Source organism: Agelaius phoeniceus, chromosome 2 (genome assembly GCF_051311805.1).
Source record: "Agelaius phoeniceus isolate bAgePho1 chromosome 2, bAgePho1.hap1, whole genome shotgun sequence".
Taxonomy (NCBI): Eukaryota; Metazoa; Chordata; class Aves; order Passeriformes; family Icteridae; genus Agelaius; species Agelaius phoeniceus.
The window spans coordinates 22,389,090-22,677,447 of record NC_135266.1 but is presented as its reverse complement, the minus strand read 5'-3'; the positions used below and the strand labels follow the sequence as shown (position 1 = coordinate 22,677,447).

Genomic DNA, 288,358 nt, shown 5'->3' with positions numbered 1-288,358 from the left:
AAAATGAATATAGTTTGATTCAACACCTATTTTCATATAAACAAAAGGGAGTTGGCAACACAGCTGGTTTTCAACATGGAGATTTCTAACTGGCCATGGACTGGGGAAGGGAGCTTGAAATAGGAGAACATATGGACCCAAGAGATAATATTTTGGTGTGTAAGTCAGAGAAAATTAAAGCAAAATAGTATTAAAGACTCTTCCATGAAGTACAAAACAGAGAAAGAGGAAGAGAATTGGAGACTTAATTATTTATTACTTTTGAAGTGGTGTTTACTCTCCAGATGTCTCCAAGCTAACCAGGGTGATGTTGTTTCATTTCTTCACCTGTGGTGTATGCACTGTCTAAGATGAAATATAGGGTTTTATTAAAACTTGACTAGTTCAGAGTCTGCTGAATTTTCAAACAAAATACACATTTAGGAATTCTGTTGCAAACTGAGCTGCTTGGTGTGCACAGGACAAGGTCAGCTGTTACTCCTCCAACACCTTTGCTTCCAGAACACACACTGAATATCAGAAAAACTGTTTAGACATTTTACTGAACAAATGTTTTTTTATTTCAGACTTTTTTTAAGGATAATTAGTTTTATACAGGATAGCTATTTATTATTCCTCTCACTATTTTTGGCTAAGGAAATTTATCTTGCCTTATATACTACACTGCACTGTACAAAGTTAAACAAAAGATAAAGTTGGTAAGAATTCAAATATTTCTAGTTTGGAGAGTTTCATGGTAATGAATGTAATTATATACGACACCTAAATACATATATGAATACCAATGAATACAGAAACAGGAACTTTATACTTCAACTAAATGCAGAGATGTCTATTTGCTCCCAGTCTGGACTCAAATTTTGATCTTCAGTGATTACTACTGAGTCAGATTTACTCCTGGCTCCTGAAAGCTGAATTTTGCTTGACATAAGAAAGTTACAAAGATGGGATTACTCTTACACTCGCACACAAAATGGATTGTAAGACAACAGTGTGGTCTCAACTGCAGTATAGAAATGTCAGAGATAGATAGATAGATAGATAGATAGATAGATAGATAGATAGATAGACAGATATTCAAGCAGCAAAAGGGCTTAAAAATATTTTTGAAACCCATCATAGCATAATTGCACCTATCATAATCTCTTCTGCAGTATGAAAATCCCTGGAGCCTCATGCATATCCCAGTTAACATCAGAACTGTTGCTTGCCCAAGTATCCTTTCTAGGAAAGTATTGATTTGCAAGTAGATAATAGGCCTGATTAAGACAATTGAGTTTCTAATTTATGTATGCCATCCTCTGTTATTTCCATTTATGATTACAGGAATTAGCTGTGCTTTTTCCACCTGTATTTTTCTTTAAGAATTTCAAAATATTCAACAAATATTCTTTTAAGCTCCAGTTTTAAGTCACTAGTTCTGTCATGGGGGCTGGTTTGTAATGGGTTCCGGAATACTTCAGCAGTTTGTCCAGATCAAAGACTTTTACAGATTTAGTTTTATTATATGTTATATGGCTTCATATCAAGTCCAAAAGACATCAACTTGTCACTGTAGCCAGTACATAGGAGAAGTAACAAGGACAATGGGCAAAATACCTTATAATAATAATCTTCTGTGTTCTGTTCCTAAGCTGGAAGTCTCCTATGGAGGAGGGTAAAATGCAAACTGCATCTCAGAAAGGTGGTAATTTATATTTTTGTGGTTAGAGATACTGGTAATATTTTTTATTTACTTTCAACCAGCTGATTTGCATCTTCATTGACAATGCTCAAGAAATTTGTAATTTACATGCACTGGAAGCCTAAAAACTTCTATAAATTCACTAGCATTTATCAGACTATGTTAACTTTGGGAAGTATATTGAATTTAAGTTACTGGCTGCTGATAGTGGGAGTCCATAGCCTGGTCTCTGAGTAAAGGCCGGGACTGCCCTGTGCTGGACACAGATGCTTCCAGATGGCTTGCAGGGTACAGCTGAGCACTTCAGCCAAACTGGTGGCACCTCTGGGAAAATACATTTAAATAATGTCATCAGAAAGAGCAAAAAGAGTGAGAAACCACAGAGGAAACACCAAATTCATAGTGGGAGAAGGTGCTTCATGCACTGGATAAGACCATGGAGATGACTACAGCGGAGCAGGCTGTCCCCCTGTGTCAGGTGGGTGGGTGTTCTTGAAGAAACTGTGGCCTATGGAAAACCGATGCCATGGGTTTCCCCAGAGAAGGGGAAAGAAAGATAATGTTCTGGTTTGCCTGGGGTAGAGGTAATTTTATTCACAGCAGCTGGCATGGGGCTGGGCTTTTGCCCTGAAAACAGTGTTGATAATATTGAAATATTTTGAAATATTTGAAATAATAAATATTGAAATATTTTTGTTATTGCTGAGCTATTTTTCACAGCATCAGGGTCTTTTCAGCCTCTCAACCCACCTCACCAGCAAGAAGACTGAGAATGCAAAGAGCTGAGAGATTATATAGTTGGAACAGCTGACCCCAACTGACCCCTGGGATATCCCACACCATATCACACCCTGTTACCCACACAAAGCTGGGAGAAGGAGGAAAAGGAGAAGTGTAGATGGATGTTCAGAGTGATGGTGTTTTCTTCCCAAGTCATTGTTACACAGGATAGAGCCAGGCTTTACTGAAGATGACTAAAAACCTGCCTGGTGATGGGAAGTGGGAAATTAGTTTCTTGCTTTGCTTGGCTTATAGGCACAGCTTTTGCTTCACCTATTAACCTGTCCTTATTTCAACCCATGAGTTTTCTCACTTTTATGCTTCTGATTCTCTCTCCCATCCCACCAGCTGGAAGACTGAGCATGGGGCTCTGTGTGCATTATCTGCGGTCTGGGTTTAAACCATGACATCTAAAAAGAAACAGAGAGAAACTACTGTATTTTGACTCTAGACCCCCAGGTTCCCCTACACCTCTGGGTGGAGGCAGAGTCATGTGGATTAAAGAAGAGAAGTTGATCCTGGAAGAGGGGGGAGCATATTTGGAAAGCTGTTATTTTACTATTCATCTTTGTTTCTCACGACCCTAATCTATTTTAGTCAGTACTAAATTAAATTATTTTTATTCAAGTCAAATATGGTTTGCCTGCAATAATAATTTGTAAGCTATCTCCCTATCTTTATCTCAATGTATTTGTTTTCAGATCTTACTTTCTCCCCTTCTACAACCAAGGGGGGAGAGTGAGTGAGCATCTGAGTGGATGTTTGACTGTTGGCCAAAACTAACACATGAGAGGGGAAGTAAACTCAGAAATGATGTTAATAAAAAAAATAAGATAATATTTGAAAAATATCTATTTTACATGGTGGTTAGACTATACCTACAAAAATATGAACTCAAAATATCAGTGATTCTACTCCCACTAACTTCAATATGCCCACTCAATTTTAGAGCACTCACACAAGGAACATATACAAAATTCTGAATAATTGTACCTCAAAAGTGGAAAACAGAATAGAAAAAGAAAAATATTGGACAATCAGGATTTCAACAGTCCATACAGAACAAACTAGCATAGGTTAGTATCACAGTGCTCATTTCTGATTCCAGTGGAAAGTTACCCTCTACACGATGTGGCTGTCAATGACTACGAAAACTGTGAATACTGTAAATAAATATCTGCTGAAATTCCTCCTGCTTTTATTAAGTTTCAGTTGGTATATAATCCATATAATTTACAGTCCAATCAACTTTACATATCTAGTTTTGTCAGTACATGTATACAATGCATTTTGTATTTACATATATGTGTACATATGTATATATATATATGTATATGTCTATATATATGTATATATATGTATATCTAGGTGTGTATATATACTACATATACCAAAAAAAAGTTCTTTTCTGTGTTCTAAACATTTATTATTGTTAAATACCTATGTGAATTAAATTTAGTTAGGTTGAGTTCAGTGTTACTTAGTTAAAATTATCTTTATAACTAAACTAGGAGATAACTTATATGCTAGTTTAAACTCTAAAATATCTTTGATTAAATTATCTAAAATTCTTTAACTCATTTCTTAACTTATTGATATTCTGTTCTTCAAATGAAAGCTGTGTGAAAGCTCCAATGTTTGTACATTTTAAGCAAACCTGGTTTGACACAATATACTGCCCTTCCTTTCCTCTTCAGTAAATTCCTTTCATTTCTATGTATTTCCATGGAATAAGTATATTCTGTGAAAGGTAAGAGACCTTCAGGCATCCCCAAAGCTAAATGCATTGCAAAGCAGGTAGGGTGAGGACTTAAAGAGAACCAAGAACTGTCTCAAACACTGTCCAAAAAGCAAGTGCCCATAACAAGAATTTAAGATAAGCAGATATGACAAACAGGAAGGCATTAATTCCAGACCTAAATGGAGGTGAATGTTTAGAATTAGCACACTGGATAAGATTCCACTGTGCAGACTGGGAAAAATTCTGATGCAACAACAGGAAGATTTCATGCGTGGTGAGGTAGATCTGGGTGACCTACCTGGACAAAAATATACCCCCCCCCAGCAAATTTTGACAAAAGAAGCATCTGCTTACACACGTGCCATTTCAAGTTATGGGAATGGCACCTATGCCTCATGGATATCCAGGACTTGGACTGTATAAATTGGTACTTCCTGAAGAACATTTGGGAGCCACCACCGCTGGAAAAATCAGTGTGGTGGACCAGCAGAATGTTGCAAGAATCCATGTGCTGGTGATATCTTTTGTTTAATATCTGTTTTTCTCTCTCTCTTTTACTCTCTTTCATTCTCTTTCACTTCCTCCCCCTGTATTCCCCCTTTCTATTCCTCTCTCTCTCTCTCCCCCTCTCACACCCCACTTGCATTTACTGTTTAATAAAATCTGTACTATGTACAAATGACTTTGGCACGTGGTTTCATTTGTACCTTTGTTTGGGTAGGGACATCTCTTAATAAGCAGATCCTAACAGGCAGGTCTAGATTCCTTGTATAGCTCTCTTACTAAAAATCAGTGCTTACTTGGTTTTCCTCTTACCTGAGTATATAGCTCAAGACTTTGCTGTTTGGAATAAACTGATGTTGCAGTCCTGTGCCTCTTTGGCTTGGTATGGTTTTCTTTGAAGGAAACCAGTTGTTCTGCAGAAACCAAAGATTTAGAGCTGTAATTAACAACACTGAGTGTTTCAAATTGTTAAAGACCCTCTTAGTATAGGAGCTTACTTATACACATTACATAAGCTACTCCTTTATTCTCATAGAAAGTCATTAAAAAATGGATGTGATTTCAAAGTCCCTAGAAGAAGTCATTCAAATATTTTCATACAGAGATTAATCAAGTTACAAGAAAATACTCCAGATAGACAATGTGAATACCTACAGAACAGGAAAGATTGCAGTCTGTTGTAACTGTGGTAGCAGCTACAGCAGTAGGAAGCAATGGGCAAACCTTTATTATGTAAGTAGAAATTACCCAAGTAAAAGGGAAACCACAATTTAGTAGTACCTGCTTAAAGATATTATTTTTTTAGTTCTTTTTGTTGTTGGAATTTTTTTTTATAGTTTGAAAGTTGTACTAAGGACTATTTTATATTTTGTAAGTAGTTCTGTAGCACATTTCTCACTTCATCTTACATTAATTCAGTTTTCTACTGAGGCTGTTCACCTCAAACAAATTAGGTAGTAAATTAGCATACCTGAAATTTAATGTTAGAAATTATTTTCCTCTTTTCGAAAACTGTTGATAACATTTTGAAAAATGTTATTTATTCACATTTCTCAGACTTTAGCACTCCAGTGGGAAAATGTATTCTCCCAATTCTCCCAGTGGTTTTGAATAATGTAAACAATTGCACTTAGGGAAAAAGGAGAACTTAGTGACCCACAGAGTGATCATTATCCTCTTGATTCTTCAGAGGAAGCATCACCTGAGCATAGAACATATTCCATGTTTGCAGAGAAAAAGTTTTCCATGCAGCAAGGGAACTGGAACTGGGCAATCTGGAGGCCAGTGATTCCTTGGTAAGACTGTGGTCACAGGCAGCCCCAAGGTTGAGACAAGAACCATTTCTATGGACTGGAACCAGGCAGGGTCTACAGGACCCAAGACAAGAGCTAGGTATGTAGTGATAACAGAGCTCATATGGGGATTAAGCATAAAAGACTTAAAAGCCTAACCAAATCCAAAGCAATGAGACACATTGGGAGTTCTTCAAGGGGAGCAACCACTGATGTGTCTTCCATCTCTTTCTTCAAAATGGCTTTCATCAACTGTCTGCATTTGGGATTAAATGCTATCTTAGACTACTGAGGTACATTCTTCCTCATTCCTGTTGTTCAGCTGACATGCAGATAGGAATGTAAAAGTCATAGGAGCAAAGGAATGCAGGGTTACAAAATTCTAAACCTTGCCTAAGGATGGAATTATGTGATTCTGATTTAAATATATTTAATATAGTTTACATTTAAAAAATGCTAAGCTTACATCTACAATAGATGGAAACATTTAATTTTCTCACCAAGTCAGATAGAAAGTACAGAGACAAAATATGCAGTCAGATAAATATGAATATATAACATTTTTGGTTGCCTAGGATTTGGGCTTCTTTCTATTTACCACAGACAAGATTAGATGTTTATCTGAGTTGACATGGATTTTATTGCTGGGGCAAATGATTATATTTTAAATGATGTTACACCTGACTTTATCCAAACTACCAGAATTACATATTAAAAGCAAAAAAGAAAAAAAAAACAAGTAGTATATGTTCATGTTTACCTGTAAGTATTTGCCTGAAAATCTTTAAAATAGCAAGCAACAAGGTAACAAGAACAGTTTTGTATTTTTAACAAACTGTATCTTCCTTTCATTTTTCTACATCTTTGTGAGCAGTCTTCTTTTGATTTGGGAGTAATGCAATGTGACAAGATAGCCACCAGCCATGCCAAGCTAAGCTAGCAGTTTCAAATGATATAGTATTTTGCAAAACGTGTAAAAATTCATGCAAAGGTTCACACAAAATCTGCCACCTTTTACTACTTGCAATGAAACTGCCGTGAGCAAAGCTGGCCTTATATTCCCATATGACACAAAGCCATATTCCTTGTTACACTACTTAATACATCTATGCATAAGACATGAATGTTTTGGAATGTCTTGCTCCCCAGCCATCAATAAGTATAAGATTGCCATTTTAAGGTTTTAAGATCTTCAAAATTCATGAACTTAATTTTTTTTTTTTAATTCAGCAATTTATGTGGATCCCATCTGGTGCTATGGTCACAGATGGCCTTGACAGCGGCAGGGGCATGGAACAACAATGTGTTGTTGTGGAAGACAGAACTGCAGGTGCCCAGCATAGACACAGACACTTTTCTTCCCAATATATCAGGCTCAGTGAGTCCTTTTGTTGTTGAGAGAAAATAATTAAGGTTCTCCTAATTTCTTATATTCCTCAAATACTGCAACTGTTAGTATTGGTGAAGAGTGTCACTTAATTACAGCACTGAAGTTCTCTAATCTGAGTCAGTCTAAGAACACTATGTGATCAGTGCATCACAAAAGTGTTTAATAACGACCTTTTCCATTAGTTCTACCTAAGGGAGCTTTTGCTTAGTTAAGGATTTATCTCTGAAATCTATGAAGGAGTCTTAGATTTATAGATATTATATTCAATATCTGCTTGGAATTAAATGTAATAAAACTGCTGCTGATATCGCTCTAAGAAAATAATTAGCTTTAAGAAAAAATAACAAAAAGACCAACACAGTTCAAAATTTGGTGCTAATGTATTTTTTTCTTGATTGAAAACTCACTAATATTAGGTACTAAAATTCTATTCTTTCTTGAAACAAGCCTCTTCTAATGAAAATATTTCACAGTTTATTATTAAGTTAAAAAAAAGCAAACAAACACACAAACTAGAGTGATTTGGCTGATCAGGCTGTAACTAATTTCTTTGTCAAACTATGACAGTTTAACAATGCAACTAGTAATGAAGTTCTGATACACATCTAAGGAAAAAAATTACACTTTACACATTAAGGAAAAAGCTATTTTGTTTTGCAAAATAAAAAGTTATCCCCAAATAAGTTATCCCAAATGTGGTGGGAAAGACAGCATTCCTTTACTACTCGTGAGAGGGAGTAGTTTATTTTCCATTTAGACAGTTAAAATTTCTTTAGGCAAAATCTTGTGCAACCAAATCAGTCACACTCTGATGTCAGCATGATGGCAAATGCCCTTCTTCCCTGACATACTGTCACACTGCTCACTGCAATGGATTTAGTCAACTCTGCAAATGATTCTTCAGAGAACATCTCTTAGCCAACTAAAATGAAGTGGGCTTGGGAATCAGAAGAAGGAAAAAATAAATATAAAAAAATTCTAATAGTTGAAAATCAACTACTTCAACTAGTTTCTTTTTGCTTTTCAGTCTTTCGTGACTGAAAAATTTGCAGGAAAACAGAAGTGTTTGTTACCACAAACACTTCTGTTTGTGATATACAAACCTTTTTCTGTGCAGATGCAGTATTATGAACTGGTTGTCCAAATCAATGACCATGTAAAAAGTAGTATCAGTAAAATAAGATAAAAACAAACAAGCAAACCAAACAAACAAACCCAAAACCAAAACAAAACAAAAGAAAAAACCGACCACAAAGTCTGTTGCGTCCTTTTAGTTACTTTGAAATGCTCTGCCTGTCAGCATGTAAAAAGCTGTAATAATCTGCATGATTATTACTGATGATTGAAAATAGATATTTTTGTCTGTATTTGAGTGTGTTGGGGAGATTACCTTTAGTCCTCAGTTTGTGAGAATCTGAGAATCATGGCTGATGATTTAAGGATTAAGTAACAAGGTGGCCCTCTTATTGAGCTCAGACATAGATGTGTGTGTCTTCAGGCAAGAAGAATCAGTGGGAAAATCAAAATACAAAAGGAATTTAAGGGTTTTTTTCCTACTTCAAGCAGTAAATAAAATAGACAATGCAAAAATGTGTCTAAAAACTATTTTTCTTTTTCTGCACAAGCTCATTTTTAAGGATCTTACTTTTTCAACAGCTCCCCATAAAGAGATGTATTATCCACATGTTGAAAGATTAACATTGCATAGCTGCATTTCAGAATGTGTCCTCTAAGACATTTTACTAAGAAAATGGCAGTGTTTTCATGTAAAAAAAGCCTTAATTTTTAGATATTGATAGAATACCTTAATTTTTTGCATACATCTACATTGTGTGGGAGTCTGAATTTGATTATTTTATTCCTAAATTCTCACAGATGAAGTCATACAGCAATATGAGAAAGATGGTCTAAGGTACAAATAAAAATTAACAGGCATGCTGAAGTTGATTTGATTCAGAAAACATTGTTAGAAAAAGCTGGGTTGCCAAGCAGAGAGCTTAAATACTCAAATTTTTAAAAGGGATTTCAGTAGGAAAGAAAAAAAAAAAAAAAGGAAGATAAACTTAATTGAATGTTCAGAAGCATCAACCTGAATGTCGGTAGAATCACTCAGTAATTGTGAAATCAGGAGCCTTGACAAAACAAGAGTTCATGATTTCTGCTGAAAATGGTACACTGAGAATGTGCTATGCACATTATCTGAAAATTTGAATGAAACATAACTAATGCTTTAAATTTAGTCCTTAATCCAAAATATTGGGACAGAGGGAGATGGAGATGGATTTGCTACTTAAACTGTGTATGAATGTACTTTAACCTGAAAGTGGAAATAATTGACTAATCTGTCAAGAAAATCTATTTAAAACCCAACTGTGACATTTAGCTGCTCTTTCAGCGGTAAGTGGAAACACACTCTTGTTGATGTAAGACCATATCACTATTGCACACCTATAAATTCTACATAATTGGAGCCAAAGTCTGTATGAGGATTGTTCTGAATTGCTATATCACTTTTCAGAAGTAACAATTGCTTGGGTCTTGAAAGGTCAAAAAATTTTAATATGAAATTCAAAACTCTGTGCAGAAGAGAGCCAGGACATACCCATAATTTTGAAGGTTTCTGGTTAAATTTTCACCTTCAGTCCAAATGCTTTTCAAGGGAAGCTTGACATCTTGGAAAATACCAGTCAGAAAAGGATGTAATTATTTAGTGAACATTTAGATACTGAAAGACTCTCCCATTTGAGTAACAAACCAGTTGAGTGTGGAAAGCATTGTTTGGAAGAAGAAATGCTAATTATTTAAAAAACCAGAAAGTATATCAGAGACATGTAATATAATTCCTTATATGTAAATCTCAAGTTGAATGCAGTAAATTTGGCTATGAGGCTAAGTCTGCAATTTCTTTTCTGAAAAATGTCACTTCCTTTGGGTGGAGAATAGCAACAGGGACAGAGTGTCTAGGACATGGAAAAAGCTTGGGGGGAGATGGGAAGTCTTGCTCTGTATATAAGGTAGAATTAATTTCAAATTAAATTCTTAAGAATACTTGGGTACTACAACATGCAGATTTGACTCTTTAATACCCAGTGCAGAGGTAACAAACCAATAACCCAGAGATTGTCTGTATCCTGATGAAGAAATAATAATAATAATAGTAATAGTAATAGTAATAGTAATAGTAATAGTAATAGTAATAGTAATAATAATAATAATAATAATGCTATTATTATTGTTTTCTCTTTTCTTGGGAGAAGTAAATGTTTGTAAAATCAAGTATTACATCTCTAGTTCTCTTGCATATGATATCACCTGGAAAGTAAAAAAAGATAATATCCCCAAAAAATGACAGCCAGCAGCAATCTGCACTGTTCTAGAAACAGAACCTGTTTCTGGGGAGTGGCTGGGAGTACAGTGCCTGGGCTGATCAATCTGTCTGTTAGTAACAGTGACAATAAGATTTCCAGACTGATTTCCTGCATATTAACAGTGATGTTCCTGCATCAATCTAGAGTGGAATATTTTGGATTATTTTGGATTTTGATCTCTCTTCATCTGTCTTTGTATTTTGTGTTATGACCCTTCTTTTGCTCCACAGGTTTTAACAAGTGAAAAATAATGAAATTAATAATGAAATAATTTGATTTAATTAGAAATAACAGAAAGTTTAAGTACAAAAAAGGAAGGGCTATGGATTATAGTGTCTATTCATTTTAGAAATAAAAAAATCCCAAATATTTCCTAAGAGTAAGACTTAAAATACACAGCCTCTTATTTAAATATAGACATGAATTACCTGGGTAGCTAAAGGCATAACAATTACCCCTGAAAACAAGCATTAATATATATATAGGTAACAGTATTTTCAGTCACTGCAGAAGCTACAAATCATGTATTTGACCAACAGTATCCTTGACTCAGCTTGCAAAAATAAAGCTCATGAAAACACCAGTCTGTTCAGCTTCATGTTTTGACTGATAAGTAGCTACTTAAAGTAGATAACTAAAGTACCTAATTTTAGGTTGTATATCAACAAGCTGCTGAACTTAGATGGACCAAAAATCTACATTAGAGCAAGTTAGGCTTTTTAGCACAAAGCATGACACATATATGGATAACTTCACCAACCTACTGTATCTCCAGAGTAGATTTTAGGACAAAAAACTTCATTACTAAAACCAACAGAAGGAGTTGAGAAAACCAGAGGTAAACCTGCAGTATTTTTCTTTGAGACTGCCCGTGTTTGCACAGTGAAGAAGGCTGGGGCACAGTTCTCTGCACTGGCAATTAGGCCTAATGTCAATTTGTCAGAAAGTTTCTTGCTGCCTGGCTCCATTCAACAGCTGTGTCCCCCACAATGCAGGCTGAAGGCAGAGTGAGGAGCAGCACATACCAGAGGCTACTCCCCTGTATAGATAAGGCCTCCCTGTTCTGTGGCAGGATATTAACCCAAAGGATGTTCTGGTTGCCCTTTTGACCACCACATAAAGGGTCCTTTGTGTTGAAGATTGGCACAACCTGAACAACCATTCTTAATCCAGCACTGGAAACATCTTTTTGGTTTTGGGGGTTTTCTGGAAGGAGTTTACAAAGCAAAAGAAACTTACCAACAAAATACAACCGTCAAACCATCAAAATAAAGAATTGTTAAATAAATCTAATTTCAAACTAATCTATTGAAGGGATTTGACTTCTGTTTCAGCTGGTGAATAGTTTTCACTTCAGAATACAAGGCAGGATTCAGCTACCTTATACATAAGCATTCACTTTCATTTCAGAAGAACCTGGGTCTCCCATGGGTGCTAAATCTTTTATTCTTGTTCCATTTGAGCACTTTGGATATTTAAGGTCTCCCAAGTGGCTCTGAAGCCTATGTGGAAGCAATCAAATGTAGCCTGCTTGCCCAGCTATTTATGCAGCAGCATTTCTCAAAATAATGTGTTGCACAAAATCAATCTTCACTTGTCTTCTTTCTACATCTGGTGCAATACAAGGCATTATACCTCCTTTTCACTGTTTTCTGCTTAAATATTCTCATATATGCTGTGTTGTTAGGTCATATCTTCAGGTTACAAGAATAGTTTACCTCTCCTGAACTGCCTCACCCATAGGTCTCAGAGATATCCACTTGTAAATTATTCAATAGCATCTATTGTTCACTTTTATCTCACATCGAAAAGGATATGACTAAATGAAGGATTAAACTTTTGGACTGTTGTTCTTTCCTGTTGTTGACAATAGTTCACCTTATTCTGCCTTGCTAGATAAAATTTTCTTCTCCTTAACACCTGTCTCCACTTCCATCCCTTTGAATAAGAGTAGGAAAAGATGGGTCACTCATATTTTCTCTTTCAGTGCCCACTGATTTTCTCCTTAGGTTCCTGGGACTGTCTCCTAGACCCCTCACTGCTCCACAGCTGACACTCAGAGGTGCTGGTGCAATCTGACTTCTGCAGTACCTATGCTCAGGGATGCAGGGATGGGATGGAAATAGATTTTCTTGGACATGCTGCTTTCATATCAGCAGCAACAGGGAGGTGACAACCTCTGTATGAAGTCATTTCTTTGGGTGCCTGAATCACAGGAAAAAAAAGTGGCATGCACTTCACTCTCTTCATTGGCATAGTACTGTGAGCAAGGGACTGGTCCCCAGGATAATTATAATCCCAGGAACATAAGGATCCATTCAGGGCCAGAGGTCAGTGAAGGCCCTGGACAAAGCAAAACTGTTTCTCATCTTATCCCTAAACCATCTGAAATCAGGAATACAAGACAGCTCACTGCTGGGTATCAGTGAGCTGAGGTGAAGACTCACAGAATCCAGGTGAAACCAGGTGAGGCCTCTCAGCTTTACTTTTCCACAAAAATCTCCTTCTTTATCTATGTCCTCCTGTATAAGTAGGCAATATGTGAGCACCAGTGAAATCTGTCAGAAAAGAAACCATCAATTCTGTCCCATTGCATTAATTTTCAAGTCAGGAATGAGGGATATCACCCTAGACACTAACACAGCTGACCTAGATAGAAGAAACAAAATATATATTTCAATGCATTTTTGCTTTAAAAGTTTCAGGTGTGAAAAATTTAAGGGAACTAAGTAAAATTACATTTACACATAGACCAAGCCAGGACATGTATTCAGAACATTCAGAAGCTAAGCATAGAAGACGATTTTTTTTTTAATACTGGAAAAACTAATTCCTGGTTTTAATAGGAAATATTAAAAAAAAAAAGTGTGCATGATTTCTTACACTTTTTACAACATTTAAGACCCTTAGAAATATTTACCAAAACATATAAAGGATGTGGAAGGCTTTTGTGCCTTTTTACAGGGAAATATATTCATTATATGTGTTTACAATATTGGAAGCATCCTGAATTAACCAATGAGTTATAATGTCTCTCTTACTTAAACCAGTTGCATTGCTGAGAGTTGCATTCAAATGGCAAAAAGAAAGGAACATATATTTCTTCCAGAAAGAATCAAACTCTCAATTTCAGTTAGAATACAGACTTCTAATCAGAAGTCAGAAGGAGTGTCAAATGTGGAAGCCATCAAGAACATACATTAATATCAAAATAAAGTTTCTTATTTTTAGTTTATACTCATAAAAAAAAAATTATCTGTACATGAGCAGTTAGCAACCAAGCAAATGAAGCTTACTGACCATGTTTTTAATTAAGAATAGATTGTGAATAATTCTACCCAGGTTTTAGAGAAGAAAAGATAAAATTTATTAGTATTCTACAGCAAATGACTTCTGCTGATTGAAGTTTAATTGTTGCTTTCCTTTATTTTGAGTGGTGAAAGAAGAGCTTCTTTAAAACACACCAGAATTCCTGAGACATTATTGTATTTTTCTCTCTTATTTATGTTACCTCTTACCACTAAATAATTTAAAAAATAGTATTATTTTATCTTTGCCTATATCATCCTACCTCCCCAATGCAACTAACACAAAGTCTAAGCCCCAGTGAGATACTACCTAAAATGTTAAACTAAGGCTTAAATGGCACTGATTTCCAGCTCCTATGCAATCTCTCTTCACAGAGGGAGAGAAATCAAAGAAAATTTTACTCTGTAAGATAAGAATTTTATCCTGCTAATTAATTATTTTGAGACTTAGAGACTCTTACTGCTGGCCACTGATTGTCCAGCTGTGCAGTTTGCTTCCATGCATTTGTTCTCCTAACTGATGTTTATACAAATAAATTAGTCTTAACTAATAATTTAAAATGCAGCAATATGTCTCCTACAGTGTGTATATCTTATGTAGATCCTGTGCAGTCTTCTGTTGTATTCCAATGTTTTATATGGGTGTTGAAAATTATGCAATGGTCAAGGGAGTGATAAATTAGTCAGGATGTCAGTCCACAAAGCACAGACACACAAATTGTCTCAGTTTAGAGCCCTGTGGGGTTTTTTTCAATGCTGTGTTAATTGCAATTCAGATGCAATCTGTAAAATATTAACATTTTTATCATTGATGTCAGTTTTTCAGAAGATAAACAGAAAATCTAAGATATTGCTTGGCTATAAACACTTGCAAATTTCCTGAAAGTAGGGTGGTTTATTTCAGTACATGAATGCCATACTGCTGTCTCTGCGCTGGACTGCTCTAGACACTGAAAAACCATCCACTACACTGTGGTGCACTCAAAACCAAAATGAGCATAGCTAATTGTCAGCCAGGTTATAGGAGCTAAAGAAGAGGCAGGCATATGTTCTTCCTCAGGGCACTAATGGGTACTCTTTTTATTTTTATATAACTTTTTTAAGATCTCAAAGATCTGTGTGTTCAAACACATTAAGAGAGATGAGATAAGGAGAGAAGAAACATCTTAGTAGTCCATTATGATTATACAGCCCAGAAGTGGAATTATATATCTCTAATTCCTTTCTTTACTTACTACACTTTTGAAGAAAAAACTTAGATAGGCATTCTTTAAAACAATATAAGGATAAAGTATTTATTCTTCAACACAAAATATCTGAATTTAAAATTTTAGATAAGACCTATTATTAACGGTCATATTATTACTGACACACTGTTGCTTCTGAACCTTACTCACCTCCTGCTGACTTTTCCCTAAGACATGTCTTTCAGGCTGGAAGCTTCTCTAAAAAGCTACCTGCAGGGGTCTTTAGCTGGCCCACTTTAAGGTGGAGAGTCAAAGTAGGAAGAGTGGAAAACACAACCAAACTCTTATTAATTTGTTTCCCTTTAAAAGGCTGTTGTGATGCTTGAACAAACTGCTAAATACATACATGGCAAATCTCAAACAGCCGTTAAAATATAAATGGCATTTTTATGTCTCATGAGTTAGAGGAAACTTGGGAATCATGTATATGCTTGGGTGGCTGGACTTTCTAACATATTTCTTTCTTCCTGGTGCTCATAAGATATAGGCAAGCCCATGGATTTTAAGGAGTCTGAATAGAGGTCTTTGCTCAGTTGCCTATTTCTTCCTGTTTTGTCTGCCAACCAGCTGGTGAGCAGTGGGACTATTTGCACTATCTTCTTTCCTCACTTCATTTCTCTTCAGCCTATCCTTCCAATAAATTTAAACAATAGTGAAAAGAGGTTTATTTATTTTACCACAGATTCATGTTTTGTTTCATTATGAGAAAAAAAAAAAACATAATAGAGAGTTTTGGACTCTGTAAAGGCAGGACAAAAGACTGCCGAATATTTTCCTTACGATATTTCCACTGACTTTTTTCTATCTATTAATTAATAAATTTTGGCCATGAGAAACTCATTTCAGAATATTCAACAGCACAGCTGTGATTGAGAAAACCCAGTTTCTAAGCTACTATCTACCTGACCTTTCTACCTCTTCCAATTTCAAAATAATGGTTTAATTTTTGTTTTTTTTGTTTTAGACAAGATTGAATCTCTTATAAGTAGCTAAACCTAACTATTTGTTTTACCTGTTGATGTGCTTTTTTTTTTGAAAATAGAAACAAAGAAAAAAATTTCTTTAGGCAACAAAACAGAAAATTTTCAGATCAGATAGATTTTTATCAGAATGAAAATATCATTATTCACATAGTTCCAATTATGGAAAATAAGCGCCTCTAACTTTTGAACCTGGTTGTAATTTAAAATTTTACTATACTGCAGTACTGGAAGAGAACTTTAGATTTGTCTAATAGTTTTTTTCCCTTGTTAAGTAATGTGTGCTCAGTTTCTATTTGAAATTGTCTAGTTTCATATTGCATTCATTGGAATTTCTCACAATAAACATTCTTCTATTATTTGAATTCTCTCTTTCTGAAACAGTTATAATACATGACCATAGCAACACCTAACTTGATCTGCTGTCTTTTTTCCATTCTCAAAAAGAATATCAACTTCTTTAGCTCTATCAGTAAAGCTAATAGATGCAAATGATGTAGAGTATAAAAAAACAGTATTTCCAGTATATCCATACTCAAAAACAAGCACATCTCAAAAGAAAACATTTTTGCATTCTGTGCTTAATTGTTCTGCTGAAAAAGGCAGGAAATTGTTTCTGTAATGTCATTCTATTTTTTTATTATTATTATTATCTTTTACACCGAGAGCAAAAAAAGCCATTAGCATGTCTTCAGAGGAGTTATCTTTTTGACATACCAACATGGAGATCACATTTGTCTGTACAAATGCAAAGTAGAATGGTGCAGAAATATCACCAAAGGGAAGGTCCTTTTTGCCTTTACTGGTTTTAGATGAATGTTGTCAGTGACAATAGGTTCATTCTATCATTTTACTTCTATAATCTGATGACAGAATTGGTGATAATTTAAAGAATTAAAAAATAAAGCTTCCCTAAAAAAGAAATTATGAAAAATATGCGCGGAAAGGTTTTGGGAAGAAAAACCCATCATTAGAAAGATTGACTGTTAGTGAAGGCAAAATTTATGAGCTTTAGAGGCCTTCCTGAAATAAGGTGAGTTAATGAAATCATTCCTATTGACATTTTCCTATAGATAAAGATTCATTGGAGAGAGACCACAAATGAAGTTTCACTTTATGAACATTCTAGGAGAAGACACAATATTTCAAGAAAGACTTCTTCCAGTCTCTTCTGTCATGGCAGCCTTACCTTATTTTTGAGTACTTAAGTGGTCCTTAAGAGCCAAACCTGCTCTTTAATATAAGGCATAGGTCATATGAGGCATAACAAATAGGCTCTTTCTTGTTCTCTAGTACTTACTCATAAAATGTGGAGAATTTTTCAAGGCACTGTAGCATGCACATTTGCTAGCTTCCAGCACATAGAATTAGAGACTTAGTTGTTAGGATATTTGCATCTGGCTTTCAGTCCCTACTTAAAGACTCCTTGTTAACCTATACAGAGTTAAGTTACTTCCAGATAGCCTAAGGTTGGATATACTCTGACACTGGGAAATGCAGTATTGAGTCTCATGATGCTGAATTAGATACTGAACTTCCCACCCTTGTGTCTGTCCACTGCCTGAAAATTGAAAGCTTTTGATTTCAAGTTTATGGTTTTCATGTCCTGTGGTTTGATTTCAAATATTTTAGGTTCAATATTTATTGCCAGAAACAATGGAAAGAAACATATTGGACAAGATTTTTCTCAGACAAAAAGAAAGGGATATAAGTCATCCTCCATGAATTTTCTTATCAGCCTTATGATTTTACAATAAACTAAATAGCAAGTTACTATCAAGTAGAATAACTACTTGAATCCCTTCTCTGTATTACAAGTACATTTTTTGTTCCCCTGCTCACTTTAAAAAAAAAATGGAAAGAGAATCCAAAATCTATTTTATGCTATGGAGGTATCTCATCATAGCAGAACAAAATTCAGCTTTAGGAACATGACAACTTTCTGCTCTATGTAAACTAGACTGGCACCACAATGAGAAAACAGAGCTAGAAAATTCTGCATCCAGATGCATACTGTAATATTCATAATACTCCTGGTGTTATATTTTGGATTGTGTTTTGAATGGTTTGTGATGATATTCAGTACTTCCAAAGATTCAGATTTGAAATATCTAATATAAACCATTTTTTATGTGGCTGTTGTGATATGGTTTACAGAGTTAATAAGATTTTATTGGCAACTGGATTGATTACAGATCTAAGTACTTATGTGGGGTATATTCAGGCCATGCTGTCTTTCTCTTCTGTCTATCAAATCTATAAATAACAAAGGGAATGATTACTATTCAAGCTTGAAAAATGTTTTTGCAAAGGCTTGCCTTGGAATTTCAGCCAGATTGAAATAGACATTTTAAGTAGGTGGGACAAAGGGCAAAAACATTAATCACCAGCAAACAAAATAATAACACCACCAACACTGAAAAAAAAAGAAAAAAGAAAGTGAGGACTTCATTTCAGGAGCTATATTCATAACAAAATCTGAAAAAGCCAGACACTGGAGAACAATACCCATTCAATTTCTCTTTAGGGGTTTAAACACTTATACGTTGAAAAACTCCTATCAACATAGAACTATTAAGATTATTAAGCTGCATTTTTATGAGAATTTTTTTAACTTAATGTCTTTCTGTCCATCTTTATTTAGTTATGTTTGCAGACAAATCTCCTAATCAGTATTATATTTTCAGTTAAAAAAAAAATAGTTTCTTCAGCAACATGGTTGAAAAGATAGAAGATTCATCGGATCTGTTATAGGTTATTGCTGGTCAATGTCTTTGTTCACTTGGATCTTTCTTTTCAAATTAGTAACTTAAAAAAAATGCAAATGTTTTTGGGGGATTTTATCATATTTAAAAATAGCACAGTGCAGACATAAAAGAACAAAGCAGCCTCACTTTCACAGGCACAGTTTAGGATGTAATCAAACAGCAAGCTCTAAAGGAACACCTGCACTGAAACCTTGCCCACCTCCTCCTACTTATTCTTCACTGGCAGCAGGCCTGATCTGGCCTGCCAGCTCCCATCCGCAAGCAAGGACAGCTGCGAGAAAGAAAGCTCATCTTCATCAAAACACTCTTTGAAGCTCTTCTGAGGATAAACATTCTTCATTTATTAACAGCTTAATGCTTTGATAAAAGCTCACTTTGTTAAGTAGTTTGCCTTTCAAGAGCTGCCCACGTAGATATTTGCATGACGTTCATAAGGACTTTAGGACAACATGGGATTGCCGGAAATATTGTCGAAGGCATAGAAATAAAAACAGAGACCATATTCCTACTAGAAAAAGAGAGGAAAAAAATCAAAGGAAACTTATGTTCAGCAGGCTTTACCATTTTCTGATTTATCATAGTCCTGTATGAAAGTGCCATTATGTATAATGGTAAAATTTGTCTGCTTGATTTTGAGGAAATAAATGCAAAGGAAAATTTATCAGAGTGTATACATTTACACCTACAAGAAAGCAAAAATACAATTTCAAATTTCAGGATTTCAAACCCAGCACTAATCATAATGGTCACTTGGACATACTGGGATAGAAATAAGCAAACCAAAAATTACTGCCTTGTCGTAAGTCATGTAACTGGTTTAAGTACTAAGTTCTCCCAACTGCAGCACCAAGTGACTAAAACTCAGCACCATATGAATTCACAAATAACAAAATCTTATATGTTATAAATCATTGTTATATCTTTTCACATTTGCCTTTAAAGTACTGCTGCTGCATTCTTATCAGAGTGAAGCTAAAAGGCTACAACACCCAAAGTGACTTTGCAATTGACAGTCCAGTGAGACTATTAAACTGGATGAACTAAATCTTTTGCTTTATCTTGTTAGATTATTATTCCTTTCTATTCCATGCTGGGTAACTGATCAAAGTAAGATCAGAAAACAAAATATATGGCCTATAATTAAAAAAAACCTGAAAGGACTAAGCACTGAGAAATATGATTGAAGGCCCACTATAAGAACAGAAGAAATGGGTTTAAAAAGTCTATTGAAATGATGTCTTAAGCTTTAGCTTTTATTTTTTTTTCAGATTCTGTGCTGCTTTAATGTGTAGCTCTGAGCTTCATATTAAGTATTTGCTACAAGTCCATAGGAAGTCAGTGAAATTAGGTCCACAAAGATCACTAAGCACTGGAGCATCTTTCACATGAGGGGAGGCTGAGACAACTGAGACTCTTGTCTGGAGAAAAAAAGTTTCAGTGGGTGGGATATGTCTTATTGATGTATGTGAATTCCCAGTAGGGAGACGAAGAAAAAGAAGCCAGATTCTTTTCAGTGGTGCCCAGTGTCAGGACAAGAGGCGATGGGCACACAATGAAACACAGGACATTTTCTCTGAACATCAGGCAACTCTTATTTCTTCCTCTGAGGGTGGTTGAGCAGTGGCACAGGTTACCCAGAGAGGTGGTGAAGCTTCCATCCTTGGACACAAATCCAAGAGAGCATGATCCAGAGAAACCTCCTCTCTCTGAATCTAGCTTGAGTGGAGCCTTTGGACTAAATGATCTTAATAGGTACCTTGCAGCTTCAGCCATCCTGTAGCCATGTAATGCCTCCTGGTTTGAGGACAGGGGATAAGGGCCAGAAAATTCTATCCATTCACCACAATAAAATATGTTAATGGACTGAGTATCCAAAGAACTTGTTCCTGGGTATTAGCATTTCTTGAGGATAAGTACAAATCACTTTATGACATTAGTATGAGTGATAAATAAGCCCTTATTTTTAACTAGTTTAAATAAAACTAGTTTAAATAAAACTAGTTTTTTAATAGTTTATTTAATTAATGGAGACTGTTTTAAATTTTAAAAGAAACAAGTTTCTTTGAAGAGATTCCTACAGAAAACCTCATACAAAGAAAACAGTTTAAGCCACAAGATATTCAAGATGATGTATTTCAAATTTATGTTGACGTCATTAATCTTATCTGTCCTTATGAACATGTTGCTGAAAATTTCTTCTTAAATAGGTGAATCATATCTTTTAAAGTATGTTAGTAATGTTTCTTTTTTGAGTAAAATTAGATTGATAGGTAATAGACAATAAAATGAATGTTTTACCCTCTCCCCTTCCCTACCCAAACCTCCCAAACATATTCAAGTTTTATATATATGGAAAAATACGATCTACCTGGAAAAGTTGCACCAGATTTACTTAGTTCCATAGATAGTAAATATGGCTAATGTCTGAGATGTTAATCTTCCTCATAATCATATCATAATCATTGGGGTATAGTGATTGGGGTTGTAATAAACATGAATATGAACGAAGATTAAGTTTAACAGACTGAATATTTTTTAAGGAAATAAACCCAAAGCATTTATTTCAAGGAAGGACTTCTTTACTTTTTTCATTGCAAAATATAAATAATAATGAAACATCTGATTTTCAACATTACTGTTATTACTGAAAAAAAAAGTTTTATCTCCTAAAAGATACCCTCCCTGGGAAAATATTATAGAGTGTCTTTTCATTCCCAGAAGGAAACAATATAGTTAATTTATAGCTTTCACTTTCAAAATAAGAAATTCTGTTCATTCAGCATTTACACAGCTTTTAGGTCTACAACAGATGGAACAGAACTCTACCACTAATTTAGCACACTACTCGTATTTTCTTAATGTTAGTTTTGGCACGGATTCAGGGTGTTTCATACACCTGGGAAGAAAAATAAAGCTACTGAAGTAATTTATATGTAAAAAAAATCAAATGTCTCTCTTTCCAGTGTGAAAAAATATCCTGATAATGTCTCAGTCTTAATGCATTTTTCTCTAGAACTAGTCAACATTTCTCACTAAAACAATACTTTAACATTCTTTAAAATCATGTGGCCTTTTTTTTGTCATGTTTTTTTCTGCATTACAAGAACTGATGCTATTCAAAATTAACAATTATGCTGTCAATTGCTTTGGGGATGATCTGGATAATACACAACAGTATCCAACAAATACACAACAGTAGCAAGGCAATGTGCTCCCTCTGTGTTTCAGTAGCAAACATTTAATGGGAGAGAACTGCACACTATGTGTTTTCTTTTTAGCAGACAACATGGAAATCACCAATGAAGAAAAAGATCCAGAAGCATTTCAGAGATTTCCTTTGGCTTCTCAAAGCTTTCCAGAGGGATCTGGAAGTGTGGAGATAGTAAGAAGGGTTGGAGCTCATTATTCTCTTCTTTTGCCAAGTATTTCACAGAGTTTAAACTATATTTTCTATGATAGAGCAGTAAACCGCAACAAGTTTGAGACACTAAAAGTACCTTTTATGCAATAAAATATAAAATTATTATAATTGCAATGATTATTATCTCTTTTTTTTTTTTACTGAATGACAGAATATTATATAAGTAAATTTTGTGCTGGTGCAGCTCAGAATTACAAGACAATGCAAGGAGAGGAATGGAGAAAATATTAAAAAAAATACATAGCAACCGTAAATTCAGAGCAGGGAAGCAAGGAATATGTCCTACAAATGAGAGTTTGTAGTGATTTTTTCACACTTCATGGAGCTAATTGTTAAGATAAAAATTGAGAAAATAGTTTCTAGCTTCTATCATACATACCAGGCATATGAAGAGTAGTTTGAAGCAAGACTTGCAGATATATGTATACACATGCTGATGATCATCTTTGAGCCTTACTGTCTTTAAAGAGACATTCTCTTTGAGTAAGGTCTCCTGCTAGTGATTGAAGTGAAAAAATTTTGATTTTTAAGGTGCAGAAAAGATACAAAAAATAAAAAAATTACTGATGGATAACAAAAAAAGAATTATTCATGAAGCAGTTGGAGAGAATGTGCAGTACTCGGTAGCATTACATTTTCTTTTGACACATAACCTGAATCTATAGGATAATGTGTTGGTTTTGCATCATGGAAATGATGTTCTAAGAGAAGCTGCTAGCAGTTTCTTCTGTGTCTGACAAAAACTAATCAGTAATTAGCTTTGAGAATTGACAATCTGCTAAACTACTGAGAAAGCTGATACGCTTTTGTGAACACTTATGTTAAAAATGAAAAATCTTGGGAATTCTTTTTTTTCTAGCTTGAGAGTAGGTAACACAGCAGCCCTGTCTCAGCCACCAGGCCAGGTGGGCTCTGCCATGGGGCTGGGCCCCACCGGCTGCTGGGCAGGTGGAGGGGAGGCCATGGGGCTGAGGCTGGGCTGGGCTGCAGCTGCTAACATCTGGCCACTCTAAACCCTGCCTGCTGCCAGCCCAGGCTGAGCCAGGGCCCACAGGGCTCCAGGAGCAGCTGGGACCAGGCTGGCTCAACAAAGATTGTGCCACCATTAGGGTTTGACCTCAAATACCGGGCAGGGGGAGGAGAAGCCATCGGCCTCCCCCTCGGTCTGCTGGCTGGTGAGTTCTAGCCTGGATGCTGAGATCTTACCTGCCTTCCTCAGCCCATCCACAGCTCTCACAGTTCTTACCGCAAGCTACTGGGCCTGGCTAAGGTCACATAACCATCTGCAGGCCCCAGGAAAGATATTAACTCTTTTAGTGTTTCAATCTTCCTTTGAGTGAGAGAAAAGGACAAAGTGCAGGTACATGGAGGAGCAACATGAAGATATCGAAGTCACTAAAGAGGAAGTCAAGTTCTAGATGGAAGGGATGAGGAGATGCCTTGATCTTGGGCTGAAATCTTCTTGTAAAGCTATGGAGAAGAATGTAATTGATGCATCAAACATTTTTCCCTATAACTTGTTGAAAGAATACAGGGGGATGGATTATTCAAACCTGTGCTGAAACAGGCAAATGAAATAGCTGTAAATTTAATGATAAGTTTGAATAGAGAGAGAGAGAAGGGTAATGGAAACTCTGTGGCCCCAGGGAGAGAAGAAGACCTCTGTTCCCAGAGATGAAGATGATCTCAAAGATAATTAAAGAGAACCTCAGATTTTGAACAGCTCATCCTTAAAATAGTACCCCATAACTTGACATAACCCATAAACACACCTGTGGGAAAAGCTGTGAAAAATGGGAAGGACTTCAAGATTGCAGATTTTCTGGGCGGCTGCTATTCATGCAAATTAGAAGCCACAAGAGAACTGTTTTCTTGTGGAGAATTCTCCATAAATTTACTAGACGGCTCCTGTCCCTAAGTGAACTGAAGAAGGACAATTCTAGAGGTAATAAAGTGACTGAACTGTTTCTGTATGTTGTGAGTAAGAAAGAAAAGGTTGTAGGGGGAGGAGGGGTGTTCTAAAGGTTTTATTCAGATTCTTATTATTCTTTCTTTTAGTTTATATACATTTAAAGTTTTGAACGTGCTTTGCCTTCCTCCTAATCCTACCTCACAGCAAGAAATGAGTAAGTATATTCTAGTGGGTGCACTGACACTTGGCCAGCACTGAAACCCACCACATTAATTGGTGCATTAGCCAAGAAATCTCAAATTGGTGAACCTAAACCACTACAGGTGAGAATATTGCTTGAGTTGCCAATACAACAACATAAACTAGTTGAAGTGATTTCTTATTAGATTTGTTCCTGAATACAAAATTTTCCAAACCATGAAGTGTTACGAGAAAGAGATTGCTTTCTCTCATTTCATTTTTTATTCCTAAAATAGGTTTCTTTAGTTCAAATTAAATAGAAAAACCTGCTGATTTGTAATTGATAAACAACTTTAATGATGGTGTATCAAATATTGCATAAACAGGCGTGCAAGAGATGGATTTACTTTCTGAAACTTCTTATGCAAAGCCAGCTTTAGTCCATGGACAGTTAATTTCAATCTACAGACAACCTCTTTTTACATACTACTTTCATCAATAGTCAGCTGCTTTCATCCACTTTTTTCTCTATTGCCTACACTTGCTCCTCTCTGATCCATCTTGATCCCTCTTTTTCCTAAACTGTTCCATAATAACATTTGCACAATTACCAAGTATTTTAGTATTTTTCCCCTGCTATCATAATATGCCATATGTCCCTTATTTCAGTAGCACTCTTCAGGTTGCAAGGCTTTATGGAGATTGCAGGTTTGCTCGCCTCACTGGGTTTTGTACCAAGGTGAGAAGCTGCTCAGTCTTTTACAGACAAAAGAATCACTGATTTGAGTGCCACAGGCCTCACCAGATTACAAGGTTTTCTCTGCCCATCACTGCTCTTTTTGTCTCCCTGGGTGTCTCCATGTGCTGTGACTAGCTCTTAGTGTAATCTTGCAGTATGACAGAAGAACCTGATTGTAGGAGATCAGCCTGAGGTGGAGGATTGTCAACACTGGAAAATGCCTATAACACTGCTGCATCAAAGAACAGTTGTCAAAGATGTTGTCAGAAATGTGGTATCAACCCATAAAAAAATGCATGATCAAAGACCTTGAACTGTGTATTTTCACAACATATTCCACCAAGTTAAGCTACAGTAAAGACCACACTCTCTCCACAACAAATTTCTTAAAGGGCAAGAAGTGTAAAAGATAGGTCACATTGCATTAAGGGGAGCTGTGGGAAGTTCTTTTTAAAAAGGATGTTCTAGGACAGAATTAAGCCAAACGAGGTAAATATTATATCCGAGAACCCCTTATGGGTAATGAAAAGTGCATTGCCTACTAAAGAAGAATAGGAAAGGCAGAAAAGGAGGAAGGAAAAAGCAAAAGAATGAGAGGGGAGAGAGAGAGAAAAAGCGGGCCTTGCCACCAGAAGGTTGGGGAGTGCCATCAACATCCATCTGGCAGGGGGTGTGTGCACACTGGCTGCTGGGGAGCCTGCACAGCTCCCGCAGAGGTGTGGCTGCACAGGCACAGCTCCTGTGGCGACGGGCAGGAACACTGGTGGGTGACTGGGCTCTGGGCGGGAGGTGCAGAACCCTGGACAAGATCCCAGCAAAGATCACAGTGGTGGGTTGGATCAGAGAATCAGAGTTGGAAGCAGGTGGCCTAGGCAGGAGCAAGGTGGGCAGGGATGAAGCAGGTAGGGTGTTGGGCAGGAGCACAGGGAGGCAGAACGGGTGAAGACTGGAACAGGCAAGAGAGATGAAGTGGTAGGGCAGGACACAGGCTAGGAGGTGGTCAGCAGGTGTCCAGCCAAGTGTCCAGTATCATCCAGCAAAAGGATGAGCAAGTGAGTAAGCGAGGGCAAGCAAAAAGCTTCCAGTGAAGGCAAAAGCCCAGCAGCTTGTGACTATACCCCCCCAACCCCTGCTAAGGTGTGCTCACTGTCAGAAGACTATTGGCCAGCCAAATGTTTGACTGCAGCTCGTCAGGGGAGACCTTTTTGTTACCCAATTGGAGAACCTTTCTAGAGGGCACAGTGTCCTCAGTGGTCTCCTAGTCACTGCCTATTCCATGTGGGATGTAAAATGTCTGTCAGGTGAAGTGTCCCTAGAGACAGGGCGTTCCTGCATCTTCTCCTACCTGCATACTGCATGTGGCATGTGTGCAGCCCTCCCACCATTTACCTCTGGTCGAACAATGTTGAGACAAAAATCAAAATTAAATTGATTCCTCACAATACATCTCCCTGATCTTTTGGGCTCAGCTGACCACACATTATCATGAGTCTTGGTCCAGCATCAGACTGCTTCCAAAGGCAAATTTAGATTATAACCTTATCTTTGTCACTATCAGAATTCTGTAAGAAAAATGTTTGAAAGCAGTGAAGTTTGGGTGATGGTAGCATGAAAAACTGTTCCATTGTACTTTATTTCATTAAAAATCTAAAGAGAGAATTTTAATCCCTCACATTCTCTGACATAAATACTTAGCTTGGAAATAGTAATGCACAAAGATAAAAGGTAAATTTTATGATTCATCGTTAGAATAGAATTTTCCTATAACAAGATTAATAAGCAAACAATTGGTGGGAATATGTTAAGCAGATTATAGCAAGTCCATGAAATAAAAACAATTCCTCCACATGAAAAAAATCAAACAAGCCCAACCCAAAAAAATCCCCAAATTAAGAAAAATCTCCTATACCCAAAAGAAAAAAACTCAACCCATTCCAAACCCTAAACCTTTCAGTGTTTTCAAGGTTTGCCAGCAGTATGAGGTTCAATAAGGCAAAATGTCAAGTCCCACACTTGGATGACTGTGGGAAGAGATGGGATGGTGTTGATCTGCAGGCTGTGGCATGTGCCCCCAGAACACCATGGCAGCACAAAGGAGCACAGGGGGGCACAAAGGAGCACAGGGGGGCACAGAGAGGCTGTCTCCACCTGACCTCTGGGGAGGAGGTGCCACACAGCAGAGCCCTACAGAGAGGAGCCTGGCAGAAGCTGACAGACAGTTGAACAGCACATGATCACTCCTTAAAAGGACATTTAGAAATTGTGTCACTGACGTGGCAACATGGGATAGGTCACATAGTGAGAATCACCATATAAGGGAATGCTGTGCCTTGAAAAGTGTATAAACCAGCTCATTTCTTTGAATAAAGGATTCAGATTCCTTCCCAGTCTGAGTCTGTGTTGCAGTCAGGCACAAGTGACAACCCCAGGCAGTGCTACAGGCTGGGACAGAGTGAGTGGAAAGCTCCCATGGAAAGGGACCTGGGGGGGCTGATCAACAGCCAGCTGAACATGAGCTAGCATGTGGCCAAGAGGGCCAATGGCATCTTGGCTTCTATCAAGAATATTTTGGCCAGCAGGACTAGGGTATTTTCATCCCTCTGTACTTGGCACTGATGAGGCCACACCTTGAGTCCTGTGTTCAGTTTTGGGCTCCTTACTACAACAGAGTAGTAGTATATAGTAGAGGAAATGTATTTGAATATGTGTATAGAGGCTTTGCCCCAGAGGTCCCTTTGCCCCAGGTTGTCCTTGATGGGTGGCAGCTGCGATGTCCTTAATTGGGCTGCAGCTGTGACCAATGAAGATAACTGGGATAAAAGGGGGTGGGTCAGCCAGTCAGGGAGAGCCTTGGAGGAGCTCTGAACTGAGAGGGAACAGTATGCAGCAGAAGGAGTCAGTGGAGCTCTGCAGCCATGAGAACACTCTGAAGAGGTACGGACTTTAGAAGTCTGAGAATATCATTATGAGACTCTAGAGAAATAATAGAACAACAACAGTGATAAGGAGCTCAAAGACATTGAGGTGCTGGAGCATGTCCAGAGAAGAGCAATGGAACTAGTAAAGGGTCTGGAACAACTGAGAGAGATGGAGTTGTTTATTGTGGAGAAGACCTCATCACACTTTCTGAAAGGAGATTGTAGTGAGATAGGTGTCAGTCTCTTTCCCCGGTGAAAAAGTGACAGTTTGAGAGGAAATGGCCTCAAGTTGCAGACCAGAGGCAGTTCAGATTAGATATTAGGAATTTTTTATATTTCATGGAAAGGGTTGTAAAACATTGGAGCAGACTGCGCAGGAAAGTGAGGGAGTCATCAGAAATATTCAGAAAGCATAGGGGTAAGATACCTGAGGACATGTTTTAATGAACATGCTGCTGGTGCCTGGTTGATGCTTGGCCTTGATGATTTCAGAGGTCTTTTCCAATCTTAGCCAATCCATGATTCTATGAAAACTGAATCTTTGAGACTTAGAGTTCCTTTATGCACACTCCTATTATGTGTGCATGGCACAGTGTAGCTTGTCTAAAGGAGAGAGATCTTAATCAAAAAGAAGAGCTACCAAGTATACTGCATTAAAGTATATATTAAAAATGTAGATATTGAAATATTCAAATTTATATTAATCATATTTTTTGTTGCCTTAAACTAGAGGTCAAAGCCTAGTATGTTTGCATTAATTGAATTTTTAGCTTAAAAGTTTTCTTCTGTCATTATTTTTTAGCTAAACTTCTTTGAATTTTTTAAAAACTGTCTTATATAACTAAAATTGCATTTATCAAAAAATCTCTCATGAATGTAGGAAAAGACCCTATACATTTTGTTATCTATGAAAAATACCTTGTAAAACTAGAATTTGAACAAATGAGACAAAGAGCAAAAATAAGGATATCAACGTTTTAATGATTGCAGTAGTATTTATGTTCTTTTCTCACTTCACTAAAGTATTCCAAATACCTTTCATTTATTGTCTTTCATGTAAAATTTCATGGTCAGCGTTTAAAATGAAATTAGATTATGGCCTACAAACTGTCTAATCTTGATATTAAACAAAAAAATCAATTCGTCCCTTTTCCTTTTTGCTGTTTATTTTTTGTATACAAGGCAATGAGAAGAACTGACTAGACCAGGCAAGAAAGTAAAATACTGATAAAAGTGTATCAATTTATAATTCAGTTAAGAGGATTCTTTTTCACACTTTTTGACTCTATTCTTTGACCTACATGAAGAACGATTAGTTTATGACCTTCATTCACATTGGACAGAGCATATAGATGTTCAAGGAAGAGTAAAGAAAAAAAAATCATAGCATGACAGCCAACAAATTTATTAATATATTTCTTATATCATCTTGGAAATCTCTTCAAAATTGCTGCGATATGTAGTCAAATTTAAATATTTCTGTTCCAAGTTTTTCAGGCTTTCAGATCCCCCAAGTCACTCTTGTCACTCTACAAATTGCTTCACTTTCTTCCATAACTTGAATGTTCTTTCTTCTATCAAATCAGGGCACCTAAAAATGTTATCTGTCAGGAAATTACAAAAATTCAACTTCCGTTTTCTAAATGCACATCTAATAACATTTATGTGGGAAGATATTAAATTCATAAGATTTGCACTGTTTCTCTATCATTCAATATGTGAAATTCAGATAAAAAAATCCACAGTAACATCTTTTACTTGGGAACTGTGTTTGTATAGTGAAGTAGAAATATAAAACCGTTGAAAAAATATTTAAAACATATTTTCTTCACAGACATGACTTGGAGAGTCCTAATAATTGTTTGAAAAGTCAAATAAAATTTTGCAGAAGTCAAATAAATTTTATTGCAATTGAAGAAAAAAGATGACAAAATATTCTTTACAGCGTTAAGAAATTATGAATATAAAAATAATAAAATACAGATTTTGATAATGTCACCACATTTGACTTATCTTGCATGAAAAGGTCAGAGTCAGAGTAATTTGTAAGATTCAAATGAAGTCTCAAGGCATATAGGGAAGAAAATTCAGTTGTTTTTTGGTTATATTAAAAGGTTACTCATTCATAAGCAGAAAATGTATCTTTAACTTTGACATGCTGAGTGAGCTATCACAAGTGGTGTTCATAACTGTAGTTGCTCTTTTAAGCAATAAATTTTCTGGATATAAAGAAAATTTTAAAATAGTTACAATATTTAAAAAAGTTTTATAAACAAAACAAAATAAATTAAATACACACACAAAACCAAAAACCCCATCAAATAAAACAACAAAAAAACCCCAAAAATAAAAAACAACCAAAAACAAAGCAAAAAAAAAAACCAAACCAAAATCCGGGATTATTTTTTGTGCCTTTAAAAATCCTATTTATGAAAGTGGTGAATTTATTCTTACCCATGTCTAGTGACTGTAAACTAGATAAGAACTGGAAAGAAGGTGGAACTACTTATTCCATCATGCAATCCAGCTATCACTAGTATAAAGAGCTTCAAATTAGTCATCCATTTACTGAATGCTGTCAAACAAGTAGACCAAATGCCATTCTTTATGTCAAAACCAAGTCACGGAAGAACAGTCCCACTAATAAAAATAGGCTTTTCTACCAGGGTCAAGAATATGGAAAAGTAATTTAATAAGAAAATTCAAGTTGTGGAGGGTACAAATTATGCTTAATATAAATTATTCTAGAAATAAGGAATTTATAAATAATTGAATCACTTACAGCAAGGTTAATGTAGCTGGAAACTGGACATTAAAAAATGGGAAAGAGTGTGTATTTTTATGACAATAATTTCCTGAAGCTGTAACAGAATGGACTGTGTCAAAAGCCTACAACACGGTTGTCCTCATTCTGATACAGTGGAAATATAACAGTTAGAGTTTCATCTTCATCATCCTTATATAGATCAGAGGAAACTGTCTGGAGCCAATGCAATTTCTCTGGGGTAAAACTAGGAACACAGTAAGTGTTATCAAGATGTTAATGGTTCAGGTAAAGTGGTATAGTGGAGTGAAAAGATATTCAAGGAAGGTAAGAAACATTAATTTTGAATTGTAGGTACTTGCATACAAAAATGATGGATCTCAAATAAAAATTGAAAGCATTTTCTCATAGTATTTCCTTTCCCCTTCTGTCATTATTCCCTGATGTTGTCTTTCTCACTAGGCTATTTCTCTTTGATAGAGATCTATATCCACAGATAAGAATTTCTACTCTACACCACACAAACCACTGATGGCCTCTTTCCCTTTCCCACCACAGGGGCCTTGGGCAGCAGGGAGCTCACTGCCACCCCTGGATGTGCCTGGCCCAGCTGAGGGTCCAGCATTTTTTTATAAAATCTCCACTACAGACCCTGCTAGCTGCTCTGTCAACATACAGGGACATGCTTCTCCCACCCTCAAAGGACTGGTTTTTAAAAATATTTTTTATTTTCTATATTAGATTCATGGCCTAAGCCTGAAAAGACTTTTCTAATCAAGTAGCCTCTGGACAATCTCTTTGACTTGCTGTGTTTCTAAAGCCAAAGAGCAGTTGTCAACTGTTTTTTTGTCATCCTCCCATTTTCTTTCTCAAATGTATTACCAAAGTGTGAGCTTATGTATTGCACAATTTTTCTGATGTGTCTTTGTTTTCCAGATCATCTACATTAGTCTATTCAGTTAGAGCTGGTCTGATGTAGTCAAGGTCTTCTTTGTCAGGGAAGTGCTTTAGGGTAAGCTTCACCCCATGACTCTGTGACATTTTAATTGGACCTTATGTCCAGAGATGAATTTGTTTTTGAAACCTACTGAAAAAAAAGGAGTACACAAATGCATGTCTTTTGCTATTTATACATATAATTTACCCAGAATACTTTTTCATAATATTTTCTCTTTTTCATTCTTCAAAAAAAATTTAAAACCAGGAAGTTCTATTCTGTTTGTGTCATCTGTTAAGATTTCTCTTAAGTATTTTCAGCCAGAATTACTTAGGATTTATGTGAGTAAATATTTAGGAAAGAGTGGTGCAATGTTAAGTGTGGATACATTTCCTCTAAATTAAGTTCCTGTACTTCACTTTCTGCATTTGTTTTAAACAAATCTTGCCCCCCCCCCCCCCCCCCCCCCCATTTTTGCAAATAAAAGAATCACATTTTGGTTAGGACATACAGCACCCACTGATCATGCAGTAGTAGCAGTGAAATAGGCTACTTCCTACTATTCATTAATAGGCTTTAAAATTCTATGGTTAATTTAAAAATCACAGATGTAAATATGATGATAATATAAACCACAATAGGAATTTTAAAAAGGTGTGCTATTTGTCCAATTTTGTCTATGGTGAAGTGTGCATTTTGTGTGCATTCAAAGTTTATTTGCTACAATTATTTCTTGAAATTAAAATATTTTTCAGCATTATAACTATCTATATAGATGTGTATGTGATAGATTAAATAAAAGGTCTTATTCTCCTAATATATAAATATGTGTGTGTGTGTATAAATATTTATCTGAAATTAAATTATAATTAACTGGTAACATTAAAATAGCCAGCAAGCAAATTTTCTGAGAAGAACTGAAAGACAAAATAAAAACAAGTACTATTTTATTGCAGAAAAATGTCCAAATTCTACATTCTTCCTGTCCTGCCTGTTCTGTATTACATCATTCTGAACAGAGAAGAAATAGTAGCAGAAGCTACTCTAGTTAATCTACAAATATATTTATGCTATGGCTTTCTGTACTTAAAGTGAATAAGTGCTCCAGAGTGCATTCATAAATACAGACAGTCCTATATTAAGGAAGGAAAGGGGAAGCAACTGTCAAGAACATGACTTGTTTTCTGCAAACAAATCTTAATAACTTAAAACAGACATCAAAGTCTTAGTTAGTGTAAAAGTGTCAGCAAGTGGCCTAGTATAACTAAATAAAATATGCAGTTAGGTAAATCACTACAGCAAGCACTGATATTTGAAGTCACAGAGAGAGAGAATATGTCTCTTTAACAAATGACAGGTAGGACCATACATACAGGTTTTTCTTACCTATTTCACTGATCTCATTTGCAGCAAAGGTTTTCAGAAGTGACTCCCAAGTCATGGCAGTGTGACCAGATGATGTGATGACAAATTCTCAAATAGGAACTCTTTAGAGAGCAGTGATGTGATGTATAGGATAAGGTTAGCTTCTGAAGAGATCAAAAATATGCTAAAACCATGGCAGCTGAGGAAATCTGTCCTGGAGGAGAATTTTAGAGTGCCAACATTACTGGTGCTCTCAAATTTTTATAAACAGGGATGTTTATATTTATCTAATAAACTTTAAAATATATCTTCACTTGTGTTCTTTTAGGTTCACTATATATAATATATTATTGCTTGGGTTCTTTTGTCAAAATTATTGCCAGTTTACATACAGATCTCCTTCAAAAGGACTTTTGCCATTAGAGAGAGATGAAAGAAGACCTTGTTTCTCCCCTATTATTACAAGGAAGGATAATGGGCAAACAATACGGACAGTGGTGAATTGTAACTTTTCATTTTATTCAGAATTATTACCCTTGAACTTTTAAAGAGGTATTCACTGAAATTGCTAGAAAACTAAATGCCAGAGAATGAAATTATGTGCTATTATATGGAGATTTCTGAAAGTGCCAGAAGTGAACTTCTGCCACTGAAAGATTGCAGAAAGGTTCATCAGTAAAGTGGCTAAATAATTTGTTCATCAGTTTAGAGGAACTGACTGCTTTAAATATTGCATTTTATTGGGTCACATGGTCTTTTGTATGTCCAGGTTCCTCAGGTGGCCTCAAACCTGATCTTCCTGAATGAAAAGGTGCATGTTCCCCCAGTCCCTGCCTTGAGGATAAAGCACTTAAGAGAAGACAGATTGCCAGGGAAAAAACTTCCCTATGCTCATTTTCACTAGTTCTCTTGTCTTAATTATTATGAAAAATACATCTTCCTTCACTGAGAAATATATTTGCATAAACCCATCTTATAAATCCTCACATTTTCTGCCAAATTATCCACTCCAACTTATTCTTAGCTTTGCCCATCCCATCCCAACATAGTTGCACAGAGTCCCAGTATTTTTCCTAGAATGCTTATCTCTGGTTCCTTTGCCAGTACATTCCTTTCTTATACTTTTGGTTGTTTCAGGGGCCAACCATGCTGGTCTCCTGCCTTTCCTACCTGATTTCTTACATGGGGTAATTAAAGAGTTCCCAAGGTCTGAAAAAAATGTACTTAAAATAACCTGCCAGCTCTCTTCTGCTCATTTATCCTTGAGGGCAGTTTCCCAGGGAGGTTCCAGCCAGTATATATTACATATTCAATAGTGTCTTGGTGAAGGATAGGCAGCCAGCTGTCCACACAGAACAAAAGCTGGGTCATAATAATTAGATCAGTAGGAAGTGAAATTCACTGTATGTGTAGTTCTGTATTTGTTGCTGAATCAGTGAACACACCCTTCTAAAATGTGGACATTGTCTATTCCCTGACTCCTTCCAACTCTGAAGGTCATCTTAGACACAGGTTTTAATTCCAATCCCTTTTGATCATGCTGTGTAGCTGTACTGTTGTCACTAAGAACATTACAACATATTCTGACTTTGAGCTCAAATGTGTACTCTGGGAGATAATGGATTATATGGTGAACATCTAAAGGCCTCTAGGCATGTTATATCTTGTAAATCTTTAAACCATATTTGAAGAGCACTGATCTACCCAAATGCTTTATCTTCACTATATTTAATAGGTATATAGCTAGTAGATAATGGGAATCTAACAGTATTTATCTCTGTATTAGACTTGTTAAAGCTCTGTGGTAAAAGGTTGTGGAACTCTTCTCTTATAAGAGACCAATGGATATCTTGTACAAGTCTTTCTTGTGAGTTTTACATTGTTGAAATTTTTTACCTAATCCTATTAGGTACAAAAATCAAATGCTACATTTAATAACTTTACCACAGACAAACCTTAATCAATTCCACTCAGATTGCAGTGCTGCAAGGAAATGAATATTTCTTTATTTTTGAATTTTTTAATGTACCATGATACAACATTCAGATAAAAAATGAAGAGAGAAATTTAATGACATTTCTTCATTTTTTGATTGTCAATTTCTTCACATCAGGTTTTTTTTTTCCTTTTATGACTGACCTTTTGTTTATAATATTCCATGCATTTTGCATTTTTCTTGCTCAACATTATTTTTGAATGGAAGAAGTGCAGTTAAAGGAATTTCTGTACTGCCTGTGATGACAAATTCTAGTTTTAAAAGACTTGTTTAGGGTCTAAGAATTTCCAAAGGCTCCTAAGTGTAAGAGATCTTCCAGGACTGCAGAATAGATATTCAGTTTGCTCACACCTTACTGGTGAAACATCTTCTACATGGAAGTGGAAGTATATGGGTAAAATTCATCTTTAGATGATTAAAAACAAGGATCTGATCTTCTCACACCTGATCTTCCTATTAATTTGTTTGAAAACATAAATGAAAAAAGAAATAAAACACTAGCATAATAATACATATGCTAATATTAGTGTTTATAAGAATAATAATTGCAGTTACAGAGGCAAAGAGAGTAACAGAACCCAAGAGGAACAAGTGATGCATAACAGCTGCTGCTCACCAACCAACCAATTCCCAGCTCATTCCCAAGCAGCAGTCAGCCCCTCACTCCCCCATTTTGTATGCTGAGCATGACATTCTGTGGTATTGGATATCCCTTTGGCCAGTTCATGTCACCTGTACTGACCATGGTCCCTCCCACCTTTATGTGCCACTCCTCACTGGCAGAGCATGGCAAACTCAAAAGTCCTTGATTTAGGACAAGCAGTCTCTAGGAACAGACAAAATAGCAGTTTCTCATATTATTCTCATACCAAGTACAAAAAACACAGCACTGTAATGGCTACTAAGAAGAAAATTAATTCTATCCCAGCTGAAATCAGGACAGTAAATGTCCCTGACCTGGGTGCAGCACATTGGTGCAGCACGTTGCACTCAGCCATGTTGAACTTCCAGCTCCTCAAGGTTGAGCACAGGTCATTCAAAGAACACTTCTCTGGTTGCTTTTTCATGAGTGTATTCTCTAAATAACAATGTCTAAGCCATTTTACATCTTGCATTTGGTGGTACTTTGTAAACTACACAAAACACACACAGAAAAATATTCACTTTTTACTGAGAAGTTTAACTTTTTAGGAAAGTGGCAGGAATATTCTTGTGTTGAACAGCAGAATAGACTGATGTTATTATCATTATTATTTTAGCTAGAAGAACTATTATTTGTAATTTCACAAAGGAATTTGGATTAAGAAGATAAAAAAGAAGAATTTGGAGTTGAATATGTTTGAAGTGTTTCTCCAAGCCATACTTGACCTTCTCCTGTTTACTGATGTGTAAAGGATAAAGACTTCTGTTATTAGAATCAATTTCAGTACATATCTCAAATATCAACTGTCCATGATATATTCTTTTGGATCAGGAATTTACAGCCTGTGTCACCATATTTTTTTTTAATAACTTCTTCAATAAATGTGAAATTACCCAAATATCATACCTGAACTATGTAGTAAACTGTTCAAATTGCACTTCATCTTCTATCAGCTAGAGTAAATGGAGGGTTGGAGTGGGCTTCCACATAACATTGGGCTAATGAGCTGTATTTTTCTTTGAAACAGAGGAAAAGTAATTGTACTCTAAGAAACAGTTATCTAAATCTCAAGTGGAAGAAGAAAACACATAAGGAGGTGTTACTGTATTTTGGATAACATACAGTGTTTTCAAGACAGGGTTTATCTTGTTTATCTTCATGCATATATGCATGCTTGCTTCTATCTCTAGGAGCATACAAAAATCTATTAAAATAATTCAGTTTTGTTTTTAAATATGTCTAAAATACAAACCATATAACTTGGTATTTATACTCATGAACATGTCTATCTGTATTCTGGTATATACAGAGATGCCCTTAACTTTACACATGGGTATATATCTTATATGCAAATGCATTTGATATATGTACATTATATTCATAGGTGCCGTTACAGAAAACTGAACGAGCTCCTTAAAAACCTATGCTTCTCTCTGAGCAGTGCTATTGTCCTAGAATGACCTTGAAAATAGATCAAAAGATTTTCCATGCAAGACATGAAGTAAGAGATAAAAGGATATTCAAAAGAAAATCCAAACAATTTTGAGGGGAGGAGGAAATAGTACTCCAAGCATTTGAAAAGAAAACTGATTCTGAATAAAATATGGATGAAATGTATGCATTTGGATCTTTCAAAATAACATTAATAGCTCAAGAAGGGAGGAAAAGCTCAAATGTTATTCTGACCTGATAAGGATCAGATTGGGAAGTTCACCCTGAATGCTATTTTTAATGGTAGAATCTCACTACTCATTTGTTTTGTTTCACCAAAATACATTGGGAAGAATAGATACTTTGGAAGCAGCCATTTCACATCTGTGCCTATACAGTGAATGTATGAGATTTAACAGCGTAAGCAACAGCAGAAGTTAGTTCAGGTAAAAATGATATTGTTCCAAGGGTAAGAGCAAGTAAAGTATGATGGGTAGAAACAAACCTGAGGAACACACCTGGAAAGAAAGGAAGCTGTTCTCAGCCTAAATTCACTGAACAGGTCAGGCCTGCACAGATAAAAACAGAAAGAGAAGTACTGTATGCCGTTTCATTTTTTAATACATCTTTGGTCTCAGGGGCAGATCCAAGTGAATTTAAGAGGAACCACAGGCTTCTGGATGCAGTATTAGCAAGGAGTAAAGAAAACAAGCATCAAAGCACCTTCAGAAATCAAACAAGACCTTTTTGAATGTCTTGGACTGCTAATCACTGTCATTATTTTAGGTCCTATAAATATTTTAGTACTAAGTGGAAAAATAAAATTTTTGTTTGACTCAGTTGTCCAGCACTACCACAGTAATTTACTGGTTTGTATTTATAGATGTGTCCATCAACTTTAATTTAATTACAAGGAAGATGCAATAAAAAATAAACAAAATAAATTCATATAACAAAGCCATGCCATCAGCAGTGCTCATGCTTTGTGCTTCAAGGTAATTACATTCTGATTATATGGAGAACACTGCCTAGTACAGTATGGTGTGAAATGGCTGTTCTATGGCTATCTTATTTCAGCCTGCATAGCAGCTATGTTTCACAAAGAGCAACACTAGAAAGTTAGTCTCCCCTCACTAGTCCATCAATTAATTTTTAATTACTGAATTAGATTAGAAAAAAAAGTAAAAGGTGAATGAAAGATAAAAAGGGATAAGGCAACACATATTTTCTCTCCCAAGCAACTATAAAACTATAAACAGAGGTATATGTAATAGCAGATGCAGAACAGTGGGCATCTTTTTGAGAGTTCCTGGCAAAAGCTTTCTTCAAAGCTGAGTGTACATTATTAGTTTTATTGCAAAATGTTAAGGATAATGTTGTAATAATCCCCAAATTAAGCACTACCAAACTAGAAAAGTCTCCAAATTACATTTCAGTTTAGATCCAATTATGGTGCGAGTGGTAAGTGTTAATTTTCTCTGTGTTTTTCTGTCTTTGCCTCTTGTTCTAATAATATGATCTAAAGATAACAAAGTTTTTAACATAGACATTAAAATTTGAACTGTTGCTTAATTTTTAAAATATGCATGAATTCTTGTTTCCTCTCTTTTCAATACATTAAAAGTTTTGTGTTAAGATTTGTTTTGGTGACTACAAAGAGGTAGAACATGATGCCTAAAATAAAATGCTCCTGTCTTGATAGTGGTTCCTTCCTTATCAGATAATAGACGAGAGGAGAATGCCTTTGTGCTTTTTCAGGAGCTCTTTGGAATGGTCACTGAGAACTCATTTAAAAGAATTAGCCCTCATGTAAATCCTACTCTAGCAGTGATAAAATGTTCTTAGCTGCTGAAATACAAAAGGAGCCAACCATAACGCCTTCTTTTTTTTTCAGTTTGGATACTTTCCTGAATAGCAGGTAGATGGCCTCAATCTGCCACACCTGAAATCAGAGGGAACTATCTAATACAAAGGGAATTATCTGATGATAACTTAATTCCAGTTTCCTATCTCTCTCTACTCTAAAGAAATACATGTACATCTTACCTAATTAGTGATTCTGATACTGACTGTTTAACATTTTGCTGCTTTGTATATGTGCTTATGTGACATAAGCTTTCCCTAATGAGACAACCCACAAAATAATGTCAGGTTATAATGAGATTCATTCTCTGATGTTAGAGATTGAATCAGCTTTCCCATATTTTAAACATATTTTTTTCATTCTCCTGCTGAGGAAGAATGTCTTTTTCATATGTATTTACTTCAGACTTGATCTTCAAAAGATAGAGTTTTAGCAGTATTTCTGTCACCCTCTGTATGAATTAGAAGACAACAAGCTTGACCTTTAGTGGATTTCAGGGCTCAGAGGAAGATTTCTGTGGAATAGTTAGGAGTCAGAAAAAAAATCAGATGTCTGAAAGACAGCTGTAGCAAAATGTGAAAAGAAAAAGGACAAGTTTATAAAAGAATGACAGCAAGTGGAGTATTAAATATATTAAAGCTCTCTTTCTTTCTACTTTTTCTTCATGCATCTCTGGAGCTGTATAAAAATCACATTTTCATATATTTTTTCAAAAACACTTTGACTACTAATGCTTCTTGATGTTTTCATGGTTTATTCATTTTAACTCCTCTGATCAAAACTGTCTTTTTGTGAGGAATTACTTTCAAATTATTTTTTTACATATTAAATTTGCCATATTCCTTTGCAAAATTCATGTGCACTAAAGGAAAACGGATACTTTTGTAATATATTTGCAACAGTAAACATATGTTTCCATTAAATTGACTTTTTTTTGTGAGATAAGAGGACCAATGCTGAATTTAAATAATTTTTAATTCACTAGGTATATTTCAGTATTAGAAATGTACAAAGCACTAACAATTTCTATATATGCACAATTTGAAGGTAAGATGTTCTGTTCAGAGCAGATTGGTGAAGGATTTATTTAATAATACTAAATAATATTTTTTGTCATGTGAAAAGAGGAGATTTCCTTAACCCTCAGTGTGGGAGATCTCCTCAAGCCTTAGTGTTTGATTTGTCTGTCGGTGTCCCAGGAAAGCCGAGCCCCTGTTCCCAACAGCCTGTCAGTGTCCCATGAGGGGGGCCCCTCTCTGAGCAATCCTGCTGCATTGGAGGGGGCTGTGCCTGCTTATTCAGGACACACAACAGCATAAGGGAGACCCTTCAGCAGGTCTTCCACTTTATTCAAGTGTGTTACTCACTGCTGGCAGCTGCCAGCACCCATGAAGGACTCACAAAAACTCTTTCAAGAATGACTCTCTTATTATAAGATTGTGACACATACTTTTAGGATATCTCTTCGTTCATTCCTTTAGCTGATGTTTCATTGAAAAGTAGATTTGTTTCCTTCATGAGCCTGATTAGATTTTTTCAACAGGCAAACAAAATCTCTGAGACAATAACATTATCTTCTTGAGCAACTTGATGTAACTCCCTTAACAGAGTGCCTGGTGGCACCATACAATGCCAGAAGCTTGTTACATTCCTACAGACATTGCAGTGGCAAGCACAGAGTTTGTCAACAGCAAATACTGAAGCCACTTCTAGTTAGAAGGACTGATTCTGCTTGAGAGTCATGAAAAGCAGTTTTATGCAAGGAAAGAACAGAAGTTGGACTGGAATCCCTATCGGATCCATGGGAATGCAGTGCTCTCAATGCAATACAGTGCTTTCTACCAAATTGTTCAGAAGTATTTGGTAGAGTTAATGCATGAAATCTAGCAGCAGTGTGACATTGACAGGTTGTGCCCTCTAGAGAGGGCATATCAAAAGTATGTAGAGAAAACACATTTCAGAATGAAAACAGAGTGTCTCAGAAGAATGCTTCAATGGATTATTTGTATGCTTTAATGTATGGTTAAGACTGTGGCTGAATAATGATCTTTACAAATGTAAAGAGAAGCTGAATATAGCTAAGTTTATGAATAGGAAAAAACCCTTGGCACCACTAATGTGTAATGTGTGTGGTCCTCTCAGAAGAAGGAAGAAATTTATTAATACTTATTTCACTTTCATAAAAGAAATATCAATCCTCTCACATATTCTCATACTTAGAGTCCAATGTCATACACAGTTTTTCAGCTGATATTTTATGTTAACTTAGCACCTTGAGAAATTACTGTTGTTTTAGGAGATTGAATAAAATGAAGTTTAGCCTTTCACTTTATTGTACAATCTATCTTACATGGGCCACCGAACTCAAAGGAAAATTATTTTCATTTATATTACCAGACTTTGTGACATTCTGAACATCTTTACCAAATCCTAACATTTTTATATTGTCTTTACAAAGTGGTTTAGATCACCTCTTGATATTTCTATTTCTCACAGTTCTGAAAGCTTTCTCAGTGTTGTTAAACCTAAATAAATAGCTCAGAGCAGAGCAATTCAAATAAAGGAGAACACAGTTCAGACTGTAAGGTTAAATGCAGTCTACATATAAAAATAATTGGCTATCTCCTATAGAAAGTTTTGAATATCTCATACAGTGAGTTCTAAAAGAAATATAAATTCTTGACAGACAAAAAAACAAACCCAGGTCTGAATACTTGGGTAACTTTTTGTCTGTTCTTAGAACCTCAGACATAAGTGATAGACAAGTTTATCCTTTTTGGAATGGATTGATTAGCTCTTTGGCTTTTTTCCTCTTTTTTTTTTTTTCTCCAAGGGACTGACAAAAGGACATAATTTATTCATTTCTATGTAGGAAGTTTATTTTTATGCACAGAACCAGTTAAGAAAAAATTATATAAAACCTTTCAATTTGGGATGAACCTTTCAACAGGGGACAGTACTTAGGCTGGTTTCCTTTATTAGTAGGAATTCCTGTACTCTTGAATTGAAGACCAACCTGAGAATAAATCCTAACATGGAGAGCCAGAGAATTCTTTTTTAGATAAACTCAGGATTGACATCTCTTGTTGTTGACCTATATTATGTAGCTTATACTGTCTCTTTAAAAGATACTCAGTGGCTCATAAATTTCCTTCAGGGAATTTTTGCCCTCATCTTCTTCAAAGACATATCTGTCTGTGCAGAATAGTAAATCCCCTTGGTGAAATATATTTTTAAATTTTATGCTTTAGCATAGAATGACAAAAGTTCTAATTACCCAATCAACTTCTGAAAATATGACATCCGATATTTTGAGGTTATATTAATTCATTTAACATAAAACATTTGCAAACTCTGGTTCTTCTTAGATCATTTAAAATTTTCAACAAAGGCAAAAAAGGAAACAAGTCAGAGCAGGATCTCCTGGGATGTAACCTGGATAATGTAGGTAATTTCAGTCTGGTTTCAACTGGAGACATATTCACATTGGCCATTCACACTGGTCTATTTTTTTTTCCTTTTCCCCATATTCTACAAAAGAGCTTCTTTTTAACTCTTGCTGCAGCGAATAAATTGGATGTTTCCAGTAAAAAATATTTGCATTTAAGGAATAATAATTGAAGATCTACCCATAGTGGTAATTCATGCCTAGAGCTGTTTTCATGGACAGTTTTCTTTTCTAAGAAGGGGTCTAATTAGCTCAATATATATAAGAATTGTTTATGAAGATGCTAAAGGAAAACAGACATTTCATGGTTTCTAAAGGAGTTAAGAGCAAAATTTAAAAAATAAATAGTGACTGGAATGTGACATTAAATGGATGGCCAAGTAATATTTACTCCTATATTTCTATGATTCTTCTTCTCTTTCATGAGAAAACTATGAGTGTGAGAGCCAAATGATCATCACTCCACAGCTTTGTGGTCCCATCCATTTCCTTCTTTTGGAGCATAGCAGTTTGGCCTAAAGAATGTAATATGATTCTAATAGGATAAATGAATGTTGCTACAAATCAAAGACACAATCCCATTTCTCTTAAAAGGAAAGGATGTGACTTTAGAATAAATTAGTGACTATTTTGCTTTGATCCTGCAAAAAGATGACTCCGGCTGGGGTTCCAGACTAAGGAATCATACTAAGAATTAGGATTCCAGGTAGAAAAATGCCTCCCAAAATGCTTCTAAAAGCAGTCTTATGGCAAATGGATAAACTGTGGCACATTGTTTTCATTTGCAGTTGGCTGTCATGTCCAGACACCTGGTCTGACTGGAGAAAATCAGATATTTATCTAGATGGAAAAAGATGTTCTTGCTATGCAGTCAGTTCATGACAAACCACCTCAGCAAATTTTCCTTCATAGGAAACTCTTTCTTTCATAAGTAGCCTTTTTCCTTCACAGGCAACCTAAAGTTCACTTTTCCTTTTTTTTAGCATCTTCTACAAAGAACGTATTGTCCTCAATAGGACACAATCAGGCGAGCTTTGCTGGAGCAGTTTCAGAAATAAATTTAGTCCTCAAAATGTCAGGATGAGATGTTCTTGACACAGAAATGGAAATAACACCTGAGGGGAAGAGAGGAAATGTCGCCTCTGAAATAAAGCTAGGTAGTTATTTGGTGTACTAATATGCAGGCATCTTTACCACTCACAAAGAAAAAGTCCTTTGGAATGAAATCTTCACATGAGCAATGGAATAACAAAATGATTAAATAAACAAATAGAAGCATACAGCTTTGGTAACTTCCTGTTCAGTGGAGAGTAAACCATACTCTTTCTAAATTACAATCTACTAAAAAGACTAATTTCAAACTACTAAAAAATGTTATTAAATTAGATGCAGCATGTGTATTGATGTCTGCAAATTTCTTTAGAGGGCACCCTGCAAACATAAAGCACATTTAATGGTCACTTCCAATGCAGAGCCAATCCTTTGACTTTTTATATCGGCTGGTGAAAATAGGGGAAAACAACTACAAAATCTAATGAAGTGGATAGAAAAAGTGTTCAACTAGAAAACAAGTCACCAGCCATCTATTCTGCAGGTACTAAATTCCCCACAGTTGTAACCAAACCAAATGAAGATGACAGTGTTTTCCTGATTATAGAAGAAGCATTTATCTCATAGCAGTACAGTAGAAGTCTAAAACATAAAAGCACAAATAAAAAAAAAATTTACTTTGATAAAAGTTAAGAAATACTAATTTTATGAAGCTTTTCCTCTATGGCATCTGCTGAGGTATGATGGAAGGGCACAGCTCATGATCTTCTAAAGGTAAGTTCTAAAGTCACATATCCTTCTTCAGCAGCCCAGGATTTTCCAGCTCTGGCCCAGCTGCTGGAGCCCCGATTGGTGCTCAGGGACCCAATATCTCTGCCCAGGCTGGAGACATGGCTGCCACTTCCTTTGCAGTTTCAAACGGTATCAAAGCTGATATTGGTAGCAACAGGGACTCAGTTATGGACACACACAGACCCAGACCCAGATTTACCAAGGACACTGACATGGTTGGTCACACAGACTGACAGACAATACCTTCATCCTCCCTATGGACAGAGAGCAGGTCTTACATCAGACACAAGTGCAGCCAGCCACCTCTCATCTCCTCTTCTTTGCTGTTAGAGACAGCAGCTCACAAGTGCAGGCACACATGCACACATGCGTGCACTCTCTGCTTACAGGCACAAACACTCGTGGAGATCACAAGTATCATGGTCAGGTTTTATGTTTCTTTGTGTTTGTTCCCCTTGTTTACCACATCCTCCTAAACTGATAAGATAATATATCTGTGTAAGATAATACTGAAAAAAATAAACATTTCCACACTCTATGTATCTTTACCAATTAATGCATCTAGACAGATTTGTTCTCCTCCCTAACTCTCTTTCCATCTCTTGGCCAGTTTTGTGCTTCTGTATGATCGTGTTTCTTGCTTATTGTTTTCTCCATTTTTTTTTTCCACTGCAAATGCCCTTGCCCATTAAGAAAGTCTTTGACTGGATATGCTCAAAGGAACAGCCAGTGTCTTCCCACACACCCTTATGGCACACATTGGTAACTGTGTACAAAATACATCAGTATGAAATTACAATTAAGTCCCTGAATGTATGTTCTTTCCTGTAGACACTACATAGCTTATCTATTCACTCAGAGACCCAGTGGAGAAGAGGCAGGCTACTATAGATTTATACCATATTACATTACTCTCCTGGTTTAAGAAATGAAGCCAATTTCATTACATTTTTCATAGATGGAATTCTATTAAACAAAATTACTGCTATCTCAAAACAAAAAAAAATTACACATGGAATATATCAAAATGGAATACATGTGCTCACCAGCCCACAACCTTGAGGTACTTCAAATTGGATAATCTGGAGTTCACTCTTGCATTCATCATCAATGAAGCAAATCTAGTAGATGTCATACTAAATGAAGCTTCCTTTAGTAAATGTTGCAAGAAGAAAAATATTCAATAAATTGTTTTATTTCTTGTGATACAACACCTTCAAGTGTTCTTGTTCTTATGGAAAATGTTTCATCAATAAGAAAGGGAAGAACCAAGGTCAGTTAGCAGTTGGGCTGATCTTTAACTTAAGAGGAAAGGGATTTTCTCAAATCTTTACCTGATTTTACATTAGCTGACAGGAAGAGGGAAGAGGGATTTGTCATGAGGCTTCTTATTTGTATCAATTTACTAGTATGCATTTCTTACAAAATAATAGAAATAGAAATTATGTCGATCATCACTTCTTTCTGTGTAACTGTCTATGCTGACAAGAATCCAGTCAAGATAAATGTTAATTCTCATTCCTTTTCGTGTACATTCATACATTCTTTTTTCACAGAATGTCAAACACAAATTTTATTTTTCACCATTCAGTACTGTAAATGTTCTATGAACCACTATTGAAAACTAACAAAGTATTATTAAGTTAGCATCAGATAAAGAGATTTGACACAATTGATCCTGCAGTTCTATTAGCTTTACTCTAATGTTATACTATCACATTTAATCTCCATCCTTCCCTCTCCAAATCAAATAATCTAAACCCTTCCATCATTTCACTGCATAATATCCTTTACTCCATCCTCCTTACCAATGAAAATTTGATTTATTATCTAAATTTTGCCTTGTTCTGCAATACCACTTTAAAATGTTACTTGCAGTATTTAATGTATGGACGAATTACTGAAATAATAAGGAAACTGTAGCATTTTCTATGTTACAGTATGACATTTGTCTCTTTTTTAACAGTGTCAACATCCTGTTCATGCTTTCAATCAATGTTGTTTGCTCAATAGGGTTTTTCAATGGCCTATTGTGGTGCCTCCATTTTCTCTCTGAAGGATACAATCCCATCATTATGTCTGAATGATTTAACTTGTTAGTGCCAATGTGCAAAGACTGCTGGCTCCTGTTATTGTAAGTGACCTCTTTCAGTGCAGAGCAATTAATTTATTTGTAAAGCATATTTTATTCAATTTCACCATGTTTTTTGAATAGAGGCTCTATGCACCAAAAAAAAAAAAATTACAACATTGATGCTTAGCTGTTCTAATATCTCAATTTAAATTTTTTTAAAAATAACTATTCATATTAGTTAATACTCAGATTTTTTAACATAAAATTACAGGCTTAGAGAGGCAATTGTAATTCTGTTCTAATTTAGTTTTCTAACCAGGCCAAAGAGCAAAATTGTGCCAAACAACTGCTGAACAAATAAAAGTACTTATAAGAACACACAACTTTTAATTCTGTCATGAATATTTAGGCATAATAGACATGCATAATTCTACTTTATATTTGGTAACCAATTAATTTTTCTACATACAAATGAAAGTGAGACAATCCATTGATTAAGGCAGTAACAAGAAATATGTATGTCTTTTTTGACTGTCCTCCTTTACCACTGATGAAATGTAAAGTATTTTATGTTCTCTCTAGCTTACAAAAGTCTCATCTATATTTTAGAAATAAACATTAAGAATCATTCAAAACCTTTCTGATTTATGTCAGGGCATTAAAATTGAAATTCGTCTGATGTATTAACTTGAGAATATGGTGACTAAAATTGTAATAATTTTAAGATTGACCAACTACTTTCTATTCTTTTGTGCAAGTCCTACTTAAATGCTTTAAGGTGTGTTCAATTCATCTACAATCAAGAATGAGAGTGAATTAGTAGTTCCTAAAGAAATTTTTTAAAAGTAGGTGAATTCTTTTTTAAATTTAAAACAGAGAATATAACAATCACTTACGATATCAAAATAACCTGCATGAAAAGCTGTTTTTCGCTAAGTATCATGAATCTATTCAGTTACAAGTTTGCAATATTTCAAAAAGCTATACCTAAAGTTAAATTAATGATTTCTTTGATTCAATTAGTAAATTCCACCCCAATTAAGCTGTATTTGAAACATAAATCTGCCAAAAGCTTTTTAAAATAGGTATAGGATTAGAGAATCCCATTTAGACAAAGATTCTGCTATATGCTAAACATAGAATTTAAATGGATTCATTTTGATTTATGCTTTAGGTTTATGTGAGAAAGAAAGAGCCTGCTTAAATGTATCAACACTTATTTAAGAATTTATTGTATTTTATTAAATTAAATTGGTATCTTTAAAAGATTCTCAATTTAAATTATGATTGATGAAATATTAGGACACAGAAACACAAGATTATCAAATTTGCAAGAGACCTTCAAGATCAACTAGTCCAAGCATCAATTCAGCACCACCATAACCACCCCTAAACGATACCCCCATGTGCTGCATCAAGACATCTCTCAATCACTTCCAGTGACTCCACCACCTCCCAGGGCAATTTATTGCAATGCCTGACCATTTCTTCAGTGATTTTTTTTTTCTAATGTCTAATCTAAACCTTCCCTGGTGCATCTTTGGACCATTTACTCTCATTCTGTCACTTAAGACATGGCAGAAGAGACCAACTCTCTATAACTACCTCCTTTCAGGTAGCTGTAGAGAGCATGAGGCCTCCTCTGAGCCTCCTCTTTTCCACACTCGACAACCCCAGCTCCCTCAATCCCTCCTCATAAGACATGATTTCTGGACCTTTCACCAGCTCTGTTGCCCTTCTCAGGACATGCTCCAGTACCTTAATGTCCTTGTAGTGAGGGTGCAAAACTGAACATGCATTTCAGTGAGACCTTACTGGTGCTGAGTTCAAGGGGACAATCACTTCCCTAATCCTGCTGGCTACATTATTCTTGATACAGGCCAAGATGCCATTGGCCTTCTTGGCCACCCAGGAGTGAGAGCAGACAGCAGTCAGTTCAGACAGCAGTCAATAAGCCCCCTCAAGTCCCTTTCAGCTGAGCAGCTCTTAAGCCACTCTTCCCCAAGCCTGTAGTGCTGCCTGGGCTTGGTGTGACCTGTGTGAAGGACCCAGCACTTCGCCCTGAACCTCATGCAGTTGATCTCAGCCCAGCTGACCCAGCCTGTCCAGATCCCTCTGAAGAGCCTTGCAGATCAACACTCTCACCAAAGTTGGTGGCACCTGAAACTTATTGAGATCTTGCTGTTAGACTCTTTTTCAATGATTTGAGCTTACTCATTTAAATCATCAATAAAGGTGTTAAACAGGACCAGCCCCAGTACTGAGCCCTGTGGAGCACTACCAGTGTTCACTGGCTGCCTATTGGATTCAGCTCCATTCACCACCACTCTCTGGGCTCGGCCAGACAGACACGTTTTTATGCAGTAAGGGGTTCACACATCTAAGAATGAGCAGACAGTTACTCCATAATAATGCTATGGCACACAGTTGTCAGACTGTTTACTGATGTCTGGACAGACACCATCCACTGCTTTCCCCTCATGTCATAATCTTTACCTTACCATTTCTTGTAACCTTAAATCTCTACCTGTTCCTAACTGCATTGGCATGTAAAATGCCGAGAAAAAATTTGCCTTACAAGGCCTCCTTCCATTCTCTTGCTGGAAAAAACTGTACAAACCAGCCTGCAAAATTCACTTTTCTTTTGAAACTCAGAAACAAAACCCTAAATACGTGTTATATATTTTAATTTTTCTCTTTATATGAGCAAAATTGGATATCCAAGTTTCAAAGCAATGATATGTTTCTCTGCCCAACCCAGATGTCTCAGAATCCTTTTCAATTTTTTTTTTCTTAGTTTTATGCTAAAAAAAAATATATATGTATATACTCATAGCGTATGCTTCCTGAATTTCTGGCCATTGTCTATACAGGACCTATAAGGACCTAAATACCTACAGACAAATTCAAACTTGTTCCATCTGATTAATCATGTCTGGCCATCTGTAAATGATACTGGCAATTCTTACAAAATTAACACAAGAGAACACATCTTTTGCTGCAATTTTCAAGACAAATTGTCCCAGTTTTTATATAGTCCCCAAACTATATGTGTCGTTGGTTGTGGTTCCAGTACAGGCTTCAGTCTTCAGCGCCATCTGTGCTGTGACTTGCCAGTCTGGTTTGTGCTTTTAGCCTGTCAGTCTCTGAGGAGAGGAGAGGCAGTGCATAAAGAACAGTATAAGACCTTAGATATAATTAATTTGTTGAGTACCAAAGCCTGGAAAGCTAGTGGAGACCGTTACTTACACCTTTAACTTTCTTTCAAGATAGAAGTATCTGTTTTGCAGAAATAATAATTACACAGGATTTTCATTAACAATTGCTGTCTCTGTGAGATTCTTGATCAGAGACTGGACTGTGGCAAAGTAGCAGAAATATCCAGATTTCAGTGCGATGTTATCAGACTTATTTCCCATTCTGGAAAGTCTGGAGCAGGACTGTTATTTCTTTAATGCAGCAAGGAATGACATTGTCATACATATTAAATTAAGTCATTTTCCCTCAAAATGACCTTGTGTGAATACAATATTGGAAAATGTCCATATTTCAATAACAATACTGTTTAATGACACTATGGATGAGCAAAAGACCATATGGGAGATGGCAAAAAGGACAGAACAAATACGCCAGGTATTGAACTTGTCTCTGAAAGTAGCAAAAAGATTAATTATTTGAGATATTTAAAGGTACACAGGCTGAGGATGGTCTCATATCAGGTAGGAAACAATTTGGCATTTGGTAGAGAGACAAGATAAAAGTGCTAACAGATCAATTTCATTTTTTAAGATTGGAAATGAGTATTTTTCAAGATACTGACAAATATATGGCATTCGAAAATACATTAAAAAAAACTGAAGAAAGCAAAGCACTAATTACAGCAGTTTTGTGTGAAGTGTGTAGATATTTAGCAGAAAATAACCCCCCTTGGATTCTAGCTGATCTTCTAAGATAAGAAAGGCTGGGTGTGGCTGAGGTTAAGTTTTGATTATAGCCAATTAAGCACTATGAGTCTGGTTGAGTTGTTTGTATTCAATGAGGACTCACATGATTCACAAACAGCAGACATCACTGAAACAAAAGAAAACCAGGTTCAGGTTTGCCCATGATAAATGCACTAACTGCAGAGTGTTAGTATGTATTGGTATGTGCTGGGAGAGAAAGCATAATTAGAGCAATCTAGTAACAAGATAGATAGATATGTGTGGATATAAATATATAAATAAATTAATATTCCCAAGTATGTTCCTATGGGAATTTTGAAGGAATTTTGAATGAGTTAGAGATGGGACTTCTGAGTTACTTTAGTTGATACAATTTTTTTTTCTTTTCGTCTGCATAGGCAGGAAGGGTGAGTTTGGCTCACATCTTCACCACATGGCTCAGAAGGTCACAAGACCTTTAGTTACAAGACCTTTTAAGGAGTTGTTAACTAATAAAACACTGCCAACAAGGATATTTATGCTTTTGACCTAATCCTTAAATATTTTATCTTATGGACTTATGCTACAGTGTAAGCTTTCTTAGCTAATCATGTTATGACACACAAATGTACATAAAACTCTAAACTTTTTTCTACTTAGCTTAACATGTCTCTGCTTTAAACTAGAAATCCACATATTCGCTTCTAGCACTTTAATGCTAGTTTAGAAGCCTTTTCCAAGGTGTCAGGTTAAATCCTGTGTTTAATTCTAAGTTGGTTTACAGGCCCAAAGTTCTGAGAATTCTGTGCATTTCAGGTTCCAACATGTTCTAACACAGCTGGACGTTCAAAGCTCACCTAAAGGCAACCCTTTAAGGAAAAGAAAAGAGACACAGTCTACTGACTGCTCACAGAGAGCAGAGGTGTTCTCCTCCAACTTTTTCGGAAGCCCTTCTTTTATGCTGTAAATACTGGGTCCAAGGAGAGGGAACAATCACATGCTGCTGGGGCTTGGTAACTTTGGTCATAAAGGCATTATAGATCCCATGTTCTCCTTCATTTTTATCCCTATGGGTGTGTAATTTAGTATGTTACTGGGACTTAATGAAAGTCTCAGTCAAAATTTATAGTTAACAAACGTGGTCAAATAAACATTTTGGTCCTTCTCCTAGTACTGAGAAGTACAGGCTCTCTGTCCTTCATCAGTGGGCATTTTTACACATCCTCACCTCCTTTATGAAGCAGATTTATATATGGCTTGTTTTTCAGGGTGAAGGGAGTGGGGCTGTTGGCTGGTACAGAGGCACAGGGTTCTTCTGTGCCTCACTGGAGCATCGGGCTGCGATACCTCTGCTTCTCTTCAGACATCATTCCATTGTTAGGCCTTGCCTGAGCCAAGTGCAAGATAAGTAAGGGACCCAGTTCATGTTTTTCTCAACCAGCCCCATCAATATTTCACTGTCTTAAAACAGCACTCTACAGCTCTGACCATTTACCCGAAGGGGTAGTACTTTGCAATGGTAGAACCAAACATAAACATACCTGGTGTTACTGTTTTGCTAGATGGCTTTTTAGATGTAGTAAAGTCCCTTTTGGAGAAAAACCCAAAGATTCATCTACTGTAATGTGAACATCTAAGGTAAGAGCAACTGGTTTTAAAAAGTTTTTTCAGAGATACATTTTCACTTTGGTTGTCTGAAATAAAGTGGGAGATGAAACCTTCCAACAATGAACATAAACGTTTTTGTGAAACATATATATGTGAAGATATATATAAGCCAGTTTATAATAATTAATAAATACTTCCATTACTTTTTTTACAAGCACAGTTCCTGGGTTTTGCTTTAAGGGTCACTGAATTTAGACTGATTCACACATGGGTGAGAGAACAGATTGGACTGGAATTTTCCTTGCCATCACAAGGCTGAAACGTCCCAACTCAGTTGCTTTAGTTTCAAAAGTACAAGTGGAGAAGACTCACATCTTACATTCTGTCTAGTGGTTAGAGACTGAAGAGTAGGAAGATTTTTCTGAAATTCTCACTTACTGAGAATTATGGGCAATGCAGGTATTTCTTTTGTGAGTTCTACAGCCAAGAGATTTTTATCCAAAGGTGTCCTTCTCTTTCTCTGCTAAGCATGAACTTTCAGAAACAAACTCCACAAGGAAGAGAGGTATTTCTTCAGACATTTCTTCTATCACTGGTCTCCTAACCTCCTATATAAGGTTATATCTGTTATTTATTAATGTGGTTTCTCTTAATGTGTAAAAGCTGTGTAAACCTCACAAAACTCAAAACAAATCCCATAGAATAGACATTTTCTCTACATAAAACAGAGGTTCATTTTTTGAGCTATCTGGATGTCTTTCCAGAGAACTGCTCTGTTTTCTAGACAGGAAGCCTCTAAGATTGTTGCCTTGATGGAATTGGAGTTTAAAACTCCATAATGTAATATCAAAATGCAGTGGTATAAATGTGGCCATACATTGTCCCTTTATTCACAAGTTCCTTCTCACTAAATAGCTAAACAGTAAAATGAAAATATTTTTCACTTCCTTCCCTAAGCTTCTGTGAAATTCAGCTTTGTTTTAGATAATACAGATTGAAAGTACTCTTCTCAATTTTACACAGTTGATTTTCAAAATCCTCAAAATAATAAAAAAACTAGTTATCACTTTCTGGATCTGGAATAAGAAAGAAAAAAAGTTGGGGGTTTTTCAGTATTTTTCAACATTTACATTCTTGACACATCTTACCATGCAATGGAAATTCAAGAATAATTCCATGATCCACATGCTTTTGAAATAGAATGTACTTATTCAAGATTAGATCCTGTACTTCTGGAGAGCATTTATCTTATCTGAATCTGAAGAGGTTAGATTTGCTGTGAAGACTGAATAATTCATCTATTTCATGGATCATTGAAAACCAATTAAGTTGATTATTCAGATTATTTTAGAATATTTAAACTCTTTTTTTTCTACTGCTTTGCTCACTAAAATGTTGTAAATAGCTTTCATCTAAAAATGGGCATGTGGCATTATTTGAAGAGAATAACTCAAAAAGGTTACCATAATTTTTTTTTAAACCAAATGGGATTCTATATAATTTTTGAAGTGCAAAAATATGAAGGACTAGAGATGAAAGAGTTGTTTGTCAGAAGTTGTTTGTATGTCTTTGAGCAGTTAGAAAAAAATCATAGTGGAGAACATGCAACAAAAATAATGTGATTAGCAGAATGATTTTTCTTCCCCTGAATATCATCATCAAAGCAATCTGTTGTTTTTTTAGAAAAAACATGTACAGATGGAAGAAGTCACATGGAACATCTATTTTCTAAGCACCCACTCAAAAAATAACAAGGCTGTACCATGAAAATAAGTCACTAAAATTCCAAAATAGTAGTGAGAGGATAAAAGGGCTAATGAGAAATAAACAGGTACATGAAAATTCAAGGATACAAAACTGTTCCTAAGAAAATCACATACTATCCTGTGCATTTCACTGAATATGAGAACTCTACCACCTAGTACCACCTGACTGCAATAGAGCAAAAGCAGCAGAACTATATCAAGGGCAACTTTCTGAACTTGTCAATACCATGCCTTCTCACTACCCCACCACAATGCAGGGTATGTGAGGGCTTTTGGGTCTAAATGTGTCTCATTTGGGTCTAAAGTCAATTCTTCTTCCTTATCTGTGCTTGTTCCTCAAGTACCTCCATCTGCTCTTTCCAGATTCCAGTCCTCACTCAGGGTTGTAATTAAAGCTACTTCACTTTGTGCTTTAACCTCTCAGTGTGCTCAATCATTTGTGGAAACATCATCACTAGCCAGTCCATGAAGCCTGTGATCATCTCCTGTGATAGATTCTCAGCAGCAGTAGGTTTTCTTCTAAGCAATTTCTAAATATCTTCCGCACATCTTGGCATGCAGTCATAAATAGCCCACACAAGTAGGTATAGTGATCATCTGTTTTTCTCATACTATTCCTCTGTTATCCTAGAATACATCATCTACACTGATACCATATTGAATCTATCTGATTTCCATCTCAAGGAAGAGATTTTTTACATCCAAATCTTTTCAAGGTTTACATGGACATTAGCTCAAGGACAGCTCTTGAGTATGGAGCATGGTGTACTAAAAAGACATACTAGAGTGAATGCACATTCTTGTACTAAAACCCCAGGGAACACATCCAAGGGGTGAAGCAGGTAGTGTTTATGTGATATGGCCCTATGTCTAAACAGGGGTGAAGAACTAGGACTGGAATCTTTAAAGTATTTGGAGGAACTGGCTCTACCCTTTGCTTGCTTGTCGCAGACCTCTGTGCCTCCTCCCTCTATTCCTTGTTCTGTTTAATCTTAAAAATATCTTTTTTATGCCTGGTCTGAGACTTCTTATTTGCTCTCTCTCTGTTGTCCGTGCTTGTCTTGAGGATGAATTAGGATCCTTTGATTTAAAAGAAAGTCAATATATTTTCTTATGGCAGCATTTTGTCTTCCATAGTTCCAAAATAATTTAGTTAAACCTGTTGCATTTCTATAAAGTCCTTTGACTCGACCAGAATGAACATTTTGACAGAGTAAAAATGCCTTCTAGAAAATAACCCACCAGAAGATGACAGTTAACATGTTGAGGCAAGGTTTTGCTTCTCACAAAAGTCAAGAAATGACTATAATTTCTCTTCAACATATCTAGGGTGCATGATGCTATCTGACTCCAGATCTTGATTTCCAGGACCAGTAGCAACACAGATAAGGGGTGTTACATTATGAAGTTTTTCCATTTTCTCAATTTACTTGCCTGAAACTCAGCAAGAAGGCATGGAAAGTCTGTTGCAAATGAAAGCAGGAATATCTGGCTAGATTATAAACTTCCAAAAATGTATCAGCAGAGACTCATTGAACTGCAATAGAAAACACCGTGAGGCTCTGTCTCATTGAACATAGTCTATTCTAGGATTACAGGAACTCTTTTTGTATCAGTCATTAAGAGATGAAGATCTCTGCAGGAGCCAGGACATAAATATAGAAATTAGGACTAGGAGTGAGAGACAAAAAGGGTCACTAAGGTATCTAGTCAGAAAAACAAATTTAGACATAGGGGCCAGATTTGGCAAAGGTAATAGGACAGAAAAGCCACAGGAAAGAATGGGAGGGTGAAGTCATGAAGATAATGTGAAGTCTGAGAGGTAGCTTGCTGGTTGGATAGCTTCTGTATCAATTCTGGGGAACTCTTCCTCATCCAAGTTCAAGACAAGTGTTTTTTAGGATTGGTATTTTTTTTAGAATACCATTGCATTCTTGGTTCATGTCATCCAATTCTTTTTCCATTGTCTGCACAAAGATTATAAATTTTTCGATTTTACATTTTTGTACTTCTTGACATTTTTCTTTTGCTATATTTATGCTGCTTTTCATAATTTAATTAATTTGCTCTTGTTTGTGATCTTGAATCCTAAATAATTTAATGAAGAAATTGTCCCCAAATTCATCTTAAATTGAACTAATTTTCTTTCAAATCGATTTTAAGATAAGCTGTATAACTTGTTATAATTAAGCTGTTATCCATAACTATTCTGAAGTTTTATTTCAAGACCTGTTACACAGGTGTAAGTAATTTCATCAAGCTGAGCTAGAAACTAACATTCAACTCACCTGTAAAGCCTTAAACATAGCTTTCAACTTTCACTTCTGAAATTTCTCATCTATCTGTTTTGAAGATTGCTGAGATACCAACAATAACTTAAAAAACTCAATATCTTCCTTCAAATTTACTGGAATTTTCTGGTTTGTATTTCATGGCTACACTTGGCACAATTTATGAACTTCACTTACACAGGCAGGCTAATGGACAATAGGTTTCCATGGCAGAATATTTTGCTTTGCCACACAAATGGATTAAAATTTTCGTATTCAAGACAATTATGTTAGTTGTTACTTGATCCTTTCTTTGCTTTGTTTTGTTTTAGTTTTTTCTGTCCCAGATAAAGTCACGGGCCTTGTTGTCAGGAGGCAAATGGTACTCTGAAATATATGATGTGAGGTCTTGACAGTCTGTTGATCCTACAAAAATGATGCTGTGCCTTTGAGAGTTATGAAGGGTTTTTTCAAATAGCATCTGTAAACCTGCATTGTTGTAGGACCTCTGTGATTCTATCTGCATTGTCCCCTCAAAGTCTCATTAACATAACTAAGACTACAATTTATTCAGTTCTTCTCAGGTTCTTTCAAAGGGGCTTATTACGTGCCTTTCCCCTTGGAGCACTAATTCACCCATTCAGTTCATCAGAGATGCAGCACTGAGAAGGTGTGCAATTACAGACCACCACAAATTGCTTAAATACTTCTAGAAAAGAGGATGTCCTTTGAATTTGTTTAAAATAACATGGATTGATTACTGTCTCAGAGAATTTCTCAAATATTTATGACAACTTTTTTTTTTCTCTATCACTACAATATAAATAATGGGCTCATTAGGAGATACTGTGATTTACTTGCAGGCATGTGGATAATAATCAGATACAGTGTTTTGTTTTGCTATTGTTAATTTTTTGGTTCAAAGCTGTACAAAGTAACCTCAAGCAACATATATGTCTCACAATTAAACAGCCTTATGCTGGTTGTGTGTGTTAAATAACAGCTTTACACTTAGAAGAGTGCTTTTTACTCATAAAGGGCTCTGTTGCCCTTTTGATTAATATGAATCACTTTCTGTGATATTGTTATATTTTATCAACAGAGACCAATTTGCTCACATTTATGAAGGATTGTGCTTTACTTATATGTTCAAAGCTGTGCTCAGGTGCCCCTGAAGGGATGCCCAGCCCTTTAACTACCTGCACAGTAGGAACATGTGTGATGCAAAATCTCAGAGAATCAAACACTTATCTTGAGTGCCAAGCTGACCACAAGCTGTTCAGGTGTTGGGAGACTCCTCTGCTTTGCTATGAAATTTAGTTTCTCTAAAACCAGTCTGGTATGGAAGTAAATGCTCAATACCTGCATGTTAGCATGAATTTGTTCGGGCCACTTGGTGTCAGAGCTGGGTATGTTTTACACCTTTTATTTAGCAAAATGAATATGAATATTAGGGTTTGTAAATATACTTATATTACAGTGGAAAAGGAAGGAAGGAAGGAAGGAAGGAAGGAAGGAAGGAAGGAAGGAAGGAAGGAAGGAAGGAAGGAAGATATTTTTGTAGATGTGTTTAACCTGTGATTGTCCAGGTAGAGAAAGGAATTGAAACTTCTGACTATTAATAGAGACTCAAGTATTCCCTTTAGATGTGTAAAACAGTACATGGAACTTTGCTTGTCTGCCAGCTTTCAATAAACTGAGAGTGGTGTTTCTTTATGCCAGTTGGCTACTTATCAGCCATTATTGCTCCACTGAAAATACTTCAAATGGGAGACATTGTACATACCTATGGGCTGTCTGAAAATACAGCTTTATATGAATGTTTTTTGCAGATTTTTTTTCTGTGTTTCCTAACACAGGTTGAGATCAGATAAGGAAAACATACTATGTTCTTTCTTTTCAGGTCAGAGAGAGAACCACACTCTTGGCTACAATGTTTGTCTTAGAGTTTAATTTTTCTCTAATGTATTTATTCCCACTCTTGACTGATTTTAGGTACATAATGCTTTGCCTTTTTATGATAGAAGTTTGCTAAATTATGTACAACAAGTGTTTTTATCCATTAAGATTTCTTTCCAAAGTTAATTTTTTTGTTCTTATTTGGGATGTTTTCTATTTCTTCTGTTTATATCTAGACATGTTGCAAACCTGTTCAGCAAATGTGTCAAGTTTGATTAAAATTCTGGAAACGTCTTGTGTTATTTCAAATGATTATTCTTTTCTTTCTTTGCTTTCCAGTGTCTTTAGTATTTCCTTTTTGAATAGGGCCACTTGGGATACACGATGTGGTTGAGTTTCTTTCAAAGTTTTACAGAAATACTACGGACAAGGCTTATAAGTCCAAGTGAATTCCACCACCACTTTCAGACTCCTGGTCTCTGTGTATGCTTTAGTATCTGGTTTCTGGGTTTACATGGAATTTCTGTAACACAGCTGGGAAGACTGCAAAGGTACCAACCAGGGTCCCAGTCTAGGGAATCAGTACAACAAGGACTCTCATAACACAACATGTTTTCAAATCAGATCAGTTTATGGGTACTGTAAAGAAATTGAGACCATCCTCCATTGCTCTATCTCTATAAAGAAGAAGGTTCATCAAGTTGTTACTATGAAAAAACTTCCTCATGCATGGTATTTACTGATTAGACATACCTGGAATTTGCAAGCTCAACTTTTATCTTAGAATTTTGATAGTGAAAGCACTAGAATTCTCTGCCTGTTCTTCCTGTGTGCCCACTTTTTATTCATAAGCCATAGTTGGGTTACAATACCTTTATTTCAGTTTTAAAATAGGTGTTTCATTAGAAAGAAAAATAGATCTGATTTTTTTATATAAGTATATTCTATGTTTTTACTTGTTCTCTGGACATAAAACAGAAGTCATAAAACCAAACAAATAAACAAAACAAAAATATCCCCAAACAGCAAAGCTCCAAATCCACATTTCAGTGGAAGATTTAGAAAATACTTTTCTACTGCATTGGTCTATCAATTAATGTTTTTATTTTGTACAAATAATTTAACTTCTGACACAGACCTCAGCATTTTATAGTGTATTTTTTGCAGACTCTGATATAGCTGGAAATCAAAATATGAACGCCAATCACTTAAGTTCCAGTTCCTTTCTTTTTTTCTTTTTTGGGGGGGGTTTCTTTTCTCAGATGATTTCTGTTTAATATCTGCCTGAGTAAGCCTGACTGATGTGGTTTTACTTACAGTTCTAAAATTACACTGGACTAAAGTGAACAAGCAATTTAAGTATTTAGAAAAAACAGTGCACACTTTACAATGTGTGTTGTGGCAAGCAAACAATTCAAGTGTTAACATAACTCAGCTTCAGGTCCAAGACTCTTTTTTTTTTGTTGTCAGGAAATCCTAATGAAGGAGCAATAGAAAAAAAAATCTTTGCCTAGGAATTTGTAGTGCAGACAAGACAATGCACCAAACTCCCCTCGATCTGAACCAAGTAATTTATTACTATGGTGCCAAGAAGGGCTAAAGAAATCACACTGGCTGGGGATGCTTTCCATTATTGCTTCTTTCTATCAGACATCTTCTATTAGATTTAATAGAATCTTCTCCAAGAGCAATTTGCCAACCAGAAAATTGTGTTACAATTTAGTAAATGTTGCTCTTCCTCAGTTGATTCATTTTCTAACCTTCTTGATGCATTATTTTAAATATCTTAGTCACATTTGCAGGAATCCTAGAAGGATGAATGAGAGAACTTGAAAAATTGTCCTTTATTCCTATCTTTCAGTGAAGCCAAATAACTAGCAAGATAGAACTCTATGTAAAAACTATTTATTAACACTGGTGTGGTCTTTTATTCAATGATAAATGTTGCTCTATATTTTTCCCAGCTGGCTTTTACACTAACACACAGAATCTGTAATTTTGGCACTACCCCACATGTCAAAATATCCCCATGCCACAAAGAATCACCCACCCTGCCACAGGGGTTCATGATGAAATGGGGTTCACTATTTCAGAGCCTGTGCATGGCTCGTTTCACTCACAATCTCTCAAGTGGTAACCACGCTGTCAAAAGCATCGTGAAAACTGTTTTTCTACATCTCTTATTCAAAAAGAAGTTTTCTTATAACAAGGGGGAATGAATTTAAAGAAGCAATGACAATATTAATGTACCTACCTCAAGGGATGGTTGTCATGCAGTGTCTTTAGCTGTCTCCCTAGTGTCAGGCACAGTGATCCTTCTCTCAGTCCCCTGGGGAGTCAGTGGTCTAAGAGAAGATGGGATATGGTAAAGAATAAAGGGCTGTCTTTGACAATTTGCAAGTCAGAATTAATTGAATTCTACTTTCCTTATTCTATGAAGAAAGAGCAGAAGAGTGGCACTTAGAAGGTAAAGTCCTCATGGCACCAGCCTCTTGTCTTCCTGTAAAATGCTGAGCATGTGTTCTAGTATGTGCAGCTATACAAATTATTAAATTGAATTGAAAATGTAGGAAAAAAAATTAACTTCCTCAATCTCTTTATTTACTTGTCATTTAATTTTATATATTTAATTGGCTCTAAGGTATTGATGAAGTATTTGATTACAAGAGCTTGCAATTCAGCAGCTTTATAAAGCTGGAAGAAATAAATAATTAGCTTTGAGGAGCAGGCAGTTCTAAATGCAGGAGCAAGATGTCAATGTAACCTCATCATTATTTGGCACTCATGACTATTGCAAGCCACCTGCTAACTTGCCAGCAGGCTCAAAGCCCTCCCTTTTGTTTTTCATAAGTGTGAAGGGACAAGAGAATATATCTGGACTGGAAATAATTTCAGAAAGTTCCATTATACACATTGTCATCTGCACTCTGGTGGTCTGCCCAAAGAATCTGTGGACCAGTTAATCCAGTTCAGAGCTGGAATAATTCTAAACACTGAATACAATGCTCCTCTGTAACTAAAAGTCTCATTTTTGACCCAACAGAGTCAAGGAAAATGCTCCATGGCAATGGAGATGCTCATTGTGGGGAAATGTTCCTGCCTTGTTGTTTGGGAAATGAAGCCTTGTACAATAAGGCCATGTACTTCTTCAATTATTGATTTTCATTACACAAGTTTGATCTCATAATTTCTACTGCTAGGCTTTTTTAATTGGTAAATACATCTATAGTAGCACTATCTGCAGCAATATAATTTTTAAAGGCAAGGTTTTTGGGTTTTAAATGTCCTCTACATATTTCGACTGTACATGGAGAGGAAGAAAGTATCTTGAAAGAGATGGGCAGTAATATGATTCCACTTGTTTTCAGTAATGCTTTCATAAGCACAGTAATAACACCTGTCAGTATAACTAGGTTTTGTCAAGTACTATCATAAATTTTAAGCCTAATACATTCACAGATTTTTTGGTTTTATTTTAGTTTGTTAGTTAGGGTGGTTGGGGTTTTTTGTATATGTGTTTTATTTATCAAGAATTATTAAATATGATATCTAAACTAATGGGGAACCAATCAAAGCTTTATTTACATTTATATAAATCAAAGCTGAGATATATAAAAAATTAGCTTTTTTTTTTAGCTGCCAAAAATACTAGCAGAAACAAAGCAGTACTTTTACTGAAGTGGTTTTGCAGTTATTATAAAACATAGTCTGGGAAATTAGAGTGTAGCAGCATTTTTGGGTGGTTTGTCTGGAATTGTGGCATCTAGAAATATTAAGTAGTGCTTTTCATTTAGGCAAAGGGCAAGGACTAATTTGCATTCTTCATTGGCTCTTCCTAGGAGCAGATCAACAAAGCAGTGTTGGCTTCAATCCTGAGGATTCTGGCTGATGGCCTCACTTCCCTGGCTGCATGGAGTGTGACTCATGCATTTGCAAAGTGTATGAGGGATAAAGGGATTCATCCTGCACCCATTGACTTCAGTGGGACATTATCAAACACAAAGACCCATTGAAACTCAATGGGACTTAGAATCCTAAGTAGGGCTGTACAAGAAACTGATTCTTTGGTTGTGCCACTGAATTTTTTTAATTAGGAATAAAAGAAGAAAAAGCAGGATAATCAGAAACATATCTGTGCTAATTTTCACAGAAGTATCAAAGATTAAACAAAGCATTGCATATTCCCTGAATACAATTCTCACTGTATAAGGGGAAAGAAAACCATTATTTTTTAGTAATTTAAAAAGTTTCAAATCGAAAAATATGTTAGAAAAGATAAACATTTAACTTCGAACATGTCAATATGAAACCCTCAATTCTTTGTTTTTACTGAATATGTTGATGAATTGTTTCAATCCCCCCAGATTTTATATTTTGAAAATAAATAGTTTACAGAAGAATGTATGATAAACTCTTCATACTAAATTACATTATCAAATTGGGATATACAGATTTGTTTCCTTAGTGGAGATAACTTGATTTGAGTTGGGTGTTTGTCCTTCTTTCACTGTAGTCTCTTCCCTTAGAGATTCCCATTCTTATCACTACTGACTTCCAAAGATATTTTTAGCTTGCATAGACTTTTTTCTTAACTAAAACCTCAGGCTGTTAACTGTGCTCATTCAGGGTCTTTTCAGATAAAATGGATCAGTCCAGTCGATGCAAGAAACAAGATGGAATAACCCAGGAGAGAGAGGATAGATAATTGGAGACACAGTGACTTGTACTCCAGCTGGATTCTCAACAGCACATTTTTTGTGAGTCAGAGCCATTGAACAGACATTTCAAAGATTTTTATTTAAATATTCCCATAGATTACAGTGAGATGTACTTAACAGGCACCCACAGTCCGGTCTTCAGACTGCAGAAGTCTGCATAGCTTTCTAATTTAAATACCTTTAACATTGGACTCTAGTTGGAGTATTCTTTTCTAGCTTAGAACTCTCTCACTCCCCTTGTTCTTGTCTAGGAAACCATCAGGGCTTGTAACCGTTCACTGGACTGGATGGGTTAATTTACAGGAGTAGAGACTTTTATGACTTAAAGTCACCTCTGCCACCTTTTGCTTGCTGACTGCACTCATACATTACCCCTTTGAAAGATGTAAGAACAGAGAGTTCTTACAGGTATCTGGATGCCTAGGATCTTGCCACAATCTCCCTGTAAAATAAAAATCAGTCAACTATGAAGTAAAAACTAAAAGAAGACAAAAGACTGTCTGTTGTCTGTTATCCAGATTTAGGTTAGACATTTGACAAGGCATTTCCCAAGGGATATAAAAAAGATACTGCCAACTTTATGAACTGACTTGGAACATCCTTATAGATATTGTCTCTTTTCAAGCTAAGACTCTGATAAATAGCTCTGATTTCAGAGTGTATCAGATGAAGAGATAAAGTGTTAAGGGACCTGTGGCATACTACTGGTTTTAGAAAATCTTTAATAAAAACAAGCATAAAATACATTATTTAACTCCTTCTTATAACTAATTTCAGTGTAAGAATAATTACCAAAAAGAAAAAAAATCTTTCATACTGTAATCTTCATATGAAATTTTTAAAAGTTAAAGACCACTTACTATGTATGAATTTCTACATAATGACAAATTACCTACTCACATAATTAAGCAATCTGCTCAAAGTTCTCACTCTGATTTTTGAAGTGCTTATAAAATTAAATTGCACAAGCCCAGGAAAGAAATTCATAAGAGATGTTAATTAGGTGAAGAAACAGAATTAAAGGAGAAGAAATGGGATACGGGGATTAAACAAGAATAAATAAATATTTCAGTTGGGAATTTTAAAAAATAGACAATAAAAAAAATCAAATAACAATGAATTAACAACACATAAATTTATTGACGCCAACTTACTTAAAATATAAGATCTCACCTATTTTAAGGTACATTGCTGAGATAGCACTATGACTTGCAATTTATTATAGGAGGTTGGAAACACTGGGTTTGTTCTCATATGGTGGCTCCATATCACAGTAGACATCAGGGATGAGACTCAGAGCCAGGCTTTTGGAGCATAAATTTACAGGTAAAAGGGCTCTGTAAATGTTATATTCAGAGGCATATGCAATACTATCAATGAAGGCTTAAAAAGGCCCTCAGGTGACCAGTGGGCTTATTTAGGATGAATATGCTGGTTCTGTAAATTCAGCTGACTACGTCCACAATAATAGCCCAGGACATGCATTCTACACTGTACTGTGAAGCCTGATATTACAAGCATCCACATTTAAGTTTCTGAATCCCAAGGAGAATTTCCCTCCCTTTTGCCACTTGTTCTCAGAGGATGTTTGCAGAACATACAACACTGTCAAAATGAGCCTTGCATAGCAGATCATAGAAATACATGATTGGATTCTATTTCCTGAATATTTCTGCTAAATGCTTCTTGATACTTAATATACCTCTGTTCCCAGGTGGCTGGAGTATGTAAGACAAGATATATTGGAAACCTTCACACTTCCAGAATGAACATGCCATGTGGTTGGAAAATGCACTGTCTTTTTCCTGAAATCCCTTTTAGTAAGTGAAAAGGAGGTACAGCTGTTTGCCTGCTCCAGAGATGCACATAACTCAGCTTTCAAGGGCTCTTTACTGGGATATGGAGGAAGCACATTCTGCTCTAGTGATGATTTTCACCATGTTTGACTTCAATACATTCCTATCATGTTTAACCAGCCGAGCTGATGCTGTTTCCATTTTCTCCTCTGAAATTCACTTTTCTTCCCTCATGAAAGCTTTATTTCTTTTTTTTGTCACCTTGTCCTTTTTACAACTAGAGGTTTATGATCCACAATAGTCACAAAGCAATCTAGAAGCTTAGTCTGTTTTCTGTGTGAAAAAAATATAAATTAAGAGGAACATATTTGTGGAAATGGGGACATAAAAGAGAAGAAGTCATTGTAAGAAAAGAAAAAAAAAAGATTTTGCCAGAAAAGTATGTTTTCAAATGGCTTCATTTTGACAAAAATACATCCAAAAAGTCACAGGTCCCTTCCTTCCAAGGCTCCATTCCCTGAATTTATAAAAATAAGTGCTTTAAAAAAGTTTGTTTTCATCCTTGCCTACAGTATATCTGAATGCTCATCCCAGCCACACAGCACATCTATGCATGTTGTTTGGAAGTTTTATTGAAAACCCAGAACTGTGACTGTCAGATGATGAACTCATTCTACCACCTGTCTGCTGGGGGGTAAACAATATTACACAGAAATTAATGTTCCTGCAAGTATGACTAGCCAAAAGGAGTGGGAAGGGCTTGCTGGAATGGAAACAGGTTGGAAAGATGAACTGTCCTTTCCATGAAAAGCTCATTAAATGCCTGATCATCGTGAAAAAAAAAAAAAAAGTGCCATGTATGAAGTATGAATCAGAACAAAGTGAGCCTGGTTTTGGACATATTTTAGAGATACATGACAGACTGATCCCAAAAATAAATGACAGTATGAAAATTAATGTCTGCTAATTAGATTTAAAAGTATTAATACATTAGAAGAAGTTGCATGTTTTCAACTACTTATTTCCCAGCAATATGTTTTTACACAAAGATTAGAAACAAGAATGGCTCATAACATGGTTTATTATTAAATTAAAAACAAGATGCTGTGTTAGGAAATTTACTATGAAAATATATATTTAACAAGGAGGAAAAAGCAGCTAAAACATACAGTATTGTGGTGTTGTAAGTAGGCTACATATCACTAAAACAATACAGTAAATACATTAAATACATTAAAATAATTTCTATTTACCTAGAAATAGTAGTAAAGCCCTATTGAATTCTCTTTCTAAAGGAGAAATAGTGTAAATTACAAGATATCATATTTTTGATATTTGTTAGAGTTTTTTTTAATCAGAAATACTTTATTTTCACAGTTGCTACATGTTGATTCCAAAATATCAAAAAAAAAAACAAACCCAAAAAACTATAAAATCCTGTACTTTGAAACAGATTTTTTAAAACTTCTTCTCTTTCCATCACAACACTTGGAAAAAAATCATTCAGTCTGGAATGAGATGAGGGACACAATGAGGATTAAGTTGTTTATCCATTTAATTCAGAACACTTTTAAAATTTTTTTTTTGCAGTCCCAAAGATATTTTTTCATAGAAAGCAATAACTTGAGTGATTTGTATCTTAGTTCAGCAGAAGGTACTTTACTTTTTTCAGTGACCTATTTTCTGTTTCTTTACCCTGAGCAGAGTTTATATTACATGATGTTAGTAGCTTGCAATGTAAACTAGCACAATTCTGCAGCAGAAACCCAACACAAGTCTGGATTACTTTTGCAGCAGCACATTAATATTTTAACACAGACATCTCCAAAGAGGTATTCATCACCATGTAAGACCAAATTATGAGAAACTGCAGTGACGAGTAAATGGTAAATGTAATTATGTGCAAGGGAAATGACAAAGCAAGACATCCTACTGATAGGATCTGTTGTTAATCTTTGAGTTCCCAAGGGAATGAGAGTGAGGTTTCATTGATCAAACCACATGATATTCAATTTGACAATATGTTAGTAAATACAGTATGAGGAATACTGCAGGATGGATTCCCTAGGGGATTTAATATGATTATTTTTGATTTTATACTTCAATGTTTCACAAATTGAACAGTCATTATAAATTATTTGTTTAACAGAAAATCAGAACTTTTCTGCTTACAATCTATGAGGTTTCCTTACTTTTTAAAATTTTTCTTCCTCATGCATCAGACAGGAATAGATATTACAAGTTTGACATAATCACTGAGAATGTTCCCAATTTTTGTGTTTCCTTTGCGTAACAACATTTTTTTAATATAAAAAACAGAGGGAGAAGCAACCTGAATATTTTTACTTTCTTCAATTGCTGAAACATTGCAATTCCTTTCTTCATTTATTTCGACGTGAAGAATACAATTGAAAGCAAGAGAAGAAAACCCTTCTAATTTTTTAATTTATTAATGATTTTAATATTATCTTGTACAGCTGGATACCTGAAGGATAATCTCTGAATGTATATTAAAATTCTGGGGCTATTGCTACATAGTTCCACAGAAGCAAGGTCCATGTCCACTCCATTTAAATTCAAACCTTTAATTCAGATTATATGGAGTGTCTTGTATTTCTGTAAAACAAAGATACAGACTGCATTTTCAAATCATGGAATCTATTTGTTTTAATGTTGGACAATATATCAGAGAACAACAATATCATGAAAAGAAAGGATTTCTGAGATAAATGCATTGATGAGTCTAAAATGTTTCTAAAATTCATCAAATGTTTCAGTGCTAGACCTGTAAAGTTAGTATACTCCAAAAGTACTACTTACTTTTTACATATTTTTAGTTTTCAGCAATACTGACAAGTTGAAAGTCAGAGAGCTGCTTAATACTATTCAGGCATTATTTTCAGCAAAGTAAATCAGCATCACTTGCAAATATGTAAGTCTGATACAAAAAGGGTGGTTTAAGATCACCTTCAGAGAGAGCTAAGGTGGTAAGAGGCATGGATGGAAGAGAAAATAAGTTTCACATTGTCTAAAATGACTACTTCTCATCCATGGGTAAATGATGACATTAGATTGTGAAGACCTTTTTGACTTGTTCAAATATGGGGAATGATGGGTCACAGGATGAATAGCATTAATCAGTTGAAAGAATTAAGCTCTTGTTGCTGTTCTTATTTTACCATTGCAATTGATCTGCCCAGCTATTATTGTCAGGGCATTGCAACAATTTAGCAAATTTCAAAATGTAACACAGCAGGTGAGACCAAAACTTATAGTTGGTATGGCTAATTTGAATTATTTTAGGGGAAGAAAATTAATAGCATGCAGTAGATACAGAAATCCTTTTATTTGTTTCTTTCACAATTATCATAACTTTAAGTGATTTAATAAAGACAATGGGCTCTTTGGGGATTAAAAAATTATACAGTTTAATAACAAGGTTAAATTGCATGGCTTTGCTTCATTTGCCTTATCTTAAAATAAAAGTTTTAATGGTCCAAGAAAACTGAATTCCATGCTAGAAATTACAGCTAATAGATCTCTGACTTATAGGAGACTCTAGTAGTAACATAAGAAATGTTATAAGAAAACACTGTAAATCCTTAAGGAAAAAGCACAGGACAAAATTTGAGAACTATAGGTCAAGGCACTGCTTTCCCAAATTCTATCTGCCAATAAACCTGGCCTTAGTAAAAATTAGCATCAGGGTAACATAGTGTTGAATTTATTTGTTCAGGTAATTTAAAAACTCTTTGAGAGAAAAATGGTTTTTCAGTCATCAGTTTCCTTCAGAGACTCTAAAAGAAGCTTTGGAGAGGAAAGGGAGAGATCCTTTACTGGCAATGGAGCGAATACTGAAAGATCTGTAGCACATGACTGAGAAAGGTGATGGATACAAATAGAGAGAAATTAATGATTTTTTCACTCCTATAATTTTTTTAGTGTTTGGGGTTTTTTGTTTGTTTGTTTGTTTTTGTTGGGTTTTTTTTCACTCAGCTATCAGGTGGTGTCTGTCTCAAAGTACAGTGTAGAAATGTCATTATTTAGCACCTACAAGCAAAGTAGCTTGATATCCTTCCTTCTGAGAAGATGAAGTAAGAGTCTGCATAAGGATTTCTGCAGAAACAAACAAATTTTTCTACCTGTTTTTCATGCCTATGCTTCTCTGTACTCTACTACAACGCATATGACCCTGAAGGCGAGCCAGGCAGTGTTTCTTCTTTCTCCTTTCAAAAGTTAAATAAATCCAGGAGATGTGATATTTTAAAACATTTTGTAGGTCCCAAAAGGAAATTAATTCTGATTTTTTTCCAGAGGAAAACCTTCTCAACAGGATGGAAAAGGGGAAATAATAACATGAAGCTTTTGTTTTTTCTTTAAAGAATGGAGGTGCCAGGTTAACCAACCCAAATTAACTTCACCCCTTCTATGACCCTGTGATTCTGTCTGCAGGAGCAGTCTATAGCAAAGAGTCAAGTAGAATATATGTGTCCCTAAAAAGCAGCGTATGAGTATTTTTTTGGGAAAGACTCTGCTTTGAGGCAGGACTGTAAGACCTGAAACTTGGAGAGAAGGACTGGAGAACAAACAGAGCAATAACTTCCATTCAGGTACAAATATTTATCTCCTACCCTCAAAGCAGGTTGCTTGGAGAATGGTTGATTATTCAGCAGATATCTATTGTTTGATATGATAAAAGCCATGATATTTGTTTGTTTCCTGCTGTGGTTTTATATTTTGCTGGAAGCCTAATTTGAAGCCAAATACCAAGGCAACTGTAGGGCTTGGAGGGCTTGGAGAAGAGATGATGTGTTTTACTCCTGAAACAAAATTATTTTAAAGAGTGAAAAGTTGCTGAAATAGCACTGAAATAATAACTTGTGAAGCAGCCCTCTTAAGAAAGAAAACAAAAAAATTATGAAAAACACAACCTTACCATATAAAAAGCCTCCATTACAATATCATGCCTGGTGCCTAATATAGCAGAATAGCCATGTAACAATGAAAAATACCCCAAACCTGATGCTAATTGAAGAGAAGTAATATGTGGCAAAGTTCTTATATGTCTGGCTAGACTGACTTTATACCACGAAAGGGGAAGAAAAAAAAAACTCTTTGTTAAAAGCCATGCACGTTGTCAATCGAGTTTCATGTTGTTTTATAGACTAATACACATGAATGAGCTACACATTCCTTGGTAAAATTGTCTCTCACAGGTGAAATAGAAGGAAAAACTGCTCTGAGAATTGCAGTACTATGGGAAATTGGGAATTTTCAATTATTTGCTTCTATTGTTTCAAAGCACAAAATATAAGCAATTCTATTCTTTATTAACAGTAAGTAGACTAAAAAAAAAAGAAAAATTATATCATTATATCTAGTAAATACATGAAAGGAAGAATCACTGTGACAAATCTTCATCTGCCATAAATAGGCAAAGCTCCATTTGATTCAATGGAGTGATTTATTCTTTTTCAATATGACAACTAGAAAAGTCTCAATGCCCTTGCACAGACTGGGTGCTCATTCTGTTCTGCTTCTGTATTAACTGCTATTGTGGCATAAATGTCCATAGCAAACCAAACCCACCTTTCAACCTCTTCTGTCATGTCATAGGCAAAAATGAAAATATTCTTTAGTTAATGAGGGCAACTATTTTTAGATATGTCACTAGTATGTAAGAAACAAGTTCTTGTTTCATTGACTGTGATTTATTGCCATTTTAAATAATTTTTTAAAAATTGTCTTACTCACTTTGAAGACAACAAATATTTAACCCTCAGATTAATATCATGTCATATGTGATTTTTCTTCTTTTTTCCATTTATAAATTAACTTTTTAACTACAATTTGATGAGATACACCAACTACTTTATGTAGTTTTTTTCTTTATTATTTTTTGAGTTGTATTGAAGCTATTAAGAATGCACTTGTATATAAGTCACAGTATAATGTGGATTTGTTAATATCATGTTATGAGTGTGATTCTGTTTCCTTGGTACATAATTTTACTGGTTTATTAATGTTGATTAATTCTTTGGGTCAAATGAGCATGATTTATATATGATCCACAAGGCAAATTGAGCAAATTTCTAGTTTACTTATTTTGGCCTTCTTTATGTTGTGCCTTTATACTGTCTCATGTTGTTTAAAAAAAATAGAGCTCTGATTTTAAAAAATCAAGGTCACGCTGATGTTATATCTTTCAAAGATAACCAAGTTTTATTGGTTTATTTCTGGAAAAAATATACTGCAAATTTCAATATGAACACAATTCAATGGAAAATTTCTAGTGTAATAAAAGTTCAATCATTTTATCATTCCTCTTCCGTCACAGGAAATTCTTACAAACTGTCTGGTATTTATATGTGAAAAGAACCTAAGTGGCAAAATATACACAGTGGCAGAAGCAGACTTATATTAAAATTTAAAGTTGCATTCAATTTGCATTTTGTCTAATCTTTTGTTTTTATAACTTCCCTGACATTTTAGTCACCCTATTTTACTACAAATTAGAAAAAGTGAGGATTATGAAAATGTACCCATCAAAGATATTTCTTGTATAAATAGGAAATCTTTCTTACAGAAATATGAAATCTTTGAAAAATTACCAAAAAAAAAAGAAACAAAAACCCAAACAGAAGTTTCATTAACACTTGAATATATTATTTTTTTGTGTCAGGGAAGAAGTATTAAGAAGTCTAAAGAACTCTTAAAAATAAGATTTTACCTGAGGCTTAATTTCCTTTTCTGAATGTGGTATTTATATAGAACTTTATCTAGTAAAATGCTCTCCAAACTGGGTGTTATTTTGAAATTATCAACATTGTTTCTAATTTTCAGTGACAAATTATGACTCCAGTTATTACATGACTTAATCTAGAGACTTCATATATGAGTATCACTTCTAGTGAATTCTTATGATTCTTAACAAATTTTCTTACTCGTTTTATTAAAAACTTGACTGACAAGTGTGTTTTAGACAGATGCAACTAAATCCTCAATATAAATGATAAAGACTTTTTAACTGTAAATTTCTTGCTAGGAGTAAGCTAATGTTGGAACACATTACGAGTACACCAGCAATTTTTTTTAGCTTCTAACAGAGAAGAAAAAACACAACCCCCCCCCCTCCATTAACAAATTAAAAAACAACTGCTATACATTTAACTTTTTTTTTTAAGAAACCATGTGTACCATGTGTATAGTTTTTGATTAACATTGTGGAATTCAGTGGAAATGTTGCTGTTTATTTTAGAGGGAAGATATTTACACCAATATGCACATCTGTGATTAAAGATCACAGATCTTTCTAATTTCACAGGGGAAATTAGAGCTTTGCAGAAGAACACAATGTTCTTTTCAAAGTTACAAATAAGAACATAGCACTTCCAGGCTTTATGTCTTAAAGTTATTTGCTCATTTGATCTCGTAGGAGGAAACATTATAGTGACTGAGTAAAAAAAGGAAAATGTTTCCCACAACACTTAATTTCCTTCAAGAGTTAATTTTGATGTGAATTCTTGCAGTATTTCCAAGTAAATTATATCTAATTATGAAGCACACATTTAAATGTAATATAAAAAGAAGGGAGTTGTAATGAAGGTCAGGTACTTTAAGAGTAATTCAGTTTAAAGAATTATGGCTTTTATCCTCTTTGAGGGCAAAGGGAAGAATTTTCTCAACTACACACTGTGGCCAAGACAACCTTTGACAGACCAACAAAGGCATGTGACATGCAGCACTGGGCCAAGCAGCACCTTAGGACCCGTTTAATAGGCATCTTACAGTAGTGGTGGCAAGAAAATGAACAAGCTGACACATTCCAAGTCATGTATATTATTTCCAGACTGCCCCTAGATGTATCCTTGGGTTTCCATCCATGCTCTGGCTAACCCAAGGCTAGGTTAAAATGCATACCTGTATGCATAAGCACAGAGGAAAAGGAAGAGAGCAAATAAATACTAGATATATAGCATAACATAATGGGGGAAAAAAATTAAGGAATGCTGATTTTATTATTCACAAATTGTGTGCTGGAATAGCTGGTTTCAGTAGCACTTAATATAAAAGGGATTTTAATATTCTACAACTTAGAAAAAGAATGAGACTGTGATGATAGCTTATTAAAGTATTCTGTATGTTTAGAAGAATAACTCTGAACAGAACACAGTACCTTATTTTCTAGAGAAAACAAAATTTCCTTTTACATCTTCTGGTTACAGTCACTCACCTTGTCAGTAGAAACTGTGCACTTGTGGACTCTACAACCTCACCCATATGCCAATAAAGCCCATGTGTTACCAGAAGAAATAAGAGGAAAGAACCAAAACAATGTGTATGTGCATACATTTTGCACAATATTATTACATGTGCACCTTCTCAAAATATTTGCTCTTCACCAGCCTCTGCTGACCATTAATATTACAATTACTACATAAATCTCATATAGTTTTATTACAGAGAGGTTACACACCTCTATGTAACATTTGTACAACATTTGGACCTAAATGTAAGAGAAAGAATGAAGGAACTTTTTTCAGCCCCATGGTTTATCTACTGCTGTTCTATTTATTTCTAGTTTTCTCTTCTTTTTGGATCTACTATTTTCTAATAGTTATCTCCATCATTATGTCTCATATGCTATTTCATTATTCTGCTTTGTGATGCATGAGTATTTACCCCTGTAAATGTAAACCCTGCTTTCACCTATTCTGAGATTTTATGTCATAGTTGTTTTCTCTTTACCCCCTGTCCCAACTGCAGGTTTTTTTTCCATTGTGAAGTCTCAGCACAAATACTGAGCTCATAGAATGCTGCTTCTGAAATACTCGATACAGGCAGTCCATGACCTTATCTTCTATTTTCAATTTCTCTCCCAGAAATTCTCATAGCCATTTAAATTACTCTTGGTGCAATGGACTACTAAGAAATGGATTCACTGAGTATGCAAATTTTCAAGAGAGGCTCCAGGCCTACCTTGTTCTGCTGAAGACCATGCACACTCAGAGTGGTCTTCTAGATAAAGTCTATGCATTACTGATCTCACTTTATGCTTGGTGCCAGGGAAAACCACTGTGGATATAAATTTACTTAAAAATAGCCAGACAGGGCAGTTCTTGTCCCACTCTGCATGCACTTATATATCTTAGAGCCTGCAGCCTTTAAAGATTCAACTTCATGTTCCTATCAGAGGTGGTTATGAATGTGATTTTTTTCACCTTTTGCAAGTACATAATTTTAACTGTTTAAAGTTATCTGAAAAAAAATATTGGATATATTCACTAGTCACTTGATTTCCATTACTGAAAAAATTCTTTTCTTAAACATCAAGTCAATCTTGCCCTCTGAGTTTCTACATCAGCCCTATCTCTGAATTTACCAACTTTAGGCCACAGTCCTTCACCTTTTCTACACCTCATTCTCTGAGCCCAGTGCCATACCTATTGCTCCTCTCTCCTCCACAGGTGTCTCTTCTCCCTAACAATTACCATCCTTTCATATTTTTCTGTTCTTCTTTTTCTGCTAAATAGCTGAATAACTCCAGAGGGGCAGAACTGCCCTGACACTCTCCAGTCTCTATCCCTTTACTCTTTAATTTATGCTTGGTGTTAGTACGGTACATCTGTTTAATTTTGTTGCTTGATTTAAATTTACTTCATGTAAATCACAATGTCACTGCTTGTATTCATAAAATCTTGCACGGAGAGACAGATTTGCTAAAATGAAATATAAGACATTTCTCTTAAGATAATTTTGATGCTTTGCCTTCCTCATTCACAACTGAATTAAAAACTCAATGCAGCTATATTACTACAGGTTTGTGTTGTTTTCTTTTGTTTTTTTTTACTAAGTATCAGTGTAATTCGGTTTTAATTAATGCAGTTTTACCAAGAGTATAAGACATGATAACTTTATGCATTCAGTTGTAGTTTGATGAGTGATTTTCTAGAAATGTTTTCTTCTGAAGTTTCAATAGTACAGGAAGTTCTCAGATCCTTTAAAAGTTTAATTATTCAGTAGATTATTCATTAGGTTAAAAATTTATTTTTCAGTATCTTAAAAATAGCATATTCAAACTTTTATTTTAATCAATATTAATCTCTATCTTAATCAAGAAGAAACTAATTTAAAAATGATTCTGTTAAAAATGAATTTGTACTCCTGAAGTCCATAGAAAACCTGTCTTTATACTGCTGGCTACCACATGTGATGTGGGTCAGACTCAGTTTTAGGTGAAAATTTCATTTTCTCTGAGATTAGGGTGCCTTCTATGGATTTGTCCCCCATAAATGTGTAGACATTTTGAGTTTGGGTTTTTTGTTTGTTTTGGTTTTTTCTTCAAAGAATCTTTTGCTATTTAAGTTGTGGAATGAGAGGGATATGTTCTTATGTGCCTTTAAATTGAGAAAACCTCAAAATTTAGGCATTGCAGTACATGATGAGATATAAGTTCTCTCAATTGATGTGATTACAGAACTATCATGGAACTATGAAAAGGATGTTGTGTCCCTTTCCTAGTTAACACAGGGTCTTTTAACTGCAATAGCCAAGATTAAATAATAAAAAGCCTAGCTTTGGCACCTAATTCTTACTTTGTCTGGTACAAAAAAGAAACCAGAAACATACCTGTCTGTCTTTTTTGCACAGTGGTGTGACAAATCTACTGCCTATGGCTGTAATATTTATTTAGAAAGTAGAAGAAGGGAGAAACCATGAAACCACACTGAAATTCCTGATTCATTCCCCCATATTTTGTAATGAAATTGATTGCCAAAGTGAGTCTAATAACATTTCCAAATAAATTATGTTACTCAATGCCTAGATTTTACAGTGCAAAAGGATTAAAATCAAATGAGGCATTCAAAAGATAAAACCCCTTTAAAATTGTGAAATTCTATTGTTCGATTTGGGTTCTTTGTTTTTTATTATTTTTGGATATGTTCACTCCAAACATCTTCAAGTATTTGGCATTTTAGGTCAGTGTTAGGAACATATACCATAATACCTCCCACCAAAACACTTTTGAAATTATTTCAGGTTTTTAGGTGGACAAAAGTAAATTTCATTGCATTGCTGAATCCTTAAACCATCAGTAGCAGAATTTTTTTTTAGTATCAAGTGCGTGCTTGCTTTATTTTAGAAAGAAATATCCTTTCATCAATATAATCTACAAAGTCAAGAGTGGGACATTCCCTTTTTCATAGTTGTGAGCAGAATTTTAAAAATGAGCAAATGTTTTGCAAATGGTTTTAGAACTTGGCAGCTAAGTATGCATTTTGGGACTGAAATCAAAAGCATTGCACTATAAACTGAACTTAGACAACAGGATCAATTAGCCTTGCTGCAGTGGGAAAAGACTGCCATTTGTATGCCAGAGGCCATATTGCTAAATTGCGAGTCTGTTAAATAGGACAGGGACAGGGGCTGATGCCAGGGCTGTGGGGAAGTGTTGCAGAATGGTTTACATCCACAAGTGCCAGTGGTTTCCTTGGAGGCATGGCCTGCATTTCTAGATCACATCTTCCAGTATATCCCTGCGAAAGGAATCCATCTCACCTGTTCCAAGACTGCTTGCAATGCACAACAATGTTCAGTTTGTGAGGAAAGTTTAATGAATGGGGATTGGCATATTTCCTTTAACAGTACATTCCCGAACCAAACAAAAATAGTAATGTAAACACAGCTTGGCAGTCTAGCATTGTGTCTTTGTCCTGTGCACTATTTTCTGAACTTTTTTTCTCAGTATTATGGGTTTTCTGGTCATTTTCCCAGTTTCTGGTTTATACTTTTTTCCGAGTTCAGTTGATCCAGCCTCAAACCATTTCCTGGCTCCTCCTCATGTGTCCTTGGTTAATCAACAGCCACAATTCTTCTGCAGCTCCTGCCATCCTCTTGACTCGCCTTTGTCCATTCTGCATAACTTGCTTTTACTCACATTCCTGTAACCTCATTTTTTACAGATGAATGGGATTTTTTCTTTTTTCTGAGGAACAACTGAGGTCTACATTCTGCAACAGAATTTTTGCAGGTGGGAAGTTATTTTCACCAAGTGAGTTTAAATACACAAGTTATCTTCTCATCTATCCCTCAGTTGTATTTGTGTGTGGATCTTCAAAGCAAAAGCTTATGTAAATCTATGAAAAAAAAAAGATTTTAAGAGGACCAGATACAAAATACTTGTAAAACATTATTTTTTTCTTGTTTTATATTCTATGAATTGCAAATAATTGCAAATAGCTTTTATAATCTGACACTGAAAACTGGCAGTCAGGAAACATATAATAAGCATATATATATATGTAATAAATAGATCTTCATATATAGATGGATGTAGAAATACATCCCAAATATCTAAATATGCAGACTTCTGGACTCAAATGTTAGCAGAAGTTCCTATAAAGGTTATATATTTTCACTTCAATCATCATATTGCTTATTAAAACAATTGAGATGATATATCTACCAAAACCTTTCCGCAAATTATGTATTCTATAAAATTATATTGCTATTATACTTCTTAACTTTTCAAGGTTTGCAATGCAGAAACTGCTCTGAAAACAGCTGCTAAATTTCTAATCACTTAGAGTCAGAATTGCAGATTTGGACAATTGTAAAAAGCTGTATGTTCAAACACACAGTCTCTTTCAGACAATCATTGAGATAACTGAAAAGTATTAATTTTCCCATTATAAATTACTCTATTTTTGAGGAAAGCAAGATTACAGTAGGATTCTACAAGTTCAGAGTGCATAAACTCCACAACTATCTCTATCCAAAAAATCATAAAACCAAATAATTCCAGGAGACAAACAAAGCTGAGATCAGATCTTGAATTCAAAATGGAGAATTCTCGTCAGTTTAGTACAAATGCACACATCTTTGCAATAGTAAAAATTGTTTACCTATTCCTCCAGCATTACCTGTGCTCTTCAAATTATTTGTTATATGCCAGATTCACAAGAATTTTCGGAAATTGCTGAAGTGCTTCTATATCACAGTGATCTTACTAACAGGAATTATTTTCATTTCTGTTTTGTTGTTGGTGTTATTTCTCACATGGTACGTATTGAATAGACGTCTCTGTTTCTGACTGGTCACCTATTAATAAACTGCCGTGTGCCAAGGAAGTCTGTAAACCTGCTCTACAGAGGTCAGTGCAGTCACTGACATGCTACCACCACCCTGAGGGGAAATGTTTATTTTAAATCTATGTTAGTCCCTAGCTACTCAGCAGCCTCCTAGAAGAAGAAACAGTTACTCACAAGAAAACCCTTCATTACAGGTAAGATCTGGATGGAGGGCAGGCAGCAGGAACTGAAGAGTACCAAGTTCCTAACAGAAACCTCATCTCAGCTGTCCAAAGTTCCTACAACTTCCAAAAATGTCTTCATTTTTCTTTCGCTGTGTGCTGCAGGTCTGAGAGCTCTTAGCAGCTGTTACATGTGTCCTTGGTATACCTTACCTCACATTCTAAAAACTCAGCAACAAAAGGTAAGTAACTTCAAACTCACTGCTTATTTAAGCAGCAATTTATGGAGCTGTTGCAAATTGAATTCTGCTTTCTACCTTTGTGCATGTACACATGATGATTTATTCTCATGCCTCTACCAGAAATCTCTATTGTGTCTGATTTGGAGGCATAGTGAAACATCTGCAGTCAGATGAGAGGATTAGCACAATGCTGGGTATTACTTCTCTCACACATACTGGAGCCTTAGTTTTGATAATTAAATTTTTTATTTGATTAATTTTTAATCACATCCTTACTGATTTTCTGCTATATTAATGGTGCAGAATTTACAGTCTGGAGAGCAGCATAGATATTTTTTAATGAACCCATTATAATGGGTGAAAAAGACTTTCAAGCCTCATGAATCAACTCAGCTGCTGATTGTTGCCCATCTCCAGCAACTCCCTCACAGACCACTGCTCCTTGAGTACCTCCATTGCTTTTTCCCTGATCAACTGAAAACTGAGTAAGGTGCTTGGCTGGCCCTTCCCTGAGTACTGGGGTAAATTAGCTGCATGTCACTCTTCATCTCTTAATTCTTTCTGACAGTCCTTCACCAAGAAGAGAAAAAAAAAAGGCTAATAATAAGTAAACTGTTCATATTTCTTCTTTCTCAGCCCCAGTTCCAGCTTAGAGGGACCTCTAACATATCAGTTGGAGATTTTTGAGGGCTCAAGGGCCAGTGGTTAGTGGAAAAGAGTATATTCCAGGGACATTTTCTCCATGGACTCCCACCTGGGAAAATGAAGAAAAAAGCAGATTTGAAACATAACCCCTCTGTTGGGCCTACATGCAGGGTGGTTATCCAGGCAGGACCTGCACCTGCCTTGCAGCGTCATTCTTCCCTGTTTTTTGAGTCTGGCACTTTATCTTTTAACATTCCCTGAGAAATGTGCACATTTCACTTTGCTGTGTTATCTACAATGGCAGCACTGTCTTCTGGTTAAAGTAGGGCATCTTGGGATCTAATTTTATATTTCACAATACCCAGATAAGCACTGTAGATTATGTTCTGCATATCTAAATCCTTATGGTATTCCATTATGACACAAAATCTCTGTTCAAAATTCCATTATAGTCTAATTTTCTGCAATGATTTAATTTGACAAGTCCCTGTAAAAATGTATCCATTGAGATAATTTTCATTTTTTCTGTTGTCCCTTCACACAGAAGAAATCTATCACATTACTTTAAGGTCATTTCATATAATGTAGTATCATATTTCTTCCTGTCAAATTCATTTAGAAACAATTTGCATTTGACTCTTATTTATTTTAAAACATTCTTCCTGCAGTTTCTTTACTGTTGCTGGTAGGCATTTTGAAAGCAGAAACCATATTAAAGATACTTTTGCAATATCATCTTGATTTCCTGAAATCTTCAAATTCCAGTCTAGTTTCTGAAGTGAGACATCCATTGACTGAAGTGTACAAAGCACTCATGCAGCTCAACCTGCAAATTGTTGCCTATACAAAATAGCCACCAGTGCAGGAAACTAGTGCATCTTCTCTGAATTCTAGCTTGGGTCTTTCTCACCTTTGACATGGTGTAATGAAATTTTGATACATGAAAATGTTAATTGCATTTATTTTCCTTTGTATGTGAAACAAGTCACCACCAAGTGGAAGGCAGTATACCGTGAATTCTTGTCGTACAAGGCTGACTGTGCCAGCCTCTTGTTAGTTTGCACTGATGGTAGAATCAGGAAACATAATAGCTTAGAAAGGTTTTTATGTTTTGGTGGAACAATGAAATTATGTGTATCTAAACGAGAATTACGAACAACGTAGGGTTTGAGAAATCTTGCTGTGGAATAGAATGGCATACTAACTTAATTTACCTTTGATTAAAGATCAAGGTAGAAAAGAAACAAATGCCAACAGTGAATAATAACAATAATAAAAGCTGCAGGGTAACAGGAGAGCTGGCTGCAAGCTGGCACTTCCCACTAAGACATACACTGTGTCAAAGCAAAGCTGTTAGGCTGGCGCAAAATGCAGTCACAGAGATAGATGCATTTCAAGGATGAGGAATATTGTCATGTAAATACCCCTTCAATAGAACTTCTTAAACACTAAAAGCAGCAAGGAAAATGCCAGATGAAAATGCTCTCTCACAGTCATACAGCACAGAATGGAACAAGTCTGAAAACAAACCTAAAGTTGTGACAGAAAAAAACCACACATGAAAACATAACTGCATCTCTCAGAAAGTATCTGATGTAAAAAGAGATAAAAGATATGACAGGACATGAAATGATTGAGGGCTTTGAGTCAGGTACAGCAAAAAAGCAAGTTATCAGACACCAAAATCTTGAAAAAAAAAATGGTCTCTATAAATGCATTATTTTAAAAATAAAACATAGATAAAGCTCTCTTCTGTTTTTGTGCCACATCTTTGGCTCTTGGAGAGAAATAAACTGTGCTGTGTAGTCTAAGTCAAAGCCAATATATGTCAGTCCTTTGTCTAGATTTTCCCTTCTATTTAAACTTGGAGCCCTTGAAATGGGACCACTTTGAATCAGCCAGATAACGTAGAAGCCCTGATAAAAGGCACTAGAGGAAGAACATTTTATGCTTTCAGCACTTATTTAGAAGAGAAAACAAAGAGGTCATCTATTTCATTCCTCATTTATGTATGTAAATATTACAAACAGTACTGTCTGAAAAGGTTTTGTTATTTTATGTAGAGAAGGGGTGGAAAATGAAGTTAGGAAAATGGAGATATTGCAAAAAAATTTGCAAACTTTCCCCTGATAACAATGGAATGTACCTTATTTATTAGGTGTTTATTTTACATTTGAATTGTTGGGATATTACTGCATATTGTCTTTAATTACTAGCATGTCTTAGGAAAGCTGCAGTTTACTTGGTTTATGACAAAACTCCTTCTCTGGTTTGGACTTTGTGATTGGATTGTGTCTAAATCATCCCTGAGTGATCTGAATTTCATTACATCATTAAAAATTGGATGAAATCATTTGGGTAGGCTACAAAAGACTAAGAAAGCATAATTTCCTTAAAACATAACTTTTAGAAGACACAGTGAGGAGCTTAGTACCCACTGTTATACACCAAACAAAATGGCTTGAATCAAATCTTCATCCAGAAGTAAAATATTTATTATGCTACAGCTCAAAAATGATGTTTAGACATTTCCGAAACCCTTCTTTATTTTTAATTTAATTTAATTTAATATCTTACTTTTCAGGCTAATTTGATGGGTTGAGAAGCATTTAAAATATTATGATATTAAATTTACAATATCATAATTTCTAGTGGGATAAAAACCCCAGTTTTCTCCAGCTGCTAATGGCCTCTGGAGACATTCAAGCTGATGAGGTTTGTGATTCCAAACAACTGTAGATGAAAATATGAGAAACAGTTGACAATAACTAAATAATACAAATGTAAAATCACAAATCTGAGACAAGCACGTAATTGTCATGGTATTATTTCATATGATTTTTATGTGATATTAAATACCATTAAATTGTAATACTCTTAGCAAAGCCAAAATAGGAACATACTAATCTTCATATTTATATTTCAGGCAATAAAGGAATAAAATAACACAATATTAAGTTAGCATGAACAAAGTTCTGAAGATGTTCTCTTTTTAAAATGTGAAACTGATTAGCTGAAAATAAGCAAATTTATTGAGTTCACCCAGAAATTTCAGGGGAACAATTCACAGAAATAACACAATTGTAACCCCTCTTTGTGTGTATGAATTATCTCAGAGCAAGATGTGGAAATTGGAAGTGTACCTGTAATTAAACATATTTGCTGAAAAACTCCAAATCTGCAGTTTATTTGCAAAAGCTTTTTATACAAGTTCAATATTCAAAATTCAAGCTGCTTGATTAGGTCAGTAGGTGCATGTTTCTATCTCAGAAGCTTGATTTTTCTTATCAAAATTTTGATATGAATAATTAAGACTTTGATTTTTGCAAATACTTTTCACTAATATGCTCAAAATTCATCAAATCATATTGTTAGTACCTCTATTCAGCAGAATAGTTACAGAAAGAAAACAATACCCAGTTCAAATTACTAAAGTGTTTACATACCTTTCCAGTGAAAGGAAATCTGGTTGATAAACAGAATCTGATATCATAAAAGAACAAATTATTTACTTTCTCAGCCTTTGAAGGAAGAATGATATTAACATCCTTGAAATATATGTAAATACCTTAAATGCATATGTGTAACATATGTTGCTAGTTTTACATATTTTTTTTCTAGCAAAACTCATTTTGTACCTAAATTTAAAATATAAAAATGAAGTAGATTGACTTGTGTAGCTTGACATATTAGATTTATCTGCATTATTTGATCCCTAACTTGGAAGATGTTTTTTGCATTTTTCAGCTGCTAAGCTATACACTAATATGGGAAACTGCTTACCCAAGCTTTTCTTTCATTGCCTCAGAAAATACTAACAAAACAATTAAACCATTGCTTCAATGGGAATAGCAGTGTACACAGGTAATAAATATATGGAGCTTAATTTTTTAAATCTTCATTGTCTGAATTGCTTTCCTTTTACTGGCAGGCTTATAGAACTACAAAAGCCATGAAAACTCAATGCTAACTTAAAAGTGCAACCTCTGTTACTTTAATATTTTTATACTGAGTATCAAGGCATTGTTTACAGTAGATAATGAAATGGAGATGGGGCAGAAAACACACCTCTGAAAGACTTTCTACACAAAAGGATGAACACGTAGTTATTTGCACAAAGCATTAGAAAATACCGTGATATTTTATTATTAAAAATGCTGCTGAAAAGTTTATACATATGTGTCCAGCCATATATATCTTCTATCATTACTTAAGGCAAAAAAAACCAAAAAATTGCAAAACAATAACAGAAGAAACCATTGAACCCTGTGTGCCTCTTAAGGACAAGAATATAAGCCTGGGAAAGTACTTTTGTTTTTCTTTTACAGTTTCAAAGTATATTTTGATATCATTATTATAGAATTCTATGAAGACCCTATAAATCTGTTCCCTCTATAAATCATACATCAGTCCAGATGTATCAAATTATTAAATCAACTTGATTGTAATTACTTTTAAAAGCTAAAATCATTCACTTACAGGAACTTTTTTTACCCAAATGTCACAAGCCTGACACAGTACTGTACATATTGCTAGCAGAAGACAATTGGAAGTACTAAACAAATACTTTAATTCACATTACAAACATACCCAACTGATTATGATGCCAAGCATCATTACCTATTTTTTTTTACTTTTTTTTTTTTACTTTTTTTTTAAACCTTTTTTTAAGAGTTATAAACTGCTGCATCTCAGCTGAGGCATTACATAGCTGGTGGAAATGGCCTGGTATAGAGTCAGCATTAATATATTATGTGATGGATCAGTGAAAGAAAAAAAAATTTCCATTTCCTACTAGTTGTACTTTGGGGTTGCTGCTTCATCACATTCCAACCTGAGCTCCCAGGTCAGATTTATAGCACATTTACTGCAGATAAAGGATTATATCAGCCACATGTTGCATTTTTATCATGTCATTAACATTTTATTTCTTTCCTTCAGAATTTTCTTTACTGCCTGCTACAACAAAGAGTTGTGCAGATGAATAGACCTCAGTGAATCACCTTGTCTCGCTTTTATTTTTAGGGGTGACTATTTCAAGTTATTTTATTTGGAAAAAAAAGTGTAGAAAACAAGAAGAGGTACAAGGCATCTTGTGTTAATCATTATGGGACATATGATATTGATGCAGTTTACTTGTGAATTAAAATAGAAAATACATCTGGGATAGTCACATCCAAGTGCAGACCAATTTGTTCAAAGATCTTTGGTTACTATTTCTCAATGTTGGAGTAACTTTCAAAGACAAAATATAAAGCAATCTTCATCTGCAAAAACTATTATCTGGGTTTTCACATTCAAATCAGTTGTTTGAATCAAACTGCAAAGTTACTTTGATAGCTCTGCTTGGCCCCTGTTTTTTCTAGTGAAGGAAAGGCAGAAGGGAACAACCAGCTAATAATTTTGACTTTCCTGAGAGTGATGCTCTCTGGGATTTTCAGTTTTATTCAAATGCAGAACAGCTGAGGATTTCTCTGCTTCTCTCTCCATAACGCTCACTGACTGTGGGACTGAGTGCAATGAATCAGCAAATAAGAATTTTCTGACAGGTACACTCTCAAGCGCAAAACAAGATACTGGGCTGATAAGTTCTTTACACACTCATCGCTCTGAACAGTTTGAACAACAGCCAGCCAACCAACCCTGCATTTCCCAACTTTCAAACTGTAGTTTTATTTTGTTTATCAATGCTGAGGAGGTGCTTTCTCAGCTGAGATTCTACTGCAACTGCTGGTGAGTTTAGAGCTAGTTTTCCTTGAAGGCTGACCAAAACACAGGCTTTCATTGCTTTTGTCAGGGCACAAAACTCTTCCTAATGTATCACAATAACCAAGAACTACAAACTGGACTCCAAATATATATTATTGGATGTTTCTTGGTTCAGTTCAATAAGCTTAAAATAGTAATTCTTTAATTCTTTTCTTTTGCATTTTTTCTCTTTGTTTTCCATTGCTGTGTTGGAATTTAACAAAGGCTAACACAAAATTAAATTATAGAAAAAATGTTTCAGAAAAGAACAACAATCTCCTATGAATACTTTAACATGCACTAGTGCAACCTGTAAGAGAAAATACGCAGGTCACACAGACAACTGTATCCTCTGCATGACACCATGGTCTCATATAAATGAAACATGTTAGAAAAAACTCATGGTTTTTGTTAACCACTAGTAATTAAGAAGAAATTCCTCCTTTGGTCTTGGAGGAAACAGAGGTCATATGACTAATGTATATACACATAGGTCACAATCGAATGCACAATCTTTCTAAAAGCTCTTTTCAAAATGAAAACATCAATAAAAGCTGCTTCTTTTTTGTTTGTTTTTAAACTCACAGCTATGTACATTTTTACAAAGTTTCTTTAAATATAGTTCAGGCTGGCAAGTCATCTCTTTGCACAGAACTATACGTATTTTACTGCATAGTCAGTCCTCCTCTTTTTTTTTTTTCATTTTTGTTTTTCATAATAAAATTCTATTTTCCCCATCTGAATTACAGCTTCATATGCTGGGTAAAAGCCCATGGTGATGTCTTTGTTTTATCAACGGCCATGGTATGGCACATAAAGAATCTTTTTTATAATTTTATTTATTTTAAAAAACCAAAACAAAACACCTGTACAGTCACTGGCTCTGTCTTCCAGAAGACTCTGCTTTGCTTGTTACACTTACAACACCATTTTAAATTACTTCTTCTGGCCTCAACTTTCAATCAAAGTGGCTGAGATCTTAAAGCAGTATTGTAACAGCAATGTACACTTTTCACATTTCACAGGGTTTGTAGTTGATCTTTAACATCAGTGAGTTTCTGTGGGAAGGATCAGTAAGAAAATAATGACTGTCCTTCTCTTTTACTTATTTTTACTTTAGATTTTGACAAGGTGTTCAATGGATGGTATATAACTTTTTCCTCTTCTTTTTTTTCTTTTTTTTTTTTTTCTTTTTTCTTTCTTCCAAGTGGCTTGTGAGGGTAGATGGGGAAGGGCTGAGCTATACCCTAGTGGTCGAATGTCCATGGGGCAAATTTGTACTGTTTTGTCCTCCACTGAAAGTGTTGAAAGTATGCAAAGGCTGCATTCCTGTTAATGTATTTGGAATCATGGTTATGGTGTTGGGTGTCATTAGCGGGATGTCATCTGGGGACCTTCTCAAAGTGAGCGTGTAGTCAGGCGGACAGGTGAGTCTCAGTGTGTCGTGGGCCTGCAGCGATTCACACTCGTGGTCATGTTCTAGCTGCTTCATCTGCAAGGACATGATCTCCTCATTTTGTATGTGTGCTATGTCGTTGGTGGTGTTCCTCTGGGGGCTGGGGCGCCTGTGAGTCTCATGACGCCGCTTGTCCTTCTTGTAATATAATGCAGCAAAAGCTAAAATATTGAGGAACAGCAAGGAGGCCCCCACAGCAATGGTGACACTCAGCTCTGTGGAGTAATCCCTCTTGTTTTCTATCAGAACTGTGGTATCCTCTGGAGCTGTTTTATGGGTGTCTTTTGAATGTTTGGGATTGTTGGCAGGTGTCATTGCTGGGCGTTTGGTGGCTGGCCATAATTTCCCAGGAGAACGCCGGGTCACATACGGAAATGAGGTCATGTCAGGAGGGGGGACTTTAGTTGTGGTGGAAACATACTGAAATATTTCATTCAGGTTGTGAAGGTGTGGTACCAGCTCCAACCAGAAAGCAACTTTGGTTGCTCGATAGTGATCACGAACTCGGGGTTTCAGGCCAATGTGTAAATAAAGTTGGTCTTTAGGATTGTATTTGGACCAGGCCACTTCTTCAAAGCGGTTGGGTTTTGTGTGGATGAACTTTGTGTCCTGTGGAACAGGCTGGTTTGGATCTCTAAAAAAAATTAAAACAGACAATATTACAGTCATTAACCTTCCCACAAAAAACCTACAACAAAACAAAAGCAAACAAACACGAAACCCTCTCAATCTTACAGTTAGTAATTTATCTAATATTTACAGTAACCTAAAAGCAGAAGATAAAAACCGTCCCTAACTGAGGAACAGCTGTTAATAAATAATCAAAAGAAAATTACTTACTGCACAGAACATCTCAGATACTACAATATTTTTTTGACATGAAAATGTAGAAATCATAGTGTTTCAGTTTGCAAAAGGTCATCTGAAGTGATTCAATACCATTCTCCAAGGATGTGTCTTAGAGACATACCATCTTAGAGAAGTACCAACTACCTCTTTCCATAGTAAATGTGTAGGTTCAACCCTTCTCCAGATTTGACACTAACTTTTTCATTTAAGGTACCACTTCTTCCACTGCTGTAAGTAGTAAATATGGGCATCTAAGCCCCATGGCAATATTGGAAGTCCTTCTGAACACACAGAATTTTACTCACTGCATATATTACAAAGGAGAAAAACCTCTTCAAAACCTGAAGTAGCAGGGCTAATACATGTACCTGGGAACTGTTCTGCCTGTTTTCTTTTACTGAGTTATTAGTCCTCCTGCATTTATATAGCTACATGGGTGAAAAAACACCTTTGAACTACCTTTGTGTCACAAATCTTTCCATCATTTCCACTAGCAAATGACTGTTGGTAGCCAAAGGACAATGGGCCTTAACTAAGATGAGAAATATTTTAGCTAAGATCAACCAGTTTTAAAGTACTTCAGCAGTAGTAAGAAAAGAACAGTACACAAGTCAGAGATAATTTCAAAATTGGTAAACCATTTTTTTTTCTTACAGGTGCAGAATAAAGACAAACCAATGCCACAAAGAGCGTTTAGATGTGGTTAATGCATGCATATCTTTATTATTTTATATTTAAATAAATAGCGTGAAAAAATACAGAAAGTTAAAATTACTTTTACAATACTAAGTTTAATAGTACGTTGCACATTAATTTGAATCATCTTTTCTAGCAATGATTGCTTTCTGTGCCTTTGTGATGTATTATACTGAGAGTACATTATTTATTTCCTGTGCATTACTCAGAACTTTCCATTTTCCTTGTTATTCATTTATATAAATTGGCTTATTTCCTGTGAAAAAAATTCTAATATTTTCCTTTTCTTCTGATATACAGTTATGTATATTCTGGGAATACCAAACCATATCCTTACAGATTTTAAAGCATGTTTCTTCTTTCTCCATTTTCAAAAGCCTGTGAATCTAAGAGCCTACTTTAGCATTCCTTTGCAGTACATAAAGAGCTATTTCTTAGTTCTTAAATGAGACAAGTAATTTGACTTTAATAATCTTATGATTCCTGCATTCTTTTTTTACTTGAAAGTATCTTACTTTTTTTTGAGAGACAAGAAGAATTATTTTTCTATATATTTTGGTATTTTGGCTTACTTATGCTTGTGATTTTAGTGTTTGGGTTTTTTTGGGGTGGTTTAGTGTGCTGACTTTTTTTTAATATTGAAATATATCTCATCCTTCCTATTTCAATAACATTTAAAAAATACAAACTAGGGGTTCTGAAATGTTACTCTTTCTTTCTTTCTTTCTTTCTTTCTTTCTTTCTTTCTTTCTTTCTTTCTTTCTTTCTTTCTTTCTTTCTTTCTTTCTTTCTTTCTTTCTTTCTTTCTTTCTCTTTCTTTCTTTTCCTTCCTTCCTTCCTTCCTTCCTTCCTTCCTTCCTTCCTTCCTTCCTTCCTTCCTTCCTTCCTTCCTTCCTTCCTTCCTTCCTTCCTTCCTTCCTTCCTTCCTTCCCTCCTTTAACCACTTCCACCACTTCCGCCATTTCCGCCACTTCCTTCAACCACTTCCTTCCCTTTTGCTCCCTCCCCCCCTGCTTCTCTCATTCAACAGTTAGCCAAATTGTGTTAGTTCAGAAAAAAAAGACAATTTATTGGTAATTGTTCATCCCAGTTCAAACTAAAGAAGTAATATTCCCTTCCAAGCAGAACAGAAACAGATATATGCTGCTGCTTTGAGGGATTCTAACATGCACTGAAGAAGGAAATAAGGCTATTTATTTTGTTATTAAAGAACAGACTGAAAGATCTGGAAAATCTAAACACAAAGATATTGGCCCAATTCAATATATCTACTTTGAAAAAACTTTGGGGTTCAAAATATAACTTCTAAGGCAAATTAATAATCAACGAGGTAATCTAAATGCAAAACATTTTTTTCTCAGAAACTCAAAATACTGCAAGAGTTCTGGCACACAATCTTGTGTAATCCCCCTTTCTGTTCTGATTCACATCGCAAAAGACTCTGGGAATGGTTCTAGAGAGAACTGATTCCTCAAGTTAGCTCTTGTAAACAGGTTGCAGTTGATACACAGAATAGCAGGTGAAGAAGCTGAGAACTCACTTCAAAAAGCAGCCAAGCTGGACATATACTTTTAAAATTTTTAGTGGTCTTATAAAAATTATTATTATTATCCTCATAGCTGATGATTATTTTAGTAAATAACATTTTTTAAAATTAGCATTCTCACTGTGGTCCCTTCCATCCATTTTGTATCCTGTGATTCCCTTTCCCTACAAAAAGCCTGCAAAACCAGTAAATATCAGCCTCCTTTTTCCTCCCTGCCATCTTCTACATCCATCTGTCATTTTTAACTATATTTATTGGGAGCAGCCAATTATGCTGCCGCCTCCTCCAAACACAAGAGAGAAAAAATAACATTACATGAGTCTGGGCTTGTATTTGAATATTTGTTTACATAGCTCTGTGTGGGCATGAAGTTGTCCATTGAAACAAGAAACATAAAAAAATCAACCATCCCTACAGACAAGTAATTTCTTTGCTGAGGATATCAGAGCTCTGTGATTGACATCAACTCTAGGGCTGATCACTTAAAAAATTAATATAATGGTTTGAATAGTCTCTCTGAATTCGGAAGGTAAATCTATAAATTATACTGGGTTTTTTTTACAAGAAACAGGAATAAGTCCAGTCCTAAATAAAGGATCTAATAATGGCCTTGGATCTTTCTTTTTATAGACTAATGATCATTTGCCAAAAATATTCAGTAGAGTAAACAAGAGTATTTTTACTTCCCTTGGCCCTCCTGCTATGTACACTGCAGAAAATTCATGAAGTTAAAACTTACAAATTGTTAAGTTTTTTCCTGGGGTAGTTGGGCAGCTTATCCTACTATAAACCATTTTCCTGTTTTATTGGTAGGCATAAAACATAGTTGTACAGGAAATAATTTCTCCTATCAAATCATCTGTTCAACAAAATTTTTGATCTGTTAATTTTATTTCAAATTTTCCCTTGCCTTTTAAGACTCTCACAATTCCTTTGTGTTTCTAGATGTTCTTGAGTCTCAAGTGTTTAATTTCATAACAAAGACTTGCCAGGAAACCTTTCTTTAAAAATTCACTGCAATCATGACGATAACATGCAATCAACATGATAACAGTATAATCTGAACAATATATTTCCAGTTCTGAACTTTGTATTGGCTCTCATAGGGAGGAGATTTCTTGCTTCCCCATTTGTCAGCTGGTAGGGAAGCTGTCTCTTTTCTTCATCCGACTACTATAACAAGATTGATGATTATTGTTATTTATTTTGCTATCTCATTACTTATTTTTATCACCTTTAGAATTCAAACAGCCACCAAAAAATGTCTCTATCATGAAATGCCTGAATTTTTTTCCATATACAGAAGACCATATCTTCCCTAAGGTATATTTTTGTTAATGCACAGAATAATCCCATTTCACCTGCCACCTTTTTCCTCCCATTTTCAGTCTGCACTAATTTTGCACAACTTAAGATGTTTTTGTATATTGTCATTCAGTTCAAACCTCATAAGCATGAGATGTAAAATCAAAACATCAATTTTTTTCTCACGTGATATAAAGTAAATATGCCTGCAATGGATGTTGACTGAGGAGCAACACACACTCCTGTTCACAAGGTAGATTAGTAGCTGACCTGGAGAGTAAATGAAGGAATTGGGTATTTCATATCTGATTATATTTTCATGGGAAGGATAGTGAATTAAGAAGTTTTCTCATCTCCCAAATTCCTTATAAGATGGTGAAACACCATTTATGTTCTAACTACTTCTGCCACAGCACTATCACTCAGGAACTGTTACATTGATGTATTTGAAATATTTTTAATTTTTTTGTTCTTCTCTGTCTTCACTGGAGAGCAAAATGTCTTCACAGTTTATAATCTTTGTCTCCAACACTCTGAAAGGCCCTCGATATTTTATTTTCTTTCAGTAGTACTCTTTTCTCTGTATGATTAAAAAAAATGGAAGGGAGAGAAAAACTGGCTTTTCTTCATTCTTCTGTTGATTCTTTTCATGCTGTCACAATACTAATAATGCCACAGACATTCCTTCTTGAAAGACTGTTTGACAGGCATGTTTTCCCTTACCTCCTCTCCTCAATTATCACCAGTTCCCACTGTTGCCATGCTCCCTGTCAGCTAAGGACTAACAGCTAAGGACTCCTTATAAGAGCTAAGGAGCACAAACCACAACTACACTGTTTTGTTTGACTAACACAGATTTGCCATTGGAGATAGTTATTTCTTCAGATGAAAACATCAAAAAGAAATGCAACAGCCTCATAAAAGAGTTGCCTGAGAATTGGTTTGAAACTACACTTTAATAACTGCAAGTTTAATCAGGTCTTCTATTAGAGAACCAAACTGCATACAAAATACAGACATTCTAAAAAACTCAGGTTTGTGCTTCAGATTCAATGGCACCTAAATAATTCTGGAGTATTTACCTGAAATGCAAAGAAAACAAGGATATATCCTCTAGACCTTTATCTTTCCCAATATCAACACAGGTAGAGTTGGATGAACAGGATAAAAAGTAGAGTACTGTAATTCCTGAAAACCAGGGCAATTTTTAGAAACCTAATAGATGTCTCTGATAAGCGTATGGCTTTGTATCTACCGTGAGAAACTTCAAATCCCTCACAAGAGCATAGCTGGCAGAGTATCCATGAGGGACTGGCCCACAACCCCTCATGTTGTTCATTCTTCCTGCTGATGTGTCTGCAAAGGAGGTAACATGGTCCTAACAAACAGAACTTGGCCTATAAAATGACCATTACAGTTAGGATGGCGCAACTGGCAGCAGACTGAAGTGCCAAGTGCATGTTGTAATGAAGCTCTCACATATATTTCTGTGCATTGAGGAATTCAAAGCTGTATTTTCTTGTCATTTTTGTATCCCAAATGTAGTATCTCAAACTTACTCTGCAATAAATTGTTTTCCTATTTCTAGGGCATGTTGGAAACAGTTTTGAAAAGGCCAAATGAAAAACTCTAAATAATAATCACCATCATTAAAAAGGAAAGTCATAGGTGAAGGATTAGCAAAATGCAGCTTCCAGGCATCATTTGAAGCACAAACTATTTGCCATTAAACACTTTAATTGTCACCTCCTGTTTGCTAGCTTCAGTAACCAACTTACAAGTTAAACACAATAAAAGTACTGTGCCCTGTGCTGTGTCTTTCACCTACTGATTTTACAAGATTGACCTGCCCTGCAAACCCAGCCTTGGCAGTAGGCTCATTAAACAGTGTGTGCTTTTTAGCAATGGATGGCCTGTCATTAAAAGTCCATCTGAATGATGCACCACCTGAGCCATAATTTTACAATAAGTACCTGAATGCAGCCTCTGTGGGAGAGTCATAGAGATTGGAAAAGTCTCAAACACATTAAAAATAAATAAATATATCTGCAGTTCTAATGTTCAAAGCTTACCTACAGGGAATTGCAAAATAATAAAATCTTTCCACTAAAAGAATTTTATGCGTTGCCATGGGTACAAATGCAAAGCAAGACAAGTACTATCATAATAAGGATGGGAAATTATCAATTAAAAATAGGGTGGGGAAAAAACCAAAGCAGAGCCCCCAGCAATGCCGTTCTGAACTTGAGAGTTGAAGGATCTGAGTGGGTACAGAGATTCCAGATTGCAAGTGAATGAGCAGAGTGGAGAACAGTTACCCCAGAGATCCCATTCCTATAGGCTTGAGATGCTGCAACCTTTGCCTTTCTGTTTGAGGAACCAGAGGTGCAGAATAAATGTAATCTTAAAATAATATCTGCCTCCAAGTATTCTCCCGTACAATGCAGAACGATTAATCATTGTTCACCCAAACGAAGAAAAGACCCCATCAAGGTAATATGCATTGTGCTGCTCTTTTCCTTTTCTTTGAAAACTGAGATGTTACAGCTAGAGGCCATTTCTAATGATACATCTTTCAGACTGCCTGTAAGGGAGTGAGCCTGTAACAGGATATATACACCATTCCTATCTCATCAGTAATGGGGAAGTTTCAGAAATTACTAATGGCTCTCCCAAAGCACCTGTTTTTGCCTTTAGGTATAGTATGACGATGGCTTTATAACCAGAGAACTGGGTATAGCCTGCTGAAATTAGTTTTCAAGCAGCAACAGCTGGAAAGGGTTTGAAATTGTGAGTAATGGTGGCAGCTGGGACTGTGAGAAGCTCCTGTCAGCCTCAAAAACTGCTTAAATACAACTTCTTAATATACAGGGAATAGTAATAAAGTAATTGTAAACAATAGTGAGACCATGGAGGTCTTTTATCTCCATTATTATTCCAATGAGTATATTTGTAAGGATCTGAAGTCCTCTATGTATACATAGCACTTCATCTACCAAAATAAAGACAAACTGATGGTATCATCATCTCTGCACATGTGGTACAGCCATCATGCAGCATTGTCTGTCCATAAACCAAGATTTCATCACAAACTTTGCCCATCCCAATACTGAAACTTCTTGCTGCCAAATACATCTAAATATTACACAGTTCATTCATTTTTGTTGCTGAACTCCAGGGTTTCTGCATGCTTTTGTATCTGTTTGTCTGATATGCAGTACAACAAAAGATTTTTTTTTCTTTGTGCACTGACCTGAAGCATTTGATTGGTTTTTACTCAATTTATGCTTGAAGTTCTTGTTAAGACTGCAAAATCTCTCTCTCAACCCCCATTTAGATTCATGGAAGGCTACAAGGGCAGCTAAAGCCTCTGAGTGTTTCACAATAGGCATCTGAGTTTTTCTTATATAGCTGCACACTGTTCACTGCAGTGCAGTAAAGCTGCAGTTTCCAGAGCCCAATCCTGCCATTAAACATTCAGTGGAAAGATTTACAGCCCCTTTGTGCCACAAGTATCTTTGTTTTAATTCAGTACTGAAGACTCAAGGTTAACAAAAAAAGCCCTTGCCGCTGAAGTAAAACACTGCAATACTGTTAAAAGGAATGTTATAGGAAGAGAACAGAATTTATTAATATTGCTCACAGATTAAGCTGCTTTGAGGGTTCTTTCCTTGGTGTTTACAACTCTATTTCATCAAAATATTGATGTCTTTAATTTGTTTTGTAAGCAGAATTAATTTAATTTTTTAACTTTCTCAAAGCAAAATTTATATCCGAGTCTCTTCTTCATTCCAGTCAAGTACTTATTATTGCCATTATAGCCCTCAGAGGGAAAAAAATTTCCAGTGTCTGCCTTTCTGTTCTAATTCCTCCCTGAGTCCTTATCCCTGTGAAGGTCGCTGAAAAACAAGAACTTAGTTTTTTTTGTAGCAGATAAGTGCTATCTGCCTGACAGTTCTTTCTTCAAGTAGCAGACATGTTGCCTCTGATTTTTCAGTATCTTAGTGAACCACCTTTTCTCTGAGACACCTTTTCTCTTTTTGTCTTAGTAATTGTCCTATTTTTTGAACCAAAAATACAGGGTGTTATTATTCTCATTGAGCTACTGAAAGAAAATACTTTGAGGGAGCACACTAATTAAAAATCTATTAAATATGAATAAGCCTCATTTACCTCCTGCCTTAGCACAAATATTTCTATACATCTACTTCAAAATCAGATTTTGAGGCCACTGGAATGGGATACTGACTATTTTAGAAGTATGCTATCAACAAAATGAATGCTAGGGGTCACACTTACCCAGTTTTGGCAAAGTTAGTCCAGTATGTCATAACCACTGCACTAAGCATGACATCATTCTTGGAAAAGTTGCAGTTGAACAGTTCTGTGGGACCAATCATAGGAATCCCAAACACATAAGGGACTTCATCACCATGAGCTGAATCAGCCCAGCTGGGTTTCATTTCACTTTGGCAATGGTGATAAAATGCATAGAAATATGTTGGAGATCCATACTGGGCATGCAGGTCAGCCGTGGCAACAGCTGGAGCAACCCACTGGTGGTCTGTAAAAAGAGCAACCAGGGTCTTCCGTCTTGTTTCGGGATTTTCTTTGTCTGCCCAGTCAGTGTACATGAATTTAATGGTCTCTCGCAGTGTGTCCTTCCCTTCTGGATAGCCATATAGATTGTCCACAAAATTGGAGACAGAAAAGTCAAAATCATTAGGAGAAACACCATCTTCATTGTCTACAATGCCATCCACAAATTTCAAACCTTCCCCTTGATTCACACCCAGCATTATATCATAGTTAAGGAATTCCCCTTGCTCCATTAGAATCTGAGGGTCATCTGGAATCACATCTCCATCTATCACAGGCCCAAAGGCAATGTGGTACGTGGCTGGAGTGATAGTCTGTTGAATGAGTTCTTTGTAATTCTTATTCCGCAGACATTCAACCAAATCAGTGGTATCCAGCATGTCGCAGCCCACTTTATCTGCCAATATCCGAGTGTACTTGGCAGGCTGATAGTTCACTGCCCAGCTGGACAGGGCTGTTCCACTCTGTATGATTGCCTTTTGGAACAAACCTGCAGGTGCAAATCGTTTAAATACAGATGCAATTAGATATTAAAAAATATATATTTTTTTTTAAAAATGAAAAGTATTTTTTGCTAAGGAAACAAAGTTTTGATTATAGAATCCCTAAAGGATGCATACAATGAAATTTTGAATAAATTTCAATAGATCCTACTCGCTGCTCCCTTTTTATGCTATGTAGAATAGGCAACTAATTAAAATCTGCCATGTTCTTGATGCTCACACACAAAAAGCATGAAGGTTTCAGGTTACTGTTTCAAGAACAAAGCTCATTCCTGTACTGCAGTTTTCTTGTATCTTTGATGGAAGTCCTCTGGCTTTACCACATTGGTAGTGCTGTGAAAATTTCTTTGAAGGACTGAAAGCTAAAGGCAATCATATGCTCTTTGCCATGTAAATGACACTCATAAATGTGTCTTTCAGTAGTTTAAAGGTCAAATGAAAATTACACATTCTCATTTCCTTCACAAAAGCCATGCATCATACTAACTTAAAAAAATCTGCTCTATTAAAAGCAATTTTGTATGTTTGAATCTTCTATTGTGATATTTTAAATTTACCATTTAATTTTTAAATTATTATTGTGTGTATATGCTAGCATTGCTTATATGTTGAATTGCGTGTGTGTGCATGTGAGTGCGTGCGTGTGTGTGTGTGTGTGTGTAACTCTGCTTATATGTTGAATTAAAATTGTAACATTTAAATTGTTTTGCAAGAGAGCAAGATGGTATTCAATTGTTCTTTCTGGTTATTTTATGTACACTAATATATAAACTGGAGTATGAAGAAAGGATAGATGAATAACCAATCTGAAGAGTTTCTTTGCTTAAAGCACTAAAAGGCAAGGAGAGCTTACTGGTGAATCTGCCCCATCTGTGGGGTTTTTTTCTGGTAAAACCACTAAAACCACTGTTATAAAATGGCCTATTTTATATTTAAACTGAAATACTTGGGTATCGTCTGCACATGGTTTCTACCATCACGTTCTCAAAATGCAAAAGACGGAAAAGTTAGAAAAGCATGTGGGATTTTTGTTGATATACCTTTGAGGATGATAACAATGCACACACTAAAATTTTTCAATTATTTAATCAGTTATATTTTTCATGATTCCATCTGCTTGATTTTGGCATGGCTTGCTCAACAGTTATTCACTGAAATTTTATTTGTATGAATAGACTGAATTGTCAAGCATAACTATGTATTTCAAAATTAGGTGTGTTTTCCAGCCTCCCTGCTATAACTTCTGGCTTATCTGTTAAAAATTCTTGTCTGTTTTATTGTGATAGAAATGACATGGATTAATAAATACAATAGATATTTTGGTGTTGTCTTTTATCCAGTCTTTGTAGATTTGATCTTATCACCAGGAATATTTATAGTTCAGTACTGGTGCTGTACATTCTTGGAGTTTGGGTTTGGGTTTTTTTGGAGGGTGAGGTGCTGAGGGTAGAAATCCCACAGCTCCCTTGCTAAAATCTGAAAACACTGTGTGGGATCACACAGTACTTGTGGGGAGTTAAACACAGTTTTTAATAAGGCTTAGTTATATTTTTACTAAGTAAGGAAAGGATCTACATATATGTTGGAAGTGCAGCCAAAAGTGTACAAAAAATCAAAAAGGTCATTGCTCTTTTCCATTTTAATTAGGGCAAATTCTTTGATAGAAGAGCCAGCGGAATCTGTTGATAAAGCTAGAAAAAGTATATTGCCCATGGCATTTGTTGCATGAGATTTATGCTGTAATAGCATTTAGTTTTCCTTATAAACAGATTTATGTTGACTAATACAAATCCAGAATTCTATCTAGTAGGTATTTTACAAAAATTACAGACCTCATGTAATTCTAATTCAGCCTACCTTGTTTGGCCCTTTCACTACATTTTAACATTAAAAAAAAAAAAAAAAGAAGAAAAAAAGTACTTTGCCTGGGAGATTGTTACCTTCTGAATAGTGGGAGAGTGTCAAGAGACTGACACAGGAAGCTCCTGCCCCAGATCCAAAAATAGTAACTCTCTTCGGGTCTCCTCCAAAAGATCCAATATTTTCTTCAATCCAACGTAAAGCTTGGATTTGGTCAAGCAATCCATAATTGCCTTTTGCAGCTTGGTCCCCAGTACTTAAAAAACCTATAAGGCAAAACCCCATAATTTTAGTTCACCAGATACAGTTAGCTACAGGGTATCTACATATTCACAACACATCTTTCCATCTTTTCATCTTCTGTGCTTTTTTTTTTTTTCTTCTTTTTAAAGGTCACAGTTCTAGTTAAATGTCTCCTGAGCAAGCAGAGAAACTCATTCTGTGTGCTATTTTGCTTGATTTTGTTTTTCCCTACTTCAGAGATCCCATTTATGAGGAATCACTATTTCCTTACTGAAATATTTCTGTAACAATGCAACAATACAGAAAGACAATTTAAAACATTTTATAACTGGATGTGAGTCGGGTGCAAAATCTTAGGAAATAGTTTTTGGGCAAAGATGTGAGATAGCCAGTCTATGACTGAGAATGACACTCTCTAACACATTAATTTAAATACTTCTTGCCAAAATTTTCCTGAACTACACAGCTCTTTAAATTTCTGTACTTGTGATATGGATAAATGTACTCCAAAACAGAAAAAAGAAGGCTGAAGTAAATAGAAAAAAAAAAAACATGAAAAAGTATAGGAGAAAAAAAATTACACTTCAATTTCACAGAGGATATTTATTAGGAAGAAAGCAGGTAAATCCATGACAATATAGCCTTTGGTGGGAAGACTTTATCTGAACAAATCAGGTCTTGTCTTTCTCTTTGGAAATTGCAGGAAAACCTGTGCTGCTATTTTTTGTTCTGGTACTGTGGTTATCAGATTCTAGAAAAAAAGCATGGCATGTTTGCTGCTTGTCTTGCAACCGAGAACAAAATGACCATAAGATTAGGACTGAGATTAATTTTTGAAACCAGCTAAGGTGAAACATTGCAGTTATCTCTGCTGCCTATCATTCACAGTTAAGACTTGTGCTATGTCCGAATTACCACATTAAGCTGTTACTCACAGTCCTCTCTTTAATTCCCTTTTCTGTTAGACAACTTTTCCTGTTAGACAACTGCAAAGTCAGAAGTCTATTAGAAATATCTTACAGCATATGGAAGTTTTCAGATGGACATTACTGATTTAGGCATCAGTGACAGCTGTCAAAGACAAAACAAGGACATCGCTTGGCAGGTTTTTCCCAGCTAATTATCAGTTGAGAAATATTTGCTAGAAGGGGGACCCAGGACATAGGAGATCTATGATCTGGAGCAGTTGGAAATGAAAGAGTCTGTTATCATAAACCGTGTGAGCCTGCTGTAACAAGGCCTCCATGCTCCTGGCTGGAAGGTGAGTCTTAGGTCCCTAGGGGAAAAAAGACTTTGCAGTACATTTCCCAGGCTTTGGTAAAGGGGAACAGATCTCTTTGCATTGGCTGTAATAATTTTTTTGTTTATAGGAAAAATGAAAATACACATGAAGGAAGGTATTCACATAATGGAGGAAGCAGAATACAAATCATATCCATATTGCTAAATAACATGATAAAGCTTTTTCATTTAAAAAGCCTCTACTAATGGAAAGCTCAGTCATAAGAATGGCAGTAACCTTTTTTTCTCTTCTGTGCAAATGGAGAAAAAATAAACACTCTTAATCCATAATTGTCTCAATTTATTTTTTTAACAGATGTGTTTTTCTCTTTTTTCACATGCCTTTATTATCTTTATAAGCCTGTCAAAGAAAGAATAACCCACTTGCTGGCTTTGTTGCTGTAGCTCACTGCAATATTCTATAATACTCTATAATTAAGGCTTTATTCAATCAGAACTATGACATCCATTGGATAAAGAGAGTGTTGTAACCTTTAAAGCAGGATGGTAATTAATATTCAGAGCCTAAACCAGTTTTAGTTCTACTAGCAGCATCAAACTAAAGCTGTTTGAACTTCTTAATTTTGAATTCTTAGCAAATGTTCTAAAAGGTGAACTTGGTAAAACTGCAGTCAATGAATATCTAATGTTCAAAAGATGAAGTTTTTTTTTTTTTGTTTCCACAGTTGTCTGCTGATTCTCATTAATTGCAAGAACAAATTTTCTTAATTTAAAAACTAATCACCATGGCAAAGAGTCAGCCCCACATTACACAAACTGAATTCATAAATCTGTCTTTTCTTGCCAAGGATGTATTTTCTTTCATGCTCTGAGTACCAGATCAAAATATGTTTTCAAAGCTATTTGAAGAAATTCTGGCAAATAGTAACTATTTGTCCAGATATACACAACACTAAGGGTTTTTTGGCTTTTTTTCTATATTACTTCAGTGAAGAGAAAAAAAAAAAGCTTCTTTAAACTGAAGTTCCTGAAATAACTGTTATTTTTCTCTGACTCTATGAAGGAAAGCATTCAAGAAAAATTCTTTCATTTTAAACTACGAGATAGAAATCGTCAAGGAGAAAAAGATTGCAAATGGAAATTGCTGGGAATTTTCCTTTTCTACAACCTTTAAAAATGCTACTCAAAAGCTACATGCTGTCTCTAGCACTGTTTTGATAACACAGTGAATACACAAAGCTACACACAAGGCTCCTTTAGTCACACTGAGACAAAAAGAAATCCCTGGCTTTATCTTTATGGTTGGTTTTCCCATATGCTACAGAAATCTTACTGAGATATCAAGCCCCAACATACTAGTGGTGATATTTCCCCATTACTACTAAAATGTTATGCAGACACCCACTGGGACAAGTAGAAGGAAAAAATATCCATAAAATCCACCCAAAGAGTTTAATTTTGCTCACTCCAGCCTTGTCTAGTGGTTGGAGGCCATGCCTACACATCCCTAGTACAGCTGGCAGACCTTCAAGAGTCAAGACCTAAAGAGAATGGGTGGTCTGCCTGCCCACTGTACACATTTTCCTTTATTTTATCATGACCAGGCTATTGCCTGGTCCATGGGCTGAATGAATGACTTCTCATGGACACAGTGCATAAGCAGCAGGAGATCTTCCAGCTGAGGATCACCTGGAAGAGCCCAAACTGTAAGAAATTCTCTCCAATGTGAAACAATGTGCAAGGAGTGGTGACAGTACTGAGGTTTTCTGTGGAAATACACCCTTGATCTGAATTAAAACACTAGTGTAACCACAGTCAGGATAAAAAACATATTTTCCCAACCACAGGACTTCAATTTAACATACACAGATTTAGGAAGAAAAAAAAGCAATGGAAAAAACCCCCTAAACACCATTATGTTAAAGATTGAAAATTATGATCTGAGAACTATGATTTCACCCTTAGAGATAAATAAAATGACCAAGATAACTGCAATCTTGCAGTAATTTTCATTTTTAAATTTATATTACCTACTTTGTCATTCTTTTTAAATTATTTTAAAAAATAAATTACACAAGTAAGTTCCCTTTGACATTTTGCACATGGCAATACCCAATATTGCATCACTGCAGGAAAAGTCCATTCTTTATCTTCATATTTTGGCCCCATGGGCCTAATTCATATCAAATCAATTTCATAGCTGTCTGAAAGCCTAAATTTCAACTGTGAATATTACTCTGCTGGTTTGTGCCTTTTCCCCTCTCTCTCTCTCTCCTTTTCAACCCCCCAAGTTGGGGGACTGTTTCCCAGTGGAAACAGATGAGGTTGCCTTGGTGAAATCTGGTATTATATTACTGGCTCAAAATAGCAGTATATAAATATAAATAAGGAAAAATTGAACTTGATTCTATCATGAATTTTACTAGGTATTACAACCAATTCCAAAAGTATATCTTGAAATGAAACATACTTTTCTTTGTAAATGAAGCACTTTTGCTTCAAATTCTGCCCTCCACAGGTTTTCTTAAAAACAAAATGTTTCATTTCTGAGGCACAACCCTCAGACAAAAAATAATGCCAAACTTAGTAAGAAACATTAAACAGCCAAGATGTCACAACAAGAAATTAATCACCAGGAAATCTGTAGAAAATCAACAAGTACGTGCATTTTGATTTATTTAAGTCCTCTTTGTTAAGCCTCTGCTGCATTTTCTGAGCTTACATTTCTTTTGTCTTTATGCCTTTTCATGGCTGCTGTCCAATAGCCTGCTGCAGTTTGTTTGTCAGGTGACATACAAAGATTGATTTGTACAACAACTGATCAGAACTATGACATAAGCAAAATAAATAAGATACTGGAGAGTGTGCTCCAGAGTACAATCATGTCTTTTTTGTTTACATTTGTGAAATACCAGAGTAGGGCCTTTTCAAAGCAAAGAGCAAATGGCAAGCATACAGCAGAGCCTTCATATTTTCTAATAGATTTTGTCTGTACTTATCATATTTACTACTGTAAAAGTGGACCAGTTCAAATGCCAAGTAAAATTCACTGGGGATTATTGAGAACATAGAGACTATAGTTAGTTCAGGAAGACCCTGAAATATAAATAGTTGGAGAATAGAGAAGCTTTGAGGGAATTATCACATAAATTTGTCCTACACTTGCCCTTCCCTAACCATTCCCAAACATCCCCAATAGTGTTAGGAGGGAGGATGTTTGGCTGGATGATATCTTGGTTGGAATCAGTGTAACTATATATTTTTTGGTTTTTTTGACTCTATATATATGATGTCAACATTACTGAAAAGCTGGTGGGATGTAAGATAGAGTGATGATGTCCTTGGGACAGGTTTAGCAGAAAAAACCCCTAACTCCTGCAGCACGATTGGCATATGCAAAGCTGAGTAAGCATCACAGATGCACCTGAAATTTCTACCTAGAGACTAAAACAAATGAGAGGACTCTCAACTGTCTATGTATGGGTCTGTGCAGAAATAATGTTACACAGAGACTTCTTCATCCTGAAAACAAAACAACAATGCCTTTCCTCCAGCTGCAAATTGGTTTGAAACTTGCAGGTGCTCTGCCAAAACAAATGTTTTAATATTCAGAAACTTAAGAAGTAGGATAGCGTGTGATTCTGAAGCAGTGGTCATAAAAGGGAATTTCTGCATGCCATGGCTATTTACCATATCTAGCTGCAAATAACACTCATTTAAATTTTAACTCAGATTTTGGTAAGTGAAGAGAAACAAACAGTGAAGATAACTCAGCTTACAGTTTTTATATGAGGGTATAGATTATGTTAAAATACAGTGGTGGTTTTAATTCAATTTTCTAGCTTGGGCTTAAGAAAACAGTCTCTTCTGATTCTGCCTTGATGGATTATTTTCAATTACTTCTATTGGGAAGGTAAAACTTAAATCTGTTATTTTAGAAAGATCATCTCATTACTATATGCAGTACAAAAGAATAGGTCAGTGATGGTGAGGTGAGACTATTGGTTCCTATATTGATTCAGTACTGAAACCTAAAATCTAGATTTTTACAATTCAGAAAAACATCTAATCTGAAATATATAAAAGTCTTTTGAAAATATTCTGGATAATAAATATGCATAAGAACACTTAGCAGTAAAAGAATGAGAAAAGACAACAGGATACATTTTAACAAGATTTAAAACCTACTTTTATGCATATTTCTAAACAGTGAAAAGCTTCTTAACATAAATTTATTGGAACACCAGGGAGATCAACAGTTTCCTACAGTCAAGCCATTATGATATTCTACAATGAAATATTTTTAAGGAATCTAGTTGAAATTAGTACATTAAACTTAAACTGCTCTTAAATTTGCCTTGTTCATTGTAAAATGCACTGAAGCTATTGTGCAACAAGGTTAGGCCAATGAATATTATCTAAAATATTAGAGATTTAAGATGTTCACATTATTCAATTCTATTGTTATTATTCATGATGAGAAGCACATAACTCTATAGGAAGTGTCACTGAAGAAGATTTTGCCAATCATTAAGAATGTAGATTTTTTTAAAAAATATGGTAAATAATGATGACAGCATCAAACATTTCAGAGCACATTCAACGATCTACTGTCCATTTAACTGAATATTCACAAGTTAAACCTGCCATTGTATAATATACAATCAATAAAACAGCAGGTTCAGTAAAAAAGATTACTGTTAAATACATGGTTAACAGCTTGATTAACAGCAAATTAACAGCTCTGGGAATGTTATTGCCAGAAAAAAAAAGTGTGTGTGTTAAAGGAGAGACTAATAAATATCTGGTGCCATCAGCCTACAATTTGAAAATATTTCATAATCACTGATCTAGACAGTCAAATCCAAAGGCATTTACAAAGAAAAATATGCCATGACTACCTATGAAGCACTAATGCAGTGACACACTCTTTCTTCTCAGATGAGGAAATACAAAAAACAAGCACAAGAAAAATTATAGATTGAGACAGAGCACAGTAAGTGAAAGAAACAGGAAAAAAGTAACTAAAGGAAAGGACAACATCTCACACCTCCCAAAAGCAGAGTGAAGCCTTGCCAGTGTCTGAAAAACAGCTACTTGGAAGTCAGACCCACCCCACATCTTCCTCTGACATTGTGTCCTCTGTGTGATGATACACCATGGGACATCTGCTTGGTCAATGTGGGTCCACTGTCCTGCTTCTTGCTCACCCTCCCAAACTCATCAGCCTCCAACTTATTGTCTCTGGGCAGCATGGGAAAAATAAAAATCCTTGGATCTGTGTAAGCACAGTTCAGCAACAACTACGATATCAGTCTGTTATCAACACTACATTAGCTATAGACACAAACCACAGCATCATAGGGCTGCTCTGAAGAAACTTAATTCAATCATTAATTCCCACCTTAAAAATCTTAATTCCCACCTGTCCCAGTACAGTATTCTACACCTATGGCACAATCTCCACTTCTAAAGGGATGCCATTTGGGTTTTGCCTTTTTTTCAATATGTTCTTTGTATTATTCCACACATATTTATAACTCTGAAACCTATTGTATTAGTAGCTACTTTCCCCAGTACTTTTCCATGGCCTTTCTCTAAGCAGAAAGACAAAACAAATTCCAGAGCTCCAATTCTCTTTGTATGTTATTTTTCATGTCATTTGGGATGTAATTTGATTGTAAAAGTTGTAATAACAAGGGAGTTAAAGTTATTCTTTAAAATAAGATGAAAGAACCAACATTTAAATTTTAGACATTTTAATGAGTCACTTATTGATAGCTGAGTTTGTGGTTCTATAGCTACCATTTCATAGGCATCACACAAACTTCCTTAAGTGGTATATAACGGCTTCTTAATAGAATTACTTATGGCCCTTAGGGAGGAATCAGATTTTCAATTATCACATTCATAATTTAGAAAAGGAAATGTTGATTAGATTTGTTAAATTTAATGTTTCAGCTAATGTGGGATTTTCCTCACTAATATATTTATTCTTGGGTTTGGGTTTTGGTGCTTTCTTCTGTGCTTCTCTGATTAATAATATATGTTTTATAGCACTAAATCAATGTAAAGGTTAACAGTAATGAATTACTATTATCCTTTTTATCTGTTTGGGGTTATGAACCCAGGATATACTTTGTTCAGCTAATAGTGATGGTTTCAGTTATTACACTGTTTTTGTTTACACATGCATGTAGTGATTTGCAGACCATGTGAGAAAACTTGAATAAAGAATGCTTGAATAGAGAGACTAAGATAGAATTGCTTTTAGAACAGTTTTTGGGATTTCTAAGTATCTCCAAATTGTGCTCTAGCTCTTAATTTTTTCTCCAGGATGGATTCAGTTTTGGTGATTTCTGAGAGACCACTGGAAATGATGAAGTGAAAATTCTCAAGTGTCAGATATGATTTTTGGGGATACCATCCACCTCGTCTCCCCGGTGCTCACTGCTGTCATACTCAAAACAACACATTTCAAAAGCAAAGTAATTCAGTCCTAAATCAGTTGTTACAAAATATTCACATTATCAATAATTTGGCATCTCATACAGAGATATGAATTGTAGGGAGACCCTACTCACAGGGGTGAAGGAAGATTAGTCTCCAGAAAATCTTCTATTATAGATAATGGCAGAGAGAAAAAAAAAAAACAAAAAACAAAAAACACCACCATTTCTAGAAGCCAAATTAAAGCACTGAGTCACAGTCTTACTCTAATCAGCCACTAAGCAATCACTCTTCACAAGACAAGAAAAGTTTAACAGGAATTATCTTTAAGGGCACGACAAGCTCCACCTCAGCTCCTCCTGATATGTGCCACCAGAGGTGCAAGGAAGGCACCTGCAAGGTGGTGTTGAAAGAGCAGGGAGGAAGGGGATCAGTTACTACTCTAAAGAAAGTACAGGAAATTTGGAAATTGCAGAGAATCCACTTGGGAAGCAGAGCAGGTCAGAGGGATGGCTGCACAAACGGCTGCTGTCTGTCAGGTCCGAGCGAGGCTGTGACAGCAGTTCCCATGCTTTGGTAATTTGTACTACCCCTTCTGTTAAACAAATGAAACATGCTATCAAAATCTCCCAGATGAATCTTATTCCTGTGGAATCAGTCCAGCTCTCCTGGCATTAGCTGACATGCATTAGAGCAGCAAACACTTCACCTGCACTCAATATTTCACTACTAAAAATTGAGCTTCTGCTAATTTCTGCTCCAAATGATCCTCAATGCGTTTGAAGGCAACTGAGATTCTCTACAAAACAAGCAAAGCTAAGAAGTGTCAGGGCTCAAATTCTAGCAAAGTAGTTGTAAGAATATGATAATTACCAACCATCAGTAGAAGGCATAAGTATTGAAGAAAGAAATCAATGTGCAGCAAAAGAAAATATGGATGAATTTTATAAACTGTTAATATGACTGTATCCAGACTTTACTTTGGGTACTCCAGTGAGAAAAAGACAGATCTTCTGAAATGATTCTTCATAGCAGATGTATCTGAGATGCCTGAAAAGCTTTGATTTATTTTGTTTATAAAGCCAAAAATATTTATTTCCTAGAATGATTCGGATGCTTTCAAATTGTTTAACATAGCAAAAGATTAAGAGAGACAGTTCTAAAAGATGCATTAAATATACAGAAAAGCCCAAATTGCTTCTGGATTTGCACACATGAATCTTATTTTATGAAATGTAAATGCTGAATATATGGACTTTGTTGTCTTCCTCCTGAATTCTTCTGGTTATGAAACAGATGTTAAAAAAAAGTTAGACACTGCTAAATAGTAATGTTTTGAGTGTTTCAAAATAGTATTATAAAACCAATAATTTTCTATTTATTATTTTCAACAAGTGAATGTAATAGAAATAATCACTTCTTTAGAAAACAGTTCTGAGGGCTAGGAATTCACATTCTGCAGTTTTGGCTGAGCTCTTTGGGCTGGTTTCTACATCTTCATACTTCATATTTCTCTCTATTAGCATGTATCCAAGAACATAATCCTAAAATTATGAGTCTCAGTCCTCTGAGAGTTAATGAAAAAAAACATTAACCACATCAAAAGCACTTCTGCTGGATGTTATCTGTCCCTAGATTGATGTACAGCAGAAGGAAGAATATTTAGGAATGACCACGCACAACGTTTTTTTGTTCCATTTCATTCTATCCTGCTTCTAAAGAATACTGACAAGAAATACAATACAATGCTGTGAAGTGTTAAATAAACTGGGGAGGAGGGGGTGGTGTTGGGGGGTGGGGGGGGTGGAAGCACTGGGAATTAATTTTCATATTTGGATTCCCAGAAGTCACTGTTTCTCATCTGTCTAGGCAAAGCATTGATAGGAATGAAATTATTTCTCCCAGTGAAGAAAAGCAAAAGTGAGGGTGACTGTGTACAAAAGTTTCTTCAAGTTACATCATTAGGCACAAAATGAAAGCACTTATGCATATTTAAGCTTCTACTTTGTTGAAAGGTTTTAGTAAATCTAGTTATTGTTGAATCTTTATTCAAAAAATGCAACTTTTGCTTCTTTTTACCTTTTACAGGAAGGTAAAGCAGTAATTTATTTCTTCTACAGTATGTGCCTATTAAAATGATTATTTACGTTCATACCTTACTATTAAAATGGAGCAATTTCATGTTGCCTAGATACAGATCAGAAGGCTATTTTATATTACTAATACACATGAACAAACAAAGCAATCACAGATGAAAATAATTCTTTATTCTAGTATTTTCTTTAACCTTCTTTGTTCTTTTTTGTTACCATTGCTTGTGACAAGAAAAACATTCTTACTGAGGATATCTACAACTCCAGCAGGATGTTATGGTCTGTCTTTTACATTCAAAGCATTTCACCAGCTCTTTTTGAAATGGATTATTTTGTCCATTCACTAGACTTTTGGTAAAAAGAAGACAATGAACTATGGCAATTAACATTTCTAGCTTTACTTACTGGTCTGGTTTTATTTGGACATAAATATGACTCAAAACATCTTGCATCTTGCATCCACGCAACTCACACAATTATCTAAAGCTATGTTTCCCAATTTAAAATTTATAATTTTAAAGAAATACTGTTTCTCCAAATCTGATCTGATTTAAAATGGCCATCATAAAGTGAAAATTAATAGATTAACACATTATTTCACATATGTTCACAGAACTTCATAACTTCTGGGTATTACACAGAAATTGTAATTCCCTCACTTCTTTTTAATTTGAACTGTACTTTTTTTGCCTTATGTTTATCTACATATTGGTCTCCAGTGGAATTTTTTTACACATATAAGCACACAAGCACACACGTGTGTGTGTGTGTATTTAGTGTTCATTAAGTACAATCTGAAAAATACAAATCTGTCTTTTGTCAAACATTTCAACCCACTAAGTGATATTTATTTCTAGAAAAGTAAATGTAACAAAAAAAATTGCTATATGGGAGAAAGATGCAGAATCTACTTTCTGGGCTGTCTCACAGTGTTGGTTTGCTGTATTTTTTCGCATGGGAATTTAAATAATAATGCAAATGAAACATAAATAAAATAAAATAAAATTATTTGCTCAGTTTTAATTATTTTCCCTTCTCTTAAAGTTTTTAATTATTCATGCACACAGCTTCCTTTTGCCTCTTTGTTTTATGGCCCCATGATTTTTCTAACCTGTCTAGTTCACCAGAAGTCACTCTAGTTCACCAGAAAGATAAATTCTATCCTCAATTGGAATATCTCTTTTGGGCAGGAGTAAGTTTGTAAAATAGATGTCTACATCTTGTATGAATACTATCAATATAAGATGAGAAATAACTGTTTTTCACACTGGCTGCTCCTGAATGCAAGCCTTACCAGCTCCTAAGGGGAAGGCTCCCAGCAGTCTGCTTCCTGTAGGACAGTTGCTTTGTCTTAATTAGGAAAAACTTGACTAAGGAAAAGTCAATCTTTCCTATGGTCTCCAGAGCTGCCTATCTTTTTCCATTGACTGCCTTACTAATAAACACTACTTTTGTAGAATAGACACTAAAATATGAAATCAGGCGTCCTCAAGGATCATAGAGACAGTGGATTCAACATCTAATCAAACACAAATAACCAACAGGCAGTGCTACCAAATAAACATGACTACACACATCTAATTTAAACTTTCCAGAAAGGATTTCCAGCACTGCTTACTATAGAATATGTTCTTTATAAATAATTTTCAGACTATTTTTAGAAAGCTCGTTTTAGATCCACACAGTTTGTAATATACAGAGGGCTTTGCTTTTGCAATGCAAATATATACAGAATACATGAAAAGAAGTAAAACAGTTCGTGGCAATTGGTATTTTACCTAACAATTAATGAAACTTTTAACTTACCCTGGCTAGCCTGCTCTTTTATGTAAGCTGGTGAGTTGTTTGTCACCATTTGCTGAATTTATTGCACTATGAACAGAGACAATTTTGCTTGCATGCTACTTTGGAATCAAAGGAATGACTCACAAGCACTATTTGTCTGTTTGTGACAACAAGTCTTTGTACTGATATTCTTACTGAAGATATCAGGGCTCCCAACAGGATGCAGAATTTTTTACGGTGCCTTTTTCATTCTCTAACTATTTCATGGCAGGTCACCAAATATGTTTCTAAGTGGGTCATTCAGCCCATTCATAGTTTTTAATTTTTTTTTTATCCAAGATTTTTAATCGCATCAATATCCTCCTGAGAAAGAGCTTTAGGAACACAACATCAGTACTTTTTGTGTTTAGTTTGATACCAAATATAGCATCTGAGAATGTGGACTAGAAATCAGGAAAATACCCAACCTGGAAAGAATTTCAGCATATTATTAATGTTTTCTTGTTCTGAAATATTTAACATTCACATTCACAAACACACAAACCCACACAAGTATTCAAAATACCCCCTAAAAAGCATAAATCTCAATATACACAGTCTTCATTGCAATGAGAAATTAGATGGATACAAGGCTCTTCATTTTCAAAGGATGATCTGAGAATTTTTACTTGCTTGTTAGTGCATCATTATTATTGCTTCTAAGGTCTTAAACTTTAGGTCATATCCATTCCTTTTAATAAAATTTTTGAGCTACACAGAGGGATAGAATCTGAGCATCAAGTTGCCTTGTAATTCCAGGCCCACAACTTTCTAATTTCACAATTTGGATGTAAAAAAAAATCCTGTTTACACCAAATTTTAGAACCAAAGACTAATTTCATATCAAGTGAAATAGATTGTGGGAAATTGGGTTAAAAAAACCCCGACAGATTTTTTTTTTGATGGATTAATATCAAGGGATTTTGTCTGAAAATACCAGAAGTCTATGTCAGTGTTCCTTCTGTTATTGCTCAGATAATAAGGTTGCAGTAAGTACAAGAGCATGAATCCCTACTGCTTTGGTCTTCTGGAAAAGGAACTGATGAAAAAGGTGTGGCAGAGACATACAGCTGTGTATAAATGCTCTCCAGTCAAACTAGCCTTTGGTGACTGTAGGTCTACAGAGCAATTTCTGTCATAGGATTACTTTTATCTCACTCTGTCCTGCCTTCTTTTCACCTCTTATCTCTTCCCAATATTTTTGATTTTTGTTTGTCTGGTTGGGTTTTTTGTTTGTTTATTTTTCATTTGTTCGGTTTTGTTTCATTTCGGTTTTCTTTCATGTCATGGTAATTTATTGGTGCCCTGCCTCTGAAAGTAAGAAAATATGATTACTCTTATTTTGCAAATGAAGAAACTCAAGTAGAGAAACTGAAAACCCAAGACACAGAAAACTGCTTTTAGAATTAATAGTAGAATAAAGAAGAATATGACTTCCAGTTCTAATTCAGCATATTGCAAAGAAAATGTTTTCATTAATGAAAGTAAATAGAAAATCACAGATGATAAATCTTACAGATGACTGATCTAAAGGGGATGAAACACCCAGGCAGCAAGCTACAAATACACTTAGTATTCTGCTCTTTTTCCTTGATAAAACAATTCTTTATCCAGAGCAAAGCACAGATTTACCCAGGAGCATGGAATGGAAGCCATAGCTTTGGAAAGTATGTGAATGTGAGAGGAGCAATGGGTAGTAACCTACAAATCAATGACTAGAAAAGCCCCAAGGGGCTGGGGATTTTTTTAGAGCAACTGAAGAGAAGATTCCAGTGTGATAAACCAGTGCTATCTTTGGATATTTAAGGAGCAGCAGAAGAAAAGAGAGATGACTTCATCCCTATGAGGAACACTGTAATCCATTCTGAGGTTTTTATTTTAAGCGATTAACAGTGTGGATGAAGAATGAGCCAAAAAATTCAGGATTTTAGGAGAACAGAAAAAAATAGGATTTGTCTCTCTTAGTTTCAAATACTGTCAGTGTAGAGAGCTGAGTTAGATCTTTAGATATCTCTTCAATCTTAAGGGTAACAGGCATCTACTACATTTAAGGCATACACATATAATGAAATTGCATTCTTTAGATTTTGGAATGCAAGTCTGCTGAGGTTTTTGCAAAAAGATTGCAATAGAACCTAATTTCAATGTAAAAATACATTTATGATCACAAAAACTCACTTATTTGGCAAGAAAAAGTCTCAAAAACAACAACAAAAATGCAGTAAGTTAAACAGAGACAAATACAAATGAGATATAAACATGGAAGGTTTTTTCAAAAGAACAAGTATTGTTGATACTTTAATCTAAAGGTGAGCATATGATGTTGATAGAACCCTTCTAAGAACAGATCTAGTAGCACAAAATCTATGTGAGGAATATTTTATTCCATAAAAAACCACCACTGCCTACTGAAAGGCAACTTTGAAAATATTATGACTATACTATCACATTTTCAACACAGATTATCTTTCAATTCACCCATAAAGAGGGAAAGTGAAGTTTATATTCTAGTCTGTGACCAAGAGATGATTAATTTTAAATTGCTGCAGAACTATTAAAAATTGCATATAAACCCCTGTGTACAACTACTGAATGGTATAGCTAACTATGAACTCACCAGCATCAGTTACTGGGGAATATCCTTAGAGTGAGAATTAGACTGGCAGCATTAGGCAAAGTTATAGCATAAGAAATCCCTCATCAGGTTTGACCCCTTCATTAAGCATTTCAATTCTGTACATAGATGAAAGCTTCTTTTCTTACAAGAAAGAATTCTTCTTTCCCTTCCACTTTTCTATTAACATGCAACTATTTCATTTTAAGCTATTTTTTTCCTGACAGAATTTCCCTTCCCTTCCCCTCTACTATTGATTATACCAGAGGCCAGCCACTGGAATGTATTCAGTTTCACTTCCAGAAACAGAGACCGATGATCATGATCTTGTGAATGGGTACTGCTGTTGGTCTATAATAAAACAATGATTTTCATATGGCAACTTCTAATCACTGTACAACAAAATGGAATGGTTTATTCATTCATCTTGTCCTTGTTTAGGATGGCAGTTCAGCTGCCTTGTGTTATGCCATTAAATCAACAGTTCTATAAGCTATACTTCTCTCAAAATCTCTGAAAGATGTTGCCTTTTCATTATAGCTACAAAAAAACCCAGTAATTCCATCTAGAAGGAAAATTTTAGGTTTCATAACAAAGTGGATATTAGCTTTGCCTATGATTTCCTCTGAATGCATACTACAGGTAACCCAGTTTTCCTGGTGTCCTCTGCAGGGATGCTGGGTTACCACAAGTGTACTTGAGGATTACTTTCTTCTAATGATGACTCAATTTTTATAAAACATTCATGATATTCTGAGAAAAAAAGAGAAAAAATTCATAGACTAGGTTTTTAACACATTTCAGGGTGATTGGAGGAGGGGAATAGAAGTCCATATTCCTTTCAAATCAGTAATTTTTATTAATAGAAACAATGTAACACATTCTATGTTGCTACTGAGCCATGAATATACCAGAATTAATAAATATATAATTGATATGCTATGCATGTTCATATTTATATGTTCCTCCAGCCACTGAGGCAAACAAAAATATTTCACACAGAAATTTACCCTTTTCTAGTAGATTTTTTGAGAAACAGAACTTAAAACATAAAAATAATAATTTAATTTAAACAAGACACAATTATGAAGACAGATAGACCACAAATGTAAATCACTTCAAAAAATAATATGGTTCAAATCTGTATGTTAAACTAGATTTCAACTCTTTCAAAGAACCAAGGGATGTAGAGACATGTTATGGAATGAAGAAAAGAGAAAAAATAATTAATTTTTAACCAGCATTTTCAGTGTCTGCAGTAACCCAATCTGTGTCTGGCAGTGACCAAATCTATCAGACCTCAGGAGAAGCAGCACAGCACAACATTCCTTTCAGAGCAAACTTTGCCAGTCTAAAAAAGTTTCACAAGTAGGTAAATGAGATCACAGGAATTAAAGAATGAGAATTATTTCTGAGAAAATGACCCAAACTTGAAAGTTCATAAAAAGTAATGTTAGTATTAAATGAAAAATTCAAAGACATACTGCAATCATAATATACCAATGCAAAATACAGTAATATATGTTTATATATATATATATATATAGTGATTATCTCTTTCATAAGATGCATTTTACACTTTACATAAAGACATTTGTGATATTACTTAGTTGCCATGATCAGCCCTAAACAGAGGGGAGTCAATGGGAAGGTCAGTATAAAATCAACAATTCGGAAACAAACTTTGACAAGAGAAATAAGTATAACTACATCAAACAAAAGTATCATTAACAACACAATGAGGGTTTTGTACAGATTCCATTATAGATGAGGACTATATCCCTCAAAATTCCAGGGAAAAATTCTTGCAAAACTACTCCTCATGAGTGATAAACAACAATAAATTATTTATATTCCAGATCTGAGTTATGGGCAAAGGGGAGAACATGGAATAACTTCCTCTCATCCACAGTAGTATTAAAACATCACTTAAATTACAAAATGTATAACTTTAATCATCATGATTTAATTTGCTTTTAATCTCAAAAGGTTGTAGAAGAAGAGATAGGATACTATAAACTGGACTTTGAGGCAATAGACACTGTCATTGGACAGCTTTTAGTGGCCTTTCATGTATGTTTTTTCTCATGTTTCTCTCTCTCTCTCTCCATCTCCCCTTCCTAGTTATTCCCATGAAGGCTAGTTTCTGAGTATTACTAAAATGATCCAGTGTGACAGTGGTCACAGGGGTCTTTGGATGAGGGAAGAGATGAGGATTTGACTCTATATTTCAGAAGGCTTGATTTATTATTTTATGATATATATATTACATTATAACTATACTAAAAGAATAGAAGGAAAAGCTTCATCTCAGAAGGCTAGCTAAGCTAAGAATAGAATAGAAAAGGAATGATAAGAAAAGCAGCTGGCTCAGACAGAGAGAGAGAGCCAGCTCTGCCATGACTGGTCAGTAAATCCAAGCATCCACATGAGACCAATCACAGATCCACCTGTTGCATTCCACAGCAGCAGATAACCATTGTTTACATTTTGTTTCTGAGGCCTCTTAGCTTCTCAGAAGGAAAAATCTTAAGAAAGGATTTTTCATAAAAAGATGTCTGCGACGATCCAGGAAACCCTCTCAGTGAATAACTTTATATTGAGAACTGAAAGAGATCTTGCTTCCTAAAGGATTAGGCTGTATCTGAATAGAGGTTTCAAAAATAGCAGTTGGCCATTAATATAAATACTTACCTACTTTAAATTTTGTCCCTTGACTTCAGACAGATAAGTTGAGCATTTTGTGAGAGAAACTGTAATTATCCCTCTATTACAGAAAAAGCAATGAGACATAACTGTGCAACATGACAAAACTGAACTTGGGATCCTTTTATCCTTCTGCGAATAAATCTAAGATCAGGCCTAAGTCTGTAAACCTTTGGAAGTGAGCCCCATTCTCTCAAGCTTCACTGAAAGGGTGCTCTTCAGTGGCATAAATTCCACATCCATGCAAGTCCCTACAAAGATGCCCATTGACTCAAGAACACTTGGATAAAATAAACAAAATAACAGATGCAGTAGTTTTCATTCAGGATAAACGTCCTTAAAAAAAATGAGAGTTTCATTTAAAACTGAGAATAAAAAAATTAAGGACCATAATTTTTGGTAATATGAACTATGCAAAGGGACTACATAGAATTATCTATCGATAAAGAATTATCATATTATTAGCACAGGACTATTCCATTAAAAGATGAAATTAGAGCTTTAACAGATTGTTCTATGGCATTATGTAGAGCACCAAAAATTTTAAATATCTCTTCAGCTCTCAACAGAAGACACAGGAGTCAAAAAAGCTAAACATTATGCATCAAAATGTCAATGTCAGTTCAAAGCCCCATAAAGACTGGAAAAGTAATCTCTTGCCCTGAATATTGAAAAATGTGAGTCAGTTAAAACTCTGAATATAGTTTTGATGTGTTCCCAGTTATTTTGGGAAGTAATTTATGTTTTATTTCCAGCATTTTTATTGTAGAAAGTGACAGATTGGAAACATTATGTCTTCATTGGTTGTCTTTTTTTTTCAGATTTTCACCATCCGTTTCTACTTATGACTTTTCTTATGCATACACTCTGAACACACACAGAGCATCAAGCAATGAGGACACAGCTGAATTCTCTTCTCTACAGTGGGCCTCAAAAGGCTCAGTGATAAAAATGATGTGTCTACCTAAGCTCAAATAAAGATATTAAGGTATTACAGAGTTTAACCAAACTTAGAAACTTCAGGGAAGATTTTAAGAATAGGATTCCTCTTCATCTAACTTTACTAAGGTTAAGAACATTGCTAAATCTTATCATCTAGCTTTTTCTTGTAGTCAGTCAGTGGAGACTGCCTAATGACAGCTCTGGCCATTTTCTTAGATGTCATAAGGGTTATCAGCCTTTGTTTAGTTCTTCTGTGCTGCAGTTAACAGCAAGGGATTGCTACTAGATTCTTAAAATTTCTGAAGCTGATGGTAGAGTGAAAATACATGAGTGCTGTATGAGCATCTGCAGTTATAAACATAGAATTTATACAATGGATTTTATACAGGATCTTCAGAGCTCTCACAAACTCCTGTACTGGACAATATAAGAGAAGGATTGGAAGTTTTGATATATATATATATATAAAGCTAAAAAGCTGTATTCCTTTATAGTTGTGGGGGTTTTTTACCTTCACTTTAGATTTACTCTTATATCAATACAACTTGTCTCACTCTTGAAGACAGGAGTACAAATTTGTCCAAAAATTCATTCATGCATTTCAAACCTGGAAATAAATTTTACTGTGAGAAATAGATTATTTTCTGAGATTGTTGGTAAATCTGCTGTGCTCAGTGCTAGAAAATTATTTTTACTGTGTACCCAGGTCATTATCAGCAATATTTCTCATTCAAGTCTTAACTGACACTAGAGAATAGCAATATACACACTTAACAATAAGGACATTTGGAGTCTATTCCATATCCACTATTAGAGGTCTTTAAGTTAAAAAGTCATTTTGTTCTTGCTTTACTTATTTTCTCTGGTAAAAATGCTTATTTCAATTCCCACTTTATTTGCTGCCTAATCCCTCACAAATACTCATGGCCAGATTATTTCTATATTTAACTGACTTCCACAGAAAACAAAGCATTAACAATGCCCTCTGATTCACTGAAGTATTGTGCTCACAGAGTGAAATTGTTACACCAACCTAGATTATACCAAAGGTTAAATGAATGTAACATTGGCAGGACTTTTAAAAAACTTATGGTGAGAGTGCTATTGTTGTATTCTCATATTATCCATCTAAAACTGTTTTTCCACAGGAGACTTTTAGAAGCCTCCTATAAATTATTAATTATTCTATCTTTTTCTGAAAAAGTGTATACAAATAAGAGAAATAGCAAAGTCTTTCAGCATCTTTAACTGTGCACTTGATATCTTATAAAAATGAATTACTTGTAACTCTTAGAGGAATTGCTTCTCTTTTAAACAGAGAAGAAAAATTACATGAGAAAAACTTAAATTTAATAAATCATTCGTAATTGAAAAAAAAAAAAGTACATATCTTGCTGCTATAAGAACAAAGAACTTGTATCTTTCCCATCATGAGATGGATGAGCAACTGGCCCACAGGTCAGGCACAAAGTGTTACAGCGAATGGGGTGACAGACTGGTGACCTGTCACTAGCAGGGTTCCACAGGGCTCCATCCTCAGCCCTGTGCTCTTCATCTTTGTGACTTGGATGCCAGACTTGAGGGGATACTAAGTTCACAGGCAGTACAATACTGGGAGGAGGTGTTGGCTCCCTCAAAGGCAGGGAGGGAGGCCCTGCAGAGAGTCCATAACAAATTAGAGAGCTGGGCAATCACCAACCATAAAAAGTTCAACAAGGGAAGTGCCAGACTTTGGACTTGGTATGGGGCAACCCTGCATCTACAGACTGGGAAAAGAGAGGCTGGAGAGCAATGCTGCAGAAAGGGACCTGAGGGTTGTGACCAACAGAAAGGTAAATATGAATTAGCAGTGCCCTGGCAGCCAGGGGAGCCAACCCTGTCCTGGGGGCATCAGGCACAGCATGGCCAGCTGGGCAAGGGAGGGGATTGTCCTGTTCTGCTCTGCACTGGGGTGGCCTCACCTCGAGTGCTGGAATGATAATGATTGGTAGGGCTACCAATAAGACACTGCACACAGAGAAAAGACTGAAGACAAGGACTAGCTAAAACTGGTCAGAGCACAAGCAACCAAACCAAGGCCTGCACTGCCTAGAGACCCTCCTCCCACTGAAATTCTTTTGTGGCAGTCTACTAAAGCTCTCCCCAGATATAAAGACATTTAATGACTTTGTCCTTGGTCTTAGTCTTATTCCAGGAGAGCAAAGACAATAAAGAAGTCAGATTAGTAGAAGCAGATATGTAGAAACCAAAATTGGGGACGTAAATTATAAGTTTTCAAATGAGATTTTTATGGTTTTTTGTAAATTTTCTGCCCCATTTTCATTTTTCTTTCCTGTCCTTCCTTTAGCACATTCCCTTCAGCTATCATCCTTTGTCTATTTCTTACCTCTTTCCACCAGAATACCCTCCTAAGAAGGACTTCTGTTCAAATAAATTATCATCCATTACTCCTTTCACCATGTAGCTCTGCTATCATCCTTTCATTAGCCTCTGACTGACTGTCTAAAATAAGATTTTAGGAGACAGAAAGCTAAGGCTGTGTAGCTGTGCATTTTCTAACAGGGTCAGGTATCATTTCTGTAAGTTCTACAGGAATAAAATGTTATTAATCCTAAAGGCAAGTGCTGTCTAAAGGGACCACAAATATCTGACACCACCAAAGCCTAGCCACATCCCTTAGCAAATGTTAAGACTATGCAGTAGGATTACAGAAAAAAAATAACACCATGCCCCCAAAAAAGCAACACCACCACCCCTCCTCCAAAATCCCCACCCAAATCCCTAAGGAAAAAAAACCAAACATATACACAAACTCAGAAAAAATCCAAACCAACTAACCAAAACAGATAAAAAAAAAACCCAACAAAAAACCCTGAAACACAAACAAAAAACCCCCCACAAAGAAACAAACCCACCCTCCAAAACCAAAACCAACAAAAAAATTCCTATTTAGAGAAACAAAAGAAGAAAAAAATAAGTCCCCCCATTTTTTGAAAAGATTCTCAATCAGTTCTGTAGTAACTATGAAAAATGACATTGTCTGTCTTCCCTAAGAATATTGTGAGTCAAATTCTTATACAGAAGGATACAAAGCACAAAAAGAAATTAGAATTTTGGTCTTGGAAAATAGATAATCTAAAAGATGAACGTCTGACTAAATTATTAGAGGAACTCATACAGCAAACTTTATAAAGTTTATACACAAAAAAGATTTGTGCTTTCAAATCTCACAAAAATATAAAAATAGTAACATTTACAGCACTTACATCTCTGAAGATCAGGAGAATTTAATGATGCTTAGTGTTTGTGAGAAATACCAATATGTTTTCCTGCCAATAGCTAGAATGTATTGTGCATGAATCTTGCATCTTTAAGTTAGCAAATTCAATTTTCTGTTATAATGTAAATCTGTGTATCTAGCACCAAAATGCTACGGTTTAAATAGTACTAGTAGTAATAGTAGCAATAGCACTATTTCAGTAGATACTAAGCACATCTAACTTCTGTAGATTTTAAGTAGGTTTTATTTAGTACACAGAAACATTCTGTTGTTGTTTTCTGTCAGGTCAGGATTTTTCCCATGATGTTTATACAAAATCATGCAATTTGTTTGACATAGAGACTTAGGATATTTTAATATGGGTATGAAGGCATTTTATATATTAGAACAATCAGTGAAAGATTTCTTTATGTAAAATATTCTAGGGGGTGGGGGGGGAAATAATATCTATATATCATTTTAGATGTTACTTTAATCCCACCACAGCCCAAAGAACCATTTTCAGTTTCCAAGTAGTTTATTTGATCATTTTACGATATTGTGTCATTTTTTTCTCAATTTTAACAACAGTAAATTACTCAAAACTGTTTTGAGAGGTATATTGTCCGAAAGCTGAGATGAATAATACTCATAAGTCATATTTGAAAGCTTAAAATTTCAACAGTTCTGTGCAATAAAAATGGAAAATAGGTGTGAAAATGAGTGTGTAAAGTGAAGATTTCTTCTTCATAGTGCTTAATATTTTATTTTAATGAAGGAGAAGCAACATTTTCTTAGAAATGAATACACATTCCACTTTAAGGGCAATTTTAAGTTTAAATGCTGACTTATTTCAATGGGTATATTTAATTTGATTTTGTATAGAAAATTTCCATGATTTTTAAAACTAAAATAGAAATTCCTCATGATTCATGTTCATATATTCATAAAGAACTTATAGATGGCACAAAGACTTTCTGGATGTTTAGCAATGTTTCTGAGGGGAGAATCATGCAACATTTCATTTTATGTAAAAGATGGAGGCTACAGAGTCGCTGACTGTACATAATGATGAGCAGCTGCACGGACAAACTGCCCAGGTGGGAAATCCCTCTACTAGGATGCACCACTTTGCTGAACATTGCCAGCAGGTATTCTTCATGGATTCAAAGCCTCAGAACAACACCCTGTGTGGGTAAATTAGTGGCTATTATAATTACTAACTGTACTGGGGCTTTAGTTCATCATCTGATAAAGTGAGGGAGTCAATAGCTTGCATTCCTTAATAAAATTTGTAATATAAATGGCTGAAAATTTGTCCAAATTTTCTGCTGATGTAAATAGGCAATATTTCACCTACATCAGCCTAGCTGTTTTATTTTACTTTGGCAGAGAATGCTGTTCCTTTTGCAACATCATAAGGCAAAATCCAAAGACAAGCCCAGTATACAATTGCCAAAGTAATGGAGTACTAATGCAAAAAAAAAAAGGGGTCAGCTGGGGTAGAGTTGGTGGAAATAGTTGAGTCATGGATCTTTTCAAAGCAACATAAATAATGTGTGGATTGTGAAACAACATAATGGGACCTCTATATTCACATAAAGTAGAGTTCAAAATACTCTTACAAAAAAACCCACCAACCACTAAACAAAACCCAGGCAGATAGAGAGGAACATCTCTAGCATAACAATTGAATGTATTATAAATATCAGATTTCTGTATTTTCGTGATATTTCCAGGAAAATGCCAGTCATTTCATGAAATTGTCTTTCTAGGTCAAGCCATGGAATACATAATGGACCCAGTACCTCTGCTGAATAAACTGAATTCCATCCTTCTATTTCCATTGTCTGTTATCCATTGCATGAACTTCTATAGTCATCAATGGAAGCTGAGATGGGCGTCAGAAAATAAAAGATAAGCTCTCTTTCTCTGATTCTCAGTTCTGCTCAACCACATAGGAATTGAAATGTCATTTCCTACTCTACTGAAGAGTGTCCCAAACATTAGGCCAAAAAGCATTCTAGAAAAAAATCCTTCTTATAGAATTTGTTTTCCTACTGACACTAAGCTGAACAAACAGGAATGCAAGAAGCAGGAAGCAATAAAGGAGACTCACCAGAGCAAGAGAATGGAATAAACAGAAAATGTTCTAAACAGTTCAGATGTCTAATCCATTGGATTATATTTCTATCTAGGAATTAAGTACTTAAAATCCAGTGATGCACATTTTTAGCTGTGAAACAGACAGATTTGTGCACATCACTGTGGCTGATGCATTCTCCCATAAATAAAATTTGAAGCCTAAGTAGGCCAATCAACACAAGTCTCAAAATTATTCCTTAAAAATAATTCTATGAAAGATCAAAAAGAAAACAAAACCATCATCCCAAATACTATCAGTGGAAGCCAATTATGAGAACTTTTGAAATTTATTACAATATAATTTTGAAATCAAATATTAATTAGAATCTGAATCTTTAATATATATGAATACTTTTGCTGTCTTAATAGCATCTTTACATTTTTTTGTGAAAATGATTATTTAGCCAGAAATCAGAAAAAGGCTCAGAACTGAATTTCTTTACAACAAAGTGATCATATTTCGTTTTATTTTACTCAAATTGTTTTTTTAAGTTGACATTATCTTAGGAATTATTTGTATTCTATCCCTGAATATTAAAAATACCACATGAATATGTTCACTCTAGTAATATCACAGAATATCTACATGCACTTTATTTATTAAAGTCATGCATGTAACATCTCAGTGACAAACTGAAAATTGCTATGTATTCACGACAAAATAGGAAAATGATGTCTTAGATACATAAATTTATTATTTTGTCTTATTGCCTTTAGATATCTCTTCAGGAACTTTCAAAGACAATGAAGATACTCTCCTCTGCTATACAAAGAGTTCTCTTGTTTATTGGTTGTATTGCTATAAATCCAACTTCCTACAAGACCATTAGGTGAATAAGACATAGCTGTTAGTGTGGTCATGCAAAAAATAACCTCATTTTAATTTGTTGATCTCAAAGTATATGACATTTTATCATATTTTTTAATATACTGTTTCTCTGGTATAATGTTTATTTGACATGTGATAATAAAAATTGCCACCTTTGGAAGGACAAAAAATTAAAACCTAGTATATGTACATATTTGTGTCATATTCTGCCCCAGATTTGGTCATACTGAAGGAAACAGTGACTCAGTCACCCCATTCTGACAAGTCCTTTTTATTCTTTGCATTTAATAACTAGTGAGATAGACTTTTAGTTTTTTTTAAGGTCAGATGTCATACACTGGAGCCTCTTCTTCTGCTGTCAAAGCTGTTCGTGCTGTCAGGGCTTCTCCATGTTTCAGAATTGGTGTGCAGTGTTCCCACTAAATATTGTGCATTTACCCCCTCTGGGAATTGTGATTCCTTTTATTCAGCATGTCTTGCATTGTAAGTGACATCACTGAGTGTGTCTCTATGACACTTCTATTTGGTGTTCCATGAGGTAAGGTCATTTTTATTTCCAATATACCTAAACTTTTTGTTAAAACTATTCATTCAATTAAGTCAGGGAAGAATACAAAGTTGAGCAGGCTCATTAAGGATATTGGATGACTTGTAAAACAAGATTCCGTGTTCTTGGGAACCCCATTAAACTAGTGATTACAGGATTAGCAAGTATTAAAGGACAACTTTAATATAACTTACGAAGTTTTTTTTAAAATATGTTTGCATATTTTGCTTATTTGGTTTGTTTTCTGTTTGAAAATGATAAATTATTTCCCAGAAACAGAAACCACTTACTCTGATAATAAAAAACAAATAATTCCAGAGATGGCATCCGAAGTAAATGTGTTTTGATACTACATTTGTCAAACTATATCCTTCTTTTCAGAGCTCCAAAAGTAAGAAAGTCTGTATGTCTAGCTTATTTTTATTCAAGCAAGTCAACAGTTTAACTTTGAAAAAAATGCACAGTATCAAGAATGCAAAAGGTATTATCTGAGTTATAAGATCACCTCATAAGAAAAAAAAAAAAAAATTGTATCTGTACCTATACTACAGTGCCAAGTAGTGACATAGCTCAGTTCACATCACACACAAAACAAATGTTCCATGAAGCACATTAAACATTTTCTCCACGTTTTCTATTTGATAATCCTCCAAAACATGACTGTTACAGGGTGAAAAAAAATACCAGAACAAAAAAAAAAAAAGTCTAGACCTCAAAATAAGAGACAACCAGTCTGAAATACTATTTTAACAGTAGCAAGTAATAGCTCCTTCCTGTATGCCAAGAAACTCACCTGAGTCATCTGCAGTCCTTACTTACCCTTGTCTTGGCTGTTACACCTACAGAGAAGCTGAAAAGAGCCATCATGTCCAGGGACAAGACTGTGCTTCAAATTCCAGTACACACAAATTGTAGTACCCTAAACATTTCAAGTCTTTTGGAGTTGCCTGGAGTAAGGTTTTCCTAGTTCAAACATTACTTGAATGTTGAATCAAATTGTTGGATGCCATTACTTGAAAGTCACAACATTTTCTAGAAAGAGGGATTTTTTTACTCTTTTTTTAAACAGATTTTAACAAGATAGTTTTTATCTTTTAATTCCATTCAGCATGATAAAAATACTCTCTTTTTAATAAACATTCTGATTACTGTTTTAATATAATCAGTTTTATCTACTATCATTAGGAATTTCTTAATAAGTCTCTGTAAGAATTCTTAAAAATCAGTTGATATCATTTAAACTGTTTTAAATTCCTTCTAACTAAAAAGGTCAGGGTATGTTTTTTAATTAATTTTTATTTATTTTTAAAGGGCTACTATTTTCACTTTCTTAATTTTTTAAAACCCTTCAGGAAACAAAAATTCACTGGAACTGAGGTCATGTTTTGAATTCATGACAGACAAGCTTCAAACATGTTTTTCTTCTTAAACTATAATCTGACTGTGAAGGATCACTTTTTAGATCACTAGCTCCTAGAAGCTTTGAAGACTGGTTTTGTGGTTTTTGTTTGCTTAATTTTTCCTTTGTTTTTCCTCTTGCTTCCTGAAGATGGTAGAGTTATGCTAAAAAGACATTTGTACTAGTGGCAGAAGTACAGAAGACATTGTTTTAGAAAGTGATTGGTTCTTAAATGTGTTAAATATCTTTTGAAAACTCACAGTAATAGTATATATCTTTCACTAGAAAATGAATGTTGCTATGCATACCTCATCTTCTACTGCTGATTTCATATTAGTTACATGTCCTTAAAAGTCTCTTTAAAATAAAAACCAAAATGAACAACAAACAGTTTTATAGAGTGTATTTGACTGTACTAAAGCAAAATAATTACATTGTTAACATTAATTCACATTGAAATGACAGGACTGAAAAAGAACAAACTTGTAGAACACTATTACTACTAAAGTTTCAAGTATTAAAAAGCATGCACAAAAGTCCCTGAAAGCAACTCCAAAACACCACAAATTTTGTAAAGGGACAGTAGTTAGATTCGGCAGAACATTTTGTAAGCTTGACTTTCCATGATACTACAACAACTTCAAATCACTTTTCATTGCAAAAAAAGTAAAGAAAAAAATGTGATTTTAAAGAATGTCCCAATATTTAAGTGGAATATTATTTGTGAATACAAGGAAGGATTTGCCAAAAACATACCCTTTACATCACAGAATCACAGAATGGTGAGGATATGAAGGTGTCTCTGGAGATCATCAAGGCCAACCCCCTTTGATGAAGCAGGTTCACCTGGAGCAGTCCTCAATCCACCTCACTGTCCACTCATCTAACTCATGCTTCTTGACCTTACCTTATGAGGAGGGTATGGGAGACAGTGTCAAAAGCCCTTCAGATGTCAAGGTAGAGGGCATCTACTGCTCTGCCCAGGTATCTATCTCCCTCTGAGCCACCAAGACATTATTTGCAGTAAGCTCAGAGAAGAAGGCAGCTCTAAGACTTTGCCCATTTCTTAATTCATTCATTAAAATTAATCCGATCAATTTTACCCACCTCTGCTATGAGGAGAGGATATACCACATATAGCTAGATATCCAAGTTGTGTCAGTTCCCATTCTACTTAATGAGATGAGCTCCCAAACAGATTTCATCTCCAAAGTCCTCAAGAGGTGACATGTTTGCCTTATGTAGAAAGTATTGCAGTATCAGCAATTCAAGCTTGTAGTTACAGTTAGCATCATTATACATTTGAGAAAAAATATTTTTAAAGAGGAACATTTAAGAAAAGGTTTGAAAATTAGTCATTTTTAGAATGACATGTAGTATAAATTACCAGATGTTCTGTTAGAATTAAAAAACTCTGAGAATTTATTTTCAATTTCATTATCATGCTTTCTTATTTAAACTTTGGGCAGGTAGTCTGTTACCTCTATTATTTAACAAATATTTAACAAATTATTTAACAACCAATTTCTATTCATTCTACTTGAAAATCATTTCCAAGGACTGGGGTTATCTTCTTTCTTTAAGCATTTCCAAGGAAGGGTTATCTTCTTTCTTTAATTTAATATCTTAGGCCATTTTCCTAGATTCTGAAAGGTGATCCAGGTGATACCCATGTCAGATACAATCCTTCACCAAGTAGAGGAAATACCAAGGAATGTTATTTACTTCAGTCCAAGGTAGAATTAAATTAAGTCAAAAAAGCAGTGGTTTCAGACAATCCAAAGGTGACACCATGTTTCCAGAAGTGTCCTATCCACCAAGACACTATAAACTCTTGCACAGGACTCTCCACTGTTTCATTTCATCAAGCTGAGAAAACATGTGGATGAGAATATGAGAAGAGGAAGAGTAGGCTGAAATTTAGGATAGAAAAGATAAGAAACACACCTCAGCTGAGAATTGCTGCTTACCTTTTCCACAGTGTTCAGCACAGGTGATGACCCCAGTTTCACTCTTCTGAAGTAAGTACTGTAACCATCACACTATTATCCACCACAAGGACCAGGTAAAGAGAAGCTAGTTATAGGTCTGACATTTTCTGGCTTCTGAGGACTCCCAAGAGATTTAGGTTCTCAGATCTTTATCCAAAACCTGCCTGTATTGTATCTCAGTGCAGCAGGTAGGTAAGGAGGTGACATTCCCCCCATCCCCTCAATGTCCAATTAGTCTTGGGTTTTGTGGTGATTCTTTCCTTCTGTTCTTTCTCACAACCTGTCTTGTTTGCAGTAAGAAAAGCACCTGCTGTGAGTTTAGGCTTGCTCGGGGTGGAGGTGTTAGTTATTATTCAGTGTTTTGCTTACTCAGTATATTTTTCAGCTTCTGTTTTTCCTATAATCTCTCTGAATAATTCTGCAATTTTTTGCCATGAACTACCTTTTCTTGTGAATTTTTTGTGTTTTCTGAAAGCACTGAAAATACAAAAATATTATTTTATTTAGTGCTATGTAACCTTTAGAGACTTAGCATTTCCTTTTTGACCCCTTCCTATCATGAGTCTAGATAGACTTGAACCAGACAAATATTCTAAATCAGAGAATCAAAGAATACATCATTAAAGTTTTGGTGTTTCGTGTTTACATTGTTCAATAAAACAATGATAATACATAGGTGCTGTATAACTTTTTAATAGAGTGATCTTTCAAAAATATCAGATAAGAGCAGGCCCATTTCTGATAACAACAACTAATAAAAAGGAGCCTGCAAGGGCAAAAAATATTTTCCTACCTACATTAAAAAAAAAAAGTGAATTGAAAAGTTGTTTCAACTCAAATTTGCAGCAACTCCTTGCAGGTTTAAAAGTAAATCTTTACAAAACATTAAAATGGTTCTCTGGATAAATTAATATTCTATGATTCCATCTGTGGGTTTAGAAGTTGTTTAGGTTTGGGGGTTTTTTTCCCTTTTTTTCTAGCAATGATTTCCCAGCACATTTTTAATGGACAGAGGTCTTAATGAGACTGAAGTAGAGAGGAGGCATTTTGATGAATCAGAGCCAGCTGCTCAGCAGCTTATAGAATCAAGTGTCAAATTAATTTATTTGATTATTGAGCCAATCATACTGAAAAGAAAAGTTTTGTATCTTTTTTTGTAGATTACCTAGTCACTTTCTTTGACACAGCTGACTTGGAAACACCCTTGGAGAGAAAAAGAGAACAATTTTCTTTATGTATATTTTTGTGTCTACAATACCAAACATTTCTTGGGCCCCACCAAGCCCAACAGTCAGTTCCAACTTCTGTGTTGCACTGTTCTTTTCCTTTTAACTTGTTATAGAGATGTTGAAATTTTTTCTTATTTAAAAGAAATAAAATAATATAATACCATCTCAGAAGTTCAAAGTATTTTTGACCAAGTCATTATTGTTTGGACAGGACTTTTGCTTCCAGTTACTAATTTTAAATATTTTTCTGCAATTATTTCACTATATTCTCTGTTGTCTCCATTCTTTTGTGGTTTGTGCCCAGCCTAGCTGCAAGAGAAATATACAAGCCTATATAAATGTTTTCATTATATTTCACTGCAGTTTTATATCCTATAATCTTTCTCCACAGCTTTAACAATTCTTAGCTCTCACCAAAAAATCAAACAAACAAACAAAAACAAAACAAAACAAACCCACTAAAAAACCCAATCAAAAGAACCAAAAGAGTCCCAAAGAGATAAAATAGTAAGTTTTCCTTTAAAGAATTTTTTAAAAGAAAGGTGCTTGATTTCTCTTTAATGCATTAACTCAATTGAAGCATTTCTGTGAGGAACATAGTTTTTCTTGTTTTTCTAGTACATTCAGTGGGATTTGAAGGCTCTCCTAGAGGGAACTTCACCTGAACTAGGCTCCTGCTGTGGAGCCCTCCCTGAAAGAGTCCCTTTTCCTTGCTAAATGCTTGCTGCTTAGAGAGCCTGCTGAGAAAAGGCTTCTGCTTACTTCACACCCTTCCTGTTTTCTTGTCAGCCCCTGGCTATAAAGTTGCTGAAAGCCATAAAGGGGATTTCAAAATGAATCATGACTCATGTTCATGGAAAGACCAACTGCTCTAATTTTATGGGACTACTATTGTTCATATTTCATCCCTTTGGGAGACATAAAGAATAGAAAGACTTTCTAGTGGAACATTAGATATATCCACAGAGAAAGTAAAAAAAAAAGCAAAAAAAGTGTTTCAGAGTTTTTCTATTTATTCAGCAGCCATTTTAAGGGCACAGGAACCCTCTATAACTCACATGTCCTATGTCCTGTTAGCAACCTCTTCCATGTAGTCTTGTTCCTGATTTCAACTGGGAGACCCAAGACCTCAGCCATGGTTCATTCCCACCCACTGTCTCCTTTATTTTAAAGAAAAAAGTGCCATTCAGTATCTTTAACATGCACTTCTCCTTGGATTCTGTTAGATTACATTTCTGCAGTTAGTTCACTCAGTGGGTTATGTCCAAGCCTTCACTCTTCTTGGGTAGCACAGAGATTAGCTCATGGGGTTAGCCATGTGAACAAAGCATCTTGGATACACAACAGACCACATTCTTCAGGGCAAGGAAAAGGGATAAACTATATCTTCTTCTACATGAAGGAAAATTATAAGAAACGTGTCACATTACTTCTTTTTTTTAAAGTTATAATATGCTAATAGATACAGTCAGTAGTCACAGCACTGAAGAAGACTCAAATAACCAACATTTCTTTTTTTGTTTATATAGCAGTGTTCCCACTAGTAACTATTTAGTGTAGCTTTTTTCTGTTGTGTTTGAAGGCTCAGATTAGATTTTAGGATATAATCTGCACTCAGTAAGTAAGGGTCAATAAACATTAGACAAGAATCTAACATATCAATTTAACATGTAAATTAAATATATATAGATTTTGAAAAGGGCATTTCTTCAATGTATTTAAATGCCATTCTCTTCAATTTGATCACAAAGACATTAATGAACAAACAAGCATGTATCAAGTTCTTATTCAAGTTTAACAAACCACTATTTTGAATAGTCGGGGCTTGGTATAAACACAGCTGCGATAGTTTTTGTTTGTCTGTTCCATGACCATAAAAAAGTTTCTGTCTTCTAAAGGAACCACTGGAATCTCTACTTCTTCATCAAAAACTTAATGTGCAGAGTTTGATCCTTCAACTTTGTGTTAACATTTAAATGGGAAAAAAAAAACAGAAAACACCAAAAATTCAGAAGAAAAGGTAGTTCATGGCAAAAAATTGCAGAACTATTCAGAATGTGCTTAAAATGCATTTTAAAATTATTAAAATATGTTAATGTCCTGATCTTTAATACACCATGAAGTATATAGAACTGGTTTTCATCAATAAGTGTACTCTTATTACCAGTGAGGAAGGTAGTGATTCTCCCTGCACCAGACACTGCTCTTTAGAAACATGAAATTGTTTTTCTTCTATTGCTTTTCAAGGTCTTTTCCAAGATTTTCTTTTCTATGAGGAAATAAATGAATGTTATTTCAGTGTATTTCATAATAATGATAATGGTATTTGTTAAAATTTTCATACCTATCTGTGTACAGAATGTAGGCAAAGAAATAAAGACGTAAAATTTGAACCTAAAAATTCGGTAGATAAGGATTAAAATCACTTAAGAAAAAATATTACTGCTAAGAAGTATACATAAAAATTCTATTTTTCCCATTCATGCAAAGCTTCGAACTTGCTTTGTACACAAAAACTTTTTTGTACACAAAACCTAGATTTACACTATCACGAATTAAGTATGAATATTCTTATCTGAAAACTGTTTAGGGGATTTCAAAAGAGATGATTTAAAGAAAAAGATAAGTACCATTTAAAACAATGTGATTAGACTACCAAAAATAAGGAAATCCCTCAAACATAGCTAACCACTAGTACAGGCATAATTTTAGATAAGTTAATTAAGAAGAAAATGTATGCATGCCTCATGTGTTATTTATTTATTTATTCTTTCCTTTTAGAAAGCTGTTTTGAAAGTAAATACTATTTATTTTTTTAATGGGTTCTTTGTTCTTGTCACAGACCATGTTTTCTAGGTCAGACTATTTTCTAAATATATGAAACACTTTTACTGGGGAAGTTGGATGTCACCTTAGTGATAGCCACATGCACAATACCTCTGTCACACTATGGAAGCCTTCCCTTCAGTGTGCACTTACAGCTTTCAATCAGTTATTCTTGTTGCTCAGTCTCTGTCATATAAAAGCACTGAAGCTTTAAATAATTAATTAATTTAAAAACAAACAAACAAAAAAACAAAAACAAAACCAAAACAAAACAAAACAAAAAACCCAAAAAAAACAAAAAAAAGACCAAAAAAACCCCAACAATAGGAGGAAATTTGCATGGCAACTTAAAGGGCAGGATATTCAAAAATAACTTAAAAATCATTAAATACCTAATGAATACTCTAACAATTAAATTTCCTTTCATCTTAACCATTATCACCTAATTCTGCCTCAATTCCACATGATGATTATCTAGTTCAAACTTGGTTGTGCCTGCCTTTTCTTTACCTGGCATCTGAGTATTTTATCTGCTCCTGGCATTCAGTTTTGCTCTTTCCTATTTTATTTGTAACTCTCCTATTTTTAGAAGCCAATCATCCCTTTGAACACAACTGTCCAGCCAGTCCAGGTGCAGAATCCACAGAAACCGATTGTGGCACAATGTGCAATCAGACCTTGAAGCTGTGTCAGAGGTAACCTTCAGCCCTTTCATCCCTCGGCAGTATGCGAGACACGTCTGATGCTCATGCATACCAAGCAGTCACCTCTGACTAAGAGGATTTGAATGTGATTCCTGGGTTACCAGGAAGAACAAAGATACATGGTATAAATAGGAGGAATACACGAAAGCAATCAACTTCAGGAAATATGATATTTCATGTCCCTGCATCAATGGGTCAAAGATTACTGCTTTTTGTGGCACAGGAGATAGAATACACCAAGAGGAGCTCATGGATGAAAATATTGGACTTTTAAAATTTTCTTTTCTGTTTTGCACTGCAACTGGTATATCCATTATTTAACATGGTCCGAGTATTACTTTGAAAACACTACACAGAATAAATACATGCAGTGAAATAAATTAAGGCATTGTCAGGTCCACAATAAAAAAAAAAAATCAAACTGTTTCAAGGATGTCTTTTCATTTTTTTACAAGCTTTATATTCATGATCATTTTGATTGCATTTGACTAAGCATCTTTTCAGGGATATGCACTACCTACCTGGTAGCAGAAGAAGACATTATGAGAAATATGACAAAGTTACAGCAGTATCTTTCAGAAAAAGTGATATGAGAAGCAGATGATCAAAGAACCTGATGACCACAGAACATTGCGTGCACAGTTTCTGATGCTATCATGTTTATTTTTAGAAATTTATATTAATTATATTGGAAGCATCTAAGAATGGGACTCTGATCTATTCCTTTTATGTTATTTCTAAACTTCAGGCTGCAAAACACCATTCCTGTTCTCTTGCATATGCCAGTTCTAATGCAGCCATAGGTAAAATGAATGAGCTTGCTGGAGTCTACAGCTATGATCTGCAGAAACTGCTTTCAGATGTGTGAAATGCTTTCTCTCAGTCCAGAGTTGCATGTTTGCCAGAATGGGTTAAAAGAAGGAATTTTACCTTTGGTTTATTCATTGCATAGTTCAAGGTAAGTTATCCCAGTTCCCCATCCTGTGCCCTCATCTATCATTACAATAGATAATGATAAATGAAAATCATTATCTATGATAATGGGAAATGGGAGAAGAAAAAATTCAGGGGTCAAAGATTTTGCAGGGGTTTCAAAGTTAGTAAACATTTCATATGATCTGAGATTTCCACATAAAGTCACGACTGAGCTGTAACTTCTAATTAAAGCTGAATATGACAACAATAAAAAGAATATGGAAAAACAGAGCAATTACTATTTGAAATTACTGTTCTTGGCAGAATTGAGAATCAGGAGTTATGGCTTTACATAAGACCTCACTCTTCCACTTCAGGATGGAGGAACCATACCGTGGGGTTTTTTGCTCCCTGAGCTAAACAGTGAATAGTTTAGCAGTAAATATGTCCCTTAAGTACTCATAAGTTTGGATGATTCCAAATAGGGAATACTTGTTGGCATTCAGCAATTTCTTGGTCTTACAGGATAAAAAACTGTTATCTTCGCACTAGTCTTAGAGGCTTCAATATTTAAAGTGCTACTTAAATGAGGAAATCTTCTATTTTACAGGACAGAAAAGAGTCACTTCCCAAGGGAAACGTCCATGCAAGAAGAAATTTCTTGTAACAGCTGCTCTTAGAAATGTTTGACCTTATTTCCACTGTAGAAAAAATTAGGGAACTGTGTAAAATATAAAAAAAAAAAAAAAGTGTAAAAGCAGCATAGGAAGAAATTAACATTTTACTCAACAGTTCTTCCTTTCTTCTTTGTTATCTTGGCTATTAGGATCACATTATTTTAAAGGTCAGTATTTTAATAATCCCTGTATCTGCAAACCATACATTCTGCTTAGCAACATTATCTGATTCTGAAATATATAAAAGATGTAACAATTAAGGATCACAAGAGATATAAAAAATTTGAGTTTGTTTTTTCAACTCATCCATATTTTGTTAAAGTGATTTGCTTTTTATATATATCAGAGGATGTTAACTGAGAAGTGGCATAACTCACACCTGCAAAATCTCCTAAAACTGCATTTTCTTAATTTAAAAAATGAATTATTGTTTCAAGTAATAAAGGCTAATCATTTAAAAGGGGAAACCCTTATTTATTTCTTTCTAGTTCTGTAAAAGGAAATTTCAGTTTCAGGTAAGCACCCATTTTATATATTGCAATTTGAAAAATAAATTGCTTCGGTTTAAGCAAATACATAGTTTTCTATTTAGTGACTGAACAAGATGAGAGAAAATTGGAGAAAGATTAAAATCTTTCCATTTGTATCAAGAGTATGCTTTCTCCACTTGGCCAAAATTGGAAACTTCCTAAATTAATTTCCTGCTGAATCAAATAATCCCATATGGTATAAAAGATCACCTATGGATACTTCAATAAAAAAAAAAAAAGTTATATATGTGTCAATTTTGACTGGGATAGAGTTAAATTGGGGCTGTGTTTTGGATTTGTGCTGAACAAAGGTTACTGGAGATGTTTTTGTAATTGCTGAGTGACAGTCTCACAGAGCCAAGGCCTTTGCTGCTTTTTCTCCTGCCACCCTGGGGAGAAAGCTGGGGCTGCGAGGGAGCCTGGAAGGAGACACAGATGGGTCAGATGACCCCAGCTGAACAAAGGAATATTCTAGACCTTATGACATCACACTCAGCAGATAAAGTGGATGGAAGAAGGAGGAAGGGGAGGACATTTGGAATGATAGTGTTTGTCTTCCCAAATAACTGTAACATATGATGGGTGCCTGCTCTCCTGGAGATGGCTGAACATCTGCCTGCCCATGGGAAACACCTAATTAATTCTTTGTTTTGCTCTGTTTGTGTATGTGGCTTTTGCTTTCACAACCAAAATGTCTTCATCTCAACACATGACTTATCTGGCTTTTATCCTTCCTTTTTTCTCCCTGATCTTACAGGTACAGGAGTGAGCGAGCAGCCGAGTGGGGCTTGATGAAACAATGACAACATACTGAAATCATTTTTTTATAGGGAATTGACTCTGTCCATACCTTTTGTGTTGATCATGTAGAAGGTTTCTGCAGCAGCTATTTTCAAATAGTCATTACTTATTACAGAATGACACTTGTATTCTTGAATTCACCATTGATATTCTGAATGTCTGTGAAGTTATCACCTCTTGCTACTTCACTACTTCTGCTCATTTTCAACATGAGTATACACATTTCTCTGTGAGGAAGCTCAGTAAATGAACATCTTTACATAAGATGATGTAGTCTGATTCCTAATCCCCTGAGTGATACACAAAGTTCACAGTTCTGCTTAAATAAACCTCTTTAAACAGTTTTTTGTCTTGTAGAGTAAATTCTACTTAAAGACATTTAATAATATTCCATCTCACAACCACTATAAAACAATAGATGCAAATATGTGATAACTTTTCAGGCGTATAGTGTTCAAAATTCTGTGTTTCCCCCTAAACTGTAGTTCATATTGTATTCAAGATGACTAAAAAAGTAATTTTTATCTATAGGCACTGCTTCCTTGATGTTTTTTCAAAACTGAAGTTCTGACAGCACTTCCAGTCCAACTGCCATATATTTTATAAATATTCCAGATGATTGTCTTGCATGCCTAGGCATGACAGAAATGTGCAACTTCCTACACTTTGAAAGAGTACATGTATTCAGGATTCAAATTGCACGGACAAACTGCCTACAGTTCTTAAACCAATATTTTGGAATGTTTTGCAAATTCTGTAAAATGTCTCATTTGCTACAGTATAGGTAGTTGTTTATAGGCAATATAACAAAATTTGTTTAACATCTGCCAGTCAGACTTGCCACATGTAGGATGTTTTGATTGATTTGCATTGATTATTCTATTTCAGGGAAGTGTCAAGAAAAATACACCAGGAAAAATGGAAAACAATTATTTAGAATATAAACTCACAGCACACTGAATTGGATGTAGTTTTTTTTGAATACTGGTACAGTTCAAGGTCATGTTGCATTTGTAATCCTTACAAATTAAAAACAAGGAAAGTCAGAAAATCAAAATTTTCTCAGACATATGCTGACCCTAACTTTTGTTTTTGTACTTTTCAGTACACTTTAACCAATGCTATGTGGTAGTGATTAGTGAGACTAACCAAAGTCCTTGCTCAGAATTTTTTATGCAGTTTTGCTTTTCCTATAAGCAACAGTAAGCATGTTTCATTTTACCAGAAAAGGGGAGATGCTCAGTTCTTTCCTAAGTAAAATATATTAAATTATAAATATGTCAAATATTTATATTTGACAACATCACTAGCTCTTATTTTCTCAGCCCTGCCAAGAAGACTTGGGGGTGCTGGTGGGTGAGAGACATGACCCTAAAATGTGTGCTTGCCTTTCATAGAGCCAATAATATCCTGGGATGCACCAAAAGAAGCATGACCAGCAAGCTGAGGGAGGTGGTTTTGTCCCTATACTCGAGGATCTGGTGAGACTCCCCTGGAATCCCCAGCACAGGAAGGACATTGACCTTTTGGACTGAATCCAGAGGAGGGCTGCTAAGTTCATAGGAGAGGTATGGTGCACCTCTCCTATCAGGAGAATTGGGATTATTCCTCCTGGGAAAGGGAAAGCTTTGGTGTGACCTAATTGTGTCCCACAAGAAAGATACAGAGGGACTGTTACAAGAGCATGAAGTGACAGGATAGGTGGGAATGGTTTCAAACTGAGAGTAGGTTTAGACTAGATATTAGAAAAAAATTCTTTACTGGGGTGGTGAGGGACTGGAACATGTTGCCTGGAGAAGCCATGAATGCCCCTTCCTTGGTAGTGCTCAAGGCCAGGTTGGATCTGGCTCTGAGGAACCTGGTCTAGTGGAAGGTGTCTCTGCCTGTGGGGGTTGGAATTAAATGACCTTTAAGGTGCCTCACAACCCAGGCCATTGTATGAATCTGTTATAGGATTTTTCTGACCTTGTCTTTTATTTACTTCTTCTTATAAATAGAAAAATTCTAAGTGATTCATTAGAATTTCTAAAGTAGTACCTCTCTACATATTATTTCTTTAAGATATCGGTTCCATTTTTCTTAGGCAGGGTATATCGAAGTCATACATTCTGAGTACTGCCTTTGGAGAAAAAATTAAATTGTGGAAGGGGTAAAATGTCACCAATTTAGAACTTCTGTGGTGACTGGTCTTTTTATGTTTCTAAATGAAATTTATCTTCATTGAGATGACATAGAAAGTGTTTCCATAGGAGAATTTTAATATAGTCTTCTTTTAGGTACCATCTTTTGGCAGATACCAAGATGCAAGCAATTTTTCCTCAATGATTCAGCTATATAGCTAACTGATTACCAGACTGAGATGCTTCTTTGTTGGAGTGATTTGCTTCCTCCTCTTATGATCTTTGAGAATTATTTCAGATTCAAGTTATTGAAATGAAAGGAAGACTTTCTCTGCAATAAGAGAAGATATTGCATTTTAAGGAAGACAGTCTGAAGATGAAAACTGGGTACCTTAAATTGAAAGACAAAAGTCCTCCTGATTTAAACAGCAGGAGGATTTAATCATGAATGTCAGAAAAATTTGTTCCATAGGTTATTGGATATATTGCATGCAGTTATGAAGAAGAAATAGTAGTTCAAAGTCTGTGTTATTTTAGCAGGTATGCACAATGGATTTTTATCTTCCCCATAAAGTTTCTCTTTCAGAAGACTATTTTAGAAGTTAATCTCTGGAATATTTTCTTGTGTTGTCCATGCACATATCTCTATGAAGGTCATAAAGGGGGGCAAAGTATTCTTAATAAAAAACATTGTTTATGAAGATAAATTATTAAATAACTTCTTTTTTTTTAGATTTTTAAAGAGCCTAAGAGATAAAACTTACTGAAAACTTACTGATACTTATTAAAAGTAGAAGTCTAGTTGGATTTTATTCTCTCTTATCAGCCACAGGCATGACTAACTGGCTTCAGAAGGCACTAGAAAGGTTTCAGTAAAACTAACTTGCATTTCAATTGAGCATTGACTAAAATCACAGGAAAAAACCACATGTATATACTGGGAGAGGAGCAGCTGGAGAGCAGCCCTGCAGAAAGGGATCTGGGGATGCTGGTCAGCAGCAGGCTAAGCTGGAGTCAGCAGGGTGCCTGGGCAGCCAAGAGGACAAACCCCATCCTGGAGGGCATCACCAGCTACCCAAACCAGACAGTTATCCCTCTCATCCAGCCTCATCTTGAGTACAGTTCTGGGCCCCATGATTTAAAAAGAATGTGAAAATCCTTGAATCCAGCCAGAGGATGGCACCAAAGCTGGTGTTAGGGCTCAAATGCATAAGAGAAAAGGTTTTTCACCAAGGCCCCCTTTTTCTTTCTCCACAAAATAACCAAATAATTTAAATTCTGACATTCTGAAAAACAGCAGAAACTTCCATGCACCAAGATAAGTGATTGAAATATTATTTCTTTAAAAACAGATTAACAGCATTTGAAAATGAAGATAAAGACCATTTCAGAAAGAAACAATCTTGAGTCTAGCATTGCAGAGACCATGTGGATGTACATAAGCAGATACAAAATGCCATGAGCTCCTGGTTGTGGTTGTATAGAAAAAAGCAATTATTCTCCTGTCACTCTATTGCTATGAAAAAAACTGATTTTTTTTATCACTCTGTAATGCACATTAGCAGAAAAGAGAAATCTTTTGCTTCTTTGAGAAGTCATCAATTGAAGCAATGTAATTTCTCCCGAGAGCAAGGGAAAAGTAAAGATGAAATTAGGACCTTATGAGTCATAGCTTTTTCTCTCTTCTATTTTGGGAGTACAACATCTGTAAGCTACCCTTTATTCAAGGATATTCAGAATTGAATTCCTTGTATTTTTATCAAGGACTAATCCAAGTCCTTGATTTAAAACAATTAACAATCTAGGGCAGAATGTGTGTTTGAATCCTCCTACTTCCCACAGTAACATAAAAATAACACGCAGAAATGTGGCATTTTTTTGGTTGCCGGTTTGGTTTGTTTCCCCTCTGTCCAAGAAACAGGAATTCTCTCAATATTTTCTGGTAAAAGGAAAACTAGTCAGAAGTTAAGGAGCTTTACAGTCAAATCTGTTAGAAGTTTACAGTATCTAAGTCATCTGTATCAAAAACATAAAGTCTCAATGACAGTATTTCTCCTTGAAAGATTCTCAACAGAAGAAAATGTTCACTGGCTATGTCTTGCTGGGGACTAATGCAATCCCACTGAAAGTATAAAGGCATGAAATTTTTCTCATGACTAATTAGTCTCAATGTGATACTTGGCTGTGGGCTAGACAATCTCTGTAAATCAATGTATTATTTGTTACCTTCTTATTAGACTGAAATACCTTCTGATAGAAAGATAACTAGTCATTAGAGATGAGATTATAACAGAGACATAATGCAGTTAGATACCCACTTGCTTATAAAATGTGGAAATATTTTCAAGGAGCACAAATATTTACAATTGGACAACTTGTTTTACATGGAACAAAAGTGAAATATAAAAAACCATACTTAAATTGTTTCAAAAGGAGTCACACACCTGAGTAAGTGTTAAACATTGATTTACATTTCTAGCAGAAATGAAAACTCAAACTTATTCATTGTATTTACAGAAATTGGTTTTGTTTCTTTACATGGCTAAAATCTGACTTTATGCAAAGTTTGATTGTATGAGTGACAAAACTTAGGTACCTTCTGGTTTTATTCTTGTCTCTAAAATTCTTCAGAAGTATTTATTTATTTATTTTACCGTTTCCCAGATCCCAAAGTGGGGGTACTTAGTTTTAGGAAACATAACATAATACAATCCACAGATGATGTGAAAACAGGGAGAAAAATGGAAAATTCTTAAATCATTTTGTCCTTCTCACTTTTTCAACAGTAATTTTATTGCATCTGGTACTGTTATTCTTTCTCTTAATCAATGTGAGCTTCAAATGAACAAGTGCTATCACAGGAGACTTGACACCAATGAAAGTCAAAAAGACACATTATTTTGATTTCCTAAATGGAAACCATAATTTTCAATTAGAAAGTAGAAGTGAAAAGATGAAAATTGATAGACTTTCTCAGCTGCTAACCTTTCCCTGCAGATATCTATTGAAGAATGCACTTAACATCTATCACCAGAAAGCTTTATTCATTCAATATTTTCATATATTTTACAGAGGCTTTTGGAGATATTAAAGCAAAAAAAAAAATTCCATCTGTTCTAAAATGGAAACTCCAAAATCACACTGGAAGCATGTTTTATCTCTCCATACTGTATATTCATATACTGTGTGAATAGGTATTGTAAAGCAGTAAAGGTATTTTAATCCTTCAGTGTCTTCTAGGCTCTAATTGCAAGGAATTATGTGGAAGGTATAAAATAATTCAGGGAAAAATGCAGTTATTTTGCTATCCTTCCAAGAGCTGGTGAAATCCTGCATCTTTTAACTCTTTTAACCACTGCAAGATGCTCCCTTGTCTCCCTGTAAACAATGTAAAGACATTTACCTCACACACACACTGTTGCCATTCTGATTATGTTACCAAGCTCATTTCCAAGGAGTGGTTAGATTAAATTACACTTTTTTTCTTTTTCTTTTTTTTTTTTTTCCCTTCTAATTTCTGTATAAAATATCATCTCCTACAAAATGATAGATTTAACATGCATTTCTTTTAGTCAGCCAGAATCTTCATAATAGTATTAAAAGCATGTCTCTCGCAGTATCTTTCTGGATAACATGTCCAGAACACTGCTGGGTAAACACATCATGCACTGGGTTAGTAACTGGCTGACAGATCAGGCCCAAAGGGTCCTTTTACACTGTCTTGTAGCTTTTTGATCTGTTTTACTATATAGGCTATGATAAAAATTATTTTATAAGACCATGCTCTACTGTCATGGTCAACTGAGTCAATCCATCAAGCCTGGAGAAACTGGATTCTGTTACTTTTAGGTAAAAGGAACTCTCTGTCAAAAGTTTCTTGCTAAATTCCATTTTTGGCAATTAAATTTCAACAAAAAATATACCTAATTTTAGAAGCTCTATGAGTCTACACATAGCTTCTGATGACACTGTTACTTAGCATTTGTTGCTTCTGATATTTGAAATGGAAGAGTCTAAATCAAATGGTATATGGATAGAGCTTATGAGCTGCATTTGCACAAACACATTTTCTGTGACTGTAATAATATAATTAAAATATAAGAAAAATGTAAGTTTTACCAAAAGAAAAAATAAAAGAATTTATTATAATCTTTGTAATGTTTACAAAAATATGTTAATAGCAGTAAGATTAACAGGTGTCATTCTAGGAAATTAGGAATTACACTGAACTAGAAAATCAGCTATGAAAACTGACATTAGCTAACAAACTGTTAGGCAGCTGAGAAGAAACAAGAGAGACAAAACTGGCCAGGAAATCTGCATGAAGCTTAGAGATGTGAGTGAGGCAATGTAGAGAAGTTTGTATTGGCTTCAACAATAAAAACAGTCACAGTAACCTTAATGAGTCTAAATAAACCTCCTTTCTGTGTAAGCATGAAATCGATTTACTTAGCACACTCCAGCTCCTGGGTCATTCCCAGGTTTTATTACCTCTGGCCTTTCCTACCAGGAGACAACCTTAGGTTTCCTGTACTAGTGGAATCACACACACTGATGGTAGAGAGGGCTGTCCAGAGGCACAAGGGGACCAGATATCTGTATATCAAAATTTAAAATACAGACTTATTATGTGCAGCAATTACACTATTCAAGGCAAAGTTCAATATCTTGTAGAGTAGTGTAAACAAGAATCTGGCCCATGGGGTCAGAAATAAAGCACATACTGCTTGCTTTATTTGATTACTGCTGAACAGGATAGAATAGAATAGAATAGAATAGAATAGAATAGAATAGAATAGAATAGAATAGAATAGAATAGAATAGAATAGAATAGAATAGAATGGAATAGAATAGAATAGAATAGAAAGAATGCAGCTCAGCTGAATGGACCTATAACAGTCAGTCAAATCCTAAGCAGTTCATTTACAACATGCACTTTGTCAGTGCTCTAACTTGCACAACAGGAACCCAGGGAAATAGAACAAGCTCAGGTTCTCACTAACTTGAAGATGTATGGAGCTTCCTTGCAAACTTGATTTATATTTAATTGTCTAATGTGATTACTTATAGAGATTATAATTGCATGTGGATATAATTTCAGCTAAAAGTCCAGCCTTCTCAGATAGAGTATTTAAAATGGATGCTTATTGCCAAAAAGGCAGATAGATGAGATGAGCTATTCTCATCTGCATGATTTAGAATTCTAAGAGGGAGAAAATTGCAAGGGGTCTCAGAAATGCTAATTCAATTTTACAATTCTGAACTCTTAGTGTGTGTCATTTTACTGCAGTAGATGTTTCAGTTAGCTCTGCCTTCCAAAATATCTCATTCATGTTTCTAGAACTCATCTCAGTTTTTGCCATTCTTGTTTTTCTGTAGTAAGATTCTGGCTTCCAAATGACTGATACATATTTCTGGAAATCATCTCTGGTTTTGTTACACAAGAACAGTCCTCTTTGAATATGGCAACTTTTTAGATGATTGTTTAAGATTTTTTTCTTGAAAATTTGTAACACTGTGATTGAATTTAACCATACAAAGTAGTACTATAGGACTTTGATTTTATTGCTTTGAGGTTTTGTTTTGGTTTTGGACTTTTTTTCTTTAGGGAGGGTGAGTTGTCAGGTTTACTTTCTGCTGTTATAAAATCTAAACAGAGATTCCACAGATTGAAATCTCATCATGAGATAGATGATTTAGGTCATGTCTTTGTAAAACAACTCTAAACAACAATCCCTCTTTTGTATTTTTCCTGCCAACATAATCTTGAAAAAGGCACTAAAAGAGTGCTTATAGCTGTGTTGGAAAGATATTGCTACTTCTAAAAGCATATCCACAAAGACTAAGAATCTAGATAATAAAGAGGAATTGAACAGTATCTAGATTGAGTGAGCCAGGTTATTCAAACCATTCCATTTTTTGTAACACTATAACTAACATACTTTTAATTAGGATATCTATTTTCCTTCCCACTCTCATAAATTTCTTTTTTCTTTTTAGATAACTCTCAAAATAGTTTTGGAATTTTGAAAATTCAACTCAGTTTTTGAAGAACTTACATGTAAAATAAAAAGTTACCCAATGCTAAAAGCATGTAGTGAGGGCTGGGGACCACCATGGGATTTAATACTTCTGTGTTTTACAGTATTTTTCAGTATACAGGAGCACTGCCTCACACTGGGACAACTTAGCAGCTTCCTGTAGCTCCAGTAGCATCTTCAGTCATCACTGTGGCGAGGTATGAGTAAAAACAGAAACTGCCTAGAAGGGCAGAGGCAGCATCCTCACAAGCCTTGAAGAACATAAGTAATTAAACTCAGTACCACAGCACCCCTCAAACGGTGCCCACAACAAGAAGTAGAAGGAAAATATAAGTATTTTTATTTTATTGTCCCAAAAGTATCCTAACCATGGAATGCATTTTGATAAATGCATATTCATACTTAAAGGGAAAATATGGCCTTCTAAATAACAACCCATATTATTGCTGCATGCATTCTTGGGGATCTATAAATTAGAGAAAATTCTAGAACTCAAAGGAGAGAGAGAGAGAATTAAGAAGTTGGAAAGTCAGACAGCCCATCTGTCTGCTATTTTGGCATGTTTACTTAGAGAGAAAGAGAGAGACGAGGAAATTATTCCCAGAGCATCTCTGCAGTCCTCTAAGACAGGGGGTATTTTTGGAGTTACAGATACATATTGTTCAGTGCACAATCTAAAGACTCATATTTTACCCATATGCAAGGAGAAAAGATAGACAAAAATATTTGTCTCTATGATTCAGTTAAAATGTTTTATAACTCTGAATGTCATAATGTTACATCTACATAAAAAAGGGTCTTTTCTGACTCAGACATCTATCTTTTCATCTACTTTAGACCAGAATTTTCTTAGTGGAGCCAGGGACATATGTCCTAGGAAGAAGATAAAGATGCTGTTCAGTTATGTAGGGATGGGATTAGAAAAGCTAAGGCACAGCTGGAGCTGAATTAGGCAAAGAATATGATGACTGGCTAGAAGGGCTTTTACAGATATGTTGCTCAGAAAAGGAAGATGTATTTCCCACAATAAATAAGACAAGAGAACTATTGAAAAATGCCATGGAGAAGTTTGAGGTACCAAAACATTTTTTTTGGTCCTCAGTTTTCACTGGCAATCTCTTTTCCTACATCTGTCAACTCCCCAAATTTTCAGGCAGAGATTGGGGAAATTAAATCTCCACCATTGTAGTAGATCAGTTTTCAGATCACCTGAGGAACCTGAGCATACAGAAGTCCATGGGATCCAATAAAAAGTCTTGAGGGAAATAAAAGATGCAGACACTAGGCCAATTTCCACCATATTTGAAAAACCAGGGAATCTGAGGAAGGCCCCAGTGACTGAAGGGATATCACATCTGTTTTAAGAAGGATACTTAGGAGGATCCAGGGAAGTACTGACCACTCAGCTTCCCCTCCATGCCCAATAAGATCACAGAACAGATCCTTATGGAAGTTATACTGAAGCATATGCAAGACAGAAATGTGACTACAGACAGCATCATGGCTTCACCAAGGGAAAGTCGTGTCTGGCTTAGCCACAATAATAAGAGGCCATAGACAATAATGTGACTCCATCAGTAGCAAGAAAAGAGCAATCCAATGACTGGATGTTATCTGCCTGGATGCTTTTAAGAAATTTTTTTAAATCCCCTATAACATTCTTGACAATAAATTAAAGAAGTATGAATTTTTTGGATAGACTGCTGGATGGATAATGAACTGGCTGAATGGCCATGTACTCAAAAGCTGCAGTCAACAACTAAATATCCAAGCGCAAGGTAACAACCAGTGGTGTCTCTTAGGGTTCACACTGGGACCAATACCATTTTATACCTTCATTAAGGACATAGACAGTGGGATTAAGTGCACCATCAGGAAGTGTGTGGACTTCACAAAGATGAGTATTGTCCTTGGTGTACTACAGAGAAGGGATGCCATGCAGAAGGACTTTGAAAGGCTTGAAAATTGGACCAGTGGGAACCTCAAGGTCAACAAAGCCAAGTGCAAGGTCCCGTACCACCATTGGAAGAAACTCCAGTATTTTACAGACAGATTAATGAGATAGCTTCATAATGGTGGATGAAAATACTGGACAAGAGACACCAATATGCACTTGTGGCACAGAAAACTAACCACATCCTGGGCTGCATCAAAAGCAGTGTGGCCAGCAGATTGATGGAGGTAATCCTGTCCCTCTACTCTGGACCCCACCTAGAGTGCTGCATTCAGTTCTGGGGACCCCAGAACAAGAAAGCCATGGACCTGTTAAGGAAGGTCCAGAGGAGGGCCACAGAAATGGTCAGAAAAGCTTAACTGGGACTTCAACCTGGAGAAGAAAATGCTTCTAGGAGACCTTATTGGAGCCTTGCAATATGTGAAGGGTGCTCACAAGAAAGATGGAGAAATGTTTAACCAGGCCTACAGTGGCAGGACAGGGGGCAAAAAAAAAAATTATTATGAGGTTGGGGAGACACTGGAACAGGTTGCGTAGAGAAGTTATAGATGCTTCATTGTTGGAAGTGTTCAAGGTCAAGTTGGATCGAGCTTTGAGCAACCTGATGTAACCAATGTCCCTTCCCATGGCATCAGGGTTGGACTGCAAGGTCTTGGAAGGTCCTTTTGAACATATGCACTTACAAATCAAACACCATTGAAACCCACCAGATTTACAGAAATATGACCTCCAGTAACCCAGACTAGAAGAAAGGGATACAAATATTGTTAGTATTCAAACCATATGAGATAAAGTGACACTTATTTTTAACTCTTATGAATAGTCATGTTTGTTTTACACATGGCTGTTTTTCTGAAGAAATTTTTGTTTTCTTTTTAAACTCATGAAGCAAGTAAAAAAGACGTGTAATTCATCTAATATCTTCCAATGTCCAGGGAGAGCCTAATGAGCTCTCAATGATCACATTTACATTTTACCCAGGAGGAAAAAAATGCAAATATGTTCATAAAACAGATTTCCTCTGATTTTTAAGTGTATACACATTTTCTGAATATCTTCTGTTTTTCTAATTCAAACATAGACTTTTGTAATAAAGAATAAATTCCATAGTGTCTTGAAAGTTACATTTGCCACTGTTGAGAAGCAATATTTACTGTCAATACACATATGTATTTTTCCTAATCCATTTAAAATCCTGACGACTGTTACTTTTCTCTTTCTCCAAGAAATGTCCCTCTATTGTGCCTTTTTGCCTGAATTGCACAATTTAAAAAAATTGCATTCTGACTCTTTCTTCTATTTTGTTTGTTTTCAATTTAAATACATAAAATACGAGTTCACCAATGCAAATATTGCACTTTTCCCTTTAGGTTTATAAAATACAGAGAGGCAATGAAACATTTTAAACCACTTATAGTGGTTTACACTCATCTGTATCCTTCAACAATGTTAGTTGTAAGAAACCAAGAGAAAACTTTTTAAAGAGATACATTATATAATCTTTTTTTACGGATAAAAATCTACCAGGATTCTGGGTATATATGTTGTTTGACAACAATCAAAACTGCAATTTGTTTTCTTGTGTCTTCAGTTCTTCCTTTTTTGTCCTTTTGTTTGGTTGGTTGGTTCTTTGTTTGTTTTTATTGTTGTTTTGTGGGGGGTTTTTGGTTTATTTGGTTGGTTTGTTTTTTCAGGTTTTTTTTTGTTTGTTTGTTTGGGTGTTTCTGAGTGCCAATAGTGCATGCATAAATATACCAAGATATCTTTTTATATTTCTGGCTTCAAATTGAAATCTCTTTCCATCATAGAAAAAAATTTATTTTTTTCTATTTTCTACTTAATGAATGATCAAAATCAGGGACAAAAAAATCTCAGTACTCTGATGAACTATTAAGTTGTTGAAAAACATGAACAGATAACTCAGCAACAGAAGACTTCTGTGCTCCAAAACAGTACCTACTATGGAAATAGATCAGCTTTGCTATTAGGAAAAACAAGATAAAAAGTCCTTGTAAAAAGACACACAAACAAAATTACTGTACTTTAGGCTGTGTATCTAAATTGCCAGAAATATGAGCATTTGAGCATTTTGTATTCAGTTCTATATAAACTATAAGCTTTTTCACTAGGATAACAAATATTTCTAATGTCTGCCATTTTCTTCCATTTTTTAGATTTTATTTTTTCTGTGGAAAAGTAGAACCTCAAAAAATAAATAAACCTTATTTTGAACAAAAGTTTGGTACATGCTATGCACCATGATTATGGAGTTTCTTATCTTTTTGAAGATAATGTCACTGTACTCCTTAAAACCCCTTGATTGCCTATTACCCACAACACAATTCCATTAGTGTATATGGCCTTTATTTTTTGTATGTATCTCTAAAAACCAATTTGCACACAAAATTAGTAAATACAGATAAATAGTAACACTTTCCTTCTTCTTGCCATAGCCAACTGTTTTAAAACTGTGAGGACTCATTCTTGATTGACTTTCTTCTTCTTTTTAAACATGGAATAGAAATTATTTAAGAAAAAGATACCAGTTATCAAACCATTATACATTTCCAGTCCATTTCTTTTTAAGGTGAAGGCAGTTGTCAAAAATAATGTAGTTTAGCCCAGTTTCCATTAAAAAATGGACAGAATTCAAAATCCATCATTGAGATTGTTCTGTTTTAAAATCAAAACTGAGCCAAATATCTATGATTGATCAGTGGAAAAATTCAGCAATAAAATATTTCTGTGAAAATATTTCTATGAAGAAAAGAGTCACTTACCTAAAACCCCCAGCCTGTAATTGATAGTGACAACAATGACATTTCCATAACTAGCGAGAATGCTGCCATCAATCATGTTTCCAGTACCCTCCATGTAAGATCCACCATGGATGTAGACCATAACGGGTTTCTTGCTGTTCTGATCATGAATGTCTGAAAAAATTCAAGTAAGGAAAACACAATAAAGCAATAAAAACATAAGGAAAATGGCATTAGCAATTTTTAATAGTGCTTACAATAGTCTTAATTACTTATGTTTCCAATGTCACCACCCCTATACTTGCTAGCTTACACAGTTCAGGACCATCCTACTAGCCTAATATTTACAATTTAAAATTTCAAATACTATTTCCTCTAAAATGGTCTCACTTCAAATGCATTCAGTATTACAGGAAATATAATTTTAATAGAAATGTCTTAAAGCCTAAAAAACCAAATTATGAAATAATCTTGGTTTCTTTAGAATTCTCGGCTTCAAAAATATACCAATTTAGAAATGTCTGTGCATCTAATAAAAAAATTATAGTAATGATCCATACTTTCCCATTTCTTGTGGGACATAATTATTGAAATTATATTCCCAATAGTTCAGTAAGAGACAATAGCAAAAAGTCTAACTGTTCTGGTAGAAGAAAACATAGTAGACTGTTCTTTCTTTTAAACAGCCTTAGAGTTAACAGAGAGGATTTATGTGAATTTATGGCACACATTTTTTGCATTTAAATCAAATTATATTTTTTGTGTTGCACTTTTCCTGGTGTAGTAGCAGCCAAGCCTCAAAGAACAACCTTGAGTTAATGGATGATCTTTTGTATAGGTAGAAAATTCTTGGCTACTTTAAAAAAAATAAACAGCTGGCTCTTTAAAAGAAAGTTCAATGAAATTGACAAAACTTTAAAAAATTCTAAAAGAAAGTAAAATGAAATTGATATTACATATGTAATAGTGAGTTATAAAGATGTGCTAATCAGTGATTGGGGTATATTTGGGAGAAGGTTAATCTAAAACGTTCAGCTCTTGATGCCAGTGATGATTCAAAATACCTAAATCTGAAATTGATGTTCTCTACAAAACAGTGTGAAGAGAGGTTAAGCTCCTCTATGAGGTAGAAGGCAATTCAGCAAGCTACCATTAGATGTACAAATCTTCTATAAATAATTCAGTCTTTCTGCATGGAATCAGAGCACTTCTTTCAAGTGTACAGCACAACATACAAGGAAAAGCAGAGCTTCTGATTATTCAACCAGATTTTGAAGAAAATCTTTTGGATAGGCATATATTGTAGAGCGGAGAAGGAAGGTGGACAAAGGAAAAGCTGAGCTAAATACCTACAGGTGAGGGATCTACATTTGAAAAGCTTCCAAACATCCTCCCTCCCCTCAGGCTGATTAGGAAATACTGAGATAAAAAAATGTGATCACCAATGAGGTACCAGATAGTCAGTGTTTTATATATGTGGAATTAATTAGAGTATATTTAAAGGTAAATTTTGAATACCATATTCTTGTGTCCCACTTTTGCTTTACTCTTGTGTACACCTTAAATATCACAAATTTCCAGCTGAGTTCAGGAATGCCCAGGCTACAATGTACACCTGTCTACTTGTCAGAGTTTAAGGCCTGTCATTGATTCTGCCTGCTTTCCAGGAAAAGACATATCCATACATGTTGTATTTTACATGTTGTACTTGAGCAGCAGAACAAAAGATTTTGTGATAAGATCATTTTAATTGTTGTGACTGTAAGAGTAGTACAGCAAGTAAACAGATCATTTAAAGCAATGAGGTGCATTCTAGTAGATCTATTTATTTTTTTTAATTGTCAGCATTTTCAGCAAAGTATATAAAATTGCTTCTTCTCTGAAGGCACAGCTAAGATCTCAAAGAACCTGAAAGCAGAAATTATTTAACATAATTATTCGTGTTGCTGAACTACCTTTCCCTTCTCTCCCCAAAATCTCATGGCACAATTTGTTTGCATTTAATCTTTTCTTATTACCTTCTTATTACCTATTCTACCTCAGGGTTGAATCTTTCACTGTTGAAGTCAATAGAAGGTTTCCCCTTCCTCTTCAATGAGAACATTATTATTTTCAACATAAAGGAAATTAGCTGGATGCTTTATGCTTAGATGCTTAGATCTAAAATGAATACCTTTGTTAATCATGAAATCCTAACATTTTATCAATTTTTAAAAAGGTTGAATAATTATGTGTTCATAATCTAGTATTTATCTTTGAAGCAACTTTGGTTTTGCCTGTTATTTGTCCTTTACTTTAAAATTAACTTCAGAATTTGGTATAGAAATGATAATACCATCGTTTGAAAAAAGCCTGTGTTGCACAGAAATAGGAAGCTGATAATCAGAAAGCAACAGAGTAGTTCTAGAATACTCTGCACAGTATTTCTGTGTTGTAAGAAAAAGTGTAATTCTGCAGTGAAGGTAGTGGGGTAGAGGGCAATCAGAGTAAATCAAAGACCTGGGGTTTTTATTATGGTATTTTATATACAGACAGAGTAGCTACAATAGACCTGAACTCCCAGGAAAAGAGGTGATAGTATCCTCACTGCAGTGTGTATGATTTTAAGGGAAATAGAGAGGACATATGTTTCCAAGTAATTTGAAATTATGTCAGATGGGGAAAAAAAAAACAGGAAAAAAGACATGGAGTAACACTTAGGATTGGTCAAGCCTGAGAGGATTAGTAATGTTGCTTTGAAGCCAGACCAACAAATTATCCAGGATTTTTGTCTTCTCATTTAATGTGAAAATGTTTTTTCTTAATTTGGTAAATACGTGTGAACTGACAATGTAACTTTAATAAAAAAGAAGGGTGAGAATAGAAGAAGATTTCATGACTTCTTTCTATTTTGGTGCATCCTAAATAGATTTGTTGCGTCAAGGCAAGAAAAGAAATCGTTTCCATCTAAAACTTTTTTGGGGTATTTCACTGTGAACTTTTAGCATTTCCTTTCAGGAAACCCAGTCCAACTTTGAAAGAAGTCAATGAAAATGATTGTTACTGATTTCAGTGGGAATGTGGTCAGAGTCCGAATGAATGCGTCTCAGAGGCTAGCTGATTACAGGAAAAACACAATAAAGCAACATCAACAGCTTCCTTTATTTTTGTGTCCTGAAATAAACCACATCCTGTGAGAAAAAAATATAAATAAGTAAATAAAAATAGCAAAGACAAAGCACAATTCAACTGTATCAATGTACAGCATGTGCACTGGGGAAACAGTGGAAGTGAAAGGAAGGATATATGTGAATTTTTTCATGAATTTCAAACAAGTGAATATGCAAAATGTGTAGGAGGGAAAAGAGCACATGCATGTTTTTAAATTCCATTTTCTCAGCCTAAGAAAGAATATAGGGGAAAAATATGTGGTTTCAAATAACATTTATGTTACTCACTTCACACATATTTAGGAACAAATTTTACACCTATGTCACGGAGTATCTGCAGTCATCTATATGCTAATTTAGATTTTAAAAAGAAAAACAATCAAAGCAAATTCTAAAGAAGAAAATAAAGAAGCGCACTGATGTGAGCTTCTGCAAATAAGGGACTAAAAATCATGTTGAAATAACAGCAATAATAATAACAATAATAATTCTTATTATAACAAAAATTGAAAAGTTTATGTTCATGCATCAGGGTCAGGCTTTGAAAAAACAAAAAATACCTTCATCTTCACCACGATCATTACTGGTTATATCATCTGCGCTTTTCTTTGTGTTGGCTCCTGGGTTCATATTGAGGAGGAGAATAAAGGGAAAAAAGAGAATTCAAAACCAGCAGGTTCTCAAAAAGAAAAAACCACTAGTACAAAAAATGTAACAAAAATGTCAAAATCTGTTACATTTGAAATTGAAAAACAAAAAAGATGCAAACTGCACATAAACATAAAATGTCAAGAAGAACAAATTGAAAATATTTGAAAAAATGTATCATATTCTGTGACAATGCAGTACTTTAGTTAAAAGTGATTTCTTCAAAAAAAATCAAATTAATGTGCTATTAAAAAAGAATAATATAAACCAAAAAAGTATGTTAAAAATTACAAAATTATGTTTTACATAAGAAATGCAATTTTTTTATTCTGTTCTGTAACCTTGAGGAAATAATGCCTTGAGTTACTTTCTTCAATAACTTAACATTTTATTCATCTTCATTACAATTTATTAAGAAATAGCCACAACCTGAATTTTGGATGGAAATAATGCAAATAAAATGATTGTTTGAGTTTCACAAAACTTGATTTGACCAAGACAAAACATAAAGACCTCCTTAGAAGTTAATCTTCTTTTCCATATGAGCAAAAAGATATTTAAAACAAGACTGTAAACAAAAGTGAAACAGAGTTGAGTCAATGTCTATTCATGAAATTGGTCCAAAACCAGCCTTTGTTGAAAATATACCTCATCTCATGCTCTTTAGAAAAACCTAGAAATTCACTGAAAACATTCACTTACCATGATAAAGTACTTGCATTCCTTTATCAGAAGATTTAGGGAAGAATTTTTTTTTAATTTGTATTCAATATGCTTTCTTAAACTACTTTTGAGGTGTACACATGCACACACACAGAGGCACGCACACACGCATAAACATTTATGCTCATACATGTCACAGTCTGTACTTATGGGAGCAAGAGGAAATAAACATAGTTTTCACCATGCCCATCCTTGGGCAATACTTCTGTTTTCTGACTAAAAAAATAAAAATACACCAAGCTATCCTAGTATACTATAACACTATGCTTATTCCCATAGCAAGCAGCCCTCTGTAATGTAAACAGCTACTTGATAAGGAGTGAAACACAAATAGGAAACTCAGTTTATAATTTAGCTTAGAAATTAACATAGCTACTAAAGAAATAAAATGGCCTAAGCATGCTAATCATTATTTTCTTGAATTTTCTTTATTTTGAAGTGTCTTTTCAATACATGCTGAAAAAGAACAGTATACTTTAACTCTTTTATGTATGAAGTCGAAATTTGTAACAGATACATCATATTTAAATAAATATTATTTACTCCTTTTATTTTCCAATTTAAATTTTACTGTTAACTATATTTATATCCCTCAAAGTCCAAGGCTTCTATTAAATCTTAGTCTGTGATTGTAAGACAGAATGTCTTTATTATTACTAAAATATTTAAGATTAAGTATTTAAGATTTTTTAATATATACAGTTTTAGGATCAGTGTACTAGTTTATTTGTCTTCCAGATACCCATTTTCTACAGGCATTTTCTGGAAGCACTTCCACTATGTATGCAGTGATGATGATTAGTGAGAAAAAATGTGAAAAGCAGTGATTGATACTCTATCTCCTCATAAAGTCTCCATCTTCAATGCTGTTGTACAAAAGATATTGTTTATCCAGTACACCAGTGGATTCCTTTTATATATATCCAGTACATAATCAACTAGGTAAAATATCTCTGTCAATGAAATATGGATGTTCTCCAATCCCCATTTTCTTTCAAAATAGATACAGGCTCATCATCTCAGCCTCCATCTGTGTTTTGTCTTTTTATTGTTCCAATTACTTATAGCCCAATGAAGGTGCAATACTTTCTCAGGTGATACACAAATAAAGTAAATTTTGTATTTAAATAAACGAAGAACTCAACCTTGCCCTTAAACTATTTTTGATTCATGTAAAATATTTATGAGAAATAGTTGTTTATAGGCAATGAATACATATAGACACAAGTTTGAACGTATATAACAAATTTCAATACTAGTTTCCCCAGGGAAGTAGTCTTTTAATTGTTTGATAAAAATATGATCATCATATGGCAAGTATAAAATCAACCACCACATATTTTTTATCTGTATGAACTAAAAAATATCAAAATCAGTGTGATCCCATATATGCAGTACCTGTAGACAAAAACTGTGTCTACAGTTATTAGGACTGTAATCCCTATTTCAAGTATTTTTGAGTGAAAGAAGTAATTGTGTCCCAGAACACTTTAATTTGAGTACTATCTCGCCCCAAAATCTTCAATACACATATCAATAACATATTGCAAGGATTTTCTCTTTAATGTGCTTCCCAGTGTGGGAAGCACATTAAAGAGAATGGTTCAGTGTACTTCTGATAAAAACAACGCAAGTGTAATGAGAATTTGGAAAATGTGCTCACATCATGCTATTAGATCTATCACCTAACAAGCTATGTGACATAAGGTTATCTGTAGTAATTGAAACACCCCTTATTCCATTTTTATGTCCTCCAAAGTGTAAAATATCATGTTGTAATCCATTTCCAGAAGAAATTACTATAACATAGTATGTTTTTATTTACAATGTGAGTGGGAACACTGTTTCTCCTACATGCTGTGAAACAATCATTTTCCTATTGGCAATTGGAATACACTTTTGTAACTAAGTTCATGGGTTTGAGAGGATTTTATACTCATTTTGAGATCTGGTTAGATGGATTACATCAATGAGTTCTCAAACCAAGTTTCTGTGCTCCTATGACATTGGACTTTTTTCATACTATGCATACCAGCCATGAAATCATGCAATTGTTAAGGCTGAAAAACATCAAGTCCAACTGTGGCCCTAAGTACCATCTTTTAAATACCTCCAGGGATGATGACTCAACAACTTCCCTGGACAGACTGTTCTAATGCCTGACCATCCTTTCCACAAAGAAGTTTTTCCCAATATCCAATTTAAACCCCTGCTGGTGAAACTTGAGGCCATTTCCTCTCACCCTATGCCTTGTTACTTGGAAAAAGAGACTAACCCCCAGTTGGCTACAAACTCCTTTCAGGTAGTTGTAGAGAGTGATAAAATTTCCCCTGAGCTTCATATTCTTCAAATTAAACAACTCCAGCTCCCTCAGTTGCTCCTCAGACTTGTGGCTAGATGCTTTACCACCCCTGCTGTCCTCCAATAACAGAACATTCCAGTGCCTCAATGTTCTCCTTGCAGCGAGGGACCCAGAAATGAGTCTCCTTGAGCAAGGGACCCAGAAATGAGAGGACCCCTTTGAGTAAAGGTCCCCTTGTACTCACCAGTGCTGAGTACAGGGGGACCTTAACTGTCCTGGTCCTGCTGGCCACACTATTTCTGATACAAGCCATGTGGGTGATACTGTTAGCATGTATTAGTAAGTTGCTGGGAGCTTATATTTTTGAAAGATTCATGTGATTTTTCTAAGCAATGGTCCTAAGTATTTTAGGTGGTTTGGGAGCTACTGAAATAATTCCAACAATGACATCTGTTGTCCTCAGACTACCTCACACAGAGAGAAAAAATTTGAATTTTCCAACCATGTTGCGGTTTTTTATTAAAAATGTCAATTCATTACTCCTTAGACTTCTAAAAAAAGATGGTAATCCCTGTCATAAGATAAAAAAGTCACTATGCCTCTAAGGTTAGTTTAATTAATCTTGGAGACTGAATGGAATCACAACTCATAAACTCCCATTGTTCAGAAAAAAAATGCCTGCCTGCAACAGCTGATTGTCCCACAGATCAACACTTCCCTCTGCTTTGGGGCTTCTTTTGCAAGTGTTCAGGGTTGGGCCAATTTTTTCCCCATATCTCATATTCTCCTTATCCCAAATCGCAGGAGCAGCAATTTCAACCTTCAGTTCCCATACACCAAGTAAACATAATCACTATATTATAGGATTTGGCCCTTCTGCAGTCTAAGAACTGTTTACTCATTCATCCCACATTAAACACGGACGGTAAATTTCAACAGCAACCCAGGATCCAGAAGTAGTAGTAATGATCTAGTGCATTAAAGACTGAATTCCCTGAGCATCCTTATTGACTAACCTGGTGTTTGACAAGAGTTCCTGGTTTGTAAAGTTTGTGTTTCACTTTTCATAATACTGAAAAGTAGCAGAAAAATATTTCAAAATATAATTAAGATGGAAATTTTTTTCCCAAACGGTCAAGGCTAGGAACTACTTAATTACATATGTTAAATATGCTGTAGATAGCATAGTTCTACTGAAGAATACATTTGCATAAAGGTTCATTGTATTTTAGAAAAATATCTTATTGTAAATGACAATTACTAGAAAAAGAAGTGACTTTGTAATGCATATTTTAAATGCATATTCTCTTTTCATTTGTCCTACAATTCCATTCACTGCTGAGCGAAAAGAGCATGATGCAATGTATTACTGAACTTTTTCAAACCTCTTTTGCAAAGGATATTTTTCTGCCAGAAACTGCTTCTTTTTCATATTTGTGCATATATATATATATATATATATATATATATATATGTGTGTGTGCAGTTTTGAAAACAGCTCCATTCAATTTGGTCACAACAAAGAAGGTTTCCATGGGGGCTATTTTTTTGTCCCTGTAAGAAGCACTCTAAGCAATGCAGTTGTAAACATTAAGTCAGAAAACATCTCTAAAATGTTTTGATTTTGAAACAATGATCAAAGTGTTAATAAACTAATAAAAAGTAGTTGATTTCATTTATCTATGCATGAACAGTCACCATGTATTCCCAGACTTGTTCCAATGCCATGCACAAATCTATCAGAAATTAAGAAGTCACCCTGCTGTAAGCATGTCCTCTGGCTCACATTTCCTTTGCATAATGAACAAAAATCTCATTCAGAAGCAAATTTTCTGGTTTTGTAAGTTGTCCCAGTTGTACTGACAATTTATGCTGCATCTTCCTCTATTCAGACAATATGAATCACATATATGTAATAGAGGCAGGTCCCATGCATGCAGTTTACCACGCTTGCATATTAGGTATTCACTCTGAAGCCTCTAATGGCAGCAAAAAATCATCCACAACTGCTTAAGCTGATGCCATTTCTTTGCATTTTATTTGCAATTGCTCCATCTGTCACATACCTTTTGACCCCATTTAAATTTGGAAAAGGGCTCAGTTTTCAGAAATCACACAGCACATTATCAGTTGTATGACCTCTCAGTTTCACATAGCACATGCTTAACCTTCTGGAAATTTCCAGCTCAAACCAAATTAATACAGGTTTTAATAGACGTTATCTCAGTGATATGTCTTATTTATGCAGCCATTTTAATAGAACTCTAAAGCTCTTGTTTTCCTATCCCATGAAAACTATTATAGTTTTACAATCAGGTCAAGTCAACAAATTTCCTTTCAGCATTTATCCTAAGACTGGTTGGAAAACTTTGCTTTGAGTCTCACCTAGTGTGCAAGACTTTACACATTTCATGTCCACGAAAAGGGTTCCATCACTGGCACAGTTTGGCTGCCATAACACTGCACCTGGCTCATCCCTATGGCCAAGGCTCTCCAGCTGCCTTTATAGTTGTAACAAGAAGTTCTAATCTGGCAGCTGAAGAAAGCTCAAATGAGGCATTTGACACTTCAAACAGAGTGGAGGAAAATGATTGTCTAGAATTTCAGCTTGTTAAAGTGACGTAGAAATGACTGTGAATGCCCTATGTTAAGGAGAGACCATAAAGGCAGGCAATATATCTACATACCCGCTGTTTGGAAGTCTGTTCATTTAATCAAAGAAAGAAAAATATAGTCATATTTCCTAGATTTAAATAACTATTATTCTTAACTCTTTACTGAATAATTTCAACATGTGTGTGTAACTGTATGTGGGTGTACACATGTAAGCAAATATGCACACATAAATGCACATGAAAAATCTCTATACAGCTAATCAGCTTCCAGAAAGAAACCACTTTTATCTTCTGGCACTCCTTTCCCATAATCATATCTAAATTAAGTTATAATACATCAGTAATGTGCATAACTCCAGCAAACACCCATATTTGATAATTTCAGTGCAGTCCTTAGCCATAAATTAGATGCCATCTCTTTCCTTAATAATATGAAAACTTAGACCTACTGTTCTACGTAGTTTTCAATGTGAAATTCAATGAAAGCTCAGAAATTTCCTTCAATTTGCCTGAATGAAATGTGTTTAGTTTTGTTTTAATTCCTATATTATCACTGAATAGCGGAAGACACACTATTAAAGTAGCCATTATTCTAATGCCATTAAAAACAACAAAACAAAACCTTTTGGGTTGCAAGTGATAGCTCTGTAAAGCAGCAACATTTAACTAAGGAACATGCAATACAATTGAATTCATGCTCTTAATCACTCCAGCTGCAACACACAAAAAATTTATTGGGATTCCAGAGAAAACACATAGATGTTGTTGTATATCCAGGAAATGCTCCTTTTCAAGAAAAAGGAATTAAAGGACAATTTTTTTTGATATCCATAATTGGATGGACTGTAAGGAAGATCAGCTGAAATCCCTACAGTTTTGTGTGTTCCATGCATTAGGGAGGATTAAATCAAAAAGAAAATGCAGTTTCACAAGTTTTTTCAAATGGTTTCAGAGGACAGATTAAAAAATCTGTTGAAAAAGAAAAATTCTGAGGTTGAAAAAGAGGTTGCATAAAAAAATATAGGATTGTTATATTACCTCAACTCTGTACTCTATGTTGCCTATAGGTTTCAGCTACATAAAAAGGTTTTTTCACTATAGTTATAAATTTTTGTAAAGTAAGCAGTGTATTTTAAGAAGACTGTTAAAAATATGTCTATGATGAATATAAACACTGAAACTTATAGCATACACATGGTATAGTTCCTGAAAGAAACACACCTAAATGTTATTTCTTTTTCCAAAAATATTTGTTTGTCCTGCAAGTTACACCATGACTAGAACTTACCATCTTCTAAATATACTGCATTACTTTGACAAAACAATCCATAATGGCTCAAAAGAAAGAGGGAATTGTGAAGCCTACCCTTTCAGTGACCTCCAACAGATAAGAGGAGTGTTTCTTGCACTTCCAGTGTAACTGAAACTGCTTTATTTGATGGAAAACTGGACTAAGCCTGCAATGTTTACTGATTCGATAATGAAAGACTAATTAAAACCATAAAACTATCATATAGTTATATTAATTCCAAAAGAAGCACATATTTTTCAGTACAAGCATCCCCTGAAACACCGTCAGTATGAAAGCTTAGCAGTGACCTCAAATAGCTGACATTTCTCTGCTGAAGTGATGCACTTGTGAAAGTGTGACTGTAGTAAAGCTGTGTCCTAGATTCAGCTGGGATAGAATTAATTTTCTTCATAGTAACTGGTACAGTGTGGTATTTTGAATTTAGTATGAGAGTTATGTTGATAACACGCTGATGTTTTAGTTGTTACTGAGTAATGCTTGGCTTAAGTTAAGGACTGCTCAGTTTCCCATGCTCTGCTGGTGCACAAGAAGCCATAGGAGCATGGCCATAGGAGCATTTATAGATCCACTGGTTGGATCTATAAATCCCACTGCAAAATTTGTTCAGAGTATATTAATACTGCATTGTCAAGTCAGTGAGAGCAAGACAAGAGCTGAGTGCAATTAGCTGCAGAGTGGAAAAAGGTTGTTGGCATGATGAATACACTACAATTAAGTTGCCAATAATGTATAGGAATTCTAAATTAGAATATAATTCAACAATTTTTATTAGTCAAAATTCCCAAGCTTAGATGCACCTACATTCTACTTAATGTAGACAAGTAGAATTTGCAAAGAATTTGCAAAGAATTCATTAATATGTCTTAATACTACCTATAACTAAAGAGTGATTACTTTCAAATAAGCTTAAGAGAAGTAAGTACCTATGTGCCATTTACAAAGACTGTGAATGTGCCCCCTCTGCAGACAACTGAACACTGCAAGCACACGCTCTGTTTGGTGAAGTTGTTTGTGCAAATTCTCCCTTTGGGCATTTGTAGGCACCACTGGAAGCTGTGAACTGAATAATCAACTCTTAAGAAAACATCTAATTATTTGATGCAGCTATTTAATTCTTCATTTTGGAGACTAGTTCAATTTGTGGTTTCCTTTGGAGAATTCAGAGTTTAATTGTGTTTGCTATGCCAGTGGATCCTGCGAAACTGTAATTTTATTCCATTGTGATAGATAATAATTTGGCACCATATGTTGATGTTTACTGGATCTTTGACCCCTTAGTTTTTATTTGGAAATCTTGGCAGTGTTAGTTACAGGTAAATAGAAGGTTCATATGTGACATCCAATGGATATAAAAGATTTTTTGGGTTTTTGGGATTTTTTTGGTTGGTTGGTTTGGTTTGGTTTTAGCATATAGCCATGTTTTCAGGTTTTTTTCCTACTACATTTTAATGACATCTTCATCTACACACAATAATGCATTAAATCTTACTGGGATTTATAACACCAAATCAACTAAACAATTAGACTACCAAATAATTAAGTTGGTAATAAAGAGTGTAATTTTAAAAGATGGAATAAAATATACTATAGCTATTTCTGGGAAAATCACATATAAGTTGTATATGATGAAAAGCTTTACAATGTGAAATATGAATATTTAATTAATCTAATACTTCCCAAAATACTATGGGCAAAAGATTTTCCCTAGAATTGAATAACAGATGTGTAAAGAAAGATAGAACCTTGAATATTAAGTTCATATAAATATTTTATTCATTATTACTCAGTACTGAAAAAGTATATGACTTTTCAAAACAGAAATCAGTGTCTTTATCCCAAACAACTGGCAATACCTTTTTGCTATCAACTTGGTAAGATTTTTTTGTTTTCACAGAAAGATTTTAGGGAAGAGGGATGAGGAAGGGAAAAGCACAGACAAAACCTGCAGCATTCTGTATTATTTACAGTTTAACTGCTTTCAAGCATTAGTTTTGGGTATATTATGAAGCTGTGATATTTTATCTATAATATTAAAGAAGAACACAGACCATTTTGATTCATGCATGCTATATAATTATTAATTATATTAAGCTAACCCCAAAACTGGTGGTCAGAATTATGATTTGAACTCAAAATTCAGCAACACAGCACTGTGCTCACTAGTATCTCATCCATCTAAAACCCATTATTTGAAAATATCAGTTGGTTTGGAATAATTTGTGGATTATATATCTATGCTGGTGGAAAAATCTTTTGTCTATTAAAAAAACTGGATGAGAACTCCAGTATCTCATTTTGGCTTTCAATTTTGCAATGTTCCAGGCATAATTCACATTTTGTACTTTCAGTGCTGGGGCTCATGCTTTATTCAAAATTTAGAAAGGAATAACAGTGGCTTGTCAATTATAATTATCTCACAGATGTAGGAGATTAGAAGCAAGTACTAAAAGACCTTTTTTGATGTAAATACTATATAGCATGTGCCATTTGATACAATACCATATAATGGAATGATATAATATCAATATTTTATAATATGATTTACTATTCCCTCTGAAAAAAGGCAAGTTAAATTTTGCATTTTATAAGAATTATATATGAACTACATGGAGTTAGATATGAAATAATACAGCTTATGTATGCAACTACTTCTGAGAAATTGAATTCCAGTCATCTTTGACTAAATATAAGTAGTCCTTGTGAAAAGGAACAGGTCAAGTTTTTCTTCTTTTGATTTATTTAAGCAATATTATTGTAGATTTGCTGATGTTATTTGTTGTCATATGCACCTTCAAGTCCTACAGAAAAAAAAATTGTTCTGTATTTGTATTCAGCTGTAGAAGAGAGCTGAATGTTTCCTTTTCTCAATCAGTGCAATTTACAATTTAAAACACCTACCATCTCTTTGAGGAAATTAACTATAATTGGCACTCTGTTGAAGGTCACTGACAAAAGGACTTAACGAGGTTTTCTGAAGGTAAAATTGGCTCAACACCAGTCCAAATTATATCTGCCTGTATGCTGTTGTTATTCTGTCAATCATACCAGGACTGAAATACGCTCACACGAACAAACCAGAACTGGCACCACAGCCAACTTTCCTATTACTTATGGCAACAAGAAGAAGGTATCAGATGTAAAAACACGGTAAAAACAGATTGCTGTGATCAAATCTGTGAGTTTCCTCCTGGCACCAACCAAACCTCCTGTCCAAGGTCAAAGCCTCCTGACAAACACCACATTGGTGTAGCAAATGAACTTACCTGTGCCTTTAAACTCTCCCCTCCCCTCTAAAGAACACTCAGTCTCTGCCAACTGTTTTTTTCCTGAGGCATAATTTGAAAGGAACAAAACCACCAGGTGAAAGGTGATTTTTGTAGTAGCTGTTCCTCAGCTGGACAGCTGCCAAAAGGCAAATTCCATTAGTTCCACTGTATGTGTATGTGGTTGTATGTGTGTGTCTGTGTGACATTTGCCAAGTTCTCACACTCTTTTTAGTCTTTCATGCCTAGATCCTTTAGCAATAGAGGAAAAATCTGAGAATGTCCTTTGCACTGTGTTTTGCTTTTCAGGCACCACTGTGGGTAATTTCCTATTTCTTACCAGAAAACCCTGATAAAATTTGCCATAGAAAGTGGAGAAAGGAAAAGAAAATTATCAGCACATTATGCCTGACTAATCCGGTCTCTTTGCATGATTTTTATGGGATAAGGGAAAAGCTATGGATGTCATCTATCTCTGCTTCTGAAAGCTCTTTTGTATGGTTCCATACAACAATCTTGCTGATAAATTCAGGCGATAAACATTTGATGGAAGGGCTATTGAGGTGGATTAAGAATTGACTCCATGGCTGCTGAAAAAATAGTCAAGAGCTAATAGTCCAAGTGGAAACCAGTAACCCCTCAAGGGTCTGTATTAGTACCAATAGCATGGAATATCTCTATCAAGGACACAGTAGGATTGAGTGCTCCATCAATAAGTTTGTGGACAGCACCAAGCTGTGTGGTACAGTTGGCACATGGAAGAGAAGGGTTGCCAGTCAGAGGGACCTTGGCAGGCTTGAACAGTCAGCCAGTGTGATCCTCATGAAATTCAACAAGGCCAAGTGCAAGGTCCTGCAGCTGGGTCTGGACATTCCAGCATCAGTAGAGACTGGCCAAGAATGGATTGAGAAGGAGCCCTGAAGAGAAAGATTTTGGAATACTGGGGGGAGAAAACATTGGACATGAGATGTCAGTGTGGGCTTGCAGCCCAGAAAGCCGATTAAAATCTTGGCTGCATAAAACCAAGCACGTTCACCATTACTGAGGGCTGTGGTTCTATTTTGCATGTTTTCTAAAATCTATGACACATTCAGTTTGGAACAAGTTTAATAATTCTTGCAACAAATGTATTATGGGACATTCTGGAAAATTGCATATAGAGTTCTGTGCAAACAACGCTCTACATTTTAGCATTTCAAAATAAACCCCTGCTGTTATCCATATTTTAACTCTGGTGATATAATTTCCCTCATGATCAAAGTGCACTGCCCTTCTCTGTCCCATATTGACTTTACCACATTTCATTTTAGTATCTCATTTCACAGGTCTCTACAAAAATTTCCCTTGGAAGCTTATTACAGATTTTTGTAAAAAGCAGAAATTCCAGTAACAACCCTTAATTTGTGATTCAGACCCTTGCCTTTGAAAATAGATTTCAAATTCATTAATATCAGCAGTAGGGTACAAACAAGATCATTAAAGTAATTGATAATGTTCCCTCTCTCAAGAGTAGCTTTCAGATTTTCACACCAAGAAACCAATATCCTCTGACAAGTTATTTTCTTCCAAATCTTCCTTCTTTCCTTTTTGTGTTTTTGCAACCTCTGACACCATTCTTTCTCTTTACAGTGGTTAAGCCTTCTAAAGTGATGTTCTTATCTTTTCCTTACATGACTTTGATTCTTCTTCTCCCTCATTTTTTTGTGTCATTATGTTTTAATTTGTCCATTAACTTTACCCTAGGACTACCACAATATGTACTTTACTACATCTGCTTGTTTTGGTTGGAGTAGAGATAATTTTCTTTCCAGTAGCTTGCCTGGGTTATGTTTTGGATTTGTTCTGGAAACAGTGCTGGTAACACAGGGATGTTTGAGCTATTGCTGAGCAGAGCAAGGTCAAGATCTTTTCTGACTCTTGCATGGTCAAGATCTGCATCTTGCATGGTCAAGATCTTTTCTGACTCTCACCTCACCCTACTCCACCAGCATGAGGGCTGGGGATGCACAAGGAACTGGGAGGGGATGCAGTCAGGGACAGAAGACCCCAACTGACCCAAGGGACATCCCTCACCATAGGGCTTCATGCTCAGCTTATAAAGCAGGACATGAAGGAGGAAGGCAGGGGGATGTTCAGTGGTGACATTTGTCTTTGAAAGTCACTGTTACACGTGATAGATCCTGGCTTTCCAGGGGATGGCTGAACAACTGCCTGCACATGGGAAGCAGTGAATGAATCCCTTGTTTTGCTTTGCCTGTGTGCACAGCTTTTGCTTTATCTATTAAACTCTTTATCTCAACCCATGAATTTTCTCACTTTTACCTTTTCGATACAATCCTTCATCCCACTGCAGGAGGAATGAGTGATCATGTGATTGAGCCGGCTGGGGTTTACCATGACAACACCCTAGAATACCAAAATTAATTCAATCTCATGCTGTCTTTGGTTAGTCTTCATCTTTCAGCATTCAGAAATAATTGAATGCTATTGCAATTTCTCTGACTTAATTCTTGTAATATCACCTTGTTCTATTCTGTATTTTTCTCTAGGTCTCTAGTTTTACAAGAAGCAACAAAACATTATGCATTTCTCTGAGTCAGGAATTAGAGATGTATAAAAGAGAGTCAAACAAGCCATATTTTGATAAACTGAACTGTTGGAAGAATAATTACTACCACCTACATCCCTAGATGCATTAATTATAAAGCAGTATGTTATTCCCAAAAAGGGGTTGAGAATAAACTTATTGATTTGCCAGTGAAATGCTTCAGTATCTAATAAATAAATTACTATAAGAGATTAGTAAGAATACATAATATAGACATTAAAATCAAGGAAAAAAGTTACTGTAGCCTAAGGAAAACAGGTATTAGAAGCATCATAGAGCATTTATATACATACACAGAAAATAATCCATAGCTCTCTTTAAAGAACAAGCATCACTCTTTTATCTGCTAGAAATCTTGATTAAAAAAAAAAGTTGATAAAATTTATTTAGGTTTTCACAAAAGACCTTTCAAAAAACTTTTTCCATGAGATATTGAGAACATAATTATTTACAGAGAAAGAGGTAATGTTATGGATTAAAAACAAGATATACAGGCTATCTTATATTGTAACCAGAGGTCAATTTTCAAACTAGCAAAAGATTAATGGTCTAGTGAAATATTATATATATTAATCTGAGGTTGTTTAGTATTCTATTAATGATCTGGAAAAGAGGATGAATTATCATTTTGTACCAATTTACCAGGCACAGAAACTACACGAGCCAAGGCTAGAAAGAATATTAATATCTTCAAAGACAATTTATAAATCTAGGAAAATGAGGGACCTCTGTTTTTTAAACTTAAGGAGCTATGTTTTTTAACTTAAGTCACACAAATATCTACATGCCTGTGAAATATGAGCTATTCACTCTGCAGTCCGTGGAGATAAGCAATGGTTGCCCCAGTCTGAAACAATTTCAAACAAGGTGTACCTATTTCTCTTTCTTTCTTTCTGAATAAAAAATAAACAGCACAGAGCTGGACATACTTCTTAAGTAGTATGTTTAAAAACTAATAGTCATGTACAGTGGAAGCAATAAGTGGAGCCAGATACATGACTGTTAGATTCCAGATTATCCATAACTTCCAGAGAAAAAAGCTTAGGCATTACTCTAGACATAGCCATGAGAACCTTAAAAAAAATTGCCAAATGCAACACCCAGAATATTAAAACAAAGCAGGAAATTATTCTGAAAATACAGAAATATTGTCCATCAACATATAATAACCAGGTATAGCAGGTTTTATCAGGAATGATACATTTACATCCAGATTCTTTTTTACACAGCATCTAGCAGAAAGTCTTCCATCAGTGCTCTATATTTCTGGAAGACAAAAATTATATTGTATGTGAAGAGATTTGTTAGCATCCTCAATTACATCCAGAGATCAGAAAAAATAACAAGAATTATAAGACTGTTGAATTGTTCCTTTACAGAGCTCATGTATGAAGCCAAATTTTCTGTGAAAATAGTGTTGAATTCCTTTAAAGAATTGAATATATTTACTATCTATTAATCTTTAACAACTCAAAACCAATAAATACTTTAAAAAGTGACAAAGTCATAATGCAATAAAATACCAAATATTTATTAGCATTTGGTAGTATTATTAGCATTTAAGTAGTTACACCATATAGCTGGCACCAACAACTCAAAAAAAGGCAAAACACACAGTTATGTGTAATTTAACTGAGATAAGTGGGACTGATTTGTGTTCACAATAAAAGTTATGGGGCAGAGATGGTGAATTATGTCTTTCATGGCATAGATCAACCACCACACTCTCTGGCAAGAAATCACAGTGAAGTTCAGTTCACACAGAAGTCCCTTGCACCATCAGGATTCCTTACTCTGATGCATGAGAGGACTGGCAGCTTGAAAGAAAGGAACACAATAAAAATATTTTGTGTGGTCCTAAAACACTTTCAGCCTCAGTTTTTAATGGTGCTGTGGAGAAAACTGACTTTTATAACAACATAATTATTTAAGATGTGGTAGCAGTGAAATGCTAAATTGATATTAGGATCAAAGAGGGACTGTCCCTAGTTCTCACAAATGGATCAGAGAATTCTAGAATTAAGTTTCCAAGAAGGTTAGTTTTGTTACTGTTGATTTTGTTCAACCTTCAAAGTTTGCTATATTATTTGATCATACTCTGTTTCATCTTTATGATCATAAAAGGAATATCATTTTATTAGGGGATAAAATGTGGGCTTCTCTTCACACTTAAAAAATTACATGTGCTTCATATTTTTCTTAAAATAGACTTTCTCAAAGCATCAAAGCCAATCACACAATTACTTGTACACAAGTACATAAAAGAATTGCATTTCAGTTTCTAAGGTTAATTAAAATTTGCAGTATATGTGCCTGCTAACTTAGTTTCAGAATGGACACTAATAAAAGGAACATACAAAAGTCTGTCCTGAAAGCAGCAATGGTAATAGGAAGCCACTGTCACAAGACAAAGCACCCTAACATCCACACAGAAGACAGGCTGAACTGATTCAGAGCTGCAATGATGTTGCAAAAATGCATCAAATTTTAAGAGAAATATTTTTTTTAAAAGGCATGAGCCAGGCACAACTTCCCACGTGCAAGTGGCATTACAAATCAAAGGTGTTTCAACCTCTGGTTTGGCTACACAATTTTAAAATTAGAAAAAGTAATTTTTACCCTTCAGACCTGTGAAACATTTTTAAACACAGCTTGACTACTTTTCTTTTAAATTTTCACCAGAAATCTATGATAACTGACAGAGAGCAACTGTACCTATATATGTATATAGAATTTAAATAACACCTCTTTTAAGGATTGAGACTGCATGATTAGAAAGGACATTATTATTATAACTAAGGATAAGATTTAGAATTATACGAATAAGAATAAGAATAAGAATAAGAATAAGAATAAGAATAAGAATAAGAATAAGAATAAGAATAAGAATAAGACATGCGGATTCACAGACTCACAAGAGGGACTGGTTATTAACTACTAGACCATGAATGACAGTTCATTCCTAGAAATGAGCAGAGGGAGAGAAGAGAATGCTGATGTTTCTTTAAATCTCCAATGTATCACGACGCTTACATCATGCTGCGTGGGGTTACATCATGTTTCGACTAGTGATGTAACCCGTCGCAATGCAATGCACACATCGCATTCAGTCAGCACTTTTTCAGCCTGTCCACATGATCACCGTGGCCAAGAGAGGTTTGCTTGAGTTAATCAAAATTATTGTATTTCTGTGGTATTTATGGTTGGTCATGAATATAAACTTTCTCAGCTTAAGAAAATGCAGGAAGGAAAACAGAGATGAAAGGCATCCTAACTATAAGAAAGGCAAATGTGTAAAACATGCAGGAAGGCTTGGTCTGATGATGATGTGAAAAGCCACCCACATGAATATATTATATAGTAAACTTTGGAGGAAGTAAATCAGGGGAGAAATACCAGATGGATCACTCTAAATATAAGCATATTTCCTCTTTAAATATAAAATGCATCCATGTGTTCAGTCAGGGGGTTGTGCTTTTACAGAGGGGAAAGCGCACCTTTTTTTGCCTTTTTTTTTTTTTAATGGAATGTGGTAAGTAGAACTTTAAGGCAGGACTTAAGGATAACCTTTTCCTACATTGTACGAATACTGTGCTCTTGTGCTTCCCCCAAAGCAGGCTTTAGCAACAATTTCTATGCAGAACCAGGCTGCTGAAGGTATCAGAACAGTGTCATTGCCAGTGTCTCCAATGCACATGCAGCAGCCAAAGTATGATGGTTGATGGTGGAGCTGGTGCCCAACAGAGTATTCAAATAGCTGGAACAGCAGAAGCAAGTGTCGTTAGAGACAAATATTGCATACCAACTGTAATAATGTACCTACTTATTTAAGACTAAAGCCAAACAATGCTAGTCCCTAAAGCTTGAGCAGAAGCATCAGAATATAGATATGGGAAATTTTTACAAGTATGGTCATTTTGAAAATATGATAGACATTTAAATGCATGGTTGAGGATTTTCCTAGTCATAGGCCACAGTAAGTTTGTTATTTCCTACTTGCTTTTTTACACTATCCCTTGGAAAGCACTCTTTTCTCTAAATGCTAATACATAGGAAAGATAAACAGCATACTCACAGCACTATTTTTTTAATTAATCCTATACTCCATAATATTTATGTTTAGATGGAGAAATAGCCATGAGCATAGGATGCAAAAAAACTGGCAAGGAGAGTATGATGTCATATGCTACATTGCTGCTTTTTTCCTATAAGATTTGGGCAAAAATTATGTCAAATTATGTGTTCTGGAAACTTTGCATTTTCACTGTTGTTTTTATGTTGTTTTAACGCTTCTTCCATTCTATCTTTGCAATAGGGATACACAGAGCATGCAGAGTCCTGGTGATTTTCCACTCTGCTGTCCATCTTGCACACACAGCTTGCTCAAACACACTAGCATAAAATCAGATAATATCAATTTCTGTCGAAGAACTGAATGTAAATGGAATAATTTTTTAAGGTTGATCTTCAATTTAGATGTGAAGATGCATTCTCCATTGGCAGTTATAGTCATGAAAGCATTTACCGTTTCTTGACTAAATCCCACCCTTTCTGTCATAGACTATAACTCCATTGGCAGTTATAGTGCTGAAAGCATCTACCATTTCTTGACTAAATCCCACCCTTTCTGTCATTAGGTTATAACTGTCTTCTTGCTAGAAGCTAATTCAACTGCACATGTGATTTCTTCAGAGCTCATCTCAGACAAAAATGTGTCAAGTTAACAAAGAACGACTCTTTGAACTGATAAAGCTAAAACACTCTGACTGAAATAGGTTAGGAGACAATCATTTGACTAGCTTCACAAGCAGAGGCAGAAATTGCTGTACTGGAGGGTGGGAAGCAGTGGCTTTCTTTGCTGGCACAGCTGCAGTATGAAGAGGATTCATCCGCTCCTCTGAAATACTTAAGCAGGTGAGAAGTGACTGGCAGAGAAGGAAGGATTAAGAATTTACTGGAGAGAGATAAACACTAATTTAATCTCTAAGAGTGAAGTTAGAAAGCAGAGTGGTATAATGCCATCAGGAAGTAGGGACCACAATTAATAAAGCAGCAGATGCCAATGAAGGCACTCAATACAACTCTTTCTCAAAAAAAATGTGACTCAAAATTGCAAAAGAAGCATTTAGTCTCACTTATTTCCACATCCTACCTAGTCCTTCACCTTTAATGACAAGACAAATCAAATTCCCCTATAGTAAAATAATACTAATAAAGAGCTTGGAATCAGATCACAACACAAAGTGATTAACTATAACTGACAGAATAAAGAGAAAGACATTTCTGGAATGGAATCTTGATCCCAATACTCCAGAAAAGTCTATATATGTAGATATATATATAAAGTCTATATATGTAGATATATGGCCTCTCTGAAATCAGGTCAAACTAGAGGCAGTTTTACTGCAAGTGGAATAAGAGTAAAGCATTACAATTTTAAATGACCCATTCTAAAGGAGAACAAAAACAAAACCAATGTAAATACAGTGGTGCAGGCAGAGTGATTGTATTAATACAGGTAGGTTTACATGGAGAATATTATCTTTAGATGCTGTGTTTGAGCAGCATTCAATTTTTAATGCTGCTGTGTTAAAATAATTGAATCCCTGAAGCAGGAAGTGAAGAAAAAGGCAACTGAGCTTGAAGGTTGTTCCTAAGGCACTATAACTTCCAGGGCTCCTTCTGGGACAATGCTAATTATGAATCAGCTTTCACTCCAGGTTTTGCCTAAGGCAAAATCTAGCTATAAATAAATATTCATATAATTGAATCCAGCAAAGGCTCATTTTTTCTAAAGCAAGAATGTTCCTAAGCAACTCTGAATCAGGTCAGAATCCCATAAACATTAAGTAAACTGAAACAGCTTCCTTTGCAGATTATGTAAAGCCTTTAAGGAAAAAGTTTAGGTTTATGGATGAACTTGCTCTAAGGCTTATGCTAAATAAGCCAACTACATTTCCTCATAATCAATAAGATAATTTATTCTGTAATTTTCTATCACCTTAGTGACAAGCACTATGTTCTTCCTGCACCCAAGGAGCGAGGATTCAAAACATGGCAAGCTAAGTTAAAATAATCAGGCTTCTGATATTAAGGAATAAGTGGAGTGTCTCAGTAGAATAAAAACTTCAGCAGTTTTGTCACACACAAGAGAAGTCTTTGGCAAAATTATGCACCCTGGCATAAAAAAATGATTTGCAAGTAGATAAGTATGTTTTGCCTTTTTTTTTTTTTAACTGATACACAGTTTTACAGATATTTGTTTATAGTCACATTTATGTATTTGCAAACTAACCTCATAGTCAAATTTTATTGAAACTGAGGCACCTAAATAGTTGAGCAGGTCCATGTGGAATCTAATAATGCCTTTAAAACTTCCAGTCTCATGTAGTTTTGAAACCACTACAGATTTTTTGTGTAACATGATTTATTATCTTGAATGATGTAAATATACACTTTTTCACCATGATTTATCTTAAATCATTACATTGTCATTATTTTCACTGCTGTTATGCTGAAGTCCTAACCCCTATTTAAAATATGACAATCTTACTGTTTATTGCACTTGTAGAAATGCATCTTCCTATAAGCAGCAAAAGCAGCCACTGACTTTAACATAGGCAGAGATTACATTCAATAGCTTTATGAAACAATATGTCTTGTTTCCACACAAAATACTATTATTATTTTGTGTAGATGGAGCGAGATGATGACTATTTTGTTGATCCATTTGCAGAAACAGGGCAGTATTGGGGAAAATGTAGGCCTCTGGCAGCTTAGGAAAAATGAACTAGAAAAGGAAAAAATTAGCATATTAACAACTTGCCTTCTCAACCGTCATTATATTTAGTATCTGCTCTTTTCTGAAATGGATTTGATTGCATGTGCACATAAATGTGTTCTTCTGGATCCTAAAAGGGCCAACAGGTAGCAGAGAGGGAAACGGGTTATTTAATCCTTGCTTTACTCTCAGTACAAAGAAATATAATGTGAGCTTTGCTGTGAGACCTTTCAGGGTGACTGTCATATGTTTTCTAAAAATGTTGCTAGAAAGACAGACAATATATATATGCTTGTTCCATTGCTTATACACATGCTGCAAATGTAAACCTGTAAATGATACAAAGGAAAGCATGAGTTTAATGGAGAACTATTATCTCAAGTCCAATTGTGCAATTTGAAAGAAAAATATTGAATTTTTACATGAAGAAACAAACTTGTGGTAACTCATTGCTTCTGATAGTCCATTCAAAAAGTGGGATACCTATAAATATACAGAAGTTATATGCTAGAGTCTGAATTCTGAAGAAGCTTCTTTAACAGCAAAACTCGGTCCAAAAATCAATGACAAGCCTTTAAATAAATAAATAAATAAATAATAAGTCTTTAAAAGTTCCAGCATTAAAATCCCTTTCCAAATTTGTCATACGAGACTGGAAGAGAATATGCAGAAAGCAGACAGCATGTTAAATTAAGAGGAGCTTAGTTAACAGTTCAGGATATTAACAAAAAAACAACAAAAAAAGCTATGTTTCAATGAAACCTCCAGTAAGACCTAGGTTATTTGGTGTGTACAAAGAAGAAGATGCACATTCTTTTTTACTACATTACTACATCCCTTTTTTCCCTTGTTGCCTTGTACCCCACTAAAAGTCCCCAGTTTCTATCCTGCTCCTTTGGGAATGCATTCTAGAAAGAGTGTCATGGCTATGGAACCAAAAGTTGCTGTCAAGTTTGCTTTTGAAAATCCTGGGCAACTTAATCAAATTCTATACATAGCATACATGATTGAAAACCTGGCTACATCTGATATCTTACAAAGTAGTTGTATTGCCTGGAGGGCAGGAATTGGAGAGGAAACCAATAACATGTCAAAAACACTAGAGGAAAAAGAAAGGGAATCATTTGAGCAAGCTTCAGATAAGTGGTCATAGTAGAATATTTCCATAGTTTATATGGAATGTTCATGTTCCTATGAGCAAAGGCATCAGGAAGAGTCAGAAGAACAAAAAAAGTCAGAAAACCACGCGTGAGTGCATAAAGCCATGCATGAGTGCATTCAAATGAACTGGAAACCTGTAAAAAATTATTTTATGAAAAGTGACTACTAGAGGTAGCTCCAACTCCAGGAATCAGATTTCACAATCCTATTAAGCATTTCATAGGGTTTCTTTGTACACGTCAATGTCTCATTGTTTGTGAAGAGGGTTTAAACCCTTACTGAACTCAAAGTGAGATTTCTGCTCTTGTCCCATGTACTACATGTTAAATTACTAGGAATAGCCTGAAATTAATGTAATTACTCACAAATGCAAATATTTATTGTGCAATGCTAGAAATATAACAGAGAATTAGGGAGCAGAGAATTTAGTCTGAGTAATGTACACAAAAATCCTGACTTTCTAAAACTTAAAAAAAAAAAAAGCCTCATTGGGCACTACAGAGAAGCCTCTCTCAGGAAGTAATTTATGCCATAAGTGCCATAAGTGCCAGGAAGGACTTATGAGGGCTCACTAAGTAGTTTAGTTAGTTTAGTTCTAATATGTGTATCTACAATTCCCTTGTACACAGAGTTTCTGCCATGTCTACTGTCCAGACATGACAGAAAACCAACCAACTCTTAAAAGAAAAACAACCAACCCTATAGATTACATTAACAAGTGGTAAAGCAATGACTAGATCGAAAATGGAAAAAAAAAACTATAATACTAAAATGCAAATTAGCTTTCAGAAGAGCACAGAAGTTTCAAATATGGGGAAAAAAGAAACGGCTTCCATGAGTCCCTAAGAGGTTGTCTGCCACGTGTGAAGTAGCAGCATACAGATGTGTGAAGTAGCAGCATACAGATATCCCTAGGACTAAAAAGATTTTTTGATGACAAGAAGTAGAAAACTTCTATCTCATTCTTCCTTCTTTATCTAATTAGGTCTGATAAGTGACAAAAACATGTAGTCTAGATGGAGCCTCTTTAAAAAAAATGAAGGAAATTAAATTCTCTATTTAACAAACAGATCCTTTTTGTTTTAATGGTGTCTGTTTTGAGGATTTACTGGTAATTTGGTACTGTCAAATAGGTTACTCAGGGTAAAAAAAAAATCTGTGGAGTAGAAAAATTCTTTATACTATTACATCATTAGTAGTAGAAATAGTAGAAGTATTACATTATTACTTATAGAAGTATTACATTATTATAATTATTATTACCTTGTTATTAGAAATGTAATCATTTTTTCACAATTTAATGAATCAATGCATGCTTTCTTTATCAGGTACAACTGAGGTTAAAGGTAGAATTAGTTTAAATTAATATCTGTACACCAAATGGTCTTTTTCTAATGAAGCTCCAACACAGTCAGTTATTATTATGTACAAAATATTAGGCTATTATTTGACTTATTTCATTATTGAATGAACTATTATTTTATTTTTTTTTTCTAATCATTATGGACAAGAAAAAAAGTTAAAGAAGACTATTGTTCTCTTTGCCTTGTAAAAGCAAGCTGCATTGTTACAAAAATTGATTCCTACAGAAGTGCAATTCATAAGCCTAAATTGGCACTATAATTTAGAATTCCAAATAAAAATTGATAAACTCTATTTTAGATAGCCTCTTACTTGAAAGCTCTTCAAAGATAAGTATATATATATACACATAAGCACAATATATTTGGAATATAAAATATATGCAAAAATGTAAAATACACACAAAAATATGCCTATATAGTTTGTTTTAGAAAACTCAGCTAAATTAGATGAAAATCACTGAAAATGCACCATCAACGTATAAGCCACAGTACTTGAATCCTCCTCATCTGTACCATTCCATTCTTACTGCTCATAGTAAACATACTCATTACTTATCTATCTGCATTATTTGCTATTATCTGCCTGTATTCCTTTCAGAATACAGGTTCAGGTCAGAGAAATCCCAAATGCCATGCTCTTTTGCTATTCCTCAGTGACAGCCACAATCTCTCGCTGTAATTGCACCCTCCCACACCACTGGTACGGAGCAGTTCTAGGGCAATGTTCCTGTTCCTGCAGGTAGCTCCACGGGGAAAGGATCACAGGTGGGGTGCACATCCCTGGCTCCTGCTCTGAGCTACACCCACCTCTGCTGGTGGGTGCCCTGAGGCTTTCCACCACAGCCAGCTCTGTATCTAGGATGGATGTCATGTGCCGGCTTCATGTGGGCTGTCGTTTCTAATGTTGAGTCTTTTGGATATATATTCTTGGGTAACAACAAAAAAGCCAAATTGTACTGCTGGTTAGATTATGCTGTTGAGTCAGGGACGGAAAGAAAGACTCCAGTCTTCAGGTGGATCAGAAGGCAAAAGCATTTTATGAAAGTAATGGGTCCTTTTATAATGTGACTCACTAAGGTGATACTTGATTGGTCCCAAAGTAGAAACATCTCACATTATTGGTGACTATGAATAGCACACTCTGGAGAACCATATCTATAAACAATGGTTACAGAAAGAGAGATTATAATTGTTTGAATTCTTTCATCTAAGGTTTCTAGGCTCAGCCTGGGAGAAATTGTCTCTGCTCTTTCTTTGACTGAACTGAATTCTCAGTTAGATACAATTAAACAGTGGGGAAGGCTGCCGCAGATGCATGAAGGACACACATTCAGTATAGGCTCTTATAAATCTACAGTGTCCTGCTTCATCCAGCTTTGACTAGTGTTCAATTCTGTGGAAATACCTGTAACATGAGAGTTGAATATTTATACAAAGTTAACATACTAAGCCTTGAAGGAAGCAGGTATCCCCACGATGGTTTGCTTGCTTGTTTGTTTGTTTTCTAGTTTGTTTTCATACTGGATACTTGCTAAAAAAAGAATCTCTCTTTTAAAAAAAATCCTGACAGATAATTGCATCATTGGAATTACTGTTATGTTCAGTTTGGTCAAAACCAACATAATAATAATAAAACACTAGTTGTACCATATCTTTTACCAAAACAGGTAATAGTAAGCAAAGTTCAATGTTAAATAAAAATTTATCCTTAGATCACAGTAAATGCTTCTCACAGGAAGTCAAGAAGTATTTTCTTACTCTAATTTCACCATTAAAATTCTTTTCTATGCAAAAGCATTTACTTTGCTGCTTTAATTAAAGTAATAAATGAGAAAATAAAAGTCCTTTCAGCTCTATTCTGTATCTAATGTTGTTATTCATGTGATTTTTTTTTTTCTTAAAACACAGAGAGTAAATTTGGTCCATGAAAGTTCTGCTGTTCTCAGTTATTAGTGGTAATCAATACTACCTTGTGTTACATGCATAATTGACAATTTCCTGGTGTTCTTTTATACTAGATTACATATGTTATTCTTTACAAATAACACCTCTTTCATCAAGCAACTAATGTTTCCTCTGAGGAAAGCAGGTATTGACTAAGGAGCTCTACATTCTCCACTGCAACAATTGGCAGCCCTACCACCAGTCTAGCCCAGCTGGTGTTTAAGTCAGAACTACCCAAAATTAAATTTGATTTCTTGCTGCCTTGAATTGTCATGCTGGACATGGAAAGATCTGGAAACATTGTGAAAGGTGAGGAGTCAGAGAGATTGAGTAGGAGACCAAATATATAGATGTCTAAGAACCAAGGTCTTTTGGGTTTTTGGTCCTCAAATGATTTTTATTTATGCAAGAGCTCTCATATTATTAAATATCTGAGAGGGCCAGTGCAGGGGCACAGAGAAGACACATTTGTCTGTTCTCATTAGTTTAATCTGTTAATATGTACAAATTAAGATATGGTGATTCCACAGAACTAAGTTAAAAGCAAGTTCAAACTTGTATTATGGAAACCTTTTCATTATTTTGTTCTATGTTTTTCTTTTTACACACAATGGCAATAGCGTTTTGCTCACAGAATTTAGCCTTTGTGGTCCACATAACAGCTGTTGGCAGTAAAGAAATTATACTGTCCACACAGCCTGACTGCCTCTTTTCTGGATGCACTGCTCTTGTTCAATAGAAAAAGAAAAAAAATGCTTCAAAATGCAATAGATTCCAAGCATATAAAACTGGAACATAAATGTGCCAAGTCACATGGCTACTAAAATACTAATTATTGCAGTACACTAATTATTGGCAAAGTACATTCTTAATACAAGGACTTTCTACTGAAGTTTATCCTGCTAATTCTGAAGTTAAATTTAGACATACTGTTGTCAACAAAAAAGTTCATTATCAACATTATATGCTGTGTAGTTTAAACAGAAAATATTTGGGGGGAAGAGTATATATATATATTGAAGAGTTCTTTAAAAAAAGACAAGAATAAAATAGAATTATAGAAAGGTCTTCATAGAAAATGGCTAAAACTGTCATCCAACTTGAATGCTGAGCTGCAGGCTTTGAGTATGTTAGTCTGCTAATTTAAAAGCTTTAAACCTATTTATTGTTCATGAATACGCTGAGCTGACAACTCTAAAGACAAAAATAATCGATTTATCTACAGGTTGGGTATTTATGTACAGCAAAAGAACATAAGTTTGATTTTACTAAGTTAGATCAAGGAGTGGAGTTTCTTATAGTGAAGAAATTTGCAGCAGTGAAAAGACAATTGCAGTTTATTTCTCAGTAGTTATTTCCAGTTACTTACGTGCCCTGTTTGAAGAAATGGAGGTAGAAGAAAGAAATAACCAAATAATTACTAAGTTAATTAATGTTAACTAAAATACCTGTTTTACAAATGCATGTGTTCTTTAGCAGTCCAGTGGAATCTCAAGGGCACAGGCTGATACTGAAACCTCCAGTAAATGCAGTGCTGTAATTTTTCAACAGGTAAGTAGGCAATCAAAAGGGATAATGAAAAACCTTGATAAGTCTTTTTTAGTCTTTTTTATTTTTTTTTCAAACACAAATATTCATTCTGGATTGTTAGTAAAGAAAAGGGTGAATAGGTGGCTACTGATGTGCAACAGATAGGCAGGCATCCACCGTGTTCAATAAAATCCAGCAGTATTATTTTCAAATGGTTCAATCAGAAATTCTGGAAAAGAGACAAAATAATTGAGGAAAATAATGTCCGATAGCAAATATGTAAGACAAAGCTTCTCAAAATTCCAGGAGCTACTAATGTTTCTATAATGAAGTTCATATGAAATATCAGTGAAGGCAAACTACTGTGGTTTGGAAAAGAATGAGAATGAAAAATTCATGAGGGAATATGAAAGATGCTTAAAAATTGCAGAGCATGAGAAGTTTCTAACCACCTTGGCAATAAATGGCCATTAATAACTGCAAAATTAATACATTTGAATGCAAATGGATATAGACTCCCTTGAATCTATTCATTACTGTGAGGGTGACAGAGCACTGGAACAGGACTCCCAGAGGCTGTGGTGTCTCCTTCTCTGGACATACTCAAAACCCACCTGGACACAGTCCTGTGCAACCTGCTCTAGGTGAGCCTCCTTTAGCAGCAGCATTAGACTAGAAGATTTTCAGAGGTCCTTTCAATCTCAAACATTCCCTGATTCTGTGAACTACTTAGATTTCATGAATCAAAGGAGTTATCATCTTCTCTCAGGTGGAATTTCTGCTCTAAAAATGCATCAGGTTGCAACTTTCTTAAAAAATTTTAATCTCAGATTACTAAAGAATTCACTAGATAAGAAGAAAATTGACAAAGAGATATTATTTATTGTATGTATATATGCATGTATGTATATACAAATATATGTGTGCATGCATCTGTGTGTAGGCATGTGGGTGTGTTTATACACTCAGGATATCATAGATATTGAGTGTTTCCTTATGCAAAAGCCCATTTCAGCTGTTCATGAAACAAATAAATTTGACCTAAGACAAAAACATATTTTTACTGATTGCAGTCTATTTAAACCTTCTAAGTATGACAAAATTCTTTACAAGGCAATATTGTCTTATGATACAGCTTGATTCAAAACTAAACACTGTGCACATAAAACCCTAAGAAAATATTTCAATCTTATCATAGATTATGACTTTTCTTGATAAAATGAATATACCTATAGCTAAACAAAGGACTTCTTTTGGCCTACATTAAAAGATGAAATAAAAACTGCCAAATATGCCTACTCAGACCTGTGAAAGTAAGCCCAAACAGGGGAAAATAAAAAGCTGAGGATTGCTTCAGAAAATTACCTTATTTGCAGAGAAAAAAAGTAGATAGATATAGTAAAGGGAGCATAGCTAAGAAATAGTGAAGACGCTGTGCTACTTAGGAAAAAAAAGTGGGAAAGGTCATAATGAAATGTATCCTATCACAACTCTTTTTATCCACTTGTCCAGTAGTATCTGTAGTGTTATTTCTGGGAAAATGTAGGCTTTCTTTAGCAGCTTAGATCTACTTTGCTACGGTCCAGTCTCACCAGAGAGGATTAATGATGCTCTCTGTGTACTCTTTGTTCTGGTAGGAATTCAGGCCAGGCTTCCCTGTGATGGTGAAAATTGCTTTTTTTGCTGTCACTGCTGCTTCCTCCTTCAGCAACCTTGTCTAGCAAATCAGTCCTGCTCAGTGAGGTCCAAACGAGAGAAATGTATTGTCATGACCATTTGCTAACTGTTAGCATTTCCCCACATTGCTAGAGCTTTGGATTGCTCCCCAAAGCAGCTTTCTCCATCATTAAGCCTGAGTATTGGGCACACCGCGTGACTTGGCTGCCATCAGATATTCCTTTATTGGATGTTCTGACAGCAGACTGTGCAAGACTCCACTTACTGTCTGCTGGCCTTGAGAAAACAAATACAGTGCTAATATATCTAACAGAGCTTACAACTCCTCCCATGGGGACTGCTGTGCTCAACAGAGACTTTCCTCTAGGTGGAGACTTGTGAAGTCTACCAGCTTCCTTAAAATACTTTCCTCCAAGGTGAAGCACTGACAGCCCTTGTAAGAGAATAAAGGAGCATTTTATTTTTCTCTTCTCATTTTTTCAGTCAGTGACTTTATCTAAGAAATGTAACTGTTCAGCAAAAATGTGGAGTTTGTCCTTATCTCTCTTACCTGAGAGCTTATCTATGCTACCCTATTGTGCAGTAGGGAGTACTGAGGTGTAATGCAAATTATCAGTGTATACAGGCAATTTTGCAGGAAATGTCAATCAAATATGAACGTAATTTTCAAAGCAATTATCCAGTAAAGAGGTTAGTGCATTTTAACTGTTCATGAAAAATTCTCAAGGGTGTATATAATTTCTGGGCTAAAGGCAAGCCAACATATTTTTGGAAAACAATATGTAAGGTTTTTAAAACTATCTGTTCATAAACTTCAGGAATTATCATAGGCTATATTTGAGCAGCATTAAGCCTGCAGGAGTATGTCATGCTTAGTGTTGCTAAAAAAGTAGTGTTAATAAATGCAGGTCTAAAATTTCCACGAACATAGCAAATCACAGCTAGTAACTTCCAAATTACTAGAATCATATTACTGATTAAAAATAATCCCAGAAAATATTTTCATTTTCCTATCAATATGTCACATGGGGGTGGTGCTCAACATGACCAATATGTTGTTCTATGGTCATGAACATACAGGGGTACTAGCCCTCAGTGTTTTATTCTGTTTCATCTGTAGTTCACATTGTCTATGGATATGGCTAAGATAAAATTACCAATTACATATTCATATGTCATCTTGATTACTAAAGCTGACACATGCTTAAATTCTCAGGGTGTGAATCATTACCATTACAACACATTAGATAAACTGGCTGTTCATAGTGCATGTGCCTTAGATTCACTACTAACTTGGATAAAATCCATTAGCTTAAGCATCCTCCATTAATGTTTTTTACACCTAGGTTAAAAGCCAGGGCATTTATAATAGACTAAGAAAGTGCATAGTCAATTCGTGGAGCTATCTCTTATACTGCAATACCCCAATTCTGTTTGAAATTTTTTCAGTCCTTCTAAGTTGTGGGGAAGATGGAGAAATGCACTTGCCAGTAGCAAGGGGACACGTACTCCATGGAACTATTTAAACTGTGGAATCATGTTAAGGTTACAGCTAAGGTTACAGCTAACTGATCAGAGGAACAAAGCTAGGGAATACACAACCAAATGCTTTATTAAGGTAAGGGGAATTGGAGAAAGGTGGGATATTTTTAATAACCACCTCCTGGGTTATGTACAAACCTGAAGTATTCTAGTTCAACACAGAGTAAGTGTGCTGAATACCAAATACAGTGCCTTTGAAGAAATAAACTCTGAAAACAAAAGTAGTTGGTTGCTACCTCAGGGATGATTTAGCAGCCACAAGAAAGTAAAAAAAGTCAATATGGGTTAGGGTCTTAGCCGATTAAAAATGACACTAAACAAGTTCTGTGCATAAAGAATGCATCTGCTGCTCCCAGTGTTCTGGAACCAGCGTAAAAGTACGTATCCCATTAGGTCTCTTCTCAGGAGGGGGCTTATAGGTCATGCAACATTTTCATTTCAGAATGGTCTATAAGGTTATGCCAGCTAGATCATAGCCATCTGGCACATTTGTTAGAGCAAACACTTAATATTGTACTCAAGAGTAATTTCTTTATTAGTTGAGAGATAATGAAGAAAATTAAAGGACTCACAGAAATATTCCAAGCCATTTGATGCATCTGCAAAGAGCATATTTTCTTCCAAAAATCCATTTCTGACTTCTTGCTTTCGGTAAACTTTATGAGAAACCTATTAACTCTGCATCATGTATTAGTAACAACCTTTTTTCATTCCTCAGAAATTTAGCTGATCTCTTCTGAGTTTAAAGAGATTACACTGAGAGCTTGTATGCCTTATCCAGCCACAAAGTTTGTCCCACCTTTCAGTATTTCAATGCCTTGGGATCTTCTTCTGGCATAAGTCTTATTTCTTTATTTCCTTATTTCCCTTTCCTTTTAACTCTTGGAAAAATTCTATCTGCTTTCTGATTTCTGACTACTCTGTGAATATTGAGAGTAAAGAATTAAATATAAACTTTGATAGCAAGTCTTCAATCTTCTATCAGTACATGACACAAACCAATTCCTAGATGCCTTAGTTTTAAATCTCTTTACCCAATTACTTAAATTCATTGTGGTATAATGGCTTCCAAATCTATTGCCCAAAACTTTCAGAGTTTTGCTTGGAGGTTACAATACAATGCAATGACATGCAAAGTTCTGCCAGTAAATGGATCACCAAGGGGAGTAAGAGAGATCCTAAAAAAAGCTATGCACACACAGAGAAAAAGGAATACAGTCTTCTAGGTTATAAGTATATGGGAAGTAACTTGAGCCTTTTGTCACCCAGAGAAATTTCCTTCTTGCTGTTGTTTCTAATCCTAATCAGAGAAAAAACCTGTGATACTCATTTTCTAAATGGAAAACTAAGGCACAAAGGCAACAGATGATCAACCTCATGTCTCTCTCCATTAGACCTCAGAACACCTCAGTGCCAGTGTATATAAGCAATACAGTGGTTTTGGTAATTTATTAAAAAAACCCCAAACAAACAGCAGGCAATTTTATTTCAAATCTCTTTTCTATTAAACAAAAAGCCTTGTAAAAATCTGTACAAGAAATTGAGAAATTACTAGGCAAAGTGGTAGGTGTTTGTAGTTCCAATTTAGGCTTACAGAAGAAACACAAAACAGAAAAGTCACCAAAAAAATTAAGTTACTTGTGCTAAAGTAGCACTTTTGCTTAGTACATCATGAAGGAAAAAATGCTTAAACTAGGTCCACTTATAATGCAGAAATAACTGTTTTATAACTGGTTTTAGGAACTAACAGTGTCTATCTTATAATTTGTGTTTAGACAAAATAGGAAAAACACCACAAGAAGAAAAAGAACATGAATATAGACAGTCAAATCCAAAAGCTATATATTAGAATTTGAAAGAATCAAGTTAATTATCCCCACACTAAGACATTTTGATTTACTGTATTAAATATGCAAAACAAGCATGGTAAAGTAACCTGCATTTAGAAGTTTGATACAGTATTATGAAGGAACAAATCCAGAAGTAGCACTCAGAAATGGAATAAGCTATTAATTTAATAATATTTTAAAAATGCGATACATGCAGATACTTTCTAAACTTGTAAATTAGTTATAAATTCTTCATTTTTCTGAAGAAAAATAGAAAATTAACTTAATCATTACAGGCCACACTTTCAAAGGCACTAAAAACTGAAAATAACTGCTTGAACTAAGGCAGGATAAGTGTTACATGATGGAAATCTTTCACGGCCTTCTTAGATGCTCAGCCACTTTTATACAGAAGTGTACATTGCACTTAAAGAACAGACACTTAAAAAACCCTCAAAAGTCAGTATCTGAACATCATCCTTCCCCTTTATTCTTGCAATATCCAAAACACTTTCTGGGCATATTTATACATGGGGTGTGGGGTGAACACTTCATGGTGACAACTAAAAATTTGAGGAAGAAATGTTCAGCTAAAAATGCAAAATGAAAACAACAGCCAGCAAGGAAATTAAAGCAAACCCCAGCTTACTACAGCAGGGCACATATAGGATCCCCACATACTATCCTATAGGCCAAATGCAGCTTGGCAAGCACTGCTGAGCAGCCCACTGAAGGAGTCAGGTACAGAAGAACTAATACATGAAGGAGAATCAAGCTTTCTCTCTTTTCTTGATCTTTTACATCCACTGGATATCTAATATATACATAGCTACCCTTCCTAAAATTATTTAAAAATCACAGCTGCTGTTTTCTCACCTACTGCTGCTTCTTGTGTGTGACTTTGTGATTTAAAAATAGATAGGGAAGAATATCCAAATAACACCATTTTTGGAAATGGAAACTGAGTTTACACTTACTTTATGGTATTACTTTGTACAGTGAGCAAAGGGATTCATTTATAAAATGACAGTGGCCAAAGGAGGTAAGAAGAAGTGGTTACAAGGAATAGTGAAATTGAATAGAGAAGAAATAAAGCTTGAACACCTCTCAGCTGTTTGTTGTGAAAATGGACACAGTTAAGAAGAAAAATTTACCTATTTAATCTACTAAAGTTTACTTCTGGGAATAACACTTAAGTATGGATAACCCTGCAAGACTGAAAATAAGAATAAACTGTACAATATAACTTTTAGAAACTTCTCCCATTCTTTAAGTTCCTATTAGTGCATTTATTTGTATTCAGTTATTTCTTCAATTTGCTTTCACTGAAGTATTCCTACAGAGAGAGAGCTGCTCCTTTTGTGCAGTGTCTGTGTCACTTTCTTTGACTTAGCTCTACTTTCAGGCAATTGTTAGTGACAAGTTAATCCATAGGGATGGCTTTATGCATCATCACAGTAAAAATCTGATTTGATCCAACTCCCAAGGACCCACCCTAGACATCAATTGCAACTCAGCCTATTGTATCTAGTCCCTGAAGGCAGAACAAGGTTTAGGGTTTGGTAGATGAGAAAAGCACCTAAAATTCTTAACACCATAAAAAACCCAGTTTGTTTGAATCAGATACATTATGAATCTGAAAGCAAGGTATTTTGTAGGGGAAGCCTTCCAGCATTTGGGTAATTTGGCACCTTGTATGACATATTACAGCTTAGTTATATTGTTAATTCCAACAAAGTGATAGCAAAAACTTGAAAGATGCTTTAAGTAAGAATGAAACTTCAACATGCTTAACATTTTTGTCTCAGTGAAAGAGAAGGAGGCAAAACACATTTGGCACTTTGCATGATTGAGCTGTATAACTAAAACAGAAGATGGTAAGCAAATGACATTCATTAAAAAAAATCTTCTTTCTTTATATTTTGGCTTTGAAATAGAAGGAATAAATCAATACTTTTTTAATCAGGAATGTTTGTACTAACTCATCACAACCAAACAGATCAAATTCTCTACTTTGGAATATGCTCTGCCATTGAATGCCTTGCAAGTATTATTGAATTTAAAAACTGGTGCATTTCCAGTATGCTTATTATCCAAAAATTAATTATTTTATAATTAAAAAAAAATAGTTTTGCATAAATTTGTCAGTGTGAGTGCATGTTTTGCTTGGAAAAGTCCTATCCCATGTATAAATTCAACAGTCCACACCACCAGAATCAACACTGTCAACTTTATCAACTTTCAGCTTGGGAAAGGTGGAATCAGATCCCTACCTATCTGTTTAAACAGTAAAAACCAGCACCTGTTTGCATGTTTTACTACTGCATTCACCAGCATGATTTGCGTCTCTCTGTGATTCCCAGGGACAGAAAAAAATGAGTTTGCTGGAAACTTGTGCTCCCTCTGGTGTCGGAATGAAGCATGAAAAGCCAGCAAAAGCATTACCATGGGGGCAGTATTACAAATGCAGAATGATTTTTTTAATTTCCTGGCCACCCTAAAAATACTACATAAAAGATAATTTGATACCAATTTATTTGAAAGAGGATGAAGTGTATATATTTGGATTGTGTTTTTATTTGCCCCACTACATATTTAATAAAACAGACAATGTATCCATGATTTCCAGCTATGATGGCTTGTAAACATTACCAGTGACTAATTGAACAGTCATTTGAATCTGCACAAAGCAATTTCCCTTCATTAGATTAAATATGTCACACCCTGTCAATGAAAAAATCTATTTAACATCAACCCAGCAATTATAAGCATTTTGGAATGAGGCACCAGAAATCTATTTGTAATTAAAATTCCCTATATATATAGTGTAGGAACTTGGCTTAGCATGGCAACTAAATTTATTCTTCACTAAAAGTTTGCCTACAGCAAGAATTGTAAAAGAAAAATTTCCCTTCTATTATAATGGATTTTTAACACATCAGTACCAGATAGCTATAAGCATTAGCTCATTTTCACGGTTTCATAATAATTATTTCTTATTGTTTGCCTCTTTGGTACCAAGAGCAAGGTCCAGACTAAAAAAAGCCTTAAACCCCAAGAATATAAATTTATCCATATTTCTTCAGATGATAATATCATGAACACAAATAAAATTTGCTATCATTAACTTTCTTTTTTTCCTTTTTTTTCTCTTTGTTCTATTCGGATTACAACTAATACATTCAACTAATACCATCCTAAAATGTAAGCATACGTAATTGATTACATGCCATTCTGAGAGTTTTATCTGGACTGTAAAGCAAGAAACACTGAATAAAGGCCAGAAATATTCTTTCCCTCTAAAAACAATGGCAAACCAAAGTACTGTGCAAAAAGCTATGTTCAGGAGAAATTTTTGTCTTTGTTTAATTTATGCACAATTTTTTCAGAAATCCTGAGGAGGAAATAATGAGCATTTGTTTTATTTCAAACTTGTGTTAATTTATTTTGCAGATACCTAAACATTTGCAGAAGAGAATTGTAAATTTTCCCAGTTGACAAACTACCTATGACTATCACATTGATGTGGGTAAATTCCTTGAAATATTTTCACAGATGTGACTGATTTGTGAGCCCTGTGATTTAGCTGAGCTATTCAGCATGTGTCAGTTTTGTTTGAACCTGCAATTAATGTGCAAATTAAAGGAAACTGAACCAAATTTGAATGAAAAGATACAAATAGCTTTCAAAACTTTCAGACCAATGTAAAAAATACCTGAAGGAAGACCAGTGAGGCCACAAAGCCTTTACAGGAAATCAAAGCTGATACAAATGATGTGGCCAAGACACTGATCAGATCTGACTGCACATACTCTGCACTATTCACCACCCAGGAGCCTGCCAAGGGCTCACTGCACTGCTCTAGGACAGAGGCACTGCCTCAGTGTTAGCAGGTATCACATTGATTTGTGTTTTGACAGCAAGCAAGGAGGCACACCGAGAACAGCAGCAGCTTACAAAGACACATTTTCCAGGAGTGAAGAGTAAAGCTGTATTTAAAAACAAAACCAAACCCCCAAACAAAACAGAGAAGAAACTCCAAGAAAACGCACAGGAAAAAATCCAAACTGAAACAAAAAGCGCCTCGAATAGACAAGTGGGAGTCAGTGGACAAAATTAAGTTAATTCTGATCTGTCTCATGACTCACATGACTAAAGACTTTTTCTTCTGTGTCAATGAGCCAAATGGCACAGCCTCTACAATTCCAAAGGCACTGTTCTTTAACTAAAAGGATAACATTAATTTGCCTTTGCACAAGAAACGTTGATTCATCGTGTTTTAAAGAACATTCCCCCCCCCATTCTAGCAGGTTTTTCAATATGAGGTAATGATGAGACTCTAGGAAATGGTGCCAAAAATCCTGTTGGGATTAACTAAAGTCATATTGAATGCTGAGTCTTCTTGCTAGGCTTCACTGCATATCAGTTCCTGAGAAGGCCATTTGGGTGCAATCCTGTAAAGTGCCTGTGGAATGGGCAGCTCCTGGGGGAAAGGACAGCATTTTGAAATTAGCAACTAAATCTGAATTTATCTCTAAGGATTTAAGAACTTTATTTCATCTAGATTAGAGTCCTGTTCTTTGGTGTCAGAAGGTATTTGAGACTGTTAAAAGCAAGAATGAAAAATGAGGGCCTGGATTACCCACAGCTTTATCCTGGTAGGCAGAGAACAGCCAGACATATGCCTCCTCCTTTCTCACAGATGCCACAATATTTCTGGATTAGGAGGAGGGGATATATTGGACCCTAACAGGGAAAGAATTGGCTTGAGGCAGTCTGACACAACAGGGAGTTTATCTTTCACAATGGAGAGCAATTTTCTCTCTGATCCTAAAAAGTATATATTTATGTTCAACTGGTACTACATGCAATAATTACAACATTGTCATTTTGTATTGTAATTATTATTTATTATCAATCTTTCTCACCCTGGAAAGAAATACAATCATTTTACAAAAGGATATTTCTTATTTTATGTAATTTTTATATGTGTTTTTATAAGCTGAAATGGATTTACATAATGAAATTTTAATAATTAATTTTAGTTTTCCAGAGTAGAAAAAAAATTGACTGAATGGGTGGGTGTTAAAAATAAACCAGTCACCGACAAAACCTATGACAATACTGAAACTGAAAAAAAAGTTTAATTTCTTCCTGGGTTTTTTTTCAGAAGAACATTATTTGCAAGATGAAACTGTTCAAACATTATTATCTACAGAAGTCCAAAGTATGATTTAAAACAAATTTGAAATATTTTTAGAAGTAAATAAATGTATTTAATTTGCTTTTAAAAATATGTCAGAAAACATAAGTAAAACTCTATGTTCCTATGCCAATTACAGAAATTATGATTGACTTTAAAAAATATGTAGTAAAGATTTTGAGAAACAATAGAAACTGTAAACATATAAGAGATATTGGATTCTTAATTCCTTAAAGCTATATAATAAATCCTTGCTTTGATTTCTTAAGTAGCTACTTATATTTACAAAAGTAGTGAAGAGATAATAGGACAATTAAAATTTTAAGATTACCTGAAAAGTGTCTGAAACCTAAAACTATATACTGAAACCTAAAACTACATAAAGTTTAGGAAAAACTAATGTCTAGAAAATTGAGTTTATTTGGAAACTACAAGTTACTATTATTATTAGCATCACCTTCTAATAATTCAACAAAAATTATGTTGAACATATTGCAACTATCTTGCGCACTGTGACACTATTTTTATGTATGACCCTATTTTTACATTTGATCCCTTATTTCTCATGGTAACAAAGAGGCCATTGATTAAGTTACTTTTTTATTCTATGCCACCAAAATGAAAAGAGTAATCTTTACACTATCTTTTTCTATGCCTCAAAGAAAAAGGAAAAAAACCCCAATTTTTATCAATTACATTTTATTAGGATAATTTTGATAAAAACACTTTTTCCACATTAAAGACATTGCACTCAACAGCAATTGCAAGAAGAAAATTGTAAGCACTCAATTATATATTAAGCAGCAATTATTCATTTCACAATATACAAAAGGGACAGTCTGAGGGTCATCTTCTCAATCAGCTTTGCTCAAATTTTTCATTTTCTTATTTCTCAGTCAAATAGACACTGAGTCAAGAGCTTCAGGTATATTTAGTCAATCTCTTCCAGAGAAGGAGCACACTTGATCTCTTTGCTTTTGCCCAAGACTTTTTTCTTCCTGGAATTCCACAGTTAAATCCTGGGCAAACCTCAGTTCCAATAATCTAAAGAAAAATTATCACCTACCCATTCAGCCTTAATAAGTGTCATGGTCTCCCACCTTTTGTTGTCACTTCACCTGTATTTACTCTGAAGTAAATGAAACAAGAGCTCACAAGCAAAAAACAAGAAGATGCTAAATACTTCATTAGTTAATCTGCAACAGATACATAGTGGATAAAAAGCTCTACCCTGTGTAAAATGTGCACTCTATCCATATGCCAAAATAAGTAGAAAGTATATATGCTTCCCATTGATCAAGCAAAGACAACAAAAAGTAACCTTCTTTTTTGATCTGAACATAGCAGGTTTTAGACAGACATAAAATTATCTGTTCTTGTTGGGTTTTGTTCTTTTTTGCTTTGCTGTATTGATTTTTTTTTTTTAAATCTTGCTTTGTTATTAATAAAATTTTGAAGTTTATAATGAAAGAAATACAAAATAAGGGTCTTTTCTGGTTTTTTGCTTCTTGTTACACTTTTTTACCCCAGTTATGACAGGAGTTAGCAGTCTCCTTCAGAATCCACAGATTCAAATGATAAAGGCCAGGGATTAAGCACAGCCGATTAACAGTCTGTGTCCTCTTCAATCTAGCGTTTCCACTGTAGATAAACCCATATTCAGACTGAAGTTATAATAAACACACTGTCCTCAATATCATCTCCCTAGATGACCTCCTCAAAACTGACATTCAAGTATTCTTGTGGAAAATTACAGTTCATAGTAACTGAAAAAGCAGCCTAGCCAATATACACCCACAAAAATAATACTGCAGATCAAGCCAAATGTTTAGAAAGCAAAATGATAAAATGATAGTTTCACTATAAATATTTTATTTGCTTCAGTTCTGAGTAATTTATTATTGCTATAGGTTTGACATATAAAATAATCTTCTTAGATTTTATTTTTATTGCTTATATGTGTGTCTTTAAAATAACTGCAATATTATTTATACTTACGAACAAAAAATAAAAAATCTCAATGGATCACAGTGGTTGCAACTTTTTTTCCTTCCAAAGGCGAAGGAAAACAAACAGTGAAAATCTCCAGCTACCTTAGATACTCTGAAATAGAAGTATTACTGTAAGGAAAGGGACACCAAAAAACACTTATCTAGTGAAAAATAGCAAAAGAATAAAAATCTACAAGACAGAATTGCAGTATTATTCTTCTAAGTATGTATATTGACTTGTATGATAAATAATATTTTCACCTATAATGAAAAAAGACAGCCCATAAAAAGGAAGATAGCTTTTGCTTTGTAAGGACATGTTAACAGAGGAAATTCTGATGGGATTCTCCTGGTATCTGACATTTGAAATCCAGCATCTTCTGAGTCTAAAAAAAGGCAAGGATTAATACAGACACAGACTATGTAGCACATTATTTTAATTTCTTAACCTAGAAGCTCAAACTATTTTAAGGAACTATAGATTTATATGTTATTTCATTTCCTGGTACTTCTTCAGACAAGAGCAGTAACATTTCAAAATCTTTTAATATAACTAACTAAACTTATCTGTCTAGTTAAAGTGACAGTATTCTGCTCTTATTCCTATTAGTTTATCATGGAAGGATTCTAGTGAAGCAATTCTGAAATCAGATGGAAGGATATATTTATTAGTCATTTATTTGTGCATTTATTAGTCAACCCTTTATTGAAAGTACATGGTCAAAATTTGGTTCTCTTCAACCAAACCACAAAAATAATAAGTAACAGGTAATGCTATATACTGAAAAAGAACTGCAACAAAACAAAACAATGAAAAAAATCCCCAAACCTGAGCTTTTGTTTAGTTATTCACCAGAATTGCTTTGAAGTAAGCACTGCAAATGACTGCAGTTAATTCATTAGCTGTTGTTCTATTCTTTTCTCCAAAGTTAAAAAAAAAAGAGAAAAAAATTATTCAGAGTGAGTTTCATAATCAGAGCATTTATTAGGTTTGGATGATTCCAGCCACCTTTTCTTCTAGAACACAGTTTCGAAGCTCTTTTAAATCATCTATACTGAAGAAAGAATTGAAAATGTGAATTTAATTCAAAGTCACTCACTTTGAAATATTGCTTCAAAAACTAATTTCATGGTCTGTTTCCATAACAACATAAATTATTTTTGCCAACTAGGACTCATATAATGAAGCATAACATCTTTCATCAGATTGTATGCACTACTATTTAAGACTGTTTAGAGTGATTTGGAGACACACTAACTTAGAGCATCTGATTTGTAGGTCAGTTCCCATTAAGAATCTTTGTGGTCAGAAGATCACATATACTCCTCACTAAAAAAGCCTCTGAGACTTATTAATTAGTGATAAAATATACAGCATACAATTAACACATTGTGTACTTAATTTATTCATTTTTAAAGTTCTTGTTTCCCAATGGAATATTTTAAAAATGCTTTTCACATTGTAGAGGAGCAACCTTACCTTCAGCTCATCACTAACACGAACCTTGTCATCTCATTATTCAGCTACATATTTTTATGCATGTGTTTGTATTTTCAACAGGAGATATAAAAGCAACTTGATACCTTTTTTACAATTTACAAGCTATTTAAAGAAAATCTAAAACCAGGAAGAGCAAACCATGATTTTTGCAAAAGTAAGTGGACAAAAAGGTCTACAGAATGTGAAATTAAGTTTCTCAGTTCTTTCTACTTTAAATGTAACAGCAAATGTCATTATCTATTATAGCAAGATGACTGGTATATGTTGCTAGTCATTCAGCTCAAAATATTTTACTACTTTTCATTTGATATTACATATTCTTTTCCTAGATGTTCACATATATTTTCCCCATGTCTAATTTCCTGTATCCTCTAATTAATAAATGAAACTTCCTATTATTAGATTGGAGGAATGTATTATTTATTAAAACTGGATTCTAAAATAAGACTGAGCAAGCAGAACTGATGTTCCTTCAGTGAGAACAAATAAAATCTTAACCCAGAATGCTTTCTCAGGGCAAGCTTACCCCAGTGACTAATTAAAAGATGAAGGCTAAAATCCAGAACGTAAACAAATTTGTGAAAAAATTATCTATTTCATTATCCAAGGAGTAATAAGGAGTCCAATGAGACTGGAAGAGGAAAGAATTGAGTTGTAAAGACCTGCTCCTTTGTCTACACACAGGGGCACACACACACACACATGCACACACACTCATGCACACAGAGCCCCCATAAACACAGCCTTCCTTTCACAGCACTTTTCATTTAAGCACCTTGGTAGTATTTACATTTGCAAAGCTCCCAGTATTCCCAAACCTTACCCTTTTATTTTTAGCTTTCAAGTTTTTGCTTCAGCTGATGAGAACAGGAAAAGAAGGTGGTATGTTTATTGCTGGCAGACAGCTTGGAAATTCTGAGTAAAGAAGCCAGTCAAGGCAGAAGGATTATAACAATCAAAGTAGAAAATTTGCATATTTAGAGTATGGTTACTGAGAAATAACAATGCCTTGGTTGTGTAAATCAAACCCTCAGCAAAAGTGAAGGGGATTTGCATATCTGGGAGAAATCTTTCATGTTATACATCCGTAACTGCATTCTAATTAGCAGAAAGCACTAGCTTTTAGTGGAATATTAAATATAAGTGCTAGTACTATTTTTATTTCCTTGTGAAATAATAGACTTAGCTTGTTTGGGGCCTGATGAAAAGAGGTTTTCTTGCCTGTAGGAAGTAATACTATTCAAAACAACCAAAGATATATTCATCATGCCATACAGCTACAATTTTTAAGATTGAGATCATGTAAATGTTCAAAGAGTTCTGTATTACCAATTGTGTTCATCCTTTTTGTCTATAGAAAGTGGCTTAAAGTAGCTCTCTTGGGAAAGTATTGCACAAAACAGATGAAAGTTTAAAGCCATTTCTTCAAATCTGCATAATAAATCACCTTGACTTCATTTTAAATTTAGCAAATGAAGAAAAATAAGCTGGAATGAAAAGTTTTACAGACAAAAATCCTAAAAAAGCTCCTGCTGATGGAATTCCTGTAACAATTTTCTATTATCTATTAAAATCAAGTAGAGTTTACAGTAAGCCCAGAAATTTTGTAATAAAACAAGGAAAAAAATAAGTAAATTCTTCTTTCAAAATTAGCATGTAACAGCACGTTTGTACCATTCATACATGGAAAAATGACTATATTACTTCAGGTTAATGTTTATTTTCCCTTTCCTCTCTTGTGAATGATTCTCAGCTGTCTTTTAGATGTAAGTTTAAGGCTGGCTGACATACCCTGGCCACTACTCATAATCAAACTGCAGGCTGGTGTTGCACTGAAAAGTAAAAGAGAATCTATGCAGGCATATTCAATCTACAAAGTATTACTAATAATGCATATTCAGAGGCATTATCCATTTCCACAGATAAAGCATGGATGAAACTCAGTAAGATGCTTTAAAGACCTGGACACTCTTCATATGTTGAACTGGTGAGCACACCGCAGTGTGGGTCTCAGGGTACTTACCATCCTCTGTGGGCACGTAGATATTCAAATACAGACAGTCTTCATTTTGATCTTGAACATATGTCACCACAGTATCCAGATTGGCTGTAAACCAGACTGGCAGCATATCGTTGAGCAGTGACCTCTCATCCAGGTACTGCGGGCAGACAGCGGCAAACTGCGTGGCGTTGCGGACACCCGTCCAGGATGAGGGTGGCTCCGGGGGCTGAAATCGCCTTTCTCCAGTTGGAGGAGAAGCATAAGGAACACCCAAGTACTGCTCCACTGGACCAAGGATCTCATTAGGCAAAGGTGTTCTTAAACCACGTATTTTGCCATAATTCGTAGTAACAACTGGGTATTGTGCTTGGCCATCAATGAGAGTAAATCTTATAGCCAGTGCAGTTATCCACAGGAGGAAGTTAGAATTCAACATGACACACACTGGTGTGAAGATCAAAGGCAGCCATAGGAGTCCCATTGGTTTCGACATTATTTAAATCAACATTAGCAGGGCTCTTTTTTCCACAGCCAGGAGAAATTATTCAGTCAAGGAAAATGAAAACTAATAAAAAAGTAGTCAAAAGGAGATGAAGTGAGGGAAAATGTATCTTTGTTCAGGCAACAAAAAAACAAAAGATGATGTGTGATAGGTGCCTCAGCTGACTGGCTGTAGACAAATCCCAATGTTAGAAGAAACAAGGGAGTGTTTGCCCCTAAGGCCCATCCCAGACTTCAGTGTTGAATTAATCCTGGCAACGCGCAGCACTTCCCAACAAGTAGAGTGGTGAGAGATCCACAGTTATTCCACTGCCTCAGTGAAATGGCTCCTTTCAGTGAAGTCCAGCCCACTCAGTCAGCCTGCAGCCAAGAAAAAACAAACAATTCAAATCAATAGACAAATTTATGTTGGCATAAACCTCAAACAAATAAATAAAGAAATAAAAGAAATAAAAAAGCTAAAAAAGTTATATTTACACACTACTTCCATGCCAAGGCCCACAAATGTTTTATGAACTTTAGATATCATAGTTAGCTATGTGTTTCCAAAGATATGTAAGTTAAGAGAGCTAAACTTGAAGCCATAAGATTATTCCACAAAACAAATTTTTCTTCTTCTCTATATGCTTTTAAACCAAACCATAGACCAAACACTTCTGATTTCAGGAAGAGTATCACATTCAAGTGCTAGCTTGAGGATATTTTCTGCCCTAAATAAACAGAATCTTCTTTTTAAGCCTCTTTGCACTCCCACAGGAACCATTCATTACTTTTGTTTCCTGTATTGGATAATCTCTTTTTGCTATGAGTTGACAACTAGAGAATATTTTTCACAGACATGACTTCTTTTCTGTATGACAACCTAATTTACCTCCATCTAATTCAGAAATTCCAATGAATGTAATAAATGATTAGTTCAAATCAAGTGTGAGAACAGTCAAAATGAGATACAAATTTATTTTTTTCATTTTTTTTTCCTATATCTGACAGAACAATGGAAAGCTAAAAGAAAAAAAAGGCTACAATCTCTTAAGTCAGCTTTTGGCCTACATAGTGTTACAATTATGTAACGTTACCTTCTTGCATTCTTATTTTTAAATAGAAGGTCATTCATACAATAATTCTGAAAATGTTTAATGAAATGCAAGTCATCTGCATGTATATGCTAACCATTACAAGTGTACAAATAAACACACATCAACATTCTACCTGCCCAAAGAAATTAGGAACTTCCTTTTTACCCATTACTCAACTCAGAAGCACAGACAACAATTCCACAGGTAAAAAAATTCCACAAGCAAAAAATTCCTTGTTATAAGAAACTGACACTGATACCTTATATTTGGTAGGATGAACACACATGTATATATCAAAATTATATATAAGGGGACAAGCAGGTCCTGTTTTCAGTCAGGACTCAGACATGGAAAATAATTTGAATGACATTTTATTCTCTCAACACTCCTGGAATTTCATTTTAGCACTCTTACCACAAAACTCTTAAAACACCAGAACACCAGAGGCCAGAAAAATACCAGATACATATTACGTGTGATGGACCTAAATTTTGTCTACCAACATTTTCTCTAGGACTTGCAATTTGAGCACCATTTCTGAAGGACAAATCATTAACAGCTCTAATTTTCATGTCTCCAGAGGCACCACCAGGGCTGTCAGTCCCTGAGTTATGCTGCAGGAAGTCCTATGCCCAACCCCATGCCCAGCCTGGATCTTGGCCTCACTGGGTCCCCAGGTAGACCTTGGACCTGACTCCTCACCCTACCTGGCCTTACAATTATTGGGTGATGGCAGAGCCCTGTCCCTGTCGGGGAGCCTTAGAAGTTCAGAGTCTTGCCCTGCCAGCTGTGCAGTGCCCACAGCTCCTGGGTCAACCTCTCCCATGGACAGCTCCACTTCAGCTGCTCCCTGGCACTCAGAGTGGTCAGCCAGCAGTGGGTCTCTCAAAACTCCTCCTTAAGCATCACTTTCCCTTCTGATTTTTGCTACTATCTTTAACAATGGAAATCAGCAGCAGGTGGTTGATTTTGAGTAGCATTCCTCTTGCTCTGTCCCATCCTGATTTTGGCACACTTTACTGATCATGCAGCACAAATCAGATTTTCCAGTTATATCCAACTGAGGATTTAATCTGTGCTTCGGGAGGAGCAACAGATCTTATTCCCTTGACACCCACACTGTGGAAGTTTGTAATGACATTCTAAGAAATGTGGAATGCAGCACTAAGAAAATTGACAAGGTGGAAGGAAACACAGTGATCCAGATGATGAAAGATGGATAGAGAAAAAAATTTTCTGGGCAAACAGCAAGTAAAAAAAGAGGAAACAAAACAAGAAAAGAAAATGGGAATGACAAATAAACAAACGTGAACACATTACCAGCAGGGAGAGAACCAAAAATGACAACATGAAGGAAATCTCTCTGATACAGCAGAGAGAATATGCAATTGTAAAAAATGTGATGTACTAAATAGTATGGCTTTCTTGGCCACCTGGATACGTGCTGGCCCATATCCAGCCAGCTCTCAAACAGCACTCCCCAAGTCCCCTTCAGCTGAGCAGCTCTCAGGACACTGTTCCCCAAGCCTGGAGCATTGCAACCCAACTGCAGGACCTGACCCTTGGCCTTATCAGTCCTCAGAGAACTGATCTCAGTCATCCAGCCTGTAGAGTTCCTTTTGCAGAACCTTCCTATGCTCCAGCAGATCAATACTCCCATCCAATTTAGTATGATCTGTGAATTTACTGAGGATGCATGCAATCCCTTCCTCCAAATCATCAATAGAGACATTAAACTGGCCCCAATACTGAGCTCTAGGGAGCACCACTGCTGACCAGCTGCCAACTGGATTTAACTCCTTTCAGCACTACCCTCTGGGCCTGACTATCCTGCCAGTTTTTCACCGAGTGAAGACTGCACCCATCCAAGCCATGAACAGCCAGTTTCCCCCGGAGAATGCTGTGGGTGACAGTATCCAGTGCTTTACTGAAGTCCGGATAAACAAAATCCACAGCCTTTCCCTTATCCACCAGCCAAGTTACTTTATGACAGAAAGAGATCAAGTTAGTCAAACAGGATCTGCCTTTCGTAAACCCATTTGTGAGTATCATCTGGGCCTGATTCTCTGTGGCTGTCCCACACACAGCATGTGATGGCACTCAGGATGATCTGTTCCATGACCTTCCCCAGTACCGAGGACAGGCTGACAGGCCTGTATTTCCCTGGGTCACCCTTCTGACCCTTCTTGTGCATGGGCATTACATTTGCTAATTTTCCACCATGTGACCTTCTCCAGTTAAGCAGGACTGCTGGTAAGTGGTTTAAAGCAGTTTAAAGCTCTTTCATCAGCTTCCTCAGGTGTATCCCATCTGAGCCCATAGACTTATGTGTGTCTAATTTGCTATAAGTAGCAGGTCACTAACCATTGCCTCCTGGATTAAGGGGGCTTCACTCAGCTCTCCATACTTCCCCAGCTTCCAGCTCTGGGAGCTGTGCATCCTGGGGACAACTGGTTTTGCTATTATACTGAAGCAAAGAACCCAGACTGACGCAAGGAAAGCAAAAATATCTTGTTTAGGCAAGAAAATTAGGTAGAAAATATCACAATGAGGCAGAAAATATCACACATTCATCGACATTACTAGAGGAATGACCATTTTCCTAAGGTTAGTTTCACATGTGAGATGTATACACACTCATACACAGACACAGAAAATAATTTTCAATAATAATGTTGAGAGGTAAGGAAGAAGGCATGCTGCCTATTAATTTGTGAACTGTGACAACTATGATATGATGTTAGATACCTGATTGAAAATGTTGGAAGATGTAAATAGAGTGTCACAGATTTCAATTAGGGATTAATCTTAAATAGAAAACTAAACATTCTAGAAAGGTTTTTAGATATATCAAAACTAGTTTGATGTTCAATTATATGTATACAGTCAGCTATTTAATACACCTTTACATACTGAGTCTACAGGAAGACATGAATTTGTCATGTCTTTATTTATTATCACTTGTAGTGTTGTACTTTTTCCATATTTTTATTTACTGCTTCAAATATTAGAAAAATGCATACAAACTGTTTGCAAAAAAATTCTTAGTTGGAAGTATTACTCATTCAAACAATCGAAAATAATCAATTAAAATCTGAATTTTCAGTTCAAAATGACAACTTCTGGCAGCACACCACGCAGAGAAGTCAAGGAAGATCTGAAATCAGATACGATCACATACAATGATTTTGTTATTGGCAGAGGAGTGTAATTTGAGGCTAATGAGACATTTATGGCCTTTGAAGCAAATGCAGATTGAAATTAACATGGATGTGTGTCTGGAAATACCACTTGTTCTTGTTTATAAATCTGTGCCCCAAGATACTCTTAGAGATGCTTAAATAGTCTATGAATCAGGCCTTCAGGGCTAAACTGATGGTTTCCAGGAACTGCAGTTACCACTTTTTCAACCTAAGGAGATTGTCAGTAGTTCTGCACTTATTCTGTAGCTGCTAGGGAAATAGAAGACATGGCTTAGAAGTCATCTTTGCTCCAGTGTAGAATAAAAAACTAAAGTGACTTCAAGTTTTTTTTTTGATCCTCTTGTTCAGTTACAAGAAAACTAAGCAGAAATATAAATTGTATCAATATAGGGAATTGAAGACTCTGCAGATGTCCTAGGGTTTCCCAGGCTTTATCTAATAGAACTAATGTAGAACAGTACACCTCAGCTTTCAGTCACTGACCACATTTATTCTCTGGCCCTCCCTTCGGCTCATATTCCCAAGGGAGTTTTTGGGCACATACACAGATCTGACCTCAGTAGAGAGTCAGGGTTAAAGACTCACATCCCTTTCATTAGACAGACATTCTGAAAGCATACAGTGATCTTGATTAGCTGAAATATAAGAGCAACCAGCTAGTCAGTAGAAAAAAACTGACAAATGATGTAATGCATAAAATTTCAGATTCTCCTCATATTGACATTTTGCTAAGTATTTAATATATTTTACAGAATATGGAGATTCAAAAAATATTTCATTTACCAAGAACATGAACTGTTTTTTCTTCTTTCCATTCCCTTTGTCCCCTTGAAATAAGTAATTTTGAAAGTTATTAAGTGGATATGTATGGATTGCTTTTTGGGTTTTCTTTGTTGCTTTGTTATATGTCAGTGTGTGTGTTTGGTTGACTGTTTTTAAACAAAAGCAATTAGAATATTATCATATTGTAACATATATAAATCTCTATAATAAAGTAATATTGTTGTACAATACTGTAAATAAGAACTATCCGAGGCATAGAAATTTTTAACATGCCTACAGTATTAATTTTTAGCAATATGTCCATACAATTTGAAATATTTGCAGAAAACTAATCACACAATTTTCTTCTGTAAAAGCTCTTCCCCAAGCAGGTTTAAATACACCTCTACCTCATAATCAGCACCACACTCTCTGAATAGTCACAGTATTTAAATGTTCATTCAATAACAAAAGAACAGTTTTTCCAAATATCAGTAAATGCATACTGGGTTTATCTATTATCTTTCAAATTAAACTAACAACCCAAAACAGTTATAACTTCTTTATGGATTTTTTCTGAGCTTCTAGAACTTCCTTGAAACATTGAAATGAGCTAAGCTTCATTTTTCCTTATCCTACATAAAGTCATTCAGAAATATCAGACAAAATAATAGTGAACAACACAGAGGAACACCAATCATTAAATAATGTCCACCTTCTAGACTGGATTACTTAGAAAATTGGTAGAAAGTTTATTTACGAAAACTGGCGGATCAAAAGGTATTTTTGAATCTCAGAAGTGTAACAACAGTGATGTCTGGCTTCAAATTACCATGCAGCAAAGCTTTACAAGAAATTCTTTTTTCTATAGCATGTATATATTTATTTTGTTGTATTTTTGTAAGCATTTTCCTAACTCAAATAAGATATTTATCATTACATGATTCTTAAAAACACACACAAACACAAAAAATGCCCTCAAAAAAAATTAAAACTGCCTAAATATAGACTTCTAATAATCCTAATTGTAGAGGACCTGATCTAAGTGTGTTTTATCTCAAACATGCCGAGCATTGCTACAGGAAAGGTGACCAGAGGAGGGGTGGGGCAGTGCTGTCTGAGCCAACTCCCTGCTCTGCCTTGAGACTTGTGCTCAGTCCCTGTCACCCCAACTCACTTTCTGGGGAAGGGCTGGCTGTGCAGGGGTGAAAAAACGTGCAGAAAGCCTAATTTACATTAGAGGCATACAGACTGCACCCCCTCTCACTTTCTTTCTTCCTCTTTCCTTTAACTGTTTGCTGCAGTTAAGAACACAGCTATACAGTGAAGCAGAAGAGTTCCCTGACACATGGTCCAGTGTCTTTGTTCAGCCTGAGGAGAACTTACAACAAACATGATACCCTGTGGGTCATGAGACTAACTCAGCATTATAATCTAGGGATGTGTCTGAATAATGTCTCACAGAATCACAGAATTATTTAGTTGGGAATTATAACTTATTAATTCACAGTCAAAAATTTCTTTAAGATTTAAAGTTTAAACTGAAAAGAAAGTGATACAAATTTAAGAATTAGTATATACCCTTGATTAAAGTTAAAATAAATGCCAGCTATATAAACATCACAATTGACCTTGACGTTGGTCTTAGTTGTATGATTAGAAGTCACAGAAGACAAAGGTAGATTTCAAAAAAAAAATTTTAATATGGAAATAAAGCCCGAAGAGCAATATAAACATTGAATTAAACAGGTTTGGGGTTTTTTTTAAAAAAACATGCTGCATTTACCCTTCCATTAATTTCTCCAAGTGAGAGAAATAGGCTCAGATAGGCTTGGACAGTGTCACTAGATCCCTCAGGTTAGAAACTACAATCACCATTTGCTTTTCAGAAAATGGGCACACATTTCTTTCATATCATTGTTTCTTACCTGGAGCTAACACTCTTATTCAGAATATCTAAATCTCATACACTATCAAAAAGAACAATGGGATTGTAGGAAAAAGCTGCGTGGTCCCTACACTGTTTTTGAAAACAGCAATTCTCCCAATAATGAAAACAATTTGAAAAGCAAGCAAAGGAAAACACATGATCATCACTCCTTTCCAAGCAAAAAGAAAAAAAGAAATTAACATCAGCATTCTCAAAAAATCAGCTGTTTCGATCTAATTATAAGAAGTGGTTGTTAAAAAATCACAGATATGGTTTCCCCTATTTTTTTCTGTATTTAAAATTATTAAAAAACTGCAAGGCCAGAAGACTAAGACTCAAGACTAACTAGGAATACTCAGTTAAGACAGTTGAACTTATCTCACGGTCTTTTGAACATTAATTTCAACTACTATTACATGTAAGTATAGAAGAATTTCAGTCATTAGACAATGTTCATAATACTTGCTGCTTCTTAGGATAAATTGATGATGATTGCAAATAAACATAAGGTTTCAATATTAGAAGGAAAAAACATAAACTCCTTACAAACATAAGCCTGAAATAAGTAATAATCCCAAAATTACAGGTGCATTCCATTCAGCTCAAATTGTGATCTGAATTTAAGTTTCCCATGACAGTAGCTATTCAGTTATGGTCTCATTGCAGCTGTGAAGCCTAAAGAAAATGCTACATTTCTAGTACATATTCTAGGGAAATGTACAAAAAATAGCATCAGTACAGTCTAGCACAACCGATGGCGTAATTTCCAGCTTTTACTTCTGATATAACCTTGTATAAGAAATGTAACACACTCTGGGTCTCTCTTTGTCTCTTTTATGCACCTCTCTTTGCTTAAATTCAGACGTCTTACTACAAAAATAAAAATATTATGATCTGAAACAGAATGTTCAGTCCTGAGTTTCTTTAAGGCAAAAGTACCTGTAAAATCTCTTATGCCTGGAGCAAATTGCTGATTTATGGATATTAAAAAAATAATACATGCACACAAAAATCAGTATTTGATACATGAGGCTCACAGAGTAGCCCTTAATAAATTGAATAAACCCTCAAAAACATCAAAGTTCATTACTCACTACCACTTCAAGATCTCAAAAAAAAGCATTTGTAACACGGAATGGGTCTTAACTCCTCTTCTGTAAGAAAGATCAAATGACCGAAAAGAAAAATTCTTAATGAAATCTAACAGGTTTTGTCTAAATATTAGACAAAGAAACTCACAGGTCTCAGTCCTTTCTTGTCTTCTCCATTGAACTGAAGCGCATGCCTTTGTCAAGGATGAAAGAAACTACAACTCTTGTCTGAACCAACTGAGAAATTGTCTAAGGGACTGATTGATATGCAATTTGATCTCTTGAGGCTATTTAATGATTAGAATTTGATATCTCCCTCTAGGCATTCTAGTCTCAGAAGAGGATACTTTAAAAATGTTACAATAACCAGAAACAGGGTGGGAAAAGCAATTTAAACCAGCTGGGCATATGAATACATGTAAATACATGCACACGCACACAGACACACCATTAATATATTATATGGCCAAAAAAAGTTGCTGCTTTATTATACAAATTCTTATGACTTAATTACACAGGAGACACAGGCAGGACATTTTCATTGCATTACCTGGTTCAGTTACCAGGTGGTGATACAGCCCTCATTCATATGATAATGTCACAATTATACATTCATTCTGGAAATGGGGAAGTTGAGTGGCTACCCTCATTAACCTGAAGAAATCTAAACCCTTTGTTCCCTCTTCCAAGTTACAAACATTAGCTTTCAAATAAGGCTGGGATAGCTATGAGGACTCTGTGAAGCATTCTCCCTGAACTAAAAGACTTCACTCTGAGTTTCTTACCCTTTGACTATGAGAAATCTCTAACATTGGATTCCCATGAAATAAAAATTTTGTTGGACAGGTATTTTCAATTTCAAGCAAGCCTTATGTAGTTTGTAGGAGAATTATTTCATAAAATAAAAATTATGAGTGGAAATTAACTTTACTAGGGTTTTACATCATCAAATTGATTTATCAGGTAAATCTTCCCCTTTGGTTTTCTTTATTTGTTTGAAAGTAGACAACTTCACCAGCACAAGGAGGAGTGTCCTCCAGCTTCTCTTCCTGTATGGCTCTCCTCCTAACTTAGTGGGCTTTCCTCTGCTAAATGTTGTCTTGAATCCCTTATATTTAAGAGGTGAGAGAACATGTCTCAGCAAAATAAGTCTCCAAAAAATATTGTGAAAAATGGGATCATCAGAATCCCTCTCTAGATCAATGTTGCTAGATCAATGAAGCTGGTGAAGGGGCTGGAACACGAGTCATAGGAAGAGTGGCTGAGGGACCTGGGGTCATTTTGCCTGGAGAAAAGGAAGCTTACGGGTGGTCCATATTGCTCTCTACAAATACCTGAAAGGACACTCCAGCAAGGTGGAGGGCAGTCTCTTCTTCCAAATAACAAGGAATAAAACAAGTGGAAATAGCCTCAAGTTGGAGTGGGGGAAATTTAGATTAAATATTAGGAATTTTTTTCACTAAGAGGATTGCTAAGCACCGGAACAGGCTGCCCACAGAAGTGATGGAATCACCATCCCTGGAGACATTCGAAAGGCATGTAGATGTGGCACTTAGGGACACAGTTTAGTGGTCAGTGTGGCAATGCTGAATCTTAGAAGTCTTTTCCAATGAAAAATATTATATTATTCTATGATTTTAAATAACACTAATGAAACCATTCCTGTGCTGCCTGCTGCCTTCCCCTCTTCCCTGCAAACACAGTTTAAAAGCTTGCCTAGAAGAGAGACTGCGGCATATACTCTGCTTACTGTCCTGTCTATGCTGAATTCAATTAATGAAGGATGAAATTCTTAACTTTCTTGCCAACATAAGTAATGGGAGCTGTGAATTATATCACATACTATGGACTACTAAAAGCTAAGCATAGCATTATCATACAAAAGTCTTATCTTGAGCTGTTTTCAGGCCAGTGCAGTAAGCACTGGAATTTAGGGACTAAGCAGGAAACTAGATAGGGCTAGAGTGTGGACCCAACACTGTCCTGCCCCAGTATTCATACCTACCAGCCAGTGCACAAGCATAAACAGGGAGTAGCATAGGCCAGAGGTATTCTTCAACAGACAGCTTTTTTTTTTTTTTTTTTTTTAAGTAAGAAAGATTTTCACTATGTTATGTGGCATCAGGGGCAGAGAATAGCCCCCTGGACCATTTTATTGACTGAGATGTAACTTCATGGACAGAACCAGAGATATCTTTTCTCACCACTGATTAAGATGCCAAAAAATCAGGAAAGCTAAGCTTGGAAAAAACATCAAATCTTTTTCTGGTAGTTTTCTGTTCAGTGAAAAAAGTCCTCCATTTCAAATCCCACACTCCCAAATGATAAAAAAATCAAACCATCTTTCATGGTCTTTCAACAATTCCAAGAGAAATCTCAGAACAATATGTGATGTTTTCTCTTAGAAAAAAAAAAATCCCAAAATTATCTGCATGACAATCCTTTTCATTCTACTACAAGGGAAATTTCAAAGCCATCTCACATGTAGTTAATTATATTTTCTTGCATCAAAGGGTTTTCAGAAATCTAAGGTAATATATCATATTTGCTTTGTAATGCGTAGAGTTGTACCTGAGTCAGAAATGGAAGCCAATGAAAAACACAGAAGTTACCATTTCTCCTCCTGTTCATCCTTTCACTCCAATTATTGGAATGTTTCCATCTTTGCTTAGCACAATGAATAGGTACCTTCTCTACCTTGGCAACAAATACTAAAGCTCATGTTTGTTTCCCAAACTGTATATGAAAATGTCAGACAGTCTGTCTATAGCAGAAGCATACACTTCAGGCAGCACTTCCCCCTACTGTTACACAGGTATTGGACATTAAATATTACTTGAAGTCAACCACTATGAAAGCATCCTGAAGATTATGCTGAAAAAGTCCAAGTGATTAGCCTAGATTAGACAGCTAACTGTCCTAACTAAGCTGTAGCAGGATGATTCTTTCTTTCACTTCTTACCAATATACACAGAATTATCTTTATCACCACAGACTTAAGAGCCTCGTAACTTTCCTGTTTGTTTCATACATGAACAAAGTCCTCATGACTAAAATCAGGAAAAGCTTATTCTGCTATGAGTTTCTTAACAAATTTTTGTCTTCTTCTATCATTAATTGCACTGATAGTTTATCAAAGATAATGTAGCATCCATTGATGGGAAAGTCCATATGAAAAGTTAAGACTAAAATGCAGATATTTTCTCACCTACTGTTTAATTAATTTTATTTTCTGGGGCTGTTTTTATTATTTTTGCCATTAATATTGTTATTCCCACCTATTGTTATAGCCACCTTCAAGTTATTTTAAAAACTGTTGCAATGAATCTTCCCTGGTGTAAAATCATATCTCTGAGAATGAGTTTATCCAGTTTTGCCATCTTCACCTAATACTAGCCTTTACCAACATAGAAGTGATAGGCTTGTGGAAAACTACAATTATTTTAGAAATATTTTGATTATTTATTTTTAAAACACATGTTTCTCCTGATTTTTTTGGTTGCAATGAGTAACATTTATGAATGACTTTCTAACAAGACCCATACAATATTATTACTTTTATTATTAATATCATATTGTTTAGCACACTCTACCTGCTTTCACAAGAATGCAAAACTGATAGTGTGGGCCTGGAAAATGTTAGAGACTAAAGATAGACTCTGAAAATGTTAGGCTTTGTGTTTTGCCAGATCATTGCACTTGCGTAAGCAGTATGATAAATGATATAATTGTTAGATGTGATGATTGTTTAGTAATTAAATATAATTATTGTATAATCATAAGAAGAATCATGAGAAACTATGCTAGAAATTTAAAGGGGGGGCCACGAGGAGCCATGCTTGATTGAAATCTATGTATATAATAGAACAGTATAAGTTTAATAATTAACATGAAAGTTATATAACGATAGAATATAAAAACATGTTCATCCCGAATGCATATTGGATTCAGATTTGGGTTGTTACCCCTGACACCCAGAGCTCTTCAATAAAGCACCTACATATAATCATTTTTGTGATTATGTGTTTCTGAACGCTAACAAAACGACATGGGCATTTTTAAATATGAGGAGAAATATTTTTTAACAATATGATTCCGTGACAAAACTTTATGCCATGGTACTTTTTGAAGACCCATCTTACTCTTGTTCTTCCCTGCTTGAAAATGTCCTCTTATAAAGGTACCTTCTATACTTTTTCTCTTTTGCACATAGGCCTCTCAGTTCTCTTCTAATTCTCAAATCTTTCTCTTTCCTCTTTTCTCCAACTCATAACTCTTGCCTGTGACTCCTTCCTTCTTCCTGGTTATTTGTTTTTAGCTTCGTTTTGTATAAAGGAAAAGTAATATGCCCATCAAAACAATCAATATAAAACTTATTTTTATGTGTAGAAGGAATTTATTTCATTTATTTTGTAAAGGGTTTCTGGGTTGTTTTTTAAACTTATTTGGTTTTGGGTGGGGTTTCCTTTTTCTTTTCTTTCTTTTATCATATCCATATGGGATGATATTGAAAAAAAAAACCCAAAAACAACAACAACAAAACAAACCAAACAGAAGACAATTTGCAGCTGCCAGGTTGACTAGGAAGGACTGATCTATTTTTTCCTGCCCTCAGTCAACTGATTTAGGTCAGGACTGAGAAAAAATATACCTTGTCACATGGCAGAAGTTACAGCTTCCTGTGTGCTTCTATTATATCATCTCAAGAAATCTCACTAATAAAACATAATACCAACCAAAAATATCTACCACAAACTAATGCAGTCAATTAATAGAACAGATGGAGGTCAGGGCAGACAATTAAATCCCTTTGATAGAGGAGAAGATTATTCTACCTCATATTGGAGATATTTCAGTAATTCCTGTGTGATCTGATTTATACTTTATTCTTCAAAATAATTCCTTCCATAATGCCTTCTTTGGCATGAGAGAAAAAGATCCATCATCTAAAGGTCTTGCTTGCAGCTGTATATAATTATTTTTAAATGGTGGGAAAGTGCACATGTGTTTTCCCAGAAGTATTCTTATTGATTCTCAGAACAAGAAATTCAAATCTCCTTTTTGCCTTTATTTAGATTGCTGCTGGTCCTCAAAAGGATGACACAGCTATCACCTTGGAAAGGTGCTGAACAGGTTTTTTGGAATTTAATATTGTCTTCTATAGGTATTGAAGATAACCATTCAGGAGGTGTGATTGATTATTTCTCTGGCCATGAATTTCAGCATATTTGCAACAATTATCTTTCCTAAAGTCTTGCACAAAGATGGTTGTATTTCTCTACATGGCAGCTACACTGCCAATAATACAAACTGGTAAGTGTTTTGCCATATTCTGGCAATATTGATGACATATTTCATGTTTCAAACAAAAAAAAACTGATTTATTTAATTTTTTTCCAATTTTGATGATTTCCAGCATATAGATTCCAAATAATAAACCATAAACAGCTATAGGGAAAAATTCTTCAACTAAGGAATTAAGTTCCCCATGACATATTTTTTCACAGAAAAGGAACTCTGTGCCAGATGAGTTCCAATTTGTTTTTAAATAAAGGTCAACACAAGTTTTGATAACTCTTTAACTCCGTTTTTTTAAAGTTATCCTCATAGCATACGGTGGTAATATTTAAATTTTAAAAAGCTCAGAGAAAGTTGCACTAATATCAAACTACTATTTAAAAGCACTGAAAATCCATATTCCAAAAGACAATTAAACTGCAAAGAGAGTGACCTGTTAGTGTAATCGCTGTGACTTCTGTGTCCCAGCTTCAATTTTCATTGGTGAAATTCTAACACATCCATTTTCTTTGTCAAGCTCCTCTATTGAAACTCCTGCTTTGTTAATTAATAAACTCAGATTGCTTAATGACTGCACTATCCTAAAAGCTTTGGTTTTCAGATAAATATGCTTTAATGAATTCTGATCTCAAATTGATATACATTTGATGCTGGATATATCAGATGTGAATTTCTTGTACCCTTACGTAGCTTATTACCTCACTGTTTATACATTTTAGTTTTGATGGCTTCTAACAAAAACAGATTCTAGTTCTGCCATTGTTTGAACTTTGTATTGTAGCCTCACACCGTGCCACTCAATGAGTCGTATTTCACTAATACTTTGTAATAAATATGAAATAAAAACTATTTCAGTAGTCTTTAAAGTATTTACTTCTGTTTCATTTGGTATATAGTATATATAGTATATTATATAATATACTATATCTCTTTTAACTTTCTGCTTTTAAACAGAACTGTATTAACAATAGAAATGCTAAGTCTCTAATTATTCATCACCTAACTTCTCAAGTGACTCAGCATCATTATTTAAACTTGTAGCCTAACTGCTTGCGGTTTTTTCCATCCTTTTTGATACTTCCATATAATGAAGGAGAAAGGGTCAAACTGTTATTTTAAATCTATGGAAAGAAAAATTTAATTGCTCTTAAATGAAGATCACAGATTCATAGATTGGTTGAAGTTGGAAGGGACCTCTGGAGTTCATCTGGTCCCACCCTTCTGCTCAAGGAGGAATACCTTCAGCTTTTTTTGGTGATGTTGTTTAAGTAAGAATAGACTGTAGCTCATTATTCACAGTTTTCAAGAATTTGCATCTCATCTTTGTGAATCAAATTCATGACACATGTCTACCAGTAACAGCAGTCACAATGGTATGATACAGCATATGAAATATCACCTATGTACCTTTAAAGCCAAGCAAAAAGCCTCGAATGATAGCAGCAACACAATTTTTCAGTATAATTAACTCCACTGACTGCAAACTACATTAGAATTAAATGTGTAATTTAGTTCCAGATAAAAGAGCTTTGTTTCCACCCCAAAGAGACAAACCACAATTTTAATAGATATTTGGTCGCAGGTTATTGATTTCTTACACAAAGAAAAAATGCAGTTTTTTAAGATTATAATTATGCACCAAATTTTGTCAGTGATTTCCCAAAGTCCTATTGTAACATAAAAATTCATGCTGTTTTTTCTAACATTTTGTGAATAGTCACGTAAGCTTTAAATCCATGTTCATGCTGTGAGTGCAGAAAGGCTATTAATACAGCTGCAACCAGGTGAAAAAGAGAAGAGTACTACTTCATACATCTTTCTAAGAAATAGAACCTATAATGAAAGGTGACAGAATCTGTTTTTACTTAACCTGAGTAGTTTCACCTACACTGAAGTTCTTCTAAGTTGTAGATAACAACATTACCATATTTGTGTTGTGTTCCCTTTCTCTGGCTTTTTTCTTGGAAAAGAAAACTTGAATGCAAAGCAGTATATATGAAAGGAAATGTGTGGAGGGTGTTGATAATAAACCTGGTTTAGAAAGAGTGGTTTAGATAATTTCAGCTTCCATACTTAAGATCCAATAGAAAACACTATGTGTGTGTATATATATACACACATATATATTTTCCACAACATCAATAGAAAATAAAAGCAAAATAACACTGTAAAAAATTCTGTACAATACTAGCTATCTGGGTCTAAATTGGCATGCAATTAAAGCTAAATGTATTTTATATTCATATATACAAACATATTTACCTTCAGAATCAAATAGTGATTTTCAATCCTAAGTAATTTCTACAAGCAGTTTGGCTTCCTGCTGGTAAAAACATTTTATTTTTTTCTTTCAAACAAGAAAGAAATATGCCATCATCTTCCCTAGTCACTCAACAGCTGTATCAATTTGTTTTCAGGGCAGTGATTAGCATAATTGTGGTGGATTACTCGCATTTAGCACAGAATGGAAATAATTCAGTATTTTAGCAGATATGACATAGAATGCATGGGATATCCAGGCCCTCTGGAGTGGTGCTGGAAGTTGTTTTTTTTTTCCTAAAACTGTACTAAAAGCCTATTTTTAAAAACCCAAATCTGTCTGAAAGAACAAAAAACCTTAATTATTCTCATGTGCTGTTTGATAAACAATCTCACACTATGGCAATGGCACACGATCATGGAATCAGCTGCAATAGCTATGCTAAGGGCACTACCCAGAAGGGTTTCACTGTGGTATAATTTCTCTAAAAATCAGAAAAAAAACCAAACCAAACCAAACCAAACAAAAAAAAAAACCAACCAACCAACCAAACAAACAAAAAAACAGATTAAAAAAAGGATAAAAACCCCAAAAAAACAAAACACAAAACCCCACCCAGAATGTGATTCCATCATTACTGGTTTTCTACTTTATCTCCAAATTCTAGTCCTGATGCTGAGGTGCATACAGTGCTACCTTTAGTGCTATATGAGTGTTAAAATCAATCTGTTCTATATATACTCAGCCATTTACCTTAATACACTTGCATGTTTTATAAACATGCATAGACAAGCACTGTATGATATTATACAGTAATATAATAAAATTATAAAATGGTTTTGGTTGCAAGGGACCTTTAAGACCATCTGGTTCCAACCTTCCTGCTATGAGCAGGAATGCCACACACGAGATCAAGTTGCTCAAAACCACCCAACCTGGCCTTGAGCACCTGGCTTTGAGTTGAGGATGGGGCATCCACAACTTTTCTGGGCAACTTGTTCCTGTGTCTCCCCACCCTTAACAATAAAGAACTTCTTCCTTACAGCCCCTCTACATCTATGCTCTTTTAGTTTAAAGCCATTCCCCTTTGCTCCCTGTCACTACAGGCCCTGATTAAAGTCTCCACATTTCTTCTCTCTCCTTTTCTATATATTGAAAGGCTGCAGTAAGGTCTCATAAGAGCCTTCTCCAGGCTGAACAACTCCAATGGTCTCAGTTTGTCTTCACAGGTAAGGTGCTCCAGTCCTCTGATCACCTTTGTGGTCTTCCTTTGGACCCACTCTAACATGTCCGTGTCTTTCTTGTGTTGAGGACTTCAGAGCTGGATGCAGCATTTCAAGGTGGAGCTTCACCAGAACAGAATAAAGGGGCAGAATCACTTCCATCAAACATGTTGGCCACCTATTTTGATTCAGCCCAGGGTACAGTTGGATTTCCGGGCTGCAAGAACACATTGCTCACTTATTAACAACTTCTCATCCACTGGTACCTCGAAATCTTTCTTTGCAAGGCTACTTTTGATCCATTCACCATCCAGCCCCTAATGGTAATGGATATTGCCATGACACAAGTGCAGGACCTTATGCTGGTCTTGCTGAACTTGATTAAGTTTTCATGGACCACTCCTCCGGCCAGTTGAGGTACCCCTGGATGGCATTTCTTCCTTCAAGTGAATCAGTTGCACCACTCATCCACAGACTTGCCAAGGGTGCATTTAATCCTATTGTCTATGTTACTGATGAAGATATTTAATACATTGTCCCAGTATGGACCTTTGAGAGACATCACTCCTTATTGCTTTCCACCAGTAATCAACGTAGCCCTTGGTTTCAAAACCTAGATTACAACCTGTATAAAAAGCACTGTATGATATCGTTGTCCCATGCTATGATCCCAGAAACCATCTTCTGTCAGTTGTTTCTAAAAGAAACTTGAAGATGCAGAGCTCAAATTAAGTTATAGAGATACCAGGAAGACACAAGATTTTGCTGTTACACAGATCCATTCCTTTTATATGAAAACTGAGGGAGATAACTGCTGAATAACCAGTAAAGGGATATTTATTAACAGATACAGATGGTCTTTCTTTCCCATCTACTACTGAGTTGTCCAAACAAAACAAGCTGTGGTCTTGTGGATAAAACAGAGAGAGGACAATTCATTTGCACTGGAATCATTTTCTCAAAAGCTTTACTACTCTTAGGGAGGAAAAAAACCCCATAACCCAACAACACTGAGTTATTATGAACTTCTTTTAAGATTTAGAGTTCTCTGTAGAAAATTATATAATAGATATAACGTCACTACCTGTTGTTCAGTACAGTAGATTTAAATTATATTAGTCACAGTGATAAAAGATTATCAAGTTTAAACATTGAGATAGTAAAATTTGCACTCTGGTTCTTTGAATGGAACATGACTAAACTTTAAATGAGCTGTCTGTGAAAAATAGTGTGATTATTTTTTATTTCACATTTACTTATTGCTCATGATGCTATGACTCAGTGAACTTCCATTATCCATGAAGTCTGTATAATGTTGAAATTACACTACTTTAACCATTCTCTGTTACTATTGTACAATACTTTGTGTAATATGTTCAAATTAATTTTCTACAAAATCAATTATATTTCTGGAAGCATTACTTAGATAAGAACAGTGCATGGGTCCTAAAGATTTAAGACAATCATGACTTATATTTTATAAAATTGTTTAACTATCCTCTCAAGGCTTTTTAAAAAAGCTAATGAACTTAGGTAGAAGCTTGAAAATAATTCAAATACACTGCCACCTGAAAATAAATTTAATGACCTGGAAAGTTTTGGTGTTTGCTATTTTGTAGTTGAGTAATATTTGAAAAATGCTTCCTATTTCCATTTCTCACTTGGGTTCTTAAGAAATTCACATATTGGTGGAGATCATTAGAGTTTATCTAGTTTTAGATACTTTAGGTCAGTCATACTGAAATGCATTACAAAATATTGGAATAAAATAATGGATACATCATTTTGAATTCAAATGGAAGCAAGGATTATTTATATTCATTAGAGAATCCACTATTTTTGATTTGATTTTCATTCCACTATTCACAGTAAGCCTCTACCTTTAATGGAAAACACACACCCTAATACCAGTGGTGTAATGGATTTGTTAAGATTAAATTTACCAGTAACACCTCACAGCAAAGCAGACGATGCAACTTAATTTATTTTTCCTAGATCAACTGAGAAACAGTTAACTACACTGGATTTAGGATTTCAGAACACTCTCCCTGGAAACAAATTTTTTCGGTGCATAGAGAGCTGTGGAACATCCTACAACAAAATCTAGACAAACTCTCATTAAAGTCTGGTTAAATTTCCAGACAGCAGGTGTTAAATTCAATTTACACTACTGGAATTTTTTTAAGAAGATACAGTTTCCAATTTGGAAACTTACTGAAATGTTCAGCATCAGCCTCAATTAACTGACATAACCAGACCATCAATCTGGGTTCACCTGGTAACTTCATTAGTTGCTCTTGCTTATCACTTGTGTTTCAGTATGGAAAACACACCTTCTATCTTTGTAAAAGGGAAGAATTTTAAACTGAGGTCTTTTTTTTCCTTCCTTCCTTGTGTTTCAAAATTAAGAGAGACTTGGTAGGAAGAATGCACACTATAACATTAGCAGAGCCTAAGTATCATAACACAGTCTTAGGAACCAACATAACTGATGGATTTCCATGCTAAAATTGTGCAGATATTTGTCCAAGACAGAGGAAATGTGGGGGAGCACTTTTCTTCCACCTAAGACTATAAAATCAGTGAGAGCCTAAAAAGAAAACTGGAGGAGTTGAAGATGATGCTTAACCAGAGGTTGGACTGCTCAGCTAAGAGTACTTTCATGTACAGCCATAAACCCTGACAAGAGGAAGGGAAAAATTCTTATCCGAATCCCAAGAGCTGAAAAGTAAGCTGAGGAGCTCTGACAGCTCTAAGAATGAGAATTGTATTGTGCCCTGATTTTCCTCAGAGAATAAAGAGTTGATCTGTTTCCTAAAACTCCCAAGACTTAAACTGGAATGGTTTATTCCTGCCTCCTAATATAAAGGCTTTACTTTTCCTTCACATTTGTTACCATAAATGATACAAGACAGTAGGTTTGATCAGAGTCTGAGAACATGATCAAGAATCTGACAGTATGTGGCTACATCAAAGGAATGACACAGCGCTTCACAGACTACCACAGGGCTCCATCTGCACATTCAGCTGTCAGGTTGGGATTCTAGAAAGAAATCCAACCATTTCAACTCACTTATACTTCTGATGCACAATCAAAATCTGAGGAAAAAACATGGGCCATTCATTTGCTTCAGTTTTTAATACTATATTATATATGCATTTCCAGGAAACACACATCGCATACTCCAAACATAAATTGATGGCTCGTGTTCTTGAGAAAGATAATGGGTCTATTATGTTGAAGAATTCTATCTGGAATTATGGATGAGACAGATAGCAAGTAAGCAGTTAAAGAGTTCAAGATGTAGGGATTTCTTTCTGTATTTCTCTCGAATATAAGAGTCCAATGCAGCCAAAGTTATAGTTAGAATCTATCCAAGCTATTGTCCCTAGTTATCTTTCGGAATTTTTTTTGTTCTTCTGTTTATCCAAATAGATCCCTATTTTCAGCTGAAAATACAACTTTGAGGTTAGTTTGGCTTGGATTATGAATTATCCTGAAGGCCTTCAGATCCATTTCCATTTTTCTCCTGAAAAAAATCTCAATAGAAACTTTTTCTAGACAAATAAGAAATTAACAAATATTTCTGTATTTCTGTTGTGTATTTTGGATTACCTCAGGGCTAGTAGTTGAATACAAATATTTGTTGCTACTTCAGAAAATTAGCAAGCAGAGAAGCAGAAATAAATTTTATGCTGATTTATAACTTCATTTTCTAATATTTTTCTTTGGTTTTTTTTAATGTATAGTCCAATTATCACCTTAGATGAACAAGAAAATTTTCAAAAGGCACAGCTGGCTTCTGATGTTCACTAACTTGCAGTTTGAGTTAAAAGCCAGACATCAACAGGCTCCATCTCACTTTTCTGCTTTAATGTTGTTTGCTTCCTTTTCTTCTCCTCCTCTCTGACTTTCCTGCTGTGCATTATGGAGAGCAAACAAAATACTGAGAAATTGGAAAAAACTAAAATCCCTCCATCCCTTGGTTTCCCCTTCAAAATCCTCTCTCCAGCTTCTGTGGTCTATCTCAGTGTACTGTGATAGAGCTAGAGATAAGAATTTCCCTTCTTGGAACATGGCTGTGGCTCATTCTAATGCCAGACAAGGCAAATGTACCACAAATCGTTAGTTCCAAAGAAATTATTTCAACATTGACTTCAGTTTTATATGAGCCTTGTATTCTTTATATCAGTTGCTTGCCTCGTTCCTGAAAAAAAATGTCATGAGTTCTCTGAAGTAGAGTCAGTAATTGAATTCTATGTATGACACTTATGCATATTGTACTAGTCACTATATACCTCCAAATAGTTCAGCTATTATCACAATCAGTGTGGATGCTAAACTATTAAACGGGTCCCTGTTCATAAAGTATTTTTTATTCAATTACATGTAAATTGTTACAAATTGGAATAAACATGGTTCAGTGATGCAAAAATCACAGAAATTTTCAAAGCTGTTATTTTCTTTGTCTGAATTTTCCACTTCACATAATGGTAGCTTCAATTTTCATAACTAACCTGTCACACTTTGAATTATTGCTTATTCACAACTTTATTATAACATCAGATATATTATTATTCCTTCTCCTTGAATTTAGGTCCCAGTGTCAATGCAAAAATGGAAACGTCATTGTACTACAGCTGGTGCGATGATTACAGAAAAAGTCACATCTGCTTCAAAGTTCATGGATAGTATAAAGGGAAAAGGAAGAGTTTGCACCAGAGAAACTTTTCTGGTCACTTGTACATCTCATTCCCTTCTCATTAATCAATGTGTCAGGCACAGTATGAAAGAATGGTAATTAGATCAAGGTGTTTTATAAAAAGAACATATTCTATGCATGGATTTCTAAATTAAACCCTTATCACATATTTCATATTGATATAATAAGAATGTTTATATATCTGTGTGCATAGATATACACATACATATATGTGCTGTGTACATGCTATACATTAAAATATGTTCTCTCATATTTTGCTAACCACTGAGAGGAAAAAATAGATCTTTATGGTAACAGTATGAAACATCAACCAAGCCTCTTTTTTAGTACAGCCTCATAAGAACTCTGGAACCCCACCTTGTCTTGCAAACTGAAGACAGACAGCTCTGTCTGGTACAGTGTGGCCTGGAACCCCCAAATCTTACCGAGCAGCAGTGTCACAATAGCCAGGCTTAATCTCATGTCTTTTAATTACAAACTGATTGGTATAATTCAATACTTATAGAGCTGAAAAATAATAACAATTCATGCCTAACATAAGTAAGCATATAAACAGTGCTAATGCTTAGAATGTACTGTATTCCATGTCTCATTGGATGAACACAGGGTAAACAAACTTTTTAAATGGATATATTGCAAAGATATTTCAAGCACATTTAAGAATACCAGCAACAGAGACTTGCTATCTTTCTTTTATATATTCTTATGAAAAAAGGAATTGTTATGAACATACTTTTAGTACTTACCACTGTGTTGTATTTTTGAGAAGGCTTCAGCATTCCCCCACAGGAGGCAGCATGATGTCATTTTAGTTACAGCAGAAATTTTTCCTGTTAGGAAAAAAATACATAGTGCTCTTCAGTAAATGAAGAAAGGAAATGCAGATGTATGAGTCAAAAATGGTAAAAAAGTGGATGCTTAGTAAATCACCTGTAACGCTATTTTTCAAGTTAACAAAAAGAGAAATGACAATATTAATAACTACACAATAATTACATTAAGCACACTGTATTGATTTATGTCATAAAAATTATTAGCAGTATTTTTTTTCTTTGCATATTAAACACTGCTACAAAGCCAGAATTGTCTTTAAACCTGTATACCACAAAAGCATACATTTTGAGAACCTGCTAAGGCAAGTAAATACTCTGAAATCCAAGATACAGAAGAAATCATAACAAAACACTTTGGTTTTAAATATTTCTCTAAACATATATTATGCATAGCCAAATATAAAATTTCAATAGCCCAATATATAAAAATATATTCAATTTAATTTAAATATAAATAACCACATTTTAAATGCCATTTTACTATTTTTATTCTTTCCTATGTGTAATTGAAAACTATAGTTTATACTTCAAATTTCAATGGATAGACTATTTCTGAATAATCTATCCATGTTAGATTCACTTTTTAGATTAAATTCCAATATTTACCAACGGTCTGTTCTGTCAAGAGTATCTTGAGACATTGTGATTTAAAACCCAAACCTTAATAGTGTTAAGAAACGTATTTCAGGTAATTTTAATATTTTCAAGACTTTAATACCTTAAATACTTGTCTTCCCTCCAAAGCCATCAGACTTTATGGGATTTACTTATCCCCTGCACACATTTTGCAGGGGAAACATGCACTCTGTTTTTCTCTGTATATCTCTTAAAGGCACTTCTTATCATTTATTCTTTTTTTTATTAAGTTGATCAGCACACAGATTGGAAATTTTGCAATTTTAATCACAATGAATACTTCCTCGTGAATGGTTTGACTCTCTACAACCAAACCACTCACTGTAAGTGCAATTTATTATAACAGCTGCAAACACAGGCCTCAATTCTGTGTAAGCACAGTGATTATCTTTGTAAGTTGGAAATAAGTACCAGTGGATGGCTACGTGAACACACGTCTGAAAAGAAGAAATTCTGAAATATGAATAAGGAATGTGTGAAACACCCTACCTAAACTGTCAAAGTGTCCATCTGGACACTTGCTGCAGGGGAAGGCTGGCAACACTGTGACTTTTCATACACACCCATTGAGGAATCAGATGTTGAAGTTTAGAACAATCTGTATTCCAAGCTATGGTAATGCCTTAAATCTCTCCATATGACAGTGGCACTTTTACTGGAGATTACTTTACTTTCACTGCTCACGTAGACCGACAGCCATTCCAATTCTCTAACAGTAGTATATGATTAAACTTAGGATATAAGAAATAAGGAAGGATTTAAGGAATGGCTGTCAATGGAAGTGAAAATCCACTAAGGCTAACACAGCTTCCCTTCTCAGTTATTTAAAACCTGAATTTCTTTATTTCAGCATCCTTTATAGCTTAATTACTGCTACAGGAAGAGAGGAGAAAAGAGAGGAGAGAAGAGAGGAGGAAAGAACTCAGCTTTACTGGTAACCATAGGGATTGCATTTATTGTCTCTCCATGGTACCAAAATAGTCTCCAGCTTTAAAGCATGAATTAAGAAGGTACTATTTCTAGGTTTTCCAAGTTTAACTCCATACCTATATGTCTATCTTTTTCACCTTTACATTATCTTACACTGTCTTCTAGTTGTCCTTGGCAGACTGAATTGGATTGTAGGTGACTAGGGTTATAACTTACATTTTATGTATTTTAGTAAATCACAATGTCCCTTTAAAGATCATGTTTAGACTTTATCTCTCTAATAGTCCATTGCTTTCAAAAAAGCAACAGCAAATGCTGCACCTCCTTTCTATCAGGAAGCATAGGCACATGTTAAAAGACTAGCACTAAGACTACACTTAGACAAAGTATAGGCATTGTCTACATACTTTATTTCTTTTTTAAGGAGCTAATTTTTTTCATATCTGTGAAAAATTCCTCATAATTACAAAATTTTAATGGAAATATTATGGGATGCTGGCAGTCCCTCTAAGCATATTTTTTTTCTGAAATCTATGCCAGATTTGCTTACCATTCCACAGACGCATTTCTAACTTAAACCCAATGGCGTTATAATGGCCCTAGTTTTAATGTTACCCAGTTTAAGCTTACTTATTTGAGTAATTTCTCAGAATTACCACAGCTGTCTATGATTTTACAACAAGAACACAGTAATACTGGCATTCTGTCACTATGTACAGTTATCTTAGTCTACTTGAGAAAGAAAATCTCTGTCTTATAAAAAAAAATCTGTTTTGTTTTGAACATGATGACCCACTTTCTCCAGCTATTCCTAAAACCCCTGCCAGATCCTGCCAATACCTAAATATAGGCTAAAAACATTTTTTTTTAGTATTTGATGCTCAAATTTGTTCAACACAATTACTGGACTATTTTAATTAACTTCTGTTTCAGCAGATAGATTCGTGGAATCCCTTTAAGAAAATGTACCCTTTTGAATTCAATTTTAGCATCTTTAAATACATCTTTAAACCTGTAACCTTTACAATGTTTATACCCTTTTCACTTTCAATTCAGTTTCATAACAAGTTCTTTCTTTTGAAAATTTTCACAATAAGCTCTCCTCACTGTTAAATTGAAAAAATTGTATCTAGTGACATATTTCACAGCAAATAATTTTTGAGTCTTTTTATCTATTTAAAAAAAAAAAAATCAGTCATTAAACAATGGGTGATAGAATATGCTGAGTTGGAAGTGACCCATTAGGATCATCAAATCCAACTCTGGTCCCAAGCAGGATACCCCAAGAATCACACCATGTGCCTGAGAGCATGGGGAAATGCATGCAGACAGTTCTGTGATATCCTCTCAGAATCAATAATCCAGAAGTCAGAAGATCAAGTAAGCAGATGTTGCTATTTCAACTCTTTATTGCCTGGACAGTTTGGGAGGCCAGTGCTGTTCAGAAGAGGAAAGCTAGCCAGAGGTAGATCTCACAGCAGGAAACAGACGCAGACCAGCCAGAGGTATATCAGAGATATGCAAATGAAATATTTTTTCCCCCTGATTAAAGTATATGAAAGCAAAATAACTAAATCTGACCATAGGCTTCCTTTGTATTTTAGTGGGTAGAAAAAAGGCATCCTTTTGAATTCTAGACTTATAATCTTCATGAGTCAGAGTGTGGGCTTCAAGTTAGAAAACGAACAACCCACTCTTCAACTACACCAGCTGAGCTAATGTTGATTTTGATTTATCCAAGAAATGAGTGGTGGTATCTTAATTTCTTTACTCAAACTAAATGTAATTAAGTATTAAACAATGCAAAGGCAGCGAAATGTAATTTTCCTTTGCTGAATAGGCAGTAACTCTCTTTGCCTAAAGTGAGGAAATTAATCCAGAAAAAGCCTCCCATTTCACAACTTTAATCAAAAGCACCACATCAGAAGATAGGAAGCCTCTCATCCACACACTCTTTCTCAATGTACATATTCTGAGTTACAGTCCTTGTCTTCAAGCAGATCAGAAAGAGATGTGAAATTTGTTTCTTCCTACCTCTGACATACATACCTCATGATTCTCTGCTCACCTATTTCTGTTTTAAATAATTGAACCTCTGAACCTTTCTGCACCTCTAGTCTTGATTTCTGCCTGTCCTATGAGGATACCCTTGTAGCAATAGTCAGAGAAAAGCAGGGAGAAAAGATTGACACTCCTCTGAAGCCAGAGGTGAGGGACTGTATCTTCAGCCACAAATAACTAAAATATCCCACAAAACAGGTGGGTGGCTTTAGAAAGAAACTACAAGAAAAAGAAAGATTAGTCTTGTATGAATCTTGGCAAGGTCTAAGGGCAGGAAAAAGTCTAGCAGAGACCAAAGACGAACAGAGGAAGTAGGCAGAACAGCCTAACACAAACAATAAACAGAGACTGCTCTTCAGAGAAAATGGGCTGCTACCAAAGAAACAATGGCAGCAGCAAAGGAGCAGTAACACAGAAATGGAAAGGCTGAGGCCACCTCCACAGGATGCAGATGGAGAGGAGAAATGGAGCTATGTGTAAGGCATGATGGCAGCTTGGAACAAGTGATGTGAATTTGCTTATTTTTTCCCCATAAAGTACTAACATTTCTTGAGAAATCATCTTGCCTTCAGAATTATTTGGATATGAATTTTTGTTAGTACAACTGGCAAAACAGATTAATTTCTCATGTTAGCTACATCAGAAACATCCTGAACCACCTACAAAAAAACAAGATATCATATGTGATATACCAGATAAAAAAGATTAAAAATTCCTCCTTCATGAGGAGAATGAATTAAGATAAATATTTGAATAGAATATAATACACATTTCATTCCAAAACAAAGGACAAAAGGATGACAATATTGGTGCAATGAGGTTCCAAGCAAACCTAATAATTAATACTACAGGTCAAAACCTGAAAAGTTGCAAGAAAAAATAAACCATGCTGAAGAGAAAAAAGAAAACAAACCAAGGCTAAAAAAACTAAAAAAAAAAAAAACCCTAAAACCAAAACAAACCTAAAATACAACAAGCAGACTGCAAACAAAGATTTAGACTCACTTTGAATCAAAACAAAACAAATCTTCTGAAGAATTTGCAAACTGCTATGAGAAGTCAGGAAGAATTAGACTCATGAAGCCTAGGTCCAAAACAGCAACACAGACCAGAGAAATGCTGAAGATGCAGAAGAGAGTAATTTGCCGTGTTAAGAAATTCTGAATGGCAAATGGAACGATAAATCCCCTTAGGGGAACTCTAAGAAAGTAACAATGCTGAAAAAAGCATGTAGAACAAGGCACAGAAAATCCAGAGGACATAAGAAATGTTAAGTCTAAGGTCAAAGAGAAGGGGAGAGTGCCAGCCCTGTGTCAAAAGAAAAGGTTGAATCTCAAGCCACGGACAAGAGAAAGGCCAAGCTTTAGATTAAGGAGGAGGAGGAAAAGGAGGATGAGATACAGCTAAAGGAGAAAGACATCAGAAAGCAGAGGGGAAAATCAATCTGAACTAAAAAAAAAAAAAAAGACTAAGGACAAAACTCAAGTCAAAGAAACAAAATCCAAAGAGAGCTTCAAGACCATGCTGAGACATATTGAAACTAAAGTTCAGAAGGAACAGCAAGAGTTCCACATAATAGCCCTCAAACTTGTCAAGGTACAGCATTCAGAGATTGCAGATAGGGAATAAGATGAATAGGAGACAGAAAAATCCACCCAGTGGCATGGAGTTCAGATGATCTTTTGGTCCTCACTTCAAGTAAATAGTTAAGTCTCCTTAGGCCTTTTAATAGTATTTCTGTTTCTGAAACTAACAGCAAGAAATGTATGAAAAGGCACTGAAACAGCTATTACAGCAAGGCTCTTGCTCTGCTGGAGGTAATGTTAATTATCTCTGTCACTTCAAAGTTATAACTAGTAAACCAATTACCTTTGATGAAATTATATATGCCTCTCTTATGTACAAGCAAACTGGTCAATATACCTTTCACCCTTATCATTTTTTAAGACCCTAGTGATTCAGGAAAAAGTTCTCCTAAAATTGTCACAGTCAGAAAGACTGGAATAACTAAAAATTCATTAAATAAAAAACTCGTACGTGAAAACTCTCTCAGAAGTGGAAACATTTTAATCTTTCCATAAATGATGTGTCAGATACTATCATTGCTGGTTAAGTCACTGAGCTGGTTTTCACACACTCCTTAAAAATGCAGTGTAAGGTAACAGAAATTGCAATTCCAGATATCAAGGTGAAATCAGTGCATCAGAATCTGTCTGCCCTTAGGGAATTGCCTATCTAGCTGTATAAATTTCCATTCCTACACTACTGAAACTTCTTTCAGGTGGACAAAACATGCACGGGGAGGCTATTCCAGCTCAGTGTTGATGTAAGTGGATGATGCCAAGGATACAAAGCACAAGGGCCCGACTGACAGCAACAGACGTTCTGAGACTTTCTTCTCTTGAAAACTGAGCTCTTACTCATTTTCACCTCTATGGTGTTTACCAGTTCTCCTCAATGAACCTAAAATATCAGTAAGACATTTCACAGAAAGTGACCCATCTATACTGCCTCTCCAGAATAAACATTTTCAGAAAGCCTTTCAACAAAGAACATCCCTGAGGACATCACCGATCCTGACCTGCCCAGGACCCGGGACCCCCGTCAGCTCCAGCCTGGAGGTGCTGCAGCAGGGCCGGTCCCCAGCTCCCCACAGCCCTGCCCGGACACGGCCCTACTGAGCCAGGCACAGCTCCCCACAGCCCTGCCCGGACACGGCCCCACTGAGCCGGGCACAGCTCCCCACAGCCCTGCCTGGCCATGGCCTTACTGAGCTGGGCACAGCTCCCCACAGTCCTGCCTGGACACGGCCCCACTGAGCCAGGCACAGCTCCCCACAGCCCTGCCTGGACACGGCCCCACTGAGCCAGGCACAGCTCCCGACAGCCCTGCCCGGACACGGCCCCACTGAGCCGGGCACAGCTCCCCACAGCCCTGCCCAGACACAGCCTCACTGAGCCAGGCACAGCTCCCCACAGTCCTGCCTGGACACGGCCCCACTGAGCCGGGCACAGCTCCCCACAGCCCTGCCCAGCCCTGCCATGGCCCCACTGAGCCAGGCACAGCTCCCCACAGCCCTGCCCAGCCCTGCCATGGCCTCACTGAGCCAGGCACAGCTCCCCACAGCCCTGCCTGGACATGGCCTCACTGAACCAGGCACAGCTCCCCACAGCACTGCCTGGACACGGCCTCACTGAGCCGGGCACAGCTCCCCACAGCCCTGCCTGGACATGGCCTCACTGAGCTGGGCACAGCTCCCCACAGCCCTGCCTGGACATGGCCCCACTGAGCCGGGCACAGCTCCCCACAGCCCTGCCTGGACACGGCCTCACTGAGCCGGGCACAGCTCCCCACAGCCCTGCCCGGACACGGCCCCACTGAGCCAGGCACAGCTCCCCACAGCGCTGCCTGGACACGGCCTCACTGAACCAGGCACAGCTCCCCACAGCCCTGCCCAGCTCTGCCATGGCCCCACCGAGCCGGGCACAGCTCCCCACAGCCCTGCCTGGACATGGCCTCACTGAGCCGGGCACAGCTCCCCACAGCCCTGCCTGGACATGGCCACACTGAGCCAGGCACAGCTCCGCACAGCCCTGCCCAGCCCTGCCATGGCCTCACTGAACCGGGCACAGCTCCCCACAGCCCTGCCTGGACATGGCCTCACTGAGCCGGGCACAGCTCCCCACAGCCCTGCCTGGACATGGCCACACTGAGCCAGGCACAGCTCCGCACAGCCCTGCCCAGCCCTGCCATGGCCTCACTGAACCGGGCACAGCTCTCCACAGCCCTGCCCAGCCCTGCCATGGCCCCACTGAGCCAGGCACAGCTCCCCACAGCCCTGCCCAGAGGCAACCTCACTAAGCCAGGCTCACTAAGTTGGCCAATGGCCCAGCCTGGCCTCATCCTGCCAGAGAGGGTCCTGACGCCCAGGGCTGAAGCTGCCCCGGTGCCCTTGGCTGTCCTGCTCCTGACCAGGGGGGAACAGGTCCTGGCTGACACACCCTACCCTGCTCCTCCCTGTGCAAAGCCTCTGACATTTCTGCACCCTGTGATGCCATGACATGTCACCAATGTGAATGAAATGTTCACATGGCAAAAAAACCCAACAGTGATGGGACCCACGATGACACACAAATGAGGAGCATATCCTTCTTTCACCAGTCATCATTCCATCAATAACATAATCACCAAAATCTGCATCTTCTAAGCCCATAATATCTTTCCCCAATCACCATCATGACAACTATATGGATTGAAAAAACACATGAAGATAAACCCACACCAAACACTGCAACAGAATAAACTCATACAATCTCTTAAGAAAGGAAATTAGTTGCCACCAATTTTTTATAACATTCCTCTATTTCCTGTTTCTCTGCCCAGACTACCACCTTTGAAATACATCTAAGCATTAAATTCCTTAACTCCAAGTGCTCAAAATTACAGACTCCACAGAGACCTGAGTCTTACTCTTGTCTCTATTCCTCTTCCCTAGAGAAGCTTTCATTTTTTATTATAACCTATCTTCACTTTTTTTTTTACATGATTGAGCCACCTTCTCAACACTTATGCCTGCCACAGAGGGACTGCCTCTCAGATTGTCTAACTGGTAGATAAATCTGTTGTTAGAGATAAAAAGAGGGCCTATATATATTTCCTTAGGATGTAATCCTCACAACATTTGTTGCTAGCTGTCAGTGTAAAGGTCACTACTTTGGTTTCAACCCCTTAGGTAACGGTCTTCTGCATCCAGAAGTTCAACATTTTATCTAAGTATATTTTTTTATTAAAATGAGTGATGGTAACTCTCTTTACAAACCTTGCTAAACTTTGAGATTACCTAACTGAATTTTTAACATAAAAACATGTCTTAAAATTTAGCAATCATAAATGAAATAAAGGAAGAATGGCTATCTTCCTAGTAGAAAGCATTACATAAAGAACGAACTATGAGGTTCAATCATTCTGCAATTTGCATTGAATCATCAGGCAAAAATAAATGTCAAACCACAATGATTGCATAGAAGTGTCATAACTGGACTACAGTTTTAGATCATTTAGACCTTTACCTTTTGTTTACCTTGATATTATATCTCCTTCCCTGTTACTGTCCCTTCTCCTTCCAGAAGGTACTTAATTTGTTTATTCTAAGCAGTATTTACCTTTATAGAGATTATGGTCAGAAGCTGGGGGCAGACACAACCACATTCTACACTGACCTATGGACTAAAACCCACACAATTTAAGCTGCAATAAATGTGTTTTTACAACCTCCTTACTAGTCTCAAAATGATTGGTGATGAATGATTGATCTATTATATTTAGAAAAAGAATGAACAGTATTTTCACAAGAAGCAACTTGTGATGAAGCTGGGGAGTAGAGAGAAACAAACCCAAAGTACAACAGCAGTCTGATAAGATGATTTTTTTAAAACAATCAGTGTGATTAGAAACATTCAAATATTGATAAAACAGATTTCTCTATAAACCTCATCTTTTACTCAGTAACAGGACCAGAAGCAATGGGCACAAACAAACACAAGAATTTTCCTCTGAATAGCAGGAAATGCTTTTCAGTTATGAGGGTGATCAAACACTGGCAACAGGTAACTCTGAGAGCTTGTAGGACCCCACTCCTTGGAGATATTCAAACAATGTCTGGACAAAGTCCTGGACAATCAGCTGTAGGTGTCTCTTCTTGAGCATAGGATTTGAAAAATGATCTCCAAAGGTCCCTTCAAACCTCAGTCAGTTATTCTGTTCTTCCATAAATACATATATGTTTTTCAAGAAAGACGGAATACGCCACCAACATGACTGACTCAAGCTACGCTCCAGTTGCAAGGGTTACAGCAGATGTTCAGTGTTTGGTTATGTCTAATTCATGCCAGTGATTCACTTCATCAATTACTCAGATCATTATTGCTCCTTACGGAGCAGCGTCATTTAATATTAGCAACTAAAGAACAGCTTGAACTGTAATCTCTGACATCTCAAGTGAATATCTTTTGTGAAAACTGAGCAAAAACCTGATTCAAGTCAAGTAGAACAAGGATTGCTATAGTCCTATATCCCCAGGTGCTGTCCTATCCTCAAGGGACAGGAAGAAATTTTAAGTCTTTCCTGATCATACAGAATCACCTGCCTACTGATGGAAAGCCGCAGAGTCAGAACAGAAATGAAACAACTCCATCTTCTTCCAGCACCACAAAAAACAAAAATTATTTGAAATGGGATGTAGGCACCCTTACACCACTTCTAACCTCCCTGACAAGAAGAGAAAAAATACTTAAGCTTCTATTTGGTAACCACAGCCTTGTGAGCAAACATAAACACATATGAGACCCACAAGAACTGCACATGGTGTTTACGAGCGCCCCTCTGGGCATGCAGCTTAATTGATCTATCACCTTCATTCCCACAGTTGTCTACATCACAAGGCCAACTAATAAAAATACAATTATCTTCCTTCTTCTGTATGTGGGGTTCCCTTTCAAAGGATAAAATAACTCTAACTAGGACTAAGCAGAAAGAGAGGTGTGAAAGTAACTACTGAGCTGTTCCAGATCATGGCTCAACCTGGGTCTTCAGCTGAGTCTGCCCCAATTGTTTCATATCCTGCCCCAGGTTCAGTCTAAATACAGACAGAATTTACTTTGGTAATAGAGCAACAAGAAAAAATTGCAGAGAACTTACATCTAAGGTTCCAATTCCTCTTCCCTCAAATCCAATAAGGAGGAAAGTCTTTCTTTGGAAATCTTTCTTCCGCTAATTAAATTCAATTCTGGCTTATCCAGGCTGCACTTGAAACTATCAGTTTTCCCTTCTCAGGGAAGTTTTGGCAGTTTGCCAAAAGCAAAATATATAAAAAAAGCAACTATTTTAAAATGTGTTTTCTTTTTTAGGGATAAAATGTGACAAAACAGCAATGGTGGCAGCCACTACCAGCATTACTATTATGCTGTGAGTGCATGAGAAGCCTACAAGAGAAGGATCCTGTCTTGAGAGGAACCTCATGATCAACCCAATTCCTGATCTCTAGAAGCATAAGAGGCAGTGACATGGGTTGAAATGGATTTTTCTGGACAGAAAACTAAACTAAGTTCCCTCTACAACTGGGGCATGGTGCCTGCAGTAAGTACAACCTCCCTCTTCACTTCAAGGTGAGAATGTGGCCCTAAATACTTTTGATTAAGGCATTCAAAAGACATTTGTGAAACAAATGCAGTTTGTTTAATGCTTCTACTAAGAATTCAGTCAAATGCAAGAAGTTAAATACATTAATTACAACTTAATCATTCATTATAGTTTTATTGTGCTGAATGAACCATGTACCAAATGTTAGATAAAGGTTAAGAGTTATGAGAGGTCACTGGAATACCCACAAGGGAAGCATTTACGCATGACAATGGATTATCTCAATCCTCAGCTAATCAACCACTCCATGTTCTAACTGAATCTATTGTATTTAGAATCATCTAAAATTAGCAGTGGACAGTGTAGAATAATTACTTGAACAAGCAAATAACAAACACTATAATACTTAGAACCCTCACATTTCCCCAAAGCAGGAAATCAGTATGTTGGTAAATTTATTTAAACTCCATTACATGAACTGAATAAGTTGCCTAAAATATTTCCAGTGTCTCAGAATATTTGCTGAAGATTCTAAAGCTTTCCAAAAAAATAAATCCTCTCTTGTCTCCCATCAGAAGGAGAAATGAAAAGATTTCTCTCACTGTAGGGCTATATATAGAGTCATTGTTCTGTATTTAGAACATTCTGTTTTCAGCTAGATCTTACTTGCTCTAGGCTGTCAGTCATCTTTAGATCTCCTGCCTGCAATAGCAATAGGTTACATCATATGCTGTTGATTACAGGTCATAACAACCCCAAATTTATGATTGTCATGAGTACAATATGTCTACTCTTTCCATTTGTCTGTTGAGAAGTCAATTGCTTTTCTCTACCCTGCTGTTACTTGGAAGAATAAAGATATTCATGAGTGAATGAGTTATGAATATGTTGGCCTTTTACTATTTCAGTGTTAAAAATTGAAGAAAGACTACAGTTGCTTTGAGCAAAAACTAAGAGATTGATCCAGAGCCCTTTGAAGTCAATAAAAGTTCTCATGAGATCAGTAAACTGAAGAAGTCAGTCCTTGTATCCAAGTCTCATACTTGCTGTCTCATACTTGACTGCAGTCTATTGGACACATAATTTTGGGAGGAAACTCTGACAATAGCTGGTAGCTGCTACTGGAAAATTATAAATCACACATAAGATCATGGTTTTGACAGCAATAACTATCACAAGCAGAGCATTAAAGAGAAACATATTTTAAAAGTCTCTTCCACAAACACAAAACTGCTGTTATTTTGCAAACCACAAGACAAATTTCACCACAAAAAGCCTAGGAAGTGCTGATATACCATGAGTCTCACAGTGAAACAAAGCTAACTCTGACCAAACTCGTACGTCACACTGTAGCGCTCTGCAAAGACCATGGTTCAGGTCCCAGAGGACTTTCTGCCTGAGCAAAGCACCAGCCTCTGGAGGGCTGAACAGCACTGTCATGCACTGTGGGGATGTGTACTGTTCCAGTAACTTGGAGTTGTTGCACAGTGCTTTAAAATATTTGTAGAAATACCCCTGTGAGTACACACAGACTCCTGAAACACACACATGCAGAAGGTAGAAGCTGGAAGGATAACGACAAAGTGTAAGCTCACACCAGGCACCTAAGTGATCACCAAAAGTTTTGAAAAATAGCTCAAAAGACCCCTTTGGTGACAAACCCATGGAACAATAAAATCCTTTTTTTTTTCTAATACTGCAAACTCTAAATGTTGTGTATGTTATTTTTCAACAAGTAATTCCCTAATCTATAAAAAAATTTCCAACCACAGGTAAATATGCTAACAAAGGTATTCTGAATGCAAGTAACAATTTGAAGTTTCTACAAATAAATTAAATCTTCCAGTAATCTATAATTTGAATTGAAAACACTTAAAAGCATTGCAGTTTGCAGTTCTTTCTCATTCTTTTTCCTATTCACATGTCTAAAATGCAATTGAGACTCATAGATAGCTAAGTGATAAATACCTGTTGTGTTGTAGTCATCATCCGATTTTAGTTAATAATTCAATTTTTATATTTCCTCAGAAAACAAGGGGATATGAGAGCAAATGCTTGTTGTTTTTAAATACAGCTCTTAACACTTACGGGGGTTTTTAACCTTGCATTGTTTATTTTTTTTTTAAACAATATTCTCAGGAGTTGAAAATGAACTTAAGATATCAAGAAAAAAAAATCTTTGTAGAAAACACAGCTCATAAGCGTTTGAAATTAGATTCTTGCCATATAAGCACTTCCAACTGTGAACAGAGATTATCACTATCTGATTACTGGTGCATGAAACAAAACTAATATTTCACTCAAGAATCCACCTGCAATGTATGCCCTCAAAAAAACCCTCCCCTAGAGAGTATTCAAGTGAGAGTTGTTCACAGTAAAAGAACCATTACAGATGATCTGTTTTTAATTTTTAAAAGAATTTGAGTTTGCATTTGATTCATTTTTTTTAAAATCACTCATTTTAAAAAAAAGGTCTACATTAAGGCCATCAAGATTATCAAGTGAACACTTGCAGTTTTTAATTAGACAATAAAAACCACCAAACACTGAAATGAGTTGAAGAATACATTAACATATACATGCACAAATTCTATTTTCACTATAACCTGAAAATTTTTCATTTGAAAAATGTTTTTTTAACATGAGTTTCAATTAAAAAAAATTCCATATATATCTGATTCTTTAGCTTTTTTAATGTGAGAAATATTAAAAGTTGCTGCTGAATGGAGAGACCTGTGCTGCAGCAACCACTATATTAGCTATTCCTGTCAATGGTATACTTCAGTAAAATATTGAAACAGAATTATTTGCCATTAGAATTACATCATGTGCTCACCTATTATTATAAATAATGAAGCTAGCCTCCTGCTTCCAAATTTTCATACTGCAATTCATAATTCCAAAAAGAGTAGGGGGTTTAAAATATAATGTTAGCTAGAAATGAAAGCTGCTGGGTTTGTTGCTGCTTTTGGAAGTTTAAATTTTATGTCTTGTGTTAAATACATTTAAGCAGGCAACACGTGGAGATTTTCCTTCTGAAATAAATGAAGTTTTCAGGGATTATATTGTGAGCTTTGTCCTCTAAATTGTAAGTATTCTACATTGTATTTCACCACTCCCAAAAAATCAGCCACATATCCACTGTTTTCTGCTTATCAAAACATCCAAAGGAATAAGAGATGACAGTCTGAGTCCTTAAACTCAACCACAGTAAAACATATCTATTATAATTATTTCAAATAGATGCTATACCCCTTGTATTTTTTTCACCTCTTTTACATTCAGAATAATTGAAAATCCTGTAAAACTCCTCCACACATTTCTTCAAAAGGATGTCTCACACAGAATGTACTTGGAGGTAATCAGCATATAAAATACTATATTTCTTTCATACATAACAATTTGCATACATCAAAACTGAGTAGTTGATATTTTTAATGTATAAGTAAAATCACTGAATGACAGTGTTAGAAGAATGAAATTTTTTGATACCAATAACCCATGAAAACCTGACAAATGTGCTAGCATGCAAAAGTTCAGAAAGGAATACAGTCTAATGATTCAGGCCTCTGATAGGTACAGTAATAACCTAAAATTAAGGCTAGATGCTAGACTATCAATGGCACTCAAGCATATCAGACATCCAACAATCCCACAGCTTCATAAGGAAAATGTGTTTGAGAATGACACAGGTATTCAAATGCCAAGAACTGTAAGCCAGGAAAAGAGAAGTCCACTATCTTAAAACAAAATCTGCAAATTTACATAAACAGAAATAACAATAAAGGAATAAAATGTAAGGGACCTTTGCTTCATCAATAACGTGGGTGTCTCAGATAGGCCTCAGAACAGGAAAGGCAACAGCTTATAGTCTTTGAAACAATGTAAACTGACCAAGATCCAGTTTCACCCAATCATATTCTTTTATTCATTAATCACAAGTGCTTAATCTCATTCTGAAGAAAACCTTAAAAAAGGTCAATTGCATCCCAAAATTCTTAATTATTCCTATATTGCATTGAGAAGCTAAAATAACTTAATTTGTACATGACTGTCTTCATTTGAAAACAAATTTCTGGTATGCAGGGTGAACCAACCCACAGGGACTCAAGAAAGGTCTTTCCTTAAAAACTTCAAAAAAATCTTCTGCATATACTTTTGATAATCCTACTAGACAGTTAATCTGGTCAGCATCTGAAAGTATCTTCATTGAAGGAGGAGTAACAAATAACTTTAGCTATATTTTTTCATAGTGAAAACCAAAACCCACACCATTTCCAAGAGATTTAAAAGCTATGGTTATCAGTGGCAGCTGAGCTAAACTAGTAGCATATACTAGCAAGAAGCAAAGAGCTCTGCAGACAGAGTCCTCACTGATCTTATAAAGACATCTTTGAGAGAAAAATGCTCATCTACTAGTAGGAAAATCACTGAAATCCAGAGGTTGTCGGGGCCTCACCAAAGTTGTCTTCATTGAACGAGCTGTGGAAAAAAAAAGTGCGAAATTTTTGTCATAAAGCTCCTCACATGTGAGTATGAATTGATTATCTCGAATATGTGGACTAAAACTAAAATGCATTCCCCTCTAGTTCTTCTAGTTTGTGCAATATGTTCAGTAGATATTTGACAAAAAACATTAAACATGGCCTTACTGAACATATACAGTTCACATTGGGAAACAGAGTAGCAATCCTGTAAGGATTTTTCATCAACCCCTAATGAGTTTGGCATATGGTAAAAGAAGGGATTTTGTTGGTTCTTTCTCTGGGGTGGAGGGGAGGAGGGAGGTGTTGGTTGTGGGTTTTTCCTATTTCTTACAGCAGAACAGTCCAGAATTAACAGTCAAAATTTCTCAGCTTCTTCAGTTTGTATCAGCCAAACCCTAAAAATAATAAACCTGACATCCAGCCACTGAAAAACTGATCTCATTGTCCAGAGTAGTTACCTGGACTATTGAGGAACTTCTACATTTTTTCAATGCTTTCTCGAGAAAGAAAACTGAAGCTAAGCTAAAAAGATGTGATGAAAAAAAAAATTGCCGGTGTTGTGAATAGTTTGAAAGACCGGATCAGCTGGTAACCAGATCAAGAAATTCTGTGGATATTGCTGTTTGCCACCACAAAAAGCCAAAATCATCAAAGATAACATTGTACTCCCTGTTGTGGTACCTCAGCTTCTAATGAATTTAGCCATCTGATTATGCAGCATCATTCCTCAAAGTACAACCTTCTGAATGTGGCATTTCTGGGAACAGCACCAAAATATGACAGCAATCACTGTGTGTGTTGTTAATGCCTGTGGCTAGATTTTGTATTTTGGAATACCTTGAGGCATTGGGTAATGAGGATATCAGGCAATTCTTGTGATGATTTACAAAGTCATAGTACATCTAAATGTACCATGGCAATTACTGTTTGATAAATGATGTAGTCTTAGGAAGAGAGGACATCCTTCCTTCCAAAGGATCCATTATGAAATAATAGAAGTTATAAAGGGATGCAAAGTCACCTAGTACTTACAAACAGCATACAAAAAAGCACTTGCTCCATTTTGATGAATATAGTAGAACATAAAGTAAATTAAGGGGTTTTGTTATAAAAGATCACTATATAGTTCAAAAATGAAGGTATTTACTGATACACTATGTCTTTACCTAAAGCAAGGTAAAGACAAACAAAAATACCCTTAGAATTCTCTATACTCTTCCTTTTTGAGAAAAATAAGGTATCCAGGCAAAAGCCTAAGTTATGCCTACATGATCCTAATTTTTATATCTCTGATGTTAAGTTTAAGTGATCCAATACAAATTTTTCATTCATGAGTGCTGTTAAATCATGTTTTGCCTTGAGTAAATTAGTATCTCAATCTCAGCAATGTCAAGGGTCTGCAATTCACAGCCCTGCAAGCTATCATCTAAGCCACTGAAGCAGTGTTTTCCCGAGCCCTCAATATCATCATTTTTCTTTTTCCCTTGATGTTCTCACACTTTAGGTCTTGTGTTGTTATTATGACAGCCCTGCAACTGCAAATCCCAATAGTGTTGTATGGTAGGTACTTGTGGGAAAAACCATCACTACAGTCAGAATGGTCCCTCTTTTGTCCACCCTCCAGCTTCAGCTTTCCTTACCTTTTGTTTTGTAGACTTTTACTTTACAGTACAGAAGCCCCATATGCAGTGCATAGACACGCAACACTTGAACCTAAAATTACCATACTTCAATCAAAATGAACACCCTTTGTGTAACAATACATATGAAAAATTCTTTACTATGTTTCTGGGCTGAAATCCTAAATGGGGTTGTTGGGACTGAAGTGCAGGATGCAGAACTTCATCTTACTGCACCTCATGCAGTTGGCCTTGCCCCATTGATTCCTGCTGTCCAGATGCCTCTGCAGATCAGAACTCCCACACAACCTGCTGTCCTCTGCAAACTCCTGAGAATGCACCTGGCCATTGATAAAGATATGAAATAGGACTGGTCCAACACTGAGCCCTTGGGAACACCAGGTGTGGCCAGCTGACAGCTCAGCGTTAACTCCACCCACCACCACTCTCTGGACCCAGCCATCCAGCCATTTTTCAATCCAGCCAAGAGTGCACCTGGCCAAGACATGGGCTGCCAGTTTCTCTAGGAGAATGCTGGGGGAGACGGTGTCAAAGGCTTTACTGAAATCCAGGCAGACAACAGCATTTCCCTCATCCACTAGGCAGGTAACTTGGTCATCAAAGGAGACCACATTGGTCAGGACCTACATTTCCTAAACCTATGCTGGCTGTGCCTGATCCCCTGGTTGTTCTGTACATGCCACGTCATGGCATTCCATGAACTTACTCCTTTCAAAATCATGATGCATAAGCAAGAGTGATTCCTAGCATGACTTCAGTTAGATGCAGGTCAGAGAACCCAGAAGCCTTTCCCAGTCCGAATGCTGGAGATATATTCTGATTCTGTATTTGGGCTAGATGCAAATCTTCACCTTCTCCTCTCCTTCCCTAAAGTGGCAATTTTATGCATTTCTGAAGTAAGATTGAGCTGTGTTGCAGGTTATCAGTCTAGATATCTGAAATCCATTCTGCCTTATGCAGTACATTACCCAAATAAAATCTAAACAAAGAAAGAAAAAAGAAACAAAAATAAATCATAAATTCATTCCTTTGTTTCTTTTCTCCCTTCCCCAAGCTATTCTTGAGATATATGAAAGACTAGACATCATGTAACAATCTAGCAAAGTCTATATTCTTCATCCAAATTTTATTTTGGTGGAATATTTGGTTTTGCAAATAAAGGTAATATATTGTTCTAGAAAGTTGAATTCCTCAGGCATATTTTTATTAATCTTCTCCAGAAAACTATTTCTAGTCTGAGATATCTTCTTATAGAAAATTCAGTGCTTATTTCTTCACAGAAAGTATGTACTATAAATAATCAATCCTAATACATGTCAGAGCAAAAAAAGAAATAGGTGTAAAGTAATAAAAAATGTTGTGATTAAATATTTTGCATCCATTTTCTCTCATCTGTACCTGCAACTTCTGCCTGTCTAAACATAAAATCTGAGTACATACTAAAAATTAGCATGGATTAAGAACTAAAATTCTGATAAAACATACTCTTCCTGTTTAACAAGAATCATCTAAAGGGGACAAATAAATTTTAAAGATAAATTTATCTCTAAAAATCACTTAAGTTCTAAGCCTATTTAGTAAAATGTGCATCATGTTCATTTCCACCACCTCCTGTCATTCACCTCTATCCTCATCTTAACTTTTCAGAGTCACAATGTCAAGAAGGTTAATGCAGTTACATGAATTTGTGATGGACCATTTCACTCAGATTCGCTAAGGCAAACACATATAGCTGGCTGGTAAACAATTTACTCCACAAAGAACAAGTTCTTCTTAGCTGAAAAGAGACCTCTGCCAAATCAATACATTAAATGATGGGATATTAGCTGCAGAAGGAGGGGGAAATCCTGGAACCTGACTATCCTTTTTTAAGCACTAAATACTTCTAGACACTCAGATATTAGGCACAGTGTCATTGAAGGCAGCAGTATAAACCAATGCAAAAACAGTGTTAATGAGATCTTAGTCATGCTTGTAATCTTTTAACTATACAGTTCACAGCAAGCAAAGAAAAATTGCTCTCAAAATTGCTGTTGTATGCAATATGTCCATTTATATAAATAGGGGAAGGTTGCTTGTTAGGAACATGAAAGGCACTCCTCAACCTCTGAGGAAAAATTGCTTTCTTCTGTCTGCTTTATTTCTTGGCAAATTTTGAGCTAAGAAAAGTATATAAATTTTGTTTTAAAATGTGAACAGAAAAAGTATATAAATTTTGTTTTAAAATGTGAACAGAACTTTAAAATTCCAAAGTTATATGGAATATATAACTTAAATGTAAAATAATGGTTAAGCAGCACCTGCATGGTCTTTATCAACTATTACATTAATATCTTTAAGTGATGTACATGAGTAGGATGAAGGCACATTTTACTCTAATTTTCTTTCCCTCACCCCCATGTACCAGTGACAGAACCATTAAAACCCACAGTTAATAAGTCTGCCTTTATATAATCCCAGGTAAATTTCTTTACATTCTTCATGCACTTTGCTGCAAAACGAAATGAGAACAAAAAAAAACCCCAAGAAAAAACCACCAACAAAAAAAACCCATACAAACAAACAAATCCACCCCAACCTCCCACAAAAACCTCAACAAAACAATCCAACACTCCAAAAATCCAAGTATTTGAAATGAAGAAAAAAAGATTACTTTTCATGATTCTTGGGACAAACAGCTTAAAAAAAAAAAACCAAACAAGCAAACATTCCTAACTAAAAATATATTCAGTGATGATACCAATACTTACTTTCTATAAATACTTTATTAGGACAAAAAATTTTAAAATATTATTCAGAAGAAAATAGAGTCAATTTCAAAGCGTACGATCTGGATTTCTACAGAGGGATATGATATCAAAACTTGTACTTTTACCTTTACCAGTAAGGTCAAGGTACATTGTGCCCCCTCAAACTAAATCAAACACTTATGTTCAGAAGCATCAGCTCCAGTTGTAAATCCAACTTGATTTATATCCTGCTGGTTTAAGTCTCCAGAACACAGTATGTGAACTGCCACTCCTTCTACTACTATACTCTCTATGCTCTTATGTGTCTGCTATCCCTGTGTGCCATCATGTTCTTTTTCTGTGGAAGTCAATCATGTTAACCTTCCTTTGAAACTGGTCATCTGTCTGCAACTCAGTGCCTGTTTACAGACTGACTAGGATGGGCCTCTTGAGGCAGTAATAAGCAAGAGAAGGAAAACACCCCAACATGCTGGGGATGATGAGTAAGAGAGGGAGGGGCTAGGTCACTTAGGAAGCATCCTCATCTTTCACAGAGAAAGTAAGAACTGGAATATGCAATCTCCTCATCTTAGACATGAATAGGCTTATTACTTAGCTTTCAGGCCTTAAAAGCTAGAAGTGGTGTTACAAGTGCTATCACTGCTGTTAAGAAACCCATTAATTGTCTCCTGAAATGGAACTGCCATTTCTCCATCATCTTTATTGATGTCTCAGGCTCCAAACAGTATCTTCTCCTATTTACACATTTTGTTTTCTCTTGAATAAACCAGCTCTAACTGGTTTTGGGAAGCAGTGAAGTATTAAGCCTCACCAAATGACCATTCTCCCGGGGCAAACAGAAAATGAAATCTACCACAGAAGGATGCTTCTGTGAAGTGTTATTATCCAGTGATCATTTACTTATATACAAAATGCAAGACTTATTTAGCTTTCCAATCTTATGTACTTAATAGCTAAGAGAATTCAACACACTGGCACTGTAACGACTGCTCCCATTTCCTGTCCTTTCTACAGCATTGCTAGTGTGGCTTCTACATAGCTGATGTAATTTTCATTGCCAGAACAAGAAATCCTTCACAAAAAGACACTCAAACTCAGCATAAGAGAACTGCTAATGCAAAACACCCAAGAGTTAATGGAGTTTCCACTGTATTGGTCATCATATTGACCAGTATTAGACCTTTATTATGTCATGAGTGGAAAACATTTCATAGGCTCTGGGAAAGCAAATTAAAAAGTTATAGAAAAAGAAAAACAAACAACAACAACAAAAACTTGCAGAAAAAGAAGAAAGAGAAAATAAAATATTCTAACTACATGCTCTAATTTCAGTTTTCTCAAGCTACAACTTTTATAGACAAGACAGATTTGGGCAAGAGGAAAATTCAGTAGAACATCTTATTTCCAAAGCCAACAGGAAAAAAAAAATACAGATTGAAAGTTACAAGGATAAATATTCATTTGCTACTCTACAGCATAAGAGACGGTCAGCCAACTCTTCTAGAGAGGAACCCTAGCTCTGTTTCAATGCCTCTCTATGACCATAACAACTTGGTGTAAGAGTAGTGGCATATGCTAACTACACCATTAATCACCTGCATTTCAGTAACATCACACCCCTGTACCAGATCAGGGCAGATAAATCAGTGCAGCATGCCTTTCAGAGTGCAATAGTATAAAAAGCTTACTGGCTCTTCTAGTTTACTTTTTGATTATTATTATTTATTTTTTTTAACATAAGTGCCAGGTGGCCTGCATTCTATATTCCTAATGTGCTGTATTTGAAACATCTCTATGCAAAGATGACATCAAACCAATAGAAACAAGAAGCATTTGTCTTCAAAAACTGTAACTCATACTACAAGATCTTGACAAAAAGAAAGACATAATAAATGTAGGATTAAACAAAGCAATGTATTTTCTTAATAAGTGTTAGACTCTTTAGATTTAAGCAGTAAGTCCTCTTGCACTGTAACTTGCGTACCTGAACTAAATCAAACATTATCACAATGAGCATGAAATTAACACGCTAGCTCTCTCATCCAGCTCCATAACTAATTTCCAGTTATGCCAACTGCTATTATTTAATCTGTAAAAACCACTGGATCTACATCATCTGCCCCCAAATTCACCACCTGCACATTTGAAAACTACATACACTGAACATTTCTAATTCAGGAAGCAGACCTACTGCTGGCTGTGTTAATACAAATTCACAGCCTCAGGCACCACAGCTCATCTGTCCAGCTGTGTATAATTTGCAGGAAGTTCTACTTCCCCTCATGCCATTGTGTACTGAGAACTTATCTTTGCTTTCATGTAGATCATATAAAATGCAGGAGGCAGACATAATAATAATTACATTATTGGTAGAGATATATTTGGATTGGGAAACTTTAGAAAACCAATCAGTGACCACGTGTCTGACTGAGAAGAAACACTGATTGATGAATGCTTCCCTGAAGTGCTGCATCGGACCTTCCCCACTAAATTTTGGGTGAATGGTACATTTCATACAGCACCAACTCACTAGCTACTTCCCCTAGTTGTTGCTATAATTTTCCATTATTTGCCTAAGACATCCCATGAAATCCAGATACATTACCACCAATTAAAAAATGTCAGAGAGTTTTTGCAATGGCAGATGTACCAAAGATTTACATGGGCTTCACCTCTTCTTGCATATCCAGGAGAGGATTTTTGCCCCCTTTTTTTTGTCATAAATCACCTATAAAATAATACTGAAATCTATGATCCAAAAACATTGCAACTGAGCAACCAGGAGAATTATTTACCAGTGTTAAAATGCTAGTTTGGAAAGTTGGCAAGAACTCTAGCACCACAACTAATGAGATAACTGAATCAAAAGGTGAACAGACTGGATGTGAATACTCCATCTAACACATGCCCAGTTCCTTTGACAAGCAAATCCAAGAAACTTCAGAAAGAAATCACAGATGGAACCAAGTCTGTATAACCATTTGTCTTTATAAACATAGTCACCAATAAAACATGAGTTGAGAAAACATGGTCCTGTATCATCTAGCATACTCTTTTAGTGTGCATAATGATCCATGCTTATAACAAGCTCTTTGAGGAAGGGATGGAGATGAATTATTTTTCATAGCCTATGCTTTCTTTTTTATTTTTCAAACTAAGGTTTGAAGGCAACTTCATTAGCAGAAGTTAATGGGAAGTTGAGAGAAAAATTTTAAGCATTATATATGATATTGCCAGCTCTATGGAAATACTCCATACTATTTTATTCAATTACTACTTTCTCTCAGAATCTGACCAAAAGCCTCTTGAACTTAACAGGTAACTTTACACTGAATCCAACAGACCTCATTGCATGACACTAATCTGTCAATGGTCCATTTATTTTGGTACTGTTGCACAGGTCTTTTAATGTTAATGGTTTATGCTATGTCCAGTAAGAAAATGAGTAAAAATGTACTGTACATTAGAGCATATGTCTTATATCTTATATGGTGTTCTACATAAAGAATATATTAATTTTGTTTATTTGAAAAGATATGTCTGGAAGACACTCACAATAGATCAGAAAAGGTAGAATCATATCTCAAAGAATAAACATATTTGTTATACAATTTCAAGGTAATTTGTTCTGTAAATGACCAAGTACTCAAAAGAGGTATTTCATGGATAAGTGGTATATAAGTGATAAATTATATATATGTTGAAGTAAAGTAAGTAAAGAAATAAAGAGAAAGGCTGGGGAGAAGAAAAGATTGTTTATTTTCAGAGAAAGAATTCTTAGTTGTATAATTAAACTACTGATAATTGTTGAGTAAACCCCTGTTCTTTTTAATTGCAGAATTCTTTGTAGTGTCTGCAAAAAACTTTATTTAAGAGGAGAAAAACTGGCATGTCTACTTCCAAGCATAAGATTAATGCAAAACTTAAGTCTAAAATCAGTACCACAAAAATCAGTACAAAACAAAGATATATGAATAAACAATAGAAATCTGTTTTGCTTCAAAATACTTTTATTTCAAAAGAGGCTATCAGCTTTGTTCTGGTTTTATTACATTTGGATGGTTACGAAGTAAGGCTTTTCTATATCAGAAGTCAAAATGTGATGCATAATGTAGTAATTGTTTCTTGGAATAAAACAAATAGATATTTGGAGGTGATTTCTGCAAAATCTGTTTTGGAGCAAAAATACGTACCAAGCGGGAGATTTATTGGAGTCTGCTCACTTACTTTCTACCAGAGTTTAAAACTGTAAAAGAAACCCAGTTACAGAAAATATAACTAATTTATTTGAGCCCTCTCCATGCTATTTCTCTAAACAGATTTTTGAAAGACTTGTTGGCATTAAACTGCATATCTTCTCCCTAAGGGTCCAAAGTGATGTTAACACTTCAAAAAGCTTGATTATTAACCCAGCTATGTCTGACAACAATATCACAAGATCACCACATGATGGCACTGACTAAGATCATCGGTCAGTCCTGGAAAGACTATTAACCTGACAGCAACACTACTTCAGAGCTTGAAAATCTCTTCCTTCCAGGTCTGTACTGGGACTGCAGCCCACACAAACACTACAGTAACAGCAATTTTCAAAATAATCAAGCCATTAGACCACTTCAATTAAGACTTTGGGTCAGAAATCCTATTCATGATTGTTCTCTTTCATTCCTGGCTGTCCTAGACCTCTCCTAATTGGCAATGACTACCTCCAGCTGGATGACAAAGGAAAAGTCTTCCCCCTGAACTGTCTGAACAGAGAAGCAGTGGTCTATCTCGTTTTGTCCACTGCATTCAACAGATGCAAATCTGAAAAATGCTGGTAGATGGAAGTTTGCTACTATCAAATCATGCCAGTACTATTTCACGTCATCTTTTATGGTGAAACAATGAAGGGGCTTAGTCTTAATGATCTTGGTAACTAAATCTCAAAAGTGTTTTTAATTAATTTCAAAATAAATTCATACACAAGTAAATACAAATTTCTCTTTATATTCATACTATATATGAAATTGTAACAGTAACTGCAGAGTCAGTAAGAGTATCTCAGCCTCTCCATCAATTTGCAAATCTCAGTTAGCACATAAATAAGAGAAGATAGACAAGCATGGAAAACCCTAACCCTCCACTGAAGCTCACCAGTGGTACACACTTACTGAAATACATCCTACGACAATGAGTGGTGTGTGGGCTCAGTGCAGAAGACAGCTGAAAGAATCATACATTGTGACATCAGTGACTACAATTTATTTTTAGATTATTACAGTACAAATCTGAGCATTCCTAGCTAGGGATTGTTCCAGCATGTGGTAATGCATTCGGTTTGAATTAGCTGTGACGCTGGTAAAGCCCCACTGCAGATCTCACAGGATAAGCCAGTGTTCTACAGGGGCTGCTTCTATTCAGACTCTTGTGTCAGCTATGCATGCAAGCCATGAAGTAACCCTGTTTCATATACAGCTTATTTTTAATGTCAAAATTCATCCCCATTTGTTTACATGGGGGGATGAGCTTAAAGAGGGATGAGCTGCTGGAAATGTTTCCAGAATAACTTCCTACTTTTTAAATTCAACCACTGCCAACACTCTATAAATTGTATCTTTCAGTTTTCTATTCTCTACCCTTATATCCAAGTTGAGAAAAGTTTATTACCATTGTGTCCTATCTCATTGCTAAAATTTTCCAAGAATATTGCCAATAAAACTTGTTACTTGCTCTTCCTCCACTAGACAGCAAAATGTTTTTTCTCGTTGGTGTTTGGGGGTTTTTTATTGGTGCTGTTTTATTTTTCCTTCAAATCCAATCTGGGGACTACTAAAACAAATACAATGAGAAGTGGAGAATTATTAAAAGGTGACATAGTTGAGTACATAACCCTGTCAGATGTGAGGATCTAAATGGCTCACAGCATAAATGCTTTACAAACATTTCTTGAGAGTACCTGAGTTGAACTGTGAGGATAGCTGCAGCTGGACATGAGATATTTGCATTGATTTGTGCAGCTTTTGTTTATGTTTTATTAGATTTTTATTATTGTAAAGACTCCCAGCCTTGTAATTCTGTGTAGAAAACTAACCAATTTACTCATGCAGAAGAGATCTTGAATCCTGATGACAAGTCTTCAAGCGACAGAATGACTAAATTATATGCTGGTTATAGCATGGTGCTTATTCCTGTCCTACCCAGGTGGAGCTGTTCTTTACACTATGTGATTCAGCCATCAAATAGCAGTGTGCGTGCTTGAAAGGCCAAGAGGAGGCTGTATTGAGAACCTGTCAAAAACAAACGTGCAAACCTCTATGTAGCAATCAGTAAGTGTTGCTTGAATCAATCTTTTGTTAAAAAAAAATGCCAACAGATTCTTGTCTCTATATAATATTTTTAATACAAAGCTTCAGTTAAATAGGTTTTCTTTCTGCCTCTTTCCTTCATCTCTGCATGACAGGTCTCCAGCTGAAGGATGCTATTAGGATTGACATTTTTATCAAATGTAAACATTTTCAGGTGAATGATCTGCCCAAGAACATGGGATTAGCTAAAGATAAAGTATTTGGAAGACTACAAAATATATAGGCTAGTATGGCATCTCCAGTAAACCTCCCAGTTTTATCACTTGTCCTAATTTAATCCAGTTGGCCTGCTCCGTTCCCGCTATGAGGCTGGCTTTTGTTCGCTCGCATTGTGATGACTTTAAAAGAAATGACACTGATCACTGTGCTTTGCTGATCAAGAAAAAAAACATTGTGAATTTTTGAATTTACAGTCTACATTTTCGTGATACAGTGCTGCATTTTAAAATAATAGGGGGTGAGTAATCACTCCCTACAGAAACACAGAAGAAGGAGAATGTATTTTCTTATCTATATGAATGTATTCCAGTAGAGATCAAAACTAAGGGCCATTACATCCAATGAAAAATTAAAAAAAAAAAATTTAAATTAGCTCTGAATTAGCTTGTTCCTCTTGAGATGCAAGCTAATTCAGAGCTAATTTGGTTTTGGTTTTTTTTAATTTTTCATTGAATATAAGACCAAGATGTTTTGGATGTCAAACTGAATTTCAGTTTTAGTATTTGGTACAGCTTAATAGGTTGCACTTGCACACGACCCACCAAAAAAAAATTGGATCTATACAATACACTGGCATATGAATAGAGTAGAGAGAGAAGGGGTAATGATAGCTGTATTTACATACAAAAGCCTAATAATTTCACTATTATAAATATCATGTCAAAATTAAATTTCTTTTTCTATTATTCTGAGAAAATTACATGCCACCATAGACATTGCTGTTTTGAGTAACCAGAAACTGCGTGACATGTTTTAATGGTTCTCAAACCTTAATGATTCATTGGAATATGATTCATAAGACAATGCATGCAACCCTCTACTCAGCAATATAAGCAAAAAATACTTGGAATTTCCTGCCTTAATGCACATCTATATAAAGGCTACCTATACAGAAGCCTACACAGATATTAATAGATAGGACATAAAGTAAGTAAAATGAAAATAAAATGCAGAGTTCATTTGACATATGAAATGAGTTCGCTTTTACAATGCAAAGCAGTGCTCTTAACTAGGAATTAAAACTAGTGGAAATACTTGCTCCTTAAGGTGACAAATAGTTTATTTCTTTAGTGCTAACTGAGGATTTATATATCTAATAAAAATTTTTGTTCCACACGATATGGGAAAAAAATATTACCCTTTAATACATGAGATCTGCATTAGCAGATGTATTTATGTTTTAGGAAGAGAAGAACAGCAGGGATTCCCATTTTGGTGTAACTGTAAATTCCTCCAATTAAGCTTTAAATTCTAATCTCCTAAACACATGCACGTATGTTCTTAACGTTATTAATTTAAAACCAAACTGGAATTTTATTGGTGCTTGCTTTCAAAACTAATCAAACATCAGGCTAAAGGGGTGTTTTCGAGGGTGGCGTGGGGGGTATATTTTGGGTTTTGGTGGCGGCGTTGGTTTCTCCCCAAATACCAAACATCCGAACTCGGCCGTGCGTTTCGGCCATCCCTACGACAGGCAGCAGCACCCCGGAGGCTGCGGACGGACAGCCGGGCACGGGCACCCGACCCGCAGCTCCGGTGCCGCCGGGCCCTCCTGGCTCCCGGCCGGGCCCGGCCGGTGCCTCACGGGGGTTCCGGGCCCGCCCCGGCCCCGCGAGCGCCCCCGGGCCCGGGCCCGGCGCGGGGCGCGCGCGGGACGGCCCCGCGGCGGGGCGCGCGGCGCTGCGGCGCGGGGAGCGGCGGGCGCACGGCTGGAAGGGCCCGCACCGCCACCTGGCGGCCGCGCTCCGCCTCTGCCGCCGCGGCCCCCGCAAACTTCTCTCCCCCCACGCCGCGCGCCCAAACCGGCCAAGTTTCCCGGCCGCGACGCCATCTATTCTTAGCCCCGCTCCAGGCACGACGGCGGGACACCCGCCCCGACCCGCTCCCGCTGCCCGCGTCCCGCACCCTTCCGCAGCGGCTGCGCGGGACGCGCCCTGCCCGCCCCGACCCTGCGCGCCCGCGAGATGCGTGCGGGGGCGGGCGGGCGGAACGGCGGCTGCTCGGGCCCCGTCCGTCAGGGCGGCTGCGGCGGGGCCGCCCCCGCTCCCCGGGGCGGTGCGGGGCTGCCGGCGGCCTCTCCCGCGGGGAAGGGGCAAAGCGCGGCGGCCGCGGAGGCGCCTCACGCCGCCCCGCCTCGCCCGCCCCCGCCCCAGCTTTGCAGAGAAGCCGATTTACTGCCGAGCTGGGGAGGAGTGTGTCGGGGGGTGGGGGTGAGTGGTGGTGGTGCTGCTTGTCTCTTTTTTTCTCCTTTTCTTTCCCCCCCCGCCCCCCCTCCCGCCACCGGTCCGCGCACGCTGGCTCTCCCCAGTGCCAGTCCCCGCTCCATCACGTGCGGAAGCCCATGCCCATCACAAAAGCGGGCATTTTACCCGTGCCCGGAAAGGAAATAAAGAAAGAAAAAGAAGAAAGGAGAAGGAGAAAAGAAAGGGGGAAAAAATGGAGGGAAGGGGGGAAGAAAAGAAACCCACCACGGAATAGCTTAAGCGAAAGCGGGTGAACCGCTTAATCCCAGAAGATCCAAGATTTCCTCTGAGCAGCCGCCTCCCTTGTCCCCCCGCTCGTCCCCGTCCCTGTCCCTTTTTGCTTTTTCGTGGCTGTGGTGGTGGCAAGGAAAGTGGTTAACCAAAACCCTACGTGTTGGTTTGTGTTTTCCTGAAAACCACAGGCTCACACAGAGCATGAGGTACCGCTCCTGCCCCTCTTCGCGCTTGCAAGAAACTGTGGCTTCGCTCTCTTTCTCTGCCTGTACTGCAGATATTTTTCCCTCCTCTCCTCCACACTCTTCTGTTTATTTCCCTGTAAAGCAAAGCTACTTTGTAAACATCTCACACAGAACCTCAGAGCCTTTCCATATAGCTGATTGCAGCAAAATGCCTCCAAACAAATTATGGTGCAAGGGAGATATAAGGGACGAGACCGAAGTGGGTAAAAAAGAAAGAAATTTGCATAAATATGCATATGTGACAAGAAGATCGCGTATGATGGTGGAAATGTCAAAAAGAAAGTATCGCTTTATCATGATGGGAAAAGTAAAAGCACAGACGACTGCAGCAAACTGCTCGCCCTTTGCCAGAGTACCAACTGCAACACCTCTCCCTCTCTTCCCCCACCCTCGCCGAGGAAAAAAAAAAGGGGGGGGGGGAACAGAAAAAAACACAGGAAAAAAAAATGAACACTCAAACTGCAAATCCGGTACTCCTACCTTAACACGGGGATAGCTGAAGAAGCATAGGGGTCTTTTTTACACAGCCAGAATCTTTCAGGAAATCCTCTCGGGCTATCATGCAGCCAGGATTATTCACATACGGTTCCTGCTCCCCTTTTTGGAATCCAAAGCGATTGGCTTCTCCAAAGGAATGCAACGACCACGAAAGGGGGGAAAAATTAAAAATAACAAGAAGAGAGACAACAACACTGGATTTGAAGGAAACTCGTGTTCTCGGTTGTAAGCGACCTACATTCAGGCAGAAAATTCATTGCAATCAGTGCGAGAGGGAGAGTTGAGTCTGCAAGTAGGAGCTGTGATTGCCTATGCAGAAAGACCGAGCCGCGGAGAGACTGATCTGCAAGGCAAGGCGAGCTGGGAGAGAGAGGGAGATGGGGAGGGGGGGGGGGGGAGAGAGGAGGGGGGGAGAGGTCCAGGCTGTACCAGGCGCTCTCCTCCCGCTATTGGACCAAACTGAATGAAATTCACAAAGCCGCCAGCCAATGGCTCCCCGCAGCCAGCCCAGCGCTACAGAAACCGCATCTCCATCCACAGCCCCCCGCGGAGGAGCGGCGCATCCCCGCGCGGAGCGGCGCCGGCGGAGCCGCACCGGGCACCGCGGGGCTGGACAGGTGGGCACTGCGCACACGGAGCGGGGAAGGTGTCCCCATCTGTGTGCGTGTGTGTGTGTGTGTTCGGGAGGATCACACAATTCACACTGCCGATCTCTCTGCTCCGTGGTCGTGTACAGCAAGTGCAGTCTTCGTTAACCCTTTACAGTGGCAGGTTCTACAGTACCAGCCTGTTGTTACCATACTCACCCATCTGCATTTTCATGGTGCTGACAGTATATTTGTACACCAAGCAATGAAGCATTTCGTTACTATTCCCCATCCCCCCAGAAAAAAAAAAAACAAAAAAACAGCAAAGCAGTCATTTTCCCTGTGCCCAATTATTTTAAACAGATTTCCTTTTTTTTTTTTTCATAAGGAGACCAGTTATTTGATGTTCATATTTTAGTTAGCTAGCCACTAAGCTAAGTGATGGTCAAGTGAGGGCCATGTGGTTGTTGCCACATGCTACAGCACAGGGTCTCTGGTTCATTCTCTGCATAGTTTCCCAGGATGGTGGAGGGTGGTGTAGCAAATATGTTCTTAGGCCTCCACAGGTACACCTTGTTTCACTCTACTGCATGTTCACTTAATCAGTTTAATAACAGCACTTACACCATCCAGAGTGCAGGACCCCACATCAAGAACAGGTGAGCATTGCCTGACTTCACTGAGGACAGAGCAGAGAACAAATAAGAGGGTCTTGAATATCTTGCCATCATTTGAAACAAAAATCATATCCATACCTTTATGAGATTTCCTTCCACATGAGTTGTATTAGATTTCATAAGCAGAGTTTTTGAGATTTTCAATTCTGAAGAAAAAAAATCTGCAGCTCTTCTTTTCTAGAATCTTTCTTTCTGCCCCCATGTCAGATCCTCAGTAGAGAACAGATAGTGCATTGAATTCTCAAATCTAAATTGTCTGTGATATTTGGCTTATCAATCACTTCTATACTCTGCTGTTTCAAGTGGTAAAGGAATATATACCATCTGATCTAGCAGACAACTAGTAAGCCTGTTGTGTGTCTGTTCTTATATTTTGCTATATGGTATGAAGGATACTTTCTTAAGTGTCCTTAAGTGTCCTTAGGAATGTATGTTTTGATTTTAAATGTTGTAAATCTCCATACAGGTGTAATTCACTAACTTAAAACGTTTTAAGAATTGCAATAGCCACTGTTAACTTATTTGTCAGTGAAGTAATTATATTTATATTACTTAATTATATGTTTTGACTTACTTATATTAAGTCACTCTAGCAGCAGGTGTTCATGCAAGTGAATTTTACTGCTTTTGTTATTTTAATAATGCACCCACAATGTGCAACCAATCATATTGCTTGAATGAGTGAATATTTTGACACATTTAGAAAAGATTTCATCTTGCACTGCCATCTGTCCCAAATTTTGCAGGACAGTCTTTATTTTGATGAATATGTCATGCATTTTATAAGATTAATTTGAAGAATATTAAAGTGTGTGCTAGTTAATCTAAATAATGATCTTCTACCTATGTTGTACTATGAGGAGGCAATTTGTTACAGGTTACCAAAGAATCATCTGTAATGTTTGCAATTAATATTTGCTACTATGACTTAAATATTCTAAAGCACAGCAATAAAACTAAACTTTCCACAGACTGTACACAAATTTGTGATCAAAGTATGTACGTAAAAGGTATTTGGTCAGAACAGCAGAATGTACTTTTCTCCTCTTACAACTTTCAAAAAGCTAAATGTACAATTGGAATCTGTGGCTTATCTGCAGCAATCCACTGCATATTTATAACTGCAAGCAGGAGTCCAGGAGCACTCATTCAGAGAGAAGAATTCCACTTGCTATACAACACCATCACTTCTTACAAGGTCACATTGTATTCTAGTATTAACCCAGCTTTACTTGTTTTGCTGGTTTTGTTGAGGAAAGAGTTAACTTGTTCATAGTGCGGGGCTATGATTTAGTTTTGTGCTGGAAACAATGTTGATAACACGGGGATGTTTTAGTTATTGCTGAGCAGCACTTGCACAGCATCAAGGTCTTCTCTGCTCCTTACCCCACCCCACCAGGGAGCAGGCTGGGGGTACACAAGGAGTTGAGAGAGGACAGAGCAATGTGCTGATCCCAACTCACCACAGGGATTTCCCACACTGTATGGCATAATGCTCAGCATATAAACTGGGGGGGAAGAAAAAGGAAGAGTGTTTCTCTTCCAAAGTCACCACTATGTGTGATGAAGCCTGGCTTCCCTGACTGAACACCTGCCTGCCCATAGGAAGTGGTGAGTGAATTCCTTGTTTTGCTTTGCTTGCATGTGCGGCTTTTCCTTTACCTATTAAACTGTCTTTACCTCAAGCCATGAGCTTCTCCCTTTCATCTTTATGATTCTCTCTCCCCATCCTGAGTGGGGAATGAGGGAATGGCTGTGTGGGGCTTAGCTGCCAAATAGAGAGGGCAGAAGAGGGGAGGGAAAGGGAGGTGTGGGGGGCATCTCAATTTTGTTTCTTTGGTTTTTTTATTAATTCCAAACAATTCATATTAAAAATTAACTAAATGGAATTAAATACAGCTAGCAGCTGATCACTAGTGGTGTTCCCCAGGGCTCATAATTTTGGCCAGACCTATTAAATATATTTATCAATGGTTTGGATATTGGGGTCCTATTCATCCTCAGTAAGTTTGCAGGTGACACCAAGTTAGATGGGAGTGTTGATCCGCTTGAGGGTAAGAAGGCTCTGCAGAGGCATCTAGGCAGGATGTATCAATGGGTCAAGATCAGCTGTTCAATAAGGCAAAGTGCTGGGTCCTACCCTTTGGTTACAACAGCTCCATGCACAGCTACTGCCTTGGGGAAGAGTGTATTGAGAATGGCTCAGAGTATAGCCAGCACTACTATGGAATTGATTATCCCCCTGTACTGAGAACTGATCAGTCCACACCTTGAATCCCGTGTTCAGTTTTGGGTTGCTCACTTCAAAGACGTCATCGAGGTGGTGGAGTATGTCCACGGAAGGGCAATGAAGCTGGTAAAGGGTCTAGAAAACATGTCCTATGAGGAGTGACTGAGGGAGTTAGGGGTGTTTAGTCTGGAGAAGAGGAAGGTCAGGGCAGACCTTTATTGCTCTGTACCTGAAACAAGATTGCAGTGAGGGGAGAGTTGGTCTCTTCTGCTATATCTCCAGTGAAAGGACAAGAAGAATGGTCTTAAGTTGTATTGGGGGAGGTTCAGATTAGATATTGGGAAAAAAAAATCACTGAAAGAGTAGTTGGTCATTGGAAAAGTTGCCCAGGGAGGTGGTGGAGTCACTGTCTTAGAAGTATTTAAGAGGTGTTGGGACGTGGCACTTGGGGACATGGTTTAGGGAGTATGGTGGTGGTGCTGGTTGATGGTGGGCCTTGATAGCCCTGAGATTGGCTCAGTTGGTTAGAGATGGGTGATAATAATGCCAGGTTTGGGGTCTCAATCCCTGCACAGGCCATTCACCTAACAATAGGAATTGATGATTCTTGTGGGTCCCTTGCAGCTCAGAATGTTCCACGATTCTGTGAGGATGATCCTGAAGGTCTCTTTCAGAGTTGCTGATTCTGTGTGTGAAAATACTAACCTAATGCAGGGCAAGAGGTTTCTACAATTGCATGAACAGAAATTGACTTCTTACCCCTCTCTATTTCCTCATTCATCTTCTTACTCCAATTTGCATAGTGTCAATGGACTTACATTTCTTTTTGTGCAAGGATGAGCCAGAATGGTCCTAGTACACTCTATGCAGTTGTAATGTTATGTTTTACTAGCCTCATGATGCCAAAGGCTTATCTTCAGTGGACCAGAATTAACCCCATACTCAGGTCACTGGGTGAGTTCACTTCCTGGGCATGAGGGTGATAACATGCAGCAGACATAGTCCTTTGTAAGACCCCAAGCAAATAAGAACTGCTAAATAAATTAATGCCAAACTGCAGGACATAAAACAAATTCAAAGCAAATAGAATGAGTTCACCATGTCCACCACATAAACAAGAAAAATCCAGAGATTAGTTTGAAATGAACATGCAGAAAATTAAGATTTGGGAAACATAATAAATGTCTCCTAGTTGAGTAGCCCCAAAATGATGCTTAATAAATTTCAAGAAAGAAATTTGTCTCTTATGTGACTTATTCTCTTACAGTTTGCTCATAAAGGAGAAACTTGATTGATAACTATTTTCACAGAAAATTACACAGAGTAACAAAATTACAACACAGAAAAGTCCCATCTATATTTTCAAATTCAAAATCTTTCATTTATAGTAAAATTAAATGCTTACTGCACTACTGGCTCTGCTACATACCACGTAAATCAGAAATACACAGTAGAGTCCCACCTGCATGGCCAATTTCAGAGATAATTTCAGAGTAGTGGACTGTGAGAACCAATACTCACTAGAGTTTCCCAAAGGTATGGTTTTTGTCATGATACATGCCTTTTTAGTTATGTTCTAATTGCATTCTCCTTGCAGTTTTTCACTAAAACTTCTAGTGTCACTTTCTCCTTCTGACAAAGGTTCAAACCCAAAATATCACAGACATAGAAAATAGCACATTAAGATCATATATATCATGTTTTTTAGAGGGAATTTGTACTAAAAAGTTTCTGAGATGCAACCTCAAACTACATGGAGCAGATACAGACATTGATTTTAACAGACACAATATTTCAATTCTGGAGAAGGGGAAGCAGTTGATGGACTCTGGTCCACCTTGTATAAAGACAAAACTTAAAAATACCATTAAAATTATCTACTGAGATATTTTGTATCATTTGGCCCAAGTGCATTATCAGTTTGGTTTTTTGGTTTAGTTTGATTTCTTTTTGGTTTTGGAGGGATTTTATGGGTTTTTTTTTACTATTGCTTTGTTTTTTATAAAGCCTTTTACTCACTGTTGAACTAAAGTGAACAAGGTGTTTTGGGGTTTTTTTTAAGGGAAAATATTTCTCATTGTGCAGATTCTACATATCTGAGTAAATTTAATCAGTACTCAATTACTCTTACTCTCAAAGTTGCATTCCTGGCTTGTAGTCTTAAAAAACTGAATTTCACTTTGGCTCCATACCTTCTTCTTCTTTCACCTTACATACTTTACAGATCACAATTAGCCAGCCTTCTAACCTCCTTATTGTTGAGATAATTAGGTTCTGTTTTGTTAGTCTCTTACTACAAAGCAGGCTTTCTAGACTATGAGTCATCCTTGTATTTTACTCCAAACTCTCACTTACATTTTTAAAAGGAGTACATTTGAACTTGGCTTTTATGTGAGCTGAGAGCTTATGCTCCTGGTTACTATGATTTAATTTTTTTTTCCTTAAGTTACAAAAAAGCAACTCTCATCTTAAAGTGTGATCTATGTTCTCAGTTTTAACACAGTTATTCTGTAAAGAGATTGATTCACAAGAATGTTCCCTAACATCTGTAGAAAATTGATTGTCACTGATATTTTTCGCTAGAGATAACATTTTCAAACTTTTCCTGCAATTATTTAACTTTTTCATTGAGATCCTTAATAAGATCTTACATGCTTAACCATTGCTGATTTTTTCCAGAAGAAAAAGGAAACAATAATTTGTTATTATTGTTATTATTTATTATTAATAATTTATTATAATAAAGCAAATACTTGTTTTGTGGAGGTTGTCCCTAAGTTAACAATGTGCTTTTCTAAACTGGAAACTGACTCCTGTTGTTGCAAACCCACTCTTTCCATTGATGATCACTCAAAATATGGTTCTTGTTTTCATCTGAAACCAGACCTAATTGAGGAGTCAAACTTCTGATCAATATCTAACAGCACCACAATACCAGTATTTCTATAGTGTAGTATCTTTATTCTTCAAAATACCATTCAGAAAAAGATAAGTTAATTGTAGGATGAATTTAATGGTTATTTTCATTTTGCGTGTTTGGATACATGCAAAAAGGATATGCAGTGAATTTCTTTGCAGTGTATTCTAAACAGTTGAAACCTTGCTGTACCCATGCAATTTTTGCAGAAACCAGAGCATCTAATCAACACAGCACAAGGCCTGAGGTGATATTTTTAGCTGTAGTGAGTCAAGAAAATCCCTCTGCACACCCACACTCTAGATCCCTATTGCCATTTAGGTCTGTACCTCTGCAGGATGAACCCATGTGTCTGCTGAATTAGGCATTGTAAGGTATAGTGTAATCATGCTCCTTGAGTGCCATGGTAGTTAATATGATCAATAGCATTAAAAAAGCTTATACCTTAGGCAAACAGACAAAAACATTCAGTAGTAGGTCTAATTATTCCTTGTGCTATATAATCATCCCATTTTTAGGGGTTTGTATTGTCAGATTTTGATTCAGATTAACACTTTTGGGACAATTTCATGTACCATTTACATAAACACAAAAGTGAAGTTTGCTCTACATACCCATGGAAATCTTGATTTGATCTTGACAAATGTGGTCAGTAACATTCATTGATACAAAAAATTATGCTAACCAGAGGCTAGTAATCCAGCCCTGCTTCTGTTGTCTTTTAGATTAGAAATGGGCACAAAGTACCTTGGAGTAAGTTCTTACAAGCTGAGTGCAACCTTTTCAGTTTCAAAGTGCAATGCAGACTGATTAATACTAGAAAGAATTATTTATAGCATAATTTAAGGATTACAGAAAATCATATGCCTAATGCCATATAAGATACCAGTTTACCAGTATACATGTTGATCTTTAACTGCACTTGAATAGCACAGGAAGGAGAGCAAAAATATCATTAAATTAAAGCAGAGAGAAATAAAATGCAGTGTCTAAATACCTAAGGCATATGTCACAGCTCACATTCATTCACAAGTCAGCTCTCTTCAACAACTTTTAATCTACAGCCACAATTTAAAGGATCTGGATGTTCAAACCCAAACAAAATAGCTCTGCAGGTAATTCCTTTGACAACTTGTGGTCTGCAAGACATTGCTCATAGACCTGTGGACTTCAAAAGAACACTAGAGCTGCAAGCTTCAAACAGCAAGTAAGTTTCCTGAAAAAATCATTCTTAGAAGCTGTTAGAAAATCTCGACTTTTGGACTACAACAAGAGACAATTAGAAGATCAGTAGTGTTGGAACGATTTTCCTATTTGCAAGATAATTGCATAAAACACAATCCCAGTAGTAGGTAGTGATATCTATTTCCAAATGCTTTTCTCACTGTGTTGTATTATTCATGCTTTTCCTAGGCAAAATTATACTGGTTTTTTTTTGCTACCCAAGGTAGAGTTTCTGCTGGAATGTGGACAGTGCTTTCTACCCAAACTAGCATCTATTGTACTGCAGTCTACCAAGAATTTGTATTTGAAAGTCCACAGACTGATGAAGGCATTGAATCCTTCAAGTCTCAACACTTCTCTCACTGAATACTTTAGCAAAAAAAGCTACTACATAGTAACCAGGCAATTCTGGAAGCATTAATGTCTCTGACAGTGTTTTTATAAGAAGATATGGTTACACATAAATATTCTTTGAAATGCTTCAAGTAGCAAGCCACTTACCAGATCTGAGTGTGAGGACCCCAAGCTGTGAGAATGCTGTCAATTTCTGCCTGTCAGCTGAGCCACCTATTCATCAAAACATTGTTAGCCCATCCCAAAGGTGGGGCAATTTCCTTCACACAGATTTTCAGTGTTTTACTTTGTAATTGAAAGAGCTAAAGGCATTTACAGACAAACACTAGTGAAACTAACTCCAGCTTTAGTGCCATACCTCTGATAGAGGTCATAATTCCCAGAAATTAAATTAGCAGAAGAAAAGTTTGCATGTGTGTTAACCACTTGTTTTAAGGCAACAGACTGGACTAAATGAGCAGTGGAGAGTTTAAACTAACCAGTAGGAGAAAAGGAATATTTATTCTGCCACACTGACTGCAAAGGATGGTCTTCTCCAGTGGAAAAAGAGCGAAAAAGAGTTGGAGTGGGGAAATAATGTCTCAGACTGTGTCTGTTGGTACTGTTTGCTAAGAAAAAGAAAATCAGAGTACTAACAGAACACACAAGCTTAGCCCCTGGGATGTGGGTCATTAAGCCACAGAAATTTGGTAACATTTCTTTGTGTGCCCACAGCTTATTCTCTGTGGTTCTGGCTGAGTTTAGGAAGAGTCAGGTACAAGCTGTTCATGCAGCGTCGGTCTGAAAGGACCAGAGAGAAACTTCTACCTCTAAATGGGAAGTACCTAATGAATTTAGGTACAGTACAGGCAAACTCTTCTGAATAACAATTTTAAAGGAGTCCAACTTCCTTAGAAACACTACTTCAGTTTGTGAGCCATTTAAAAAAATAAATTATCTCAATTTCAGATATGAAAAGACATAAGATTGGTTGACTGAATAAGAAGAATTTGGACAAATAACTGACATAAATCAACAAACATATAAAAGTTACTAAAAAGGTTAAATTTGTTTTATCCAAGACACTGCCAAATCTTGAGCTAAGAACAGGAAGTTTATTGGCAATTTTCTGAAAGAGGAGGAATCCAATGATAAAATGTGAGCCATTTGTCTTGCCAGCCATTAAAGGAAATTCACTTTAAGGATTTTTCTGGAGTGGTTGCTGCCGCTGGTGTGCCCATTTTAATTTATCAGTGTGTCTGCTGGTAATATTATCATCAGTTGGAGCTCAGGTGGATTTCCATTAGTGCTATCACTGTACTCAATGGCAAAATATTCCACTGACCTGAACAGGATCTATCAAAAACTTTCAAAGCCACATCTGCTGTGGATTTTTTTCCTGCTAATTATTTCCAGCAATTATGTAAGATAATTCCTCAGGATGAGTTATCTAGAGAAAAGCAGCTACAACAAACATAATTAAGAAATAAAACTGTGTCAGTCATCTTCATGTTCATTTAATTATAGGCCATATCCTTCTCAACCTTCATCTTCTTGTGTGATATTTAGAATATAAACTCTCTGGTAGAGATAATTTCTTTCTGATCTCCACTCCTGTCTTAGCTTTTACTGGCATTTTTGGACACCATCAATATACACATTTAAGACTAATATACCTATATGTAATAAATGTAACTAGGCATAGTTATTTAACCATATGTTACATTATTTTTATGGATCTGTTACTTGCTTTGATGTAAAGCTGTGTTAAATTAATGTCAAGTAATGAAAAGTAGAGGTTGGCTGATTTCTTTGTCTTACACAGCAGCACAGAGAAATTCCAGCCACTCCAGCCTGTAAATCAGGTACACTGGGAGCCCACCTTAAATGCCTCTATGCAAACATAAGCAGCCGTGGAGAATAAAAAAGGGGAGTTAGAGATGTGCCCACACCTTCAATCTCATTGGCATTATGGAAATGCTTGGGATAGTTCCTATGACTGAAGTGCTGGTGTGGAAGAATACGCTTTAGAAAGGACAGGAAGGGGAGACAAGGAGGATGCGTCAGCCTCTCTGTCTGTGACCTCCTGGAGTGCAGGGGGCTGCGCCTGGGGGTGGATGAGGAGCTGGCTGAGACCTCATGGATGAGGTGTAAAGGAGGGGCAAGGACAGGTGGCACTATAGGGGGAGTCTGCTACAGCCTGCCTGACCAGGAGGACTGAGTGGGTGCAGCCCTCTCTGGGCAGCTGGGAGAGCCTCATGTTCACAGGCTCTGGTTCTCAACCAGCCCAATATCTGTTGGAGGGACAAAGCAGCTGTCTCTTAGCAGCTCTTGATCACTCAGTGGAATCAAGAGACCTCAGAGAAGGTGCTGGATTTCTATCACATTTTTTCCATAACTCACAAAACACTTTGCACCTTTAAAAGTTCATTCACTGGAACCAAAGGTAGAAAAAATTGAAGTTTTTCTCTTCAACTAAGTCAGTCAAGCTAGCAAGGTAGGAAGGAAATGCTGCACTGTGTCAAATTCTATCAGAGTGTACATGAATTTTCCTCTGCATTTTGAACAATTGTTGGTTCAATACTTTAAAAAAGTTTTTCTCCTGCTCTTTTGGATAGTGATATATATAGAGATGATAACTTACATAAATAATTTCTTAAACTTGGATTCCTTGAAATATAAGACAACATCTAGCATTGACACTGTTACTGCTGTTGCTTACACATGGGTTGACCTCTGCAGTTTGGAAGAGCACAGTGAATATGGTAATTCTGTATTGATACTCTATGTAAGAAATTGGAATTATCATCAAATAATTTGAGGGAACTATAAAGAGACAGATGACCTAGCCCTCAATGGACTACTTTGTTAGTCCTATTTAATGTGCGGAGTGAAGTCAGCATAGCTGGGATTTTAGGTCTCTATAGAAATAATTAAAAAAACCCCAAAAAATAACCCAACAATAAAAACAAGTTGAAGACCCAAGTTATATGAAGTGACATGTGACTTGATAAACTTCTTTTTTAAAAGTGTGTTTACTCGCAAGTTTGATTTGGAAGAATCAGGTTTTCAGATGGGAGATGATACATTTGAGCAGTTCTAGCAGCTCTTAAGGTATATTCAGAAGGTCATTTCTAAGTGTTCTGTCTTACAAGATCTAATTGTTCAGGGGATTATTACAGGTCCTGCCACTCTGTGAGGTGCTGCCACATCATAGCAAGGTCAACAGAATGGGTAGTACATCTGCTCCTCTGTTTTCAGTTTACTGTTTTTCTGTTAACCAAGGCTAGCATTCTTTTTTATAAGTGGCAGCTTTTTTTGTTAACAAAATTTTACAGCAGTTTACCTGTATACATCGGGCTGTGAATGAATAAGCCAAAAAACTCCCATTTATAGATCCCTTTGGACTTGACTCAATTTGCTGCAGGAACATTGCATTCTTATCATAAAAATGTTTTGAATCATTCTAGGCTTTCCCCCTCACAAATATAGCTTGCTTCACTCTGGCAATGTAAGGGAAGTTAAGGTTATCTTATCTTCAGGCAGGAGTATCCCAATGCAAGCAATCATTGACATTTTGCCAACGCCAGACATTGAAAGGATATGTTGGAGGGTGAAGGGGCTTGAGCAGTGGGCACTGAGTATTCCTTTCTGGCAGAGCAGCTCCTTGGGCATTTGTGTCTGTCAGTGCAGATGACATAAACCCGAAGGCTGTGCTAGAGGCCAGCCAGATCCAGCCAGCACTCAAAATCTAATTTGCACGTTGAACATTGGGCATTGTATGAACATGCCATGTGTGTCTACTGTTTGCCTCTACTGAGTAATTTCAGCCATAGGCAACTTTTCTGTTCTAAACACAGACAAAATAACTGAAGATGATAACAGATTTGCTGGTTTGTCACAAGCTGACACATCTTCATGATTTTTTTAATGGTTTGTGCTTTCTAATCGCTCTAATCCCAGATGAGAACTCAGATTTGTAAATAGTGATATAAAAATAATCTTATTTAGAATCTGTGCTACATTTGTCAGTAGCGGACTAACCTAATAACACACAGTAAGCAATATATGTGAATCAATTGACCTAAAAATATTCAGACACCCAGACAAAAGGCATATTCTTTTCTTAGGTTATACTTCCTCAGAGTATGGGAAAAAACAAAACAAACAAACAAAAAAAACCAAAAAAACCCAAACAAACAAACAAAAAACAAACAAAAAAATACAGAACAAACTAATACGCCTTACAGTAAACATTTGGTGCTAGCCAGTAAACAAATTCCAATCTATAGGAATCCTATGGATTAACTGCAAGTCTGAAGTATTGCAAAATGCTTTTATTTGAACAGCCTTTCTACTGTGTTTCATTCAAACCTTTGTTAGAAAATAACCAACGGGAATCACGTTAGCAAAGTAGTAAGAATCATGTAGGATTATCTGTTAAACTGATATTGGCACTATTAAAGTCAGTATCAAGGGCAAATTAATGAAAAAGAGATTGGGGTTTCACATGGCACTGAAAAGAGGAAGAAAAAATTGAAATTTTTAAAGAGACTGCTATTTATTTTCTTTTTCCTCACATAGGCCATGTTGGATTGAAAACCTGCTACTATTTTCTATGATAAAAGTATCTGTACTAAGTAGCCAAGATTGAGGTCCTATTTGCTTTGTGTGGTCTATATGAAAGGACAATCCCTATCCTAAAAAATGAAAAGACAATTCCTATCCTAAAAACTCTATGATCCCACAAGATAATGCAAAGAGTAGTGGAAAGATACCCTTTGACATGAGCACACATCAAATTGTTCCCCAAATATGACTGGAATGTTTGATCATTTAGCAGTGCATGCTTTGGCGGGCCTGTGAGCATGGACTAAGAAAGAAGGCTTTCTTCCCCCTAAGTCATGAATAATTATAACACTTCAAATGTTGTCACTTGTTCTTTTGTTATGACTGTCAAAAATATTATAGATCTGTGCACTCAAAATAAAAAAAAAAGGACAAGAATATACAAATTAGTATCTGCGATACACTATCATTCATTCTGGATATAATTAATTATTTTCCACCAGAATACTTCAAACCCTTTGAAAAAACTTTCAATGTGGGAATCACTCATTTTATAAAAATTTAAAGCAATGATGATCAACTGATATTTATGAGGATTTGGTGATACTGAAACTAAATATGTACCCAGATCAATAGGTCTTTCATTTCACCTGTTCAAGGTAATCGAATAATTATTTCTAAGGCAAAGAAAGTTTAGTCTTTTAATTTTCAGCTGTATTGTCTTCCTTTCTCAGAAGTTTCCAAAAGCTCAGATAGAGGATTGACAGAGGAAAAGAAAAAGAAGATTGGTCAGATCCATTCAGTAAATACTGCTGTGGCTAATTACTGTCACAAATTGAATAACTAAAATTATAAAGTCCTGTTTTTCTCTGACTTCTTCTGTAGCAACATACTGTGGTGATTCTTTTATTTTCCCTTTCTTTAATTTTGATGTGTGCTAAATGGCCATCATACCTAAAATTAAGGAAATTACAGAGAAAGGTTCATAACTTACTATATTCAACATATATTTGTGATACTGCAGGCTTTCATCACCCAGATATACCCATGGGAAATTTTGTGATTTTGCCCTTCTCTTAATTCTCCTGGAGTCCAGATTTAACCAATAAATATATTTCATCATCAAATTTGAAGCAAATATGAATGACCTTTTAAATAAGTAGATACTGAGAATTTCAATCTTTGTAAAATCCTAGAATTTCAGATGAAAACATAGTACATGTCACTAAAACTCTGTGAAAAAAATAAAATTCCATTTTTGTTGTTTCCCCGTTATCAGAGTGATGTACTATATTTCTTTACAAAGTCAAAATGTTGCACTCTGTGCAGGATCATTCTGCATATACAACTGAGTGTGTGTGAAGAAGTATTTACACTATATTAAAAATAAAATCCTCTGAAATGTTTACACTTCTGTTCATAACACTTAGAAGCTTTCAAAAGTTGTTTGACAAATATAGATATTTTTGACTGATGAAAGAATCTCATTTACTGCAATACTTCCCAATTACACAGAGTGTACAGGACATTGCTAATGTTTAGAATGTGCAGAAATTAAAAGCAAACACAAGACAGTTTCAATTCTCTCTGTTTTACAGCTGTATCAGAAGATAATGCTGACTTTTCAATTAGCCAAATGGACCAGAGAATTCATAGCATGTTTCTGATTCCCAGTTCAGAAATATCCACCTAAATTTGCCATCAGCCTTGAGTCAGTGTGAATCCACCACCATGACACGTGAGCTTAAGTACACATCTTTTCTTTTCTTCAAAAAGAAACATCTTTTTGAAGTCAAATGACTTCTTTAAGGTCATGCCCCTGAAATAAATACTCAATTTGTGAGTCATTGAATTATAAGCTAGCTCTTTAGAGCAAATGATTCTCTCTTGGTCACATTGGTTCAGCACAGGTTGGCTTGAAATAATGAATAGAATAGTGTGAAAAGTAATGGCAAACATTATTTGGAAAAAACCTGAATCTAATTATATTATAAGGAGCTTCCAGTTCAAAAATGAAGTCCTTAGGATGCTATCTTAAGAACAAGCAGATTTTACCTGTAAAGGTGTTCTATCTATTACTGAGTTGGACAAGCAGTAATATGGACAAATATGCATGCATATACACATACACACATAGACTTGTTCATATATTTTATGTATCCTTCATATGATGGACACTCAGTGTTGCTGTTCTTATTGTTCTTTTTCATATGAGGAAAAGATCTAATATTTTAGTTATATTAAGGTAGGAAATTCAAAGAAAAATAATATTTTGAATAGGTTTTTTGTGAGATATTGTCATGTATTTAAAAACAATTATATACAGTTATAGATATGCAAGAGTAGGTGTGGGCATTTAAACAAACTCGGAATTGCACCAATTTTTTCAATTTTTGAATGTAAAATTTTCTAAAAATTCTGAATCTTAGTGTTGTGTCTGTGTCAATTAATATTATTACTCAGTAAGGGTAAGAAATGAATGCGGAAAATCAACCAGACAAAAAAAAAATTAATGTTTAATGTCTGAAAAAAGCAAGAGTCTAAGAGTTACAATAATTTCACCCCAAACAGTGTTATATGTTTGCCATTGATCACAAAGAGTGACTATAGCAAAAGCAGTATTTTTGTTTCAGCTTTTAGTTTTATTTTGAATACTAATTTGCCGCATAATATCTATTATTCTTCATTCTGGAATTATATTTTATAACTAGTATGAAATTTCAGGGATTCAAAAACTTGTCATCCCATTTGTACAATACAGCATTTCTTCTTAGGGACATGAAAACTCTGTTTATGGATATGTTTAAGCAAGGGGGATAAGCAAACTAATTTCAGAAACTTTTAGAAGGATTTCTGGGTATGACTTCAAAAATCTTTGAAATACATTGTAGAACCCTGTAAGACATGGAATGTACCCAACTAAATGTCTCCTTATTCCTTGCCCTGTCACAACCAGAGGGTGTGAATGGTGGTCCAATCTATGTGGAAAGAGCTGGTTGGAGATGCAATATTAGCAGGATATATAATCTTGTCCTAATTTAGCAGAATCAGAGTTGTGTAACCAGCAGCAGCTGTTAAGAAAATCTTGCAATTAGTTTCTGAAACTTTCCTTCAGTAACTATTTCATGATGTTACACAAGTGAATTTATATGCTAGAAACAGAAATTAGAAGACGCTACAAAGAAAATTATAACTAAAAATATTGCCAAATCTCTAAAAGCCTCTTAAAAGAGATCACATTTCCATACTTTTACACTGCGTGGTGAAACATCAGTCAGACATGGTCTCAGTCCAGAAGGATTCTCTGTAAACTCAGAACAAGGTTTAAGTACATTAAAATTGGAGCAATGATAGCTATGCACAAATGTGGTGAGGTATCTCTTTTTTGGTCATCATAGACATCCCAAATCTCATAACTGCACTAAGTTGAAAACTAAATAAACCCATAAACTTAAATTCCCCATGCTACTGGGTGTAGAACGTATTCCATGTGAAAAATGACGCTACAATTTGTCTGGAACTTAAGAGAGCAGGTTAGAAAAGACAGCAAGATAAACTTTATTGTCTGCAGCATAAAACCCCACTGCTGCATAAAACATCTGGGCAAGTCCCTGTTCTTACACAGTTGAAGTCAAATATCCAAAGCCAGTGATGAAATTAGTATAGCTGTATCTATTATACATGTGGAAAAACTTTCACACCCTGCAGATGAAATTACTATTCTTATATCCTCTAGATATATTAACAGTCTTACTCTTATGTCAGTTAGAATTGCACTGCAGGTCTTCATAACACAGTAAATATTCTTGGCTGTAATGTTAGACTGCTGATTGTCAGTACAAGATACTGCTTTTTTATGTGGTATGTATTTCATCAATATAGTTATAAGAACACAAAATACCCTACATATGTTTTCTCCTAAATTATAAACAAGGACATAAATATGGTAGCTGAATACAGTAAATAATCAGCAAAACACAGATCAAAAAGGAAGGTGTAATAATGTGCACCTCAGTAAGGTTTGAATTACTGAAGAGTGTATTAGTATTTGTTGGTGCGGTTTTGAAGCCCCCTGAGAGGACAAAGGAGATTTTATTGTTTGAAGAAGTCCAAAGTGCCTTAAAGGAACTTTCAATTTCTTTTAAAGTTTGGCTTCTATTACAAGAATATAACCAAATGTGAACAGATATAACTTTCTTTAAAGACAGAAGTGTGTACAACGAGGTGCTGAGTAAAAAGAGTGTTTATCAGCACAAGAGATGAGTGGAAGGAAATATTTACTGGCTACATTTCTATGAACAGAAAATAACTGTATCAAGATGGTACATTCATCTAAAAAACAGAGTTTAAAGATATTGATTTTCTTTCAGTCAAAGACCTGATGTGATATAAAAACAAAAAATCTACAACAAAAAAAAAACCTGCAGTCCTTACTGAACTTTTTGTTTGAAAAATTTTCAGTTTCTTTAAAAAAAAAATCAAAGTATGAATATTTGATGAGTTTAAGGGACAAAAATATGTAGTGCATTCATGAAAGAAGAAGCAAAGAAAATTCTTTTAATACCTTATAAAATACCTAGATCAGATTTTCTTACTTAAGACAGAAGAATTGATGTTGGGCATATTAACAGGAAGAAGCTATACATAAAATAAGGAAATGTCATACTGAGTCATCCTGATAGTCTCTGTGGCCAAATATTTATGTCTGACAGTAGCAAGAGGAAGCCCCATTTAAATATATGACCTTGGTCACTTGCTGTGTTTCATTGGCTTTGTACTTATCCAAAATTTCTATCTGTTGTATATGACAATCTAGATAGGTCACTGCAAGCTGCTCCTTTCCATGTCCGTTTATTGATCTGTTGCACACAAGTTTTTCTAGCCCCTTTATGACCCTACTGAAAACATCTGTCAACACAGTGGCAATAAAATAAAATGGATGTTTTATTACAGTGAGAAAATGCCTAACAGAAAAGTCCCAGTACAGTCTTGGAAATATAGAATATACGTAAATCACTTGGTAATCACATGTATTAAACCTTACCTACAGCTCTCCTCTCCTGTAGAGGATAGGACTAGTTGTTCCTTTTTTGTATTTTTCTTCCTTGGAATTTGAACATGCATCCTTTGCAACACAGGAGGTTTAATGCAGTTCAGCTTTTTTAAGTGCTTTTGAATGTTACAGAAATGGTAAATATGCAAGTAAATACAAGTAAAATGTGTCTCCTCTTTTTTCCTGTTTGACCAACATGACCCCTTTGCTTTAGAAAAGGCTAGTGGAGCATATTCCAGGTAATTTACTCACTAAGAGTTTAACTTAACAAGGCAAGAAAGAACAAAAGGAAAATAAATCTGGGACCTCCATTTTTGGTTTGGAAAGATTTGCTCTAAAGAAGCAAAACAGAGACTTAAGAAAATTGGAGCACAGCAGCAAAGCTATTACTAAAGCCATTTGTTGTTAGATGATGAAGAAAGGGGGATGAAATGTGGTGTTGCTAATGGGAACATATTCAACAATTTTGTGACCTTTTTGTTAGCAAAATGAAATGTTCTTTCACCAAGAGCATTAGTTTAGTGTTAGTACTGTTTTTCAGTGTAGGGTAACTGAACTGTGGAGGTTTAGAATATACACCTAAAGGAAAAATTTTTCATATTCACAAAGAAGCATGGATTAGAGAAAAGATGTAGGCCAAATCCCTAAGTCTTTACTTGGGCAAAGCTCCTGTTTGTCTCAGTGGTATTGCTACTCTGATAATTGTTGCATGCAGAGATTTACATCTGATTAATGAGGTATGGAAATACACACCACAGTAAGGCAGATAAACTGTCATAAAGTTTCCAATTTCAGCACCAAAATCAGGCTGGATAAGGGTTTCTATCACTTGCTATTATGCTTTTACATTTTCATATAATTACAGGTGTAAATGGCAAGAGCTTCAGAGGAGTTCCTTTAAATGCAATAAGTTTTCCTCTATGCCAATATTTCAGCTATGGCTCTGTTACCAATTAAGACTGAATGACTTTGTTTTAGTCAGACAGTAAGTGAATTAACACAAACCTGTGGTCAAGTTCACATATCCCAGCCTAGACAGCAGCCAGTTTGTGTATTCCACGAATACTCATGCCTGTCACAAGCTGTCTGCATCCCGTTTCTAAGGAAATTGGTGTGCAGACTGGCTCATTCCATATTTAACGCTAGCTTCAGCAGTAATTAAAAATTAGGAGAGATCTTCAGGAAATCAATTAATTATGCATGCAAAGTGCACCAACTAAATTTGGACGCACAATTAGATGACTAATCATAGATTAAAAGGTTGAGAATGGCAGTTGCACACTTAAAAGGAGGATGGTGACCTATTCTATCTCAGGTGCCTGTGCTTTCCTGTTTAGATCTTCTAAGATCTGTTAGACTGATATTTGACACACCTGTAAAAAAAAGATAACGCCTGAAAAAGGTCCAGAAACTTCAACACTCAAGTCTCTTTGCTTACTAATGGGAATATCCCAAATTTTACAGAGTTTCAATGTAATTGTCTCCAGAAACTTGTGTTTTGAATAAGTCAGTATAACTGGAAAATCAACTTCCATTTGAGTTGACATACAAGATTGTATTTACGTACATGAAACATAGGGGGAATGAAAAGTTACATATGTCCTGAAACTATTATGCTACTTCAAAACCAGTATTTAAAAGCAAGTATCAACAAATTTAGGAACAAACTGTAAGGAATAAACTTCCAAAGCTGCATGTTCTGCTCTATTTCCCAGGGTGACATCACAGCATGTTGATCTCTAGTCATTTGACAACTGTAATAAGCTACTGCCTAACCATCTGACTAGCTCACCCTAGATTAATTCCAATTTTATCTTTTCAGGGATCACTTAATCTTCTGATGGAAGTTCCCAGTACAGTTGAATTTGGTTTCCATGAAAACTTCTGTTTTATAATATAATCAGTTCCTGACAGTTCGTTCAGAGGCTTTTGGAACATTTTTTGGTTTGTTTCACTTTGTTGTGTTTTGTTTAATAAGGCCATAACCAGATCATAGAGCTGCAGTGGAAGTGTGGCATTTCTCGCTGTTTAAGTGCAAGCATGAAGCGCGCAACAGCTGTCATCCACTGTGAAAGGGCTTTCATTCAGCAGATTAAAGGTACAGAACGGGGGTTCCTCAGGTCACAGAGCAACTGAGTGATAAGAGTGATGGCTAGCACTCCCTTCTCCCACAGTGTGTTTCAGCTCCCACTGCTTTTCTATGGAAGAAATAGCTCTCTCATACATCTGACTGAAGAAAAAAAAATAGTGCATGATTATTTAAAAAAAAAATTAAAAAGAACACCAAACAACAGAGCAGCAGATGCTTTTGTTTCTTTTTCTTTTTTTTCCTCCTTTTTTTTTTTGGTAGTTTTTGTTTCACTGCTTTTGAAATCACCTGACATAACACCTGATGTGAGTGAAATATAGCCCTGAAGGTAGACCATGTATCTTTTGAAGGAATAGTAAGTCACATTATACATCAAAACATGGCAAACATCATATCTGAGTCAAATGCTAAAATTTGGGTAGGAAAAGGTGAAATTCTTAGTTTCACCATTTAGATATTATTATCTATGGAAAGTATTTCCCATAAGAAATATCACTGTTGGTGTGATCAGGTTTGGCATTTTTATGGTGTTTCCCTCCCTCCCATCAAATGGGAGAAATATTAAGGACATAGGCCAAATTCCCATGCTGTAATCTACAATGAGTGGTATTTGACTCTGAAAGGAATCTTTAGTAATGACATTCTCTTGAATGGATCAATTTGGAAATAAAATATTAGCCAAATCAGTCAGAATCTTTCCTTCTCTTCAGATAGAATAACATTTCTGCAAGATCAGTGTTAACAAGATAGGAAAATTCCTTGGAGAAGCCCCTCCAAGGGCATCCTTCTGCCCTATCAGAAATCTAACCTGTTAAACTGCATCTTGCCCACCAAGGGAATTTCACGATCCTCCCAAGTGCATAGAACAATAGAAAGCAGGAATAAATTGAATAGGACCATGAAGATGATATTTGAATTTATTACAAGCAGGATATCCAGAATCAAAATGCAAAGGATATGATACAATACACTCAGTGGATAGTTCTTCCCTTGGTAAATATTTCTATTAATCTCATTCCACTAAACATATAAAATAATATCAAACTCTGTCCAATTCATCTTCCATCTAGAAGCTGAGCACAGTGGCTATAGTGACAATGTTGTGTTAATCAATTTTCCATACCATATATAAGTCATACTTGTGATGTCCTGCAAATATGCCTGAAGGCCCAAATCTCTCATTTATGTGTTGTTATTCTCCTCTACAATTTCCATGCAATACAGTTCTATATAAAAAGGCGGATAAAGATTATTCATGCTAACAACACACCAATGCTTTCTTTAAGGATTTCCCATACACTGGAAAACATATTTTCATGCATTTTTATAAAACTGAAAAAAAAAAATTTGAACAGTTTCAGCATGCTCTAATCACTTTGTTTTTACTAGTAACCAGAGCAATGGCAGCAGAGAAAGACCTCAGTATTTCCTTCTGCTGCATTGTATGTGACTAGAGGGTTCCAGCAATGCTCCTTAAGCACTGCTTTAATCTACAGAAAAACTTTCACTAGTGAATGAGTGACAAGTGCTTTCATCTAGCATTTTTCTGAGATGTACATGTTTTTAATGTACTGATACACCTCAGATGCACTACTAGTAGAAAAGATACTTATACTTATGTCAAGGTTACAGAACAAAATAATGTCAGAGATGCAGTGAAAACTATTTCTAATAGGGATTTGATTGCTTCAAGCATTTTGTTACACTCTCAATCTTCAGAAAGGCGTATTTTACAATCCAGTCTAAAAAAAATAGCATCTGACTTAGGTAATGATCACAAGAGTTCAGTACTGCAACCATATTTATCATTTTGGAGTGAATGTTCAATACATGAATGATGAAAAGTAACAGGATATCAGGTAACACCTAAAAATGTTCTGGTTGTACAACACAAATAAGAGACAAATATTAGCATAATGTGTACTCAAAAAATGCCATTTCAATACCCTTGGGTTTTCTTAGGTGGTTCTAAACCCATTTTCCTGGAATTCATGAGCAGCTTATACTGTGGCTTGGCTTAATGTTGTAAATTAAATACCTGGCAACAACTATCAGTACCACTATCTGTCCCTGATATGTTATTCTTTGTAAATGAAGTTGTTACAGCACACTCTCCAAGTAATAAATGAACAAGAGTGTTAGACAGCCCTAGTGCAGCCCACAAGCCGTTGTCTTAGCAGCACACTTACAGCTCGCTTCTTCATGTGTGTTAGCTTATGTGTGCCTATATTTTATATATACATATATTTATAGATACGTATATATATACAACCCTGTTAGTGTTTAGAGCTGTTCAAATTTAGATGACAAGAAGCTATACAGCATCTGAAGAGATGACAAAAAAGAAAAAAAAAAGATAAAACTAAAAAGCAGGGTACCAGGTGGCAGCCTTGTGGTTGCATTTATCTTACAAATAATGTGTCAAACTTTTTTCTGTAACAAGCACATTCTGTATTGTGTGTGTCCACTCAGTCATTGATGGAATTTGTGTGCTTTTCCAATTTCTCACAATGACATTTTTTGATGCCGTGATCACAGCTAAGAGCAGAAGTCACCGCACTGCCTTTTGGACAGCAATTTCAGGCATAGCAAAATAAAAGATGTGTCCATTTGTGTTGGGTTGTTTTGGGAAGCAGGGGTTTCTTTTTTGTTTTAGTCTAAGTGACAGGCTATCTGGATGAAGCCATTCACCATTCATTCTTCCTCCTTTCAAAAAACTTGTGATAAAATTATATATCTTTTTCAGAGGTTATTTTTATATGCCCAATAGTTTAGTTTGTTTTTCATTCTAAAAGAGTAATGACATATATCACAAACAATTTTTATTTGATAACAGTAGCATTAAGAAAGAAGATAGTGCTTTCTGTCATATCTTACCAAGGACTGGATAATGAATCTTTGAAATAAAAGTGAAGGAAAAAAAAATTTGATGTTCCCTTTTTTTAGTATCACTTCACTGTTCTTATCAGCAGCACAGAGACAAATTACAGTATAAACTTCAGTTATGTTCACAAAGATATTTTCCAATTTTAAACAGCAGAAACTATCTCTGATATGCATTCTTTTTTCTTTCCTAATTCCTTCCATGTTTGCAGCACTTTGTCTTTCTACATAGCCTATAGTTATTAAAATGGACTACCTCAATCTCCCAATTGAGACCATAAGGTTCCTCATCTAAACAGATACGAAGTGAGACTTTAAAGAGCCTCTGCTAGCTCGTCATAGTCGTGAGATAACAAAAAAAACCAGAAGAAATATAGTTTCATTACTAAAATACTGTTAAAGTCCAAAGTTTCCCTACAACCCACTGATAGACTCTAAAATTAAGATTCTGTAGTGGCAAGGGATGCTCTGACATTCGTAAAGTACTTTGTTTTACTATAGAGTTGTGTTTCTTATTTGCAGACTGTTAGTAGAAAAGAAAATCCAGAAACAACCCAATGGTATCTAGGCAGGATTTGCTATACTGTTTGTAGAAACAGCCCATGCTGGCTCTACAAACAGTACAGAAACTCTATAGAAACTCTAACTGACAGGTAAATCTCATTCAAGCCTTCCTACTGGAAGAATTGAATGAGATTAATATTGCATATTAATCTCTTAATATGTTTGAAACTCATTATGTGAAGTATAAGATTAATGTGCATTAAAGCACACTTTATTTCATCATAAGGTGTGCTAAACAATGATCACAAAAATTTCATTATTGAATTTCTGTACCACATATGTAATAGGTACGATAGGTACACATGTAAGAGGTTATTTAAACAGGCATATCAGATCTCAATATAGTAGGGCCAAAAGAAATCAATATATTTTTACTATATGCTACTTCTTCCTTGGTCTTAAGGTTATCCCCTAAATGTGTTATATGAATGACAGAATATTACTGACCACACTATTTTTCCTTCTTATTCTTCCTTAAGCTGAAAAATTGAAGCTTAAAAATACGTCCATGCAAAGCATTGTTTTATTCATACACTTTCTCCCTCCTTTCAGTACAAAATGTCTATCTAAACTTCCTTTTTAGCAGCCACAAAATCTGATTTTTTTTCTCCATTAGGAAGAGAAGTAAAATATTTCCTATAAGAGTTTTATTCACCAACTACAAAAAATAACCTTAAGTCCTTACCACAGTTTCTCTTTTCATTTCTCCTATACATGAGTGCTCAACAAGTACATCTGAACAACTCTGTTACTTACACTGCATGTCTTTCCTCGCCATTTTGGCTGGGATGCAGTAAAGCCCACAGAGTGATTATTAATGGCTTTTTGGATCCATTTCTCTTCATTTGAGGAGGGCTCATGAAAGAAGAGTGAAACAGACACATCTTCAATGGCCAAACTTTTTTCTTTTCACAACAAATGCTTCTTTTGCCTCCCTCTGGACTCAATAGTACAAACACAAAAGTATTGCTCATATCCTGAATGTAGATTTTACATGAATGAAGAAAGTAGATTTTTAAATGTTTTAGTAGATATTTAAATAGATAAATAAACTAATTCATTAAATCAAATTCTTGTAAGAAATATAAGAAAAGAGAAGAGACACTTTGAAGAAAGTCTTGGACTTCTGTTGAAAGCAGCAAAAAGCAAGCCAAAATCCTGAGCAGTCACTAGCTGTGCTAATGCAGGCAAAGCACTTTTTAGGCTATTAAAAGTACAAATATCAGCAGACAGCCATACCAAGGCATCTTTTCTTAGGAGAATTTTCTCTTATGAGAACTGAAGAAAAAGAATGCAAAGAAAGTTAAGTCACATACCAAAACAGAGCAAAAGATAGTGCTTACAAATTCCTAAATCTAGATCAATGCCTCTATTGAAGAAACTTAAGAAATACATCAGATTTTCAATTAGCAAGAGGCTTATCATCTCTGCCAGAAGACTCAATAGCAATTTTTGCTTTAAACAGTATTAAGTTATGTATATCTTGCCAATTGTAACATTTTTGGCCAGATATGGCAATATTCCAAGCAGTGTGAGATTAATAGTGTCTGTTCAGTGAATCCAGAATGATTTCCTTCCTGATATAGATTTCAGAGTGAACGTTTAAAACATGCAATATAAACAAGTATAAGAGTAATTGCATGCAAATGAAAAGAGTTTCCCCTGGGGAAAAGGCTATCCCTTCTGTAATAGAGATAGGGAACACATTTAAGGTTGCATAATTTTTTCTTTCAAAAGCTAAAGTTGCCTAAGTTGCTTAACAATAGTTTTACTTCTTCAGAAAGTAAAAAAGAACAGATTTCTGGGAACTCATCTCAAAAACATCTTCAAAATTTTTCTCCAGATAACTATGTTGTTAAAAATGTGATGATTTGCCTTGGTATATGAATAATCAGGAAGAAAAAGAAGGCCACTCCATCTTCTTCCTCTTAGGGTATGCTGAGGTGTTTATGTGACTACAAAATAGCTCCTGTCCTAAGGCTGTCAAACCAAGTACTTCCAAACAACTTATGCCCAAAAGCACTTTTGGTTTTTACTTCTTAAGACTATTTTTCCTTAGTGTCTAGAGTCAGTCACAGGAACCAAATGAAGCTGGTGTTCAAGTTAATAAACTCCGAATGTGCTCACAGCAGATGACTTTGGTGGCTTGCTGTGGTGTGATTTATGCCATTTCATCATATGCATTCTTCCAGGCTCAAAATGCATAATAATTTTTCATAACAATTAGCTTAGGGACACCACACAAATCCAGTTGGGCATTTCACTCTGTTATTAGCAGGTATGTTTTCAAATAACTGATTTATCTGTAACAGCTTAAAAAATTAACACTATCACCCCCACCACTCCTCCCACGCCCTTCTCCTTCCTCTTCTGTTCATTACTGTGCTTCCTAAGCAACATCTATGGACAGATCCTTTGGTCCTTATTATTGCAACTTAAGCCTTTCCACCCACCTGTTTGGACAGTGAATGTAGAAGCACTCTGTATGCATGTACTTCCTTTTAGCTTATTAATGACAGCATTTTTCTTCTTAATATTCTGCCCATGTTCCGAGTCACAGGAAGGCTGAATGATGTAGATTGTTTCTTGAAATCTTTGCCTTGATGATTTTTGCTTTCTTTATTCACACCCACATGTGGTACAATCAAGAATAAAAGCCTATTTTTTGAGATATTGATAGGAGTAGCACCTTCTCACCCCTCCCCTGCAACCTTTTTCTTTACTTTTTGGAACAAATAGTAATTTTTATGTAGGGCTTTCTTTGGGAATCAGATTGATTTTGCCTTCCTATTCTGTGCTATCTGTAAATCCTACCAAAGAGAAGTCTGCATACAAGTCATCTTCTGAAAGTTCATTCCTATTCTGAAACCTCATTCCCAGTCTTCATGCTTTTTGCAGGTATTTGCTCTCCAGCTTCAATTTCTTCCCCACCCCCTCCCCAAAAGATGAAAATTCTGCAGCTTTTTATGTTTCTGTTACGTGGAGTTAGTAGAGTACATGATAATAATGCCACATGCTTTCAGCCTTCTGCAGTGATCCACAATTTTTTCTTCTTTTTCACTGAAAGGTGAGATAAGCAGTTAATAATTCTTTCTCTATAACTATTTTGGGATGAGGTTTATAAGTTATTATAAAAGATTTGGTTCATTACCAAGCTTTGCTCAAAGAGTTTGCCACTCTGTGATATGGCATGCATGTTTTCTTTTATCCCACAAACTATACTAAATCATATAAAATTATCAAATAAAGAGTAAATAAGCTACTAGACTTTCTTCAGTAAAAATCAGATGTTTTATCTAAGTTTCAGAAGAAAACTGTTCTTTTAAAAATTCAAAACTTATTTTTCCCTAATTTTTGCTGGCAATAACCAGATTCACAGGTCCAATAACAGAGTTTCTACAGAACTTTATTGTTAATCCCATATGTTTTATTCTTGATGAGCCAAACAGAAAGACGATTTTCTTTGAATTAATGTCTTATGTTATATCAACAATTCTAGTTTTGAAGGCTCCAGAAAAGAGAACATGGACATAACATTCCAACTATGCCCCCAAGCAAACCCAGCAGGCTTTAAATCTGGCTGCTTGCCAACAAACATATTCTAAAATATATAATTAAAAATACTATCTCTCCCAAATAGTACATGAAACAGAGAAAGACAATATTTGAGAAGATCAAACAGTTATCTGTATGAAAGAGTGAAAACAGAAGAAGAACCTTGGATTCCTTATCACTTGGTTGCAGGAGAAGCTGGTGGTCTCCATGAAACACACATGCTCTGGATCAGGCTCATGAACAGAAATTCAGGTCAGCTAGAGATTGACAACATTTTTTTTTCTTTTTCACACGGGTGCTTACTAGGACTCCTAAGGATGCTATTCCTCTAGAGGGTGTATACCCAGAAGGATAAGGAAACCAATCTCTGGCTAATGGCAATTTACAGTACAAACCTGGCCATTGCTGCCATAACAGTTTAATGTCACTGCTAGCATGGCATAGTGTGCACGGAAGACATCCACTCTCATTTTCCATTTTAACTTACCCTCTGCACATGACTGCTTCTTGGTTCACAATGATCAGCAATATTTGGCATCTAGCAGGGTTTATCTAATAGGGGAAACTGATAAACTGCCTCATTCAAAAAAACATACACATGAACTTTGTTTCCCCAGATAAACAATCATCAAAAGTGGACACTTCCTTTATTCATGCTGTTGAGTTTATCTCTACACAGTATTCGGTACCTAGGAAATTCTGCTGCATATCTTCTTCACCTAGTTTACCAAAAGCTCCTAACTTCATTTTTTTGCTAAGAGGAGAACTCACAGCTATCACAATTTCTCTTCTGATCAGGTCTTGCTGGGCAGTGCAAATCTGTGAATGATAGCCACTGCTATTTTTGTTTGTTGTCATCTCCAGTTGCTTCAATACATAAAAGGAGCTAAAATTACTCTTACAATCTCAAAGCAAAACAACTTAATCATTTGCAATTGCCTCTGTTTCACACAACTTTAAACATGCAATATAAATTCAATTTCTTGATGCCTATATTCAAGAGAACTTTAAAAGGTTTAGAGATGTACTTGAGGTTATTGCACTTTCAAGAAAGCATTAGATTTTTCAAACTGATCAAAAGGGTCATATTAATGTTTCATACTCTGTATACCCTGTAGAAATTAATTCAGTATACACACCTTTTTTTCTTATACAAAGTATTCAAAACAGGCACTTTTTTTTTTTTTTATATTACAAAATGGAGAACTCATACACTCCAGCAGTAACTTCAATTAAAACATTACGGAAACACAAATTTGGTATCAAGCTATACATGATCCCATTATCTACTTTGTTTTTCTTTCAGAAACTAACTCCTTCCTGTGAGGAGTTTTCAAGAAATCTGCATTATGGTAATGGTTCACTGTAGTTTTCTGCAAAGACACAGATCTGGCAAACCAAATTTGTTTTTTTTTTTTGGTCTAATTGCCATTTTTAATGTTGCTTGCTAACACAAGGACTCTGAATTACACATATTTAATAAAACATCACAAAACTCAAATTATGTGACTTCTTTATGGTTTCATCAAACATTCCCTGTGGGTGATAGCAACCAAAACTCAGTCAAGAAAGACTTCTGCTATATTTATACACCCTCAATCTTTGATTACTGTTTGAAGTATTTAAAGAATATAGCTACTATAAATTATTCACATTTATAATATCTTAGGATCTCTTCTATATTTTTTAACCCTATTTTATTTAACCTATTCAAATGTCAATTGTTCTAAATAATTTGGATTTATCCACTTCCACACCGCAAGAACTTGTACTGTTTTCCTATTGGATTTCCTACACTCTGAAATTTGGTATTTTTTTAATGTTGAGTAGGAACTTAATGCCCATGCAATTTTTGTACAAAATTTCAAATCATGATCTTACCTGATTCAATGATAAACAGTAATTTCTTCTACTGGCAACAGGAGAAGAACTTTATTAACTAAATGTACTTCTGGTACTACTTTTCTGACCTGATGGTCTTTTGTTTAGAACTGAATATGCACTTAGGCATAAACATAGGGATCTAGAAACACTTGTTCACTGATCGTACTTGTGAATGTCCATGAGATTTTACTGACCTAATCCAATATACCCTCTGAATAATTATTATAAGCTTCTTCACAGTCTCTCGAGGATCCCTAATGGATCAGGTCAACCATGATGGCTGTTCTAGGAATGTGGCTATTCTGTGGCCAGCTTGGATGTCTGCACCATCTTTCCATCTTGCATTCCAAAAAGGAGCATGAGATATTTGGAAACGTTTCATCAACAGGGCAGACAGAGTAAAAGATTTCTGAAGCTTCCATGTAAATAACTGAATGAAACCTTGTATAGCCATTAGTAAGTGAAGAATTATAATACTAATTTTAAAATTAAAACTTTATTTTTTTCTTTTGATACATATTTTCGTACCATCACCTTTGGTTAAAAAATTTTTAAAAACTTATATATAAGTATCAATGTAAACATAAATAAAATACATAAAGGTATTACAGTAAGTCAATGTAAAACAAATTAATGATATCTTTTTTCATACTATAATTTTAAATTAGGAAAATATATTGTAGTTTTGCATTACTGCAACAGTTCCCCTTTTAACTTGAAATGGTATTATAAAGATAATAAATTAATGTTTTCTTTCCTTGAGCCTAAAAGCAAGTCAGAAGGGGGGAACATGCTCTACCAAGTCTAGCCTCTTAAGAATAAGAAAAGGGGGTAAAAAAAAAAATAGATGGGAGTTTTCTTTCTTTTTGTGCTAGAGATGGTTCTGCTAGAGATCATGCCCTGCTCCTGGATTTCTGAATGCTTCATGGACAAGCTATGTGACTGAAACAAAACACTATTCAGTACTCTGCACTCTAGACATAGTGCTAACAGCTAGAAAAGCCAGCTACTTTCTATTTGTGCTCTAACATACATTAGCAAAACTCTGTTGACCTCCTTATGGAGGATTCTAAATTCATGGTGGAATTAAATAAATGGGAAACAGATTTGCTTGTTACAAAAACCTTTTCTACTTCTAGAGGTAGGGTCCTCTCTTGCTTGTTTTGGTAGTTTTTTTCACTGTGAAAAGTACTGCATGTTCCAAAATAAAATCTTAAGAGACTTACTAAAACCTCAGCTAATACATGTAAATAAATTAATTATTAATTAACCATAAGATTTAGACATCTAATTCTACAGCTTTGCAGGGATTTTCTTAGTAGTATATTCACAAACTATACTTATGTAAGGATATCATTTTTTTTCCCTTTTTTTTTTTAAATAAAGGCATGCAAGCAAATCACTGAAAGACATACAGCAGGTGGGGAGGAATAATCCCAAGTAGCAGTACAGGTTGGGGGCTGACTTACTAGAGAGCAGCTCTGCAGAGAAGTGTGTGGGAGTCTTGGTGGATGACAAGCTAATTTTGGGCCAGCAGTGTGCCCTTTTGGACAGATGGACAAGTAGTATCCTGGGATTCACTGGAAAGATCATGGTTGACTGGTCAGGGGAGGTGATCCTCCCGCTCTGCTCAGCCCTGGTGACGCCACATCTGGAGTGCTGTGTCCAGATCTGGGCTCCTCAGGGCAAGGGTCTGGAGCGCAAGACTTATGAGGCGTGAGATGGGATTGTTTAGTCTGGAGAAAAGGAGGCCCAGGGGAAAATTTATTGCTGTCTACATCTGCCTGAAATTGTTGTAGCAAGGTGAGGGTCAGCCTCCTCTGACAAGCCCCAAGTGACAGGATGGGAGAAAATGGCCTCAAGCTGCACCCAATGAGTACCCGTTGCTGGCATTGAGGTTTAGATTGGATATCAGCAAATTTTCATCATGGAAATGGGTTGTCAAACATTGGAGCAGGCTTCCCAGACAACTGATTGAGACACCAGCCCTGGAAAAATTTAAAATCTCTACACATGTCACACCTAGGGACATAGTTTAGTGCCAGACTTGGCTGCGCTATGTTAATGGTTGGACTGGATGATCTTAAAGGTCTTTTCCAACCTGAAAAATTAGTGATTCTATCATGAACTATGACTTGATACTGAACTAAAGGTACTTTGAAGCTCTTTTGAATTTCAATACCATAAATCATAAGAATAATGGCAAGGCTATGCATTATTTGATACAACAGGAAAAGACATGAGTGTTGGGGGTGATAGTGTGTGAGACTGAAATGCTACAGTTAACAACACATAATCTGCTCTTTTAAAAGCAGGAGGTATTTTGCTGAGGTGAAGGTTGCACCCCAAAACCGAAGGGGAGGAGGAGGGTTTTAGGGTGTGTGGCGGCAAAACTGATCTGCATAAAACAGGGAATGTGAACCCACCACCAGAGTATAACCACAACAAACTGAACTTTGTTAGCAGCAAGCTGTCTTTTGGGCCAGATAAGGGAAAAGGCTGATAAGAAGCAGATCCTGTGAGGTGGGATAGTGGTTTTTATCATGTCCCCAAAGGGGCGTTACATAAGTCTGAAGATATCATCCCTTCTTACAAGGCCTAACTGGCTCAGCTAAGCAGAACATATAGCCATCATGTCTTAGAAGGAGTCACAAACCATCAAAGACCCTTAAAACAACCCCAGACTCATTTCTGGGGCTTTCCACCAGAAGACTGTGTATGATCCAGAGCATTGCATCAGGCAGTGTGAAACTTTCCTCCAGGGGAGGTGTGTGGGCGTTCCCACTTGAATTTTAACCCCATATTAACATTGTGTTTTCAGGGGCTTTCTCCTGTAGTGTCAAGGCCAATGGACACTGAAATTGCAACCATCAAGTCTCATCACTGATGAGATATCATGGATGGTGATATCTTTCCAGTATCTATGCTTATCCTTTCTCTCTCTTTCTTAAGGTATATTTTTATACTTTTATTTTGCTATATTCCTGTGGCTAATTACCAAAATGTCTGTATACCTGCTTTACATTGCAACCAAATTGTTCTAAAATAAACCTGCTATCTTTATACATGTATCTATATGTCTAGATATCCATGTATCTATATATTTCAACATCAGTCATTTCACTGTAATTTGCCTCAAGGTTTTTATTAACAAGTTAATAAAAGTTATTAGGTGGTAGTTATTCCACCTCAGGGGAGGGTTGTAACATAATTTCAGCAGAAAGGAAAATCTCTGTTAATATCTTTGATAATTTCCTATTTTTGGTCTCAGATTTCCAACATCCTATAAACCAACGATAACAAGAGAAAGCTCTGACCTGTCTCCATCTGAATTCATGCCTTCTTGCATCAAAGTTTTCTGATTCACTATCATCACAGATGATAGTGAATCCCTTTCAGTCTCCATTTATCAAACTACAGAAGCCAAATTTGTTTATTCTCACAAAGCAGATTTCTTCTTTCCTTCCAGTTATCCACGTTATGTTACTTTTTGATTCCTTGCAATTTTGTGCCATTCGCAAATTCCACAAACACGCTCCTAGATATTTTGCTGGGCAAAAGAATTAAACATGAACAACTCTAAAGTGATCCTTGAGGAACCTCTTTACAACACAAAGTCACAAAACCTCTTGGAATCTTCTCTAAACAATGAATGCATGAATGCAAAGTTTCTACTTCTTAATAAGCTACTCTTTTCACGATGAACAAGTAAATTTTGTGCACCTCCAAATAAATTTTCCTCAAGTCTAGGTTCATGATTAATGCCTCTGTGTTAATTTCATTTGAAAAGCTGTCAATTTAAAGAAATATGCCATGTTACAGCAATATAATTCTTAAAACACTTGGATAGGTAAAATACTGTAAATGCCTGTGGGCATTTACATATATAATTGTTTCTGCAAGAAAATGTTCCCCAGTCATTCATATTATTAAGCTCAGAAACCTGAGTAATCAAGTGCCCTATCTTTCAAAATCATGACAGGATAGTTGTTGTGTTGTGTTTTGTAGAAGTTGGACTGTTCCATTCCCCCTGTTCTGTAATGGTTCTGCCCTGGTTCCCCCTCCCCTCCTTGCTGTTGTCAGTTTTCCCAACTCCTCCCCAGTTGCCCTGATGACAAATGTATCACGACAAATGTATCCTTTCCTAACTCCCTCCCTGGTGCCTTGTCTGTCACTGCCTGCTCCCACCTTTCCCTCTAGAAACTTCTACTCAGGGCAGCAAGTGATTGGTTCAAGGACCAGGGCCCCTCCTCCAAGGGATTCTTATTGGTGCTTCCCTCAAGTCAATCCTTTGTAATCCACTCCCCCCCATCCACTATTGGTCCAAGGACCGACTCCTCCCCTAGATTCCCTTCCCTTTATAACCTGATGTAACCCCTCCCTTGTTCTCTTCGGCTGCTGGTTCCTCTTTGGTTGCTGGTTGTGTGTGGATGCAATAAACTGGACTCTACCCCAGCCAAAGGGCGCTGTTGTTGTTCCTGTTGGCCGCGGTCTCGTCCTTGCACAAGGCAGTGCTACAGCTGTAACACTGGGCGTTGGCCTTGGGCGCCGTCCCGAAGCTCGGCTACTGGGACAAGTGCCCCCCGTGCTGCTAGTGGTTGCTGGCCAGCTAGCCAGGACGTTTCTCACTGGACCGCTGCAGATAGTGTCCATTTAATATTAGTATTTTGAGCACATGGCATTCTTTACCTTCTACTTCACCTGTAATCGTCAGTCTTTTTTTCTTCCTCTTCACATTAGTCACAGTGCTTGTATCCTGTGACAACACTGTTCAATTTTATTTCAGAATTATACTTACATTATCTTTCTCATTTCATACTGCCATGCTCATTCTGCTTTTTACCTTAATGTATGAAGAGTTTATTATTATTTGTTTTTATTCAGTTTGAAAGATACATCCTCAAACTTTTTGTCTCCTCTTTGTATTACAATTTTTTTGCATTAAATTCTCTTCAGTATTTATAGACCAATAACTTTATTAAATATGTAGTGGAAAGTCTGAAGGAAAACTAAAGCACCAGAGGAAACATATGTTTACATATTTTTGGCATCTTATGATTACAAAATTAATATCTGCTATATACTGTAGAAGACTGAAGGACCCTGTCTAGTGTAGTCAGTGGTTCTTAAAAGTTTATGGTTTATTTCAGAGCACCTCGTCCCTTAAAAGAACATACGCTAATCTTTCAGGAAAAAACATGTAGCTTCAGCTTCATTCAGAATTTGTTGAATTAGCAGTCTGTGAATTTGTTGGTTTTGTTTTGCAGATTCTTGTGGTTTGCTTGCTTGTTTTAAAAATCAAATGCACTTTTGCAATTTCTTAGTTGTCCTGTTTGCAAAAGGTGCTGAATACTAGCTTCCTATTTTCCCCAATTAGTCTTCTCACAGCGATGACTGAAAAAAAAATCAAAGAACTGTGAAACAATTGGGAAGCTAAACTCTGAATTTTATTCCATGTTTAAGTCAAGATCAAACTTTCTTATATATGTTCATCCTTGCTCTCTTCTGGAAGTCAGTTACTTAATTTTTCTTAGCACAAAAGATGATTATGCGAGCAAGCACTAAGTTTTAGAGAATTCTGTGGTGACAAACACTAAGAGACAAAACATCATGCATTTCTGAAGGGAAAAATACACTGGAAAAATCAAAATCCCTGTTCCAAAATTCAAGAAAATAAAGAAAGCTGTTAACATCAGCATCAGATCCACAAAGTAATTTTAGCATAACATTCCAAAAGAAAACTTAAACTTGAAACAAATTTATCTGTGTAAAATATCCATCCAAATAGTTAAAATTCAGGATTTCAAAAAGTGTTAAGAAATATTATTTCATCATCTGACATTTTCTATCAAGTAATGTAAATTCAGTGAGTCTTCTAATTGGCTGGAACTGAAAATAGTTAATATAGTAGTACTCTGCTCTATATCAGATAAATGAAGTTGCTGGGGATTCACTGTCTGCAGTGATGATGTGAAAGTTGAAAAAAGCTAAATCTTGGAAGCCAAGAAAACATCTTCCTTTCAAGATACTTTTCAGAAGACTAACCATTAATAGGTTCAACATATATGTATTTTGGGTAAAAATATGCACCCATTAAAATCTCTTACTTGAAAGTTCATTGCATGACCTTATTATTATCTCAGTATTTTTCCCACAAACCTACAAGTACATATACAAAATAAAACCAAACAAAGTAACAGTAGCTGGCTTCCTTTTCTTACAAAAGGACTACTATAATCACTGAATCAAAATAAGTATTTGAAACAGATGATTATGCTAATTTAAAATGGTTTGGTTGATGTTTATGCAGCATTTATGCTTGTGCTTATTTTATTATGAATGGTTTGTTAAACAGCTATGACTGGTCAACCAGCAGCAGAAGTAAATTCACTTTAAGGATTATTGCCCAATAAATAATTTGCTGAGGCTTATCTAAGCCCTATTTAATAAAATTCCTAATCCCTAAAATAGAGCATGTTCATTTGTAGCAATTACTGATAGTTTAGACCTGTCATGGGTTCTGTGTGTTTTACTATAGACTTTATGATACCTAAAGATAGGTAGCCATTAAAATTAAGCATTTTCATTATGCAGCTAGGTAATTTCCAAAATGATTCATTTAGTATCTGTAGAAAAACAAAGCTTTGAATAATGTGTTCACATTATTTCAAGGATCCTTGGTAAGGATATGCTACTTTGCTTGTGGAACAGAAGAAGGAAAATTCAGCAACAGTTGCAATATACACCTGTGAAAGATGAGACAGTGCCACCTCTGGCTCCTCAAAACTAAATGTTCTTTAGGGTCATGGCAGACCTAAATATGTACCTCCTAGATGTAAAATAAAATAAAAAGTAATGAAATACACCAGAAAAAGGGTATAATTATAACAAAAAAAAAATTTCTTCAGTGGAAGAGTTGAGGCATTCATAGAATCTAAAAATAAAATAAGGAAGGAATATCTGTCCTTTTTAGGAACAAAAATAAAACACTAGATTTGCAGTATTGGAAGTGAACTTCCATGGCAGTTTCTGATTTGTTTCTATTATAAAAAAGAGAATCCTGAAATAATTTGGGACAAATTGAACTTTTTCTGCCCATGATTTTTAAAGTTCAAAGTAGGGTTATTAGAAAGACTTTTCTGTTTAAGAAAGGATCAGAGAGACTTTGTTGGTGAAAAGCCTGGCCACATCCATTTTGGCTAAATAGTACATTTCTCTTCAGTGGGTATTTTGAGACTGGCTTTTACTTTACAAGTTTCTGAAGGTAATAACACTGTGTTATCTTTGAGTGGGGAATATGATATTCACTGGCTTGCTTCCACCGCGGTCTTGCTGTGTTTGTGTGGTTGATAACTGCAGCAATGTTTGGAATAAAAGCTTGAGAATTTGTGTTCTCAGCTGAATGTAAAGTCGTTCAACTACTTTCTCCTCACTCCCCCCAGCTCCCTCTGAGAAGCCTGTGATGGTTAAAATTCAGTTTGAATGGCTGTAGAAAAGGTTTCTGAAATTACAAGGTGAAAACTCTGACTAGTGTTACCTGTTTTGCTGGTAAAACCAGAATACCTGTTAAGAAATTATGATGAATAGTAGATATATTTGTTTGGGGTTTTTTTGAAGTATGAGTTAATTTATACTAGACTTGAAAAAGGAAAACTAAATTGGTCCTATGTATGTGTTAGACTATCTGGAATAATTTGTGATTGCTATCTTAACATGAGATCCTAAAATAATATATCTTCTTAAAAATAATTATATGGAAAAGCAATACCAGTTTCTGAATTGTCCTACTTTGTTACTTGAAGAGATAAATTAATTTACATATTTTATTATTAAAATGTTAATATAATAATATATTGCAATTATAATAAATCGTAAATATATATCTAAATATAAATATATATAAATTGTAATTATAAATAGAATAAATTGTAAGTAAATATAAATTGTAATTATCTTACCTGGATACTGCTATTGATCAAAAATATTTTTAATCATTAAAGAAAGCTACCTTATTTTACTTCTTTTCCTTCAAGGGAAACTCATATTAGTTAAAATCTAAAGACTTCACCCTTCTGAAGATCTTCTCTTTTCAGGAATGACTTATTAATTGCTAAACTTTTTTCGTACAGAGAAAGTGGAAGTAATGTTATTTACTTTCTGCAGGTTTAATAATATCTTTTGGCTTTCAAAAAAAATCAGAAAACTTTTCAAAGGTTGTTGCTGAAAAGGTAAAAGTCTCCATGCAACCTAAAATTTTACAAGCCCTTATGGTTCTACACTTTATAATTCCAATATCAAAGAACTCAATGGCAGGTGCAAGGTGTGGGTTTTTTCTCCTAATAGTGCAACTTAAGTAGAAGTATTTGGTTTGAACAAAAAATAATAGGTTCTTATCAACTTCCAAGTAGATATATTGTAAAGGGAAGCTTCAAAAATATGCTAAAGACATCCCCAGGAAAAGAGGAGCTAATGTCCCTGATTTGGAAGTGGTAGAATATATGTGAAGGAATCAGAGCAGACAAAGTAAACAGTTTTTAATGTAAGAGAATATTGCAGCTATTGTTTAATTTATATTCTCTAGGTGACTGCAAATTCGGGCATTTGCCTATAAAATAATAATAAGTTTTGATCAAAAACACTGTTAAATTTTGGTTTTTCTTACAAATTAGAAATAATTGTATTACTTGTCAAACATTCAAAAACAGGTTTTTCAGATTTAAAGACCTTGATGCATTTTTTTCTTTTCAACTAAAATATATTAAAGCCATATGAAAAATCTTCTTCTTTACAGGTAATTCAGGGCAGAAGTCTAACACTTTTTGCCCTTGATCATGGAAATGTCATACCTCATGCAGACTATTTAATTATATTTTTTCCTTTGACCATTTTCAAGAATGAGTATTTGCCTTTTAAACCTTTACAGTGTCATAATCATATTATGATGTTAAATATTGGCACTCCATCTGTTAAATTATGTGGGAAATTTCATAAAAGGGAAGAAAATGCTGGGGGAAAAGAAAAAAAAAGGTGAGATGTCTGTGGTCTACAAGTGAGTCTACCTTTTGTTGTCCAAATAGACTTAAAGATGTCTGGGAGGCACAGTGGTAAGAAATCCAAGCTCTCCATTGAAATAGTGGCAGGTAAGTAAAGAATATTAAGCAACTTCCAGTGTTTTACCTCTAGGCATAAAACTGTTCAGGTAGATCTCAGTTCAATGAAACTTTACATAGTTTTAACATTACAGGTGTGATTAGCCTTACTGAACACAAAGTACAGGGCTTAAGGAATGCATTAATAATTTCAAGAGCAGAGCCATATTTATTAAATAATTCAGAGATCTTTAAAGATGAATATTATTTTATAGACATTTAGCATAAGCAGGATATTTTCTTTCCTCTTATATGCAATTTTTCCTTCAGAAAAGTGCACAACAAAAATGTTCTTAGAAAACTCAAACAGCAGAATCTGATTATACTAACCTGTAGACAGAAATGGCTAGGAACTTTCCAATGTAAAATTTTTAAGAAAGGGAGTAGGGATCAGTCTAAATAAAAATTTCTCTCACAGAAATTTAATCAGGAATGTTTTCTTACACTGAAGGTTTAATCCATAGGATGAAGAGAGATGGGGGAGACAAAAATGCAGACAATAGACTTCTAAATCAGATTAGTGCTGGATAGTGGATATTCAGTTCAGTTTGACACAGGCTGTAGCTTATTTTGCTTAATATAAATAGCTCTCTGTGTCACTACTGAAAGCATTCTATAGATATATGTGCCTAATTCAATATGGATTGGAATATATCTAATTTAATACATCATTTTATCAGAACACTTGGCTTCATCATTAGGTAGTAGAGAAACAGAAACATGAAGTATTAGGGTTCACATCAGAAAATCACTCACTTTGGTCTTCTGCATCTGGACATGACTTACATATCTATGTGTTACAAGACAGAAGTTCATGCAGCCTCTTCATAAATTATGAGAACCTTTCCTCAGGGAATCCACTTTAATAATCCACTGCTCTTCTTACTGCAAAGATTTTCTCAAATTAGAGAAATCTCCCTGACTTTAAATGAGACCTCTTGTTCTTTGTTCTCTTTATCTTTCCTTATGACACTAACTTTTACATGTTTATATAGTCATCTCATTTTTTTCTTTTCTTCTGTGTCCATCTGTAAACTAAAGAGACATAATTAGTTAATTTTCTTTTCATAAGTCATATATTATAAACCTATGATCATTCTCATAGGTTTATATATTATAAACCTATGATCTTTCTCTCTGCTGTAAAGCAGAACAAATTAGCACCATCTTTATCTTTTGTGAAGTTTGACATACAAAACTGGACACTTTGCCCTCCAAGTTCTTGGTTCTCTTTATTGACTGGGTAAGCAGCCTAGAAGCATCTGGGCGTTGTCAGATAAATTCTAGATTTACTTTTTTTCCTTTATTCAAAAGATTTCTTAGAGTTCCTAATAAATCCATGGCAGCTTTCAGTGGTTGTATTGCTATTCATACAAATCGATTGTTTCCAGTATTCCTGTTGGAGCTAAAGTAAATCTAAAGAAATTTTCTTGGCTTACTATTGCAGCCACCCTTTCTCTGACATAAACCTGGCCACACATTGTCTGCTTTCAATATTTAGGGATGCTATATGTGGATATTGGAATGAAATACTGTCTTAATTGTCTCTCTGGCTACTATTACATGAGTAAATTAAATTCATTATTCTTTGCTAGTTGCCCTAGGTACAGGGAGAAGGGGGTGGAGCTCTTAGCACTATGTATTCAATACCGCCTACACTGGTGGTACTTGAGATTAAAAAGCCAAGACCAGAAACCACAAGTTTGCCTTTTTTGTTTGTTTGTTTTGTTTTTTGTATTTTGGTTTGTTTGGGTTTTTTTTGCATTTGCTGGGCTTGCTCTGGAGAGGGTGTGGGATTTGAACCACCTCTGCTGTTGATACAGTGCCACCATCCCTGGGGAGAGAGCCCCTGCAGCAGGGCCCAGGCCACACAAAGTCATCATTTTGGCAGCATAGCTCCTCATTTGGATGAACTAGCTTTCCTGGTTATGTTTTGCCCCTGCTTTCTGTTGTTTTCAGGCTGGGAAAGGAGGAAGTTAAGCCAGGAGAGCCTTCCTGATCCATTGTTTTAGTTTTCCTGAATACCATGTGGCCAATAGCACAGGGCCAGTGGCCATTTTGCCTTTGCCGGGAAACCACGCTGGATACTGTCTTTAAGAAGTGGTTTTGTTTGTTTGTAGTGAATATCCTTTTGTGGGTGTCTCGGTTTGAAAAGACAGGTGTCTGCTAAGGAAGGCAGGAGCCTCCCCTGAACTGGAAACTGTAAACCTCTTCCCTCCAACTTGTTATAAATTTGAAAATAAGGGGGGCTCTCAGGCAAAGATATGGGAGCAGGAATAACAGCTCCTTATTAGGGAAGAAAATTAAAAAATAAAATAAACAATGCAGTAAACTAAAACAACACTGACAGAGTCAGAATACAACCTGACACCCTGTTGTTCAGGGTATTGGTAGCAGTCCAATTGGAATTGTGGCTGCAGTCCTTCTGGAGTGGCAGATGTGGTTCTGTTGAAGCAGTGATTCTGTAGAAGGGTGTAGTCTTCCTCTGAAGATCCAATGGAAAAGGCAGCTGCTGTTCCTCTGGGAATCCAGTGGAAAGGCTGCTCTGGTGTCCCAAATTCTCAGATTATATCCAGTTAGGAATGCTTGGCTCCTCCCTCTGGGCAGAGCATCTCACAATGGGATGCTGTATTTTTTATCAGTCATGCAGTGACACTCAATGGCCCATTAACAGCAGATGTCTCCCTGGAGGGAGGAGTGGTTTGTGGAAGAGTTAAAGAAAACTCCCAAATTAACAGAAGATAACTGCCACACCTCTAACAGATGGCAAATACAATACACATTGCCTTGCAATCTAGGACAGCGAGTAAAACTCTCTTTTGTACACTTTTTTATTAATATTGTTAAGGTTATTAGGATTTTTCAGCAAATTGTGGTTCCAACTTAAAATGTCTCCTAGTGTTCCTCCATCATTGGAAGGGGTGGGGAGTGGAAAAAGGAGTGGCTTAAGTGGGTTTAATTTTCTAGCTGGATTTTAAACCAACACACCAGTTACATGGCCAGAGTTGTCTATAATCACCATACACCTTAAGAACAAATTACCTTTACTTTATTTGTCTACTTCCCTACCAAGACTTCTCTAATTCTAGAATCTCACAAATAACTTCCTTTTCTGGTACAGATCCTTGTGGAAATCACATTGAAGCATATGGAAGACAGAGAAGTGAGTAGAGCTATCTCTGCTTCCTAGAGATATGGCATACCTTCACCAAAGGCAAATCTGGAGTTGTGCTGCCAGGCTAATCTGGTGGCCTTCTTATGATGATGTGACTGCATCACTAGAGAAGGAAAAATCAACATGTTATCTACCTGGTTACTTCTTAAGACCTTTGGCATGGTGTCCCATCACATTCTTGATGCTAAATTGGAGAGATTATGAGTTTGATGGATATACTTCTAGATGGATAAGGAACTGACTGGATGGTCACATTCAAAGAGTTACAGTAAATCACTCAATGCTCTAGTGGAAACCAGCAATCAGTGGTGTCCCTCAAGAGTCCATATGGACACCAAAGCTATTTTATATCTTCACTGATTGCACAGACCAATGGGATTGAGTGCACTCTCATCAAGTTTTTTGGATAAAACCAAGATGAATGGTACAATAGATATATTAGAAGGAAAGGACGCCATCCAGACAGACCTTAATAGGCTTGAGGAGTGGGACTGTATGGATCTCACGAATATCAACAAGACCAATGCAAGGTCCTGCACCTGGGTCATGTCAATCTCTAAGATCAGTGTAGACTGGAGGAAGAATGGATTGGAAGCAGTCCAGAGGAGAAGGACTTGGTGTCCACCATCCTTGTGGATGAAAAAATTGGATGTGTGTGACAGTGTTCACAGGGGTTTTCAGGATGAGGGAAGAGACATAGATCTGACTCCATATTTCAGAAGGCTTGATTTATGATTTTATGATATATATATATTACATTATAACTATACTAAAAAGAATAGAAGGAAAAAGTTTCCTCTCAGAAGGCTAGCTAAGCTAAGAATAGAAAGGAATGAATAACAAAGGTTTGTGTCTCGGACAGAGAGTCCAAGCTATCTGGGCTGTGGTTGGCCATTAATTGTAAACATCCAAGATGGGCCAATCACAGATGCACCTGTTGCATTCCACAGCAGCAGATAACCATTGTTTACATTTTGTTGCTAACACCTCTCATCTTCTCAGCAGGAAAAAATCCTAAGTAAAGGATTTTCATAAGAAGATGTCTACAACAGATGTGATCCAGCAATCTGTGCATGCAGCCTAGGAATCATATGCTTCATCAAAAAAAGTATAGCCAGCAGGTCAAGAGAGGTGATTCCCCTTCTCTGTGCTGCTCTTATGAGACCCTGCCCACAGTACTATGTCCAGCTCTGGGATGCTCAGCACAAGAAAGACATGAATGTGTTGGAGCAAATCCAGAGGAAGAACAAAAAAATCATCAGAGGGCTTAAACACCTCTCCTATGGACAGGCTCAGATAGCTGGGGTTATTCATCCAGGAAAAGAGAAGAAAGACCTTGCTGCAGCCTTTCAATACTTAAATATAAGTTATAAGTAATATAGAGAGAGCATATCTATCAGGGCCTGTAGCTACAGAACAAGAGTAATTGGTTAAAATGGAAAAAAAATTATATTGGATGGAAGGATGAAAGTTTTTACAATGATTGTTGGGAGACACTGAAACAGGTTACCCAGGGAAGATTTGGATGCCTCATCCCTGGAAGTGCTCAAAATCATGTTGGACAAGGCCTTAAGCAATGTAATCTGTTGAAAGTTTTTCCTATCCATGGCATGGAGCTTAGACTAGATTATTTTTGAAAGTCCTTTCCTATGTAAGGCAGTCTATGATTCTGTGACATTATGACTTAAAATTTGAAATACGTAGATGTTAACATTCTACTCATTCTACTCAGGAATTCAGAAAACTTTGTGGAGAGACAAAATCAAAGGACAAGATAGACTGGAAATCATAAGAACAAATAAGTCTTCCACCATTTAAAGGCGTCTTTTTTTTAATGTTCCAGGTGTTACTATATTCCAGATATAGTCCTACACTCAGGGAAAAAACCTCTTTAAAATACTGGTATTCAGATAGGATAGAGAAGGACAACTGATTTATCTGGTAATAGTTAAGTCGACTACAACAATGAGAAAATAGATATTCATAAATTCATTTTGATATTACTGAGATTTAACAACTGCATAATTATATAGTCCTATGCAAATATATTAAAGTAGAGGGAGATTTAAGTAGGACATGGCTTTATGCTGCTTTTCTGTATATGTGGGAGTTTGTCTACATGCATTTAGAAAATATGAATTCCTAATGTGCTATTTAAGTTGCTCTATAATCTGCTTAGAAAAACACAGTTTCATCAGAGCTTTGTCAAGGTATCAGATAGAATAACAGAAGTGTATCATCCTTGTATTCCTGAATTAAGATAAAATGAAAGCTGTAATTAAGATAGCAGCTTCTTATTAGTTTAACTTGATTATTTAATTAGAATAGAAGGGCATACCATATTGAAGAAGAATTTGAAATTTTAATCCTTTTTGGGTTATTTTACTTTCTTAGGTTGCTGAGCAGCAAAACTTGTTATGATGTGAATGTCTTTAAAATATAATTTATAAAAGATTGCCCTTAAACACTCTGATTCAGAACTTGCCAGGGTTTGAAGTGCTAAGTTGTTCTCATGTAAAATATTTGAAAAGATGAAGACAAATATTCCTGGAAGTAGGCCAGATAAAGGGGAAATGGATATCATAGATTTTTGCAATATCTTCCTGATGATTTTTTTCATTTGTGTTCTCAAAATGGACAGGTCTAAAAGTCTGAATTATATATTTTCCCTATGCTTTAAAAAAACCTTGTGCTGAAATCCACAGAGGAATTTGATTTAGACTTTTTTTTTTTTTCAATTTAATCCCTAGTTAAAATCCAGCTCTATAATTCAGAAAAATGCATTTTTGACTCTACGTTTTTGAATCATGCTAATAAATCCTAAATGCAAAGTTTGGATTTAAAAATCTTTCTTGCACTTGAGACAAAAAAGGACAAATTTATAAATCATGACATGCAAGATGTTCAGTTAGGATCAGCATTATAAACTTCTATCATATTTCGGGTGGACATTTCAAAAATGTAACCCTTCAATGCTATGTCTCAGTACTCACAGCAAGCCACTTTAAAAAGCACCTGTTTTTCAGGTGAACATTCTAACACTCTGTATGCATCAAATGAGGCAGAAAACCACTTATAAGGCGGAATTATTTTCTTTGCAACCTGCAGTGTTTTAGAAAGCTGAGAGCATGGAAAACTTCTCAGTATATGATGAATTTTAAACAGCACTTTTCCAACCCTCAGTGCATATTCAAGCTGAAGAAATAGGTTGCACCGAATGTAGGGCACAGTGGAGGAACTGTGCTTCTGGCTGTTGCTCAGGTACAGGAATTTTCTGTGGAACAATCCAACTGTCACAAGCAGTGTGCACCCTGCCTCGAATTATATATGGTGCTGCACTTCTTCCATTCTCTTTGCTCTAAATCTGGGTTAGTATATTAAGGATGCCAAAACTGTGTCACTGTAGGATCATTTATATCAGGGAAAATGGTCTGTGTCAGGGTTTATCCCTTGTCACATAATAAACAGGACAGGCATCATAAACTAAAAGTTCTGTAAGTTAGTTAGCCACCTGATGTTTTGCTTATGATGCTTTCTGGGTCACCCAGAATAGCTGCTCACCTGCTTCAGTCTCAGGTACAAGCACTATCCAGGGACCTTGGCTGGGATAGGAAAGTACAAAGGTAAAAACTGTGTCTTTTTCATAAGGATATTAATAAACATGTTGATTTTTTTGGTGATGTCTGAGAATCTGACAGAATCTTTTCTGCCTCTGAGATATTTTATGTACCATGAAATACAATGAAAAGGTATCAGAGGTAGAATTCTGCAACCATTTTACTACGAATGCAGGTGGCACTGCAAGTGATATTTTCAGAATAACATGAATGTTCTTGCCTTATTAAACTCAATTTGCTAGGTTAATTTTTTGTCAGAAGA

At 35.7% G+C, this 288,358-nt stretch overlaps 1 protein-coding gene across 3 annotated transcripts; it reads right to left on the bottom strand.

Annotated features, from left to right (window-relative positions):
- Positions 1 to 82,837: 82,837 nt before the first annotated feature.
- NLGN4X (neuroligin 4 X-linked) lies at positions 82,838 to 243,967 on the bottom strand. Of its 3 annotated transcripts, none has more exons than XM_077173303.1 (8): positions 243,573 to 243,967; positions 214,064 to 214,160; positions 191,284 to 192,123; positions 149,827 to 149,886; positions 146,139 to 146,291; positions 97,358 to 97,543; positions 94,615 to 95,404; positions 82,838 to 86,553 (listed from the first exon to the last, which is right to left on the bottom strand). In XM_077173303.1, the coding sequence occupies exons 3-8, from the start codon at positions 191,753 to 191,755 to the stop codon at positions 85,704 to 85,706; spliced, it is 2,511 nt and encodes an 836-aa protein (XP_077029418.1). In that variant the 5' UTR covers positions 191,756 to 192,123; positions 214,064 to 214,160; positions 243,573 to 243,967; the 3' UTR covers positions 82,838 to 85,703. The 3 variants fall into 3 exon arrangements, with proteins under 3 accessions (XP_077029418.1, XP_054510940.1, XP_054510939.1); XM_054654965.2 differs by having other exon boundaries at positions 214,077 to 214,160; XM_054654964.2 differs by lacking the exon at positions 149,827 to 149,886 and having other exon boundaries at positions 214,077 to 214,160.
- Positions 243,968 to 288,358: the final 44,391 nt, after the last annotated feature.

Excerpts from the sequence above, each read along its gene's own strand:
- NLGN4X (XM_077173303.1), bottom strand. The coding sequence starts at position 191,755 with ATGTCGAAACCAATGGGACTCCTATGGCTGCCTTTGATCTTCACACCA. Across the intron at positions 149,887-191,283 it reads CTACGTGCCCACAGAGGATG|GAGCCAACACAAAGAAAAGC; the intron begins GTAAGTACCCTG and ends ATATGAACCCAG. Across the intron at positions 95,405-97,357 it reads ACTCTCCCACTATTCAGAAG|GTTTGTTCCAAAAGGCAATC; the intron begins GTAACAATCTCC and ends TTGCACCTGCAG.